General features: G+C 36.1%; 2 protein-coding genes and 2 pseudogenes across 4 annotated transcripts; 2 read left to right on the plus strand and 2 right to left on the minus strand.

Moving 5' to 3' along the window:
- Nucleotides 1-6,471: 6,471 nt before the first annotated feature.
- BRIP1 (BRCA1 interacting DNA helicase 1) lies at nucleotides 6,472-193,090 on the minus strand (the record flags this gene model as incomplete). The annotated part of the gene is given in 21 exon segments (XM_079726063.1): nucleotides 6,472-6,549; nucleotides 6,551-7,287; nucleotides 8,734-8,807; nucleotides 8,809-9,061; nucleotides 11,317-11,399; nucleotides 31,311-31,423; nucleotides 56,179-56,300; nucleotides 57,314-57,473; nucleotides 93,676-93,837; nucleotides 100,268-100,408; nucleotides 100,526-100,691; nucleotides 103,057-103,211; nucleotides 111,698-111,830; nucleotides 118,294-118,493; nucleotides 120,854-121,075; nucleotides 126,160-126,450; nucleotides 179,812-179,931; nucleotides 181,490-181,617; nucleotides 189,163-189,336; nucleotides 191,213-191,324; nucleotides 192,995-193,090. Coding segments are annotated over 21 exon segments (3,720 nt in total).
- Nucleotides 96,366-96,885, plus strand: LOC307067783 (protein tyrosine phosphatase type IVA 1-like; annotated as a pseudogene). Its single transcript has one exon. The product of its transcript is annotated as a protein tyrosine phosphatase type IVA 1-like (transcript).
- Nucleotides 145,042-147,293, plus strand: LOC307067459 (LYR motif-containing protein 4-like; annotated as a pseudogene). Its single transcript has 2 exons — nucleotides 145,042-145,138; nucleotides 147,025-147,293. The product of its transcript is annotated as an LYR motif-containing protein 4-like (transcript).
- A 5,070-nt stretch (nucleotides 193,091-198,160) lies between the features above and the next one.
- INTS2 (integrator complex subunit 2) lies at nucleotides 198,161-248,559 on the minus strand. The gene is made up of 24 exons (XM_079726203.1): nucleotides 248,258-248,559; nucleotides 247,042-247,180; nucleotides 244,480-244,582; nucleotides 243,526-243,639; nucleotides 242,287-242,417; nucleotides 241,866-242,039; nucleotides 238,833-239,059; nucleotides 237,018-237,143; nucleotides 232,851-232,922; nucleotides 232,651-232,765; nucleotides 230,578-230,646; nucleotides 227,491-227,625; nucleotides 226,165-226,341; nucleotides 224,899-225,007; nucleotides 213,707-213,811; nucleotides 211,362-211,526; nucleotides 209,902-210,103; nucleotides 206,341-206,466; nucleotides 202,690-202,888; nucleotides 200,355-200,606; nucleotides 199,893-200,000; nucleotides 199,654-199,759; nucleotides 198,491-198,667; nucleotides 198,161-198,387 (listed from the first exon to the last, which is right to left on the minus strand). The coding sequence occupies exons 1-24, from the start codon at nucleotides 248,548-248,550 to the stop codon at nucleotides 198,218-198,220; spliced, it is 3,594 nt and encodes a 1,197-aa protein (XP_079582329.1). The 5' UTR covers nucleotides 248,551-248,559; the 3' UTR covers nucleotides 198,161-198,217.
- Nucleotides 248,560-254,261: the final 5,702 nt, after the last annotated feature.

Consider the following 254,261-nt stretch of genomic DNA (forward strand, 5'->3'; position numbering starts at 1 on the left):
GTACTAGTTCTGACTCGAATGTCACTAGTTAGCTATGTTACCCAAGGTAATGTTAAGCTTTTTGAGTTGTTTTAAGGAGATTCCTTTTTTTCGTCGAAAAATATTTACTAAGCACCTACTATGTGTCAAGCAGTATACTATGCTCCAGGATGGTTTCTACCCTCAAAAAGCTAATACTCCTTAATGGATGTTAATGTACCTTCATTTAATATTATTAAAATGTAAAATTATTCTGGAAAATGCCCCTTAGGATAAAAAGTAGGATCGTGAGGTTTGCTTTCAGAATTCCAAGACTATACCTTTCATAGAGAGATTCTGGAAAACAAAGGTGGACTAATAAAATCAATACAAAGCACAAAAATACGTCAACCATGACCTTGATTGTGGTCTCATTACAATGTTTTATTTTCCTCATTTATAAGAATGAGGATAATACCACCTGTGTTGCTGACTTTGGCAGGCTATTTTGAGAACCAAATGAACTAACGGTTGTCAAAGCTCTATGATACACTATACTACCTGCTATACTCTAAGGCACTACAGATGTACTTGTTATGTTCTTGTTTTGTTCCGTTTGGGTAAGTTAACACTCAATAATCCAGAATAGAGAGGTTAAGAGATCTGAAGATGGACACTTCAGGAAACGTAGCATATCCTGAAATTCCTCAAGAATATATTTTAAAATTGTGAGCATTTTTCCACTAAAATTAAAAAAAAATCTGTTAAGAATTTTCCTGTGTTAAACAGATTATGCTGTTAACTTACAGATCCTCTATAATCTTAATTGTGCATAACAGTATGCATATACTCAACAAACACTGCCTTGCCTGTATTACAGCTCCTATCACACTGTACTATAAATGTTTACTTACATGTGAATTAGGCTGTGAATTCCTAGTAGATACATCCTCGTCATACTCATCTTTGCTATCCCTAGAGTATAGCAGTGCTCTTAATACAAAGTAGGCTCTGAAAATACATCAGATGAAAAAGTAGATGAATGATTAAGTGCCAGGTAATATGAAAAGTGTCTGGATTCTTAGGGGTCACAGTGGGCCAGAGAGACAGACTTCTCAACAATTAATTGCAATACCAAACAACAAATACTACACTGGGACAAAGGCAGGAAAAATTAACTTTGTCCCAGGGTCATAATGGGCTTAAAAGGTTTACAAAATAGCTGTCATTTTTGGCTAATCAATTAGTTAACATGAAATTCAATTCCTATTTTAGAATCCAATGTGTCAGAATAGTACTGTTTATGAACATCTCAAAGAGAATGTACAAAAATCCAACATTCTTTGTAAGTTAAAATTGGTAAAGCCACACCCTTTGGAAAAAAAGAAAGAGAAAAGACAATCTCTGGCCCACAGCTGAAGGATTAGAGAAAATGTAAGGGATTTAATGCTGTTAGGGTAAGAATAACAAATTTGGAAAGAGAAGTGTCACTAGTCTTGAAATTAGTCAAATGAAATAGGCATTTATGAGAGCCAAGTATCCATATATAAAGTCCTGATAGAAATACATTATTAATAGAATGTATCAATTAATTTAGTCAGTAAATATAATGTTGAGAGTACAGCAGTAAACAACACAGACTGCCCTCACCCCCAACAAAAATCCCTGCCCTATGAATCGTACATAGAATGTTCTCAGTGCAAATTACAGATTTCAGTGTTCTGCTGATGACATTTTTGTTTGTAATGTGCACACATTTTAAAATATAAAAATGAAATGTAAAAAATGGAAAATACATTTTCACAATATTTAACTACACAGAATTTTTAATAAAGCTCCAAGTGCCTTTCAGCGCTTGGCCCAATTCTAACAGGTTTATCAGTCCTTTTGAAGGATACTGAGATAACAATTGTACGAGATTATTGTTGCAGTTTCCTAACAACTACCATTTGGACAGTGGTTCAACATTTATAAAGTACTTTCACATACTGCATATCATCTCATTTAATCATCACAATACTTTTCTTAGGTAGATACTGCTCACTTTTTTCACCCCCAGAAAATAAAGCTGAGGCTCAATGAGTTAAAATAATATGACCAAGGCCACTCAGTAAATAGCAGGGCCAAAACTCAAACTCATACTTTTGACCCCCAATTCTGTTATCTTTCTCCTTGTCTGATGTTAAAAAAAAAAAAAGCTTTTATGCACTCTATTGCATCTGATACTCATAATGTTTATTTCTTATGAAATTATTATTTATTATTTTAAGGTTAAAAAACAGAAGTTCAGAGAAGTAACTTGCCCAAAGTAAGTCAGCAGGTGGTATCAGAACATGTCTCCATGTCTAACGGTAACAAAGCCCATGTATATTGCCAATCAACTTTAAAGACTGAAATATGGAAGTATTAATACATCAATCTACCTTACTGTAATTTATGTTGGTCCATACTAAGGATGGCACAGAGTAATTTTTTATATTTCCTACTGCCTTCTGCTTTAGGTAACCACAAGCAATAAAATCCTGACTGGCAAGGTGGAATACTTGGGTCCTTTTACAACAGATACAATAAAAGAGATCAATGTCTGAAAGGATGGTTAACATTTAAATATGAATACCATAACACTGGTTTGAAAAAAAGGGAAAAAATACCAAGACAATACTTGATCCAAACTAACAACAATCAGTATTTAATATCTCTAAATCTTTTCACTATATATGAATCATACATAAAAGACAATGGCATCTAACTTAGTTTACATACATGACATGCCACCTGTACAATTAGTACTTTGTAACAGAAAGGAGACAAAGGAAATCTTTTAAATTAAGCTTTGTAAATACAGATGTAAAATAATGTGAAATGGTGAAATTTTGGGTAAAAGCACAAGAGAATCAAAATCACAAAAGACCAAAAATACAAACTATAAAGCATACTAAAATATGTACCTCACTGTGCCTTGTTAACAAATATTCCTTTTAATCAGAATTTACCATTAGATTTTCAAAGGTTAATTTCTGGGAATACAATTTTTTTCTTGTAATACATTGAAACTTGTTTATTATAGAGTAGAATTTGGTATAAGATGGGTTGTTTTGGATCTTGTCCAGGAGTTCAGTTACTGAAAGCACTTCATTATAAGATGGTTTCACCAATAAGGTGATCCACTGGCTCAGATCACATGGATATTATAACAAGGCCCCATTGTAGAGTACAGGAAGCCAGGCAGCTAATGGTCTATCAAATGAAACCTTAAGAAACAAAATGCTTTTTTTTTGGTAGACATGAAAATTGTTTCAGGCTAGAGAATCATAAGCCTAGGTCATCTATTTAAATTTCCATTTCCCGAAGTGATGTCTTTATGTTTAATCCCTGCACAGATACTTTATATTAAAGTTTTAGCTTCCTTAGACATTCACTGATTAATGTGGTATTAAATTTATTTTTTATTATGAAAAAGTTCAGAAAAAAAAGTTGTTTTAATACTGCCTTTCTATTTACAAAAAATTGACTGCATTTGTCTATAAAAATAGACAAGACTCTACCACAAATTCGTTACAGTTAAAGTAAAATCTTGTACAGCTTACTGATAAATCTGAGGCTAAAAAGATCATGAGCAAGAATAATTGTGTAGTAAGCAAATACCAAAATAATGCCATCAGAGATTAAATAACTACAAGAACCAGTCTTTCAAGTGATTTTACAATAGGCGTTTTGATTTCATGAAGTTTTATAAGCAATTTCAAAGAATTAAATATTTTGAATGTGTTTTACTATAGGAACATAGCATAAGAAGGTCATATTGCAGAAAAATAATATGGAGAAGCATGTGAACTTAGAAACAATACAAAATTAAAAACCATGTAATAATTAAATGTATAGTAGTAGCACAAAGAGTTGTCATTAATTTCCAACACAATTATTAAAGGTTTTAAATGATTCATGTAAACTTTAAAAGTCAAGTCATGAAGCATCTACTCTTCACAATGTACCTTTCTTCCATGAACCAAGCCCTTTCTCCAGCTGGTAGTTTTCCTGATTCGTGGCCTGTATGTTCTATGTATTTTCAGCCCTTAAATAAATTCAGTGTTAGATGATTATTTCATATGCATGGAATGGGTAAGGCAAATTACTTGATAAACAATTTCTATCTTATATATCTCAGCCTTAAAAAATAAACGAGACAAATACCCTTCCTACTATACGATCCTTTATTGTCAGCTTATCTCCTATCTGTCTGTCTACCTGTCTATCTATCTATCTATCATCATTAGGGAAGTCTTCGTATAAAGCAAGAGTGTACTCCAGATACATGATTGATTTACCAAGTAATAACTAAGGGCTTGCCATGTGCCAGATACTCTTTTAAATGCTTTTACATGTTTTAACTTAAACTTTCTAAAACACCTCTTTAAAAAGTATTTTATCACTAATGAAAATGTTTTACCTCACACTCTTTATAAAGGCTAGACTTTACTTCTTGCAATACCATCCTGGTCAAGGCTGTGATCTGAGGAGACTATATACCTGATTCAACCATGATATCATTGTACAAAATTTTTGAAACACCTCTTGGAATTACTAAAAGCTTGTGCCACATCTCTATGTACATTCTCAGTAATGGAAATTTTTAGCCTTGGAGAGAATTAGATTTTGGAAAGAATAAATTATATCTAGGGAAAGGGATGGTATTTGAGATCAAGCTGGATAATAACACTAAGATATGACTCAAAAATAATGTGTTTGATTTTTCTCAGGCAGTTTACCAAATCTTCTAAGGGCAATTTTAAGGATTCAAAAATATTTTAATTGCAGCACTGGTAAAATAAATACTTGCTTCCCAAGTTATTATGTAAATATTCATATAATTATTCATGTTACCTTTTATACAAATGGTTTGCTTTAAGCATTTTGCAACCAAAGCAAATGAAAATTGATTCAGAATAAAATATCAACATATATTCCTTTAAATTATGGATTTTTAAAGCTGAAAGGGATTTGCATAATTTTATAGTACTAAACTACACACTTCACAGATGAAACTAATTCCCCAAAAGGCATAGTGATTGCCAACATGACTTAGCGAATTAGTGGCAGAGCCAAGAATAGAGCCCAAGTCTCTTGTCTTCCACCTGGTATTTTTTCTACTACCACACCACCCTTTATGTGTGGATTAAGAACTATTCCAAAGAGGACAAATGATTTCACCCTTTCAAAACAATTTAAAAATTACCTTCTAATCCAGTGCTTTTTACTGATCACCTAAGAAAAAGATCTAATACTAGGTGGGACTGAATATATCCCAATCTGCAGATAAATTCTTTAACTGGTAAATTATCAATTTAAATTTCTTTGAACTATGCTTAGAGTTGTAACATCCAATGCTATAGAAACAATTAAGCTGTATTCAATATAAATGTCATCAAAATGAAAGTAAACATATGCATATATAATAAATCATTGTTCCAAATGAATATAAAAGATACCTGACTGCTGAGAATTTTGACTTGAAAATAATAAACCCCATCAACAACTTGAACAGCTCATAAAATTTCAATTCAAATCACTCCAAGAAGGCTAAATGTCTATTGAGTAACAGATGTTTCTTGGAAAAGATTGGTGAATGTATTTTTGGAATGATGTCAGAGAAGAGCTACTTTTATAACCATTTTTGATCAGAATTGTAGCTTCATTCACAAAAACAAAGAGTCAAAATTTACAGAAAAGCTTACTGAGCTATAAGGGAACATTTTTCACCTACAGTTACATGTTTAGCTTTACTTATTAAATTTATATTTGAAGTTTTCTACCTTAGTTGCATAACTGAAGCCCTTATGCTAGAACATGTCACTTTTTTCCACAATGGTGATGAAGCTAAACAATTAGAATTGAAAATTTGGAGTCCTTCATTTGTCATTTTATAATTTTACATAAATTTGTTTAAAACATGCTTGGTTTTGGCTTAACAAACGAAAAATGTAAAACAATTTCAATTAAAAATGCATGTAGTTTTCTTCCTTAATTCTTACTTTTAAGTAGGCAGTTTAATACAGGAATATACTTTTCAAGAAAACTGATTTCTAAAAAAAAAAACCTCAGACTGATCTGAGGTAAAATCTACAGTGAAACAAGACTGAGGGGTGACTGGATTAGATTGCTATTAATTTTTACGCATCAGTATGAAAACAAATGGATGAAGAGGACTACAAAATACAAATATGTGAAATTTAAAGTGCCTTAGGAAACTACATATCTTCCAGATTGATTAATTTAATATTGCATTTAGTTAAGGAAGACTTGGAGGAAAATATTTTTTATGAATCAATTTATCAAAACTTGAGAATAATAAAACTTATATTTCTGAACATAATATAGACTTTGGATTAAAGTGAATTATATATCTCAAATTAAAAAAAAAAGCTATGTCACTTATCCAATGTACAAATTATCATTTACAATAGAGTTTAATAAAAGCATGACGGCATGGTTTTATACCTTGACAGTTAAGTATTATTACCTAACACCAGGGAACACATCTTTATTTTTGGAAGGAGACTGTTTAAAGTTCTTTATATCCGCTTCATGAGTTTTTTCCCAGTTCCAATTCATTTATATGAGTCGCTTTTACATTACTACCAATGTCATCAACTTTACTTTCTTTAATATGCATGAGTCTATTCAACTCTGTGCCTGTGCAATCCTCAGCTTTCATTTCTCTGACTGAATCCATTCCTTTCATAGTTTTAATTTCAAAAAGATCTTCAGCTAAAATGCAATTTGAATTATTAGCCAATCTGTTGTCTCTATCAGTTCCAACTAGTTCATTCTTTTCTTCATTTGTATCTATGGGATCATAAAGTTCGGGTGTAAAATAGATAGATTCATCCTCTGCTTCTGTTTCAAAAGCTGTATTTGAAGTAGAAAGTTCAGCTTCTTCACTTACTAGAGACAACTGAATGTCTGGATCTTCTGGATTCAGGAGAGTAGCATTAATCTTTATTGATGGAACAATGGTTTCTGACTGAGGGCATGGTCCAACTGACGTGTTTACTGTCAGAGAGGAGGACTCATATTTATCAGTGAGTGGCAAAACTGCTTCACGTCCCTTTTCTGTTTTGAAAGTGGAAGAATTAGAGGCACAGTCCTCTGATGACCTAAACTTAGGTGTTCCAGTCAGAATTTTACCAGTAAGATACTGTTCTAGAAAATTACTGCCAGACCAGCTAACTCTGTTTGTTTGTTTGTTGAAGGTTGGGCTTGTGGATCTGGAAATCACAATTTTTTCTGCTCCTACTGCCTGGGCAGACTCTTCCAATAATAATGGATCATCTACAAATACAAAGATATGAGTGTTAACTTTCTGCTCCTAATGTAATATTTGTTATATTAAAACAATTTTTGTTAGAAATACTGAAATAACTGTATAGGATACATAATTGAGAGCCTATAACAAGTAGTAGCAGGACTTCCATCTTAGAATGGAAGCATTCTAAGCAATCCATCTTAAAGCACAACATGTTAACTTTGAAAGGAATCTTAGGTCTCCAGTGGTTCCCAGCCCAAGTTATAATGCTGTCTGGTAAACTATCAAATTCCACACCAGGGACCTCAGAAGTGAACAAGAAAAGAAAGGGTAAAAAGGAAGAGGAAGAGGGATGAGTAAAGGAGGGAACAGGCTGTAAAAATTCCTTAAAAATCCACTAACCAGTGATTGAGAACAACTGACCTAGACTAATTTCCTTAAGGAAACTGACAACCACAAAGACTAAGTTATTTGCTTAAAGTTATAGAATTGGTTGGTAATCAGACCTGGACTAGAACCTAGCTTTCCTGATTATCAGTATAATGGCCTAGAATTCACTATGACATTTAGTTAGGATAGAAGCATATACTATAAAATAAATATTTAAAAAGTGATATATTAAACTACTATTATATATTAATTAAAACAATTAAAATGATATCCAATGATACAAAACAGTTTGGCAAACTTTTTCTACAATAGGCCAGACAGTAAATATTTTAGGCTTTGTGGATCACATTGTACCTGTTGCAACTACTCAATTATGCTGTTCTGGTGCAATACATACAACTACTCAACTCTACTGTTGTGTACAATATATAAATGATTGGGTGTGACTGTATTCCATTAAACTTTACTTACAAAAACAGCAGGCCGAATTTGGTCCACAGGCCATAGTTTTCTAATCCCTGATGTATTATATTCTAATATATTTTAAACTATATTTTAATTTTCTAAATTATAATCCAATATATTCTGATATTTTAAAATATTATTTTTTTATCATTTAGAATAAATGACTCTCATTTCTCTAAAATAAGAAATTCATGTAAGACAATTATCTATAAATTAGGTCAATTTTTAATATCACCTTTAGAAAAACATTACCATTTGCATAGTGCTTTACAATGTTGCGATATTTATCATCTTATTAGATCTTTACAACCCAACCTGGAGGGATAGGTAGGCAGATATCCTTTCTATTAAGACTCAAAAAGTTAAGTGACTTGCTCGGGAGTGGGGGTCACAAAGTTAGTTAGTGGCAAAGCTTCTAAATGGAAAACCAGAAAATATGTGTAGATCTCCTCAAAAATTTGTTCCCATTCTGATACATCATATTATTTTATGATAACACCTTATATTACAATAACCAACATATTTAAGGACATTAATCTGTAGCATAACAAATATCACTTCACTAAACACAATGAAAGACTTCTCTACCAAATGTAAATGGCAAGAACTTTTCATACTTTTCTCCTTTCTGGAGATGATGCCTCTTGGTAAAGATGGACTTTTATCTATCATTTTAGGACACTGTAGCTCTTAGACACATTTTTACTTTACCTTCCCTAGGATATTCTGGTGAGAGATGGCTTGCTGCTTCTAATAAATAAGTTGAGGTATTATCCTTCAAACAAGCCACTGCAAGCATAGACTCATTGTCCTGTATAGATTTTCTGTCTTCTTTGTATACATCAATGACCTTTAGGTGCTTTTTGGAAAATTCAGCCAAGGACTCCAGTGCACTCTCAAAGGTTGAATGGTGCTGAATCAGCTGCCGAACCCACTTAGAAAGTCCTAAGGCAAAAAGTAAACCCAGCAAAGAAACTTTGGTTATTCAGTGAAGATATTATGTATTAAGAAAAAAAATTAGATAACTTTTCTGGTGAGGTAATCTACTTTGAATTTAGAGGATACAGGGTTGTTCTCAACATTTTTCCTGCCTTTTTACCTTCATATGTACAATATGCTCTTGTATCAGCAGCATTTCTCTTTACATGCAGTGATTGCCAACTGAATGGAGGGAAGAGGCAGTGGGAGTAGAATGGAGGTGGGAAAATGTATTATTTGTCAATTTAGAATAACTGGGGAATAAGGCAAATTTAATTTTATCATAATTCCCCACAAAAAATTACCTACCTTTTAATTGCAGAGAAAATACAAGTTCTAAACAACACAATCTTTTATTCCAACTTTTAAATTTGACTCCGTTAGCAAAAATAAATTCAAGATTACAGTCTCATAGGTTTTTTTGTTTGTTTCCCTTCTCCTTCCAATTCCAAATATATCAAACTATTCTGGGAGTAAAAGGAATAACACTGTTTTATGGGCAAATCATGTCCTATCTGAATATTTATTATACAATTATTTTTTAATATATAAATAATCAAGTTGTAAGGGACAAGATTTGACCCTGTGACATGTGAAAACTGCATAAAAATAAACCATATTAACAGTATAAGGTGTTTCGGAGTATGACTCATTTCAGAATGAAATTCAGATATTTGGACTTTAGAAAATAAATATTCTCTGCTGATGTTACTAAAACCATCATCTTTTGGAGTAATTTAAAAAGTCACTATGGTATTTTAAGTTGAGAGGAAGGTAAGACAGGGCTTCAAGCAACTTGAACTATTATACTTTCATTTCAAATACATTCCTTTAGTTTTTTTGTTTAATGGAGTTTTCTATCAATTATTCTTATGGGAGTTGAATTTAAACAAAAATTAGTCATCAAATGGATTTTGTATGTTGCTGTGCTGTATTGCCTAGATAAGATTTCAAAGTTTATGAGTCTCAGAAAAAATAAAAACCTTACAGAAAATAATGAAAAATACTTAATTCAAAAAAATCTCTCAACAAATCTGAACTACAGGGTAAAAATTTCAGTTCTAGATTTTAAAATAAGAAAAAAAAAAACTTAAACAGCATTTCTTTAAAGTTCTTTATTTTTCTTTGCTTGGGGAAAATAATTATACCAAATAAGAATATGAAAATTTCCCAAATTGAAAAATTTTAGCGTTATATAGTTGCTTTCATTTTGAACTTTTTGTGATCAAAGAAAGCCTTTTCAGTGTAAAATGTCAGTTTGCTTTTGAAAACTTGAAAGAATCTGAGCTCCACCTGCTGACTAAACTTAAGCACTTAACATTTGTTTTTGGTTATATCTTGGCCTTGGCTTGCTTTACAGAGAAAGAGAAGAAAAGACTAATAAAGCAGCATTTCCTGCTTCAATCCAGGTGGATATGTTTTAATATTGAACCAAATATAATAATTAGGCTCTGAAATATAAAAAGTAGAGTCCATACCCATAGACAGCTAATCTGAAACAAATTTAAAAAGTAGCATCTTTTCATTATAGTATGGTATGAACTTTTTAGCTCTAAAGATAACAATAAAAATGCAAGTACTTCCAACAGTTCTTTAATAACAGGTGGATTCCTGGTATTAATTCGGATGAAAACTATAGGCACACAGTATTTGTTCATCTGAGTGGGGAAAAATGACCATGTACTTGATCTTGCAGCACGCAGTGGTGCTTTTTTTTCTTTTTAGAAAATACTAGCTCTGACTAATATAAACTCTATAACAACTGAAGCATTTCTAAACAAACAAACAAACACACACACATACAACAATAAAACTCAAATAATTCAGAATGAAAGAATAAAAAGAATCCTAAGTACCAAAGGACTGCTTGTGTGCTTAAATGTAAAAACTTAATATTTCTTGGAAAACTCATTTCTGTGGAACAGTTTTTTCCCTGACAATGGTAAATAAATTATCGCTACGTTACTGAATCAAACCCCACATTCTGGTGAAATTGAAGGATCTTGATTGATTAATACTACATCAGTAACCAGATTCTCCTCTATAAATATTTTTTGTAAACACAGAAGCATTAAAAGGCTAGATTTCCAGTCAATGTGAATTTTTCCATGTTTGATCTAGTAATTCAAATTCTCTATCCAATTCTTTGCTTTAAAAATAGAAGTCATTAAATACCAAAGATTGTTACTAATTCTTACTCTAAGCCCAGCTGAGAATCTTACCAGATATGTATCGACTTGGGTTACTCCTGAAGCGATCATCCACTAGAATAAGAGCTCCCCAATCATTTTTGTGTCGAATACACCTATAAAAAATAGGGAGAAAATGAAATAAATATAACAGTGAAAATAAAGCCACATTTCTAGTGGGACAGACAGAAGGTTGAGAAAAATCAATGATGTGTCAGGTATCAAAATCAATGACATGTCCTTTAATCAAAGTCATTATTATGAGTAAAGTTTTTAGAAACTACTCAGTACAATGTACCAAAGCAGGTGTATTAAAAATTTTTTTGCACCAATTGATATAATCATATAGTTGTTCTTTTTAGACTATTAATATGGTGGATTATACTGGCAAAATTTCAAATACTGAGCTTGCCTTTCTTTCATCCTTAGAATAACCACCATGGTCATGTGCATTATTCTTTTTATAGATTGTTGGGTTCAATTTGCTAATTTAAAAAATTTTAAACATTATTAAAATTTTTTAAATTTAGTGGTTTTTCAGTTTGCAGGGCAGAAAATTGAGACACAGATGTAGAGAATAAACGTATGGACACCAAGAGGGGAAAGTGGCAGGGGGTGGTGGTGGTGGTGTGATGAATTGGGCGATTGGGATTGACATGTATACACTGATGTGTATAAAACTGATGACTAATAAGGACCTACTGTATAAAAAAATGTTTTTTTAAATTCAGTGGTTACATTTACAAGGTTCTGCAACCTATACCACTGTCTATTACAGAACATTTTTACCTCACCAAAAAGAAACCCCGTGCCCATTAGTTGCTCCCAATTACCCAGATTATTCCCCCTAACCCCTTGCAACCACAATCTATTTTCTGTCTGTATAGATACACCTATTTTGGACACTTCATATAACTAGAATCATATATGTCATTTTGTGTCTGGCTTCTTTCACTTAGCATGATGTTTTCAAGGTTACTTGTATCGTGCATCAGTACTTTGTTCCTTCTTCTGGCTGAATAATATTCCATTCTATGAATATATCATAATTTGTTTATCCATTCATAAGTTAATGGGCATTTGGGTTGTTTCCACCTTTTGACTATTATGAATAATGCTACTATAAACAAGTTTTTATATGGATACATTAAAAAAATTCTCTTGGGTATATACTTAGGAATAGAATTGCTAGGTTGTACGGTAACTCTATGTTTAACTTTTAGAGGAACTGCTACAGTTTTTTTTTCCAAAGCAGTCATGTAACTTTACATTTCCATTAGCCATGTATGAGATTTCCAATTTCTCCATAGCTTCACCAACACTTGTTATTGTCCATCTTTTTCAATAGATGTACCAGGAGGTATGAAGTGGTATTTCACTCTGGTTTTGAGTTGCATTTCCCTAATGACTAATGATGTTCTGCATTTTTTCATGTGCACAATGGCCACATGTGTATCCTTTTTTGGAGAAATGTCTATTTAAATTATTGGCCCAAATTAAAATTGCATTATTTATATTTTTATTGTTGAACTGTAAGAGTTCTTTATATATTCTGGATATAAGACCCTTATCAGATACATGATTTGCAAATACTTTAGAAACCATTGCCTAATCCAAGGTCAAGAAAATTTGTACCTTGCTAGGTTTTGATCCATTTTGAGTTAACTTTTGTATATGGTGTGAGGTAGGGGTCTAACTTCATTCCTTTCCAGGTGGATATCCAATTATCCAAGAATTATCTGTGAAAAAGACTATTCTTTCCTCATTAAATTGTCTTGACACTTTTGTCAAAAATCCATTCACTGTAAATGCATGGGTTTGCTTCTGGACCCTCAATTTTACACCTTGTTCTACATGTCTGTATTACATCAATACAATACAGTCTTGATTACTGTAGTTTCACAGTAAGTTTAAAATTGAGAATTGTCAGTTCTCCAGTTTTGTTCTTCTTTTTCAATTTTTTTGTGGCTATTCTGGGTCTCTTTCAATTTCCATATGAATTTTAGGATCAGCTTCTCAATTTCTGCACCCAATCCAGTTGGAATTCTGGTTGGGATTATATTAAATCTGTAGATCAATTTGGGGGAGAATGTTATCTTAATAATAATGTTTTCCAATCCATCATCATGGAATTCTCCTATTTATTTAGAAATTTCTTTCAACAATATTTTGAAGCTTTCAGGGTACTTTCATTAAAGTTATTTCTAAGTATCTTGCTCTTTTTGATGCTACTGTAAATGGAATTAACTTGATTTCATTTTTGGATTGTTCATTGCTAGTGTATAAAAATGCAACTGATATTTGTATAGTGAATATGCATCCTATAACTTTGCTGAACTTGTTTTAGCTCTAAATAGTTATTTTTTATGGATTCCTTAGGATTTCTATGTAGAATATCATGTCATTTGCAAATTTAAAGATAATTTTACTTCTTTTCCAATCTGGATATCTTTTATTTCTTTTTCTTGCCTAACTGCCCTGACTAGAACCTCCAATACAATAATGAATAGAAGTGGTGAGAGCAGCCATCCTTATTTTATTCTCAAACTTAAGAGAAAAATGATGACTTTCACCATTCAGTATGATGTTAACTATTGGATGCATAGATGCCCTTTAAGGTTTAGGAAGTACCTGCTATTCCTACTTTGTTGAGTGTTATACTGTCAATTGCTTTTTCTCATCTTGAGATGATCTTGTGGTTTTTGTACTTTAATATGGTGTTACACTGATTTTAGTTGAACCAATAAACTGGCAGGGTGTTGAACCATCTTGCAGTCCTGAGATAAATTCCACTTGGTCACTGTGTACAATCATTTTAGTAAGTTGCTGGATTCAGTTTTCTACTTTTCTGTTGAGGATTTTTGCATCTATAACCCTAAGAGATACTGCTCTGTAGCTTTCTTGTGATGTCTTTGATTACTTTTGGTATCAGGCAACACTGGCCTCATAGAATAAATTGGTACATGTTTCCTGTTCTATTTTTCATAAGCGTTTGTAAAGGATTCTCTTTAAATGTTTGCTAGAATTCATCAGTGAAGTCATTCTTTCCTGGGCTTTTCTTTGTGTGAAATTTTCGTATTACTAATTCTTGCATCTCTTCACTTGTTATAGATCTATTCAGACATTCTACTGCTTGAGTGCCAGTTTCCATAGCTGTGTCTTTCTATGAATTTGTCCCTTTTTTTAAAAAAAAATTATTTATTATCTTTTTATTTTTGGCTGCATTGGGTCTTCGTTGCTACACATGGGCTTTCTCTAGTTGTGGCAAGCAGGGGCTGGTGGCTTCTCTTGTTGCTGAGCATGGGCTCTCGGCACACAGGCTTCATTAGTTGTGGCATGTAGGCTCAGTAGTTGTGAACTGCGGGCTCTAGAGCACAGGCTCAGTAGTTGTGGCACACAGGCTTAGTTGCTCCACAGCATGTGGGATCTTCCCAGGCCAGGGCTCTAATGTGTGTCCCCTGCATTGGCAGGAGGAGTCTTAACAACTGTGCCACCAGGGAAGTCCTGAATTTGTCCAACTTATCTAAATTATCTATTTTGTTGTCATACAATTGTTCAAGTATTCTCTTATAATGCTTCATATTTCTGTAAGTTTGACAGTAACAATCCCTCTTTCATTCCTAATTTTAGTAATTTGAGTCCTTTCTGGATTTTTTCTTGGTCAGTCTAGTTAAATGTTGTCAATTTTCTTGATCTTTTCAAAGAACCAACTTTTGTTACCCTGACTTTTTCTACTTTATTTTCTATTTCCTTTATTTCCATTCTAATCTCTACTATTCCTTTGATCTGCTTGCCTTGGGTTTGATTTGCCCTTCTTTCCCTAATTCCTTAAGGTAGAAGGTTAGAGTACTGATTTCAGATCTTTTTTTTTTTTAATATAGGCATTTATAAAAATAAATTTCTCTTTGAGCACTGCTTTTACTCTACCCTCAAAATTTTGGTACATTGTGTTATCATATTCATTTATCACAAGGTATTTTCTAATTTCCCTTTTGATTTCTTCTTTGATCCACTGGTTAGGAGTATGTTGTTTAATTTCCACGTATTTATAAGTTTTTAAATTTTCTGTCTGTTACTGATTTATACTATCATTCCACTGTGATCAGAAAAGATACTTTCTATGACTTTAACCATTTAAAATGTATTGAGACTTATTTTGTAGCCTAACATATGGTCTATCCTGAAGTATGTGTCATATACACTGGAGAAGAATGTGCATTCTGTTATTGTAGGGTAGAGTGTGATAAATATGTTAGGTTTGTAATTGTTGGTTTAGTGTTGTTCAAGACTTTCCTTTTCTGTTGATTTTCTTTCTAACTGTTCTATCCATTATTGAAAGTGGGGTATTAAAGTCTCCAAATATAATTGTTGAATTAATGGAGTGAAAATTTTATTAGAAAATTTCTAGTAACAATTTTTGTCTTAAAGTTTATTTTGTCTGGTATTAGTATAACCAAATCAGTTGTCTTTTGTTTACTGCTTGCATGGTATGTCTTTTTCTAACTATTTACACTTGATCTAGTTGTGTTTTTTAACCAAAGCATTTATCCTTCAGGCAGCATAAAGTTGGGTAATGTTCTTTTTAAAAAAATTCATTTTGCCAATCTTTTTCTTTTGATTGAAGAGCTTAGTCCATTTACACTTAATGTAATTACTGATAAGGTAGAATTTACTTAGCTATTTTGCAAATATCCACTTTACTATTTGTTTTCTATGTCTTTTTTGTTATTGTTCTTCCACTATTCCTTCATTACTGCCTTCTTCTGTGTACAATAGATATTTGAGTTATTTTATTAATGGTTGCTTTGAGGATTATAATAAACACCTTAATTTATAAAAATCTATTTTGGATTGATAGCAACTTAATTTCAGTAGTATACAAAAACACTGCTCCTGTATAACTCTGTTTCTTCCCCCCAACCCTTGTGCTATTACTTTAATATATCTTTAAACATTGTACACCTGTGCAGAAAAGAGTTAACACAGCAGGCCAAGTTGCTTATCCCTACAAAGGCCTGCATATAAGGTAGTCCTTGGTTGGTGTTTAGATTTCAGGGAGGGTTCCAATCACTAACTAAGAAGAAACTCTCACTGTGTCTACAATGTCTGTGGAAAAATATGATTAATGCTGAACACCTGCTTTGCTTCTGAGAGTCTAGACTTTGGGGAAATGTTAGGCAGAGGCTGCCTATACGACCAGCCCAAATAAAAAAACCGGGTGCTGAGTCTCTAACAAGCTCTCCCGATTGGCTATTTCACACGTTACCACAATTCATTGCTGGGAAACTAAGTGTGCCCTGTGTGACTCCACTGAGAGAGGACCTTTGGAAGACTGTACCTGGCTTCCCCTGGAGTTTGCCCATGTGCCTATTCCCTTTGCTGTTTTTGCTTTGTATCCTTTCACTGTAATAAATCCTAGGTGTGCATACAGCTATGTGCTGAGTCTATCACTGCTCCTGGTGAATAACTGAACCTAAACGTCATCTTTGGGACCGCCAAGACAATGTCTATTACCACAGACTTAAGTTTATTGCTTTATGCAGTTTTCAAAAATCAAACAGGAGAAAAAGTTATTAAAATATAGTTATATTGTTTTTTATATTACCTATGAAATTACCCTTACAGATGCTCTTTATTTCTTCATGTGGATATGTTACTGGTTAGTGTCCTTTCATTTCAGCCAGAAAAAGACTCCCTTTAGTATTTCTTGTACAATAAGTTTTCTAGAGATTAATTCTCTCAGTCTTTTGTTTATTTGGAAATGTTCTTTCTCCTTAATTTTTGAAGGATAGTTTTGTTAGATATAGATTCAACTGACAGTCTTTTTCTTTCAGCATTTTAAACATGTCATTTCACTGCCTTCTTCTCTCCATGGTTTCCAGTGAGAAATCTGCTTAAATTATTGAGGATACCTTGTATAATGAGTTATTTTTCTCTTGCTGCTTTCTAGATTCTCTGTCTTTTGACAGCTTGATCATGACATTTCTATGTATGGATCTCTTTGAGTTCAAACTACTTGGAGTTTCCTGATTTTCTTAGATGTGTAGATTAATGTTTTTCATCAAATTAGGGAAGTTTCCAGCCATTACTTTTTCAAAAAAATCTTTCTGTTTTGGGCTTCCCTGGTGGCGCAGTGGTTGAGAGTCCGCCTGCCGATGCAGGGGACACGGGTTCATGCCCCGGTCCGGGAAGATCCCACATGCTGCGGAGCGGCTGGGCCCGTGAGCCATGGCCACTGAGCCCGTGCGTCCAGAGCCTGTGCTCTGCAGCGGGAGAGACCACAGCAGTGAGAGGCCTGCATACAGCAAAAAAAAAAAAAAAAAAAAAAAAAAAAAAATCTTTCTTTCTCTCTCTTCTCTCCCTCTAAGACTCTCTTTATGTGTATGCTGGTATGCTTGACGGGGTTGTACAGGTTCCTGAGGCTATCTTAATTATTCTTCATTCTTTCTCTTTCTGTTCCTCAGACTGGAAACCAATTCTTTCTTCTTCCTGCTCAAAACTGCTGTTGAGCCCCTCTAATAAATTTTTCATTTCACTTATTGTACGTTTCAACTACAGAATTTCCAATAGGTTTTTTAAAAAATTCTATCTAACTTGATATTCTCCATCTGCTGAAACATCATTCTCATAGTTTCCTATAGCTCTTTAGGCATAATTTCCTTAGTTCCTTGATCATATTTAAAATAGTTTTATACTGGGCTTCCCTGGTGGCGCAGTGGTTGAGAGTCCGCCTGCCGATGCAGGGGACGCGGGTTCGTGCCCCGGTCTGGGAGGATCCCGCATGCCACGGAGCGGCTGGGCCCGTGAGCCATGGCCGCTGAGCCTGCGTGTCCAGAGCCTGTGCTCTGCAGCGGGAGAGGCCACAACAGTGAGAGGCCGGCGTACCGCAAAAAAAAAAAAAAAAAAAAGTTTTATACACTAACTACAACATCTGGACTCCCTTAGGGATAATTCTTATTGACTGCTTTCTCCCCTGTGTATGGGGAATATATTCTTCTTTGCACACGCCATAATTCTTGTTGAAAAGAGTACATTTTAAATAATGTAATGTGGCAACTGTAGAAATCAGATTCTTCCTCCCTCCCCAAGGATTTTTGTTGTTGATGCTGCTGTTGTTGTTGTGACTTTTCTGAAATCATTTTGTAAAGTCTGTATTCTGTCATGTGTGACCATTGCTAGGTCAGCTTAGTCGTCAGCTAATGATTAGATAGAGATTTCCTTAAACATCTGTAATCCACAGTCTCCCATTCTTTGCCAAGAGGCTTTGCATGTGTTTTTGGATACATTTTTGAGCCTTGATCAGGCAGGCAAAAACTCTACCTTAGTCTTCACTTCCTGCTTCAGCAGAGCCTCAGGTCACACAGAGGTGAGAGCTTAGGATCTTCTCAGGTATTATGAGCATGTACACATCCCTGGTCATGTGCACAGTCCTAAACATTCCTACTAGAGTCTCAGGAATATGTTGGAACTTTTAAAGCCCCCATGGACACTTCATTTCCCAGCTTTTCTCTTTAAGCTTTTCAGTTAGTTTGTTATTTGTCCCAATTTTCATTCATTGTCTCAGGAAGCTGTGAAGTTAAACAACTGCTTAAGTGAGCTCTGAGACAGGTAAAAATTTTCCCATATTATCCTTTGAATGTCTGCAGGATATGTAGTAATATCACCTCTTTTATTCCAGATATTGGCAATTTGTGACTTCTTTTTTTTTGTCAGTTTACCTATAAGTCAGTAGATTTTACTGATTGCTTTAAAAATGGATTTTATTGATTTTTTAGTTTCATTGATTTATATTCTTTTCTTTTTTGTTTGCTTTACATTTATTTTGCTCTTCTTTTCTAGCTTCGTAAGGTAGAAGTTTAGATAACTGATTAGAGATCTTTCTTGTTTTTGAAAATAAACATTTAATGATATAAATTTCCCACTGAGCTCTGCTATAGCTGTGGTCCACAAATTCTGATATGATGATTTTCATTTCTGGTGAGTTCACAGTATTTTCTAATTATCCTAAGACATCCTGTTTTTCCTATGGATTTTTAAAGATGTTCTTAATTTCCAAGTACTTGGACATTTTTATGTTATCTTTCTGTTATTGATTTCTCGTTTGTTTATTTGCAGCATGGTCAAAGAACACACTACGATTTCAAATCCTTAAAAAAATTTTTAAGTTTATCGCCCAGGACATTGTCTAAATTGGTACATATTCCTTGTGTTTATTCTGTTGTTGTTGGGTGGAGTGCTCTATAATGTCAATTCAATCTAGCTGGTTAATAATATTGTTTAAGTCTTCCATCTCTTTATTGATTTTCTGTTTACTACTTCTATCTATTACTGAGAGAGGAATTTTAAAGTCTCCAACCATGCTTGTGGATTTGTCTATTTCTCTATTCAGATGTCAGCTTTTGTGTCATGTATTTTGAAGCTCTATTTTTAGGTGCATACACATTTAGGATTGCTATGTCTTTTTGATAAATTGACCCTTTTATCATTATGTAATTTTTCTTCTAACACCCCAATAATTTTCTTTCCTCTTAATTCTACTTTGTCCTGATATTAATATAGTTATTCCAACCAGTTCATTGGTATTTTGAATTCTGGCCTTCTTCCGCAATCTGTCTACTATTATTCACTTTTCACGGTACTCAAATAGCTGCTCCATGCATTCTGTCTAGCTTTTAAAGACAGCACAGAATGTACTTACTCCATCTTATCTAGAATTGAAACCTCCAGACTCTTTATTTTTTTAATGTTTACTTATTTATTTTCCTATTAGTCATCCATTTTATACACATCAGTGTATACATGTCAATCCCAATCTCCCAATCCATCACACCACAACCCCCACCACCTGCTGCTTTGCCCCCTTGGTGTCATATGTTTGCTCTCTACTTCTGTGTCTCAGTTTCTGCTCTGCAAACCAGTTCATCTGTACCATTTTCTGGGTTCCACATATATGTGTTAATATACGATATTTGTTTTTCTCTTTCTGACTTACTTCACTCTGTATGACAATCTCTAGATGCATCCACGTCTCTACAAATGACCCAATTTCCTTCCTTCTTATGGCTGAGTAATATTCCATTGTATATATGTACCACATCTTCTTTATACACTCATCTGACAATGGGCATTTAGGTTGATTCCATGACCTGGCTACTGTAAATAGTGCTGCAATGAACATTGGGGTGCATGTGTCTTTCTGAATTATGTTTTTCTCTGGGTATATGCCCAGTAGTGGGATTGCTGGGTCATATGGTAGTTCTATTTTTAGTGTTTTAAGGAACCTCCATACTGTTCTCCATAGTGGCTGTATCAATTTAAATTCTCACCAACAGTGCAAGAGGGTTCCCATTTCTCCACACCCTTGCCAGCATTTGTTGTTTGTAGATTTTCTGATGATGCCCATTCTAACTGGTGTGAGGTGATAGCTCATTGTAGTTTTGATCTGCATTTCTCTAATAATTAGTGATGTTGAGCAGCTTTTCATGTGCTTCTTGGCCACCTGTATGTCTTCTATGGAGAAATGTCTATTTAGGTCTTCTGCCCGTTTTTGGATGGGTTGTTTGTTCTTTTAATATTGAGCTGCATGAGCTGTTTATATATTTTGGAGATTAATCCTTTGTCCGATGATTCATTTGCAAATATTTCTCCCATTCTGAGGGTTGTCTTTTAGTCCTGTTTATGGTCTCCTTTGCTGTGCAAAAGATCTTAAGTTTCATTAGGTCCCATTTGTTTATTTTTATTTCCATTACTCTGGAGGTGGATCAAAAAATATCTTGCTGTGATTTATGTCAAAGAGTGTTTTTCTGATGTTTTCCTCTAAGAGTTTTATAGTGCCCAGTCTTACATTTAGGTCTCTAATCCATTTTCAGTTTATTTTTGTGTATGGTGTTAGGGAGTGTTCTAATTTCATTCTTTTACATGTAGCTGTCGAGTTTTTCCAGCACCACTTATTGAAGAGACTGTTTTTTCTGCATTGTATATCCTTGTCTCCTTTGTCATAGATTAGTTGACCAGAGATGAGTGGGTTTATCTCTGGGTGTTCTATCCTGTTCCATTGATCTATATTTTGGTTTTTGTGCCAGTACCATATTGTCTTGATTACTGTAGCTTTGTAGTATAGTCTGAAGTCAGGGAGTCTGATTCCTCCAGCTCCGTTTTTTTCCCTCAAGAGTGCTTTGGCTATTCGGGGTCTTTTGTGTCTCCATACAAATTTTGAGATTTTTTATTCTAGTTCTGTAAAAAATGCCATTAGTAATTCGATAGGGATTTCATTGAATCTGTAGATTGCTTTGGGTAGTATAGTCATTTTCAAAATATTGATTCTTCCAACCCAAGAACAAGGTATATCTCTTCATCTGCTGGTATCATCTTTAATTTCTTTCATTAGTGTCTTACAGTTTTCTGCATACAGGTCTTTTGTCTCTCTAGGTAGGTTTATTCCTAGGTATTTTATTCTTTTTGTTGCAATGGTAAATGGGAATGTTTCTTTAATTTCTCTTTCAGATATTTCATCATTAGTGTATAGGAATGCAAGAGATTTCTGTGCATAAATTTTGTATCCTGCAACTTTACCAAATTCATTGATTAGCTCTAGTAGTTTTCTGGTGCCATCTTTAGGATTCTCTATGTATAGTATCATGTCATCTGCTAACAGTGACAGTTTTACTTCTTCTTTTCCAATTTCTATTCCTTTTATTTCTTTTTCTTCTCTGATTGCCATGGCTAGGACTTCCAAAACTATGTTGAATAATAGTGGTGAGGGTGGACATCCTTGTCTTGTTCCTGATCTTAGTGGAAATGCTTTCAGTTTTTCACCATTGAGAATGATGTTTTCTGTGGGTTTGTCATATATGGCCTTTATTATGTTGAGGTAGGTTCCCTCTATGCCCACTTTCTGGAGAGGTTTTATCATAAATCGGTGTTGAATTTTGTAAAAAGCTTTTTCTGCATCTATTGAGATGATCATATGTTTTTATTCTTCAATTTGTTAATATGGTGTATCACATTGATTGATTTGCGTATACTGAAGAATCCTTGCATCTCTGGGATAAAATCCCACTTGATCATGGTGTATGATCCTTTTAATGTGTTGTTACTGTTTGCCAGTATTTTGTTGAGGATTTTTGCATGTATATTTATCAGTGATACTGGTCTGTAATTTTCTTTTTTTGTAGTATCTTTGGTTTTGGTATCAGGGTGATGGTGGCCTCACAGAATGAGTTTGGGAGTTTTCCTTCCTCTGCAATTTTTTGGAATGGAAGATTTTGAGAAGAATAGGTGTTAGCTCTTCTCTAAATGTTTGATAGAGTTCACCTGTAAAGCCATCTGGTCCTGGACTTTTGTTTGTTGGAAGATTTAAAATCACAGTTTCAATTTCATTACTTGTGATTGGTCTGTTCATATTTTCTGTTCCTTCCTGGTTCAGTCTTGGCAGGTTATACCTTTCTAAGAATTTGTCCATTTCTTCCAGGTTGTCCATTTTATTGGCATAGAGTTGCCTGTAATAGTCTCTTAGGATGCTTTGTATTTCTGTGGTGTCTGTTGTAACTTCTCCTTTTTCATTTCTAATTTTATTGATTTCAGTCCTCTCCCTCTTCTTCTTGATGAGTCTGGCTGATGGTTTATCAATTTTGTTTATTTTCTCGAAGAACCAGCTTTTAGTTTTATTGATCTTTGGTACTGTTTTGTTTCTAATTCATTTATTTCTGCTCTGATATTTATGATATTTTTCTTTCTGCTAACTTTGGGTTGAGTCTGTTCTTCTTTCTCTAGTTCCTTTAGGTGTAATGTTAGATTGTTTATTTGAGATTTTTCTTGTTTCTTGAGGTAGGCTTGTATAGCTATAAACTTTCCTCTTAGAACTGCTTTTGCTGCATCCCATAGGTTTTGGACTGTCGTGTTTTCATTGTCATTTGTCTTAGGTATTTTTTGATTTCCTCTTTGATTTCTTTAGTAATCTCTTGGTTATTTAGTAACATACTGTTTAGTTTCCATGTGTTTGTGGCTTTTACATTTTTTTCCCCTGTAATTGATTTCTAATCTCATAGTGTTGTGGTCAGAAATGATGCTTGATATGATTTCAATTTTCTTAAATTTACTGAGGCTTGATTTGTGACCCAAGATGTGAGCTATCCTGGAGAATGTTCCCTGCGCACTTGAGAAGAAAGTGTAATCTGCTGTTTTTGGGTGGAATGTCCTATAAATATCAACTAAATCTATCTGGTCTACTGTGCCATTTAAAGCTTGTGCTTCCTTATTAATTTTCTGTTTGGATGATCTGTCCATTGGTGTAAGTGAGGTGTTAAAGTCCCCCACTATTATTGTGTTACTGTCGATTTCCTCTTTTAGAGCTGTTAGCAGTTGCCTTATGTATTGAGGTGCTCCTATGTTGGGTGTATATATATTTGTAATTGTTATATCTTCTTCTTGGATTGATCCCTTGATCATTACGTAGTGTCCTTCCTTGTCTCTTGTAACATGCTTTATTTTAAAGTCTATTTTATCTGATATGAGTATTGCTACTCCAGCTTTCTTTTGATTTGCATGGAATATCTTTTTCCATCCCCTCACTTTCAGTCTGTATGTGTCCCTAGGTCTGAAGTGGGTCTCTTGTAGACAGCATATATATGGGTCTTGTTTTTGTATCCATTCAGCGAGCCTGTGTCTTTTGGTTGGAGCATTTAATCCATTCACATTTAAGGTAACTATCGATATGTATGTTCCTATTACCATTTTCTTAATTGTTTTGCATTTGTTTTTGTAGGTCCTTTTCTTCTCTTGTGTTTCCCACTTAGAGAAGTTCCTCTAGAATTTGTTGTACAGGTGGTTTGGTGGTGCTGAATTCTGTTAGCTTTTGCTTGTCTGTAAAGCTTTTGATTTCTCCATCGAATCTGAATGAGATCCTTGCCGGGTAATCTTGGCTGTAGGTTCTTCCCTTTCATCACGTTAAGTATATCATGCCACTCCCTTCTGGCTTGTAGAGTTTCTGCTGAGAAATCAGCTGTTAACCTTATGGGAGTTCCCTTGTATGTTATTTGTCCTTTTTCCTTTGCTGCTTTCAATAATTTTCCTTTGTCTTTAATTTTTGCCAATTTGATTACTATGTGTCTTGGCGTGTTTCTCCTTGGGTGTATCCTGTATGGGACTCTCTGTGCTTCCTGGACTTGGGTGGCTATTTCCTTTCCCATGTTAGGGAAGTTTTCGACTATAATCTCTTCAAATATTTTCTCGGGTCCTTTCTCTCTCTCTTCTCCTTCTGGGACTCCTATAATGTGAATGTTGTTGTGTTTAATGTTGTCCCAGAGGTCTCTTAGGCTGTCTTCCATTTCTTTTCATTCTTGTTTCTTTATTCTGTTCTGCAGCAGTGAATTCCAACATTCTGTCTTCCAGGTCACTTATGCATTCTTCTGCCTCAGTTATTCTGCTATTGGTTCCTTCTAGTGTATTTTTCATTTCAGTTATTGTATTGCTCATCTCTGTTTGTTTGTTCTTTAATTCTTCTAGATCTTTGTTAAACATTTCTTGCATCTTCTCGATCTTTGCCTCCATTCTTTTTCCGAGGTCCTGGATCATTTTCACTATCATTATTCTGAATTCTTTTTCTGGAAGGTTGCCTATCTCCACTTCATTTAGTTGTTTTTCTGGGGTTTTATCTTGTTCCTTCATCTGGACATAGCTTTCTGCCTTTTCATCTTGTCTGTCTTTCCGTTAATGTGGTTTTTGTTCCACAGGCTGCAGGATTGCAGTTCTTGTTTCTGCTGTCTGCCCTCTGGTGGATGAGGCTATCTAAGAGGCTTGTGGAAGTTTCCTGATGGGAGGGACTGGTGGTGGGTAGAGCTGGCTGTTGCTCTGGTGGGCAGAGCTCAGTAAAACTTTAATCCCCTTGTCTGCTGATGGATGGGGCTGAGTTCCCTCCCTGTTGGTTGTTTGGCCTGAGGTGACCCAACACTGGAGCCTACCCAGGCTCTTTGGTGGGGCCAATGGCGGATTCTGGGAGGGCTCACGCCAAGGAGTCCTTCCCAGAACTTCTGCTGCAAGTGTCCTTGTCCCTTGGTGAGCCACAGCTGTCCCCCGCCTCTGCAGGAGACCCTCCAAGACTAGCAGGTAGGTCTGGCTCAGTCTCCTATTGGGTCACTGCTCCTTCCCCTGGGTCCTGATGCGCACACTTCTTTGTGTGTGCCCTCCAAGAGTGGAGTCTCTGTTTCCCCCAGTCCTGCCAAAGTCCTGCAATCTAATCCCGCTAGCCTTCAAAGTCTGATTCTCTAGGAATTCCTCCTCCCGTTGCCAGGCCCCCAGGTTGGGAAGTCTGACGTGTGGCTCAGAACGTTCACTCCAGTGGGTGGACTTCTGTGGTATAAGTGTTCTCCAGTTTATGAGTCACCCACCCAGCAGTTATGGGACTTGATTTTATTGTGATAGCGCCCCTCGTACTTCTCACTGCAGCCTCTTCTTTGTCTTTGCATGTGGTTTATCTTTTTTGGTGAGTTCCAGTGTCTTCCTGTCGATGACTGTTCAGCAGTTAGTTGTGATTCCGGTGTTCTCGAAAGAATGAGAGCATGTCCTTCTACTCCGCCATCTTGAACCAATCTCCAGACTCTTTAAAAAGTTAATTTTAGCTTGTAAATTTTAATTTTTAATCAAATACACAAGCATAGTTTAAAAGTCAAATAGTATTATAATAGTCTTAATAAAAACAGAATTTTCTTTTGCCTATTCACACCACATCTCCAATTCCCAATCTCAGAAACCAGTAATTGAAAATATTTTACATAGTTCTTGTGGTCACTTGCCTCCACATTTCTAAATAACATACTATTACTACTTCCTGGGTTTTAACCATTAGAAATCATTTACTGACTCTTCCTACAGAAGATGTTTATCTCATATCACCGATAACTTCACTACCTCTCCATTCTTCTAGCAGCATTATATCACAATTCTTTTGTAAATCAATATTCAGTGGATTACCATTTAAAGGTGAATTACATGATCCACTATGATTACATGTCCTTTCCCATAGAAGACGTTTTTGTCTGCCTTGGAGTTAATAACTCTCCCTCTCTCCTTTTTTGCTTAATTTTCTATGTTTCTATCATTAATTAATTCCCACTTTGTCACAGCTGCAAGAATTTTTCTCAATATGGGCAAAACATTCCATCCTCAAAAACCAACCTAGACTAACTACTACGGGACTGCCACACAGATTCATCCCAGAGCTTTCTTCCTTGGTTGTTTTGGGAATTTCACTTTTCTGGGTTGGAACTCCGGTTTCCTGCATCCTTGGTATTCCTCTTTCTGAACTTTCTCTTCTTTGTTGGAGAATATCTTTCAGTTGGATCCTGAGAAAGTGTGCATTTGAAGCAAATGTTTTAGGTCCTTTAATACTGAATACTGAAGGCTTTAGTCTGTCTTACAGTTTATTGATCATTTGGGCTGCTAAGATCTTAGACTGCAAGTCAGAAATTTCCCTCAAATAACTGAAGATAATTTTCAACTGTCTTTCAGCTTCTAGTGTTGCTTTTAAGAAGTCTGTTTCAATACTGATTCTATATCTTTTGTATGAGAGTTGTCTTTTTCTCTCTGGAAGGTTTCAGGACATTTTCTTTACCTTGGGTACTTTGAAACTGCATAGTGAGGAGCTTTGTAGCTTTTCCCCCTTTACTGGTGCTTGAGTGGATGCTTTCATCAGGAAAGTATGTCCTTCAATTCTGAGCATTTTTCTTGAATTATTTCTTTGACATGTTTCTTTCTCTATTTTATCTAATCTCTTCATATGGAGCTCCTATTTATCAGAAGTTGTTTCCTGCATACTGATCCTCTAATTTTCTAGTTATTCTTTCCCATTTTCTTTCTCTTTGATTTTTGGGTGTGGGGGATTTCAATTTTCTCTCCTAAGCCCAATTCTGCATTTAAAATTTGTTGCTACCATGTTAATGTCTAGGAGCTTTTTCTTATTTTCTCTTCTTATTTTATGGAGGCAATATCTTACCTCCCCCTATGGGTATTACTGATAAAATTTTTTAAAGTTTTCTTCTATCCAACAGTTGGCAAACTATAGTCCACAGGGAAAATCTGGTCCATATCATGTTTTTGTATAGCCTGCAATCTAGGAATGGTATTTACATTTTAAAGGTTAAAGAGAAAACAAAGAAGAATGTGGATGCAGACTGTATGTGGCCTGAAAAACATAAAATATGTACTTATCTGGCCCTTTACAGAAAAAGTTTGCCAACTTCTTTTCTACTGCACTGTTTCTGTTTTCTACAAGTTCTTCCACCTTGCTTTTGTTTTGTTGGTATTGTTTTGGTCTCTGTTTTTCATATTACAGACATTCTTTGAACATCTGGTGAAGACTCCATGCACTTATTTAAGAGTAAGGCACTAAAGTGCTGACTGGTAGCTTTGTGTACATGGGTGGGACTTATAGGCTGGGAGGCTTGCAGTAAGGTAGGAACAGGGCCACTTCGTTACTATCTGTAGGCCCTTATTCATGGGGTGGTCAGTTTTCTTAGACAGGAACACTGTACTTTCCTGCCGTGAAGATATAAGATTGATTGTCAGCCTACTCAGAGCTGAGAAGAAAAAGAGAATGGAGCTCTCACATTCAGTAGGTAGACTTTTCTTACCCCACATCTTTAACACATCCTTAGCTGTAACTGTAGTTAAAGAATATATAGGCTCTCTAGTTCATTCTATCCAGAGAGTAAACTTGGGTAGGGGAGGGGGCTGTCTACAGCCCCCTATATGTCTACTACATATACTAACTTGTAACCAATCCTCTTTAGTTTAACAGTATTTTACCGACACTTTAGAGTACCCCCAAGTCCTAAGCTTTTCCATGCTTGAATCTGGAAGATCTTGTTAGCTTTCATGATTACAGATTTAAATTTCAGCTTTCTCTTGCCTGCTAAGTCATTCAGTTATTCATCTGTTTTCCAGTGTTCAAAATTTATTGACAGCTCATCTGTCATTGTCTCTTCTCCCACTCTTTTCAACTTTATAGGCTTGACATTTTTATTCCTTAACTATCATGGGATTTTGAGAGGGGGTGAAAATTAACATAAAGGTTTGATTATTTCATAGGGACATTAAAAATCTAAATTTTATATGACATTCTTGTGTGATATTTTAAAGTAATCCATAGGTTCCAAGGCATCAGACCAACCATAAAATTGGGCAGGATAGGAAGATGTATATTGCCAATATTATATAACAGTGTTGAAAATCAATGCAAAGTCAGGGTGCTATTCTATTTTGGTTTATGTTTAAAGTGTCCTATGGCAGAAAGGCATTTAAGTTAACAAAACAGTTCAGAGAAAAAGGTTTCACCTTCTCTTTTTTCCATTGTTTTCATACTGCCTTGCTCAAATGAATTATGCCCACTTGAGACAAAGATTATACTTTAGTAAAGCAGACCCTTTAGGAAACTTACAGTGCAGTTGTAACCTGGTCACAAAACCACCTGGTACATTCCTGAAAGCTGTTATTACATTTTATGGATTTACATTACTTCAAATACTCTTAACAGTCCCATGTGGGCTTAAAAAAAAGATAACATTTTTTTAAACTCAATTTGTTTCTGCTTACTTTAGTCCTTCTAGACATATCCCTTATAAGAACAGTGCATTAGTATAAGCACCTTTTATGTCAATCAATACACATTATGAGTTTTATCAAATGATGTAAAACATTCACTTGATTTTTTTTAGTGGATGTTTCTTTGGAATAAGTTGCTACTTGTTGATACTGTTTCACTGAAAATCAGTACGATGACAGTTGGTCTATCCACTTTTTAATTAATAAAATACTGAAACTATAGTATTCTACATCAATATTATAAACACATGCTTTTTCTGAAATTCTTGAAAAGTATGTTTTGAAGCTCTAGAAGCTCTCTGGCCAATATGGTATAGATGGAAAAGCACTGAACCTGGCATTTTTCACTAATTCAACAAGTACTTATTGTGCATCTATGTCCTAATATGAGGCACAGGTGGTTGCTGAGAATGGAAAAATGTCTAATACATGTTTAGGGAAGGAGACAGATAAACAGGCTACTCCAAAACAATGAGATATATGCTATAATAGAGATAAGTATAAAGTGCTATGTGTTTCCTAAGGAGTAAATAACTCTAGTTGGAGAAATAAAAAAAAGTCTTCATAAAGGACATGACCTCTTCAACTAGGTTTTGATTGGTAAACTTGCCAAATGAACTGTATGGTAACTTGTATGCCAAGGCAAAGAATAATGAAAGGATATGGTACATTTAACAGTTTAATAGTGAGATGTTTATATTTAATAGTGAGAATTTTAGTGGATACAGGTAGGCATAAGGATGAAAAACCAAGTCTTAAGGTTTTAAATGTAGGTGGTGTCAAGACATGAAGGTGCATTTAGTAGCTATGTGACATTAGACAAGTAATTTCATCTTTCACAACCTGTTTAATATATGTAGAAAAGGTTTATAAATGACAAAATAGGATACAAATGTACTTTTGCTTCAAATGGTTTCTTAAAATTCAAGGCATTGCTTATATTAAGAGAAAAAATAATCAACTGAGGTAAAAATATTTATTTTCCTGAAATTAAGCCTAATGACTAAAAGGTAAGAATTTTAAAACAAATATTCAGGTTCCCCTAGAAACTATTTGCTGAATATTAAAATAAAACAAACAGGTCAATCAACAGGGAGAGACAAAGTAAGTAGATGAAATGCTTCAAGAACAATTTCCAGTGAAACCTGATGCCAAGTACCAGTGGGATTTCTAGGCAGAGAAGGGCAGTAGGTTAAACATAGAACTGAATCATTCAGTTTGAAGAGAAACAACTGCAGAATATCATTATGAAATGATGGGGAGGGGAGTGGGTGATGTGTGCTGGGACTTAAATCCAGCTGTTGCATTCATGTCATCAGCATATGTAAATCTGAACTCAAATGCAAGCTGGTCTGCTTATGTTTTTTTTTGTTTTTTGTTTTTTTTTTGCCGTACACAGGCCTCTCACTGTTGTGGCCTCTCCCGTTGCAGAGCACAGGCTCCGGACGCGCAGGCTCAGCGGCCATGGCTCACGGGCCCAGCCGCTCCGTGGCATGTGGGATCTTCCCGGACCGGGGCACGAACCAGTGTCCCCTGCATCGGCAGGCGGACTCTCAACCACTGCGCCACCAGGGAAGCCCCTGCTTATGTTTAAATGAGCTAATGTGAGTAAACAAGACACTTGAGAAAAGTCCAATTTCTAGATTGGTTAGGGCAGATAATGGTTAGCTGTGGGTCTTCTGGCTGATCTGAAAACATGTCAAATGGCCATATTTTCATGATTTTACTCTTAACCTGTGTTGTTCTATTTGAATTATCTGAATTTTATTCATACAGCTTCACAGGAAAAAACTATTATATGGTTAAACTAATTAAATTTCATAAACAGAGAACATAAAGTGTTAAATTAGATTATAAATAATCTAATAATTATAGTGTTTATAAATTTAAAGTGTTGATGTCCTGTGAAATTATGGTATAAAATAGTGATTTAAAAACTAGTTTCACAAAGCACAAATCTTAATGGACCAGAATCTTTAGAAAAAAAGAGTATTATAATTAAATTTTACTGTTAGTTGGTGTGAATTCTTTAGTACCATGAACACAGTTTGTTTTAACTCTTCTTAAATGGTTTGCTTTTTACCCATAAAATCATCACTTAGGTTCTGATGTTCACAAGATAAAATTTTATTGTTTGGTCGTGAGCTTCTAAACATTTACTGAACACTCTGTTGTATACTCACTGACCAATCATAAATCTTTAAACTTTAGCAAATATTGAGTTTTATTTTGGGTTTCATTTATTCCATTGACTCTTTCAACTTTCACTTCTGACATCTATCGCTGAAAATATACCAGAGTTCCCAGGGTTCTAGTGAAATAAAATTCCATGAAATTTATTATAAGGAATAAAGTAGCAAGACTAGCTCTACAAATAGTCCTGGTCAGAGATAATATTACCGTAATATTACATTAAATTTCACTCCACTTACCTACCTAGGGCCTGGTTTAAGGCCCTGTATGCTTGAATTTCGTACCATTGACGACCTGGTAAAAGACCTCTTAATTTTGAATGCTGGTCATTATATTGTCGCTTTAGTTCAACCTAATAATTAAAAAAAAATATATAGAAAAATACGTAATTAAAGCTCATTTAAAAACTCATTAACTTCTAACATTTTGAGTATCATTTAATTAGGGTACAAAGATTTGTTTTTCAGTACTAAACCTTTTTCAGTTCATTTAAAACATTTCTATTCATATTTACATTTCCTAAATGCCTACATGAACTTAATTAGCTGTGTGATGTCAATCAGTTTTATTGAGAAATAATTTATATATGACAAAATTCACAAACTTTCAATGTACATGTAGATAAATTTTAATAAATGTATAGTCATGTAACCACCACCACAATAATAATTTAGAATATTTTCACTACCTAAAAACTCCTTCCTATCCCTCTTCAGGCAATTTCCTTTATTGCTGACCCTGTCAACCAATGGTCTACTTTCTGTTTTGCCTTTTTTAGAATTCTATGTAAATGTTATTATACAGTATGTAATCATTTGTGTCTGTCTTTTTTCATTTAGCATAAAGATTGTGGAATTCATTCATGTTGAAACATATATCAACAGTTCATTATTTTATGTTTATCCAGCCTGATAATCTCTGCTTTTTAGTTGGGATGTTTAGACCATTTACATTTAATGTTAATTATTGTTATGATTTGGTTTAAATCTACAGCATAGAATACACATTCTTCTCTTCTCAAGTGCACATGGAACATTCTCCAAGATAGATTATATGTTGGGCCACAAAATATGTCTTAAGAAATTTAAGACTGAAATTTTATCAAGTATCTTTTCCAACCACAATGGTAAGAAATTAGAAATTAATAACATGAGGAAAACTGAAATATTCACAAATACGTGGAAATTGAAGAACATGCACCCAAACAACCAATGGGTCAAAGAAGAAATCAAGAGAGAAATCAAATAGCATCTTGAGGGACATCCCTGGTGGTCCAGTGGTTGAGAATCCACCTTCCAATGCAGGTGACACGGGTTCAATCCCAGGTTAGGGAACTAAGATCCCACATGCCACAGGGCAACTAAGCCCGTGTGCTGCAACTACTGAGTATGTGCACCACAACTAGAGAGCCCATGCTGCAACTACAGAGCCCATGTGCTCTGGAGCCCACGCACTGCAACTAGAGAGAGAAGGGTGAGTGCTGCAATGAAGAGACCGCATGCTGCAATGAAAGATCCCACAGGCCGCAAGGAAGATCCCATGTGCCACAACTAAGACCCGATGCAGCCAAAAATAAATAAATAAATAAATATTTTTAAAAAAGTATCTCAATACAAATGAAAACGGAAATACAACAAACCAAAACTATGGGATGTAACAAAAGCAGTTCTAAGAGAGAAGTTTATAGCAAAAAATGCCAACATGAAGAAAAAACAAAGATTTCAGATAAACAACATAACTTTACATCTTAAGAAACTAGAAAAAAGAACAAACTAATCTCAGCAGAAGGAAGGAAACTACTAAGATGAGAGCAAAAATATATGAAACAGACCAGAAAAAACGACAAAAAGAAAAAATCAATGAAACTAAGAGTTGTTTTTTAAAGACAAATAAAACTGATAAACTTTTGCTAATTAATTAAGCAAAAAAAAGGACTCAAATAAAATTACAAATGAAAGCATAGATTACAGCTGATACTAGAGAAATACAATGAATCCTAAGAGACTACTATGAACAATTATATGTGAAAAAAATGGATAACTTAAAAGAAATGGATAAATTCCTAGAAACAATCGACCTACCAAGAATAATCATAAAGATATAAAAAATCTGAACAGACCTATAACAAGTAAGGACATTAAAGCAGTAATCAAAAACCTCCCGGGCTTCCCTGGTGGCGCAGTGGTTGAGAGTCCGCCTGCCGATGCAGGGGACGTGGGTTCGTGCCCCGGTCTGGGAGGATCCCACGTGCCGCGGAGCGGTTGGGCCCGTGAGCCATGGCCGTTGAGCCTGCGCGTCCGGAGCCTGTGCTCCGCAATGGGAGAGGCCACAACAGTGAGAGGCCCACGTACAGCAAAAAAAAAAAAAAAACCTCCCAAACGAAGAAAAGCTCAGGACCAGATAACTTCATTGGTGAGACTGAAACTCTACTAAGCATTTAAGGAAGAATTAACACCAGTTCTTCTCAAATGCTTCTGAAATACTGAAGAGGAGGGAACACTTACAAACTCGTTTTAAGAGGTCAGCATTATTCTCATAACAAAGCCATGTAGGGACTTTAAAAAGAGAAAATTACAGGCCAATATCCTGATAAACATAGTGGCAAAAATCCTCATAACAACAACAACAAAACTGAATTCAACAGCACAGTAAAAGGATCATACACCACGATCAAGTGTGATTTATCCCTGAAATACACATTGGTTCAACATACATAACTCAATAAATGTGATACACCACTATAACAAAATGAAGGATAAAAATCACATTATCTCAATAGATGCAGAAAAAGCACTTGACAAAATTCAACATCCTTTCGTGATAAAAATTCTCAAAAATTAGGCATAGAGGAAACATACCTCCATATACTAAAGGCCATATAGACAAGCCCACAGAAACATCACACTTAATAGTGAAGAGCTAAAAGCTTTTCCTCTAAGGTCAGGAATGAGACAGAGGTGCCCACTTTTACCACTTCTATTCAACAAAGTATTAAAAGTGTTAGCTGGAGCAATTAGGGGAGAAAAAGTAATAAAAGTCATCCAAAACAGAGAAGAAGAACTAAAATTGTCTGTTTGCAGATACATGATCTTATATGTAGAAAAGCCTAAAGATCCACCAAAAAACTCTTAGAACTAATAAATGAATTCAGTAAGGTTGCAGGATACAAAAATCAGTAGTGTTCCTACACACTAACAACAAACTATCCAAGAAATTAGGAGAACAATCCCATTTACGATAGCATCAAAAAGAATAAAATACTTTAGAATAAATTTAACTAAGGAGGTGAAAATCTTTACACTAAAAACTACAGAACACTGATGAAAGAAATTGAAGAAACACAAATAAAATAGGAAAGATCCTGTTTATGGATTGGAATAATTAGTATTGTTAAAATGTCCTTATTACCCAAAGTGATCTACAGATCCAGTAAAATCTCTATCAAAATCCAAGTGACTTTTTTTTTTTTTTTTTGTGGTACACAGGTCTCTCACTGTTGTGGCCTCTCCCGTTGTGGAGCACAGGCTCCAGACATGCAGGCTCAGCGGCCATGGCTCACGGGCCCAGCTGCTCCGCGGCATGTGGGATCTTCCCGGACCGGGGCACGAACCCGTGTCCCCTGCATCGGCAGGAGGACTCTCAGCCACTGCACCACCAGGGAAGCCCGGCAAAAGTTTTATAATATAGTTTGAAATCAGGAAATGTGTTGCCTCCAGGTTTGTTCTTCCTTAAAAATAAAGAGGTCCATACAGTGTTGTGGCAAACTTTCTGCTGGCCTTGATCCTGGTTTTGGAAAGATGGACCTCTTATTTCCCTAGTAAAAACCTTTCATGGCCTCAAAATACCATAAATAACATTGAAAGCCAAATGAAAACCTGGAGAAAAAGTTCTGTTAACTAATATACAATGAACTCATACATAATCAATGACAAAATCTAACTACTAAAAGTAAATAATCTGTGAGAAAGCAAGTCATCAAAGATGAATGATAAATGGCTGGTAACCCACATGAAAAGATGCTCAACTTTACTAGTAAACCAAGAAATGCAAATTTAACATTTCCATTGTTTTTGTCTATAGAATACTGACAAATATTTACCAAATGTATTTATATTTTCCAGTAAGTACAGATAGATAATATGTACGAAAATACTCATTGCATCTTTGTATTGAAGAAAATTAAGAAACAACCTAAATGTACATCAAGTGGGTCAATGAAATATACTACAATTATTCTGAGATAAATATTGGGCTATCATATAGAAAGAAACAGATTTATATGTTTTGACATAGAAATTTAGCCAAGATATATATTTTAAATAAAAAATCAAGTAAAACACAAACACACACATACAAATGGCCAGGTGTCATGTTAGGAATAAGGACCACAATATAGAGCAATACCAATTTTAAACTAGCCCCCCAAAAGACTTAAACCAAACTCTAACAAGGACCACAGGGGAAACAGAATTTAGAGACTGTACTTTGAGCTTTTCCCAGATCTCCCCTAATATATTGTCAAATCGTGTCCATATAAGTTCAAGATGATCATCTACTAATTGAACTGCCTACAAAAACAAAAATATATTTTTGTTTCTATACAATAGAAATTGTATAATTTCTATACAATAGAAATTACTAGAAAGATGATCCATAATCAAGGAAAAACAGGCAGTCAATAGAAACCAATCTAGAAAGGGCTCAGCTATTGGAATTAGCAGACAAAGACTTTAAAGTAGCTGTTATAAATATATTTAAATAACTTAAAAACATATGGTTTAACGACTGAACTTTGGAGAATCTCAGCAGAGAAATGGAAGTATAAAAAAGACCCAAATAGAAATTCTACAACTGAAAAATACAAGAACTTAAAAAAAATTCATTGGATGGGTTTAACAGCATATTGGAGAAGGCAGAAGAATTAGTCAGTAAATCTTAAGACAGATCAATAGAAATAATGAAACACATCAATTGGAGCAAAATAACTTCATACACACCAAAGACACTGGTTGGTGTAAAAGAATCAAAGCATAAAAAAGCAGAGGGACTTCCCTGGTGGCACAGTGGTTAAGAATCTGCTTGCCAATGCAGGGGACACATGTTCAAGCCCTGGTCCGGGAAGATCCCACATGCCTCAGAGCGACTAAACCCATGCGCCACAACTACTGAGCCTGCGCCCTAGAGCCCATGAGCCACAACTACTGAAGCCCGCGTGCTTAGACCCCGTGCTCTGCAACGAGAAGCCACTGCAATGAGAAGCCCACGCACCGCAACAAAGAGTAGCCCCCGCTCTCCACAACTAGAGAAAGCCCATGCACAGCAATGAAGACTCAACTCAGCCAAAAATAAATAAATAAATAAATAAATAAAAAGCAGTCAGTGATGATCTAAACAAATTTAAAAATTAGAGTTGAAACAGTACTAATGCATTTGATACAATATTTATTGACTCAAATGCTCCACTGTTAAAGGACATCAAGAATTTCTCACTTTTCCGAGTGACCAAATGTACGTTCATTTTCTATCTAGGTAATAACACACAGAGACTGTGTTAAATTAAACTTCTGCTTCTTTTCTGGAAGAGAAATCATAATAAATTCTGCTATTTAGTCCTTGAATTTGATATTATAATCATATCCCTTTCAAAAAAACTCAACTAATTACAGGGCATAGAACTACATTCCTATTAAAAGAAATGTCACACCAAAGGGTACCACATACCCAGCCTTCATCTGGTCTTCATAAAAATCTTTAAAATTACATCATCTCAAAAGTGAACTACTTTTTTTTTTTTTTTTTTTTTTTTTGCAGTATGCGGGCCTCTCACTGTTTGTGGCCTCTCCCATTGCGGAGCACAGGCTCTGGACGCGCAGGCTCAGCGGCCATGGCTCACGGGCCCAGCCACTCCACGGCATGTGGGATCTTCCTGGACCGGGGCGCGAACCAGCATCCCCTGCATCGGCAGGCGGACTCCCAACCACCGCGCCACCAGGGAAGCCCTGAGCTACTTTTATACAAGGTCAGAATGTATGGTATACACAAATCAGATTGACCTATTCAAATATATAAGTTAATGAGCTTTTTCCTGTAAAAAGGTCTCTTGTAAAAAATTAGTTCTTTTTTTTTTTTTTTTACTGACATATAGTTAATTTACAATGTTGTGTTAGAAAATCCAAGTTTTGAGTGAAAGAAAATTATGTATTATGATTTCACATTTTTCATACACTGAGTGAAAAAAGGGAGTTATGTTTTAAGCTGCTCTCAAGAATGCTATAGAGTCAATTATGCCTCAATAAAGCTTAAAAAAAGAAACTAAATAAAAAAGAATGCTGTAGAAACATTAAAAATATGCATTTAAAGTATAAAAATTGATATAATGAAAAGAAATTTTTGGTAACTTAAAAAAAATACTAATTCCATTCAATATTTATAGTTTTGGCTGTGTGTAAGGTATCTGTGATACGCACCAGGAATACAAAGACAAGTTAAAAATATTTTCTGCCCAGCAAGAGATTACAAGAACAGAAACGAATGAGTACAAATGGCCATCAAGTAAATATAAGTGCTAAAATATTAACTTTGATTACAGTGTATAAAAGAGGAGTTGAGAAATGAAGACATGCTATGAATTTGATATAGGAGTAATGAGGGCCTTACCTGGAAAGCCAAAGGGAATGGAAAAGAGACCCAGTTCATAACAACACTGTGGAGTTACAGAACTTAAGTGACAAAGTAGATGTGGGTTTATTAAAGGGGGAAAAGTCAAAAATGACTCCAAAGTTTCCAGCCACTGAGAGAAGGAATCCAGTAACCCACCAAGAGAAGGCAAAAAGAAAAGTATGTTTAAGGAAGAAGATAAACTTGGCTCAAGCCACGTTAAAGAAATAATTTCTAGGGCTTCCCTGGTGGCGCAGTAGTTGAGAATCTGCCTGCCAATGCAGGGGGACACGGGTTCGAGCCCTGGTCTGGGAATATCCCACATGCCGTGGAGCAACTGGGCCCGTGAGCCACAATTACTGAGCCTGCGCGTCTGGAGCCTGTGCTCCGCAACAACAGAGGCCGCGATAGTGAGAGGCCCGCGCACCGCGATGAGGAGTGGCTCCCGCTTGCCACAACTAGAGAAAGCCCACGCACAGAAATGAAGACCCAACACAGCCACAAATAAATAAATAAATAAAAATTTAAAAAAGAAAAAAAGAAATAATTTCTAAACCAAGAATAGAAATTGATAATGAGTTAGCTAATCAGAAAGTCAAAATTGGAAAAGTGGGGAACCAAAGATCTTAATAATAAATGATAACAATATCTGTCAAGCTGCTATAACATTCCATGCACAGTACGGTGCTTAATAGGTATTATTATCTCAGTTAATCCCCATAACAATCTTAAAAAGTAGGTACTGTTACCTCATTTTACAGATTAGAAAAATAAGTTTTAAAGAATTAAGTAACATGTGGAAGGTGACCCAGTGTGTAAGTAGTAAAGCTGGGATTTGAATCTAGTCTGTCTGTCTCCAGAGCTTGCTCTCTTGAGAGTAAAAACCCCAGAGTCAGGACACCCTACAGCTCCTCTGAGTGAGATCTTAGGTAAGTCAATTCTATTGTGGCTTTCTCCTATTTAAAAATGGAATGAGTATTAAAATCTAATTAAAATAAAAAATGGTTCTCAAATGTAATGACAATTTATTCACATAACAAACTGCTAGCATTGTAAGTTCACAAACTGACTATAATTCCTAGCAACTAGTTAATCCAATGTGAAACAGTAGGAATTGTTCTTTTCAGTCAGTCAGCTTTTAAAGATCCCCTATGTGGTATTTCTGGGCAAGTATTTATCAAATAGCATATTTTTGAAGTATAAGCCTAATCAAAGGTATAAAGTTATTTTCTTGAAAAAATTTCAGACTTTCAAGATAAATTAACGATTTACAGTTTTAAGAAGTTGTAAAACTACTTAAGAGAAAACAAAATCTCTTCAGAACACTCTATAATACTATTAACCTTCTGATATATATATATAAGTACACTTCTGACAAGTAGCTTTCAAATTGGTATATAAGACATTTTATTTTATATCCCCTCAAAAGAACCTGTAAAATTTCTAAATTAAAGCTTTATAACTTGAATATAAAGTAAACTTTCCTTTAAGCGTCATAGAATATGCTTTTTAAAGTAGTATAGTGAATAATATGGCACCATAGGAAATATTAGGTAATATTAAAAAAATAATTTCTGACAATTCAGCAATAAAGTATATTATAATATTTAGAGATTAGAAGAATACTTAAAAATTCTATCCAACTATACATTTCCTACCTATCTCTCAAAATGTAACTAAGCATTTATCTATATTAACATTATTTCCCCTCCCCCAAATTTGCATTTATCCTTTGCCAGACATAATAGCTTAAGGATTTTCAAAATTTACTATACCATGTTGAAACAAATACTTTATAATGATCACTCTGCCTATGACAACAGTTGCTTTAGGAAATATTAGTTATAAATGAAATATTTAGAGGTAATATAGCAAATATTAGATTAAATAAACAAAATTCTCTCCTTGGTCTTTTATTTTTCATTAAAATGAATTAACTTTTATGTATGACTACATTATTTCAACTTCTTGCAAATTTTCAAATAATTTTTACAATCCAAATGGCCTTTAAATTACTGCCAATATTTTACCTAGGGAAATTATTTTAGGTAAAAAGTAAAGAAAAAAAAAACTTTTGAAAGTAAATATATATAAAGGCTAACTTTGAAATATTTTTTATTATATAAAGAAGCAGATTTTAAAAAATAAATTTAAAAATTGTCTTTGGGTGAGCACATTTAATTAGGGAAAGCAAAACTAAGGGTTTGGAAAAGGTAGAAAGACAGTACACCTCTTTTTAATGACATCAGAATCTATTTCATTGTACACTTAGGAACTATCAGGTACGAAAATCAATGCCCAATTTAAAATGACATAAAGCATATGTGAAAAAGCCAGTTTCTCCTGCCAGCAAATAGCCTAAATGTTAAGTAAACCAAAGGCTAGAAGGGATTAGTTGAAATGTCAAAAGACAACATTTTACTTTTACCTGCTCATCCTTATAAACAGACTCTCATCCCTCAGGCATGCTTTCCAAACAAATAGTTCCAATGTGCAGCAGCAAAAGGCCCATGGCAAGCTCTGCCATCTTGTAACTGTCAAAGAGATTAGTCTTTGATCTATTTGGGAGGTCATGTCCACATTCACATTAGCTATACAGTCTAATAGCATTATACCTGTTGACCAATGCTTCTTTAATGCCTAATGAGACAGACATTTTATGTTATGGAAGTTAACTGTGAATGTTTTTTCTAAGTTTTGACAGAAAGTAAACACCATAAAGTGAGCTCAAGTGTGGTTTGGAGAGATGATCTTTTAAACCAGTTAATATTACTCTTCAAATACATTTTACAAGGCTTTCCCCAAATAGAAAGCTATATTTAATTGTACACTCTGGAAGGAGTTTAAACCACTTGCTCCCCATCCCCAATAAATTAGTGTATGTGTAATTTTGGAAGAGTAGGTGAACAGCAGAGAGAAGGCAAACTATTTTATCAGAGGTTGCAAACTGAAGGCCCATGCCAACTCTCAACTAGCTCACTCATTTAAATAATCTATTTAACTCCTGTAGCAGCTTGTGTTTGTAACCCATTGGTTCAGATGCTACACTGATTCACAAAATTTTTTTTCATAACTGGAGTTCAACATTCATACAAAATGAAAAACACCCTTAATATGGTAGTTTCTAGACAGCTGAAAATATCTCTGCATCACAGGCTAACCTGATATAAGTAGAGGTGAGATCCTGAATAGCAAAGATAGATAATCAAGACTGAAGTGGGACTTAGGGAATTATGTTAAAATACCCATATAGCATTCAAGCAGAAGTTATACGGGTTTGGATCCTGATTTTAACATTACAAAATGCTTGAGATCAAATAGTAAGTTCCTTAAGTCCTCCAATGACTCAGTTTTATTGGAGACAGTATAAGTAGTATACTACTGATAGCAGTAGTATATATAAAATAACCAAAAGGATCATACTGTATATGTCAACAAAAAATTTAAATCACAATTTTGAATATTATTTTTTTCCACTTAGTCAAACCCAACAGTGCTGGCTTTAAATAGTTCTATACAAGAGTAGCCTTTTACAAGTTTTATAAGTAGCTTCTGAAGAAATAAATGGTGTGATAAATATGAGCTGGAACTATAAATGCATCTCTTTACTACTGCCTCATATGAAAGACGGTGGAATTTGTCCCAATTCGTATACATATGTATTATGATTTCAGTAATAAATGCTTTCCTAAAAGGAATCAATATAGGCAGAATATACTTTTATTTTCTTGTATGTAAGCTTTATGACAAAAGTTCAAGCCTGGTAATAAGACTAAGAATAAATGATCAGCTAAACTTATTAATTAAAAATATTAAGAAAACTTTGCCTCAGAAAAATAAACACATTTGTCTAGCAAACACTCAAGAAGAACAGTTTTATATTTAGCCAAGGTACAGAATCTAAAATGTAAACATTTATAGCAAACCAAATCTGGAAGACAGAGACTGTGCATTAGACATTTATTGCTCCATATCATCACAGTGTAAACACTTTTATGAGGGTATCACAATATAAATTCCAATGGTTAGAGTTCTAAACTCAGCATAAGAGCTTGTATATGAAGTAAGTTAGCTAGATAAAAGGAATATAGCTGGTTTTATTTCATCTGGCATATTTTCAAAATTTCTGAAACACCAAGTTAACCAAATACAGTATATATATTGTTTTAAATGGGGAAAAATGGGTTTCTGCCAAGAGGTAAGAAGCCAGGCTCCCTTTTAGACTTAAATACACACACACAAACACACACACACACACTCGAAATGGTTTTCAATTGTTACTTACTCTCCTTGTTACACTACACTAGGAGGTGACCACAGTAATCTACCAAGAAATAAGAATCAAGACATAGTAACAGACATAGTAACAATAATATCTTATCTCACATATGCTTGAAGGTTGCTTTGAATAAGACACTTCTTGCAGAGAAACCTGTTATACTTTGTGTCATAAATTGTCAGTGTTGAAATAAACAGCCTAAAAATTTCAAATATAAAAAAAAGAACAAAATATATTCCCCTCAAATCAAGCATCTCTTGCTCTCAACATATTCAACCTCAAGTGGTTATAATAATTTAGCTACTAGCCCAGAATAGTTTATTGGTAACACAGTAACATTCAAGCAATTCTGAATAAAGGCTTTAGATAATAATAATGCAAAAACATCTGTCAGTATGGAGCATTAGATCTTAGTGTTTTTCTTAAATTATGAAAATAATTTGTCAAGATAAGAGCCCAGGAAAAAAGCAGAAATTAATATTTTTCTATTAAAAGAAAAAAAAAGACAGCTAATACTTTAAGACATGTAAGAAACAACAATATATGCTTATTCTGTAAAGGACTAAGTTTAAAATTTTTTTAAAGAAAAATAGGCTTTGTTGCAATTTAGTTAGGCTATCCATAATAAAATATTATCCAGATAAACCTGAAAATGCTTAAATTATCATCTCTAGAAAATACTATATATATGTGTATATATATATATATATATATATTTTTTTTTTTTTTTTGAGGAAAGGAGATATAATGGAAAAAGCACACGGCTTAGAGTCAAAGCTTTGACATTTATTAGTTGTTTGACCTTGGGTAAGTCACAGTACCCCATTTAGCTTCCTTGCTCAGTTTCCTCCTCTGTAAATGGAAGAAAATAATTCCTGCCCACACTACCTCATAGAGCTGGTTCAAGAAAGAAATGACAATGGACACAAAACTGTAAAGCATCATATATTAGAGGTAAGCAGGCTGGAGAGTCATTACTTATCCTGTATTTCTAAAAACCAATATAGGTTTGGGTGGCATGCTGTTGTAATATATTGTTGCATGTAAATGAAAAAAGTCATAGGACTGACAGACAATGTAGGCCATCTACCTTAGAGTTCTGACACTTAGATCAACTCTCTCTGAAGGCGCTTAACCTACACTACTCAACATAAGGACACATTATTTTAGGTGACTTAAAAGCTTCTTCAGCTTATGGAGGTGGCTACTTTTTCATCATATATCAATGAAAATATGTACATTGGCAAGACTCATAGAGAACACTATTTAGTTTTGAAACATACCTTTTTCTAAATGACTTCTGCAATTGATCTTAAATTTTCTGAGAAATTATAACTAACATTAGCACTCTTTAATATCCTTCAAAATATTTTTTGACCACTTTGCAACCTATGAGCTGTATTTGAAGAGAACTGTATAAAATATGTTAGTGGCGTAATCTACAGAGTGAGTACCTGATTGTCCTCTATTAGTCTAAATATTAGTCCTTACATATATCTTACAATCTAGAGCTTCCCTTGTTAAAGTCTCATACAAGAGCCAAATACTATGAATAAAACCCTTCTAGCAATAATAACTAACAAAATGAAATATTGTCTTACATAAGAAAGCAATGTAAGACTGTATATGGAACCCTAGGCTCGTGAAGGAATGCGCCAATATTTAGAGGTTTTGTTAAGGGGAATGAGTACTGCTGCATTCAGCAAGTGATAGAGATCTGCACCTGCTCCTATACAACCCTGGAAGATAAGGAGGTCTCTCATGGAAGAGGCTTGTGGATACGAGAAGATGTAAGACTAAGCACTGAGGCCCTGGGAGGACTCCACAAAAGTTTAGTGGCAATAGCAGGCATAGAAAGTAGAAGCTAATCCCAGAGAGAGGAGGCTCAGACTCAGAGTTCAGATGATTAAATACCTTTAAAAATGAACATGAGCAAGAGAAAATGTGCACATAAAGATTACGTGAGTACTGGAAAACACTGAAAACATACTTAAACATACTTAAAACTCTGTTTATTACCTCCACAGCCCAAAAAATGACTTTTGATACTTTTGCCATCTAGATTTTTATATTATTATATCCAAACATCTTTCAAATATAAGTGTTTGATTTTTAAAAAACATTTGTTACTTTCTACCTTTGTAATATTATTGTTAGGAATGTTTGATTCAGAGCTTCTGAAAAGTGAATGTGTGAGTGTGGGAATAAAGCATGTGGGATCATAGCACGTCAAAGTCTCATACTTTATCTTAAAAAGTAGTGAAGACTTCTGGTTTCAGGAAGGCAAAAAAATTTTTCTTCTTTCCTTGCCTCTTAAAAACCGACCCCAAATTAAAAGATAAATAAGAAAGAGAAAGTCTCTATCTTCAATTAAACTAAGACATCTGTAACCTTAAACCCAAATATATGACTGTGAAAAGCAGACTAAATGACTAAGCAGAGAGGCGAAAGTTCAAACCGAAGTACCCACAGAGCTACTGATGGGAAATAAGCCAGTTAGGCCAGCAGGAGTCCAGAAAGGCTGAGGAAACCGATGCATAGGGAAACTGCTGGAGGATATGTACCACAAAGATGAAATAAGAAACAAGAAACAGGAACAAGGTCTGAGATCCAGGAAACTTGGGACCCAACACAGAAGACAAGCAAATCAAATTCCTAGGATGACAGCAAAGGGAAATCTCAGGATATTGGCAGTTAAGTGAGCTTAAAGAGCAACTTAAGTCTTCATTGAAGCAGGAGATCAGAAGGCTCCAAAAGGGATGTCTTCAGGGGGAGAAAAAGAACTGGCCTATTATCTGACAGGTCTCATAGGAAAACTGTATTGAGAGGTTGCAGATTTATTAAAGATTTCTTTAAAGGTATATATATATATATTTAAAATATTTATTTATTTATTTGGTTGTGCTGGGTCTTAGTTGGGGCAGGTGGGCTCCTTAGTTGTGGCTCACTGGCTCCTTAGTTGTGGCAATGTGAACTCTTAGTTGTGGCATGCTTGCGGGATCTAGTTCCCTGACCAGGGATTGAACCCGGGCCCCCTGCATTGGGAGCGCAGAGTCTTAACCACTGTGGCACCGGAGAAGTCCCTAAAGATATTTTTAAAAGAAAAAATAAAAAAGTTAAAGGAAGGAAGGAAATCATTTGACTACAGTGAACAATGTTTTCATAGTCATGATAATGTGAATACTGACTATGGATTTAATAAAAAATTGTGATTTAACGATATTGGGAGGATGTAAGAAGGGAAAGGCGGAGTAAGTGAGCTAAAATCCTATCTCACGTAGGAAGTAAATAGGTAATGTCTAAAATTGATTATATGGATGTAAATACCAGATGAAATAGATAAAAGAAGTGAAAGTCACTGCTTCTCAGAAGCAGGGGCTGGGAAAGGGGTAGAAGCCAAGAGATGGTTAATGTAAGAAACCATCTAATGTTTTTAGTATAAATCAGGCTCTTAGTAAAAATTTTATTGGATTTTTTTCAACTTGATAAAAAATAACTAAAAAATAAATGTAGATTGTTCATTTTAATTCATGACATATACTTGTATGTTTCACTATATAAAACAATGGTGTTCAACTGAGAGTGATTTTGCCTACCAGAAGATATTGGCACTATCTGAAGACACTTTTGGTTGTCACAACTGGTGAGGGAGAAACACTTGCTACTGGCATCTACAGGTAAGTCCAGAGATGCAGGTAAACATCCTACAATGCACAGGACATCACTCACAACAAAAAATTATCCTGCCCAAAATGTAACTACTGCCAAGCTAGAGAAACCCTGCTATTAAGTAATTTTAAAGAACAAATCTGGTCATTTTGATGTGATAGGAAATTACACTATGACTTATTATGTAGCTTACTATATTCCTTGGCACACCGGGATTATCTGTCCCAAAGGTAGAAAGCATAAATTGAACTCATTCCCAAGGTATCAAACCTTAATCTCAGTGAAAAACAGTAAAGACTGATGCTGTAAACACTGATGTCTACTACAGTTTATATTATCTATGACCTTAAGGCTTTATAATTGGAAAAAAACAAGTGACACACTCACCTGAAGCCCATCTATATATCTGCACCCTGTAGGCTTTAAGAGGATCTAAGTAAATTGATTAAAATCTACTACAACTAAAATTCTGTTCTGAAGAAAAAAAATTAAAATTATGTTCAGAGAGGTTAAGAAACAATTCCACTGTTTCCCTTGAGGCAGTGCTACTGATTATGCTCTGTGCCAACAGAATAAGTTAAGTGTCAATCAACCTTACAAGTCCCCAGGGTGATAAACTCACTTTTAAAACCTTCAACCTACTATGAGAGCAAAAGTAAAATATAAAGGTTAAAAATTTCTTGTTCTCACCAAAAAAAAAGAGATAAACACAGGAAAATAACTTCAGAATTTTTCAAAAAACAAACAAAATTTTATTTGCTTTATTAATGATCCAAAGGTTTAACTTGTAGCTATATTCAGATGTGGCTTTTTTCCTAAGGAAATACAATGATATGAGTATTGGAAAGAAAAGGCTATCAATCAGAATTGATGAAAATTTTGTGATTTTAAATGTTTCCTCCCCCAAGCCCAAAAGATTCCTTTAAGAAATATGGGAAATCTTTTTTTTTTTTTTTTTTTTTTTTTGCAGTATTTGGGCCTCTCACTGTTGTGGCCTCTCCCGCCGCGGAGCACAGGCTCCGGACGCGCAGGCTCAGTGGCCATGGCTCACGGGCCCAGCCGCTCCGCGCATGTGGGATCCTCCCGGACCGGGGCATGAACCCGTGTCCCCTGCATCGGCAGGCGGACTCTCAACCACTGCGCCACCAGGGAAGCCCGGGAAAAAATTTTTTTAATTTAAAAATACCTCAGTAATTCATCCATTCATTTTGTAACTTTATATTTGTTTGTTTGTTTTGCAGGAGGGATGGGAACAGAGAGTTTGGTTATCTTATTTTTCTCTGTCCAAGGAAAATTATAAATTGTCAGTGTAGATGGAATACTTAGATTTAAACTAGATTTTAATTTTTGAATTTCAAGATCTACTTAGAACCTGCTTTAATAATACTTCTGGCCAAACAATCTTAAAAAAAAAAACAACTGGAAAAAAACGTTTTTCTGAGGAGGAAAAAAAGGTTTAAATAATGAGGATAAACTTATTCCAGACATTCAGAGGTGACGAGGTTTTTCTTCCATATCTGTGATTTGGCCTAAATGTTTCTAACAATTCCAACAGCAAGTTGCTGGACTCCTAAATGTTACAGTTTAGTATTACAGCCCTTTAAGCTTATATACACAGCCATTTCCCTTGGGTAACCACATATTATTATTATTATTATCAGGGCTAGATCCAGGTGGGTGTCTATACCAGATGCTACACTATAACCGGAACCCCACTACATTCTGATCTCAGGCTCTATTACTGGATCTGGTTTCCCATAGCTTAGAATAAAGTCTCAAATCCTTAAAATGGCACACAGGGCCCTAAATGATTTGGCTCCTTAATAAGTCTCCCAGCCTCTATTCACATGCCATTCTCCCCAGCTCACTCTCTTCCTCAGCTTCTTTCAATTCCTGGGAATAGCTATCGTCTTTCACACCTTAGGGCCTTAGCATATGCTGTTCTATCTGCTGAGAATACTCTTATCCATTCTGCTCACCTACAGAACTCCTAGCCTTCTTTCCTGTGTCAGCTGAAATATCACTTCCTCAGGAAGTCTTTGTTTATCCCTAAAGACTAGGTCAGGATCCTGTTATACATTCTCATAGTTCCTGTGACTTTTTTCTTACAGTCTTCATCACAGCTGCAATTAATTGCTTCTTTATTACTTTAATTTCAACATTCCTCACAAGAGTGTAAGCTCCATGAGACAAGGGGCTATAATCTGTGAATGTATCACCATGTCACCAGTCTATAAAGTACTTGGTACTCTAGCCAGATATTCAAAAAGTGGTTGTTTCACTATTCTGAATAGTTTTAATAACTTGAATAGTTTTATAATCTGGCCTTTGATGAGGCCATTCCACTTGATCAAATGTTTGTATGTTTTCCCGTTGCAGAGCGCAGGCTCCGGACGCACAGGCTCAGCGGCCATGGATCACGGGCCCAGCGGCTCCACGGCTTGTGGGATCTTCCCGGACCGGGGCACGAACCCGTGTCCCCTGCATTGGCAGGCAGACTCTCAACCACTGCGCCACCAGGGAAGCCCAAATGTTTGTATGTTTGAATCTCAACGTAGACAAGATTCAAATCTCATTTCTCTGAGATTTGAATTTCCACCTTATTAGGCAAATCACTGAAAGTAAATGGATATCTGGATGGGAGGTGAAAGGTGTTGCTCAACTTCACTTTCCCTAAGCATTGGAACACCCAGACCCTATCCAACCAAAACATCCTGTTACACGTTCAAGTACTTTACTAAATTATAGACATCATTAGAAGTAGCATCTTGTTTATTTCTGCACTTAACTGTATTTAGTACAAATCAGGCTCTTAGTGAAAGTTTGTTACTGAATGAATAATGAATGCTAAAACACTCAAGATCATTAACACAATGATAAAAGTGATTCAAAAGGAAAATATGGATCTACTCAAAATTATTAGGAAAGGTTTTTGTTTCAGAAATCAAGTTTGTCTTGATATACTATAATCCCTTGCATTCCCGCCTTCATTCATCTACTCAGGAATATTCATATTGCTGCCAAAGCAACAAGAATAATGAAGGAACAACATCAGTCTACTTAAAAAGAAATGTCAGATTCAAGAATTCTAATACTGCCATCATCTAATAATATTTTGACACTTGAAAGCACTGGTTTAATGTGCACTCAATTTTATTAATGCTGTTATCCTCTGGGGCAAGCAAGGGATAACAGCCCTTTTCTGAGGTTTATAAAACGCCAAGAATGCATGGTAGCTTATAAATTTATGTGTGTTTGTTATAAAGTCAATAACTAACTTAACGAAATTAAAATAGATGCCAGTATCTTTCAATCATTAATGTAATTTTTCAAAATTGATTAAATAATAATATACTTAAATAGTCCAGTATCTGCAGAGCTAAAAGAAGTTTCCCAAATGAAAAAAAGAAATCATAATGATTATCATATGCCAATACTGAGATAACTAGTCAGATCACTATCAGAATTTTAAATAGTTTCCAAATGAAATCTATTTTGGTGACTCAACATACTATATTACTAAAGCAAAATAATACACAAACATAAAATTTATATCTTAGTTATTTTAATAATTGTAAGAGCTCTTCTGATATAGAATATTACCATCAAATTTTACTAAACCTGTTATAGAAATCTAAGATACCAACTGGAACATTTTTAAAGCATAAAAATTTTTAGGCACATGCCATGGTTTTATGCATTTTTCTTCAGAGGAAAAGGCATAATACTCATGAAGGGAGAATATTTTTATATACTACTAAATTGTGCTAAGGAATACAAATAAAATGGAATCTTAAACTCTAAATATCGTAGCTTACAACGTCTCACAGAGTATGCCCATGCCACCAACTTGAGATGTGGATGCCTGAATTATAAAGTTGAAGGCTGTTATAAGTTTTTATATCATACTAATTGGCCAAAGGATTTGTTTTAGATATCCACTAAAAGGGCAGTGTTGTTATACTGTGACTTAATTGCATTAAAAGAATTTCTTCTAGTTATATTTTTCCACCAACATCTAATCATATAAAGGCCTTGGTTCACTCTCCTGCCCCTCAAATACTTTGCTTTAGTGCACAGAAAGTTTTCTTTTTAGCTATTACACGATTAAGTATGTCCTTATAGAATGAACAGAAGCATCTGGGAAAGGTGGAAGTGAAAAAAATCCTCACCAGGAAAGTTAGCTTAATGCCTGTCCTTCAGAGTGGCCCATTATCAACATTTCACAGTGGGTTTCTTTATTTTCAGGTCCCTGAGGTATGTGCAATAAATTATGACTTGAACTAAACAAGTCACACTTGGCTCCAAAACGAAATTTTCCTACCTCTACTTTCTAGTCCCCAAGGTGGGAAGAGGAAATCCTGGTCACAGCCAAAGAAGTCATATTTTTGGCTCTAACATACATTTTCCTGCTTCTCTAAAAGCCTAACTCTGCAGTTGAGACTACAAGAGTCTTAAGTTAGTATTTTAAACTGTATTTTAATTTTTACCTCCATAATCTGTCTCAAATTTAAGAAAAAATTTTAGTATCATAAAATTAAGGTCATTGCCCTCTTTGTCCCACTCAAATCACTTTTCTAACTCGGACACTGACCTTAACTCTTTAAAATATGAATTCAAATAAAACAACAGATAAAACAAGACAGAAATAGATTGTTCTGTTTTCATAAGATAGAATATTTCAGGTTCTCGTTTATAAATAATTTCCACTTATTCTGCATGATAGACTGAGTACTAATGTAAAAGAAAACTGTAAAGTCCTAATTTATGGTCCAGTAATTTGAAGTATTCTTTTAGGTTTGGAAGAACCATTTATGGAAATCATTTAGTTCATCAGTTCATTTTATAGAAAACCAGAATATGGCAGACACACCCTGAGGTGACTCCCAGAGAGTCATGTCTTGTATAAATAATCCTCTCACCTTGACTGTGAGCAGAGCCTGTCACTTGTTTCTAGCCAACAGAATATGGCAAGGGTGATGGGGTAGTCACTCCCTTGATTAGATCATGTTATAAGGCAAAGGTGTGAGGAAGTTACTCCTGTTATTATGTTGTTGTATGGCTCCATCTTAGGAGACTGGAGCTATACAGTATCTTGTTGGCCTTGAATAAACAACCTGCCATGCTGTGAGAGGGCCTGTGAGAAGGCCACATAACAAGGAACTCTGAGTAGCCTGCAGGAGATATAACAGGTTTAGTAGATCAGTCCTACAACTATAAGGAACTGAACTCTGCCAACATCCTAAATGAACTCGGAAGAAGACCCCAAGAGCCAGATGAGAAAGCAGCTCAGCCAACAACACTGACTGCAGTTTTGCGGAAACGTGAGCAAAGGACCCAGCTAAGCCACATCCAGGCTCCTGACCCATGGAAACTGTGACATAAGAAATGTGTGCTGTTTTAAGCCCCTATGTTTGTGGTAATTTGTAACACAACAATAGAACACTAATATAAAGAGTGACAGCCAGTATAATTAATATACTCTCTCCATTATTATATTCTACTATGTATTAGGGTATAAAATGCTATTGGAATTGAGTATTCCCTTCATAACTCCTTGAATGATTTATGATTATAACAACATACTGTACTGCCTTATTATCAGTCATATTAATGTTTACTACTGTCCTAGTCATTATCATCAAATAATGATTGCTATCATTATGATGCCTTAATTAAAGAGTCCAGGAATGGAGGGTTGTTGTTTTTTAATAACAATGTCAAGTAAAACAAACAACAAAACCAAATACTATTTTGATAACTTATATTAAATATATTGAACTTTTAGTTTTATTTTAATTAATTTTACTTTAATATTTAGTACATATTTAATACTTATATTTAAATATATAAGTATACATATTTAAGACTTTAAATATAAATATATTAAATAATAAACATATTTAATCATTAATTAAATCAACTTATTGAACACTCACTATATTCCAAGGCAATATTTAATTGTAGAGACAAAGATATTTAAGAAATTGTCCTAATCCTTGAGGTAATCTAACAGATTATAAAACATATTTATAAACACTAAAATATAATATAATGAAGGCAGTGTAAGTATGTGCTTTAGGAAGTAATAAAAAACACTGGTAAAAATAACTATGTAGGTAAATATAAAAGCCAATATTATCATACTTTTGGTTTGTAACTGTTTTTTTCATGTGATTTAAAAGGCAAATGCATAAAACGATAATTGTAAATTATGTTAATGGCACACAATGTATAAAGATGTAATCTATGACAATTAACAATATAAAAAGGGAGAGACAGAGATTAACCCCAAGGTAACACTAAGAAAATAACTGAAAAATATACACAAAAGGAAAGAAGGGAATCAACATAGTACATAGCAGAAAACAGCTAAACACAAAAAAGGCAATAATGAATGAACTGAGGAACAAAAAGCACATAAGACATGCAGAAAACAAATAGTTAAATGGTAAAACAAGCCCTTCCTTATCAGTAATTACTTTAAATGTAAATGGATTAAACTCTCCAACAGAAAGGCAGATATTGGCAGAATGAATTAAAAAACATGATCCAGGACTTCCCTGGTGGTGCGGTAGTTACGAATCCGCCTGCCAATGCAGGGGACATGGGTTCGAGCTCTGGTCTGGGAAGATCCCACATGCCGTGGAGCAACTAAGCCCTTGTGCCACACCTACTGAGCCAGTGCTCTAGAGCCCACGAGTCACAACTACTGAGCCTGTGCGCCACAACTACTGAAGCCCACACACCTAGAGCCCATGCTCCACAGCAAGAGAAGCCATCACAATGAGATGCCCGCGCACCGCAATGAAGAGTAGCCCCTGCTCGATTCAACTAGAGAAAGCCCACGAGCAGCATCAAAGACCCAACACAACCAAAAATAAATTAATTAATTAAAAAAAAAAACATGATCCAACTATACGATGTCTACAAGAGACTCATTTTAGATATAAGGAAGTTAGACTCATTCTACAACATATACAAAACTTTACTCAAAATGGATCAAATATTTAAATTTAAGAGCAAAAACTATGAAACTCTGACAAAAAACATTAGGGGCAAATCTGCATGACCATGGATTTGGCAATGTTTTCCTAAATATAACACCCAAAACACAGGCAACAACAACAAAAAATGAAGTGGGCTTTATTAAAATTTCAAACTTTGTATTTCTTTTATATCTTATAGAAGTGTACTATTATTTTCAATAACTTGTTTGATCATTTATAAATTTTAAGAAATCCATAATGGTGCTCTGGGTTATTTCAGATACTCAGATATTTCAGGTACTATTATATTCTGGTCATTTCCAGAAGATAAAAGTCCTTAATTATTATAAAAATTGCATATCTACACTCTTAAAGCTTATAAACATCAGTCTTTTGAATGAATGTTTTATAAATATCCTTTAGTTATTAAAAAAAAAAAGGCCAGGACTCCTTTTTGGAGTCCTTATTCTAAGCCCTTTGCCATGTGTGGTGGAAAATACCCCCTCCCCCCAGCCCCGCCACTGCTGTTGACTTTGGGCTTGGGCATATGACATACTTTGGGCAATATATTAGTAGATGTGACATAAGCAGGTATGTGAAAAGTGCTTACACAGTCAAGCCTGCTCTCTTGTACCTCTGCCATTGCAATAACATGTTTTGGCTGGTCTGTTGGTCCACAAAGGATGAGATCCATCAGCAGAGCTGACCCAGTTGAGTGCAACCTATGTTGGTCAAACCATAGCAGGGTGACTGAGCCCAGCTGAAATCATCTGTTGCCCACCCCACCCTCATAGATGCTGACCCATAGTAAATGACTGGTATTTTAAGCCATTGAGTTTTAGAATTGTTTGTTAGACAGGAAGAAGTGATCCAGACATATGCAACAAGAAATACACTTCCAAGTCTTTCCAATGATGACTTTTCCTCTTTATCTGTCTGTCCCTTGATCCTGCAGCTCAGACTACTCTTGGGTCCACCCTACTTGTCCCTTTGAGGAACCACTAGGGAAACTCCTTTAGAATCACCCTCCTTTCCTCCCTATGCAGACCTCATTGACGCTTCTGTTATTTTGCTATTTTATACAACTAGAGCCATTGGAATTCAAATAAGCACAACTATGACAAGTAGGACCATTACTGAGGAATGTCAGAGCAGGTCACTGGTATCTTTTTTTTTAAACGACAGACTGAGATGTTGCCTGGGAAGAACTTATCCTGAGGAAAGAAAGCATTAAGAAATCCAAGATTGGTGCAATAACAACACCCGGAATCACAGTTGTTGGGAATGACAGTAGAGAAAACAGAAGGTAAATGTAATTTTTTTTTCTTCACAAGTAACACTTTATTTAATTTTAAGGATTTTTCAAAGAATAACATAATAAATACCTGTGTTCTCCTCATTTTTTCTTTAAGCCTGTTTTTTAGTAAAACAGCTATTATAGGAAAAGCTAAAGTCCCTTTTGATAACTACCCCCAGTATCATTCCTTTCTCTTCTCATATATAATCACTATTATGAGTTTGATGTGAATTCTTTCAGGGCTTGTTACTTTGTGAGTGTAATATTTAGTACAACCTAGTTATTAGCCATAAAGCTCCTTTTCCAGCTCTCAAGGACTCATACATAGGTCCAAGAATGAAAGAAAATACAAGCAAAAGTTGAAAGAGCTAGTTTTAGGGGGAAAAATTTATATTTACGACGTGGGAAGAATGCGTGGTAGAAAGTGTGGGAAAGAGATTCTCTCCACTTAAAAGCAGCGTTAGTACAGTAATATAGGGCCAAGGTAAAATGATAAGACATCAAAAAAAGACAGTACCACTGCCGACAGCAGTGCAATCAGCAGAACTCAGCTTCAGTGGAATGAGCACTAATACTATTGATGGTGAACACAACAGTTTTCTTGAGTGGATGTCTACTGTTTCATCAGTAGTAGTAGAGGCAGCATTATCCACTTTAGAATAGGAGCCCTGGGAATGGTCATCAGCACTCTCAGTGGTAGCACTGGTGGCTGGAGAAAGGCAGTAGAGGCCACCAAAGTACTGTAGGCTGAAAGGATTAAATACCTCCTGAGGAGTTTCAGAATTTTTGACAAGATCCAGAGGTTAGGGAAGAGTAGAAGCTAACTAGAGAAATATTATTACTGTTACTACTATATAATTCACAGTGTCTAGTAAAATATTATCAATAAAGAAGATAACTGCCTAGGGAAAGAATTCTTGTTTTAGTATGAGATCCTAACAGGTTGTATCCTCGGAGGGATATGGATTATACGCAACAGAGTCAGCTCAGTGGCCAGAAAACCTCAAGTCTTGGTCTCAGGTTGCTAGCAACTTACAAATTCCTGTAGGAAGTAAAAGAAAATCCTCCCTGATAAAGATAACATCACCTTAGGCTTCAAATTATTACTACAAATAATTTTTCAAGTATGTTTAACTAATAATTAGTGATAATGAAGCAAAACTCCTGTTTCTGACCAAGGCAGAATACCTGGTTTAGGAATATCCCTCCCACTGTAAGTAACTGTAAAACTGGACAAAACAGATAAAGCAACTGCTTTTAGGGAGTAGACACCAGGCAGCCTAAAAGTATAATCTCAGAGATAAGATAATCTCATAAGATCCATTAGGTGAACTCTATGACTCTCAGCTCTCCTCCTAGGTATAATTTTCCAACAGTAGCACAGAGCACTGAAGTACAAGCAGAGTATGGTGTTTCTGCCGAGCTGAAGCGGAAAACATCAGAACTTGAAACAGCGAAAATCACTAAAATCTGCAGGGCAAGGCATGGCATTGGAGAGAAGGGAGATAAATAGAGCAGGGGCCCTAGAATTCCCCGGGGGCTCCCTGTCAGTCTGTGGCTAAGAGGTTGATAAAACACAAATTGCTGGTCTCTACCTCCAAAGCTTCTGATTCAGTAGGTCTGGATGGAGCCTGGAAATATATATTTTTATTAAGTTCCCAGATAATAGTGATGCTCCCGACCCAGGACCACACTTTGAAAATCACTCTTATTAAGCAGAAGACAGGGTAAGTTAAAAATAAAATAAACCCGTATCTCCTAAACCTTTCTCACTCATTCTGAGTCACTAGAGCATTAAAATAAAATGTCTGGGGCTTCCCTGGTGGCGCAGTGGTTGAGAATCCGCCTGCCAGTGCAGGGGACATGGGTTTGAGCCCTGGTCCGGGAAGATCCCACATGCCGCAGAGCAACTAAGCCTGTGTGTCACAACTATTAAGCCTGTGCTCTAGAGCCTGTGCGCTTAGAGCCTGTGCTCTGCAACAAGAGAAGCCACTGCAATGAGAAGCCCGTGCAGCGCAATGAAGAGTAGCCCCCGCTCGCCACAACTAGAGAAAAGCCTGTGTGCAGCAACCAAGACCCAATGCAGCAAAAAATAAATTAATTAATTAAAAAATAAAATAAAATGCCCGAGGATACAAGAAAAATGTCTAACTAACCTTACACAAAATCAACAACTTCTGTGATAAATAAAACTTCTTAAGGCTTTGCTGGCCTACCTGTAGATCTTTCACATTTGGAAAAGGAATTCCTATTGTTATGACAGCACGGGCGTTGTCATCTGAGAAATCCAGACCCTCACTCACTTTACCACGACAAACTGCCACCAGGAGGGCGCCATCTTAAGCAACAGAAAATCAACATTTTAATAAGCATGCTCAAAATTCCCAGAAATTCTTATTCTTGTCATTTTGAAAAGATCTGATTATTAAGTAATTATAATACCAAATTTTAAAGAATCAAAACTAAAAACTATTATAAAGTTTTTAAAGTTCAATGTCTTCAAATAAATAAAAGAAACAAAATTACATTTAGGTGCAACATGGTAGAACCAATTTATAAACTGTGTATCTCCCAGTTAAACTATACAGAAAAACCATGTTAGAGTAGTAACTTGCGTGTGAACTAAGCAACTGTGAACCCACTGTTTTAACTTTAAAATACTGGAATTGAAATCACTACCTTTACCACCAGAATGTAAAGTTATCAGAATGATTTAAATAACTCTAATATATACTATATATCATATTGAATCAATATTATATTGAAAAGTATTTAAAACACACATACACAGAATACTCTGTGTATAATCTTACCATACAAGGATATTGACAATTATGTTATAATATCTTTAAGATGTTGCACTGCTCATAAATTACTATTAGCCCTTCTTGTCAAACTTTTTACGGGCATTCTCTAACTTTGAAATTTAGCCTTCAGTTATGTTTTGAAAACTCAAGTTTACCTTATGTAATAAAATATAAGCACAAAGTATATTTTTTACATAAAAACGTAGGGCTCATTTGGCTAGTAAGGAAGATATTAATGTATACTCTACCTACCTTCTTTAACAAAACATTTTAGTTAGCGTAAGGAAGTCTATGGGATAATACCTGAACGCATGCCATTTCATAAAACTGAACTGGCATCTTCAAGTGAAAATATTCATAGGAGAACAACTCCAAATAAAAGAATTTCTTTAACCTATTTTCTTTTCACTCAGATTATAAAATATAATTTTTCTCAAGTGCAATTCATTTAAAAAAGATAACACAAATAAAATTCTAACAGCACCAACTTTTCACTTTATGGGAAAAAATTTTTTTCACTGACCATCAGATAATTTCCAATTACCTTTTTCTGCTTTGTACTTGATCGCATCATAGTACATCTGCAGTAATTCATCAAAATCAGTTTTTTCTCCTCTCTGTGGTTCTACAATGACTGTCTTCACCAACTCCAGATTATGCCATACACCAGTAGAGAGCCAACGTTCTTTTAACTTTTCTAGTAACTGGAAAGGGGAAAGAAAAAAAATGTTTTTTTTGTGTGTGTCCAACTGAACTTACATTTATTTGTTGAAAGACAATGTGACTACAATGGCAAGAGTATTAACCTTTCTGTGTTTGACTCCATAAAATGAGGAAAACAATTATATGTCATAGAGTTGTTACTGGGTAAATTCATTAACCGATATAGAAAGCTTTGAATGATGTCTGGCAAACAGTAAGAGCTCCATAGATGTTAGCTGTTGTGGCTGCTGTTACCATTACTATTACTACTAACATTACTGCTGCTACTGCTACTACTTCTATCATTGCTCTCTTAGGGATTTCAAAAGCAGGAAAAAATTACTTCTGTCAAAATTCATAAATTTTAAGTTATATCTAAATCTAAGGTGAAGCTCTTAATATCTTTAACTAAAGATACTTTAAATGAAGATTCTTTAAGATCACTTTACCTAGTCCACAGGCAGCTATGCTGTTTGAAAATTTGATCATTATTAATAAACTGAATTGAGTAAATATATAAACAGAGACCCAGGTAGCCAACTAGTAGAAAAGATAAAGGCACAAATGGAACATTTACAAAAATAAACGTACTAGATTACAAAAGGACTTTCAACAAATTTCTAAGAATCCTTATCAGATTAACCACATATTCTAACAACAATGCAATTTTAGATTAAAAGTCAATAATGTAAAGTTAGTGGGAAAAAACAAACATACAAGCCCGACACTAAAGATTGTATTCTGAAAGAGCATATGAGTTATATGTCAATTACATCTCAATAAAGCTGGAAGAAAAAGAAAATAAATAACAACAAAAAAGAACATATGGTTTACAATTTATTTTATTTTTTTGGCTGCACCACACAGCATGCAGGATCTTAGTTCCTCAACAAGGGATCGAACCCGTGCCCCCTGCAGTGGAAGCACAAAGTCCTAACCACTGGACCGCCGGGAATTCCCAAGAACATATGGTTTAGTGAGGAAAACACAATAGAATTCATGACATCTTTAGATATGAATGATAAAAAAAGCACCCATAATTCAAAACATGTGGGATGCAGTAAAGGCAATACTTAGAAATATGCTTATAACTTGAAATGTATTTATTTTTTTTTTTTTTTTTTTTTTTTTTTTGCATTACGTGGGCTTCTCACTGCTGTGGCCTCTCCCGTTGCGGAGCACAGGCTCTGGACATGCAGGCCCAGCAGCCATGGCTCACGGGCCTAGCCGCTCTGCGGCATGTGGGATCTTCCCAGACCGGGGCACGAACCCGTGTCCCCTGCATCGGCAGGCGGACTCTCAACCACTGCGCCACCAGGGAAGCCCTGAAATGTATTTATTAAAAAAATTTTAAACTAATGAATTAAGCATTCTTTTTAAGAAGCTAGAAAATTAAACAGAAAATGCAAAGAAAGCAGAAGTTAATAAACATAAGAGCTGAAATAAATTAAAAAAGACAAAAGCCAGTAGTAGAGGTTATTATGATTTAAACTGAACTGCTTTACCTACTTGTTTTATACAGAGTTCTATGCAATATGTACCAATTATTACAATACAGGCAAGCACCAAGAAATTACTCCAAATTCTCTAGAGAACAAAAACTAATTTTTATAAGATGGTTTATTTCCTCAGAATTTTACCTTATCTATTTTCAGAAATAATTTTTTTTTTTTTTGCGGTACGCGGGCCTCTCACTGTTGTGGCCTCTCCCGTTGCGGAGCACAGGCTCCGGACACACAGGCTCAGCGGCCATGGCTCACGGGCCCAGCCGCTCCGCTGCATGTGGGATCTTCCCGGACCGGGGCACAAACCCGCGTCCCCTGCATCGGCAGGCTTACTCTCAACCACTGTGCCACCAGGGAAGCCCCAAAATCATTTTTTGAAATCTTAATCCCCAAAGATGAAGGTATTAGGAAGTGGGGTCTTTAAAGGTGATTAGGTCATAAGGGCAGAACTTTCACAAATGGGATTAGTACTCTTATAAAAAAGATCCCACAGAGCTCCCTTCCCCCTTCCACCACAGGAGGACACAGCAAGAAGCCACTGGCTTCTGACAGGAAGAGGGCTCTCACCCAACCATGCTGGCACCCTAATCTCGGACTTCCAGCCTCCAGAGCTGTGAGAGATAAGTTTCCGTTGTTTACATGCTACCAAGTCTGTGGTATTTTGTTATAGCAGCCAGAACACACTAATCACTAAGAAAATCACTAATTGGTAAAATAGTTCACTGCATAATACATTGATCATGGTGTCCTGATCAATAAAAATAAAAATTCCCCATAACACCATGTTAACAGGTAAAAAAACATAGGGATATTATTAATTTAAAAATCGTCGAGTGCCTCAACATTGGCTATTAGAATTTGCTTTTTGAATATGCACTTTCTGAATCAAAGTTTCTCACCATGCAAATTCTTAGTCTGTTCCGGCTGCTGTAATTCAGTTAGAAGAGTGTAAAAATATCCCAAGGATGTAAAACCAGATGAAGTGTGTCATGAATTTGCATAATTGCTCATTCTTAGTAGAATGAAATTCAATGGTGGTATACCTTTTTCTGAAAACATAGATAATATTTCAACTCTTTTTCCTTGAGTCTGAGATAATAGCAATTTCAATGTTTTGAACATTCAAGATCTGGAGAAATACCTAACATTTTACTTAAGGAAGACCATTAAGTTGATGATTCCAAAATATATTCCATTTTAATAGACAACATCTATTTAAGAAGGGAAATCTGAGAAATAAGAAAGAAACTGGTTCAATGCACAAAATTCCCCCCAAAGAAATCCAGTAGGGATTTTTTCCCCCATTATACAGAACAGAATTCAGAATATCAAAGAGTTATACATGATTTAGAAAACATCTAACTTTGTGTTTACAAAAGCTTAGAAAAATTTAAAGCAGATATGATATATGCAATATTTCAAAATTTGTTACAAAAAAAGACATTTTATCCACTGATTTTGGATTCTAAGAACTTCAGAAATTTATGGACAATGAAAATGGTCACAGGTTTGTAAATAAATCGTGCGTATCACAATTAAAAAGTATGATATGCACTATCAATCACTTCAGAAAACTTCTATAGCAAATACAGATTAAACTGTCACGTTACTGGGTCTTTAAAAAAATTTACCTGCAAAATAAAGCTGTTAAGCTTGTTGACATATCTGAAGGAACTTTTAGCTTTAAAGTTCTTTGATTCTATTACATTTTAAAAACTGAATTGTCAGGGTATAATACTGACATATAAGATTACAATTTGGAGAATAGAAGACAACGAAAAGGAGAAAGGTGGACCACTCAAAAACAAACTACTTTTTTCTAGGTTTGCATTAGATCTGAAAAACTTTATTGTTAATGCAAATTTTATAACTTGGGCAAAATTTTTTCCCTATATAAATCATTCAAATTTGCTTTAATTAAAAAAGGAAAGACTATTTAAACTATCTAAAGATAGCTAAGAAGTTATTAAAGTAATTTGTTTCAAGAAAAAATTAATGCAATCTGACACCTATTACCCTTTCCAAAGGTATATTTAGAGCCAGGTCCAGAGGTATATTTTAGGCAACTCTAGCAAAGCTGAGGCAGCAAGAGACAAAATATCGATCATGACTAGGAGAACTCTTATTCAGAAATCTGCTCTTCAGTTGTATCTATTTTTAATGTGTTGGTGAGAATATGGAGAAATTAGAACTCTCATACACTGTTGTAGGAATATAAGATGGTTGAGGGTGCTTGGGAAAGAAGTCTGGCAGTTCTTCAAAAGGTTAAACATAGAGCTACCATATGACCCAGCAATTACACTCATAATCAAATATCCAAGAGAAATGAAAACATATGTCCACACAAAAACTTATATATGAGTGCTCACTGCAGCCTTATTCATAACATTCAAAAAGTAGAAAAATCCAAATATTTTTCCATTGATTAACAGATAAGTAAAACATGGTATATTCATACAATGTAATATTATTTGGCCATAAAAATGAATGAAGTACTGATGCATGCAATAACATGGATGAATCCTGAAAACAACATACTAAGTAAAAGACGCCAGACACAAAAGACCACATATTGTGTAATTCCATTTATATGAAAGTTCCAGGATAGGCAAATGCATAGGGACAAAAGTAAATGAGAGGTTGCCCAAGGCTGGGGAAAGGAGAAAATTTGGTGGAAGACAGGGGGTTAAATGAGTATGGGGCTTCTTTTAAGAGTGATGAAAATGTTCTAAAATTAGTGAACTTTGTAAATCTAATAAAAACCATTGAATTATACTTTATATGAGTGAATTGTATGGTACGCAAATTATATCACAGTAAAGATATTTTACTAAAACAATGATAAATAGGATACAGAACTTCCAAACCACCGAAAAGGGAGGGGGGCAAAAAACCCAAGTCAATAGAATAAGATAAACAAGAGGGGAAAAGAGGTAAAAGAACGCACAGAATAAGATGGTAGAAAATAAGTCCAAATATGCCAAAGAATCAAAGCAAACATAAAGTTAACCCATTCATTAAAAATAAGACAATCAGACTGTTTGGAAGAAGGGAGGGAAGGAGGAAAGGAGAGTGGGAGAGAAAAAAAGAAAACCAGCCAAATGTTGTTTATCAATAGAGACACTTAAAATTAAACAACAAAGAAACCTTGAAAATAAAGATATGGAAAAAGATATGCGAGGCGTATATTTATCAAAAGAAATCAGGTGTATCAGTCATAAAAAATAGACTTCAAAGTAAAAAGCTTTAAAAGAAACATAGATGTATATTCCATACACATAAAAAGTGCATCCACCAACAAGATATAGCACTCATGAATCTCTATGTACTTAAGACATAGTTTGAAAATATGGAAAGAAAAAACTGGCAAGAAATACAATGATAAACTGACCAACTCCCTAAGTACTAGAGGACTTCAACATACCTACAAATGAATTAGATGAAATTAATATGAATATAGAAGATTTAAATTTATAAGAATCATCAACCTTACTCTAATATATATAGGAAACTTGGCGCTGAATGGAAAATAATAATTCTTTTACATGTGGAACAATATACATAAATTCACAAAGGACATATCAATAAATTAAAAAAATCTGGAATCATATACAGATTCACTGGAAATAGATATTAACAGAAGGGTCATTCATACCAAAACAAAATAAATTTATCTACATAGAAATCTGAAAAAACTCCCATAAAATTCTAGGTTGAAGAGGAAAACAAAATGGAAAAAAAAAGTAACTTAGAAACACTGTAACTATTCTAGGTCCTTTGCTTTTCCATATGAAATTTAGAATCAGCTTGTTATTTTCTACAAAATGTCAATAGCAGCATTATTTAAACAGCAGAACATAAAAACAAATAAGAAGACTAGAAAGGTCTTAAAAATATTTATTAAAGGCAATGTGTAAATTGTGCTATAGGAATACAATGGATTATAATAAGTAATGAAAATAAATGAACTTCTGTCATGGATTAAAAAAAGCAAAATGGTAAAAATTATATACAATATCATGCCATTTTTTAAAAACCCCCAAAAAAGCAAAACTAAGTAACATATTGTTTAGAAATACATATGTATTGTGGAACACATGTGTATGTGGTAAAGCCACTTTAAAAGAATAATGAAAATTATAAACTTTAGGAAAGCATTCCCCAACCTTTTTGGCACCAGGGATCAGTTTTGTGGAAGACAATTTTTCCACGGACCTTGGTGGGGGGGGGTTGGGGGTGGCGGGGGGATGGTTTCAGGATGACTCAAGCACATTACATTTATTGTGCACTTTATTTCTATCACTATTAAATTGTAATATATAATGAAATAATTATACAACTAACTATAATGCAGAATCAGTGGGAGCCCTGAGCTTGTTTTCCTGCAACTAGGTGGTCCCATCTGGGGGCGATGGGGGGCAGGGACACCTAAAGTGTGTTGCTTACGTCCATTCTACTCTGTGATCTCATTTTGGTAGATACACCTGGCATATTCTAAAGGCCTGCAGAGAACAAAAGAGAGCTGGGTGGCTTGCAGCAGTTCCAGAGAATCTGTAGTACCACAGAAAAAAACCAGAGGGAACAAAAAATTACAAGCTCTTGGGAAAAAAAAAAACTGGAATATCCTTCTAATCAGGAATCTACACACTCAAGTCAAGAGAAGGCACATCCACAGAAAAGGTTTGAGAGGCCTCCAGAATCTGCAGCTGAGTTAACTGGTGAAGATCTTTCCCTGTACAAAGCCAGTTCATAAAAAACTGGGAGAGGTAGCTGTTTTTCCAAACGTGTAGATACAAACCCAAAGTTATATGGAACATGAAGAAACAGGGGAAAATGGCCCAATCAAAGGAACAAAATAAATTCCAGGAATCAACCATAAAGAAATGGAGGTATATGAATTATGTGAAAAAGAATTTAAAATAACCATCATAAAGATGCTCAACAAGCTCAGGGAAATGATACATGAACAAAATGAGAATTTCAAAAAAAGAGACAGGACACAGAGCCAAACAAAAATTTTGGAGCTGAAGAATACAGTAACTGAAATAAAAAACTCACTAGAGGGGTTCAACAGAAGCATGGTCAATCAAAATAAAGAATCAGTGAATTCAAACACAGGTCATTTAAATGATCCAGTCAGACAAGTATAAAGAAAAGAGAATGAAAGAGAATGAAGAAAGCCTGGAGGATTTATAGGACACCCTCAAGCAAACAAATATACACAAATGGCAGTCTCAGAAGGTGAAAAAAGTGAGAGAAAGGTACAAAGTTTATTTAATGAAATAGTAGCCAAAAACTTCCTAAAAAGGGTGGAGGGAAGGAATGGATATCCAGGTTCAAGAAGCCAACAGACAGTGAAAAAGGTGAATCCAAAGAAGGTTACACTGAGACACATTATAAACAAACTGTCAAAAATCAAAGATGGAGAGAATTTTGAAAGCATCATGAGCAAAGCAAAAAAGGAGTGGGTTGATATATTCAAAGTGCTGAAAGAGAGAAAAAAAAGTCTACCTACCAAGAACACTATGCCCAGTAAAACTGCCCTTCAAAAATGAAGGAAAGGGCTTCCCTGGTGGCGCAGTGGTTGAGAGTCCGCCTGCCGATGCAGGGGACATGAGTTCGTGCCCCAGTCTGGGAAGATCCCACATGCCGCAGAGTGGCTGGGCCCGTGAGCCATGGCCGCTGAGCCTATGCATCCGGAGCCTGTGCTCCACAACGGGAGAGGCCACAACAGTGAGAGGCCCGCGTACGGCAAAAAAAAAAAAAAAAAAAAAAAAAAAAAAAAGAAGGAAAGATGGGAGGGGGAGGAGTACAGAGGGGAAGGGAAAGGGACAGGTGGAGGAGGAGGAGGAGGAGGAGAAACACTTCCACAGAATAACAAAAGCTGCGGGAGTTCATCACCACTAGAGCTGCCTTACAAGAAATGCTAAGGGGAGTCCCTCAGTTGAAATCAAAAGATGCTAGACAGTAACACAAAGCCATAAAAAGTGGACTTTAAGTCAAAAACTGTTAGAGACAAAGAATAATATTATATATTGAAAAAGTGTCAATTCATGAAGATATAATAATTATAAACACAGAAATGCATAAGAACAGAGCCCCAAAATATATAAAACAAAAATTGACAGAATAGAGAGAAATATAGTTCTATAACAATAGTAGGGAACTTTAATATCCCAATGTCAATAATGGAAAAAACAACCAGACAGAAATTCAAGGAGGAAAACAGGACTTGAAAAATACCATAAACTAATTAGACCTAACAGACATATATAGAACACTCCACCTAACAAAGCAGAATACACATTCTTCTCAAGTGTGTGTAGAACATCCTCTAGGATAGACCATAGGTTAGGCCACAATACAAGTCAAATTTTAAAAGGATTGAGTGGTTTTTCTGACTATAATGAAATGAAATAGAAATCAATAACAAAGAAAACTGGAAAATTCACACATAAATGAAAATTAAACAACACACTCTTTTTTTAAATTGAAGTATAGTTGATTTACAATATTATATTGCTTTCAGGTGTACAGCATAGTGATTCAGTATTTCTGCAGATTATATTCCATTATATTACAAGATAATGGCTATAATTCCCTGTGCTATACAATATAAACAACATACTCTTAAACAATCCCTGGATCAAACCAAATATCACAAGGAAAATTAGAAAATACCTTGATACATATGAAAACAAAAATACAAACGTACCATAACTTAGAGATACAGTGAAACAGTGCTATGAAAGATATTTTAGCTGCAAATGCAAACATTAAAAAAAAGAAAGATCTCAAATACCTAACTGTACATTTTACAGTATAGCAAATTACGCAGAAAACTAGCAGAAAGAAAAAATAAAGAGCAGAGTAAATAAAATAGAGAATAGAAAAAATAGACAAAAGTTACAAAACTGACAAATATTTAGCTAGACTGACTAAGGAAAAAAAGGAGAAGAGTCAAATTACTTAAACCACGAGAGAAAGTGGAGATATTACTAGCAACTTTACAGAAATAGAAAGGATTATAAGACAATACTATGAACACCAAATTGGATATGTTTTGGTATGCCACCAAATTGGATAATAATCTGGATGTAATGGATAAATTTCTATAAACACGTAAGTCTAAGAAAAAACTGAATCATGAAGAAAATAGAAAATCTGAATAGACTTATAACAAGTAAGGAGACTGAATCAGTAATCGAAAACCTTCCAACAAAGAAAAGCCCTAGACCAGATGGCTTCACTGATGAATTCCATCAAATATTAAAGAAGAGTTAATATCAATCCTTCTCACACTTTTTCAAAAAAATGAAAAGGAGGGAACATTTCCTAACTCATTCTAGAGGCCAGACTTACCCTGATACAAAAGGCAGACAAAGACATTCAGGCAAAGAAAACTACAGACCAGTATCCTTTACGAATATCACTGCAAAAATCTTCAACATATGGGACTTCCCTGGTGGCGTAGTGGTTAAGAATCCGCCTGCCCATGCAGGGGACACGGGTATGATCCCTGGTCCAGGAAGATCCCACATGCCGCAGAGCAACTAAGCCCATGTGCCACAACTACTGAGCCCGCACCCTAGAGCCCTCATGCCATAGCTACTGAGCCCGCGTGCACCACAACTACTGAAGGCCACGTGCCTAGAGCCTGTGCTCTGCAAGAAGAGAAGCCACTGCAATAAGAAGCCTGCACACTGCAACGAAGAGTAGCCTCCGCTTGCTGCAACTAGAGAAAGCTTGCGGGCAGCAATGAAGACCCAATGCAGCCAAAAAATAAATAAATTTAAAAATTGATTTTAAAAAATCTTCAACATATACTAGCAAACAAAATTCAGCAACATACCAAAAGTATTATACATCAGGACCAATTGGGATTTACTCCTGGAATTCAGGGGTTGTTCAACATATGAAAATCAATCAATGTAATACACTACATTAATAGAATGAAGAAAAAAACCCCACATGATCGTCTCAATTGATGCAAAAAAATAATTTGACAAAATTCAGCACTCTCTCATGATTAAAAACACACACACACTCAAACTCCATTCCTAGACTCAAACAACAATGGAAGGGAATTTCCTAAACATATTAAAGGTCGTATATGAAAAGCCCACTTCAAGCATCATACTCAGTGGTGAACAACTGAAAGCTTTTCCCCTAAAATGAAAGGTATTCAAATTGGAAAGGAAGAAGTAAAACTACCTCTGTTCACAGATGACACGGGCTTATATCTAGAAAACACTAAAGAATCCACACATACACACACACACACAAACTAAAACAAACAAAAAAATCAGTTTTTAGAGCTAATAAATGAAATCAGTAAAGTTGCATGATACAAAATCAACATGCAAAAATTGGTTTCATTCCTATATACTAACAATGAACAACCATAAAAGGAAATTTCTAAAAAAAAAAATTCCATTCACAATATCATCAAAAAGAATAAAATACTTAGGAATAAATTTAACCAAGGGGTAAAAGACTTGTATACTGAAAACTATAAAACTGTTGAAAGAAATTAAAGAAACATAAATAAATTGAAAGACATCCAATGTTCATGGACTGGAACATTTAATATTGTTAATGTGACAATATTACCCAAAGCAATTTGCAGATTCAGTGCAATCCTTACCAAAATAACAACTTTTTTTTTTCGCAGAATGAGAAAAACATATCTTAAAATTCATATGGAATCAAAAGGGATCCCAAATAGCCAAAACAATCTTGAAAGAAAAAGGGCAAAGTTGAAGGACAAACATTTCCAAATTTCAAAACTTACTACAAAGATATAGCAATCAAACAGTGTGCTACTGGCATAAGGACAAACATATAGACCAAAGGAATAGAATAGGGAGCCCGGAAATAAACCTTCAAATATACAGTCAACTGATTTTCAACCAGGGTGCCAAGACCATTCAATGGGGAAGAAAAAGAGCCTTTTCAACAAATGATGCTGGGAAAACTGGATAGCCACATAACAAAACAAAACAAAAAAATCAAGTTAACCCTTGCCTATACCATATATAAATTAACTGAAAATTACCAAAGTATAAGACCTAAAAACTATAAAACTATTTGAAAAAAAATAGGGCAAAATATTCAGGACACTGGATTTGGCAACGATTTCTTGGATACAACACCAAAAAGCACAGGTAACAAAAGAAAAAATTGGACTTGATCAAAATTAAAAAATTTTTGTGCATCAAAACATACTATCAATAAAGTGAAAAGGTAATCCACAGAATGGGAAAAATATCTGCAAGTCATTTATCTGGTAAGAGATTAATATCCAGAATACAGAAAGAATTCCTACAACTCAAAAACAAATAATCCAATTCAAAAATGGGCAAAGGACTTGAATAGACATTTCTCCAAAGAAGGTATACAGATGGCCAATAAGCACATGAAAAGATGCACAACTTCATTAATCATTAGGGAAATGCAAATCAAAACTACAATGAGATACCACCTCAAACTCATTTGGATGGCTGCTATCAAAAAAACAGAAAATCAGTGTTGGAAAGGATGTGGAAAAATTGGAATATTCATACATTGCTGGTGTGAAAATGTAAAATGGTATAGCTACTATGGAAAATAGTTTGGCAGTTCCTCAAAAAGTTTATAAACATAAAATTACAATATGATCCAGCAGCAATTTCCACTGCTAGGTATATCACCAAAAGAACTGAAGGCAGGGACTCAAACAGATAGTTGCACATCAATATTAATAGCAGCATTATTCACAATAGCAAAAAGGTGGAAACAACGAAAGCATCCGTCAACAATGAATGGATAAACAAAGTAGTAAATACATATAATGAAATAATATTCAGCCATAAAAAGGAATGAAATCCTGATACATGGTACAATGTGGATGAACCCTGAAAACATTATGGTAAATGAAATAAGCCAGACACAAAAGGACAAATGTATGATTTCATTTTTATGAGGTACCTAGAATAGACAAATTCATAGAGAAAGTAAGTAGAATAGGAGTTGCTAGGGACAGTGGGGGGGGGGGCGGGGAACGACGAGGGGAGAATGAGGAGTTACTGTTTAGTGAATACGGAATTTCTGATTGGGATGATGAAAACGTTTTGGAAATGGGTAGTAGTGATAGTTGTACAACACTGTAAATCTACTTAATGACACTGAATGGCTAAACAGCAAGTTTTAGGTTATGTATATTTTACCACCATTTTGTAAATTGAAAAAATATAAACACACCCACACATGCCCAAAGACAAATACTACACAGTAGTATAAATGAACAAGTTAGTTAACAGTAGCATAAATGAATAAATTAGTTAACACATGTATCTACAAGGATGAACACGACCTATAGATATTGAGTTAAAAAAGCAAGTTACAGGGCTTCCCTGGTGGTGCAGTGGTTGAGAGTCCGCCTGCCGATGCAGGGGACACAGGTTCGTGCCCCGGTCCGGGAATATCCCACATGCCGCGGAGCGGCTAGGCCCGTGAGCCATGGCCGCTGAGCCTGCGCGTTCGGAGCCTGTGCTCCGCAACGGGAGAGGCCACAACAGTGACATTTGGTCATTCAGGTAACCAAAATATACTGCTCATATATATTTGGTCTTCATCCACCATTCCTAGCTCACAGTTCCCCAAATTCTTGGAATTTCCTAAGTGTTGAGAGTGATAAAGATGTCTTTTGTTATACTAATGAGGTGACTTTAGCAAAGCAGCTTAGGATGGGGACTAGTTGTCAATGGAGCCAAGCACCTGATTAGCGGGATGAAACTATCAGTCCCACCCTCTCTGTTGTTCAGAACATCGCAATGCGTATCTCTCCATCTGGCTATTGATTGATATTTTTTTATAATAAATTGGTAACCTAGTGAGTAAATGAGTTTTCCTGAGTTCTGTGAGCTGTTCCAGCAAATTAACTGAACCTAAGGAGTGGGTCGTGGGAACCTCTGGTTTACAGCCAGTCTGTCAGAAGTATAGGTAACAACCTGGGCTTGCAACTAGTGTCTGAAGTAGAGGGTGGTCTTGTGGGAATGAGCCCTTTACCTGTGGAATCTGATTCTATCTCTGGGTAGATAGTGTCAGAATTGAGTTGAATCTTGGACATCCTGCTGGCATCCAAGAATTGCTTGTTGGTGTAGGGAAGCTTACACACACACACACACACACAGACGTTGCACAGGTTGGAACAGAGTTGGGAACCCTTTTCAGGAACCAACCATATGAAATTTTCAACCCCACCCCCAACCTCCAGGGAGGAAAAGGGGCTAGAGGTTGAGTCAACTGCCAATGGCCAATGATTTAACCAATTGTGCCTATGTAATGAAGCCTGCATAAAACCCAAAAAGAATGGAGCTCAGAGAGCTTCTGGGTTGGTGAATGCAACCACATGCCAGAGGGTAGTATACCCCAGTTCCACAGGGACAGAAGCTCCTGTGCTCGGGACCCTTCCGGACCTCACCCTATATACTTCATCTGGCTGTTCATCTATATCTTTTATAATATCCTTTATATTAAACTGGTAAATGTAAGTCAATGTTTCTCTGAGTTCTGTGAACCACTCTAGTAAATTAATTGAACTTGAGAAGGGAGTTGTGGGAACTTCTAACTTATAGCCAGTCAGTCAGACACAAAGGTAACAACCTGGACATGAGATTGGTGTCCGAAGTGGGGGCAGCCTTGTGGGATGAAGCTCTTAACCTCTGGTATCTGATGCTGTGCTCTAGGTTGATATTGTCATGACTGAGTTAAAATGTAGGACACCCAGCTGGTGTCACAGAACTGCTTAATGTATGGAAATCCACACATCAGGTATCAGAAGCGAAGCTGTGTTGTAGGAGATGACTGAGCGTAGAGGAGACACAAAAAAGGTGTTTTTTCTCTTGACTATGGTACTTAAAGAGGAAAAGTCAGAAGTGAATTATAAATTGGGAAACCAAGACAAAGAGACATAACTAAAAGAATGAACATAGATGAGACTGACCAGCAGTAGAGTACAGATAAAGAAAAAAGCCCAGCAAGAAAATCTTAACTTCCTCTCTTTCGATCACACTGCACATCCAATCCATCAGCAATTCCTGCCAGCACTACTTTCAAATGATACCTAGACTCCAAACACCACTACCACAGTGGTCCAGGCCACCACCGTCTCTCACATGAGTTATTACAGTCAACTCCTACACAGTCACGTGCTGCTTCTTGTACTCTCTACAGTCCATTTCCATATAGCAGCCAGCACAATCCTTTTAAAATTAAGTCTAAAGCCTCCAATGGCTTCCTATTGCATTAGCATAAAATCCAAATCCCTACTGTGGCATGATTTTACCATAGCTACTTCTCTGACCTCATGTTCTGCTACACCTCTCACCCCACCCCTACTCTGCTTCAGCCCAGGTAGCCTTCCTGTTGGTCAAACAAACCAGACACTCTCCTACCATAAGGTTCCCTCTGTCTGAATATTCTTCCCCCATAGGCCTTTACTCAATATCACCTTCTCTGACGGGCCTTCCAGAGCCATCCAATTAAAATTTGAAACTACCTCTATCCACTCCCCCAGGAGTCTCATTTCCCTCTTCTTTGCATTATTTTTCTATACAGCATTTACCATTATCCGTACTAGTCCATTCAGACTACCATTAGAAAAAACAAAAACTAGTAAAAAGCAAAAACAAACAAACAAAACCCCACATAATCGTTTCACAATATATGCACGTATCAACTCATCACATTGTACACCTTAAACTTACATATATATCAATAATATCTCAATAAAGTTGGAAAAAATACAGCACAGATGGGGTGGTTTAAACAGAAATTTATTTTTCACAGTTCTGGACACCGGGAGGTCGAAGATCAAGGTGCTGGCTGATTCATTTCCTGGTGAGATTCTCATTCAGGCTTGCTGATGGTCACCTCACTGAATCCTCACACACTTTTCCCTCTGTGCTCATGTTGTGGGAAGACAGCAAGATTTCTAGTATGTCTTCTTACAGGAACACTAAAGTTATCAGATCAGGGCCCCACCCTTATGACCTCATTTAACTTTAATTATTTCCTTAGAGACCCCATTTCCAAACACAGCCACACTGGGGGTTAGGGTTTCAATGTATGAATTTGGGGGGAGGGGGACATAAACATTGAGTCCATGACACCATCTAATATATAAGTACCTTTCTATGTGTCTGGTTTATTTTCTGTCTCTCACCCCTGGAATATAACCTCCATAAGGACAATGATTTTTGTTTGTTTTGCTCACTGCTGACTGTCCAGTACCTAGAAGAGTACCTTGACACATAGAAAGTAGGCAACAAATATTTGAACTAATTTAATAAATGAATAAAAAAGGAAGATTCAAAAGAATGGAAGGTCAGAGAGTCAAAAGAATGGAAGGTCAGAGAGGGGAGTAAGGAGGAAAAAAAAAAAAACACCCTGTAAAATCAGGTGCCAAAGTCCTTAATAAGAGTATTCATGTGATTTGTAAGATGTCAGTAAAGATGAAGGGGAAAGAATGACATGATTAAAAGACATGAGCTCAGAGCCCAGAGCTTTTTTTTTTTTGTGAGTTTCTCTCTCTCTTTTTCCTTCTTTCTTTCCTTCCTTCCTTCAGAAAAAGGTGGAGAGGTTAAGGTTTAGAAAGAGCAATGGAGAGTAAATAGGATACCAAACCTGAGGTACTAGAGAGAAAAAAGTGGTCACAACATGAAAGGGTTGACAAGAAAATGACATGTCCTCTGGGTACATCCAGGTTTTAGTTCAGGTATGGAGGTACAAGGAACACTGTGAAAAAGGGGTAGGGGAATTTGGTAACTATGAGACAACATTCCCACAGAACACAATGTGTTTAACTGTTTCAGTGAAGATTCTTAAAAAGTAACTTAAAAGCCTTCTGTTCAGGATTATACAAGGGCTACATGCAAATCTAGAGTATAGCTCTACAGCAAAAACATACTGATTATTTTGGTGAAAATGGTCTGTGGCAAATTCTCAGTTTTAAGTAAAAAAAAAAAATTTAGGTCTATAGCTTTTCCATTCTCATTACAGGTGACACTCAAATTGCACATCTATACATCTTAATTACTTCCCCCTTGCCAGAAAATTCATACAAAAAAACCACACACACACATATCTCAACTTCTAAAATTTTCTTAAGTATCCCAACTACGCACCTAAAAATCAAATAACTTGAAGAAAGTACACTGACACAGAACCACCTCTCAGGTTTTAAGATTTACATATATGAAAAGTGTGAGGTATCTGTTATAAAATAGTTTATTTAGCTCATAAAGAGCAAATACTGTTCATATACAGAGAGACTAGCCTACATATAGTGATCAGATGATTTAATCTACTAACTGATGTTCACATCACTTAGATTTGATAACTTCAGAATTTTTTTTTTGAGTCAGATCTCAAAAATTAAAAGACACCTTGGAATGTTTATGCCTTATCTGGATATTGTCATTTAAAAACTTCTTAAAACCAGTTTCTCACTAGGGAGGCAGTAAGTTAGAATGCAACCTAGTGGGGAAATCCTGCATTTGCTCAATGTCTATAGGTTTTACACAGTTCCAGATGTTCAGTACATTAATAATGCACTAACTCAAAGCCTCTTTTTGAAACTTTAGAAAGTGAAAACTGCATTAAGACCTCTTTGCCCTCATTAATGGTATTGTTACAATCCTGGTCCTCTGGAAAATGTTTTTTAGCATGTGTTTAACTTTATAATATTGCCATTTACTCACTTTAATAGCCAGTACTCAAGTCTTAATGCTTTTAATAGGCTGCCTAAACAGACTACCATCTTTTGTAATCTTTTTCACATAACTTATTTCATAGGTAAAACCTGTCATACTTTTCCATCTGAAGATGATTCTTCACATTCATTTCATGAGGTACTAATATTTAAGAAATACCTACTTTCTTTTATTCAGTTGATATGTATCCATATGTATAAATTTTGGCACCTGATATACAGTTCCTTTTAAATAGTAATAAAAATGGAAAATAAGTGGTAGTGTATTTTATAACATTTTAAAGGAAAAATGGGTACATCCTTAATTCTTGCTGTATTCATATCTAAAATATGAGAAAACCAAAAATATTAATTTCTATTGAAACAATTTCCTATACTCTAACTATTTGGTGATATCTCAAGAGGCTGGGTTATAGCTCAGGATCAAACATTCAGTGAACATACATGCAGTCAGTAATATACTAGGAAGAATAATATGGAGGAATACTGTCCTGAAGTGAAAGTAAGATCACTTGTAGTTGTTGGCTATCTATATGGAAATGAAAGGTCATACAGTCTCTGACAAGGAATATTCCCTCTCACAAATCTGTTAAAAGAATGAGGACTATGAAAATGTTAGAGCTGCACTACTGATACTGATATGCTTATTTGGAGTCATTTATTGATATATTTTAATAAAAATATACAATACTTACATTGTAAAAATTTTCAAAGCAAACTGAATTTCAGAAATAACTCATACATTTCCTCACCTACTTTGTTGAAATCTCTTGAAAAGAAGATATTAAGAACCCAATAGCTATTTATGCACGGAACAAATTCTTAACTCTTTAAAACATGAATTCTGAATTTCTGTTGATTGATCAACATAGTTGGTTCATCAATGTCTGAAGTAACCATCTGGTTAAAAAGTATGTATTTAACCAGTTTTGCTACTTTAGAGTCAAGAACTGTTGGCTTAATAAATGTTGGCTGAAATCTGAATCAATAAATTTATTCACACAAATTCATTTATATGTTTCATTTCTTACCTGAGTAGATTGATTGTAGTTTAAAAGTGTGTGTGGGGGTGGGGAAGCAACTCATTTTCTATCCCTTCATTAAAAGGCTAATAATTAAAGTAAACCAAACAAGGTCAGTGTTCCTGCACTATTAGAATCTAAGGTAGAATCCAGGCTGAGAAAAGAAAATGAGTAATAAGCAACCAGTACAATGTTTCCTAAAACCTACTACTTTCAGGTATTGCCAACCTGAATCTGTTGTAAACCTGTCGTTATAAAACTGGAAGGTGAAATGCTTTGGAAAAAACACCACTTCACAACTTAGTGAAGAAGACCTAAAAGAAAAACGCTTAAAATACGACGTGGTGAGCGCTATTATAGATGTATACGGTCAGGCAGAGGAAAGAGGGACTAACTTTTCCTGAGGGTTAAGGATGGTTTAACAGAGTAAACCTTTGAGCTGGGTAGAGTATAAAATTTCTGGATAATAAAAAAGTCAGAGAGTGGATTTCAAGCAGACACAACACTATGAACACTATTGCTGCATGACAAATTATCCACAAATCTAGTGACTTAAAACAAGACCCACTTTTTGAAATTATTTTTAAAATTTTGGTGAAATATACATAACATAAAATTTGCCATCTTAACCATGTTTAAGTGTATAGTTCAGTAGTGTTATGTATATTCACATTATTGTACAACCAATTTCCAAAACTCTATTCATCTTGCAAAACTGAAACCATATCCATTAAACAACTCCCTTCTTCCCCCAGCCCCTGGCAACTTCCCTTCTACATCCGGTCTCTGTGAATTTGACTACTCTAGATCTCTCACACAAATGGAATCATACAGTGTTTGTCTTTTTGTGATTGGCTAATTTCACTTAGCATAATGTCCTCCAGGTTCATCCATGCTGCAGCATAAAAACAACACCCATTTTATTATCTCAGTTTCTGTAGGTCAGAAGTCCAGGCATAGCAAAACAGACTGGATTCTCTGCTCAGGGTCTCACTGGGCTAAAATTAAGTTGTTGGCCAGGGCTACAGTTGTTATCTGGGACTTGGGGTTCTTTTCCAAGGTCACTGGTTATTGGCAGAATTTATTTCCTACTGGCTGTAGGACAATTGCTCCCATTTTTCTGCTAGTCGTTGGCTGGGACTGCTCTCAGCTCATAGAGACCACCTGCAATTCCTTGCTATGTGCCCCACCCTCCCACCAGTCAGTTCAACATGGATGCTGCTTTCTTCCAGACCAGCTAGATGTCATACCTCTGACACTCTCTTCTGCAACCAGCTTCAGAAAACTCTCTGCTTTTAAAGGCTTCATATGATTATATAAGAGACAGCTAAATAATCTCCCTATTTTAAAGTCAACTAATTTCATTTGCAAAATCCCTTCACAGTACCTAGATTAGTATTTGACTGAATAAATGAGGGAAGGAGTGTGTACACCAGGGGCCAAGAATCGTGGGGGGCCATCTTAGAACTCTGCCTACCACTTTTACATAGGTATGAAAATACATGGCAGCTGAAAGCACTCATAATAATACAATATGCCTTAAAAAGGGGTATATATAGGATGGGGGAGCGCTAGGCATAAGGCTGAAAAATAACCAAGGCTTCCAGGAAATGTAAAGGATTTTCTTTTAGAAAACTGGGTGGGGGGGCGCCTTCCCTGGTGGCGCAGTGGTTAAGAATCTGCCTGTCAATGCAAGGGACATGAGTTCGAGCCCTGGCCTGGTAAGATCCCACATGCCACAGAGCAACTAAGCCCATGTGCCACAACTACTGAGCCTGAGCTCTAGAGCCTGCAAGCCACAACTACTGAGCCCACGTGCCACAACTACTGAAGCCTGTGCGCCTAGAGCCCGTGCTCCACAACAAGAGAAGCCACGACGATGAGAAGCCCATGCACTGAAACAAAGAGTAGCCCCCGCTCACCACAACTAGAGAAAGCCCGTGCACAGCAACGAAGACCCAACACAGTCATAAATAAATAAGTAAGTAAGTAAGTAAGTTTATTAAAGAAAAGAAAACTGGGAATTATTAAAGGTTTTTAACCCTTGGTCATTTGGGTCCAATGGATCCATTTTTCATTTCTGAACATTTCTAACTATTTGTAAAGATATTTCATCACTCTTTTCTCTTAGCACACTTCCAAAAAAAACCAAGACAAAATGTACTTTAATAAAATAGGATAAAACCTACTGTATCTTGCAATTACCATATGGGTTAACTGAACTCTTCTATAATTCTAAGAAATATTATGGGATCTTACTGACATTACTTTTCCTACATCTTGAAACATTCAGCTGTTTCAATATCCTACAAATAATTTCATCATTACCCATTATTAATGATCAAATTATTCCTAATAATTCTAAAAAAACTAAAATAATAAGAGAAGAATGATGGAGTCACCTAGGATGATGCAATAATTATCTGCCATTCTTTCTTCTTACAGTATTGTTCAAAGTATTGCATCATCTTTCCAGAAAGTAGAAAAGAAAACTGAGGACACCATATTTGTAAGCTGTTTTTAGCTTTCACTGAAGTGTTGAGAACTGAAAATTTTTCATTTATGTCCACAATAGCAAAGAAAAGGAAATCAACAAAGGAAGATTTATCATAATTATTAGATGAATAAGAAGACAAAAGAGTCAGAGCAACACTCCAATTCTAGTGACAATGGTGAAATTGGATGGTGTAAGTGAAATCTCAGACTATGAATCTTCAGATAACAATATACTGCACAAAACTTCTCAAATTCAAGAATTGATATGTGATCAATACATATCTAAGGACAAGAAGAAACAATGGTATTCTCATCCAGTTAATTATTCAGCAGGAAGGACTTCATGACAATATTTTGTGACAGCAACATTGACTGTCTCTTCCCATCTCATTGTTTCTAAAGACACCTGACATTACTCTTTGATTTTTTTATATTAATACACCAAAATTTACTTGCTACAAAGAGATTTTATGTCTAACCTCTTTAGTTTCTAATAATGTTGGCTTTTGTTTTTACTATTCTTTTTTTCTTACTTCTATAAATTATTCCTATAATTACTTAAAATATAAAAAAGAAAAATGAGAAATGGTGATGACTTTTTACTGGTTTACTGAGGGTTAAAAAGGAGAGTAATATGATGATCAATATGGGGGAAAAACTGGTGAGGGAAAGATTGAAGGGAGAAAGATCAGTTAAGAATAATTTAATTTAGAGATGAGGACCAAACCAAAGCTAACAGTAGAAATAGTATTTAATAAGTGAATGAGAAAACAAGCCACAGATTGGGAGAAAATACACATCTGGGCAAAAGACACATCTGATAAAGAACTATTATCCAAAATATATAAAGAACTCCTAAGATTCAACAATAAGAAAACAATCCAATTGAAAAATGGGTCAAAGATTTGAACAGTCACCTCACCAAAGAAGTATACAGATGGCCAATAAGTATATGAAAAGATGTTCCACATTTTAGGTCAGCAGGGAATTGCAAATCAAAAAAAACAAGGTAGGGCTTCCCTGGTGGTGCAGCGGTTGAGAGTCTGCCTGCCAATGCAGGGGACACGGGTTCGTGCCCCGGTCCGGGAAGATCCCACATGCTGCGGAGCAGCTGGGCCCATGAGCCATGGCCGCTGAGCCTGCGCGTCCAGAGCCTGTGCTCCGCAATGGGAGAGGCCACAACAGTGAGAGGCCCGCATACCGCAAACAAACAAACAAACAAAAACTAACAAGGTAGCACTACACACTTATTAAAATCACCAAAATCTAAAACACTGACAACACCAAATGCTGACAAGGATGTGGTGGGAATACAAAATAGTACAGACACTGAAAGACAATTTCACAGTTTCCTATAAAACCAAACATACACTTACCATATGATCCAGCAGTTATGCTCCTTGATATTTACCCAAATGAACTGAAAACTTACATCCACATAAAAACCTACACACAGATGTTTACAGCAGCTTTATTCATAACTGCCAAAGCCTTCAGTAGGTAAATGGATAAACTGGTACATCCAGACAATGGAATAGTATTCCACACTAAAAAGAAATGAGCTATTCAGGCCATGAAAAGACAGGGAGGAAACTTAAATGCATACAGCTAAGTGAAAGAAGCTAATCTGAGAAGACTACTTATTATATGATTCCAACTATATCACATTCTGGAAAAGGCAAAACTATGAAGTCAGTAAAAAGACCAGTGATTGCTAAGGGTTAGGGGGAGGGAGGAATGAACAGGAAGAGCACAGAACATTTTTAGGGCAGTGAAACTACTCTGTATGATACTATAATGGTGGAAACATGTCACTACACACTTATAAAAACTCATTCTATAAGTATTATAGAATATATAATACCAAGAGCAACCCGAATTTAAACTATGGACTTCAGGTGATAATGATGTGTCAATATAAGGTCATCGGTATAATAAATGTACCATTTTGGTGAGGAGTATCGATAATGTCCTAGGCTATGTATGTGTGAGACTAGAACAAAAATTCTCTGTACTGATCACTCAATTTTGCTGTGAACCTAAAACTGCTCTTAAAAAAATAAACTCTATTTTTAAAAAATTACATAATCAATAGACTTTTCTACATTAAGCTGCTATCTGTAGATTTTTTTCCTTGATGATATTTTTCCCTTTATGATCTGTTATGTTACCATGATTTCCTAGTTATACCATCTTCAAGCTAACATTATCTAAAAACCAGGTAACTGAGGCAAATGTTATTTCTAAAAACTCTTCAAAAATAGTACTTTGTACCAAGGCAAATACCAATGCATTGGTATGGGCTCTAACTATTCATTTACTATGTCCTATAGAAAATGCCATATTTTTTTCTGAAAGAGTTTTAAAACGTGGTAACCCTTGAGAATCTGGCACCTTAAAATTGAAGGCAAGAAACTTAGAGAATTCACATCTGTAATTTGCATTTGTTGTAGTATTTGAGAATATTCAATTCTATTATAAAAGACAAGAAACCAAATGGATATGTGAAACTCGTAAGATGTTTAAACCACAGATAGAAGTTGGAAACGTATAAGACATGTTAAACAGATAAAATAAGTACAGCACATATGTATGAACATAGATGGAAAGGGGTGGTTAGATCAAGTAGACACTAAGTGTTCAAGATATGCTATATATACATGAAGCAATAAATAGTCAAGATATACCAAATATATCTGAGGCATATGAAATACTCAATTATTCATGAAATCTTAAGTCAGCCACCCATTGTTGATACCCATCCTGGCCCCATGTATCCCCTTCCCCAGGAAAGGCAAATAAAAGCCATAGTTGCTCGGTAGGCTAACTGGTAGGCTGGAGCTGTGGCCAAGTACACCTGCCCCTGCTTTTCTTTAGTAAAGTACGACTGTGTCATTAGCCTTGAGCACTTTCCATCTACTGAGCCAAGTTGCTCAAACTCATTTCTAGTCTTTGTAGCTACAGTATCAGCAAAAAATGCTGATGTGGCAGAGAATGAAAGACAAGACATATGAACACTGCATAACCCAGGATTTAGGTAATGTGGTCCTTCCACCCACTTGTATCCTCTCCTAAATGTTAACTTACCCTCAACTCTTTCCTTTTACTTCTAAGTACGTGTTTGAAATTTATTTAAATAAACTTTGTGATTCAAGAATCTTAATTTGTCTGTTAGCTTCTCTGTCTCATCACCTTTGGGATAGCCTGTCTGATGAGCATATTTAGGGGTATCCATTGCATCAAGGTAATTTCCCAACTGATGATACCCAAATCACCTAAATTCAAAAGCTGCCAATCTGAGAGTATCAGCCACAAGGAAAAATCCATTGGTCTCTTTTACAAAGATTAACTATAGATGGATATTAAAAGACTGTAACCAAGATGAATGCCTGGAGCCTCCAACTTTGTCTAGCTCACATCAAGTTCAAATAAATTGCTTTAATATGGAAATGTGTAGTAAATTAATCATAAGTTAAATTTAACCAATTTGCCTGTTATTCCCCCAAAGGTGCTTTCTCTAACTATGCTTTTATCCAAGGAAAATACAGTTTAGAACCAATGCTGGGGAGTGAGGGATGCACAAGCAGTTAGAATGAATACAGATGTATTACTTGATCCTTTGCCAAACTGTGACATGGCCATCCTTGATTCTAGTTTAATCTTAACTCCTCTTATTCTCCCTAGATTGTTCACTTAAAAATTGTAACCAATAAATATATATTTAAAATTTTTTATTGAAGTATAGTTGTTTACAATGTTGTGTTAGTTTCGGGTGTACAGCAAAGTGAATCAGTTATACATATAACCAATACATTTTTATAAGGCTTTTTTGGAGCCAGATGTATGCATGTTATTTATAGACGAAGGGTATACATGACTCTATACATGCATATAAAACAAAACAAAGCAAAAAAATGGTTATTTAAATAGCTACTTTCCAATTACTCTATTTTTCAGAATATTTGATCACTTACTCATTAAAGCAGCTTTTCAACCTATTCCTTCAGAGTACCTCTTGTATCTCTCTTCCTAACAATAACAGTTTAGCTCACAAGCAAAGCCAAATGTGCAAAGCAAATATAAATAATGAAATATACCAGTATGCAGGTATTTGTACACATGTGCATATTGTTCTAAACAAAAAGTAATGGATCAAATTAATTTTATCAGATAACTATATTTCAAATATCAAACTCTAGAAATACTATTACGAAGACAGCATTGGACTAGAAAATCAAGAGTTCTAAGGCATGTACATTCACTAATTAAACATCTGACCTTGGCCAAGTCATTTGAATTCTCTACCCAGAATGTAGTATGTGCCCAATAAATGTTTGTCAAATGAATACATTAATGAAGGAATAAACAAATGAGTGAATAAAAAAGAGCAGAAGTTCTTAAGTACTCCTCACTTCTCAGAGATGTACAACCTCCTTATCACCATCCCAAAGGCTTCAACACCATCAAGATTCCTTTTATTTAACACAGTGGAAAAAATTCCTTAAAAAGGCTCAGTTGATCACTTAAAATAAGGCAAATCCATAATCTATCGAAACTTCAAGTGTCTAAACAAGAAAAAAGAAAAATGTTTTACGTGGAACAATTTGGTTTCTCCTTTAAATTAAATGCAGTACAGCTTAAAAATGAGAAACGTCAAACTAGTAGCACTGCAAATTTCTCAACTTACAAGCTTAATATTAAACAATATTTATAAAAATTGTAAATAGAGACTGAAACATTTTGCTTTTATTCCTTATCTGACAATGAGTGGTGAATGCAAAATGTCCCCTCAGGGAAAATAGTTTTTACTCAAAGATGTAAAAGAAAATCACAGTCTGCAATGTACAAATAAAAAGATCCAAGTTGCTACTTTGGCACCAGAGAGTCTCTTTTCAAAATGATTTAATGGAAACTTCTCTATCCATAAAAAGAGTTTAAAAACTCTTGTACCCATAAAAATGATCTCTCAGAGTTCTAAAGCAGTGGTGCCACTAGTTAAATGACAATAGAGTCAAAATCAAATTTATCTTAGTGGAGGAATGGTATTCTTCATGAAACTATTACAATATTTAGTAACTTTAGAAGGCTCTGAAAGGTGTGTGTGTGTGTGTGTGTGTGTGTGTGAGGGGAATCTAGAACGACAACTTTCTCATTTTTATCCTTATACAAATGCTGCAGTTTATAATGAAAGGAAATTCATTTCATTTCTCTCAGTAAAAGAGTAAAGTTTTGAGTAAATCATGGATTGTAATTATCTAGACATACAGGAAAAAATGATTTACCACTGCAATGTGTGATTTGAAAACTTAAATTTGTATGTCCCAAATTTCCCCCGAAATAAATTCTAATGTAAGCTCTCATGTCTTCTGCATGTCCAACGTCTAACACCTTCAAGATGCAAAAGAGATGACATTCAATGACTCTAGCCACTGTAATGTGTAAGAGTTGACAGTGGTACAGACAAAGACTATTACAATGTGTTGGTTCTATCTTTTAAGTAAATTATATCTACATTCTGAAACTCAGTTGAAAATACATTTTTAAAGATAAAATTAGGACTTCCACTTTCAGCTCCAATACGTAAAGAACTCAGAAGTCATCATACCCATCTTACACCAAGAAAAAAGCTAAACAAACTGAAAATCAATGACTTGGACACATCAGAGAACTGAGGTCATAAGGCAAACTGCTATCCTAAAATCTGGAGAGATAGTGAATACAGAGAATCACAGTCCAGAACTGCTACTGGGAGCAGAAGACACTAAAACCATAAATTGGTAGGAATGCTTAAATGATAATTTGGATTAATTGCTGGAGGCACAGTGTATACTAGTGTAATAGTGAGAAATTCCTATGGGCCACATCCCTAGGGGGCCCCCATATTTTGTAGATACTGCCTCCAGGAACATCCCCCCCAAAGTTATCACAGTAAAGAGCTAAGAAAAACCCTCCTTTTTCTGGCAGGAAGAGGGGGAAACACAACCATTTTGAAATATACTCTAGGCATTCCCCATAACAAAGGCCAATCTCCCAGTAAGGGAGAAGACTTTGCCACAGCCTTATCCAAAATTGGGGAAAAGGAAAATTATCCAAACTTCAGCTCCCTCTAGACTTCCTGACTCATCTAAGGAGATGAATAAAGAGCTGAGAAACACATGTGAAGGTTATAGCCCAAGGACACAGGCCCACTAAAGGACTGAGACTTAATCAAAGAATTAGAGGATGCTTTGCCTTTCCCAATACCTTACCATCAGATCAAAAGGGCTCCATGATAATGACAATGGATTACAACTGAGAGAGGTGCAAGGCAAACTCTATTTAAGAATGAGTGTTTAGAGACACTAGACAGTAACTGAAATCTACAGGAAGAATTAGAGTACTGGTAAAAGTAACAACATATGTAAATAAAAAAAGGCAGTATATATATATTTTTTATTTGTAACTTTTTGTCTCCTGTCTCATTTAAAAGACAAATGCATAAAGCAATAATTAGAAATCTGTTTTGATAGGCATACAATGTATAAATATGTAATTTTTATGACAACGATAGCACAAAGAAAGTGGTACATAATATATAATATAGCTATAGAAGATCTAAGTTTTAACATACTATTGACATTAAGTTAGTATCAATTCAAACTACACTGTATAAATTGTTTATTGTAATTCCCAGGACAACCATTAAGAAAATAACTCAAAAATATATAGTAAAAGAAATGCTAATGAAATTTAAAAAGCACACTAGAAAAATTTAAATGGCACACTAGAAAATATATATCTAACAGAAAAGAAGGAAGTAATGGAGGGAAAGATAACATACAGAAAACAAATAGCAAAGTGGCAGATGTAAAAATTACCTTATCAATAATTACGTTAAATTTAAATGGAGTAAACACTCTAAAAAGGCAGAGACTAGCAGAACAGACTTTTTTTTTTTTTTTTTGCGGTAAGCAGGCCTCTCACTGTTGTGGCCTCTCCCGTTGCGGAGCACAGGCTCCGGACGCGTAGGCTCAGCGGCCATGGCTCACGGGCCCAGCTGCTCCGCGGCATGTGGGATCTTCCCGGACTGGGGCACGAACCCGTGTCCCCTGCGTCAGCAGGCGGACTCTCAACCACTGTGCCACCAGGGAAGCCCCAGAACAGACTTTTTCAAATGATCCAACTACACGCTATCTACAAAAGACACACTTTAAATTCAAAGATACAAACAGATTGAAAGTAAAAGGAATATCATTCATCCATAAAAAGGAATAAAGTATTGATTCACCTTACAACTCAGATAAACCATGAAAACATTATGCTAAGTGAAGAAGCCACACACAAAAGGCCACATATTGTATGATTCCATTTACATGAAACATCTGGAAAAGGAAAATCAATAGAAACAGAGAGTAGGACATTTAAGTATGCAATGTTTATTATAATAGAGCCAACACTTTTAAAATTTTACTTAAAATTTTCACTTATTTAGAAAATGTACTTTTACTAGGAAGCTATGTTACAATTGTCATTTTTAAGACTTTTTTTACTGTTATAAGACAAGGTGAACATACACTAAAAAAAAATGTATCTATGGTAAAATCAATAGCAGTGTTAGCAAAAGTAACTTTTGAAAATGCGTATCAGAATTGATACTCAAAGGGGATCAGAGTATCAGAAAGTAAAAAGATGCTTTTAAACAAGATTAAGATAAAAACCATTAGTGTACAAGTCATCAATCTGTCTACATTAAGATGTAAAAAGGCCTGGGACCTGTTATTTTATCAAAGACAAAGTATCCAACAAAGAGAAAAGGGCTAATGCCTATAAACTTCAGTTGATTTATCATCACAGTTACTGATGTTTTTATGGAAGCTGTTTACTATGCCATTGTAATTAGATATGTTTTAAAATTGTGAGTTATACATCTGTAAAACAATAATAATACTTTATCGGGACTTCCCTAGTGGCACAGTGGTTAAGAATCCACCTGCCAATGCAGGGGACACGGGTTTGATCCCTGGTCTGGAAGGATCCCACATGCCACAGAGCAATTAAACCCATGTGCCACAACTATTGAGACTGCGCTCTGGAGCCTTGAGCCACAACTACTGAGCCTGCATGCCACAACTACTAAAGCCCACATGCCTAGAGCCTGTGCTCTGCAACAAGAGAAGCCACTGTGATGAGAAGCACGCGCACCGCAATGAAGAGTAGCCCCTGCTCACCACAACTAGAGAAAGCCCATGTGCAACGAAGACCCAATGCAAATAAAAATAAATAATAAATAAAATAAATAAATTTAAAAAAAGAACATTAAAAAAATACTTCACCAATTATTCCCATTATGTCATAATTATGGATTGGTATCTAATATTAGGTGTTAATAGCATTCTAGTCTTAATGTTGTATATATAGACATATTATTCATTAATTAGAAATAGAATTTCATTATTTTGTTTACCATTTTAAAATCTTATAACATCTTTCCCTCCCTTTTTTTTGGGGGGGGGTGATAATTTGCTTTAGTTGAACTCTTGCCTGCCTATTGCACCTACATTATTAAACATTCTAGACTTCATGAAGGTGAAGTAGAAGCTTGTTGGGAATATAAACTATAACATAAGATTGATTAAAAACTCATGGCATGTCAATTTGTATAAATAATTCAACATTCATTTTACAAGTGAATTTGAACTACATTCAAACACACAGATTTTCATATCAAAAAGTTAATTTTTCAGCTATTTATTTATAGTAGAATACCAGTTAATCTAATGAAAAGCAGAATGTATCTATTTATGTACTTCTGTTAAAGGCAAAGTGGTAAGGGCATTGTTTCATTGTTGGTTTAACTACCTAACTTTACTGAAGGATACAAAAACAATTCGTAGTATAGTCACACACCATATTCCTGTGTGGGAAAATCCTATATTATCCTTTCCAGATAAACATATTTTAATTTTTTTTTTTTTAATTTTTGGGTGCATGGTGTAGCACACGGGATCTTAGCTCCCCAACGAGGGACTGAACCTTTGCCCCCTACAGTGGAAGTGTGGAGTCTGAATCACTGGACCATCAGGGAAGTCCCTATCTTAATTAAATTTTAATCAGATTTGCAAAGATGTGGTACATATATACAATGGAATACTACTCAGTCATAAAAAAGAATGAAATAATGTCATTTGCAGCAACATGGATAGACCTAGAGATTATCATACTAAGTGAAGTAAATCAGAAAGAGAAAGACAAATACCATAAGATATCACTTATATGTGGAATCTAAAGTATGACACAAATGAACTTATCTATGAAACAGAAACAGACTCACAGACATAGAGAACAGACTTGTGGTTGCCAAGTGTGGCGGGGGGAGGGATGGATCAGGAGTTTGGGGTGAGCAGATGCAAACTATTATATACAGAATGGATAAACAACAAGGTCCTACTGCATAGCACAGGGAACTATATTCAATATACTGTGATAAACCATAATGAAAAAGAATATGAAAAAATATACATACACACACACACAACTGAATCACTTTGCTATACAGCAGAAATTAACACAACGCTGTAAATCAACTATACTTCAATAACATAAATTTTTTAAAAATCAGACTGTTATAACTTTAGGATGTTATAGGCAATCCCCATGTTAGCCACAAAAAAAAAAAAACCTATGAAATATACACGAAAGAATATGAGAAAAGAATCAAAATGTGTAACTACAAAAAAATTTGGGGGGAAACATCAGACCATAGCAGTATGTAGACAGAAGAGCCAAAAGTATCAATATTCCCATTCAAATATATTACTTATGCTAATGTCCTTACACATATAATAACTTCCTATGAAAAGAGAAAAGGGAATGCCACTTCTCTACATTGAAATTTAGCTTAGATTTTCATAAAGTATGATATTACTCTCAGGAATTATATGTGCTTTTAATGCTTTGAGTATCAGGAGAACTAAAATACAAGATATAACTCAATTTAACAGAAGAAAATATTATTAAAACTCAGAGCAACTCTAAAAACAAGAAAAAAAATTTTTTTCTACTCAAATACATGAAGTAAAAAGACGGCCAACAGGAGGCGGAGTCAAGATGGCAGAGTAGGAGGATGCAGAGTTCACATCTCCTCATAACTAGGGCACCTACCAGGCATTGGTGGGGGACCTCAGACACCTAAGGGGATGGGAGGAACCCCCATGCGACCAGGTATGATGTGGGGGGGAGGGAGGGGGGTGAAGTGCAGGCGAGACCAGACCGGTGCCCCTGGGGAGTGGCTGGGGCAGCGGAAGGGATCCCACGCTAGGAGGGGCCCACTCACTGTGAGGAGATCAGCGGGGATGGTGAGAGATCTTTGAGAGATCAGAGGACTGGAAGGGAACGGGGCCAGCATTTCCCCCTACCCACTCGGACCCCAGGGAGCCTGCTGGGGTCCTGGGCCTGAACCTCCACCCTCTGAGGCCCCCTCCAGCTGTGCTGAGTCCAAGCCCCGCCACCAACCCCCAGGACCTTTTCTAGACACACTGGTCCTGAGCCTAGGCCCCACCTCCTGCCTAAACTCCGCTTCCCAACAGCCAAAGCATTTTCTGGCCACCCCTTTTATTATTCCTGTTGTGGTTCTGTTTTGCCTAGTTATTGTTGTTTCATTTATATCAATATTTTCTAGTATACTTTAAACTTTTCCAATTTTATTTTATTTTTTATTCTTTCTTATTGTTCAGCTCCTTTTTTTTTTTTCTGTGCTGTGCAACTTGCAGAATCTTGGTTCCAGGCTGGGAGTCAGGCCTGAGCTCCTGTGATGGGAGTGTTGAGTCCAAACAGCTGGACTAACAGGGAACCTCAGACCCCAGGGAATATTAATCAGAGTGAGGTCTCCCAGAGGTCCTCATCTCGGCTACAAGACCCAGCTCTACCAAACTAACTGCAAACTCCAGTGCTGGATGACTCAGACCAACCAGTAAGACAGGAACACAGCCCCACCCATAAAGAAAAATGAGATGGCAAAAAAAAATGTTAACAGATGAAGAAGCAACATAAAAACCTACAAGACCAAATAAATTAAGAGGAAACAGGCAACCTACCTGAAAAAGAATTCAGGGTAATGACACTAAAAATGATCCAATATCTTGGAAATAGAATGGAGGCATGGATCGAGAAAATACAAGAAATGTTTAACAAGGTCCGAGAAGAACTAAAAAACAAACAATGATGAACAACACAATAACTGAAATGAAAAATACCCTAGAAGGAAGCAATAGCAGAATAACTGAGGCTGAAGAACGAATAAGTGAGCTGGAAGACGGAACGGTGGAAATAACTGCCAAGGAGCAGAAAAAAGAAAAAAGAATGAAAAGAAATGAGGATTGTCTCAGAGACCTCTAGGACAACATTAAATGCACCAACATTCGAATCCTAGGAGTCCCAGAAGAAGAGGAGAAAAACAAAGGGTCTGAGAAAATATGTGAAGAGATTATGGTCGAAAACTTCCCTAACATGGGAAAGAAAATAGCCACCCAAGTCCAGGAAGCGCAGAGAGTCCCATACAGGATAAATCCAAGTAGAAACACACCAAGACACATATTAATCAAACTAACAAAAATTAAATTCAAAGAAAAAATATTAAAAGCAGCAAGGAAAAAGCAACAAATAACATACAAGGAAATCCCCATAAGGTTATCAGCTGATTCTTCAGCAGAAACTCTGCAGGCCAGAAGGGAGTGGTAGGACATATTTAAAGTGATGAAAGGGAAAAACCTACAACCAAGATTACCTACCCAGCAAGGATCTCATTCAGATTCAATGGAGAAATCAAAATCTTCACAAACAAACAAAAGCTGAGAGAATTCAGCACCCCCAAACCAGCTTTACAGCAAATGCTAAAGGAACTTCTCTAGGCGGGAAACACAAGAGAAGGAAAAGACCCACAAAAAGAAACCCAAAACAATTAAGAAAATGGTAACAGGAACATACATATTGATAAATACCTTTGTGTCCAACCAAAAGACACAAACTGGCTGAATGGATACAGAAACAAGACATATATATATGCTGTCTTACAAGAGACCCACTTCAGACCTAGGGATACATACAGACTGAACGTGAGGGGATGGAAAAAGATATTCCATGCAACTGTAAATTAAAAGAAAGCTGCAGTAGCAATACTCATATTAGATAAAATAGACTTTAAAATAAAGACTTACAGAAGATAAGGAAGGGCACTACATAATGATTAAGGGATCAAACCAAGAAGAAGGTATAACAATTACAAATATTTATGCATCCAACATAGGAGCACCTCAATACATAAGGCAAATGCTAACAGCCATAAAAGGGGAAATTGACAGTAACACAATAGTAGGGGACTTTAACAACCCACTTACACCAATGGACAGATCATCCAGACAGAAAATAAATAAGGAAACACAAGTTTTAAATGACACAACAGACCAGATAGATTTAACTGATATTGATAGGACATTCCACCTGAAAGTGGCAGAATACACTTTCTTCTCAAGTGCACACGGAACATTCTCTAGGATAGATCACATCTTGGGTCACAGATCAAGTCTTGGAAAATTTAAGAAAACTTAAATTGTATCAAGCATCTTTTCTGACCATGACGCTATGAGATTAGAAATCAACCACAGGAAAAAAAAACCCATAAATACATGGAGACTAAACAGTGTGCTGCTAAATAACCAAGAGATCACTGAAGAAATCAAAGAGGAATTACAAAAAATACCTGGAAACAAATGACAACGAAAACACAACCACCCAAAACCTATGGGATGCAGCAAAAGCAGTTCTAAGTGGGAAGTTTATAGCAATTCAATCTCACCTCAAGAAACAAGAAAAATCTCAAATAAACAATCTAAACTTACACCTAAAGCAACTCGAGAAAGAAGAACAAAAAACCCCCAAAGTTAGTAGAAGGAAAGAAATCATAAAGATCAGAGCAGAAATAAATGAAATAGAAACAAAGAAAACAGTAGCAAAGGTCCATAAAACTAAAAGTCAGCTCTTTGAGAAAAGAAACAAAATTGATAAACCTTTAGCGAGACTCATCAAGAGAAAAAGGGAGAGGACTCAAATCAATACAATTAGAAATGAAAAAGGAGAAATTACAACTGACATTGCAGAAATACCAAGTATTGTAAGAGGCTACTACAAGCAACTATATGACAATAAAATGGACAACCTGGAAGAAATGGACAAATTCTTGGAAAGGTACAACTTTCCAAGACTGTACCAGGAAGAATTAGAAAATATAAACAGACAAATCACAAGTAATGAAATTGAAACTGTAATTAAAAATCTTCCAACAAACAAAAGTCCAGGACCAGATGGCTTCACAGGCGAATTCTATCAAACATTTAGAGAAGACCTAACATCTATCCTTCTCAAACTCTTTCAAAAAACTGCAGAGGGAGGAACACTCTCAAACTCGTTCTTTGAGGCCACCATCACCCTGATAACAAAACCAGACAAAAATATCACAAAAAAAGAAAATTACAGACCAATATCACTGATGAACATAGACACAAAAATCCTCAACAAAACACTAGCAAACCGAATCCAACAACACATTAAAAGGATCATACACCATGATCAAGTGGGATTTATCCCAGGGATGTAAGGATTTTCAATATATGCATATCAATCGATGTGATACACCATATTAACAAGTTAAAGAATAAAAACCATATGATCATCTCAATAGATGCAGAAAAAGCTTTTGAGAAAATTCAACACCCATTTATGATAAAAACTCTCCAGAAAGTGGGCACAGAGGGAACCTACCTCAACATAATAAAGGCCATATACAACAAACTCAGTAAACATCATTCTCAATGGTGAAAAACTGAAAGCATTTCCTCTAAGATCGGGAACAAGACAAAGATGTCCACTCTCACCACTATTATTCAACATAGTTTTTGAAGTCCTAGCCATGGAAATCAGAGAAGAAAAGGAAATAAAAGGAATCCAGATTGGAAAAGAAGTAAAACTGTCACTGTTTGCAGATGATGTGATACTATACATAGAAAACCCTAAAGATGCCACCAGAAAACTACTAAAGCTAATCAATGAATTTAGTAAAGTTGAGGGATACCAAGTTAATGCACAGAAATCTTTTGCATTCCTACAGACTAACAATGAAAGATCAGAAAGAGGAATTAAGGAAACAATCCTATTTACGATTGCAACAAAAAGAATAAAATACCTAGGAATGAACCTACCTAAGGAGGCAAAAGACCTATACTCAGAAAACTATAAAACACTGATGAAAGAAATCAAAGATGACACCAACAGATGGAGAGGTATACCATGTTCTTGGATTGGAAGAATCAATACTGTGCAAATGACTATACTACCCAAAGCATTTTTCACAGAATTAGAACAAAAATTTTTACAATTTGTATGGAAACACAAAAGATCCCGAATAGCCAAAGCAATGTTGAGAAAGAAAAATGGAGATGGAGGAATCAGGCTCCCTGTCTTCAGACTATACTACAAAGCTATAGTAATCAATACAGTATGGTATTGGCACAGAAACAGAAATATAGATCAATGGTACATGATAGAAAGCCCAGAGATAAAAGTACGCACCTATGGTAACCTAATCTATGACAAAGGAGGCAAGGACATACAATGCTGAAAAGACAGCCTCTTCAATAAGTGGTGCTGGGAAAACAGGACAGCTACAGGTAAAAGCATGAAATTAGAACACTGCCTAACACCATACACAAAAATAAACTCAAAATGGATTAAAGACCTAAATGTAAGACCGGTCACTACAAAACTCTTAGGGGAAACATAGGAAGAACACTCTATGACATAAATCAGAGCAGGATCTTTTTAAATCCACCTCCTAGAGTAATGAAAATAAAAACAAAAGTAAGCAAATGGGACCTAATTAAACTTAAAAGCTTTTCACAGCAAAGGAAACCATAAACAAGACGAAAAGACAACCCTCAGAATGGGAGAAAATATTTGCAAATGAAGCAACAGACAAAGGATTAATCTCCAAAATATACAAATAGCTCATGCAGCTCAATATCAAAAAACAAACAACCCAATCAAAAAATGGAAGGACAACCTAAATAGACATTTCTCCAAAGAAGACATACAGATGGCCAAGAGGCACATGAAAAGATGCTCAACATCACTAATTGGTAGAGAAATGCAAATCAAAACTACAGTGAGGTATCACCTCGCACAGGTCAGAATGGCCATCATCAAAAAATCTACAAAAAAAAAAAAAAAATCTACAAACAGTAAATGCTGGAGATGGTGTGGAGAAAAGGGAACCCTCTTGCACTGTTGGTGGGAATGTAACTGATACAGCTACTATGGAGAACAGTATGGAGGTTCCTTTAAAAGCTAAAAATAGAACTACCATACGACCCAGCAATCCCACAACTGGGCATATACTCTGAGAAAACCATAATTCAAAAAGTCACTTGTACCCCAATGTTCACTGCAGCACTATTTACAATAGCGAAGACAAGGAAACAACTTAAATTTCCATTGACAAATGAATGGATAAAGAAGATGTGGTACATATATATAATGGAATATTACTCAGCCATAAAAAGGAACGAAACTGGGTCATTTGTAGAGATGTGTATGGACCTAGAGTTTGTCATACAGAGTGAAGTAAGTCAGAAAGAGAAAAACAAATATCATATATTAATGCATGTATGTGGAATCTAGGAAAATGGTACAGATGAACCTAGTTCGAGGGCAGGAATAGAGACGTAAACGTAGAGAATGGACATGTGGACACAGGGAGGGAAAACGAGGGCGGGATGAATTGGGAGACTAGGTTTGACATAAATACACTACCAGGTGTAAAATACTGGGTTGGGCCAACCTAATAGATAGCTAGTGAGAACCTCCGGTATAGCACAGGGAGCTCAACTCCATGCTCTGTGATGACCTAGATGGGTGGGATGGGGGGAAGTGGGTGGGAGGGAGGTCCAAGAGGGAGGGGATATATGTATACATGTAGCTGATTCTCTTCATTGTACAGCAGAAACTAACACAACATTGTAAAGCAATTATACTCCAAAAAAAAAAAACAAAAAAAAACGATGGGCAACAAAGAAAGTCTTATTCAGATTCCTGAAACATTCAAAAAGTGTAATTTATCAAAGTGAAAATAATGCTTTTTCCTTTAACCATGAAAATATCAACCTGCCCCTAAGAATAAAGATCACATATACAAAAATAGCTCTCTTATATAACTAACACTGTTTGAAGACCTTTAGTCTTTTAGACTTTCAAGTAAAACAGTGGTAGAACAATCAGGCAGCATCTTAGTAAACAAGTAAAATAATATATGAAGTTTAGGAAACTGTAATTCCCCTGTTGCTTGTGGTAGTTATGCCACATGATCTTTTAAAGGCAAAAGAAAAAATAAATATTCCTTTACCTTGTAAGATGGCAGGAAACACAAAATTCCTTGGCTCACAGTCTGGCACACAGATAACACAACTGCTCCCACTTCATCCTGGAACTCAAATGTTTCCGTGTGCTGGAAGGTAGCACAGAGATTGCGACCCTTGGGGCCTGACCCAATGGTGCCAACCCAAACCTAGAATATAAATATGTCAGTATTAGAGTTATGCTTAAATGAGGCAGGCAAATTAGCATTTAATTTGGGAGCCTTAATTACGTGTATGTCAAAAAAAGATCAAGCAATGAATTTAGAGAAAATTTACTTTTAAATTGCTGGGGTTTTTTCCTATTACCTTTAATTAATTATATATAGATTTAATTTATGAAAGTTTTACTTTAGGCAGACCACTGAATTCTCTTAGGCTGAAAGAAAAACAGGTTATATTTATGTATTTCCTCAATAGCTTTACAAAATTAAGCAGGTAACAACATTTTGTTAGATGATAGGAACAAATGAAATGAATAAATCAGAAATGAATCCAAAATAAGAGATGAGGGCTGGTACTATCTGCTATAGTTAAGTCTCTAAGATTCAATTATGACAGGAACTACTGTTTCACAAATTCCCTGATGCTCAAAGATCTATAACCAGAAAATCAGACCCACCAAATTTTACAGTTATGTGCAATTCCTCTACATTCACATAGGTCTAGCCTTAGTATAGTTAATTTGACTAAGAGAAAGTACAAATTTTATTAGTATTCTAAACACAATATAAACACTTCAGATTGTTGAAAAATGTAATAGTCTTATATTTGGAAATGATATACAAGACTGAGGTACATTTTGCAAGATGACATCTGATGGATACCAGTTTAATCAACTTTAAACCAAATGATCAACTAGTAATAAGACAAACTGATAGTATGTGTTTCTTGATATGATACAATGGGAAGCAACGATATCACTTATACAGTATTCTTACCAAACACTTTAACTTGAATCTTATCATGAGAAAACAATCAGAAAAATCCAGATTATAAAATATTCCTAAGGACAACTAGTGACTTGAATTCTTTAAAAATGTCATGGGGCTTCCCTGGTGGCACAGTGGTTGAGAGTCCGCCTGCCGATGAAGGGGACATGGGTTCGTGCCCCGGTCTGGGAAGATCCCACATGCTGCGGAGCGGCTGGGCCCGTGAGCCATGGCCGCTAAGCCTGTGTGTCCGGAGCCTGTGCTCCGCAACGAGAGAGGCCACAACAGTGAGAGACCCGCCTACCACACACACACACACAAAAATGTCATGAAAGACAGAAAAAAAGGGCAAGGAAACTATTTTAAGGACTAAAGAGACATGAACTGGTGTAGCCACTATGGAAAACTGTATGGAGGTTCCTCAAAAAACTAAAAATAGAACTACCATATGATCCAGCAATTCCAATTCTGGGAGTATATCTGAAGAAAACAAAAACACTAATTTGCAAAGATACATGTACCCCAATATTCATAGTAGTGTTATTTCCAATAGCTAAAGATATGGAAGCAACCTAAATGTCCATCACAGATGAATGGATAAAGAAGATGTGGTATACACACACACACACACACACACACACACACACACACACACACAATGGAAGAGTACTCAGCCATAAAAAAGAATGAAATCTTGCCATTTGCAACAACATGGATGGACCTGGAGGGTGTTAGGCTAAGTGAAATAAGTCAGACAGAGAAAGACAAATACTGTATGTTATCACTTACATGTGGAATCTAAAAAATACAACACAAATGAATATAACAAAACAGAAAAGATTCCCAAATAGAACAAACTAGTGGTTACTAGTGGGGGGAAGGGCAAGATAGGGGTAAGGAATTAAGAGGTACAAACTACTATGTATAAAATAAATAAGCTACAAGGATATATTGTACCACATAGGGATAATAGCCAATATTTTATAACTTTAAATGGAGTATAAACTTTAAATGGAGTTTTTATAATCTATAAAAACTTTGAATCACTATGTTGTACACCTGAAACTAATATTGTAAATCAACTATACTTCAGTCTAAAATAAGAAAGAAAAAAAAAAACTAAAGAGACTTGAAAACCAAATGCAATATATAATACTTGACTGGATCCTGAATCAAGAATAAGAAAAATAAACAGGTATAAAAGACACACTGGGAGCATTCGGTGCCCTGAGAGTGAAGCTACAAGAGTGGACCTTTCTTGGGATAACCAAACCTACGCCAAGAGAACAGGCTAGAGAGAGGCAGTTCTGTGGTGTTCTTGGTCACACATTTACGGAGTTTCTGAACGGCAGTGGAGACTACTGCCAGGCATAGCACGACCTCTATGCAGACAAGTGAACTGTAGAAATTCATTACTACTCCACCAAGAAGCCCCCATAAGAGTGGCTAACCTGGACACAGAAGTGTTGAATTGAAATCCACGGAGCATTTTTTACAAAAGTTCTGACATGGATGGGGTAAACCTCAGTGCACTCCCTTTCTATTGCCTCAGTATTACTGGATTGAAGAATTGTTGCTTCTTGTTAGGAGGTCCATTTCATTTCCCATTACTCCCAACTTCATACTCGAAAGCACTGAGAATTTCAAGTGTAGTATATTGAAGTAGACTCAGTTTATTTGCATCATTTCTGTATTCAATTTTTAAAATTCTTTCATAACCCTATTGAGTGTTTTTTAACAAAATTAACATGGCTCGAATGAACCGCCCAGCTCACGTGGAAGTCACTTACAAGAACGTGAGATTTCTCATTACACACAATCCAACTAATGCAACCTTAAACAAATTTATAAAGGAACTTAAGAAGTATGGTTACCACAATAGTAAGAGTATGTGAAGCAACTTATGACACTACTCTTCTGGAGAAAGAAGGCATCCATGTTCTTGAATGGCCTTTTGATGATGGTGTACCACCATCTAACCAGATGGTTGATGACTGGTTAAGTCTTGTGAAAATTAAGTTTCATTAAGACCCTGGTTGTTGTATTGCCTTTCATTGTGTTGCAGGCCTTGGGAGAGGTCCATTGCTTGTTGTCCTAGCATTAATTGAAGGTGGAATGAAATATGAAGATGCAGTACAGTTCATAAGACAAAAGCGGCATGGAGCTTTTAACAGCAAGCAACTTTTGTATTTGGAGAAGTATCGTCCTAAAATGTGGCTGTGCTTCAAAGACTCCAGTGGTCATAGAAATAACTGTTGCATTCAATAAAACTGGGGTGCCTGATGCCACTGCTTGGAAGTGGAACCTAGACAGACGGAATCTGTTGTACATGTTAGCCAGCACGTTGGCTTGGTAAAGTCTGATGAAACTTCCATAGGAGTGTTGAAAAGCAGTTTTACCAGCCACAAGCCTGGCAGAATTGCAACCTCTATGCTTGGGTTATGATCAACCTACTTAGCCACTTAGCAAAGGATTCTTTCTGTTCAGCATTTAAAATGTGCTTATCGTTTGTACCAAATGACCTCTCCTGAAATCATGCAGTACTGAGTCATGTCTTTAAATCTGTTTCCATGCCAGAATCTTATCAATATATAAGAAATTTAGAAAGACTAGGTGTCAAAATATCCAGCACAATTCTTGTATATTTTTAGTATGATATAGAACTAAAATCCCAGGAACTATGAAAACTCTGGACCTTATGTGGTTTATTCCTTCCAGCATTTCCAACGTAGAAAGTAGGGCCTATGAGGTTATTTGCTCACGATATGTTTACATCTTCCACATTCATACCAGTATACATGAGATTTGTTCTTTTTTTTTTAATTAACCAAGTCTTACAGTGATTATTTAATGTCCATCTATAAAACTCATTTTGTGCTGTTATAGAAAATCTACATTGTACGGAAGCACATGTCTTTAATGTCCCCAGACAAAAAAGCCTTACAGTTAATTTTAATGTTTGCACTTTGGGGTGTAACTTACAGGGAGGGTATTTTTAGTATTTTTTAGTAAAATGTTGCCTTTGCCTTGTGAAGAACATGTAGAATATGTACTTTAATTTAGTAAATATGTTTTTAAAAGGTAGAAATACTTTGTTATTGTAGCTAAAGCAATTCTTAATCATAAAATTTCTGAAATTCTTGTAATTTTTTTTAAACTTATCTGAAGTCGTTTACCAACTTATTTTTGTTTGAAGTGTGATTCCCAACCTCTCTTGCCAAAAAAAAAAAGTGGGTTTCTGCTAATGAATTGAGCAGACATTTAATGTTTTATGTCTTTTGAGCTGTGTAACTTAATATGTGGATACTTGACAATTTGTTTTATTATGTTATAGATAAAATGGTGATGAGTATTAACGTTAGCTCAACCATATATTTATACTGTCCCGGAACATGTGGTTATAGTTCTGTGGGAGAAATAATTTGTCAGTGTTCACCAGCTTGTAAAGATCTAGTGTGAGAGCTTAAACATTAAATAAATGATGAAATGCATTTATCATCAAAAAAAAGACACATTGGGAATATCTGGAAAAATACAGATTCTATTGAATCAATATTAAATTGCTTGGATATGATCATGATACTGTGGTTATGCAAGATTATGTACTTGTTCTTAGGAGAAACATGCTAAACTAATTAAGGGCAAGGTGTCACTATGTCTACAAATTACTTTCTAATACCATAACCAAAATTAATGTAATCATCAACAGTTTGCAATACTACTATTCTCTTCCTTTGTCTCATATATATACAGATGCAAAATGTTAAAAACGGATGAATCTAGGTTAAGAGTATAAAGATATTCACTATATTAATACTATTTTTTCCATTTTTTAAATAAAAATTTGGGATGATCAAGGAATGAATGAACAAACAAAACGTGATACACACACACACAACTGGATTATTACTCAGCCTTAAAAAGGAAGGAAATTCTGATTCATGTTACAAGGATGAACCTTGAAGACACCAGGCTAAGCAAAATAAACTAATCACAAAAACCTTGTGATTCCACTTACATGAGGTATTTAGAATAGTCAAATTCATAAAAACAAAAAGTGGAATGGTGGTTACCAGGTGCTGAGAGTAGGGGGGAATGAAGAATTATTGTTTAAGAATAGAATTTCAGTGTTGCTAGATGAAAAAGCTCTAGAGATTGGTTATATACAACAGTGTGAATATACTTAACAAAACTGAACTATACACTTAAAAATGGTTAAGATGGTAAATTTTATGATATGTGTTTTTTACCACAATTAAAATAAAAAAATAAACTCTTTAAAAGTTGGGGGAAATATAACAGACTCCAGCTGAACTAGCACTATTATTATTATTGTTAATTATTATTTAGCGACATTACAGGTTAAATGGGCTTTTGTGCACTAGATTGAGAACACAGAACCTATAATAACATTCTTTTGAAAAAATATATGCTGAATTTACTAATAACTTTCCATATTTATTTGAACCTCTAAGGAAAATATCTTGAAAATGTGCAACATATATTTTTCCTTTGCTACTGCTTATAGCAATGTTTCTATACAGGAGCATTCTGGATTTTGGAAAGCACAATCCTTGGTTATATAGGAGTTTAGCATTCAAGTCTCTCACCTACTAAATGCCAGTAATTTCCAAAAATACTTCTTGGTTGAAAACTATAGCTCTTTATAAAGAACTGGAATTGTATTAGGCCCACAGGTGGTATTAAGCATGTAGCTAACCACTTTAAATTACTTCCTAAAAAGAAAAAGAAGGCAGACTGACAAATGACAATTCAACATTCTTAGGAAAATTAAAGTAACATTTACACGGTATTGTTATAAAAAATTAAAATCTGGGCTTCCCTGGTGGCGCAGTGGTTAAGAATCTGCCTGCCAATGCAAGGGACACAGGTTCGAGCCCTGGTCCGGGAAGATCCCACATGCGCAGAGCAACTAAGCCCGTGCGCCACAACTACTGAGCCTGTGCTCTAGAGCCCACAAGCCACAACTACTGAAGCCTGCGCGCCTAGAGCCCGTGCTCCACAACAAGAGAAGCCATGACAATGAGAAGCCTGTGCACCGCAACAGAGAAGCCAAAAGACAGCAACGACGACCCAACACAGCAAAAAATAAAAACAAACGAATAAATAAATAAATAAATTAAAATCTTAAGTCACAGGACTCATAAGAATACTTTTAATTCATTTCAGATATTCAAACGTGCTGAACACTTGCTAACTAATACCAGGTATTAATCTAGGTGCAGTGGAAAGATGAGGATGTAAAAATTAGAATAAGGATATACCATAGTCTAATGGAAAATAAAAACACAAATAATTAAACAATTAGGAACTACAGTAAAAAAAAAAAAAAAGTTGAATTTTTGTTTTCTTTTTCATTTTCATTAAAAAACTTAAAACTTATTTAAATAAGGAAATTGCAATATGGTCCTTGCCTTGAAAGTGTATATTTTTACTCACTGGGTTGAAGGAATGCTATTTATTTGTATTTCCTTTTGTTGACACTACCAAGTAGCTGACAAATTTTCCTTTATTCTAAAACTGAAATGTTGGCCAGTACTTCAGTTACCTTTTAATTTGTTTATAAATTATACTGAGGTAAAAAGACTAAGAGCCTTCAAAAAAACAACAACAACCAAAAAAACCTAACCTGTGAGTTATTAATGACATGATTAGCCTCCAGTTGGATAGTAAATGTAACACCAAGTTCTGATGAAAAGGATTTCATTGGTGATAATGTCCCAGATGTCAAAACAATCGTCCAAACCTTGCCATTAATATCGGAAAAGGCCTAAAAGGAAACAACATTAGATACATAAAATCATCTTTAAAACAGTCAAGCACATTTATTTAATTGTTGGTATTGAGCAAGAAGACAGAATTCTCATTTACAGCATGATAAGCTTACCACAGCTGGATTTAAGCACCAAAAATTCAGCACATGAACTGCTGTTTTCTGTCGTAAACGTTTCTTATTTTTTGGTAGAACCAAGAACCCATTTTTATCTGAAGCATCAGTCTGATTTATCCAAGAGTAAGTCTGTTGAATAGCGACTTTATAATCATCTGCAAATCTAAATAAAAATAAAATGGTAATCAAATGGGAAAATTTTAGATAACATTGTCCCCCACCAACAACCCACACCACTAAAATTCAGTAATCCTGATAGAAATAAGGCATTAAACCTTAGAGTCAGTCCCCCCTTACAGAGGTTAGATATCACTTAAATATCACCCTTTATCACTTCCCATCCCTATGTTCAAACATTACATAAATCATGGCAGAGCCAGAATTAAAATGCAAGCCTCCTAACTCCTAGTTCAGAGCTCTTTGCATTCTATGTTACATCATTAGTTATAAAATAGTTAACAGTACTATTGTTAAAGAAACTAAAAAGTGGGTTAAACTTTTTTATTGCATGAGAAAATAGAAAGACAATTTTTACTGAAATTTTAGGAAACTAATTTTAAGTTCCTTTGAAATGCGGATCTCAGTCTTCATCTATTTTTTTTTTTTTGCTGTACGCGGGCCTCTCACTGCTGTGGCCTCTCCCGCTGCGGAGCACAGGCTCCGGACACACAGGCTCCGCGGCCATGGCTCGCGGGCCCAGCCGCTCCGCGGCATGTGGGATCCTCCGGGACCGGGGCACGAACCCGCGTCCCCTGCATCGGCAGGCGGACTCTCAACCACTGCGCCACCAGGGAAGCCCTTCATCTATTTTTAATGAAAGTACTAAACCAGATGATCTCCGTGATCCCATCCAGCTTATAATTTCTCTCAATAAGAGGCTATAAACACCTAAGCTTAAACAGAATAAAATTTGGTATTCTCTACCGTGTCCTCACGGTAATACTGCCTGTTAATTTTACCCTTAGAGAGATCAGAATTCAAAGTTCAAGTCGGGAACCCTGCACTATGTGGAGGGAATTTTATAAAAATACTGGGAGCTAAAAACTATAAAACTCTTAGAAGAAAACATTGGGGAAAATCTTCATGACATCATATTTGGCTATGTTCAATGGATCCCAAAAGCACAAGCAATAAAAGAAAAAAAAATCGATAAACTGGACTGCATTAAAATTTCAAAACTTGTGCATCAAAGAATACTATCAAGAGAGTGAAAAGAGAACCCACAGAATGGGAGAAAATATTTGTAAAGCAAATATCTGATAAAGGATTAATATGCAGAATAACTCCTACAACTCAACAACAAAAACCCCATTTAAAAATGGACAAAGGACTTGAGTAGACACTTCTCCAATGAAGATATAGAAATGGACAATAAGCACATGAAAAGATGCTCAACATCTCTAGTCATTAGGGAAGTGTAAATCAAAACCATAAGGAGATACCACTTTATACCCATTAGGATGGCTATGATCCAAAAAACAAAAAATAACAAGTACTGGCAAGGATGTAGAGAAATTGGGAACTCTTGTGCATAACTATGTGAATCTAGAATGTGCAGCTGCTATGACAAATAGCACACTGGCTCCTCAAAAAGTTAAATACAGAATTACCATATAATCCTGCAATTCTACTGCTAGGTATGTACCCAGAAGAACTGAAAGCAGGAACTCAAACAGATACTAGTACATCAATGTTCACTGCAGCATGATTCACAATACGCAAAAGCTAGAAACAATACAAATGTCTATCAATGTAAGAATGGGTAAACAAAATGTGGTATATATACACATGGAATATTATTCAGCCATAAAAAGGAATGACATATGTTACAACATGGATTAACCTTGAAAACATTAGATTGTATGATTCCACTTATATGAGACACCTAGAAAGGGCAAATCCATAGAGATGAAAGTAGGATAGAAGTTACCAAAGGCTGTGGTGAGAGGGAAATGGAAGATACTGTTTCATGGGTATAGAGTTCCTGTTTGGGATGATGAAAAAGTTCTAGAAATTGACAGTGGTGGTAGTTGTACAACAATATGAACATACTTAATGCTATTAAAATGTACACTTAAAAATGGTAAATTTTATATTGTGTATATTTTACCATAGAAAAATACTGGAACCAGGTAGTACTATAACTTAAGGAGTAGTGTGTGGGGAGTTGACTGCTTTTCATTTCCCACATTTCATTAAATAGAGGATTTACACAATAAGAGAGATTTTCTGACACGGGAAGAAACATCTAGATTATACTTAAAAGAAAACTTAAATTTAGTCTTAGAGGACTTTAATGCTGAATTAATTAATTGTATATATTTACTGGCTTCCATACTCATTTTCATTAATAAAAACTAACATCAATTGACTGAGTCTGTGCCAGTAAGTAAGAGCAATATTTATACCACTTGTTTGTCACTATCCCATGTACTCATATAAAATTAGTAGGTATTAAACACATGCTAGCACCCAATAAGGCTAATATTTTTAAGAGGAAGAATACAGACCAGATTATCTTCACTTACCTGCTATTTTGCCTAAAAAGATAGTCAAGCACCATAAAAAGTCCTTTGAGCATTATCTGAGTTGAAGCACTAATAACAGGTACTTCTCTTGCCTCCTCTTTACCATGAACTGATGAGACTTTTTCTTCTTTTTGAAGGATAGCAGAAAAATGTCCCTATAAGGAATTACCATATTAAGTGTACGGGGAGGGGGCAGGGAAAGAGGGGGAAAACAAAACTCTTAAAACTGTAATAAAACCCAAATGAAATATACATTGAAATTTTAGTCAAACATTAATACACAAATGCCAACAATATATTTTGAGTTCCCATATATTCTCAAATTCTCTTCAAAGACTTACTTAAATAAGAAGTTACTCATTTAGGAGGTTCATTACTTCTTCAGGCAATTAGGGTTTTATTCAGTGCCTTTCAAAAGAAATGAACTAAATAAAAATGTACCAAATAGTTTTTAAAAAGCTTAAAATATTTGATATGCCACTTAAATGCCTGAATTATTTCCAGGGAGTACTCTGATGCTGAGAATAATAAGACTATGTGACAAGCAAAAGTAAAAGAACAACTCAAAGAAAGAATACATGCTAGATACAAAATGTATGCTAACTGGCTCATTAGTTTTTACATGGCTCGTAAGCTTAAATACAGATAGAAGTGTGGACATTAAGACAAAATAATAAAACATAAAAGTATGTTTTCCCAGATTGTGAAAGACAAAAACCCTGAATATTGAAGCAATAAAAGATACTGGTGACAACTCTGATGTTTGACAATAAAATGTACGTTCAATGAAAATAAAATGGGAAAATAGTTAAGATAAGTAAGACAGATAAATCTCAATATTCAGATATATTGTGAAATAATACACATTTAAAAAAGTTGGGGGCTTCCCTGGTGGCGCAGTGGTTGAGAGTCCGCCTGCCGACGCAGGGGACACGGGTTCGTGCCCTGGTCTGGGAAGATCCCATATGCCGCGGAGCAGCTAGGCCCGTGAGCCATGGCCACTGAGCCTGCATGTCCGGAGCCTGTGCTCCGCAACGGGAGAGGCCGCAACAGTGAGAGGCCCGCGTACCGCGAAAAAAAAAAAAAAAAAAGTAAAATTAGTCTCTACTGAACAAAACTTTAAAGGATACAAATATATTTTTCAAAAAGAAACAAAGAACAAAAAAGACAACATGAACTTGGAAAAACATTCGGCACTACAAATTATTAATGATATTAATGAAAAACAAGTATTAAATTGTTCTTTTTAAAAAATCAAGTTCTCTGAGAAACACCTTACAAGAAGGCTACTATTCCTCTCCAACACTGGCAGACAACTGGCAATTTACTCTGTAAAACTACGGAACTTCTGAACTCCTGAAGGTAAGGTACTGTAGTAAAAACAAAAGGACTGAATGACATTCTACATATTGAACCATGAGACAACTCCAAGGCTACTTCTGGCTAGGTTACCTAAATAATGACAGCTGGGTTTATAGACAAATAGAAAACTAAGCAAATGGGGAAACACACACATAGACACAGACAGGTAATTATTACTTCACAGAAACCTAGAGTTGTATTAAAACTTTAATCAAGTAAGTTACATGAGATGACTATCATAAACTATGATAATATATATACATAATGATATGCACACTGAATAGTAATATAATTATGCTGAGAAAATGGAGAGTGAAGAAAGGGAAAGGAGGAGGGAGGAAAAGGAGAAAGGGAGGGACAGAGAGGAAAAGAGAGGGTGAGTATGAGAGCGTGTGTGTGTGTGTGCGTGTGTGTGTGAGAGAGAAAGTGTGTGTGTGTAAAGGAGCTAAATCATCATCACACTTAATAGGAAGTCAATAGAGAATATCAAAAATTGAAAACTCAAAAGTAGCAGAATCCACGTTATTTAGAAAATTGGGGTTAAACATTAGAGGAAGCCACTAAAAGAGTTAAAAGAGCCACCGAGAATGAAAATTGGGACAGAGGAGTGGCGCAAATGAATGCTTTTCTTGATAGTAGTAATTGACCTTTAAATTATGTTCATACGTTACTGTGGTAAAATTAACTTGTAAAAAATTTAATAATCACACTGATGAATTTCTTAAGATCAAAGGAAACTTCCTTAACCTAATTTTAAAAATAACTAAAAATCCTACAGCATCTATGGAATGAGAAAAAGTATTTTCTTTTCTTTTTTTTTTTGCGTTATGTGGGCCTCTCACTGTTGTGGCCTCTCCCGTTGCGGAGCACAGGCTCCGGACGCGCAGGCCCAGCGGCCATGGCCCACGGGCCCAGCCACTCCACGGCACGTGGGATCCTCCCGGACCGGGGCACGAACCCGTGTCCCCTGCATCGGCAGGCGGACTCTCAACCACTGCGCCACCAGGGAAGCCCCGAGAAAAAGTATTTTCAAATCATATATTCAATACATTGTTCATATCCAGAATACATAAAGAACTTACAGTCAATAAAAGACAACACAATTTCAAAATGGGCAAAGGATTTGAATATAGATTTCTCCAGAGAAGATATATAAATGGACAATAAGCAGTTGAAAAAAATGCTTAGCATTAGGAGTCATTAGGGAAATGAAAATCAAATCACATGAAGATACCACTTCATTCCCCCTGGGAAGATTATAATAAAAAAGAGATAATAACAAGTGTTGGTGAGGATGTGGAAGAAATTAGAATCCTCATACATTATTGATGGAATTGTAAAATGGTACAGCCCCTTTGGAAAAGTTTGGCAGTTCCTCAAAATGTTAAACATAGAGTTACCATATGGACCAGCAATTCTATTCTTAAGTATATACCCAAGAGAATTGAAAATACACGTCCACACAAAAATCTGTCTATGAATGGTCATAGCTGCATTGTTTATAACAGCCAAAGAGTAGAAACAACTGATAATGGATAAATAAAATACAGTATATTCATAAAATGTAGTATTATTTGGTAATAAAAAGGAATGAAGTATTGATAGATGAACCTACAACACAGATGAACCTTGAGAACGTTACGCAAAGTGAAAACAGGCAGGCACAAAACACCACATGTTGTGCTTCCATGAACATAAAATGTCCAGAATGGGTAGATCCACAGAAAGGGAAAGTGGATTCGTGGTTTCCAGGATCTGGGGCAGGAGGCAATGGGAGTGACCAATTGCTAATGGGTACAGGTTTCTTTCTGAGGTGATAAAAATGTTCTGAAATTACACAGCAGTGGTCGTTGCACAACTCTATGACTACATGAAAAACCACTGAATTGTATGCTCTAAAAGGGTAAATTTCATGGCATGTGAACTGTATCTCTAACTGTTAAAAAAAATTTTTTTTAAATACAGCAGACGTATTGCTAAATGGTGTAATACTAGTAATACAGTCCTTTTAAAGTAAGCAACAAGATTAGGATGTCTTTTTACTGTGATGAACCATGTACTGAAAGTTTAAGCTAGCAAAGTAAGAAATGAATAAAATGTGAAGGAAATGGAAAGAAAGAAAATAGTCATATTCATAGCCAGGATGACTGTCTACATAGAAAATTTAATCATCTACAGATGAACCTAGAGGATAGTCCAACAAAGTGGTTGATTATAAGAATCAACTACCATCCTTATACACCAATAACAATTAGAAAATGCAATTTTTGAATTATACCATTTGAAAAAGAAACAACTTTAACTTACTCAGGAATAAATCTAACCAAAAGTACCTAAGACTTCCAAAATTATAAAATTTTATTGAAAGATATATAGAAAGAGATAATAAATGATTAGAATTCTATCTTGTTCATGAATGGAAAAACTTCATATTGTACATAAGTCATTTCTTTCTAAATTAATCCATAAATTCAATGCAATTCCAGTCAAAATTCCAATAGAATTGTTCATAGAAATTTATAAGCTAAGTCTAAAATTCAGATGGCAGAGTAAGGCGAAGAACAGCCAGGATCATTCCAAAGGAAAATCAAGTGAGGAGATATGCCCTACCATGCATCAGCATTTTTCTAATGCTACAGTGATTAATAAATAGGATAACTTAAATAAACAGAATCAAAGAACACAATAGAGTCCAGAAATAAGCATATACATAAACGAAAATCAGATATGTGGCAGATGTGGCATTACAAATCAGAGTGAAATGGATGGATAATTTAGTAAATGAAGCTGAGAAAATCCATACAGGAAATAAAATGGATTACATATCTCACAACATAAACAAAAATGAATCCCAGGCTGATTGAAAACATTTATTAAAAAAAACTTTAACATTTTTAGAAGAAAATGTTGCAGAACGTAAGAAAAGCTTGCTTAAACTCAAATACCACAATTCATAAAAGAAAAAAACAATGATACATTTGAATGCACTAAAATTAAAAAACTTATAAAAAAACCATAAACAAACCATAGATAGAAGAATATACATGTAATACAATAAGCAACGAAGAATTAATATTTACCATATATAAAGGAAACAATCAGAGATACATACAAATATATATTTTCAAGGATGTTCATATCAGAACCTTTTCTTATTCTGGGAAAACTGGCAACAACCTGTATTTCAAATGCCAGATTAGTCAAATAATTTAGAATATGTGCACTCACAAAAACGCTACACTGCAACTAAAAATCATGCGAAAGAATTTTTATTAAAATAGGGAAGTACTCATATTACTAAATGAAGAGGTAAAAATAAATATGTATCATCTCAAAAATTTATGTTAAGCGAATATATGCATAGAAGACATAGGTAGATACAAATCTAAAAGTTAATAATAATCATTTTTAAGTTAACAAGTTTTATTTTTCCTCTGTACCTTTCTCTGTATTTTCCAAGTTTTTTCCTTTGACATATATTTTATTTGTACATTTTTTATAGAGTGCACTAATCTTAAGTGTATAGGTCACTAAACACAAGTACATACACACACACACACACACCTGTGTGATTTTAAATCAGGATCAAAATTTTAAATCAAAACATCCCTCGAATCCCAGAAAGTTCCCTTGTGTCCCTTCTCAGCCCAAACTACTCCTTACCCCTGCACTGGTAACCAGTATTCTGACTTCTATTAGCATAATTATGTTTGTCTGTTCTTAAATTTCATAAAAATGAAGCCATACAGTTTGTACTCTTTTGTGCTGGTTTCTCTTATGCAACTTTATGTCTGTAAGATTCATTCATATGGTTGTGGTGGCAGTGGTTCATTTTGTAAATTGCTGTATAGTAGTCTACTGTATGAATATCCCACAATTTATTTAACCCATTTTACTGTTGATAGGAAAAGTCTTTAGAATGCAAAAAGTTTATGCAAAAAAATGAAAAAGTGTCATATGAAAAACTACTTATGATACATTGCACTTTAAAAATTCAGGGCAAAAATTATAAGTACAGTCTAAAATATATTTTTAATACTCATATGCCCATAATGCTAGTTCATGTTAGCAACAGTTCTTACCTTTTTTGGTTCAAAAACCTCTTTAAAACTATATGAGGAAAACTATAAAACTCTGATAAAAGAAATCAAAAATCTAAATAAATGGAGAGATACTCCATGTTCATGGATAGGAACACTCAATATTGTTCAGATGTCAGTTCTTCCCAGATTGATTTACAGATTTAATGCAGTCCCAATCAAAATCCCACCAAGTTACTTGGTGGATACTGACAAACTGATTCTGACGCAGAAAGCTCGGTCTCTGTGCACCGTGCCAAACTGAATCTTGAAGACAAGAGTTTTAGGTGAAGTAGAAGAGGACAGCTTTATTGCTTTGCCACTCAAAGGGAGATACAGCAGGCTCATGCCCCTGAAAAACTGTGTCCCCCACCCCAGAGGATTTGGTGAGGGGTTTTATAGCAATAGTTCAAGGATGGGGTTGCTGACAAGATTAGGGTGTGTGCAGGGCCTGTACTCCTTTGATCTCGTCTCAGGTGGTCTCCTAATCTTGATTAGCTTCTCTGGTTCCTTTAATCTTGCCTCCGGTAGTTTCTTGGCTTCTCCTCCCTTGTCTCTGCATCCCCTCCCTTCCCTAGCAACTGTTCCAATCTGCCCTTTGGAACCCAGGGAAGGTCATGGTGGCTGGAGTCGGTTCCCTATATACAAGAAATGGGGGACAGAAAGGCCTCCATGCCCAGGAGCTCCACAGGGCCTCAGCTTCAATTCTAAGTTTATATGGAAAGATAAAAGACTGAGAATAGCAAACACAATGCTGAAGAACAAAGTCAGAGGACTGACACTACCTGACTTCAAGACTTACTATAAAGCTACAGTAAGCAAGACAGTGTGGAACTGATGAAGTAACAGACAAGTATATCAATGGAAAAGAATAGAGAGCCCAGAAATGGGCCAACACAAATATAGTCAACTGATCTTTTGTCAAAGGAGCAAAGATAATCCAATGGAGAAAGGATGGTCTTTTCAACCAATGGTGACAGTAACATCTACATCCAAAGAAATGAATCTAGACACAGAACTTACACCCTTCACAAAAATTAACTCAAAATGGACCACAGACCTAAATGTAAAATACAAAACTATACAACTTGTAGAAGAAAAGATAGGAGAAAACCTAGGTGACTTTGGGTTTGGTGATGAATTTTTAGTTACAACACCAAAAGCAGGATCCATCAAAGAAAAAAATTTGAACTTTATTAAAACAAAAAACTTACGCTCTATGAAAGACTCCATTAATAGGATGAAAAAACAAGCCACAGGCTGGAAGAATATATTTGCAAACACCTATCAGATGAAGGTCTTGTATACAAAATACCCAAAGAACTCTTAAAACTCAACAATAAGAAAACAAACAACTCAATTAAAAAGTAGGCAAGGGCTTCCCTGGTGGCGCAGTGGTTGAGAGTCCGCCTGCCGATGCAGGGGACACGGGTTCGTGCCCTGGTCCAGGAAGATCCCACATTCCGCGGAGTGGCTGGGCCCGTGAACCATGGCCGCTGAGCCTGTGCGTCCAGAGCCTGTGCTCTGCAACGGGAGAGGCCACAACAGTGAGAGACCCGCGTACCAAAAAAAAAAAAAAAAAAAAAAAAGTAGGCAAAATATCTGAAGAGATACCTCACCAAATAAAATATGTAGATGGAAAATAAGCATGTGAAAAGATGCTCCACATCACATGTCATTAGAGAAATGTAAATTAAGACAACAATGAGATACTACTACATATCTATTAGAATGGCTAACATTGAAAACACTGACAACACCAAATGTTGGCAAGGATGTGGAACAACAGGAACTCTTATTCACTGCCTGTGGGAATGTAAAATGGTACAATCACTTTGGAAGATAGTTTAGCAGTTTATTGCAAGCTAAACATAGTCTTACCATACAATCCAGCGATTGTGTTCCTAAGTATTTATCCAAATGAGCAGGAAGTATGTCCATACAAACACATGCACACAAATGTTTATAGCAGCTTTAGTCATAATTGCCAAAACTTGGAAACCACCAATATGTCTTTCAGTAGGTAAATGGATAAACAAACTGTGGTACATACATACAATAAACATAGTTCAGAAATAAAAAGGAATGAGTTATCAAACCACAAAAAGACATGGAGGAACCTTAAATGTATACTGTTAAGTGGAAGAAGCCAGTCTAAAAAGACCACATACTGTATGATTACAACTATATAATGTTCTGGAAAAGGCAACACTTTGGAGTCAGAAAAACAAAAAAATCAGTAGTTGCCAGAGGTTCAGCAGAGGAAATAAAGCATGTTGAAGGGATGAATAAGTGCAACACAGAAGATTTTTAAGGCAATGAAAGTATTCTGTATGATTCTGTAACGGTAGATACGTGACTTTATGTTTTCATAACAACTCAAAGAACTGTACGTACAACACAAAAAGTGTACCCTAACATAAACTACGGACTTTAGTTAAAAATAATGTAACCAATATTGGTTCAATTGTAATAAACGTACTACTATTGCAAGATGTTAATAATAAGAGAATCTATAGTATCTGTGAATATGTGTGTGGTTGGGGGTGGTGGTATATGAGAATTCTGCTCATTTTTGCTCACTTTTTCTATAAACCTATAACAACCACTTTAAAAGTAAAGTCAATTAATATAAATAAATAAGAACAAAAAGAGAAAGTAAAAACATTCTCACCTGCAAAAAACACAAAAAAAACAACCCCAAACAAACACTCTTGAGAATAATGTAAGTCATGAAGGTTCTATCCAGAAAAACGTACAAAAGTAAATACTCATAAAATTTTGAATGTAATTTCATAAGGCTCACAGTATCCCACAGCCCACCCATAATCTCTATATACCCAGGTTTATAACCTCTAAGTTAAGTAGAATAAAACATGAATTTCTTATCTTTTTATTTTCCAAAATTTTAACTTTTATAATTGACAAAATATTTATAACCTAAAAATACTGACTTCTTTTAGCTTTAAATAAAGCAATTAATTCTGTATTAATTAAGCCGTATATCCTTCAAACTAATAATGCTACTTTTTCATCCATAATTTATGCCATCACTTAAAGATTATCAAACTTACATAATAAAATAAAATTTTGAAACAATTAACTTGCTACTTTTTTTTTTTTTACTCTGGATTAACCATTCACTATTAAGTCATTTCTAATTTACTAAATAAATTTCACAGGTAGAAAAAAAAACGTACCTGCAAAATGGGAAAAGTAGCAGTGGTTATGCCCATTTTGTGTAAATTTAAGACCATTTCACTTCCACTCCATACTTTACAGGATGATTCATAATCCCTTTCCACAAGATGTTCAGAGTTTGCTTCTAACCAACTGTAATAAAATAAAACAATTCCATCAACCAGTATCATCCTTATGTGCACTACTTCAACAGAGCAAAGAGAAATGTAATACATTGATCTGTATTCCTTGAAGCTCTGAGCACATATATGTGGATTAATTAAGACACATTTTATTTTATTTTTTATTTATTTTTTTGCGGTATGCGGGCCTCTCACTGTTGTGGCCTCTCCCGTTGTGGAGCACAGGCTCCGGACACGCAGGCTCAGCGGCCATGGCTCACGGGCCCAGCCGCTCCGCGGCATGTGGGATCTTCCCGGACCAGGGCACAAACCTGCGTCCCCTGCATTGGCAGGCGGACTCTCAACCACTGCGCCACCAGGGAAGGCCAAGACACATTTTAAATAGCATGCATGTTTCACATTGCAAAATAAATATACAGCTAAAAAAGTAAGCTTTTACTCAAAAAAGAGAAAGATGCATGTGGTTCCCCATTTGTGTTTTGTGGATTCACACTGCTTTACTTGTTTGTCTCTCCAACTGACAGTCAGGTCTTAGGAGCTTATCCCAAATGCACATAAAAGGAAATACAAGTAAGCCTAATAGGGATTTCCCTGGTGGCACAGTGGTTAAGAATCCGCCTGCCAATGCAGGAGACATGGGTTCGAGCCCTGGTCCGGGAAGGTCCCACATGCTGCGGGGCAACTAAGCCTGCATGCCACAACTACTGAGCCTGTGCTCTAGAGCCCATGAGCCACAACTACTGAGCCGGCATGCCACAATTACTGAAGCCCGCGTGCCTAGAGCCCATGCTCCGCAACAAGACAAGCCACCTCAGTGAAAAGCCCACACACTGCAACCAAGAGTAGTCCATGCTCGCCTCAACTAGAGAAAGCCCACGCACAGCAACGTAGACCCAACACAGCCAAAAATTAAATAAATAAATAATTTAAAGGCTAATAAAAAGATTATAGTGTTAAATAGTAACACAAAAAAGAGAATTGCTAGAAAATATAGAAATATATTCATTTACACACACACACACACAGACATTTGTACATTCAGTGAGTGCTTAAATGCCTATATTATGCCAGACACTATACTGGATAGTGGAAACACAGCAGTAAATAAAATAGGCAAGGTCCTTATTCTCATGGAAATTAGACTCTACTAAGAGAGACAGAAATAAACTCAGAAACAATTCCATGAACAAGACAATATCAGGTAGTGACAGTGATATAATGAAAATAAACTGGATTAATGTAATCTAACTGCTACTTTAATTTGAATGTCAAGAAAGCTCTTCTTGAGGTGACATATATTCTAACTGAATACAAAAAGTATTCAGTCATGGGAGGATCAGGGAAAAAAAGAGTACTCCAAGTAGAAGAATACCTGGTGAAAAGATCCTCAGGTGATTTAACAAATTTTGCTTATTTAAAGACCCAAAAGAAAGCCAATGTAGTTGGACCACAATGGGCAGAAAGGAATAATGGTATGAGCAATGTTAGAGTGATAAGCAGGAATCAGATCATGTTGGGCCAGGATAAAAAGTCTGGATTCTCTTCAGAGTGCAATGGGAAGATTTTAAACAGAAAATTTTAAATGAGAGATAATCTATTTTAAGTGTTTAAAAGATGATTCCAGTTTATAAGCCAGAATGGATTATAGGAGAAAGACAAAAATGAAAGGAGAGACCTATTAGGAGGCTGTTACAGCTGTTCTAGTTGAGGGATGATTCTGGGATGACAGGTATGAGACTGAAGGATTTGGGATGTATTTGTAGGTGGCATTTATAAAACTTACTGATGAATTGGATGAGGTGAGGCAGTAATCAAGGATAATACTTAGATTTTTGATGTGAGGAACTGGTTGGTACTATTTGCTTAGACAAGGAAGACACGGGCAGTGGGGAGAGTACACAGGGGAAGGAAAGGAGTGTTTTGGAAAGTTGACATTTTATATCCAAACAGAGATAGAAAGTATAGTTGGGTATATGAAAATGGCATTCCAGGGAGAGGTTGGAACAGACTCAGATTCAGGCCTCATTTGCACTGCTTTAGGGTTATGTAAATTAAGGAGAGTGCAGAACTAGAAAAGAAATGAGGTCCCAAGACCAAGCCCTGAGGTACTTCAACATTTAGACATCAAACAAAGTAAGAACTATCAAAAGCAACTGAGAAAGAACAAACGGTGAGGAGGAGGAAAACCAGAAGATGTCATGGAAGCCGTCTAGGAAAACACATTCCTGGGTGTCTGCTCTCCTCTCACTGCTTCACTTCTAACACCTCTGGTCTCTGCACGTATGTGGGGTTTCTTCCCACAGAGGCAATTCTCTGAGACATCAGATGGGTGTCCTATAATTCAATTCAATTTTGACACTAATTGGAGTTAGCACAGACCCTACTGGTTAAGCACTCAGTCTCATAAGACTGTCCCTCCCACCCCCAACCTCAGATGCCAGTTGTAAAAGTCCAGGTTGTCATCTGTGCTTCGGACCAAGCAGCTATAAATCAGAGGCTCCCATGACCCCCTCCTCAAGTTTGAGCATTTATTAGAACAGCTCACAGAAATCAGGAAAACATTTACCAGTTTATTATATAATAAAGGATTAACAACAGTCAGATGAAGAGATATATAGGGTGAGGTCTGGAAGGGTCCCAAGCACAGAAGCTTCTGTCCTTGTGGAGGCGAAGTGCACCCCACTCCAAGTACATAGGTGTGTCCACCAATGCAGAAGCTCTCTGAATCCTGTACTTTTGGTATTTTTATGAAGACTTCATTACAAAGACATGATGGAACATTAACTCAATATCCAGCCCTTCTCCTCTTCCCAGAGGGGAGGTGGGCTGAAAGTTCCAAGCTTTTAAACATGTCTTGGTCTTTCTAGTGACCAGACCCATCCAGGAGCCCACAAATCCATCACCTCATTAGAACAAAAGACAGACCTGTCATCCAGGAAATCGCAGGGGATTTAGGAGCTCTGTCAGGAACTGGAGCCAAAAATGAAATAGTAGAACAGAAAATGCTCTTAGTGCTCTTATCACTTAGGAAATTATAAAGGTTTTAGGACTTCCGTGCCAGGAACTGGGGACAGAGACCAATATATTGAATACATATTTTCTATTACTCCACAGAAGATAAGACAAAAACACTTTTCATAGAGGTGGTAGTCAACAGTATCCAACAATGCTGAGAGGCTAAGTAAAATAACAGAAAAATAACCTTTGCACTTAGCAATCTCTGGATCATTGGAGATCTCGATAAGAACAGTTTCAGTAGAATGATGCAGACAGCAACACTACTGGGATGGATAAGGAAAGAATGGGAAGTGAGAAAATAGAATCAGCAACCATAGACAACTCTTTCAACAATTATGCTGTGAAATAGAAACGACAAACTTCTACATGGCAAAAATACCACAAGGAGGGCTTCCCTGGTGGCGCAGTGGTTGGGAGTCCGCCTGCCAATGCGGGGGGCACGGGTTCATGCCCCGGTCTGGGAGGGTACCGCATGCCACGGAGTGGCTGGGCCTGTGAGCCATGGCCGCTGGGCCTGCGCATCCGGAGCCTGTGCCCCACAACGGGAGAGGCCACGGCAGTGAGAGGCCCGCGTGCCGCAAGGGGAAAGAAAAAAAAAATACCACAAGGAAAGACACAAGCATATAGCAAAATGGAGGGGAAAATGTTTGCAACTCTTATCACAAGCAAAGGGCCAATTTACAAAGAACATCTACAAATCAATAAGAAAAATCATAAAAACAAGAACAAAAAAAGGACAGAAATGTCAACAGAGAGTTGACAGAAAAGGACATATATATGGCCTTAAAAATGCTTAATCTCACATTAAGAGAAATGTAAATGAGGGACTTCCCTGGTGGTCCAGCAGTTAAGGCTCCGCGCTCCCAATGCAGGGGCCCAGGTTCGATCCCTGGTCAGGGAACTAGATCCCGCATGCTGCAACTAAAGATCTCGCACGCCGCAGCAAAGATCCCGTGTGCCACAGCAAAAATCCCATGTGCCACAACTAAGACCTGGCGCAGCCAAATAAATAAATACATTTTTTTTTAAAAAAGAGAAATGTAAATGAAAAGTACACTGGGATACTTTTCACCCATCAGGTTAGAAAAAAAACAACTTTCATATTCTCATACATGGCTGGTCAGAGTATAAATTAGTCTTCCACTCACCCATCTACTGTGTAAATTTTAAAAATACCTATCAAAATTACATGTAGATCTATGCTTTGACCCAAGAATCCCACTTCTAAAAATTTTGCTATAGATATACTCCCAGACATATGAAAGGGCATATGTTCAAAGTTATTCGTTACAGCAATGTAATAGCAAAAGATTGTAAAACAACCTCAATATCTACTATAAGAGGCTGGTTAAATAAATTACTGTACATCCATGCAATGGAATTCTAGACAACTATTTTTTTAAAACTGAGAAGCTTTCTAGGTCTTGATATGGAAAGATCTCCAAAATATATTGTTAAGTGAAAAAAGGCAAGATACAGAAAAATGTACATATAAAGTACAATGCCTACAGTTAACATATATAATACATTGTATTGTATACTTAAAAATTTGCTAAGAGGGTATGTCTTATATTAAGTGTTCTTATCACAAATAATAAATAAAGAGGGCAGAAGGAAACTTCTAGAGGCAATGAGTATGTTTATGTTAAAAACCATGGTGATGGTTTCATAGATGTATACTTATCTCAAACTCATCAAGTTTTTACATTAAATATTAATAGTTTTATATATGTCAATCATACCTCAATAAACTGGCTTTTAAAAAATAAAACATATATATATTTTTTGGGGGGGTGCTGCATTGGGTCTTCGTTGCTGCGCACGGGCTTTCTCTAGTTGCGGTGAGCGGGGGCTAGTCTTTGTTGTGGCATGCGGGCTTCTCATTGCGGTGGCTTCTCTAGTTGTGGAGCATGGGCTCGAGGCGCGTGGGCTCAGTAGTTGTGGCACGCGGGCTTAGTTGCTCTGCAGCATGTGGGATTCTCCCGGACCAGGGATTGACCCGTGTCCCCTGCATTGGCAGGCAGATTCTTAACCACTGCGCCACCAGGGAAGACCCAAAAATAAAATATATTTTATGTTTAAAATGGAGAAGAAAAAAGTGTATGTATAGCATGCCATCATTTGGGTAAAAAGGAGGGATAAGAGAAAGTATCTATATTGACTCATTTTTGCATAAATATGAACTAAATGATAAACTTGTTCAGGAAGACAGAAATTAAGCAGATGGAAGATGGGGTGGGAAAAAGGTCTTTTTTTTTTTTTTTTTTTTTGCTGTACGCGGGCCCCTCACTGCTGTGGCCTCTCCCGTTGCGGAGCACAGGCTCCAGACGCGCAGGCTCAGCGGCCATGGCTCACGGGCCCAGCCGCTCCGCAGCATGTGGGATCTTCCCGGACCGGGGCACGAACCCACGTCCCCTGCATCGGCAGGCGGACTCTCAACCATTGCGCCACCAGGGAAGCCCGGGAAAAAGGTTTTTACAATATAAATTTGTAAACCTCTTATGTTCGAACATGTGGGTGTATAAACATGCAAATTAAAAAAATATACTGTGAAGGGAACAGAAAAGTGCTGCAATAAATGGAACGGGATGTAGTGTCAGGTAAGGTTTTTTTCTAAGGTAAAGAGATTCTAGATCAACAACATAACGTCTAATGAAAGGGAAACTATCTAATGTAAGTTTCAATAAAATACTAAATCAGGACTTCCCTGGTGGTCCAGTGGTTAAGAATCCTCCTTCCGAAGCAGAGGACGCAGGTTGGATCCCTGGTCAGGGAACTAAGATCCCACATGCCGCGGGGCAACTAAGCCCACGCGCCACAACTACTGAGCTTGCGCGCTCTAGAGCCCGTGCACCACAACTAGAGAGCCCACACTCTGCAACCAGAGAAGAGCCCAGGTGCTGCAATGAAAAGATCCCATATTCCACAACGAAGATCCTGTGTGCCACAACAAAGACCTGACACAGCCAAATAAATAAATAATTTTAAAAATAAATAAATAAAATACTAAATCTATTACTTTACAGTATTGAAATCTTGGTTAAATGAAACTCATCAAACCAGAATCCTACTCAAACTGTAGGAGAAAGCGATAAAATAAAGCCATGGTCCAGAATTTTAAAATACGTTAATTAAAACCATGTTTAGTTAATGTTCAGCCCAATATCCTACACACGTCCTACGGGACTACTAAATTATCCTGCTATCCTACTATTATCCTGCTAAATTAGGAATAAGATTCACAGTTATCAATTTTAAAAATCAGTTACGTTCACTATATTCTTTTGAACAAGACAAAAGTTTGGACTAGCCTATCTCTACCTTTAATGGGCAAACAACAATCCATTTCCCAAGTAGCCTGGTCAAAGTTTACTAATTGTAAAATACTTGGCACAATAAAACATGTTTTTAATACAAAGGCAGCACAAATGACACTGAAAGACAAATGTTCTTACTTAATGAGGCTATAGCACACAGCTCGTAGGGGTTCGTGGTCTTTCTTCCTTATATTATTGTTAACCATACTATCTAGTTCATCCCGAGCAAACCGAAGCTGAACTTCCGTTATACTGTAACTTGCTGATTCCCGAGCACAGTCCTCAATGTTATGAGCTTCATCTAAAATGACAACCTGTTCTTTCAGATTGATATCCATCTATAAGATAAAAGAGTTTTCCTGTAAAACATTCAGCAAAATGGATTTAACAGCAATAGGCAAGATATTTCATGAAAAAATTCACACTATAGGGCAATATCACAAGTCCAACTATATAAGCAACTGATTCTCAGTCTTAAAATTTTAAAGCACTTAGGCCAACCAAATATCAGCTCAGCATTACAGTTTTCCATTTTTCACTCTCAAAATACTTGTAAACCTATCAACCAAAATCATATGTTAAGTGAGCCAGGATCAATGTATGGCTGGTTACACAAAGGGGTATAAGGGATCTCCAACATAATATAAAAAGCAGAATAAAAAAAAAAACCCTTAAAACTAAAGTAACAACACAAGATTCAAAAGACTCTCAAAATCCTAATACAATATAGTATGTATCTATGTCATTTCAGTCTCTTCTGCAACCCTTTTGAGAAGTGCTCTTCCCTAACTCCCATGTGATGTTTGTAGGACTGTTAAGCTGTTAATCAAGGGACATCACCACTCTCATAATGTGGGTAGACTTAGAACCCAGGCTTGTCAATTAAATAAAGTATTCCATCTGTCTATGGTCACAGTGACTGGTTCAAGAATGGGTATGAGATCTAAGCTAGGCCAATCAGAGTAATTATGGGTGACTAATGTGAAATCATATTCTTTTTTCCAGGTTACCTAGCTGGAAAAAAGCTAGCTGATTATGGTTATCTTTGTTCCTACTGGGAAGAACTTGCCTGATTACAAAGTCATCACGATAAAGAGTCAAGTATTTTTTTTTAAGCTCTATTGAAGCTGGGTTTGTGTCAAATGCAACTGAAAGAGTCCTGACTAATACAAAATGTCACATAGCAATTGCCACTGAGTTATTCTGAGGAAATAATAATATACAGACGGCTGTAGATGGCTGAGAAAGAACCATAAAAGAGTAGGAAATATACTGGAGTTTAAAAGATGAGCAGGATTTGGATTTGGATTTGGATACACAGAGTAGGGCAATTCAATATAGGTGTAATCAAAAGCAGAGATACAGGAAAAAACAAGGTATCCTCACGGGACCTTGAGGTAAATTTTTGAAGAGTTCAAGTTGGGAGTCTGTAGCAGAGAAGGCTGAAAAGGCAGATTTAGGTCAGACTATTGATCATCTTGGGAGTAAGCTTAAGAAATATGACTGGGCTTCCCTGGTGGCACAGTGGTTGCGAGTCCGCCTGCCAATGCAGGGGACACGGGTTCGTGCCCCAGTCCGGGAAGATCCCACATGCCGCGGAGTGGCTAGGCCCATGAGCCATGGCCGCTGAGCCTGCGCGTCTGGAGCCTGTGCTCCACAACGGGAGAGGCCACAACAGTGAGAGGCCCGCGTACCGCAAAAAAAAAAAAAAAAAAGAAAAAGAAAAAAAAAGAAATATGACTTTATCCCATGAGCAAAGAGGGATATAAGAGATTTTTAAGTAGAGGAAAGATGTTATAAAAAAGACTGACTTGGCATTGATAAACACAGTTGCTCAACGAAAAGAGACCTAGCTGAAATGCAGCCAAATAAGAGGAAGGATAGCAGGGGTAGTAAACATAATGCCTATTCATTTTAAACTTACAGAAATATAAGTATACAGTATATAAGTATAGAAAAAAGCTAATGAAAATTGTACAGTCAGATCTAAAGAGAGGAATAACAACTGAATATATGAAGTTATTCACTTTTTGTCTTATGCTGTAACAACTGGATGTCTCTAAGAACCAGGCAGATAAACACAAATGCTGTATCCAAATTCACTTATTCACAGTTCACAGAGCATAATTTGCATAGTATGTATATTCTCCCAACATAAGTTCTTCAAAACACAGATTCTTTAAATAAATGTTTTAAAATAATTCTTTCTATTCATAAAGAGATCGCTATATAAGGGTCTCAAATGGGGGCAATTTTTTGTACCCCAGGGGGTATTTGGCAATGTCTGGAGACATTTTTGATTGTGACAACTGTGAGGGTACCACTGGCACCTAGTGGATAAAACCAGAGATGCTAATAAACATCCTACAATGCACAGACAGCCCACCACAACAAGGAATTATCCAGCCCAAAATGTCATTACTGTCAAGGTTGAAAAACCCTGTTATGATTCCACTTCAGTACTAGGTCCTTAAAAGTACTTATTACTTTGGAAATTAAAATGACAATGTCTAAAATTCAGTTTTTAACACCCCCTAGAATATGTTTTCAATACTCTAATCTGTTTACACATTTCCATAAATTAAATTTAAAGCAAAAAATAAAGTAAAAGACATTAAAACATCTAAAAGCTTTACATTCATCACTTATATCCCAATAGTAGGAAAACAGTTCTTTTAATTTTTACATATCTACTCACACTTTCCCTTATTTGTGCATCTAGAAGATAGTTGTAGGGACAAAATATTATGTCAGCATCCTGCATTAGTTCTCGTGCTGTGTAATATGGACATGCCTTTAGTTTTTTCCCCAAGCTGACGAATTCTTCTATATCCCAGGCCTTGCACATCCCTTGGAGAGTCTGTAATATGTGTTGATCACGAATTTTATGAACACCATGATAAAAATAGCAGGATTTTCCCTAAAAAAAAAAAAGCACAGCTGAAATATGAACCAATACTAGAACAGAAGAAATAAAACAAGTTAACCTCAGAATTTTAGAAACATCATTAAAGCCACAAAGTAAAGATTTAACAGAGGAGACAGAGTACATATACCACATCTATTATACAACCATTTTAAAGAACTATATTAGTTAACTCAGATAGAGCTCCAGATCAGTATAGCTGGAAATATCCCAAATTAACTTGAGAAACATACTTTTAAAAGTATGTTTGTTGTGACTTTGTTCTGATTAAAGTGGTATTAAACAAAAATATTTCTGGAAGGATCTGGAAGGATACACAAGAGCAATTGTATCAGTAGTTGCTTTCAAAGATGAGAGCCAAGTGACTTGGGGACAGGACTGAAAGACATTTTTCTCTATAGACACTTTTGTACCTTTTCAATTTGAGCCATGAGACAGTATTACTTAATCAAATATAAATAAGTAAAAACAAAGGAAGAATGGAAAGTGGGAAGGAGGGCAGGAGAAATGTCCTAGGGGAAAAAAGAGTATTCACTACAAAAAGCTGGAAAATACAAGAGTACCAAAAAGCCCTAAATTACCTAAAATCCCATTATACAAAGAATGTACTATCAAGGTTTTGATGTATTTCATTTCACATTTCTTCTATACATAGGTACTTGTGGATATATCTCTATAATGCGACCCAATTTTAAAATAATGAGAACAAAGCAAATTTTCCCCAGGCACTGAGGATTATTAACAATCTAGCCACTAAGTATTTTTTTTATAAAACTGGGATCTCCTTTTTTCTCTTAGCCTATTTTATTAAAAATCCTATCAGAAATATTTTTTCATATCACCAAGTTTTTTTTCATTGTTGCCTATATATGTACACTGGATTAATGTGCCATAGTTGATGAACCAGTTTATTACTGGACATTTAGACTGTTCTCAATTTTTGCTTTATAAATAATGCTGCAATAAGAATTTTTATGCTCATTTCTAAATATTTTCTTAGTATACAGTTTTAGAAATGGCATTATAGGATCAGAGAGTAAAAAAATTTTTACGTTTCTTGAAAACCATATCACCAAATTATTCCCCAGGAAATGTACAGCATTTTACATTATCCTTTTTCCACACCCTTATCAACATTAATATTATCTTTTCTTATCTTTGCCTATTTTAAAGGTAAAAATAGAAGACTGTTGTTTTGATTTGTATTTTTCACACTTTCTAACAAGGTTTAACATTACATTGTATGAACATTCTAAAAAGTTTCAACAGTAATTTGCATACCTTCTTTCATGTACTATTTACTAATGTCCTTTGCCATTCTATTATTAGAAGTAAAAAAGTTTTATTAACATACACCAATCAAAAAATAAGATGTTTGATAAAATCCAGTCCTAGCAAAGGTGTGGCATATCCTATTAAAAGATGTATAAAATTAGAAGTATAAACTTCTACTTCTATTAGAAGTGCAGTGGAAATTTGTCAGTAACTACCAAATAAAATTTCACCATTTAATTATATATATACTGCACTGTTTAATAGCCCCCCAAATTGGAAATAAACCAAATGTCTACCCACAGGGGATACGTTAAATAAATTGTGGCAAAAATTCATACAAAAGATATAGCCCTTAAAAAATAAGTTAGATTTGTCTATGTGCTGATGGGTTTAAGCTTTAAAAATAATCTATACAGATACATTATAGAAAATACATATTTTAAATGTTTTAGAAGAATACACATAAAACCTTATAGTAGTTCCCTTAAGGGGATGGAAAGAACTGGAAAGAGAGATCTTTTCATTTAATGCCTTTCTGTAATTTTGACTCTCTAACCGTGTATATGTTACTTTTCTTTTTCAATTGTCATTTGGGACTGACTGGTGAAATAATGAGCCATTTTAATTCATTAATTTTATATATCGAAAAAAATTAAATGTGATTTTGAAATCCAATATTTATCTTTCCCAGTTTGCTGCCCTTAACCAGTGGGGGGATATGTACATATATGTGTGTGTGTGTGTGTGTGTATTTTTATCTATGAACTATACAAAAGGCAAATCTATATTTTTAAAACATTCATATTCATACATCATTACATACACAAAAATATCTAGACATGGTTAGAAATGGAGTAAATCATAAAAAGGTCATAACCTATAAAAGAATGTCAGCAAATCCAAGGACAAGGCATGATAAGCTGAGGACTGCTAATTCTCCTAAAGCCATGCTGCTTATTGGTCCTCCAAGGTATTAAAAATAAAAATTAGGAAGAAAGGGCTCACCTAACCTTCTTTATTTGCTTCATTTTTATATTATTTTCACTTACTTTGTCTAATCTCTACTACTGTTTTTTACCCTTCATGCCATGTCAACTTCCCCACACGATGATGCCATCTTTTGTTTTTGTTTCTAGTGTAGTAAAAACAGCAATGGTTAGCAGTTAGAAGACTTGCTTCCTTTCTTGATAATTAGTTGTCTGACACTGGGCAAACTTCAGGGCCCATTTTTCTCATGTGACTAGGCATCAAAAGAGTAGGTGAATTAGAAGCCTTTTAAGATTCCTCTGACCCACTGACTATGCCATTTCTAAGGTTCCTTCTAGCTCTAAAATTCTATGATTCTGAGGTCAAGAGACAGTTGAAGATGTGCCAAGTATCTTTCATACTGAGCTTGATACAGATTGAGCTTAATAATATGACATTCACCATTTCTTCATTCCAAGTATCTTCCATACTATTCTGAAAGTTTTTATTTGTACAAAATGATCACTAAGGTGCCTTCAGAGTCTACGGTTATGGACTGTTAAATCCCATCTTAACAAAAAATAGATATTCTTCTATACCTAAAATAACTTTTTAGAGTTATTTCTAGGGCTAGTTAAGATTATTTTTTCTTAGTTGAAACAAAATTTAACTTTTAGCAGATAAGTGCATTGCTCTTCCAGTATAGGAGCATAAAAGAAACAGTGAACAAAAACACATGTGCCTTTGGATCAAGTCAAAAACTCAGAAAGTTTACACTTTAAGGGCACTTAGAATGACACTGCTGTGGAGGCTGATAGCAAAACCAGAAAAGCTCATCCATTTTAACAGTGTAATATAACCCTGAGGGGAGTCTGTCAATTGAAGCGTTATCACACTTTAAACTCTTTTTCACTCAAACTGTCAGGTATCTATTTATCATTTCTCTTTGGTAATTCAGCCATCGTAAACATAGACACCTTTAGTGACTTTGTAATTGGCCCTCATTACAATACCAAATTACCCTGAGGGCTTGGGAACAAGAAAAAGAATGTTCATGTACGCCTATGAGGTAGGCATTCTGAGGCAGAATTAGGTCAAAACAACTACAAGCAGGTATCTTCAATTATTTATAATACTAATATTCAAAAATAAAAGAATTGTTTACTTGAAAACAGAACCCAAAGGCCAATGAAAAAGTCTATTGGATTTTTATTTTTACATGATTCAAACTTTGGAGGATAAAGACCAATCAAAAAACATAACCACCACTGCAGGATTCTAGAGGATTACATAAAATAAGATATTTGCTTTCAATACACAATCTTAAACTTTATAATTGTTTTTACTAATGGGATAACAAATACATAATTACATAATAATTTTCTCAATAACAAGTAGTAAAAGATAATGACAACGCCAGCAAGTCTTCTTACATAGACTATTACAGCCAGAAAACAAATTTCAAGCATTTGAGGAATTTAGTAGATCAGTTAGCCACTTACGGAAAGAAGTCTACTTAAATATAAAATTTATGGGGTTTTATTATGAAGAGCCTTTTCTCTATCTTATTATTTTTTGAGCATTTGGCTTTTTAGTATTTTTATCTCTCTTTGAAGAGAACTTTTTAAATATACAGAGTGAAGAGATTTCACAGTTCCTCAGTTAATTAAAAAGAACTTATATGAAAACAAGTATGATCACAGAATTTCAACAATGGTTTTGATTCAATTATTCTGTATTCTCTTCCTGGTTCTGAACAAGTCACTTAAGTCTTTCCACTGAAGCCCCTTCATAATTATACTTCATATTATCAGGTTTGAATATCTGTTGAAGTTTCTTTTGAATAACCCCACATAAGGCTTGAATAAATTTCCATCTAATAAAAGAAAGCATTGACAAAGAAAAGCATAAAACAAAATAATCTATTTGCATTATATGGTAGGAGGTGATATATCAATTAAATGACACTCTAGAGGCTATAGCTCTTAGCCTTTTGTGTAGAACCACTTATGTTTGACAAAATACAGAAAGATAGAACTTTCAAAATATATTAAAATATCATTGGTCATTTCATATACTATCAACTTATGCTTCACCAATAATTTCTGGGTATAATTCCAGACCCGTAACTTCAATTTTAGAGTAAACTAGTTATCAAACTGGTACAAAGACTGCCAAACTAATACTACCAAAATATTATTAAAATATCATGTCTTTAGTAAGAAAGATTTATCTACCTAGCCAAAATTCGTATTATTCTAGATATCCCTGGAAATTTTCAAAACCATCAACAAATCTTCAGTTAATAATTTAACATAATTTTTTGAAAGAAGCTTGTACTAATCAGAATTATGAGACAGTATAGTCATTACATTTCTCAATTTAAAAACATTTTAAAATTTGCTCAGAGGGCCTTTGTAAACTACCTTATTTTGAAGTTTTTAAATATGTTAAATACATTAATTAGATCTAGTTAGACTAAATCACTTAAATGTTTTTAATCTCCTCATATGACATCTATGTTTGACTATTTTGGGTAGAGAGATTTAAAAGAAGAAAGTATGAAGACAGGTGACTAAAATGAAAATTAATTTTCAAGGAAATAAATAAATATCCCCAATCTTTAGGACAAAAACCCATAATTTAAAACTTGAATAAAGATTTTCTTACAGTAAAATTATTTTTTTAAAAATATCAACACTAGCAATCAATTTGATTTTCATAAGTTATTTGATTACTGCTGTAAATGTACATATAAAATATAAAATGAACACATTAAAAAGTAATCTTAATCTTTTCAGCCTAATTTTTCCTCTAAAATACATTAACTTACTCACATTTTTTCCATCTAGCAATTCCATGCACTTTTCATTTCTGTTGAAGTTACCTACTACTTCAGGATGGACACAAGTGTGATCCCTGCTGGAAAGAATAGTCATTGGGACCCCAGAGTATGCTGTCCTCCGGAGCTCTCTAGTAATCTGAGCAATCTGCTTGTGTGTGCGTGTCCCAAAATATATTTTGGGTATCTTGGATTTCCCCCCATGATCCTTCTTAGTGGTATTTGAAGAATCTTGACTGTTTCCTTGTTTAGTAGAACAACAGCACCTAGAACAGTTACCAGGGGGCTGTAACAAAGGAAAGAAAAGATAACTAATGTCTGGACTACCATAAAATTGTTATCAAACCTCTCATGGAATCAAAACTATAAGCAGTGAATCACAACTGTCAAATAAAGAGAAATTCATGATGTTACATCATCTAAAACTTGCCATTAAAGAAAAAACTACAAATTCAATTTCAAATTGATTCTCCTTCATAAATAAATGATAAATGATAAACCATTTTTATCATTATAAATGATGTTTCCATATTTGCATTGTTTTCTACCATACTACTCCAACTCTCAAATTCCAAATGTTTTAAGTATGTTTTAATTATCCTCTTTCATAAATTATAAAAATAAGATAAAACAAAGAACAATTTTCATCTTTGCTTAGGCTTCAAGTGAACTTGTGATATTACAATTTAGAGTTGATAGTGCTTTTTCTTCACAGCACAGTCCATTCAAATATCCTATACTATACCAACATCTTAAAAAGCATTTTAAATATAGCTTACAGAAGAATAGAAATATCAAGTTGAATCTAAGGCAACAGTCAAAAACAAGAAGAGAAAACTATTCTCTAGCAAAAGTATGAAAATAAATGCAAATTATTAATATTTAATAATAAAGGCAGGTTGCTTGTGTGGAACAAGTACATCTGAAATTCAATTACCTGTCATGGAATGTAAATCCATCAGTAAAATTACCAGTCAGGATAGCTTTTCCTGGACAATTTTACTCAATCCAGTTTCATAATTAAAATAGTTATATAAAGGCACCATATGGAACATCAGGAGTATAGTCTAGTATTTAGCTGGTTTTTCTCTCCTGGTTTCAAACTCTCAAAAATAAAAAAATTGAAAAAGCTTAATGCTATATATTAGAACCCAGGGATTCTTAATAACTACTCCCTTCTCAACCTCAGTTACTATAAAATGAGACAGAATGCAGCCTCATTTAAGAGAAAGACTATGAAATGGTTAGTTTATAGGAATGGTCACTGATAGGGAAAAAAACTAAATAGCACAGTAGCTTAAAAGAATTTGTACTAGAAAGTTTTAGTTTAGTAGAACAAACACACCATTTAACTGCAGATTTTTTTAAAATTATAATCAGTAAGATTAGCCTTCATAAACAAATGCTAAGTCATAGCATGTTACACCACAATACTGGGGATCAAGCTGTCTTTTAGCCTCAACTCAGTGGAAAAGCAAGTTCAAATTACTCCCAGTCTCGCTCAACCTTGTCCGCCATTAAATATTACAATACATGATAGAATGGATGTAAATGTGACCCTTCTGGAGCTGTCACTCACTGGGATAAAAGGTTCACTGATGTGCCAAATAAACAGTCAGTCAAAGCAGATAAAGTTACAGCCATGCTGGAATTGTTACATTCCCCTCTCAGGTTGCCAGTAACAGCAGATTTCATTACAGAGTGCTGCCACATTAAATAGGCAGTTCCAAATATCCTGCCTTCTATATTGAATAATTACTTATTCACTGAAAGGATAAAAAGAAGAGTTATGAATGGGGCTCTTGTCAACAGTGAGGCAGGAAACAGCTGACGTGGTTTATGTTACATATGTTGCAATATCTAACAATTTATGGTCACACAGAAAATGGCATGCAAACTATATCATGATATTTCTGACTGAATTCCTCTCTAGCCTTTGCAATGATCACACTAATTAATTAACTCAGTAAAAGAATTAAGGTAACTCTTGGTAGCAGAACTAGTTGACTTTTCCATACCTTCAATCTTTCACTCAGTTATATTATATCTCTTCCCTATGATACAGTTAAATTCACCCTGAATATTAGAGTGCTAGGGCTGAATGCATTGTTATATTCCACATGGATATATTATATACAAGCATAAAAGTAACTCAATAATGTGGCCTTTTTTCAAGGCTCGGAAAACCTACTTTTCGATATAACACTTTTCAACATGAATTCCATTTAAAGCTTTATCACCCACTCCTTTTATTTTAATTCCACTATTTTTCTAAATAAAAAATTCAAATGCTACAGAAAAATACAAAGTAAGTCAACCACCACCACAAATAACTTGCAGACCCTTCTATATATAATTATATCTTCCATATTTTTTCAAATAGAAAGGGATGCTATTATATAGACTTATAACTTGCTGCTTTGTGTTCAAATGTTTTAATTCTTAAAAGGGGTATTTGCACTAATAATTTTAATAATTTTAAAAAGGGATCTGCTTATCTTAAAATATTATGCTAGTAGCTGTACTAACAAAAGTAAAAGATCAAGAACTAGTTTCAGAAAACTCTTCCCACTAGAGCAGCTTCATTTAGGTAACTTAAATTTGTTTTTCACTCCATAAGTGAGAAAATTTTAAACCACGGCTAATTTTATACTAAAAATGTTTTTTGTTTGTTAAGTCTTAAAATGCTCTGAAGTAATTATACCATCTATGAACTCAAGGGTGACTCCTCAAAGAAGATGGTTTTTCAGTGAGTGGTTGCACAAGTAGAGTAGAAGATAGAAATTAAGAAAGGTGATTCTTATTTATTTGCAATATTAAAAGGGGAATTATTTCTTCAGAAGTGATCTTCTATTGGAGTTTCTATTTAAAGGATTTGGTATAATCATATTTGAAGATGGAAAAGAATGAATGTAGCAATAGAACAGAGGCTTAAAAAAGACAATTATTTAGTAACAAAAGAGAATTATTTGTACCAAACTCAGCAAGTTTCAATTCTGTAAGAAAACTAGAGAAAGAATCCTAAAACAGCAATGACAGGAAGTCATAATATCCTCCACTCCAATAATAGGCTAATATTTTCTGCCCTCTCTCTGAAACCCTTTGACCTAGGGGTTTTGAAACAATAGATGAACAGAATTAAATATTTTTCACTTAGCATATCTCCTGCTAACAAATGATCAAGTTTATCTTTCATAGGGATGTCTTTCTTTCGTTTTTGCTCTTTAAATTTACAGAGACTGTATTAGGAAACTGGAGAGTAAATTAAAAAATATTCTCTCTCATCTAATATATCTGAACGTCAAGAAGACAAAATACAAATGGGCTCCCAAAACCTGTAATCTCTAAGAACTGTAAATAGCTACACTGTAGGGTAGAACCAAACTCTTTAAGAGATGGAATCTTTTCCCATAGCTGGAAAATGTCTAGAGTTCTTTTACTTCAACAAAAGGCAAGAAAACTTAACCCAAATAACAGCAAAAAAATCTATTATCATTTAAAGAGAAACACAAGAGATACATGTGGGTGTGACAGCTCTATTATTAGTTCCACATGCAGGAGTCAATTGTTTAAAAATACATTTCAAATTTACAGTAGCCAAAACTGTTCTTAGGAGGTCAGCAACCAAGGATTTTAGAAAATTTTGTGTCTAACAATTTCTATTTATTCCCTCTCTTGTCATACTACATAGAGACATATATTGAAATTTTTTGAAAGTATAAAGAAAGAATATAACATTTGATCTTGAAAGGCCAACTGCTGATTCCTTGCCACTATTCCTTTCACAAGGCTACAATCAGAAGTTTAAGTAGATTAAGATAACTACATCAACCTCTAAAGTTTCATAGCTCTCTCCAGCCTTTCCCCACAACAACAACAAAAATTACTATGCCTAAATACTTGGAAAAATAAAAATTAGCATGGTGACCATGCCTTAAAAAGGAAAATAATAAAGGAGTAGTTAGAAACTATTGTATTGTCAGAGATGTTATTTTATAAATTCATAAATCATGGGAGTATCTAAAAGCAGTTTATGAACTGAATTCTAAAAGCAAGCATAAAAGGATATATTTAATATGGAAGATAAGTAACAAAGAAGTGGAGAGGAAAAGAGGCCAAAAAGAAGCTTACTGGTATGAAATAAAGGGAAAACTAGGTCCATGAAATAGTAACATATGTGCATGCATTGTCTTTCAACCACACTCCAAATTCTTTGAGGACAGAAACTGTCTTACATTACTTCATCTACTCATTCATTGAGCATGGTGTTTTGCATATAACTATAACTTAATTTTTTTTAATTGATGGATTGTGACTAATATCCTTAAACCAAATACTGTACCCATGCACCACATTTTATCTGTAGATGCTTAACTGATGCCCTAGTTTGAAGTCCTTCACGTATCAAAAAATTACCTCAAAATAAAAAGGTTAGCTTTTAAAAGAAAAAATACAGGACAATTTGTTATTTTTCAAGAACAAAAAGAAAAATCATCTTGTTATGCTAATATCTGGGCCACTGTAGTTGTGGGTGACAAACACATATCCTGATATATTCATTATTAATATCTGTCATTTATTAAGGGTGTCCCTGTGCTAAGCACGCTACATGTACTCTCTCATTCATTCATTCATTCAAGAAACATTAGAATTCCTGATATAACAAGCCAAGTAGAAGACAATGACAAGGGTCACTTCACCCCACTGACAAAGAGGGCTTTACTTTTTAATTGTTCTACAAGGTGTGTTTATCAATACCAGTTTCGCTCACGAGGTAAAAAACTGTTTAAAGTTGGTACTCTAAGTGCATTATTTCCTGAATGCAACTACAAAATATTCTTAAGAATAAGCTATATAATTTAAAATTATTAGTTGACATTTAAGTCAAATATTTTCTAACAGGATAGTAGATATTATATTCCAAAGGGGAAAAAAACAAAAATTCTCAAATAAGAGACTCTTTAGAGCTTTTTCTGTAAAGGGCCACAAAATAAATATTCTAGGTTTTGTGGGCCATAAACTCTGTCCCTATACATGAAAATATCTTCATGATCTCAACATAGGAAAGGATTTCTTAAACAATACACCAAAAGCACAAATGACTGAAAACACAATCTCGAGAAGACATGTGCACTGTATATAACCAACTGAGGATCATTATTCACAATATATAAAGAATTCCAGCAAATCAATTTTTAAAAAACAAACCCAATAGAAGAAAAAGAGCCCAAAAACAAGAAAATCACAGGAGAGAAAAGCGGAAAAGCCAATAAACATCTGAAAAGATGTGCAACCTAATGCTCAACCTCATTACTAATTAGGAAAATGCAAATTAAAACCATAATTAGATTCCATTTCACATCCACCAGACTGGGTAGAGAGGATATACAGCAACTCTCTCATACACTGCTGATCCAAGTATAAAGTGGCACATCCACTTTGGAGAACAAATTGGTGATCTAGTGAAATCAAGGATACATAGACCCTTTGATCCAGCATGACCCTGCTAGGCATACATGCCAGAGAAACTCTTGCAAATTAAGACAGATACAATAGGGATATTCTTTGCAGTACTGTTTTAATAGTGAGGAAAATAAACCAAGTGTGTCAACAAAACAATGGATAAACTGTGGAGTTCTGTCAATCTATGGAATATTGTATATAATAAAAAAATATGAACCTGAGAGTCCCATGTATTGACATAAATATCAAAAAAATTGTTGAGCAGGCTGAGTATGACTTAAATAACATTTTATTCTCCCCATAAACTTCCAAACAAATTGATGACAGGAATAAAACTATGAAAACTTTATGAAAAAAATTAGGAATCCCCACTATGGTAGATAACCCTTGGAGCTAAGGACTGTAGTAGACAATATACCTGAAAAATGCTAAAAAGTGCTTCAAAAGGAACCTAAAACAGCAAATACACTTGTTCCTCCTCAGCAGCTTAATACCTAGCAGAATAACTTTCATCTTAATCCGTCTTGACCAAAATTTTCAACTAATTTATTAGGAAACAGGTTCTTAATTTACATCCATGGACTGTTACAGAGGAGAGAGTTTGAGATCACCCAGAAACTACAAACACAATTTTGTATGCATTTTTAGAAAGTCAGTCCATAACTTTCATCATGTGCTCAAAGAAGATTGTGATTTATTTGGATGAGGGCTTTATTCCAGAATTTATGTCTGATTTTACAATGGAAATAAAATAGAAATAGCATTTTCTTAACAACCAACTTGGTTAGTCACATTAATTCTGTAAAGGAATAAACAAGTTGACAGTCCAAAGAAGATAATTTTATAAAGGTTCCTCTACTGCTTGTAAATTAATTTCTCTTTTAATGTTTCTTAATTATATAATGTTAACATAATTCTAAAACACTTAGTTCACTAATGCTTATCTCTAACTCCATTTTACAGATGATAAAGTAAAATCTAAAGTTCTTCAAGTTGCTACAAAATTCATGATAATTTGTGAGAAGTTGGAAGTCATAACCTTAAATCTTAAAGCTTTAACAGGATCATTTTTACCTACCATTTAACTTGGCAAAAATGCAAAATACTGCCCTTTTTTTATTTCAAAACATCATCCACCTAAAGAGCTAGTGGTAAAAAAGTCAATGAATACTGAATTATACTTTGAGGTATAAGAAGGAGGGTTTACTGTTAATCTTTATCAACCATTTGCTGTTGTCCAAGCCACCTAAACAGGTACTGAATGCCTGTTGTGCAAAATCTCACATAAGCACACACTCTAGTAAGATAGCAAAAGTGACATAACTATACCTTTTCCACTATTCTTTTTTAAAAATTCAAACAGTAGTACTCTACTGCCAGTTTCATGATTAAACTGCACAAGGCAGCTGTTTATCTACTCACAGCAACCAGCAGGTGAACCTGATTCAATATTTATCACAGGCTTTCACAGATCACTGCTAACCAAGCAAACGTTTTAATTAAGCTGGAACTTGCTTCAAAGAGCTCATTCAAGATGTCAATCGGCAGGTAAGGGATCAGATACAGTGTCAGGTGAGAGTGTGTAATACAAATCCACAACTTTCTTCATCCCATTGCTGTAAATTAGCCTGCTCTAAAGTTCAGACTCTGATTGTAACAGACTGCCAGTCTCCTGGAATGTGTAACTGAAGTCACTCAAATTCTATTGTGAAGGTTGTAAGCAATATGTTAAACTGCAATGGGCTAGCACATTAAGACAGATCCTTTTCACGGTTGTTTTTTGATACCGTAAGTGTTTGTTATCCTACTCTCCACTTACTGTTTACTTTCTTGCCTAGTGTAAATGGGAATTCCTTAACACAGTTGCCTCAGATTCTGAAAAGTTTATAATCAAGAAAACCCAAAGTGGTATTTTTAATTTTTAATCTAAATTTATACTAGAACAATTATATTCTGTAAGACTTCTCAGTTTAAGAACAAACACATCATAAAGATGACCAACCTGTAAAAAGCAAAAATTCTCCTGGTACAGTAGAACTTATACAGATGTGACTATAACAATGAGTCTCAAAGTATAGTGATTAGTCACACTGACCAACTTCATGAGAAATACCTGGGGTATTTACTAAAACAACAACAACAACAACAAAAAGGAAAAAAGAAGAATCAAAGAAAGGAAATGGGAGAAAAAGGGAAAGTTCTTCCTTCAAGAAGAATGCTAGCTAAAAATTATAAATAGAACGACAAAATTTTAAAAATCACCATTTTGCAACTCCCATGTAATAAGTGATTCCTGCAAGGTACATAAATGGATGCTAAAATCACTGGGTGAAAAGCTGTTGGGAAACAAGATATTCACATAGTTTCCAAATATCACCCCACAGATTACTTATTAATTACAAAAGAAAAATGTGCCTTTATAATGGAGACCTGGTAGTCACCACTTTAACCAAGTGGTCAATTTTAACATTAGCAGTAGTGAGACAAACTGGCATCAAGTGCCTCTTGATGTGATATAATAAGAAATATATTTATGTACTCTTCTTGAACAAAACTACGATTATGAAATCCAAACAATCAAGCCATGAATCAAAAAGAACCCAGGAATAGAGAACCTGTGGTAAAAATACATATATGTATATTATTTAGTTGGTGAAAATTAATCCAGCTGTACTCTTGTGATATTTGCACTTGTATATTATACTTCAAAAATCCTATCCCTTGGGATTGCCTGACATTTTTATTTTCTCCTTTATTATATAGTATTTTGGTATTTTTCAAACTTTCTTCAATGATCCTTTTAAAATGAGAAAACAAAGCCATCCTGTGACATCATCTTCTACATACTGACCAAAATGCTATAAATAAAACTTATACAAAATAGACATTTTTGCATCTTTCACCACCATTAAAAATTAGTAGACAAGGGCTTCCCTGGTGGCACAGTGGTTGAGAGTCCGCCTGCCGATGCAGGGGACACGGGTTCATGCCCCAGTCCAGGAAGATCCCACATACCGCGGAGTGGCTGGGCCTGTAAGCCATGGCCACTGACCCTGCGCGTCCAGAGCCTGTGCTCCGCAACGGGAGAGGCCACAACAGTGAGAGGCCTGCGCACGGCAAAAAAAAAAAAAAAAAAAATTAGTAGACAAGTTGGGACTTCCCTGGTGGACCAGTGGGTAAGACTCCACACTCCCAATGAAGCAGGCCCGGGTTTGATCCCTGATCAGGGAACTAGATCCTCTATGCACACCACAACTAAGAGCCCACATGCCACAACTAAAGATCCCGCATACCACAATGAAGATCCCATGTGCTTCAACGAAGATCCTGACTGCCACAACTAAGATCTGGCCCAGCCTAAATAAATAAATTAATTAATTAAAAATTTTTTTAAAAAATTAGTAGACAAGTTATTATCAATATACAAACCTCTAAAGCAGCACTACCCAATAGAACTTTCTGCAATGGTGGAATGTTCTTTACCTGCACTATTGAATGTACTTGCCACTAGCCACATGTGGCTACTGAGAACTTGAAATGTGATTAGTGCAACCGAGGAACTGAATTTTAGTTAAATTAAATAGTCATATGTGGCTAGCAGCTACCATAGCAGAAGTGTAGATTTTAAATATTACCACAGGACTAAAGAGAAAATTTTGACTTAGACAAGTGTTCAGTCTGGTGTCAAACTTCCAATGGAATTCAAATCGCCATAGTAAGAATTTTATTCATAGATGCTACCCTGGGCTTCCCTGGTGGCGCAGTGGTTAAGAATCCACCTACCAATGCAGGGGACACGGGTTCGAGCCCTAGTCCAGGAAGATCCCACGTGCCACGGAGCAACTAAGCCCATGCGCCACAACTACTGAGCTTGAACTCTAGAGCCTGGGAGCCACAACTCCTGAAGCCCTCGCGCCTAGAGCTCGTGCTTGGCAACAAGAGAAGCCACCGCAGTGAGAAGCCCGTGCACCACAATGAAGAGTAGCCCCCGCTCACCGCAACTAGAGAAAGCCCGCATGCAGCAACGAAGACCCAACGCAGCCAATAATAATGAATTAAAAAAAAATAAATTCATAGATGCTATCCTAATAGAGTAACCCTTCAGTTTGCTCTATTCAACTCTCTTAAAACCTCCTGTTTCAAATACCTATATTACTTGATGAAGACAATGTTAAACTTAACAATTAATTAATTATTACTGTGGGTTCTAAACTTAATCTGGAAAATAAACTAGTGAGAATAACCAAAAATTTTTAGGAAAAAGATGGTTAAAAATAGTATATGTTCTCATATATGTAAGAATTTAGTATATATGATAAAGACGTTATACTAGGCACCTCTTTAGACATGTGTTCAACTCTTTATTCTGAAAACAGTTCATCAATTATAGCCCCTGCTGAAAAGGTAGACCCAGTATCTACATTAATAACACATGACCAAGCCCAAACACACTCCCAAATATAGCAAGACCAGTAAGATTCACTTTCCTAGGAATCTGTATTTGGGTTGTTTAGACTGAGTTGATTAAACTACAGGGAACAGACCAGAACATTTCATAGACTTTAAGCCTTTCATTTTGAGATGTGATGGTAAGGTCATATGACAGAGAATAAGTATCCAGAAAAAAACAATCTACAAAAAATGAGAGAACTCTGCACACAGAGGCAGAAAAGACACACTTGAGGCCCCAAAGAGAAGACAGAAGCTGCCTAAAAACCTTTGAGTTCCAATAAGGGCAGCTGTATATCTTGCTTGATCTTTCTGGAGTAGGTTTCTAATTCTTCAAAAGCAAATCACTCCTGATTAAGTCAGGGGTTGAAATATCAAAGAAATAACAAGAGAGAATTTCCCTAAATTGAAAACGTCTCTGAATCTTCAGTATAATAATTAAACCCACTAAGTAACTAGCATCGTAAATGAAAAAGGCTCTCACTTAAACATTCAGTCATAGAGATTAGAAATTATAGAATAGCCATTCAAAAGAATGCAGTGTAGTCATTAAAAATGATGTAGAAAAATATCAAATGACATCAAAACACAGTACTGATCTATTATTACAAGGACAGATAATTGGACATTATTTGCCTCCTGAGTAATGTTAACAGCAAGCATACAGGACTTGTGTTATTCTGAAAAACAAAAAAGCAAAAAACAAGGACAAAATCAAACCTGAATCTAATTCAACCTGTAGACCTAACTACCATTACTAGAAATATGGGGATAGAGGACTATCCTAAACGACACCAGGTGGACAAATTCAAACAAATCCTGAATATGAGGAATCCCACAGAACAAATAACACGGTTTTTCCAACAAATAAATGGCACCTCTCTTAAAAGAAATGTCATGCACATACCTTGTTTGGATTCTGTTATTTAAAAAGCCAACTCTAAAATGACATTTTTTAAGCAATCAAAGAAAATTGTAACCAGGATGGATATCAGACTAAGAATTACTGTTTTTTTCCAGCTATAATAATATTACTTTTTAAATGTCATTGCCATGTTTTTTGTTTGTTTGTTTGTTTGTTTGCGGTATGCGGGCCTCTCACTGCTGCGGCCTCTCCCATTGCAGAGCACAGGCTCCGGACGCGCAGGCTCAGCGGCCATGGCTCACGGGCCCAGCCGCTCCGCGGCATGCGGAATCTTCCCGGACCGGGGCATGAACCCGTGTCCCCTGCATCGGCAGGCGGACTCTCAACCACTGCACCACCAGGGAAGCCCCACTGCTATGTTTTTAAAAGTGTTTATCTGTTTTAAATATATAAATTGTTTTATGGGTAAATAGATGTATGATGTCTGATAGTTGCTTTAAAATATTCTAGTCCCTCACCTTTTCCTCCACTGATTCCCCCAAAAAAGAAAAGAAAAAAATGGCAGGGGGTAAATAAAACAAACAGGGGAGGTAAAATATATTGATAATTGTTAAAGCTGAGTGATGGGCACAAGAAGGTTCATTATTCTGCCCTCTCTCTGCTTCGTATGTGAAATTTCCTAAAAAAAGATTCTAAAAATAAGGAGCATTTAAAAATACGTTTTTATAAAACAAATACAACATTGATCCTAAACCAGATCTAGATAAACTTTCTCTCAGTTTATCTAGATTTGGTATAATATCACTAATGAATATTACCTGGCAGGCCAAGATGGCAGAGTAGAAAGACCCCGAGCTCGCCTCCTCTCATAAGCACATCAAAACCACAACTAACTGCAGAACAACCATTGATGAAAATGACTGAAACTCATGAATTATTAAAACAACGAATTCTAAATGTAATAGCAAATAGGACTCTTCTACACATACACAAAACACACACACACACACACACACAAAACCAAAAAGCCAAGAACAAAAGAATAATTCAGTATTAAGACATTTATCAATACACTTTAACATATTAAAAAATGTGAAAATAAATCTTATTCATCTTTACAGTTTAATATTAATCCTTGATGAAAATGCTGAACAAAATAGGAATAAAATGATTATCAAGAAAAAACATGTGCTTAATATATAATTAAATCACTATAATTTATGTCATTTAACACATAATGTATATATAAAAATTATATAACCTATATGTTTTATTATTATAACTTATATACATATGTAAAAGGTTTCAAAAGCCAGTATCATGCTTACTTACAGAAACTAGAAACACTCTCATTAAGGTCTCAAATGAGACAAGGATGACCATACTTCTGGGATGCCTGGGACTATCTGAGTTTATATCTGTTCTTTCAGCATATATGATCATTCAATCTGTTACTATTATTATACTTAACACTTTTTTCAGGAGATATTATAAAAATTGCAAAGAAGGTAAATGATCATTATTTACAGAAGATATGATTGTATACTTGGAAAACCTGAGAAAATGTATTGAAACTATTACAAATAGAAGAATTCATTAATGTGGCTCAGGAAAAAAAAAACAACAACAACAGTAAATGTGGTTTGGGGGAAACAAAGAGAAATTAATATTCTTTATGTATAAAACTACAACTAATTAGAAAATGTAATAGAAGAAAAAATCTCAATTACACAGAAATAAAAGGTAAATTACTAAGAATCAACTTAAAAATCAACTTAAAAATCCATTTAAGAAGTTAGTAAGAGGATGCTTAATTAATTAGATACGGGATATCCTTTCACGATCTACATGCATATCAAATCATCATGATGTATACTTTAAATATCTTACAATTTTGTCAATCATACCTCAATAAAGCTGAAAAAAATTAATAAAAAAACTTTAAACATGACTGAAGGAAATAAAGAAAAAATCAGAAACAAAGCACGGTCTTAAGTAGATGACTTACTATCATAAAGAAGTCAGTTCTCTTCCAAATAATCTATAAAATATATCAAGGATATTTTGTTAACTATATAGGTTAACTCTAAAGTACATACGTAAAAATAAACAAGCAAGAATAGCCAAAAGACATCTTAAATAAAAGGGTAATAAAGAGGAACTAGACACATAAAATATTAATGAACTACAATAATCAAAACAGTATAGATCAATGAAAAAAGAAAATAGAAAAGTCCAGAAATAGAACTAGATACATTAAGGAATTTGGAATGTAAACATTATAAACAAAGTCAAAAGACCAAGAACAAATCAGTTTTTTAAAAAAAAAAACACTGTTCTGGAATTCATAACACAAATAAGGGCCTAATTTAATATTGAAGAACCCTGTAAAACAGTAAAAAAGAAAAGAAAAAAAGACGAACAACCTAATTGACAAAGGAGATAACCAGGTATTTGAAAAGATACTCAACCTCTCTCATAACGAGAAAGAGAAGTATACATTAAAAGTATGAGGGCTTCCCTGGTGGCGCAGTGGTTGAGAGTCCGCCTGCTGATGCAGCGGACACAGGTTCGTGCCCCGGTCCGGGAGGATCCCACATGCCGTGGAGTGGCTGGGCCCGTGAACCATGGCAGCTGAGCCTGCGCGTCCGGAGCCTGTGCTCCGCAGCGGGAGAGGCCACAACAGTGAGAGGCCCGCGTACCGCAAAGAAAAAAAAAAAGTATGAGATGCATTTTTTAACCAATCAGGAAGAAAAATGATCAAAGACTTTGATAACACACTTATTTGCAAGAGAGTAGAGACACATATATGTGTTTGATATGAGTATGTACATGTACCATGTATAATTTGACTGTATATTATATGTATATCCTTGCTTTTACAATTCTGATAGGATTCACAAGAAACCAATAACAACAGCTGCATCTGGGGCAGGAAACAGAATGGCTCAGAAACTGAGTGTGGGAGACTTTTTAATATAAACCCTTTTGTTCTTGTTTTTTGTGTGTGTGTGTGTGGTACGCGGGCCTCTCACTGCTGTGGCCTCTCCCGTCGCAGAGCACAGGCTCCGGACGCGCAGGCCCAGCGGCCATGGCTCACGGGCCCAGCCGCTCCGTGGCATGTGGGATCCTCCTGGACTGGGGCATGAACCCATGCCCCCTGCATCGGCAGGCGGACCCCCAACCACTGTGCCACCAGGGAAGTCCCTTCTTGTTTTTTATACCATAGACATTATCACTTTTCAAAGATAGATAAGTAAAATGTAAGTTTTAAAAATTAAAATACCAAATTGCCTTCCTCTGGTATTATAGACATACTAGCTCCCTATAATGTTGATAACAATGTATACAGAAGTAGGATATACTGACATCACAATTTTATTCTCAAAAGAGAATGAAGACTCAGTGAACATTACTAGTAGTAGCAACAACAGCAACAATCTCACACTAGTTATAACGGCACAAGATAAAATTTTCTCATTGACTGAAAATTGACAGAAGAACCAATTATGTGACAAAACTGTGACTAGCAAAACTTCACCTAGAAATACTAAATATGTTAGAACAGTGTGGTACTACCACAAATGCAGACAAAAATAATTGAATCAAATAGAAAAGTCAGAAAGAAACTCTCACACATATAGACAAATAACTCAACCAGGGTGCTAAGACCATTCAGTGGGAAAAGGATAATTTTTTCAACAAATAATGCTGGCAAAAATGGATATTCACATACAAAACAATGAAGTTAGACGCTAACCTTATACTATATACAAAAACTAACTAAAAACAGATCAAAAACTTTAAAATAAGAGCTGAAACTATAAAACTTTACCAAAAGTATAGGCAACAAAAGCAAAAATAGATAAACTGGACTTCATGAAAATTAAAAACCTTTGTGCATCAAAGACACCACCAAACAAAATGAAAGGCAATCCACAGAATGGGAGAAAATATCTGTAAAATCTAAAAAGGGGTTAATGTCCAGAATATACAAAGAACTCCAACTCAACAACAACAAAAAACAAATCACCCTATTCAAAAAAATAGGCAAAGGGATTGAATAGACATTTCTCCAAAGATATACAAATGGACAATAAGCACATGAAAAGATGTTCAACATCCCTAATCATTAGGAAATGCAAATCAAAACCACAAAGACATACCATTTCACATCCATTAGGATGGTTATTATTTAAAAAGAAAAGAAAACAAAATAGAAAATTACAAGTGTTTGGCAAGGATGTGAAGAAACTGGAACCTTCCTGCGAATTCCCTGGTGGTCCAGTGGTTAGGGCTCCGTGCTTCCACTGTAGGGAGCATAGGTTCAATCCCTAGTTGGGAAACTAAGATCTCACACACTGCAAGGCACGGCTAAAAAAAAAGAAAAAGAAACTGGAAACGTCCTACATTGCTGGTGGGAATATAAAATAGTATAGTCACTGTTGAAAACTGGATGGAAATTCCTCAAAAAATTAAACAGAATTACCATGTGATCCAGCAATCACACTTCTGGGTATATATCCATAAGAAGTGAAAGCAGCAACTTGAACACATAGATATTTGTACACTAACGTTCATACAGCAGCATTATTCACAGTAGCCAAAAGAGGAAAACAACCCAAATGCCCACTGAAGTATGACTGGCTAAACAAAATGTAGTAAACAGGCATTTGATGGAATATTATTTAATCATAAAAAGGAAGGGAATTCTGACACATGCTACAACATGGATGAACCCTGAAGACATGCTAAGTGAAATAACTCAGACACAAAAGGACAAACATTGTATGATTCCACTTATATGAGGTTCCTAGAGTAGCCAAATTCACAGAGACAGAAAGGAGAATGGTAGTTACCAGTGGCTGAGGCAAGGGGGAATAGGAGTTACTGTTTAATAGTTACAGAGTTTCATAGATCAATGGAACAAGATAGAAAGCCCAGAGATAAACCCTCGCACCTATGGTCAACTAATCTATGACAAACGAGGCAAGGATATACAATGGAGAAAAGACAGTCTCTTCAGTAAGTGGTGCTGGGAAAACTGGACAGCTACATGTAAAAGAATGAAATTAGAACACGCCCTAACACCATACACAAAATAAACTCAAAATGGATTAGAGACCTAAATGTAAGACCGGTCACTATAAAACTCTTAGAGGAAAACATAGGAAGAACACTCTTTGACATAAATCACAGCAAGATCTTTTTGATCCCCCTCCTAGAGTAATGGAAATAAAAACCAAAAGTAAACAAATGGGACCTAATGAAACTTCAAAGCTTTTGCATAGCAAAGGAAAACATAAACAAGACGAAAAGACAACCCTCAGAATGGGAGAAAATATTTGCAAACAAATCAATGGACAAAGGATTAATCTCCAAAATATATAAACAGCTCATGCAGCTCAATATTAAAAAAACAAACAACCCAATCCAAAAATGGGGAGAAGACCTAAATAGACATTTCTCCAAAGAAGACATACAGATGGCCAAGAAGCACATGAAAAGCTGCTCAACATCACTAATTATTGAGAAATGCAAATCAAAACTACAATGAGGTATCACCTCACACCAGTTAGAATGGGCATCATCAGAAAATCTACAAACAACAAATGCTGGAGAGGGTGTGGAGAAAAGGGAACCCTCTTGCACTGTTGGTGGGAACATAAAACTGATACAGCCACTATGGAGAACAGTATGGAGGTTCCTTAAAAATCTAAAAATAGAATTACCATATGATCCAGCAATCCCACTACTGGGCATACACCCAGAGAAAACCATAATTCAAAAAGACACATGCAGGGGCTTCCCTGGTGGCGCAGTGGTTGAGAGTCTGCCTGCCGATGCAGGGGATGCAGGTTTGTGCCCTGGTCCGGGAAGATCCCACATGCCGTGGAGTGGCTGGGCCCGTGAGCCGTGGCCGCTGAGCCTGTGCATCTGGAGCCTGTGCTCCGCAACGGGAGAGGCCACAACAGTGAGAGGCCCGCATACCACACACACAAAAAAAAGATACATGCACCCCAATGTTCACTGCAGCACTATTTACAATAGCCAGGTCATGGAAGCAACCTAAATGCCCGTCGACAGACAAATGGATAAAAAAGATGTGGTACATATACAATGCAATACTATTCAGCCATAAAAAGGAACGAAATTGGGTCATTTGTTGAGACATGGATGGCTCTAGACTGTCATACAGAGTGAAGTAAGTCAGAAAGAGAAAAACAAATATTGTATATTAACACATATATGTGGAACCTAGAAAAATGGTACAGATGAACCGGTTTGCAGGGCAGAAATTGAGAAACAGATGTAGAGAACAAATGTATGGACACCAAGAGGGGAAAGCAGCAGGGGGGTGGGGGTGTGATGAATTGGGCGATTGGGATTGACATGTATACACTGATGTGTAAAAAATTGATGACTAATAAGAACCTGCTATATAAAACAAAATACAATTCAAAAATTCAAAAAAAAATAGTTACAGAGTTTCAGTTTGGGAAGATGAAAACATTCTGGTTGCACAGCAATGTGAATAGACTTAATGCTACTGAACCGAACACAAAAAATGGTTAAAACAGTAAATTTTCTTACATACACTGTATCATTTTTTTTTTTTAATGAAGGGAAAGAAAAGCTGAGTAAAACCTGTTAGGAGCAGGCCTGCACTACAAATGTTAAACAAAGCTTTTCAAGCTAAAAGAAAAATTATACAAAATAGAAACGAAACTATGTAAAGGAATGAAGGGTACCAGAAGTAAGAAATAGGAAGATGAGGGAAGAAATAATTTTCCTGATTTGTAAATTTATTTAAAATAACGGAGGTAGACTTCTGGTTTCCATTTCTGAATATAAATAGCTTGGAAGTCACCACTCCATCCTAACAAGTAAGAAGCTGAAAAGACTGAAAAATCAACAACTTTTCCTGGGTTTGTAAGAGAGGGGAGGACAAACCATTGCCTTTAAGATTGGAGAGACAGACAGGTGAATACAGGGAGTAACAGCACACAGGTTTCCACCAGTGGAAACCAGTGCAGGAACAAGTGCTGCGCTAACAAAACCTGAACTGTAAGTGATGAACTGCTAGAGGCTCAGTATGCATAACTCTCTGAGTTAAAAATTCCAGGGGTGCCCAGTCATGGAGGGCTCCCAAATATTGTGACATTTTCATCCAGGAGCCAGACCAGGTTCCTACAATACACATCAGAGAAATATACCCTCGTGCTCCTAGTAAGGGGAATTGAAAAGGAACCATTTTGAAATACCAGGGCACTCTGTTGTTCTTAACAAAGCCTGCCCTCAGGGGAAACTAGTTAAACAGAGCCTGACCAGCTGGGGTATTATCGGAGTCTAATCTAATACCCAACTTAGCAGTCTAGCAGTCCCAAGGGAAAAAAACAACTCCAGTCCACTCAAGCCATCCTGTCCCACCTAAGGGGGTGAAAAAACTGAGAAACTTCTGTGAAGTTCCCAGTCCAGAGGCACGGGATCACTAAAAGACTAAGACCCAATCATGGGAATATAGAACACTTGCCCTCCCTGCCATATCTCACCACCAAATTACTAAAGGCCTGTTTATAGCAACTTATTTTACTCAGTATGTCATGTCCAGCTAACAAGAAAAAAATTACAAGGCATACCAAAAGGTAAAAAACACAACCTGAAGAGACTGAGCAAGCATCAAAGCCAGTTATGTCAGGGATGTTGGAATTATCATACCAGGAATTTAAAACAACTATGATTAATATGCTAAAGGCTCTACTGGATAAAGCATATAGCACGTAAGAGCAGACAAGCAATGTAAGCTGAGAGACGGACATCCTAAGGAAGAATTTTTTTAATGCTAGGAATAAAACACTGTAGCAGAAATGAAAAATACTTTTGATGGGCTTCTTAGTAGACTGGACATGGCTGACAAAGGACTCTGAGCTAGATATCTCAATAGAATGCTTGAAAACAAAAAACCTAAGAGAACAAAATCTGAAAAAAACAAAACAGAATATCCAAGGACTGTGGGACAACTACAAAAGTTAAGATATGCATAAAGGGAATACTAGAAGGAAAAAAAAGAAAGGAACAGAAGACATATTTGAAGTAATAATGACCAAGATTTTCCCCAAACTGATGTCAAGCACCAAACCACAGATTCAGGAAGCTCAGAGAACACCAAACAAGATAAATGCCCAAAAAATTACATGTAAACATATCATCTTCAAACTACAGAAAATCAAAGATTAAAAAACAAAAAATCCTGAAAGAAACCAGTTACCCACAGAGGAACAAAGATAAGAATTACATCCAACTTCTCCTCGAAGCAAGCAAGCAAGCAAGAAGAGAGTGGAGTGAAATATTTAAAGCATTGACAGAAAAAAAACACCAACCTAAAATTCTGTACCCTGAGAAATTATCTTTCAAAAGTGAAGGAGAAATAATGACTTTCTCAAACAAAAATTGAGGGAATTTGTTGCCAGTAGACCTGATTTTCAAGAAATATTAAAAGAAGTTCTTCAGAGAGAGGAAAAATTATTTATATACATAAAGTAAGGAAGAGTGTGGAAAAAGGAATAGTAAATATGAATTTAAAACTTTCATTTTTCTTATTTGACCTAACATATAACAGTTTGTTCAAAATAATAATACCAATAATATCAATAAATAATAGTATACAGTTGACCCTTAAAACAGGTTTGAACCACACAGTTCCACTTACATAAACTTTTTTCAGTAAATATATTGGAAATTTTTTTGAAGATTTGCAAAAATTTGAAAAAACTCACAGATGAACCATGGAGCCTAGAAATACAAATAAATAAATAAATAGGAAAAAGTATGTCATAAATGCATGAAATATATGTAGATGCTATTCTATCCTTACATAGGCATAAGGTCAGTGATATTTAATATAAAATTAATGTTAGTTTTCTTATTATTTTATAACTTTCAAAGAATTACATTACCATATAATATTCCTCTCTGCTTCATAACTGGATAAACTGCACATCAGCATATCATCACAGGTAAGTGTTTTTTAAAAAAATGTAACAATGTTTCCAATACCATATTATACCTTACAATTTATACCTTACAATTTTGAATGATTCATTCATTAATGTATAGGTCAGGCTACTGTGAAGAAACTGTATCAGTTACACTAAGTTACCATAAAGCAAACATACTGCTGCTTTTTCATTATCAATGTATGAATTTTTATACCTCTAAATAAATATACATTTCTTTTTCACATCATCTTTTCATTTTTGATGTCCAGTGTTAGAAATGCATACAACACCTACAGTGCTTTGTATCATATAAGATAATATTGATGTAGGTATTGACAGATGCTTCATCATCTTATAGATGATGTAAACTTACAGTATTGATACAGTACTGTAGAAATATTTTCTCTTCCTTATGATTTTCTTAATAACATTTTCCTCTCTCTAGCTTACTTTATTGTAAGAATATATATAACATGCAAAATATGTGTTAATTGACTTTATGTTATCTATTGGTAAGGCTTCTGGTCAACAGTAGGCTACTAGTACTTAAGTTTTGGGGGAGTCAAAAATTATACACAGATTTTTGACTGCTGGGGGGTTGGTGCCCCTAACCCCTGCATTGTTCAAGAGTCAACTGTATATGCTTATATATGCATGAAATAAATGACAGCAATGATACAAGGGATGGAGTGAGGAATTAAGATTACACTGTTATTATAAGGTACTCACACTACCCATGAAGTCGTATAGTGTTATGGGAAAGTACATTTGGATTTGCCATAAATACATATTGCAAAACCTAGGGCAACCAGTTAAAAAGGGGAAGGGAGGGAGGGAGGGAAGGAATATGATGGTTATGCTAGAAAGGAGAGAAAATGGAATCAAATAAAACACTTATTTAGTGTCTGTGCCACTGCACAGGGCCAGAGTCCACCTGGGCTAGACACTGGGCCACTACCTGGGCCAAGCCCCACGCGTGCGTCCCACTGGTGCTCCCTGCAGTGGAAGAAGTTCTGCAGGTTGCATTGAACTTGGGACCTCTGCAAAGAAGACCATCTGGGTTTTTTTCGTTCCGAGATTACAGCCTCCAGCCACGCACGAGTGCTGGATATGTACCAGGCAATGCTGAGGGAGGGCAAGCACTTGAGTGCCAACAACTACAGAACTTACACCATCAGGAGGATAAGAGATGTCTTCAGAGAAAATAAGAATCTAAAGGATCCTGTAAAAATTCAAGCCCTAATGAATAAAGCCAAAAGAGACCCTGGGATAATCCACTGACAGGTCCACATTGGCCAACTATATTTGACTGACAAGCTTGTCAGTTAGAATCAAGAGAAGCCCAGGACCTAGGGAGCTGGGACCAGCCACCACCGGCAGCCATGGACCACCTTCAGCATCCATTCTGCTTTGCATGGGGGCTCCCAGAAGACCACGAGTGGCCTTTGCATCAGCTTTAAATAGGTTCTTGCTGTATCTGCCCTAAGAACTGATAAACTGAGTGAGGTTTCCATTCTTCTGCAGCCTTAGTGACAAAGGATGGCTGTCTCTCCTTGGTTCAAGTGCTAGAATGAAGAGCTGGAGCTCCTCAAAAGACTGTTGTGTATTATTGTGTCTCCTCCACCCCACCCCTCTTTTGTAGCTCCTCAGCACTTGTATAGAGCATTTCCAGATTTTGTTTGTTGGTCCTTGACAATAAACTACAAAATGCATAAAAAGAGTGGGAAACAAAAAGAGGAACACAGAACAAAAGCAAAAAATAGAAAACAGTCATAAATATGGTAAATATTAATCCAACCTAATAAATAATCACTTTGAACATCAATGGTCTAAATACACCAATTAAAAGACAAAAATTGTCAGAGAAGATCATAAAACAAGACCCAAATATTTGATGTCTAAAAGAAATCCACTTTAGAGATGAAAAAACTTATAGATTAAAAGTAAATGAATGGAGAAAACTATGACATGCTAACACTAATCAGAAGAAAGCAGAGTACCTATATTAATTTCAGACACAGAAGACCTCAAAGAAAGGAAAGTTATCAGAGATGAAAAAAAAGGGCATTACATAATGATAAAGGGGCCAATTCTCCAAGAAAAAAATACCAATCTTTAACATGTGACAACAGTGTGTCAAACTATATGGAGTAAAAATTAATAGAACTGCAAGAGAAATAGATAAATCCACTATCATAGGTGGAGTTGCTATCAGAAATGGACAAACCTAGCAAGCAGAAAATCACTAAGGACATAGCTGAACTCAACAATATCACCAATCAACTGGATATAACTGACATCTATAGACTACTTCATCCAACAGTGGTAGAATACACATTCTTCCCAACTTCACATGGACCATTTACCAAGATAGACCACATTCTAGAGATAAAACATACTTTAACAAGTTAAAAAAAAATCATAACAATGACTGTACTCAGACCACAATTGAATTAAATTAGAAATCAGTAACAGAAAGATAACTAGAATATCCCAAAACATGTGAGGATTAAACAACACATGGCTAAATAACACATGGATCAATGAAAAAATCCCAAGAGAAATTTAAAAATAGTTTGAGCTTAATGAAAATAAAAACACACCTTATCAAAATACATGGTAGGCAGTGAAAGTAGTGTTGTGAGAAGAATTTATAGCACTGAAAGCATATATTAGAAAAGAAGAAAGATCTAAAGTCAATAATCTAAGCTGCTACCTTAGAAAACTAGAAAAAGAGCAAACTAAATCCAAATTAAGCAGAAGAAAAGAAATAATAATAATTAGAGCTTAAATCAATGAAATTGAAACCAGAAACTCAATGGAGAAAAATCAAACCAAAACCTGCTTCTTTAAAAAAAAATCAATAGGACTTCCCTGGTGGCGCAGTGGTTGAGAGTCTGCCTGCCGATGCAGGGGACACGGGTTCGTGCCCCGGTCCGGGAGGATCCCACGTGCCGCAGAGCGGCTGGGCCCATGAGCCATGGCCGCTGAGCCTGCGCGTCCGGAGCCTGTGCTCCACAACGGGAGAGGCCACAACAGTGAGAGGTCCGTGTACCGCAAAAAAAAAAAAAAAAAAAAAAAAAATCAATAAAATCATTAAGTCTCTAGACAGGCTCACTAAGAAAAAAAGAGAGAAGACAAAAATTACTAATATCAGAAATGAAAGAGCACCATCACTACGGAGCCTACGGACACTAAGGATAATTTTAAAAAAATACTATGAACAACTCTACACCCACAAATTTGATAACCTAATGAAATAGACCAATTCCTTGAAAGATACAATTTGCCAAATCTGACACAAGAAGAAATGGACAATATGAATAGGCCTAGATGTATTAAACAATTAAATCAATAATTAGTAACCTTCCAAAAAGAAAGCACCAGACCCAGACAGGTTCACTTGTGAATTCTACCAAATATTTAAGGAAGAAACTATACCAATTCTCTACAATCTTTTTCAGAAGACAGATGCAGAGGGAATGCTGCCAACTCATTCTATTAGGCCAGCATTACCCTAATACCAAAACCAGGCAAAGACATTAAAAGAAAGCTACACACCAATATCTCCCATGGACACAAATGCAAAAATCCTCAACCAAATAATAGCAAGATAATATTAACAAATTGAAACCAACAATGTGTAAAAAGAATTATAAACTATGACGAAGTGTGATTTATCCCAGCTATGCAGGTTGGTTCAACATTTGAAAATCAACTAATATAATCCATCACACACTGGTGGGTTAAGAAAGAAAAATCACATGATCATATCAATAGCTGCAAAAAAGGATTTGACAAAATCCACACATACATGATAAACACTCTCAGTATACTAGGAATAGAGGAGCACTTCCTCAAGTTGATAAAGAATATATACAAAAAAACCCTAGAGCTAACATCATACTTAATGGTGAGAAACTTAAAAGATTTCTGAGATCAGGTACAAGGCAATGATATTCCCTCTCACCATTTCTTTTCAACTGTATGTCTTTCCTTATGTTATAAGACAAGAAAAGGAAATATAGGTATACAAATTGAGAGGGCTTCCCTGGTGGCTCAGTAGATAAGAATCCTCCTGCCAATGCGTGGGACATGGGTTCGAGCCCTGGTCCAGGAAGACCCCACATGCTGCGGAGCAACTAAGCCAATGCTCCACAACTACTGAGCCTGCGCTCTATAGCCCGCGAGCCACAACTACTGAGCCCATGTGCCACAACTACTGAAGCCCACGTGCCTAGAGCCTGTGCAACAAGAGAAGCCACAAGGAGAGGCTCGCACACTGCAACAAAGAGCAGCCCCCGCTCACCGTGACTAGAGAAAGCCCGCACGCAGCAACAAAGACCCAACGCAGCCAAAAATAAATAAATAAATAAATTTATTTTTTTAAAAATTGAGAAGATATAAAACTGTCTCTGTTAGCCAATCGTCTATGTAGAAAATTTGGAAGTATCAACAAAAAACCTCCTGAAACTAATAAGTGATTATATCAAGGTTCCAGGATACAAGGTTCATTTATAAAGGTCAATTACTTTCCCATATATTAACAATGAACAAGTGGATTTTGGAATTAAAAACACAATACCAATTACATTAGCACCCCCGAAAATGAAATACTTAGGTCTAAATCTGACAAAATATGTACAAGATCTATAGGAGGAAAACTACAAAATTCTGATGAACAAAATCAAAGAACAACAAAAGAAATGCAGAGACATTCCATGTTCATGGACAGGAAGACGCAGTATCATTAAGATGTCAGTTCTTCCCAACTTCATCTATAGATTAAATTCAATCTCAGTCAAGATCCCAGTTAGTAATTTTGTGAATACTGACAAACTAATTCTAAACTGTATATGAAAAGGTAAAAGATCCAAAATAGCCAACACAATACTGAAGGAGAAGAACAAAATTGGAGGACAATGCCACCCAACTTCAACACGAACTATAATCAAGACAGTATGACAGGCAAAAGAACTGACAAATACATTGATGGAACAGAATAGACAGTCCAGAAATAAACCAACATAAATATAGTTAATTGAACTTTGATAAAAGAGCAAAGGCAAAACATTGGAGCAAAGACAGCCTCTTCAACAAATGGCACTGGGACCACTGGACATCCACATGCAAAAAGAATGAACCTAGATCCACATCTCACAACCTACACAAAAATAAACTCAAAGTGAACCCAGACCTAAATGTAAAACACTAAAATATGAAACTCCTAGAAAAGAACAAAGGCAAAAACCTAGATGACCTTGGGTATGGTGCTGACTTTTTAGATATAACACCACAGGCACAATCTGTGAAAGAAATAATTAATAATCTAGATTTCATTAAAATTAAAAACTTCTGCTCTGTGAAAGACAAGGTCAAGAGAATGAGAAGGCAAACCTCAGCCTGGGAAAAGAATGTTTGCAAAAGACATATCTGATAAAGGAATTAACCAAAATATACAAAAAAGCACTCTTAAAACTCAACAAGAAGAAAACAAACAACCCAATTTAAAAATGGGCCAAAGACCTCAGACACCTCACCAAAGAAGACAAAAATGTAGCAAATAGGGGCTTCCCTGGTGGCGCAGTGGTTAAGAATCTGCCTGCTAATGCAGGGGACACGGGTTTGAGCCCTGGTTTGGGAAGATCCCACATGCCACGGAGCAACTAAGCCTGTGTGCCACAACTACTGAGCTTGTGCTCTAGAACCCACGAACCACAACTACTAAGCCCGCATGCCTAGAGCCCGTGCTCCACAAGAGAAGCCACTGTAATGAGAAGCCCTCTCACTGCAACTAGAGAAAGCCTGTGCACAGCAACAAAGACCCAATGCAGTCCAAAAAATTAAATAATTATTTTAAAATGTAGCAAATAGGCTTCCCTGGTGGCGCAGTGGTTGAGAGTCCGCCTGCCGATGCAGGGGACGTGGGTTCGTGCCCCGGTCCGGGAGGATCCCACATGCCACGGAGCGGCTGGGCCCGTGGGCCATGGCTGCTGAGCCTGCGCATCCGGAGCCTGTGCTCCACAGTGGGAGAGGCCACAACAGCGAGAGGTCCACGTATCGCAAAAAAAAAAAAAAAAAAATGTAGCAAATAAGCATATGAAAAGATGCTCAACATCATATGTCATTAGACTAATGCATGTTAAACAACGAGATACTACCACACACTTATTAGAATGGCTAAAATCAGGAAAAATGACAACAGCAAATGCTGACAAGAATGTGGAGATCTGGAACAAAAGGAATTCATTCATTGCTGGTGGAATGCAAAGTAGTACAGCCACTTCAAAAGAAAGTTTGGCAGTCTCTTACAAAACTAAACCTACTCTTACCATATGATCAAGCAGTCATGCTCCTTAGTATTTACCCACAGGAGGTGAAAACATATGCCCACACAAAACCTGCACACAAATGATGAGAGCAGCTCTATTCATAACTGTCAAAACTTAGAAGCAATCACTATGTCCTTCAATAGGGGAATGGATAAATAAACTGTGGTACATCCAGACAATGGAATATTACTTAGCACTAAAAGGAAATGAGCTATTAAGCCATAAAAAGACAAGGAGGAAACTTAAATATTACTACATACTGAAGGGCTGTAGTCCGAAGGGCTACATACTGTATGATTCCAACTATATATGCCATTCTGGAAAAGGCAAAACTATGGAGACAGTACTAAGATCAGCGATCCACAGTGGTTTGCAGGGAGAGAGGGAAGGGATGAATAGGCAGAACACAAAGGATTTTTCGGGCAGTGAAAATACTCTGTATGATATAATGGTAGATAGATGTTATTATACATGTGCCCAAACCCATTAAATGTACAGCACCCAGAGTGAATGGTAATGTAAACTATGGACATTGGGTGATTATGACCTCTCAATGTAGGTTCATCAGTCGTAAGAAATGTATCATTCTGGTGGGGGATGTTGATAATGAGGTGGCTGGGGAAGGGCATATATGGAAAATCTGTGTACCCTCCCTTCAATTTTACAGTGATCCTTAAACTGCTTTATAAAGTCTCAATTAAAAATTCGTAATTGGGCTTCCCTGGTGGCGTAGTGGTTGACAGTCTGCCTGCCGATGCAGGGGACACGGGTTCATGCCCCGGTCTGGGAAGATCCCACATGCCGCGGAGCGGCTGGGCCCGTGAGCCATGGCTGCTGAGCCTGCGCGTCCGGAGCCTGTGCTCCGCAACGGGAGAGGCCACAACAGTGAGAAGCCCGTGTACCACACACACACACACAAAAAGTAATTAAAAAAATAACTGATGATTTAAGGGAAAAAATAATAATAAAATACTCTATGGTTCACAATACATACAAAAGTATGTAACAAAAATTACCAGAGTGGAGTCAATATGGCAGAGTAGGAGGACACAGAGTTTGCGTCTCCTCACAACTAGGGCACCTCCCAGGCACTGGTGGGGGACCACGGACACCTAAGGGAATGGGAAGAACCCCCGAGCAACAGAGTAGGACAAGGGGAGAGGAGAACTGGAGGTTGGATGGGACCGGCACCCCTGAGGGGTGGCTGCAGGAGGGGATGGGTTCCCACGCTCAGGAGGGGCCCACTCACAATGAAGGGATCAGTGGGGACAGGGAGAGACCCTCGGGGGATTAGAGGACTGGAAGAGAATAGGCCAGCATTTCCCCTGCCCACTTGAGCCACCAGGAGCCTACTAAGGTCCCAGGCTTGATCCTCTGCCCTCTTGAGGCCCCGTCCAGCCACGCTGGGCCTAAGTCCTGTCCCCGCACCCCCACCCAGGGCCTTATCTTTGCACTACACCACGGCCACCTCTGGCCATGAGGGTCCTGAGGCTAGACCCTGCCCCACCTAATCCCCACCCCCACCTAGACTCCATCCCCCACAGCCAAGGGATTTGCAGGCACTTTTTTCTTTTTCCATTTTTTTTTCTTTTTCTTTTTGTGGTTGTGGTTCTGTTTTACCTTGTTGTTGTTGTTTCACTTATATTTTCATTTTTTCTAATAAATTTTTTTATTTTTATAATTTGATTTTATCTTTTATTCTTTGTTATTGTTCTGCTCCTTTTGGTTTGTTCCCCCCTCTGTTCCTTTTGCTGTTGTGGTTCTGTTTAACCCTGTTGTTTTTGTTTCACTTATATTTTTATTTTTTCTAATATATTTTCTATTTCTCTAATATTATTTTATTTTTTATTCTTTGTTATTGCACTGCTTTTTTTTTTTTCTTTTGTCACGCTGTGGCTGGCGGGATCTTGGTTCCCAGGCAAGAGGTTAGGCCTCAGTTCCTGTGGTGGGAGTGCCAAGTCCAAACTGCTGGACTAAAAGAGAACCTCAGACCTCAGGGAATATTCATCAGAGTGAGGTCTCCCGGAGATCCTCATCTCAGGACCAAGACCCGGCTCTACCCAACAGCCTAAAATTTCCAGTGCTGGATGCCTCAGGTCAAAGAATCAGTAAGACAGGAACACAGGCCCAGATATCAAAAAAAAAAAAAAAATTAGAGAACCAAAGAATATGTTACAGATGAAGGGGCCAGGTAAAAACCTACAGACCAAATAAATGAAAGGAAATAGGCAACCTACCTGAAAAAGAATTCAGAGTAATATTAGTAAAAATGATCCAAAATCTCAGAAACAGAATGGAGGCAAGGACGGAGAAAATACAAGAAATGTTTAACAAAGACCTATAAGAACTAAAGAACAAAGAGTGATGAACAACACAATAACTGAAATGAATAATACACTAGAAGGAATCAATAGCAGAATAACTGAGGCTGAAGAACGAATAAGTGAGCTGGAAGATAGAATGATGGAAATAACTGCCAAGGAGCAGAATAAAGAAAAAAGAATGAAAAGAATAGAGGACAGTTTCAGAGATCTCTGGGACAACATTAAACACACCAACATTCAAATCACAGGGGTCCCAGAAGAAGAAGAGAAAGACAAAGGGTCTGAGAAAATATATGAAGAGATTATGGTGGAAAACTTCCCTAACATGGGAAAGGAAATAGCCAACCAAGTCCGGGAAGTGCAGAGTCCCTACAGGATAAACCCAATGAGAAACACACCAAGACACATAATTATCAAACGAACAAAATTTAAAGAGAAAGAAAAAAATATTAAAAGCAGCAAGGGAAAAGCAACAAATAACATACAAGGGAATCCCCATAAGGTTATCAGCTGATTTTTCAGCAGAAACTCTGCAGGCCAGAAGGGACTGGCAGGACATATTTAAAGTGATGAAAGGGAAACACCTACAACCAAGATTACTCTACCCAGCAAGGATCTCATTCAGATTCAACAGAGAAATCAAAACCTTCACAAACAAGCAAAAGCTAAGAGAATTCAGCACTCCCAAACCAGCTTTACAACAAATGCTAAAGGAACTCTAGGAGGGAAACACAAGAGAGGAAAAAGACCCACAAAAACAAACCCAAAACAATTAAGAAAATGGTAATAGGAACATACATATCGATAATTACCTTGAATGTAAGTGGATTAAATGTCCAACCAAAAGACACAGACTGGCTGAATGGATACAAAAACAAGACTCATATATATGCTGTCTTACAAGAGACCCACTTCAGACCTAGGGATACATACAGACAAAAAGTGAGGGGCTGTAAAAAGATATTCCATGTAAATGGAAATCACAAGAAAGCTGGAGTAGCAATATTCATATCAGATAAAATAGACTTTAAAATAAAGACTGTTAAAAGAGATAAGGAAAGGCACTACATAATGATCAATCCAAGAAGAAAATATAACAATTATAAATATTTTTGCACCCAACTTAGCAGCATCTCAATACATATGGCAAATGCTAACAGGGAAATCTACATTTTCCCACAAAAGCGGATATTGACAATAACACAATAACAATAAGGGACTTTAACACTCCACTTACACCAATGGACAAGTCATCCAGACAGAAAATAAATAAGAAAACACAAGCTTTAAATGACACAACAGAACAGATAGATTTAATTGATATTGATAGGACATTCCACCCAAAAGCAGCAGAATACACTTTCTTCTCAAGTGCACACAGAACATTCTCCAGGATAGATCACATCTTGGGTCACAGATCAAGCCTCGGAAAATTTAAGAAAACTGAAATCAAATCAAGCATCTTTTCTGACCACAACACTATGAGATTAGAAATCAATCACAGGAAAAAAAACTGGAAAAAACACAAACACATGGAGGCTGAACAGTGTGCTGCTAAATAACCAAGAGATCACTGAAGAAATTGAAAAGGAAATAAATAATACCTAGAAACAAATGACAACAAAAACATGAAGACCCAAAACCTATGGGATGCAGCAAAAGCAGTTCTAAGAGGAAAGTTTATAGCAATTCAATCTCACTTCAAGAAACAAGAAAAATCTCAAATAAACAATCTAACCTTACACCTAAAGCAATTACAGAAAGAAGAACAAAAAAACCCCCAAAGTTAGTAGAAGGAAAGAAACCATAAAGATCAGAGCAGAAACAAATGAAATAGAAATGAAGAAAACAATAGCAAAGGTCCATAAAATTAAAAGTTGACTCTTTGAGAAGATAAACAAAATTGATAAACTTTTAGCCAGACGCATCAAGAAAAAAAGGGAGAGGACTCAATCAATAAAATTGGAAATGAAAAAGGAGAAATTACAACTGACACTGCAGGAATACAAAGGATCATAAGAGACTACTACAAGCAACTATATGACAATAAAATGGACAACCTGGAAGAAATGGACATTCTTGGAAAGGTACAACCTTCCAAGACTGCACCAGGAAGAATTAGAAAATATAAACAGACAAATCACAAATAATGAAATTGAAACTGTAATTAAAAATCTTCCAACAAACAAAAGTCCAGGACCAGATGGCTTCACAGGTGAATTCTATCAAACATTTAGAGAAGACCTAACACCTATCCTTCTCAAACTCTTCCAAAAAATAGCAGAGGGCGGAACACTCTCAAACTCGTTCAACAAGGCCACCATCACCCTGATACCAAAACCAAAGATATCACAAAAAAAGAAAACTACACACCAATATCACTGATGAACATAGACATAAAAATCCTCAAGAAAATACTAGCAAACTGAATCCAACAACGTATTAAAAGGATCATAACCTAACACCATGATCAACTGGGGTTTATCCCAGGAATGCAAGGATTCTTCAATAAATGCAAATCAATCAATGTGATACACCATATTAACAAATTGAAGAATAAAAACTATATATCTCAATAGATGCAGAAAAAGCTTTTGAGAAAATCAACACCCATTTATGATAAAAACTCTCCAGAAAGTGGGCATAGAGGGAACCTACCTCAACATAATAAAGGCCATATTTGACAAACCCACAGCAAACATCATTCTCAATGGTGAAAAACTGAAAGCATTTCCTCTAAGATCAGGAACAAGACAAGGACTCCACTCTCGCCACTATTATTCAACATAGTTTTGGAAGTCCTAGCCGTGGTAATCAGAGAAGAAAAAGAAATAAAAGGAATCCAAATTGGAAAAGAAGAAGTAAAACTGTCACTGTTTGCAGATGATATGAGACTATACATAGAAAATCCTAAAGATGCCACCAGAAAACTACTGGAGCTAATCAACGAACTTAGTAAAGTTGAGGGATACCAAGTTAATGCACAGAAATCTCTTGCATTCCGATACACTAACAACAAAAGATCAAAAAGAGAAATTAAGGAAACAATCCTATTTACCATCGCAACAAAAAGAATAAAATACCTAGGAATGAACCTACCTAAGGAGGCAAAAATACCTGTACTCAGAAAATTATAAGACACTGATGAAAGAAATCAAAGATGACAACAGATGGAAAGATACACATGTTCTTGGATTAGAAGAATCAATATTGTGAAATTGACTATACTACTCAAAGCAATCGACAGATTCAATGCAATCTCTATCAAATTACCAATGGCATTTTTCACAGAATTAGAACAAAAAATTTTATAATTTGTATGGAAACACAAAAGACCCCAAATAGTCAAAGCGAATGCTGTGAAAGAAAATGGGAGTTGGAGGAATCAGGCTCCCCAACTTCAGATTATACTACAAAGCTACAGTAATCAAGACAGTATGGTACTGGCACAAAAAGAGAAATATAGATCAATGGTACAAGATAGAAAGCCCAGAGATAAACCCACGCACCTATGGTAACCTAATCTATGACAAAGGAGGCAAGAATATACAATGGAGAAAAGACACCCTCTTCAATAAGGGGTGCTGGGAAAACTGGACAGCTACATGTCAAAGAATGAAATTAGAACACTACCTAACACCATACACAAAAATAAACTCAAAATGGATTAAAGACCTAAATGTAAGATTGGACACTATAAAACTCTTAGCGGGAAACAGAGGAAGAACACCCTATGACATAAATCACAGCAAGATCTTTTTTGACACATTTCCTAGAGTAATGAAAATAAAATAAAAAATAAGCAAATGAAACCTATGAAACTTAAAAGCTTTTGCACAGCGAAGGAAACCATAAACAAGACGAAAAGACAACCCTCAGAATGGGAGAAAATATTTGCAAATGAAGGAATGGACAAATCTCGGAAATATACAAACAGCTCATGCAGCTCAATATCAAAAAAAGAAACAACCCAATCAAAAAATAGGCAGAAGATCTAAATAGACATTTCTACAAAGAAGACATACTGATGGCCAAAAGGCACATGAAAAAGATGCTCAACACCACTAATTATTAGAGAAATGCAAACCAAAACTACAATGAGGTATCACCTCACACTGGTCAGAATGGCCATCATCAAAAAATCTACAAACAATAAATGCTGGAGAGGGTGTGGAGAAAAGGGAACCCTCTATCACTGCTGGTGGGAATGTAAATTGATACAGCCACTGTGGAGAACAGTATGCACGTTCATTGAATAACTAAAAATAGAACTACCATATGACCCAGCAATCCCACTACTGGGCATATACCCTGAGAAAACCATAATTCAAAAAGTCATATGTACCCCAATGTTCATTGCAGCACTATTTACAATAGCCAGGACATGGAAACAATCTAAACGTCCATTGACAAATGAATGGATAAAGAAGACGTGGTACATATATATAATATATATTACTCAGCCATAAAAAGAAATGAAATTGGGTCATTTGTAGAGATGTGGATGGACCTAGAGTCTGTCATACAGAGTGAAGTAAGTCAGAAAGAGAAAGACAAATACCATCTATTAACACATATATATGGTATCTAGAAAAATGGTACAGATGAACCTACCTGCAGGGCAGGAGTAGAGACACTGGCATAGAGTACGAACGCGTGGACACAGGGTGGGAAGGGGAGGGTGGGATGAATTGGGAGATGAGGTTTGACATAAATACAGTATTTTACTAAATGTGTAAAATAAATAGCTGGTGGGAACCTGCTATATAGCACAGGGAACTCAGTTCGGTGCTCTGTGATGACCTAGATGGGGGGGGTCCAAGCAGGAGGGGATATATGTAAACATAGGGCTGATTCACGTAAATGTACAGCAGAAACTAACACAACATTGTAAAGCAATTACAGCCCAATAAAAAAATTACATATGAGAAAGTGGAAATGAAAGTATAGTGGGAGAAAGTTTTTATACACTGTATGTCAGCAGTTCCCAACCTGTTTGGCACCAGGGACCAGTTTTGTAGAAGACAATTTTTCCACAGATTGAGGGGGATGGTTCAGGCGGTAATGCGAGCAATGGTTCAGGCGGTAATGCGAGCAATGATGGGGATGATTCAGGTGGCAATGCGAGTGATGCGGAGTGGCAGATGAAGCTTCTCTCACTTGCTCACCACTCACCTCCTGCTGTGCAGCCCGGTTCCTAACAGGCCGTGGGGGTTGGGGACCCCTGCTGTATGTGAAGTAAAATATTTGAAAGTACATGATAAATTTAAGACGGAAATTGTAAACCTCAGAGAAACCCCAAAACAAATAAGCTAAGAGTTATACTAAGAAGAAAATGGTGGAGAAAAGATGGAATCCTAAAACATGTTCAACTGATCCAAAAGAAGGTCAAAAAAAATTTTAAGGCAAATAAGGAACAACTGAGACATACTGATTATTATATTAAATGTATAGGGTATGAATACTCCCATTAAAAGGCAGGGTTTGTCAGAGTGGATAAAAAAGGAAGATTGAACGATGTACAAGAAACCCATTTTAAGTGTAAAGACACAGATAAGTTAAAAGTAAAAGGATGAAAAAAGATATACTACTCAAACACTAATCATAAGAAAGCCAGAGTGATTTGATTAATTAGGCAAAATAGATTTCAGAACAAAGACATTTGCTAACGACAGATGGGTTAATTCATCAAGAAGACATAATCTTAAATGTTTATACAACTAATATCAGAGCTTAAATTCCAGGAAGCGAAAATTCATAGAATTGAAAGAAACAAATCCACAATTATAGGGCCTTTAGCACTCTTCTCTACTTTACAAGTAGACGAAAAAAATCAGTAAGGTTATAGAAGACATGAACAACATAATCAGCCAACTTGAGCCAACTGACATTTATAGACTACTACACCAAATAACAGAGTAGTAGTCTATAAATGAATATACATTTTTCCTAAGAATTTAGAGCTTTCACTGATTATTAAATTGAAGGGAGTTGGAATCATATAAAATATGTTCTCTAACCACACAAATCACAAATAAATAAGAGAAACATATCCGGGGAAAAAACTAAACTATTTAGTATTTATTTATTGTAAATAAATCTTGGGTCAGAAAAGAAATCAAAAGGAAAATGAGATAAAATGTAACATAATATCAAAATCTGTGTGATGCGCGTAAAGCAGAAGGAAATGTACAGCTTTCAATGGTTGTTTTAGGGGGGGAAAAGGACCAAAATCAATTATCTAAGATTCAACCTCAAGAAATTAGAAAAAGAGTATAAATCTAAAAAAAGTAAAATGAAGGACATAAAGACAGAAGTAGAAATCAATGAAATAGAAAATGGAAAAATCATTAAAGAAAAATCAACAGAAACAAACCGTTTTTTTAAGATAATAAAATGTATACATCTCTACCTAGATTGATCAAAAAACAGAGAAAAAAATGCGAATTCTGAGTATCAGAAATGAAGAGGGCATATCACTATAGATCCTACAGTTTTTTTTAAAAAGGAGAATATTTTGAATATTATGCCAATAAATTTAAAAACTTGACTGAAATGGACAAATTTCTTGAAAGATATAATTACCAAAACCAACTCAAGGAGCAACAGAAAATCTGAATAGTCCTATATTTATTAAAGAAATTAAATGTGTAAGTGAAACCCTTTCCAAAAATAAGATGCAAGGCCCAGATGGCTTCACTGGTGAATTCTATCAAAAATTTAAGAATACCAATACTTCCAATTCATAAGGTCAGCATTACCCTCATATCAAAACCAGACAAAAATAACACACATACACAAAACACTAAAGACCAATATCTTTATTAGCAGAGATGCAAGAAATCCTTAAGAAAACTTGGCAAGTCAAATCTAGCAATATATAAAAAGGTACTGAACCATGACCAAGTGGGTTTTATTCCAGCTTTCATTTGAATGTGAGGTTGGGTCAGCATCCAAAAACCAAACAATGTAATTCAACATATCCACAGGATATAGGAGTAAAACCATATGATCCTACTAATGGATGCAATAAAATTAAAAATACAAAATTCAACACTCATTCATTACAAAACTTTCAGAAAACTAGGAATAGAAGAGGGCACTTCCCTGGCGGTCCAGTGGTTAAGACTCCACACTTCCAATGCAGGGGGGCACAGGTTCAACCCCTGGTCAGGGAACTAAGATCCCACAAGCTGCACAGTGCAGCCAAAAAAAAAAAAAAGAAAGAAAAAAGAAAAAAACTAGGAACAGAAGGAAACTTCCTCAACCTGATAAAGACCATATACAAAACACCTACATCAAACATCATTCTTAATGGTTTTGTTTCCCCCTAAGATTTGTACAAGGCAAAGATGTCTACTCTCACCACTCCAATTCAACCTTGGCATATCCTAGCCACTGAGATAAAACAAGAAAACATATTAAAAGCCAAACACTAAAAGAAGTAAAATGTTTATTAGAGATTGAAAACATACAGCTCTGTATTCTTAGGAAGTCCTATAAAATCTCCAAAAATATCAGCTAGAACCAAAAAGTGACTTAGCAAATTTGCAGGTTACATGGTCAATATAAAAAAATGAATTCTATTTCTATAATAGCAACACAAAGGAAATTATAAGTGGAATCATACAGTATTTGTCATTTTCTAACTGGCTTATTTCTCTTAGCATAATATCTTCAATCTTTGTTGTAGCATGTGTCAGAATTTCCTTCCATTTTAGGGCTAAGTATTCCATGTATATACCACATTGGTTTATCCATCCATCTCTCGACAGACACATAGGTTCTTTTCATCCTTTGGGTCTTGTGAATAACACTGCTATGAACATTGGTGTACAGGTATGTGTTTCAATACCTGCTTTCAATCCTTTGGGATATATACCTAGAAATGGAATTTCTGGATTATATGGTAATTCTATTTTTAACTTTTTGAAAAAGTGGGAATAGATTTTTCACCAAAAATTATAAAAAAGAAGAAACTTAGAAAGAACTCTCTGGTGTTGAACAGGAATTGGATGTGTTGTTATAAATACATAATTTTGAACATATAAATAGAGAAAAATATAAATATATATCTGTAAGTATATATTTGTCTGTGTGTGTGTTCACGTGTGTATATACACACATATTACAAAGACACGTATTGCCTAATTCCGTCTGCTGAAAGGGCCTGGAACAGCAACCCCAATAGCAGTGGGCAAAGCCAATGCTGAAAACTTGGCTTCTTTAAGTATTTAAAAGAAACCAGGGTTCTCTGAAAAAATGGATGAATCCAGGACTGGGGTGGGGAAACGACAAGATGGAGATGACCCTAGAACATCTTATTATGCCAGAAAGCAAGTAAGTGCTCTAAGATAATGGATACATGTCAGAAAGACACAAGCAACTTAACTGAACTCGCACTTGAGCATTTAAACAAATCATATAATAACAGATTATCACTCACTTAATAAAATGTAAAATCACGAGTCCATAAAGATAAATATAAAATTAATAAACTGAATGTTTGATGAGGACATGCTATTTATATAGTTTCAGAGTTCCTCCCTACAAAGTCCTCTTTAATCATGAAGGGAGAAAGATAACTTTATAGTGATGCCTAGCAGATACCATATTAATCAAGTTATCAAAGTAATCATCAGTAATGAAACAAAATGAAACTATCTGCCACCTCATAGGATGCAGTAGGTAGAATGCAGCATCACTTCTGTGACATTCTTGCCAAAGATATATAACTTTAATCTAATGACAATAAAACCCAAAGTTGAGAGACATTCTAGAAAGGCTATAATCTTAAGTGTCAAGGTCATGAAAGACAAGGGAAGACTGAGGAACTGTTCCAGACTGAATAAAATAGCAAAGCGACAACCAAATGCAATGTATGATTCTGAACTGGATCTTTCTGCTATAAAAACTTCATAGAGACAACTTGCAAAATTTGATCTGGTTCTGAGTATTAGATAACAATGAATCAATTATAATTTCCTGATTTTTATGGTTATATTGAAGAATGTCTTTGCTTTAGGAAATAAGACACTAAAGTATTCCAGGGTGATGGAGCATCACATCAAGAACTTACTCTCAAGTGGTTCAGGGGAAAAAAATATATATTTGTATTGTATTTCCAATTTTTGTATAATTTTGTGACTATGTAAAAATCTTTAAAAACTGTAATAAATAAATCTAAATATCTATCTGTCTGTCTACTGGTCAGACAATTGGTCAATTAACAAAGTAGTTTTCTAAGGTAAAGTTATCTTTCCATACCCACTATCAATGAGTGAAAAGCTTCTAAATGGCAATTATAGATTCTACTATCACTAAATATGTACACACGTCAGCTGGATTGCTATACGTATTAAATATTTCTACAGATCAAGAAAAATAACTGTCAAATCTTTCTGGAACATTCACCAAGTTCATTCAACATGATGAAGATTTGAAATTTTTGAGAATTATCCTTTCTATTTCCACTGTAGAGGTCACTACTATGTCTTCTACAAGCTCTTAAAAAATCATAATTATTGGAGCTGAAGGAAACTCACTCAAGCAATTATTCATCCATTCTATCATCCTGCCCTTAGGCAAATTTGCAGATAAAGCAAGAGGTTCACACTAATGCCACCAACTTCTGGCCTCACTTACCAAGATTAAAATAGCATAGGACAAGTGTTGGTAAACTTTCTTTAAAGGGCCAAAGAGTAAAAATTTTAAGCTTTGTTAGCCATATCGTATCTGTCACAACTACTCAATTCTACCATTAGAGCACAAAAGTAGCCACAAACAGTAAGTAAATGAATGTAAACTGTGTTCCCCAAAATTTATAAAAACAGGCAGTGGGCCATATTCAGCCCATGGATTGTAGTTTGCCAACTCCTAACACAGAAAAAAAAGGTTGTATCAAAAAAGTATGCATCAAAATAAGATTTAGATTTCTAAAAGCCTTTTCTATGACCATGATATATTAGGTGAAAAATAAATGCTATATACGCTATATACACTATAATCCAAATTTTGTTGGGAACTTCCTGGCAGTCCAGTGCTTAGGACTCCACACTTTCACTCCCAGGGCCCAGGTTTGATTCATGGTTGGGGAACTAAGAACCTGAAGTGCAGCTAAATAAAAAAAATTTTTTTTAAATAATAAATCCTATCCAAATTTCGTTTTTAAAAAAGTATATGCATAACACATATTATATACATATATACATATATATTTTTTAATGGCCAAAAATTCTTCTCATTTCTATATGTAATTCCCCTTTGCAAGGTCACTTTGAAGCTCTTCTCACCAAGAGGTGAACTCCTGGGCTTCCCTGGTGGCGCAGTGGTTGAGAATCCGCCTGCCAATGCAGGGGACACGGGTTCGAGCCCCGGTCTGGGAAGATCCCACATGCCACGGAGCAACTAGGCCCATGAGCCGCAACTACTGAGCCTGCGCGTCTGGAGCCTGTGCTCCACAGCAAGAGAGGTCGTGATAGTGAGAGGCCCACGCACCGCGATGACGAGTGGCCCCCGCTTGCCGCAACTAGAGAAAGCCCTCGCACAGAAACGAAGACCCAATGCAGCCAAAAATAAAAATATAAATTAATTAATTAATAATAATAATAAAAAAAAGAGGTGAACTCCTTCCCTCGAATCTCGGTTTGGCCATGTGACTTGCTTTGGTAACTGGGATATTAGAAAATGTGGCATAAACAGAGGCTCAAAAGGTATTTTGCACATTGGGGTTTGCTCTCTTGCTGTTCCTGGAACCTTGGGGCCACCATATATATAAGCTGGGATTAGTCTGCTGGATGATGAGAGGTACCCACGCCATGGTCCCATGGTCCTAGTCAACTGCCAACCAACCCTAAGAAGCAGAGCCACCTTGCTGACTTGCAGCTGACCTGCAACTGACCACGGATGCATGAGTGGACCAGCTGAGATCAGCAGAAGAAATGCCCAGCTGAGCCCAGCCTAAATTGCTGACCCTCAGAATAGTACGCTAAATAAATGGTTGGTTTGTTACACAGCAATTGGTAACAAATTGTGTGTGTGTGTGTATGTGTGTGTGTGTGTGTGTGTGTGTGTAAAAGGACAGCAAGCAAAATAATAAGGGGATAGTTGAATTAAAGATAAATGTTAATAACATGAGTATACATTTTGGTGGTTTCCAAATTTTCACTAAGGAATAGATAATGCTTTTGTATTCAAAAAAGGTCAATGTCATTAAAATACATATAATAAAATTCAACATCAAAAAAGTATTTTTCATTATTTTCACTAAATATTGAAAGTCTAAAAAATATGGACATTCTTGACCTGATGCATTTGAATGAGTTAACAGATTTTAAGCTCTATCAGAATTTGGGGATAAATAGTTACAGATATACAGAAAACTAAGTAAATGACAAGACAAATATTAAGCACTAGAAAAAATAAAACCTGGTTTGGGGAGAGAACTGTAATCATAATCTAACACTTGGCTCAGTTTTTAATGATATTTATATAATTACAATAATGTAAACATCAAATATTGTGAGGCTTGAGGGGGAAAAGTAATGAGAAAATTAGAAAGGACAGGGGACTTCCCTGGTGGTACAGTGGTAGAGGATCTGCCTTCCAACACAGGGGATGTGGGTTCGATCGCTGGTCGGGGAACTAAGATCCCACATGCCGTGGGGCAACTAACCCTGCCCGCCACAACTACTGAGCTCATGTGCCTCAACGAGAGAGCCCGCATGCTGCAAACAACAGAGCCCATGAGCTCTGGAGCTCACGTGCCCTGGAGTGCACACCACAACTAGAGAGAAGCCTGCACATTACAAGTACAGAAGCCCATGCGCCGCAATGAAAGATCTTGCACACCTCAACGAAGATCCTGTGTGCTGCAACTAAGACCTGACGCAGCCCCCCCCACAAAAAAGAAAGGACAGTAGGAAGACAATGGAAGGAAAATGGAAGGTATCCAAAACTGAAAATTCAAGAAAAAGGCAGTACATGCTTGTTACTTTTTTTAAAAAAATAGATAAATTTCAAAATAAACAGGTAAAATGATTAAAAGTTATTGACTTCAGATAGGGGGAACTAGTAGACTAGAACTAGGGCAGAGGTCTACTGCTTTTTGTTTGAAGCCACGTAGAACTCTTTTGACTCTGACTATACACATATATGTTTTGAAAAATATTAAAATTTTAAAAAAAAAGGCCAGGAACCAACCCAAGCATATATAACAATTTAGTATATGATAACAGCAAAGGAAAAATTAAATCAGGAAAAATTTTTCTTTAGTTGACTCTAGGACAATTGATCATCTATTTGGAAAAGCATACAGTTAGAACCTGGCCTCATACATATATTAAAATAAACTCTATAAATAAGAGGGTTAAATGTAAAAAAAAAAAATTTAACTATAACAGAACTATGAAAAATATCTGTTGTAAATTTATACAAAAAGATCCAGAAAGATTCTCATGAAAGTGTTCCTCTTGTTTACTTCTGGGAAGCAGAAAGGGGGATGGAAGTAATAGTTTAAGGGAGAATATTTAACTTTTTACTCTGTACTGGTTTATACTGTTAAAGGTTTTTCAAACAATGTATATTCCTCATAATTTTTTTTTTAATTTGAGTTTAAAACTTCCTTTGACTCTTTAGGAGGTAAAATACACAAAATGTTTAAGATAATTTAATCTTCCCCAACTGCAGACTGAGTATTTAAAAGAAGATATTTTAAGGCCAGACATATTGAATAATAAAATCTCTTTTCTCTTGCCAAGTAACTTTGTTTTTTCCTCATCAGCCAACAGGAAAACAAAAAATTTTCCCAGCCATTCCTTTTCTCTCATGAATCTATATTCAGCTCAATTTTAGAACTAGACTCAAATCACAGTTCTACCATATATCCGTAATTATGACCATTGTCAAATAATCTAGTATCTTTGGGCTCCAATTTTCTTATCTATAAAATGAGACTAACAGCTGCTCTATTTTCTTCACAGAGTTCATGTAAGGATATATGAGAGAACGTACAAACTGCCTGGCACACGTATACGTTCCAAAAAGCTATCATTATATCATTATTATTAACTGTCAAAGAAATGCAAGCTATTGTTTTTAAGTGTTTGGCATGTAACAGTTTTCAAAAATTTTGCTGTCTTGAATAAACTATGCTTCAACTAGATGGTCATATTATTTAACAGTGTGGTCATAGAGTAGCTACAGAAAACAAAAGTTGTTTCTAATCTTTTGTTTATATTAAGCACCAATTTACCTCTTGGTCCCTGAAATCATTATTTGATCTTTTATTTTTGTGTGCTAGTACATAAAAAACTACAACCAAAATGTACTGCAGAAGAAGCAAAAAAACATTTAAAAACCTGCTTTCAGTCTCTTCTATTTAACAGTACTGTCACACCTCTCTAAGTATATGGATCTGAGTAAAAGCTGTAAGCCACAAGAAATGGTGGTAAAGAGTACATTTTCTTAACTTTAGCCATTTTTCCATTCATTTATTCAACAAATATGTGAGTACTTACTAAGCACAGGTCCTGTGCCAGATGCTGGTTATAAAAAAGTGAACAAGAGAGACAATACACTTGTCCTTATGGACAGCCTGGCAAGGAGGCAAGTAAAACCATGAAACCTATAAATAAATATGTAATCATAAACTTTGGTAAGCATCATAAAAGAACAGGGTGTTGAGAGAGAGAGACTAAAAGAGGAACTAATATTAAACAAATTATCTACATAATATTACCTGTGAAAGTACAAAAATGAACTATCTTTCATCTAAAGGTCATCGGGAAGAGTTGATTCAAAGGCAAAATAGTGAGGTGGTTGAGAGGATTAATTCTAGAGCCAGGATGCCTGAGTTTTAAACCAGCCTCTACTCATCAGCTTCGTGACATGAACTTAAACAATCTGTGACTCAATTTCCTCTTCTGTCATTGAAGAAAATATTAACACCTTCCTCATAAGGTTATTATAGGGATTCAATTAAATTCTTTTGTTTTATTTTGAAAATGGTCAAATCCACAGAAAACTTAAAAGGACCTGCAATAAGCATTAACTCACATGAACCTGTATTTATCAGGTAAATGAGTATTTCTAGACTATTTAAGAGTTCCTGAAACACAGTAAGCATTATTTCTCTATACAGCAGTTATTTTAAATAAAAAGTAGAGTAAAACTATGGGAAAATGACTTGTAAAATAACAGCTTTTCAAAATAAATTGGTCATTTTCTCCTGAGAATATCTCAGCATTGAAGGGAGATAGGGAGGAAAGAGAGGGAGAGAAAAAGAGAGACAGAGAGAAAAGAAAGTAAAGGTAGGGTTTACGAGGAAGAAAAACAGCCCAAGGCTTTGCCCAACACCAACACTTTACCTGAAGATCAACAGCGCACTCTGCTGGACCCACCTCTTTTCTACACACTAGGCAAAAATAAACACTACTTTTTCTAAAAGTATATACACAATGTTAGTACTTGTTTAATAAACAAACAGCAGGTATAAGCATAAGAATGTGTCTGTGAGAATACCTCACTCATTGTGAGGATTTGCTAAAAGAATTAAGAGAATACATATAAATAAATTCTAGAGAAAATGGCTATGAGTGGTAGAACAAGGTAATATCAGAATGTTAACATTCTATTCTAAAATATAATGCTTTTTCTTAACTATATTTTGACCACACGGAGACTGATGCCTCACTAGATCCTTAACAATATGAATTATCTGTATAAAAACATGAATCTAAAATGTAAAGAGGGACTTCCCTGGCGGTCCAGTGGTTAACAGTCTGTGCTTCCACTGCAGGGGGCATGGGTTCAATCCCTGGTAGGGGGAACTAAGATCCCACATGTCACACGGTGAGAGTAAAAAGAAATACATACATACATACATACATACATACATAAATACATAAATAAAATGTAGGCAGGCAAAAATATACAATGGAGAAAAGACAGCCTCTTCAGTAAGTGGTGATCGGAAAACTGGACAGCTACATGTAATAAAATGAAATTAGAACACTTCCTAACACCACACAAAAATAAACTCAAGATGGATTAAAGACCTAAATATAAGCCAGATGCTATAAAACTCTTAGAGGAAAACATAGGCAGAACACTCTATGACATAAATCACAGCAAGATCCTTTTTGACCCACCTCATAGAGTAATGGAAATAAAAACAAAAATAAACAAATGGGACCTAATGAAACTTAAAAGCTTTTGCACAGCAAAGGAAACCATAAGCAAGATGAAAAGACAACCCTCAGAATGGGAGAAAATATTTGCAAATGAAGCAACTGACAAAGGATTAATCCCCAAAACATACAAGCAACTCATGCAGCTCAATATCAAAAAAAACAAACAATCCAATCCAAAAATGGGCAGAAGACCTAAATAGACATTTCTCCAGAGAAGATATACAGATGGCCAACAAACACATGAAAAGATGCTCAGTATCACTAATCATTAGAGAAATGCAAATCAAAACCACAATGAGGTATCACCTCACACTAGTCAGAATGGCTATCATCAAAAAATCTACAAACAGGGCCTCCCTGGTGGCGCAGTGGTTGAGAGTCCGCCTGCCGATGCAGGGGATGCGGGTTCGTGCCCCGGTCTGGGGGGATCCCATGTGCCGCGGAGCGGCTGGGCCCGTGAGCCGTGGCCGCTGGGCCTGCACGTCCAGAGCCTGTGCTCCGCGGCGGGAGAGGCCACAGCAGTGAGAGGCCCGCATACTGCAAAAAAAATAAAAATAAAAAAATAAAAAAATCTACAAACAATAAATGCTGGAGGGTGTGGAGAAAAGGGAACCCTCCTGCACTGTTGGTGGAAATGTAAATTGGTGCAGCCATTATGGAGAAGAGTATGGAGATTCCTTAAAAAACTAAAAATAGAACTATCATATGACCCACCAATCCCACTAATGGGCATATACCCTGAGAGAACCATAATTCAAAAAGAGTCATGTACCCCAATATTCATTTACAGCACTATTTACAATAGCCAGGACATGGAAACAACCTAAATGTCCACTGACAGACGAGTAGATAAAGAAGATGTGGCACATATATACAATGGAATATTACTCAGCCATAAAAAGAAACAAAATTGAGTTATTTGTAGTGAGGTGGATGGACCTAGAGTCTGTCATACAAAGTGAAGTCAAAAAGAGAAAAACAAATACTGTATGCTAACGTATATATATATATGGAATCTAGAAAAATGGTACTGACGAACCTAGTGGTGGGGCAGGAATAAAGATGCAGACGTTGAGAACGGACTTGAGGACATGCAGGTGGGGGGATGGGGAGGCTGGGACGTAGTGAGAGAGTAGCACTGACATATATACAAGTACCAAATGTAAAACAGATAGCTAGTGGGAAGCTGCTGCATACCACAGGGAGATCAGCTCGGTGCTTTGTGGCAACCTAGAGGGGTGGGATAGGGAGGGTGGGAGGGAGGCTCAAGAGGGAAGGAATATGGGGATATATGTATGCATATACTTGACTCACAGTGTTGTACAGCAGAAGCTAACACAACATCATAAAGCAATTATACTCCAATAAAGATGTATTAAAAAATAATAAATAACTAAGTAAAATGCAAGGAAAGGGAAAAAGCAGGGGACATTGGAAGGTAATTCATTTAAGAGAGGAGGTACTGACACCATTTTCTGACTTAAAGAGAGTGAGGAAACTGGAGATGATAGGAAGGTAAAAAGACAACCACCCAATTCAATTCACAGGTTGGAAGCTAAATTATTTTCATAAAAACTAAGAAGACTTAAAAGAAAAACATAAAATGTTTAATGTCAAATTTACTGGAAAACAGAAATCATTAAACTAATTTATCATTTAATGTATGGAGGAGAGTTTTCCAGAAAATAATACAACTGCAGTTTTTAAAAGTATGAAAACTGTAACATTTATATCTTTGTAGGGATAAGAGAACTAAACCATTAATTTACCAATCCAAATAACTATTCTTCTAAAAAATAAATGCTCCCTAATATCATCTTATAAGGATCAAAATAGGAAAAGCATCATTAGAATTTAGAGGTATCACAGCTAAATGGGATATAAGGTATATTAAATCTAGTCCCATCCTCTTTTTCCTCCCATTTGAAGGAACAGGTCCTAAAAAGAAATGTTTCTTTCCCATGTTCCTCAATTTACTTTATTCAAATCTGTAGATGATCTAGATTAAAATATGATACCTAAATATGAGGCATATGATCTGTCAACATAAGAAAAGTTCTAAAATATGGACTGCATTTCTAAAATTACTTTATCTAAAAGTTTTGGTGATAAACTCATTTCACAAACTGATATAAAATAAATATTAAACATTATGAAACTACATTTTTCTTCTACTTTTTATGAAATCACCTATCCCAGAATTTACAGAAAATATTTTTTGTGATTTATAGCAAGCCACTTTGCAATGATTTTAAAATGTTATACAATGGGGAAAGGACAGTCTCTTTAATAAATGTTGCTGGGAAAACTGAACAGCCACATGCAAAAGAATGAAACGGGACAACTATCTTACATTACCTACAAAAATTAACGCAAAATGGATTAAACACTTGAACCTCAGACCTGAAATCATAAAACTCCTAGAAGAAAACATAGGTGGGTAAACTCCTTGACAGAGGGCTTGGCAATAGTTTTTAAAATCTGACTCTAAAAGCAAAAGCAACAAAAGCAAAAATAAACAAGGGGGACTACATCAAACTAAAAAGCTTCGGCACAGCAAAGGAAACCATCAACAAAATGAAAAGGCAACCTACTGAAAAGGAGGAAATATTTGCAAATCACGTATCTGATAAGGGACGAATATCTAATATACAAAGAATTCATACAACTCAATAGCAATCTGAACAAAAAAATGGGCAGAAGATATGAAGAGACATTTTTCCAAAGAAGACATACAGATGGCCAACAAGTATATGAAAATATGCTCAACATCACTAATCATCAGGGAAATGCAAATCGAAATCACAATGAAACATCACCTCACACCTGTTAAAATGACTATTATCAAAAAGACAAAAAACAGCAAATATTGGCAAGGTTGTGGAGAAAAGGGAATCCTTGTGAACTGTTGGCAGAATGTAAACTGATGCAGTCACTACAGAAAACAGTATGAAAGTTACTCAAAAAAATTAAAAATAGAATAACCATATGATCCAGGAATTCCACATCTGAGAATTTACCTGAAGAAAATGAAAAAAGTAACTCAAAAAGATACATGCACTCCCATGTTCACTGCAGCATTACTTATAATGGCCAAGATATGGAAACAACATGTGTCCATAGATGGATGAATGCATAAAGAAAATGTGGTGTGTGTGTGTGTATATATATACACAATGGAATATTATTCAGCCATAAAAAAGAATAAAATCTTGCCATTTGGGACAACATGGATGAACATGGAGGATATTACGCATAGTGGAATAAGTCAGACTGAGAAAGGCAAATTTGTATGTAAAATCTAAAAACAAAAACAATGCAAAAACAAAAAAAAATAAGCTCACAGATGCAGAGAACAGATTGGTGGCTGCTAGAGATGGCGGTGAAGAGCAGAAGAAATGGGTGAAGGAGGTCAAAAGGTACAAACTTCCAGTTATAAAATGAGTAAGTCATGTGGATGTCATGTACAGGATGGTGACTACAGTTAATAATACTGTGTTAAATATTTGACAGTAGCTAAGAGAGTAAATCTTAAAAGCTCTCATCATAAGAAAAAAAAATCTTGTAGCTATGTAAGGTGACAGATATTAACTAGACTTATGGTGATCATTTCGCAATGTATACAAATATTGAACCATTATGTTGTACACATGAAACTAACATATTAAATGTTAATTATACCTTCATTAAAAAAGAGAAAGAAGGGCTTCCCTGGTGGCGCAGTGGTTGAGAGTCCGCCTGCCGATGCAGGCCACGGGATCGTGCCCCGGTCTGGGAAGATCCCACATGCCGTGGAGCGGCTGGGCCCGTGAGCCATGGCCGCTGGGCCTGTGCGTCCGGAGCCTGTGCTCCGCAACGGGAGAGGCCACAACAGTGAGAGGCCCACATACCGCAAAAAAAAAAAAAGAGAAAGAGAAAAAAAGTACCAGAAACCAAAGTAAATTTCTAGCAGGGAAAAACGTATTACTATACTCAAAGACTTGTTTCTTTTTTTTCTTTTTTTTTTTTTTGCGGTACGCGGGCCTCTAACTGTTGTGGCCTCTCCCGTTGCGGAGCACAGGCTCCGGACGCGCAGGCTCAGCGGCCATGGCTCACGGGCCTAGCCGCTCCGCGGCATGTGGGATCTTCCCAGACCAGGGCACGAACCCATGTCCCCTACATTGGCAGGCAGATTCTCAACCACTGCACCACGAGGGAAGCCCAAAGACTCGTTTCTTTAAATAAATTACCCCTATGCATATCCCCATTATTTTTTATTATATTATATCCATGGAAATGTTTAGCCCTGGTTCTCTGAAAAACGAGAGTATTATTTACTGCTAAATATCCATGTAAGATTTATTAAAAATACTACCATAAGCTTTTAAAATTAAGATGATAGCCAAAATACAAAAAACTACAGGTTTTCTTAACAATTTACTAAAATTCACTAACAATTTACTAAAGTACAAAAGGAAGAAACATTCACATTAGCTAAAACTTTACATTTTGTACTAATTATGTTTCTATTGTAACTGCTTACTCTATTTGTGTTAGGAACAAAAAAAAATAACATTGAAAATACAGATCATTTTACCTAAGTATTCGTGGGGGTTTTCATAAAGTTACTTTATATATTCATGCTTTTCACTATAGACTACCAAATAAAGAACAAATATTAGAGCTCAGTCATATGGTCTTTTCTGTCATTGCAAAAGTACTCTGGTGTCTGACAAATCTACTTTATGCATGCTTAATTAGTATGGCATATATCACTTACGTCTTCTTAGAAACAAAAGTTCTGTTGACTAGTGAAATGTTACCATTTGAGTTACTAGACTTAGTTGAGATTTAGCTTCTTCAAAAAATCTTCAAACTTATAAGAAATTGTCAGAAACCCATACCTTTAACATTATGAGTAATAAATCACCCATCTATGAAAAATTATTGCATTTCTAAAGCAATGTAGACCTATACCAGCTAAAGCCAAGGAAGAAAACTTGTAACTTCTGGTTTAAAAATAAAACTGATATAAAGATATAGATACACATGTATAGATACAATTATACTTTGCCAATAAGAAGATCATAATAAATGATCAACATAGTACATAACCAAAACAAGAAATCATCAAAGAACTTAGTTTAAAATTAAGATACTCAGCCAGGAGCACAGTAGCTCTGCTTATGGTCAAGTGGTCTAGATCCTAAACAGGTTGAGCTATAAACATCTTTGACACATATTAAAAGAATTTGCTAATTATAAACCTAACTTCTGAAAATTAATATTATTAACCAATATTATATAATACCTTTTATCAGCAGCATAAAAATATGTAAGTACTACAACTGCTGCTGATGATACTTTTACTACCACTTACCACTTAATAAGCTCCAAGATACGTCAGGTATAATCTAAGCACTTTATAAGTATTAACTTGTTTAATCCTCTAGCAGCCCTGTAAGATAGATACTATTACCATCCCCATTTAACAAATGGGAAAATGAAGTAGCAATAGTTTAAAAACTTAATCAAGGTTACCAAGGTTGTAAAGAGCAGAACTGTGATTTAAACCCAGGCAATCTGATTTGCACTCACTCTCTTAACCAGTAAAAACAAAACGAAACAAAAAAAATCCTTAAAAAACAAAAAACAAAAAACTTTATCTTATTTTAGCTATTATCAATCATATTATTCTATACTTGATTTCTTTAGCCTTGAGAGGCTTCTACATATTTTTTCCCTTATCTTGTTGTTAGAATACTGTTAATGGCTCCAGAATTTCTGGGGCATTTTAGAGAATGTATAATAAAGTAATTAGAGCATTTGCCAGAGCATCAGACTCCTTAGGTAGGATCTAACTCAACTATTTGCCAGCTTTGTAACCTTAGGCAAATTACTTACTTCTCAGAGTTTCCTTATCTGTAAAATGAGAATAACAATAGTACCTGCCTCAAAGTCATTATAAGAATTCAATAAGATTCTACCAACAAATATTTATTGGGCAACTAATATATGCCATACGCTGTTCTAGGTAGCCGAGATACCCGTGAAAAAGACTGACATTACATTCTAACAGGGCAAATAGATAATAAACAAGTAGACTAATAAATTCAAATAGTAAGGGCTATGAAGACAATAAGGTACAGTGAAAGAAAATGAGCAAGAAAGCATTAGCAAACATAAAGCTTCTCTGAAGAAACATAAGGCTTCTCTGAAGATAACTGACAATTCTTTTCCCCCACTCAGTATTTTCAAGAATTTAAAAGAAGGCTCTTTGAGGGCAGGGATTATGGTATTCATTTATTCAGTCTACAACTAGGTTCCTGGCACTACGTTAGGTGCTTGAAACAAAAAAATGAATAAAACAGTCACAGTCTTCAAGGAGGTCTCAGAGAAACTGGTGTTGTCCATAATGGAACTAAGAGCCTGTGGAGAGGATACTAAGAGTAAGGTAAGTGTTAAAAACTAAGAAGTAGGGACTTCCCTTGTGGTCCAGTGGTTAAGAATCCGCCTTCCAATGCAGGGGATGTGGGTTCGATCCCTAGTCAGGGAACTAGGATCCCACATGCCGCAAGGCAACTAAGCCCACGCACCACAACTACTGAGCCTGCGTGTCACAACTGGTGACCCTGCGTGCCACAACTACAGAGCCCACGCACTCTAGACCCCACACGACACAACTAGAGAGCCCACACACCACAACTACTGAGCCCTGTGCACTCTGGAGCCCGTACACCACAACTAGAGAGAAGCCCGTGCACTGAAACGAAGAGCCCGTGCGCCACACGAAAGATCCTGTGTGCTGCAGCTAAGACCTGATGCAAAGAGGAAATAGGCAGTCTACCTGAAAAAGAATTCAGAGTAATGATAGTAAAGATGATGCAAAATCTTGGAAATAAAATGGAGAAAATACAAGAAACGTTTAACAAGGACCTAGAAGAACTAAAGGGCAAACAAACAATGATGAACAACACAATAAATGAAATTAAAAATTCTCCAGAAGGGATCAATAGCAGAATAAATGAGGCAGAAGAATGTATAAGTGACCTGGAAGATAAAATAGTGGAAATAACAACTGCAGAGCAGAATAAAGAAAAAAGAATGAAAAGAATTGAGGACAGTCTCAGAGACCTCTGGGACAACATTAAACGCACCAACATTTGAATTATAGGAGTCCCAGAGGAAGAGAAAAAGAAAGGGACTGAGAAAACATTTGAAGAGATTATAGTTGAAAACTTCCCTAATACAGGAAAGGAAATAGTCAATCAAGTCCAAGAAGCACAGAAAAGTCCCATACAGGATAAATCCAAGGAGAAACATGCCAAAACACATATTAATCAAACTACCAAAAATTAAATACAAAGAAAAAATATTAAAAGCAGCAAGGGAAAAACAACAAATAACATACAAGGGAATCCCCATAAGGTTAATAGCTGATCTTTCAGCAAAAACTCTTCAAGACAGAAGGGAGTGGCAGGACATATTTAAAGTGATGAAAGGGAAAAAGCTACAACCAAGATTACTCTACCCAGCAAGGATCTCATTCAGATTTGACAGAGAAATTAAAACCTTTACAGACAAGCAAAAGCTAAGAGAATTCAGCACTACCAAACCAGCTTTACAACAAATCCTAAGGAACTTCTCCTGGCAGGAAACACAAGAGAAGGAAAAGACCTACAATAACAAACCCAAAACAATTAAGAAAATGGTAATAGGAACATACATATCCATACAATTATACTCCAATAAAGATGATAAAAAAATATCTGATGCAGCCAAAAATAAAATAATAAATTAATTAGTTAATTAACTTAATTACATAAAATAAAAATAAAATGTTAATTTAAAAAAAAAGAAAAGGTTCTTGAGATATACAAGGAACATTCCAGATGGGAATCTAACTCAAAATTGGGGACACCAAGGAAGGCTTCCTGAAGGATTAGCAGAAGTCAGACAAAAAAAAGTGGGAAAGAGGAGAGGGCAAAAGAATGCAAAAAGTTTATAAAGGCCTAAAGACTGTCCAGGTAAACAGGAGCTTTATAAGCCATCTGAAGACTTCTGGAATTTGTCAATGAGTTGTTTCATCCCCTACCTGAAAAACTAAAAATACAGACAGACTATATGAAACAATAGTTTTTTTTTGTTTTTTTTTTTGCGATACACGGGCCTCTCACTGTTGTGGCCTCTCCCGTTGCGGAGCACAGGCTCTGGATGAGCAGGCTCCGGACGCGCAGGCTCAGCCACTCCGCGGCATGTGGGACCTTCCCGGACCGGGGCACGAACCCATGTCCCCTGCATCGTCAGGTGGACTCTCAACCACTGCTCCACCAGGGAACCCCTGAAACAATAGTTTTTAAGATACAGGACATCAGGTAAGGAAGAGTGATCCCTGAGAGATGGGAAACAAATGAGATTAAGCCTTATGATTCTTTCCGCTTGTTGTCCTGAGAGTTTCCATGCTGTGGCATGGGGAAGGGGAACCCAGATATAGCCCAGCAAAACCAAGCTGAAGAGACACTGCTGAGAGTCCAGGGAGACCAAGAAGACTAAAGTTCACAGAGAAGAAAGCAGAATGGAGAGTGCTGCACAAAGAATGCACTCCAGAGATCTGCAGAAGGACCTCTCAAGTATCTAGTAGAGTACTGATCAGCACATGCCAATGAGGAAACAATCCAAGATAGTGGCAAGAACCACCTGAAATGATGAGACACTCACAGACAGCATGGAACAGTGCCTGTTCCCACCAGCCACTGGCTCGAAAACTTCATAATTCATGGAGCATTAGGTAGAGGACTCAGAAAGAGGTAGCCTCTACTGAGGTAGCCCAAAACTAAACCCGGCTCAGGTCCCACCTAACAAATCCTAAAAGCAAGAACCAAAAGGATCAAGCTGATTCCAAGTAATTTAACTGCATCCCAGAGCAAAACTCAAGAGTACTTATAGAAATACATTAATATCCAGTACCCAACAAGGTAAGATTCACAATATTTGGAATTCAATGAAAAATTCCAGGCATGATTCCATTTATATAAAACTATATAAATGAAACATTTCATTATACAAAAAAGTCACATATACAATATCACCACCAATAAATATCATCAGAGCCTTTAAGTATCAGAAAATTGCTAAGCTCACAGTAGTATATACAATTTTTCAAAATTCTGATTTTTCACTGAAATCTCAAATTTTATCAGGCTCACTTTGTTTATTTTCAAGAATTACCGAAGTTAGTCTGTCAGTTATTCTTTCAAGTAAAAACAATGTTCTGTGAAAAAAGTGGCTAGTTCAGCTCACAATCCAAACAATCCTATAAGTGCTTTCCCTCAAGAAAACCATCCTACTCCTGAATGCAAAAGTGATTTACGAAAACTACTCTATTCTTCACACAGAATGTTAAAAATCTCAAGGGTGAAGATTTAATAAAATTAGTAGTTTTTACTGCTTCATCAAGGACTTAAGTGAAACTGGCTTTTCTTAACTGTGCATTAACGACGGTGAAGAAAATTACTATTAATACAGGTTGATGCCACTATCCTTATTGTGCTAAAGCACCAACAGTTTTACCAACCTATGCTTTTGTACCATCAGTGCAAATGTCAAAGATGGTAAAAAAAAAAAAAAAAAAAAAAAGGTAAGTAACATCTTAACATCACTATGAAAATACTTTTGACCTCACAGACTATCTGGAAAAAAATCTCAGGAATCTCCAGAGCTCCCTGGACTACTCCTTGAGAACTGATGCCCTAAGGACACTGAAAGAACTTTAGGAAGTAGAGTTCACAAACATTAGAATGTAAAAGAGGAAAAAAACTTTCAGATCTCATTCTAGTCCAATTCTCTTATTTTATAAATGAGGAAACTGGGGCACAAAGAGCATAGGTTTACCATCTCACACAACAGAAGACATGTGACAGCACTTAGGACTTCTGAGTTGTTTTCTACTCTTCTTTGATTACACTATTCTTCATCTTTTTCAAAAATGGATTTAGCAAATTCCACATTTTCCTTCTTTAAACTGAACAATGGCATAAATACATACATTTTGTGGAGAAAAGGAGTTTATCTTTCCTAATGGGGAGTTGAGTTTTGTGGTCTTTCCTGAAGCAACTTTTGCATCCAAATGGTGCACCTCCTTTTCAAAACAATGACGTTTTCTAATCTGTAAATACAGAACCAAAATAAAATTTATTGTAACTAGGAAGTTTGATGAGGCTAGCTGCTCTCAAAGATCAGAATAGCTATAACGTATGTTTTCAGCATTAAACAAATGACTATTTCTCACTGGCAACAATCAAAAAGTTTCTAAAAACAAATAGGCACCTTATTATAAGACTTAAATAAAACAGAATACAGTAATACCTCTTAAATTCTGACCAAAATAGCTTTAATTAGTGATGTGGCAAAACTATAGCATTGTAAAATGATCTTCCCATAAAACAGTCCCACCATATGGATACCAAGAATAGTATTATGGCAAAGTCCGATTACATATCTAATTGGAAAATAAAAGTAAATAAAAATGGAAAGCTTATTCTAAATTGAAAAAAAACACAGAATAAAAACTTTAAATGTAAATATTCATCATTACCTACCTGATGGAATAAATTACTTGATTACTATTATTATATTACTTACTAGATATTTGATAATCCAAATTATATTTGACTAAATTTCTTTTATAAACACCACTGTTTTCTTTCCAAACTATCTATGCTTTTTCTTACTTGCCAAAACCTATTTACTTAAATTATAAAGAGGAAAAGAAGCATTTCTGTCGATAATTCCATTCCTACAAAAAAGAAATGAGAGCCAATGAAGTCAGGGAATAAATGCTGTATGTTGAGCTCTACCTCACAACATCCAACTCTAAGTACACATTTTGGGGGAAAGAAATCTCTAGAGATACTTCATTTGTAATTGGTGATTTTCCAAATATAAAACTAGAAAACAATTTCATTCTATTTCTAAAAACAGGGTTTAATCATGGAAGTTAATAAAGGTTGTAAATGGAACAGATAAACTACATAAAAATGCAAACACCTTTTGAGTATATTCAATTAAAAATATACAATTATCTACAAAGGGCATGTTAATTAACTAATAATCTTTTTTATTTGTAACTAAGTCTATTAAAGTCCATCCTTACCTCAATGCCATGAACTCTATGAGAAAACATTGTTTTCACCTACGAAAACATTTCATTTAAAATTTCTAATAATTTAGGTTCTTCAATAATTTTTAGAAATAAACATATTTTATAATGTATTGATATTAAAAACTCAATAAATAACAGTAAACCTTGTCATTACATTAAAACTATCAATACCAAAAGTATCTATGACCTAAATATTCATATCAGAGGTATATTGGCCAAAAGAAAATGCCATTATTAGATAAAAACAACAGGATTTAAAAAGTACAAAGTAGCTCTGTTACTGATACATGCCTTAAGTAAATATTTTATTGTCAAATTCCGTATATATAAGAAAGCACCCTTCAGTTTCACTTTAATGACATGCTACTATGAATAATTTACTATAATAAACTCCTTTGTAATGAGTAACTCTATACAATGAAATTATAATAATTTACCATTTAATTCATATCTGACACTACCCAAAATAATCTCTACAGATGCCACTGAAAAATGATTGATACTTGACTACCTTGTTCAGCTATAACTAACAGGATTATTCCACTGCCAATAAACTGTTTACCTGCTGTGTAGTTTCTAAGGGTCGAATTCTTTTCTTCTCTACTTGAAAATCATCATTTTCATCTCTGTACATGGATGCCTGTTTCTTAGCAGATAGCTTTGCAGCCAGTGTAGTTTTTTCAGGAGAGTCTTATATAAGAAGTCATTAAAAATTAGTATAAATAACTTACATTTAGGTAATATTTTTAGAAAAAAATTGAAATCAAGATGTAAGACTTTAATCTGTAAAAATACTGAATCACTATGCTGTACACCCAAAACTAAGATAATATTGTAAATAAACTATGCTTCAACTTTAAAACAGATGTTAAGACTTATTTCTAAAAACTTCATAACATAGTTTAAAATAGGAAATGCTAAACATCTTTAAAAGCACTTATTTACTGCTCAGTATACTTTAACAAAGATACAGCAAACATTTTTAGAAATATGCTTTCAAGAGGGAAGTCCATAAATGGTGCTGGGAAAACTGGACAGCTACATGTAAAAAAATGGAATTAGAACATTCTTTAACACCATACACAAAAATAAATTCAAAATGGATTAAAGACCTAAATGTAAGACGGGACACTATAAAACTCTTAGAGGAAAACACAGGCAGAACACTCTTTGACATAAATCGCAGAAATATATTTTTCAATCCATCTCCCTGAGTAATGGAAATAAAAACAAAAATAAACACATGGATGTACACTACCAAATGTAAAACAGATAGCTAGTGGGAAGCAGACTCATAGATCAGCTCAGTGCTTTGTGACCACCTAGAGGAGTGGGACAGGGAGGGTGGGAGGGAGATGCAAGAGGGAGGGGATATGGGGATATATGCATACATATAGCTGATTCACTCTGTTATACAGCAGAAACTAACACAACAATGTAAAGCAAGTATACCCCAATAAAGATGCTAAAAAAAAATAAAAGGGACCTAATTAAACTCAAAAGCTTTTGCACAGCAAAGGAGACGATAAACAAAACAAAAAGACAACCTGCAGAATGGGAGAAAATATTTGCAAATGATGCAAACAAAAAGGGATTAATCTCCAAAATTTACAAACAGCTCATGCGGCTCAGTATCAAAAAAAGAAACAACCCAGTCAAAAAATGGGCTGAAGACCTAAACAGACATCTCTCCAAAGAAGATATACAGATGGCCAAGAGGCACATGAAAAGATGCTCAACATCGCTAATTATTAGAGAAATGCAAATCAAAACTACAATGACAGTCCACTGGTTAGGACTCTGCACTCTCACTGCCGAAGGCCCAGGTTCAATCCCTGGTCGGGGGATTAAAATCCCACGAGCCATGCAGGGTGGCAAAAAAAAAAACAAAACCTACAATGAGATATCACCTCGCACCAGTCAAAATGGCCATCATCAAAAAGTCTACACAAAAAGAAAATTATAGACCAATATCACTGATGAACATAGATGCAAAAATCCTGAACAAAATACTACCAAACAGAATCCAATAGCACACTGAAAGTATCATACACCAGGATCAAGTGGAATTTATCCCAGGGATGCAAGTATTCTTCAGTATATGCAAATCAATCAATGTGATACACCACATTAACAAATTAAAAACCATATGATCATCTCAACAGATGCAGAAAAAGCTTCTGACAAAATTCAACATCCATTTATGATAAAAACTCTCCACAAAATGGGCACAGAGGGAACCTACCTCAACATAATAAAGACAATATATGACAAACACACAGGAAGCATCATACTCAATGGTGAAAAACTGAAAGCATTTCCACTAGGATCAGGAAGAAGACAAAGATGTCACTCTCGTCACTCTTATTCAACATAGTTTGAAAGTCCTAGCCACAGCAATCAGGGAAGAAAAAGAAATAGAAGGAATACAAATGGCAAAAGAAGCAGCAAAACTGTCACTATTTGCCTATGACATGACACTGTACATAGAAAATCCTAAAGATGCCACCAGAAAACTACTAGAACTAATCAGCAAATTTGGTAAGGTTGCAGGATATAAGATTAATGCACAGAAATCTCTGGCATTCCAATACACCAATGACGAAAAATCAGGAAGAGGAATTAAGGAAACACTCCCATTAACCATTGCAACAAAAAGAAAAATACCTAGGAATAAACCTGCCTAAGGAGGTGAAAGACTTGAACTCAGAAAACTATGAAACACTGATGAAAGAAATCAAAGATGACATAAACAGATGGAGAAATATACCATGTTCTTGGGTTGAAAGAATCAACATTGTGAAAATGACTATATTACCCAAATCAATCTACAGATTCAATGCAATCCCTATGAAACTACCAATGGCATTCTTCACAGAATTAGAACAAAAAATCTTACAATTCGTATGGAAACACAAAAGACCCCCAATAGCCAAAGCAATCTTGAGAAAGAAAACAGAGTTTGAGGAATCAGGCTCCCCGACTTCAAACTATACCACAAAGCTACAGTAATCAAGACAGTATGGTACTGGCACAAAAAGAGAAATATAGATCAATGGTACAGGATAGAATGCCCAGAGATAAACCCATGCACATATGGGCACCTAACTTACGACAAAGGAGACAAGAACATACAACGGTGAAAAGACAGCCTCTTCAATAAGTGGTGCTGGGAAAACTGGACAGCTACATGTCAAAGAATGAAATTAGAACACTTCCTAACACCATACACAAAAATAAACTCCAAATGAATTAAAGACTTAAATGTAAGACCAGACACTATAAAACTTTTAGAGGAAAACATAGGAAAAACACTCTTTAACATAAACCACAGTGAGGTCTTTTTTGACCCACCTCCTAGAGTAACAGAAATAAAAACAAAAATAAACAAATGGGACTTAATTAAACTTAAAAGCTTTTGCACAGCAAAGGAAACCATAAACAAGATAAAAAGACAACCCTCAGAATGGGAGAAAACATTTGCAAACGAAACAACAGACAAATGATTAATCTCAAAAATATACAAGCAGCTCTTGGAGCTCAATATCAAAAATCAAACAATCCAGTTAAAAAATGGGCAGAAGACCTAAATAGACATTTCACCAAGGAAGACATACAGATGGCCAAGAGGCACATGAAAAGATGCTCAACATCACTAATTATTGGAGAAATGCAAATCAAAACTACAGTGAGGTATCACCTCACGCTGGTCAGAATAGCCATTATCAAAAAACCTAGAAACAGTAAATGCTGGAAAGGGTGTGGTGAAAAGGGAACCCTCCTACACTATTGGTGGGAATGTAAATTGATATGTAAAAATGTAAATGTAAATTGATACAACTACTACAGAAAACAGTATTTACTTTTAGTAAAAAAATAAAAGTAGAACTACCATATGACCCACCAATCCCACTACTTACAATAGCCAGGACATGGAACCAACCTAAATGTCCATCAACAGATGAATGGATAAAGAAGATGTGGCACATATATACAATGGAATATTACTCAGCCATAAAAAGAAATGAAATGGAGTTATTTGTAATGAGGTAGATGGACCTAGAGTCTGTCATACAGAGTGAAGTAAGTCAGAAAGAGAAAAACAAATACTGTATGCTAACACATGTATATGGAATCTAAAAAAAAAAAAATGGTACTGATGAACCTAGTTGCAGGGCAGGAATAAAGAAGTAGACATACAGAATGGACTTGATGACATGGGGTGGGAGGGCAAAGCTGGGGCAAAGTGAGAGTAGCATCGACATACATACACTACCGAATGTAAAATAGTTGGCTGGTGGGAAGCAGCAGCATAGCACAGAGAGATTGGCTTGGTGCTTTGCAATGACCTAGAGGGGTGGGATAGGGAGGATGGGAGAGAGGCTCAAGGGGGAGGGGATATGGGGACATGTGTATGCATATGGGCAATTCGCTTTGTTGTGCAACAGAAACTAACACGGTATTGTGAAGCAATTATACTCCAATAAAGATTAAAAAAAAAAAAAAGATGATCAACCTCATTAGTTACCAGAGAGATAACAATTAAAATTCACGAGAACAACACACAGGTACCACAACGACTAAAACTTAAAAAGACTTGAATATCAAGTGCTAATAAGAATGCTGGGGGCTTCCCTGGTGGCGCAGTGGTTAAGAATCTGCCTGCCAATGCAGGGGACACAGGTTCGAGCCCTGGTCCAGGAAGATCCCACATGCCATGGAGCAACTAAGCCCGTGTGCCACAACTACTGAGCTTGCGCTCTAGAGCCCACGTGCCACAACTACTGAAGCCTGCGCACCTACAGCCTGTGCTCCACAACAAGAGAAGCCACCACAATGAGAAGCCCGCACACTGCAACAAAGAGTAGCCCCCACTCGCCACAACTAGAGAAAGCCTGCGAGCAGCAACAAAGACCCAATGCAGGCAAAAATAAAAAATAAATTAAATAAACAAATTAAAAAAAAAAGAATGATGAACAATGTAACTTCCATATACTACTAGATGTGGAGTTGCGGGGGGGGATGAATAAATTGGTTCAACCATTTTGGAAAACGTTGGCAGTATCTACTATAGTTCAACATATGCATACACTATGACCAGCAATTCCATTCCTAGATCTATATCTAATAGAAAGTGCTTACCTATCTGTACCAGAATGAACAAGAATGTTCATAATAGCTTTAATAACCAAAATTAGAAACCACCCAAATGTCTAACAATTGTAGAATGAAATAATAAATTATGGTATATAATTTATTATATACCATAAAATACAGCAATAATAACTAGTGCTATATACAACACAAATGAATCTGAGAAATATGTTAAGCAAAAGCTGACAGACACAAGAGTACAGATATAATTCCATTTCTATAAAGAAGCAAAACTCATCAATGGTGACAGAGGGAGGATAGCTACTACCTGTGGAGAGAGAGAATAGTGACAGGAAAAGAACATGAGAAGTGCCACTGGGGTGTTGGCTATGTCCTATTTTTCATCTAGTGGTAGTTACACGAGTGTGTTTACTTTGTGAAAATTCATCAAGCTATACACATAGAATTTGTGCATTTTTCTGTATTTAGGTTATATTTTTAAAGAATTTACTTAAAAATGTAAAGAGAGCATCAGAATACAACCCAGATTTACCCCATCTGATCCTTGAAGAGACTACTCTAAACAACTCTAACTCACAATTATATTAAAATTCAAGTTTATTGAAAACTGATTTTTTACAAAGGCACAAAGGCAATGCAGCAGACAAAGGGTAGCCTTTTCAATAAATGTTGCCGAACAATTAGATATTCATACGCAAAATAAACGAACTTGGATCCACATCTCACTCCGTATACAAAAATTACTCTTAGACTTAAAAGTAAAACCTAAAACTATACTTGATTAAAAAAAGAAACTTTACTCAAAAATATATAAAGAAAACCCAAACTTAACAATAAGAAAAAAACAATAAACAGACAAAAGATTTCAACAGACATTTCATCAAAGAAGATATACAAATGGCTAATAAGCACATGAAAAGATGCTCAACATCACAAGTCATTAGGGAAAAGCAAAATAAAACCACAATAAGATACCACTATAAGCTTATTAGAATGGCTAAAAAGATTTACCATACCAAGTGCTGGCAAGGATGCAGAGAAATGGGAACTCTCATACACTGCTGGTGGAAATGTAAAATGGCATAACTACTTTGGAAAACAGTTTTGAAGTTTCTTAAAGTTACACGTAAGTGATCCAGTCATTACACTCCTAGGTATTTATCCAGAAAAGTGAAAGCACGTGTCCATAACAACGACTTATACACAAATGTTCACAGCAGCTTTATTTGTAACAACCGGAAACTAGAAACAACTCAAATACACATCAACAGGTGACTGCATAAACAATTTGCAGTATATCCATACCATAGAATATTACTCAACAATAAAAAAGAACCAACTGTTGATACATGCAACAACATGGATGAATTTTAAAAGAATTATGTAAAGTGAAAGAAGCTAGGCAAAATAAGTATACAAACTGTATTATTTCATTCATATAAACTCTAGAAAATGCAAACTAATCTACAGTGACAGAAAACGCTCAGTGGTTGTTTGGGGAGGATAAATTATAATATGGTGGAAAGGAGGGATAATAAAGGGGCGTGAGAAAACTTTTGAAGCTGATGGATATATTCACTATCTTGATGTTAGTGAAAGTTTCAGGGAAATACGCTTATGTCGAACCTTATCAAAATGTACCATTTAAATATATAGAGTCTGTTATATCAAGAATATTTCAGTAAAGCTGTCTTTAAAAAAAAATACAGGTTGTACATAAACATTATAAGCCAAGAGTTCTTATATTAATAATTAGCTTAAAATCAATTCCATTCATTCATACAACAAATATTTATCTAGCTCCTACTATATGCCAGGCACTGCTAGGTATGCAATGGTGAACAAACTGACACAGTTCCTGACCTCATGGAGTATACAGTCTGCTAGGGGAAGCAGAGATTAATAAAAGATGCACACAGACATGTGGATAATACAAATTGTAACAAGCACTATGAAGGAGAGGTACACAATGAGATGACAGAATATAATAGGGAAACCAAACGTAGTGTGACGGAAAGATCAGTATGGCTGCCTTAAAGAAGTGACATCTAAGCTGAGAGCTAAAGGAAGAGCAGGACAACAAGTTGAAGATGGAATTTTCCTCAGAAGAGACACTAACACAAGCAAAGGCTCTGAAGGCAGCAGAAAGCATGACCCTTTGAAAGAAAGGAAAGAAAGCCAAAAATGTTTAAGGTTCAAAACCGAGTAGACAACACTATTGGTCACCTCTCCAGCATCTATTCCACTTCCTCTTCCTCATTCCTAAAAGACTCACACTTCGGTTCAAGCAGCTACCATCCTCCACACAGTCATGTGCTTTAGAGGGAGATAACTCGATCCTTGATTTTAGGAAGTGGACACTGTTTAGACTTAAGCCAGTCATGGCAACCTCTTTTCTCCCTGCCAGTGATTAGTTAAGGAATGGCATGAGTGAAAGCAGGAAAGGAGTTATTACATGGTCTAAAGAGCAAATGGCAGTTTGTACTAGGGAAGTTACCAATGGAGGTGGGGATTTGCATGGAGGAATAAGGAATAGCAAAGTGTACAGGATGTCTCCTAGGTTTCTGGCTTAGGCAAGTAATGGTCAACTTTTCCATACAGTCAAAGCAAAAGAAATATTCTTTAAATTAATAATCTTATGTTATTGATAATATATATCTCTTAAATAAATCTAGTAAGAACATCTAAGGATCATATTTGAAACATACCTGATTCTCATATAGGATACTGGTCTCAGAAGTCCAGGCAAACTTATCAAGAATGAATGAGGCTAATTAGATTTTGCCTTACAATACAAATCAAAATGTTTTATAAAATTCTGACATATAATTAATACTGCCTACAAATAACATCAATTTCTGAATATCAGTTATTTTGCCTTGCTTCCTCAAAAATGATTTAAACTAGCAAGATGTCTGAATCAGTTAAAAGTGAGGCCAAGAATAAAATATTCCAAGGCTTTCTGACCACTCTATGCATTATTCAAAATAATTCCAGAGAAATTAGGTGGAAATACATAGCCAATTATGCTAACCAATTTTATCTACATTAGGTCTCATAACAGCAATAATTAAGACCCCTATTACAGACACCAAAAGAGCCAGACAAAATATAAACTACCTTGACAAGTTGACAAAGTGCCATTTCTTTCAGAAGTTGGTGTACTTGGACTGTTGAAATGATATGAAGTTCCCTGGTTCACGTCATTGTTTGTAGAATTCTTCGAATGGCATGTACAACAACACGACAATGGTACTTCAGCTTTTTTACTTAAGCCTTCGTTCACTGGCTTCCCTAAAAATGAAATAACCTCTATTTATAATATTTCTAATTAAAAAAACATTAATCTTCCTCTTCAGCTAGGGTGCACAACCACCTTATTTTTTGCCCAGGACTGGGAGGTTTCCCAGGATTCAGAATTTCAGTTCTAAACCCAGGAAAGTACCTGGCAAATCTGGACAAGTTGGTCACCCATCCTGCAGCATCAAATTAGGACAGGTGAGAAACACTTATGCCAGAAACATTTATAGAGAAGTTATCAACAATTTACATGATTTACAAAAATCTAATAACAGTCAAAGATTAATAATGTAACAGAGGCACAACCACTCGAGTATTCATTTATATTGAGATATATTAAAATACCAAGTATACCTAAAGTATATTCTTAATTACTTATACTCTTAATTACTGCTATTTCCCTAAATGAAAAATTTGAAAGTTTAATATAAAATAATAATGTAAACACATAACATTAAATTATTCCCACATTATACTTCTATTTCAAAAAACATGTTTCATGATCATTTCTGATACATGTATCAAAATACATTTTAAAGTCAATATTCAAATTAAATAAAACAGGTAATTTTCAATACTTAAATATAATACAAAATTGTAATAGTTCTATGTGTGCCTACATTGTATAAATACACAATTCATAGATATATAAAAGCTGAATAATTTATTTTCTATAAACAGTACTGACATTATTTTCCCATCTGCACTACATAAATACTACTAATTTTATTTTCCAGTCTCCCATTAAAAATTTATTAACAGGGCCTCCCTGGTGGCGCAGTGGTTGAGAGTCCGCCTGCTGATGCAGGGGATACGGGTTCGTGCCCCGGTCTGGGAGGATCCCACATGCCGCGGAGCGGCTGGGCCCGTGAGCCATGGCCGCTGAGCCTGCGCATCCAGAGCCTGTGCTCCGCAACGGGAGAGGCCACAACAGTGAGAGGCCCGCGTACCGCAAAAAAAAAAAAAAAAAAAAAAAAAAAAAAAAAAAAAAAAAAATTTATTAACAGATAATCTCATTTTCCCCAAAGATAAACATCAGTAAGAAACAAAATGGACAACCAAAAGCTTATAAAATATTTACTCTTTATTTTTAATAGTCTTACTAGTAACACAACTATTTCTTTTCAAAAAACATATATATGTATGTGTACATATATATACACACATACATACATACACATAAACACCCATGGTTAACTTTAAAATCTCCTAATACTTTAGGACACAGCCATCTAATTATGTAACTAAAATGTGACCAATATTGTATTTCAGATTCATTATGTATATTAGATAGTCTTTCACAAAAGCAACTAGACATTTGCTAGCAAATAAAGCTATGGGAAATAATATGAATTCATAAAAACAATATTACAATAAACTTCTGCTTATCTGGCATCCAAACAAGTAGAAAGATCAACTAGAATTTTTCTTTTTTATGTATTCCATTTTCTAATGTTGTGAGATAAGCAACTATATTAAAGGATTTACTCAAAAAAAGCAATTATTTGTATTGATATGCCATATAATCATGACAGACCCATCTCCTACAACTTTTATTACAAATTATCATCTAATTATTTTCATAATCATTATTATGAAAAATAATAAAAATAAAATCCGAGATTCTTATATACATGGTGAATCATCAAATAAAGGACTATCTTATGTTCAAAATTATTTTAGGATTCACTGAACATATTTTGCTATATTGAAACTCTTTTGGAAGATACATAACTGATTATAAAGAAATATCTTAAAAGAGAATCTTTAAATTAGCTAGAACATGGTTGAATCATTCTGGGTAAAAATACTTTATTAGATTCTTTTCAGGTCCCAATAAGCAACCTGAAGACATCAACCAACTACTTACCACTAAGAGATTGCTGCCATGCTAAAGCAGAGCAAAGTAAGGCTAAGCTTTTCCCACTCCCTGTGGGGCTCTCCAACAAACAATGCTGCTTACTATTTAATCCTCTGACAATCTATGGACACAAAAACAATTTAAAAAGATCAATAAACAACTTATTTCATTAAAGTCTCTCTCCATACAACAAGACGTAAAGTTGCATGCACTTCAGGGAACAGAGCAATAGCAGAAAGGAGAACTAGAATTTAGTTAAATCTAGACTTTATTCCTTTATATCTCTCCCTAAAATTCTGTTAGATTTAAACCATATCAAGCACAAAAGAAATGAAAAGCAATTTATGCCTCACTTATGCAAGCACCATAATTTCTGTAAAACTAGAATACACTAATACCTTTGATGAAAACTTAATAGGGGATACTGTTGGTGGGAGTGTTACAACCACTCTGTACAGAAATTAACAATTTCTAGTAAAGTTAACGATACCGAACTCCAGCGATCCAGTCCTATGTAAACACCCAAAACCTTTCCCACAGGAACACAAGGAAACATGTATAAGAAAGTTCATAGCAGCACTGTTTATAATTGCAAAATAATGTAAACAACCCAAATGTCTATCAAGAGGAAAATGGGCAAATATAAAATTCTGGTATATTCATACAATGGAATACCATACAGCAATGAAAATGAGTTATCAATCAATAGGGCTACATCTTAAAAATAATGTTAGACAAGGGAACAAGGTCGTGAGGAAAGGAGGGCTTGGTGTGCTGCCGCCATTTCTTCCGCCTTCAGTCTCTGCACCTTTCATAGGCTTCCAACAGCGCTACATTCGGACAGAGCATCTGGAGGTTCACAACCTCTGTGGTCCACAGGAGCCACTATGAGGAGGGTCCAGGGAAGAATTTACCATTTTCAGTGGATAACAAGGGGCGATTACTAGTTACAATGACTCTGTACTTCTGATCTGGATTTGTTTCTCCTTTCTTTATAGTAAGACACCAACCGCTCAAAATATAATCCATGAAACAGATATGAAGAGGAGTATTTTAAGAGGTGCAATCTCTCCGAAAAAAGGATCCAACTCTTGAACTCAACATACTAGGTACGTCTATAAATAAACTTATGGCATAAATCCTTAAAAAGTAATAATAAGAAGAATATTAATATTAAGTAAAAAAAAAAAATCAAGTTCTCCAGAAAGATAAGTATAATATCATATCATTGTGCAAAGTTATAAAAATGTAAAGTATACACTATATTGTTTATGGATACATACATATGCAATAAAAGTATAAAAACATGGCTAGGAAAGAAAAATAACAAATTCAGATTAATTATCTTGTTACTCATAAACAAGGTATAAAGTAAATATGGCAAAATATTAAGATTTAACAAAGCTGGTAAGTTGGTTTACTCAAGTTTGTATATTAATTTTCTATATGATTGAAATAGCTCAAAAAAATTATGGTGCAAAGTATAGTAGTCTGCGTAAAAGATAGTAAATACTTTCTATTTCAAAGTAATTCAGTAAAGTAAATAGAAGTTCTAAATGAGCTGAGAACATTTTTCAGGATGTTCTCCTTTACCTCCTAATCATAGACATATACAGTTTAGCAGCAATCAGTATTATTTTTCCAAAGGTTAGATGTTCTTCAATGAACCCAGCAAATATTTTCAATCCATTTACTATCTGAGAAAATGCAGTCACAGACTCAATGTATGTTATGAATTATCAGCATCTGTATCTTAATAAAGACTTAAAATAACTGCTGAACAATACTTACAGAATTCATCATAGCAAGCTGTGATGGATAAGCTTTACAAGGAAAGTTAATCTTCACCCCACCAATTGTATACTCAGAACATACTGAAGACATCATGCTTTACTGTTTACTTCAGATTCCTAACTGCAACAGAAATGAAAGACAATACTGAAACAAAGCCATTCAAAGAAAAACAGATACCTCAGACTAGGACAGAAGTCTAGAAACAAAAATTGGAATTAATAAATGAATAAACAAAACAAATGGAAGTAAAAGGATTTCCTACTCTTATAAATCACAGCGGTTGAGAGCGTGTCTTGGAATCTAACAAATCTGGATCTGCATCCTTATTCTGCCAAAGCTGTGGACCAGGAGTTAGGAAGTAGGTTCTACGTCAGGTTCTGACAACAACTCGGATATGTTACCCTGATCATGTCTCTTCACTTCTCTAGACTGAGATCCTTATCTGTAAAAACCCGTAATTTAAAAATTGTCGTAAGGAAGAAAGCGCCTTGGCACATGGTAGGTGCTCAATAATTCTTACTTAAAGGTCAGTGGGGCATAATGGAAAGAAGATGGACTTTGAAGTAAGGCAAGCCTAAATGTGAATTCCACTGTGAACCTCACAGAGACTGCTTCTTCATCTGTGAAATAGAGATATCCACCTGATAGGGTTTTTATGAAAATTAGCCAGGCACTGACTTAAGAATTAAATAAGGTAATGGACAGAATGTGCCTCAACTCCAGCACCTGATACAGAGGAAGTGATCCACTTTAATCCCCACCTCTTGTAAACCACCTTTTCTTAACCTAGGATCCACAGATGTAATTGAAAGACTGTGATCTCTTGATACCGCATGCAGAAGTTTCTGTGTATGACTGCATTTTTCTGGAGAGAAAGTCCAAAGATTTCTCATACCCAGAAATATACCCTAAGGAAATAACTGAAAACTGAGGGGAAATGACATACACCGTTATCAACTGAAAAATTATTTGCAATGGTGAAAAAAAGGTAAATTCGATCTGGGGATGGAGAGATGGTTAAAATACCAACTCAACAGATTATGAAGCCAATAACAACCATCACCAAAGCTTACGTGTTCCCAAAGAAGTTAAGAACCACTATTCTAAGGTCTTTTCCAGTTCTAACATTTTGTGTTTCTGTGAAGCTCTGAGAATGAAATTTGGTGGAATCTCACCCCTAAATCTAAACCAACAGCTCAAGGATGGCCTAGTACCTCAGATATAACCTAGAAACCAATCGACCCCCCGCCCCAATTACGGCTACAGACATCTCAAAATGGGGAAGCGTCCCCACGCACTGAATAAAGGATAAACCAAGATCAGGCTCCCGCCGTCGCCCACTCCTGCCCCGAGGTAACGCGGGGCCCGGGGCTAATAACAGGCCTCAGTTCCAAGGAGGTAAGCTGCAGTCTCCCCGCTCCCCAGGTTTCCTTCCTCACATTCCCTCCTCCCTCGGCGAGCTGGAATCCCCGAGGCCCTGGTGATCCAGTCAACCGACGGGCCTGCAAAGCGGGTGGACGAAAGCAGACGGCACTCTCCTGGCCGACTTCGCGCCCTTCCCGCGAGACAGACTTGCCCGCCCTGAGGAAAACCCAAACAACGCCTACTGCAGTCCCACTCACGGGAGAAAAGGAAGCTGAAAACTGCAAGCAACCACAGCGGAGCCCTAGCAGAGAAGAAAGGTCCTAGCCCCGCTTCCTCACCTGGCTGCGACTCCCGGGCCCGGTGGCGGGCTTGCGGCCGCTTTACCTTTTCGGCCCTTCAGCTCTCATCAGTCGCTTCCACAACACTCGCGCAGACGAATTCCCGCCTCCCACCCCCCTCGACTCCCAGCACCAATCGCCGGGCGAGCTCAGACAACCAATCACCCGCCAAGACGAGAAACCAAGCAACCAATCCTGGCTCGAGGTCAGGGGGCGCTCTGGCACCCAACGGAAGCCCCCGCAGTAAGAAAGGGCCTAAGCTACTTGGCGGCACCGGAAGGCGGTTGCCTCGAGAGTGATGGACTTCCGCAGAGCCCAGGGATCTAAAGGAAAAGAGCCTTCTCCGTTGGACTTTTTGAAACAGGTGATTTAATCCGTGCCATAGTTTTCTTGGAAACTCTTAAGTCTCACATTTAAGGTCTGTAGACCAACGAAGAGGAAACACCGTTAAGCCGCGCCGAGTTCTCTTAGCATTCCTCAGGGGCACCCGATTCAAACTTCCGAACTTTCCGGAAGCCAGAGTATCAAAAAGACCCAGGAGGGAATTGCCAGACTGCTGAGCCAAATTAGGCGAAAAGGTTCGATGACAGCTGGCTACAGAACCTCCTGATAGTCCAGGCTTTCTCAGATACCACGTTCAACCAGAGAAACGCTCTCGAGGTCTCCAGTACCTCCTTTAAGGCTTGTCAGCCTCCTGTCCCTCCTAAGACCAATTTATTCTTTGCCAAGTACACTTCAGTTTCCTCAAAGGTAGGGAGTTAACCATATGTCGCCAAACTGTTGGGTTTTTTAAAAACTCTAGCCTAAACTTGGCTCAAATACTAGTGGCCCCCAAAAGCAAAACCTGAGACAGTTTCTCACATCCCGAGAAACCGGTTTGGGATAGAGATTTGCTGCAGGTCGGAGCAGCAAAAGGCGAGTTGATTTGTTTGACTCACTGTGTTTTACTATATCTTCCCAAAATGACAAAACGTACAATCATAAAAATAAATTCTACCCTTTAATTTAGTAATCTCAGGCTCATAAATTTATCCTAAAGAAGTAATCTAAAAGTAAGAAAAAGTAGTAGTACCTCAGTTGATAATAGTGCCCATTCTGTTCGGAAAAAAATCATTAACTTCCCAGTCTAGTAGTAATAGGGAGATGCTTATATCAATTCAGTCATTCTGGAGCCAATAAAATAATTATGAAATCCAAACAACTTGCAAAAAATTTCCATATAAAGTTAAATGAAAAAAAGCAGATGCCAAACTGGGTATTATGGAATTCCATTATGTGAAAATACATATGCATAAGCAAAGATGAAGGGAAGGTACAAAAAACTGAAATACTGGTAAGACAGTGCTATGGAGGATAATTTATAAAAATAAATCCTTAAAAATACCTTCAAATTATTATTCTGCTTTTTACAATTTTCTTTAAATATCAAAATCTTTTAAGTAACGGCTCCAGGGTAACTACTCTGATTTTCCTCTCCTGAATTCCTAAGGCTATCAACTGACTCTCACCTTGTATTGCCTTTTGATGTATGTAGCGTAACAAAAAGGGATACACATAGTTTCTGGAGCCAGACAGTCCTGGATTCCAGTGCCTTGAACTGTTCCTTTCAGGTTAACGGTGGTGAAATGAAACACAAAAAACTACAAGTTCATTTGATAAAGAATATGAATGTTTATAAACCAATATTCAAAATAGCTGCACACATCTGTTTTTCACTTGAATAAAAAAAAATCACATTGTGACAAATGTTATAACCTTAACTTAAAATACATGAATATTAACATTTACTAATATATTTACACATTTAATTTACATCATCAACAAACGTGATGAAAAACAGCATATGTTATTATTTTAACACAGCAGGTTTTGACCAGTCTTTGAAAAATTGATCCAGGAATGTGCACTGCATTTAGTTAGAAAACCTTTTCTGAATTCCTAGAGGTTACCTACTCACACAAGATATTCCAAAGCCTCAGTTTAAACAAAACAAAAGAAAACGAAACAGGAGCAGTTGTACTTAATTTTAAAAGACTACAAAACTGCCTTGTTTAAAAATATGAAAATTCTTATAGTTTGTTTTTAAGTGTACGCTTTTATTTTTTGCATCAAAATTACTTAATTGAACTTTAAGCATCTAATAAAAGTTATAAATACTCTCATCGATGATACTGTGCACTTCGTGATTTGAAACAGATACAAATTAGTTCTTATATAATACCCTTATGAGGTAGGGCCAGCAGTAATCCCATTTTACACAGAGGAAAATAAGATGTGACTATTTGCTAGTGAAAAGGCTGAAATTAAATTTTTTTTCTTAAAAACCACACTTTCTTATTAGCCTGCCTTATTTCTTTTATAAGTGAAGAGGTCTGTTTCAAGTGGGGTGGGAAGGGGGCATTCATTCAGGTATATCTCAGAAAGCAAAGAGAAGTACCTTCTACACTGGATACTTCATTAAGAAAAAAAATGAGGATTATGGGTTATCTGAATGCATCTACCTAATCAATGGACATTCCTAAAAGAGGACTGCAAAATCCTTCCACAACACAGTATTTTCCCCTTTTTAATTTTTCTTGTGGTCCAAACACTGTATATATTTTTGTACTTCAAAATCTAGAATTATGATGTGAATTATAATCCTGATGACAAACCAAGAACTCTTTAATCCAGTGGGTTTTATTGCTCTTAACTTTAATTAGATACCAATGTATTTCCCCCCTGACCATTATAAAAATAAACTTTAAAAAAACTAAATGAGACATCCTTTCAGGTTCTTCTCTGCACAAAGATGTTTCTGTAAACACTTTTAAACCAGTATCTTAAAATTCCAAATTATTCAAGTATCTCTTTAAACATATGGCTTCATATATTAGTAAAAATTGAAGCAAATATGTAAAATCTTAAAATCTTCATCTGTAATTCCATGAAAATCATTCACAAAAAGCTATTTGCCTTTTTTAAAGCCTTCTCAATACTATTTCTTGAGAAAAGGAATTCCATCTTGCATTACTCTTACTTGCATTGCAAGTTTTAGAGGTTTATATTTGGGTATCTAAACTAATTTTTCCTGAATTCTCCCTTCCCTTTTTCTCCCTCTCATCATTGCATCAATATACCCTGTTACTAGCTGACAGGTAAATACTAGGGCTACCCACAGACTTATTTTTATAAGAAATAAAATCAAAGGCATGGCAGTTTTTCTTCACTTCAAAAGCTTAATACAAGGCCATATTCACTTTCCAGTAATGAGTTTCTTAAATGTGCTCCCAACAGAAAAAGCTCAGCTGCTACAAAAAACATACCAGCAAAGTAGATCCAAAGAACTGCCAATCAAATACAAGCAAGCATAATTCTCAAGAGAGTTCTAAATTGTATTCATGTTGAATTGAATCGTTTTGGTGATTCCAAGACGTTACTGTTCCCATTCAGTTTAGTTGTTATAAGATGCAAATTCATGTTGGGTATATGCAGCAAAACAGCTTCATTTTTTTGTTTTAAGTTTTTTTTTTTTTTTTTAAATTCCACTAACACTCATGTTTATTATTTCAATTATTGTGCTTTCAATACAATGACAGAGCTGTACATCAGGATCCATGCTTCCCGTGTCCCTAGGTCCATTTTTGTAAGATGGATCTTTACAGATTCCAGACCATCCACTTGGTTTCTCCTTTATTTGTTGAAGGCCTAAAAACATAAGGAAAAATAAATAAGGCAAGAAATCTGGAAAGGATTTGGGCCTTTCTGTTTGAGATATTAAAACAACTCTTGAAAATAAGTTACTACTTACGCGTAATAATCGGATCGATGTCTCTTGTCTGAGTGGCAACATCAGAGGCACAGACTTGCCCTATTTGGATCAACAAAGACATAATATCCTCATACAGTGGAGGAAATGCTCGACAAAAAGAGACCAAACTTGGCAGAGTTGGCATGAAAAAAGCATATCGCTTAGCCTGTGTTAAAACTGTTAGAAAGAAATAAAACAGAATTTTTCATTTTACAGACACAAATTCAACATACATGACCTATACAATATACTAAGCACCATGCCCTGTGCTGAGGATACTAAGTTTTCTAAGACACGGCCAGCCCCTGCCTTCAGGGAGCTCATAATCTAGTAGTCAGCCATCATCCAACACATAAATGCTTATGTCCAAACACTGTGATAGGTGCACTGCATGCATTGTTTCATTTAATTCTCACAATCTTATGAATGAAAAAAGTATTTCTATAATACCTATTTAATATATGAGGAAACTCTTAAATAAACCTTAGAGAGATTAAGAAGCTTCTTCAACTCCAGTTAGCAGTAGAGTTGGGATAGAACTCAGGCAGTGTAAGATCTTAACCACTGCAAATAATTACAACATGAAGTGAATACGATGGAAAGATAAATGAATAGATTATTATTATGGGAGCACTGGGAAAGAATATGAAATTGACTAAGCCATAACTTTTAAAGGTTGAATTATAGTTCATATCTTTTAGTTTATTTTCATACCATTTTACTTAACAACCTAGAAGGTGGTTAAAATGTTAGGGTATGTTTTAGAACTTAAGGAAACAACTTATATATTTATCTCTTATTTATACAGATGATTATATTTTTCTGGAATTCTAAGCATTTGTAATAGATTGTAACTTGTTTTCGATTGACATAATTATATTCAGAAGGTAGACTTGATTTCCATTTGTAAAATGTGGAATGCTTAGTATATTTACTATAAATCTGTATACAGTCATTCACAAAAATGAAAGATACAACTTGCCTACCTACTCATCTCCTCTACACTATACATCACATTTGTTGTAGGAAAATTTTCAAAAAGAATAATTCAAAAGATGGCATAACTATTAGTGACACAGAAAACATGGTGTCACTAAATTCAGAAAAAATATGTACTACTTTATGTTAGAAATTTTTGTTATTGATGTCGGTTGGCTACACACCTGTTAGCAGAGTTCCCATGACATTGACAGCTAAGCGAGCCACACTGAGTGACTTTGGTAATGCATACTGGATACACAAGTGAGAAAGCAACTGGATAGCAAATATCTGTAACACAAAATCCAAATATTACATGTTTCTGAAGAAGGTCTTTAAGTATTAAAAATTGTAAAATGTTTTATATAACTAGCAAGATTAGAGGGAGATCAAAATTCTCCTAAAGTTTCAAAATGCTTATTACCTGTTTTTCAAGTTCTGGCTGTGCAATAAGCTCAGGTATGAAATCCAGACAGATGTGCATAGATGGAATACCTGCGACTGTCAGAGGCAAAAGTTCACAGGGATAACCCTATCTCAACAAGAAAGGGGGGAAAAGTTAGAAATAAAATAGCTGCAAGTCAAATACAGATAAAAATATAAAGGAAGGTTTCACTTCCTTTATGTAACAGTTGCTCAGAAGCCTACAATGCCCTACATGTTTCCTGGCATTTCACCTCTCTGATGCACTAAAATACAAATAAATTATATGAACACTTTATTAGGCTGAAATCAAATTTTAAAAATCTGGATTTTTCTCCATATTGCAAAGGACCATGATCATTTGCATGACCTCCAGTTTCTAAATGATTCCTATTAATTTAGTACTTCAAAACTACCCCGCAAATAAAGTTCAACCATAAAGAATCATTCTTTGAAACCAGACCTGAAAGTGAACAAGCTTAGCAATGTTGGGATCCGCAATGTACATTTGGTGCAACAGACAACAGATAAGGCACTGAACTTCTCGAAGGTTACAGAGCAAATTGTCTTCTCCTTCCTCCATTCCTGTAGTTGGAGTGCTGGCAGTAATAACGCTTTGAACATTCCTTAGCAAGCTGTCTGGATTGACACGCTTTGCCTTCTCATCTTCAGTAGGCAAGCAAATCTCCAAGAGAATCTGGACAGCTGCACTATCCTACAAGCAAATAAAACAGTGAATTTAAGAAGTTTCTGAGAAGTTTGTTTGAAAACCAAATCTGATTTTGTTTTCACATGAACACATGTGATAAAAATAACTGTTTCTTTAAAAAACAGAAAGCAAAGAGGTACTTCTAAGAGAAAAAGTGAACAATCTATAGGCCAGTGGTTCTCATCTTTTTTAGGACCATGAACCCTTTTCAGAATCTGAAGAAAACTGTATACCCTCTCAGCATAAAAATTAACATATGTAAACAAAGCAACATATGGCATAATTTCAGAGTGGTCACACATCTCTAAGGCAGATACATGAGCTCGAGTTTAAGAACATCTACTACAAGAGTATTCTAATTCAGTGTCATCCAAAACAGGCCCTAGGGCAAAAAATGACTTCTACTGGAATCTCCTTTCCTTCCTCTTAAATTCCTACTTCTCCCAGGATCCTATCTTGTATTCCCCTCTTTTTCTCACCTCTGAAGATGGTGGTTAATAATTAATGCCTAAAAGTCACTCCCCAAAGCTCTTTTTCCTTTTAATTTGAAGATAGGCTCTGGAAAGATTCTGCCTTACCATCCATTCCAACTGTACAACTCATTATTGCTCAGTCTACAAGCTTGAGTGCCATTTCATAGAAAAGTAGTTTCTTGAGGGGTGATCTACTTAATGCCCCTGCCTATAAAGGAGAGCTATAATCACTCGCATCTAGCAGGAAGAAGGAAAAAGAAAATGAATACATAACATGCATCTCTGAAAGACTGCCACTGCCTGGGATAGAAGAAAACAATTACTCCATCTACCTGTTTAATAACTTAATTATAAACTAAGGTTACCTTACATTAATCATTTATAAAGTAAACTTTAGTTTATAATCATTCTTGATGGGGTTTGGGTTGTTACTGTTTTATGTTGTTTTTTTTTTTATAGACTCTGGAGCCAGCCTCCCCAAGCTTGAATCCCAGCTTCCCCACTTACTAAATGTATAACCTTGAGCAAGTCACTTAACCTCTCTGGATCTCATTTTCCTAACCTGTAAAAATGGAGATAATACTCCATACCTCATAGGTTGGTTGTAAAGAGTAAATGAGTTAATATACATAAAATACTCAGAATAGCACCCACCATATAATAAGCATTATATAAATGGTAGCTATTACCATCATGAATCCCTTATCTGAAACACTGAGGGTCAGATTTATTTTAGAACTCAGATTTTTTTTTCTGTAATATTATATAACACCTCCAGCAGAGACTAAGGCAGTACATTGTAATCAAATGTATTAATATTTCTGCAACAAAACATACCAACATTCACATTAAGTGGGATAAAGGCCATAAGTAGTTTCACATCAATTCAGGTCAAGTTTTAACACAAACGAGGTCACATCAGGTCAGGTTTTTCTGCCAAGTGAATTACCAAAAAAAAATGCCACAGTTTTCACAGCTTTTTGGATTTCTGTATTACAGATAAGGGATTGTGGACCTATATTATCACTCTAATTCCCCTTATTGCCAATGAAAAGATTTCAGAAAATATATTTCAAACTAAGAAAACATTTCTACTTTGAAGACCTCAAACTGCTTAACATTCAATCATCTCACATGTCCTGCATTAGTCAAAAATTACTACCTAAGTCTGCAGTAAATTCTATATTGTTATAAAACTTTTCTAAATATAAACTTTAACTACTTGTGTTGTTATAGTATTTATCACTGCCTGATATTTTATTTTATATATATATATATATATATATATATATATATATATATACACACACACACACACACACACACACACTTCTTGTCTGTCTCCACCATTTGATTTTTTTCCACCATTTGATTTTAAGAAACAAAAGTCTTATATTTTGTTAAAATATAAATCTCACTAAAATGGCTATTAAATAAAGCCATGAAGATTATTCCTGATTTTAATAATTCAGAAGCAAAGGTAACACCATTATAATATACCTTCTGTAATAAAAGGAATGTATAATATGTCACCATTGTATATAGAAGCCATCTATTTAACTGATTATATTAACAGGAAAGCCCTTGGCCTTTTTGACTAAATTTTACTTTATTACCTGAGCAGCCAGTAATGCATTTTTCAATTCCTCTCTGGTAACTTCTGGGCCATCAGTCTGTCCAACTAAACCTATTGTATTATTCTGAGAAAGCCTATCTTGCTCGGCTGTTTCCTTCAGATGAGCACTAAGGTAGGCTTTGGATGCCAGAAGATATCCATTCAACATATGTAGAGTAATATCCATCAGTGGGGGGCATCTAAACACAGAAAGAAAAGAAAAATATGTGAGAAAAAATATAAATTTATAAGTTAGTCAGAACATGGTCAATCAATTTGAATAATTAGAAAAACCTGAACAGTACCTGAAAACATTAGAAGAGTAGAAAAGTTAACACTTTACCCACCAAAATATTCATTCTCAAAAATGAAAGCTTAATATATATATAATTCTCTGTATTTCAAGACTGTATGAATAGTATTATCTATTTCATCTTATCAACTAAAATCAAATATAATATATACCCTAGAAAAAAGGCATTCCTTTTTACAAAAAAATGGCACTACCATTAAATCTCTTAGATATGAGCCTGCAAGGCAGCTGTCCTCAAAGACAAATAGTCTAGGGACTTCCCTGGTGGTCCAGTGGTTAAGACTCCACTCTCCCAATGCAGGGGGCATGGGTTTTGAGCCCTGGTCAGGGAACTAAGATCCCGCATGCCCCACAGCACAGTCAAAACAAAACAAAAAATGAATACAGTTATTCATTCCTCAAAAATTGTTATAAATTAAATTTAAATGAGATAATAGATATAAGAATTAAATGTAAAAAAAGGAAACCAAAAAAGATAAATCAGTAACCACTAAAATATTAAAAGCCAAGCCCTTAGAAAAACCTGACAATGCCACTTCCCAGCCTATCACAGACTGAGTACGTGCGCATAAACAGGCAGCACAGCTTTGGTTTTAACTGTGAAACACTGGAAATGTCAATACTTTTTCTGAAATGTTCAAATTTTCTACAGTAAACATGCATGTATTAATAGTGGAAAAAAAAAACATGTCAATGGTTAAATAAACCATGGCAATATTCCCAAAACTGAAGATAAGAATCACCTGGAGTATTTATTTAAAAAAAAAATCCTAAACTCCACCAGACATTCTGAATCAGAGTTTGTAGAGGCCTGTATATATGGAATACTACATAGCAGTTAAAACAATGAGATGGAACTATGCATACTAATATGGAAAACATGTTCAAAATGGTAAGTTTTTTTAAAAAAAGAACAAAATAGAGCCTACCAAAAACCACTTACGTTTTTTAATACCACCCAAAACAAAAAAGTAAATATTTGTTTATAAATTTGTAAATACATAGAAAGTGAAGCTACATACACACCATTATGACAATAAAGTTTCCTCTGGAGATGGAACTGAGACTGGTCAATAGTTCAAAGAGGAACTTTGCTTTAAAAATGGCAGCAGTGTAGATATGAGAGAACAAGACTTTTCACTGTACACCTTTTCCTTGTTAATCTTGTTTGTGCACTTATTAATGTATATAATGAAAACTTTCATGCACACATAAAAAAGGGAATATTATAATGAACCTCTAAGAACTCATCACCCAGCAGCAAAAGTTATCGACACATCGCTAGTCTTATTTCACCCACACCCCACCATCCACTTTCCCACCATCACCACTGGTTAGTTCAAAGCAAATCCAAAATGTCATATCTTTTCATATTGTTTGACATTTTTAAAAACCACCTAAATGATCACTTAGAAAAAATCAAATTTTAAAAAACGAAATTAAAGGCAAAACAATAGAACAATAAAAGAAAAAACTGCACTCTATATACAAAAAGCTGATATCCTTTATACATAAAGAGCTCTTTAAATCAAAAAAGGTAAGCATTCTAATAGAAAACTAGGCTAAATGTAAAGAAGAAATACCAATAACCAATAAGTATATTAAAATATTCAATCTAAGAAAAATATAAATTAAAATGGGAATCGATTTTTCACTTAACCAAATTGGAAAAATTATATAAAACTGTGTAGGAAAGTGTACAATATCAAACATCACTATAGGAATGTAAATAGGTTCAGCCATTCTGAGTGGCAGAATGAAAACATGAATCAAAGGACTTAAAAATGAGCATGTTCCTTTTGCCTCAATAATTCCATTTTTAAGAATCATTTCTAAGGAAATACTCAGTACACAATAGTTACCACAGCACTATCAATAATAACAAAAAATGGAAATAAACAAAATATCCAACAATAGGGAACTGAATTAAGCATAGCATATCTATGTGGAATACTACGTAGCCAATTAACATAAGAAGATCTATTAACATGAGAAAAGGTTCACAAGTTGTTAAGTGAAAGATCTAGGCTACAAAAACATTTCATACATTATGATAGCATAATTTAACAGCCTCCTGAACAACTGCGGGTGATTTAGGTGAAAGGTTACCTACTTAAGTGGATTTTTAACACTGATAAATTGTTTTAGAAATGGCTCTTCTCTAGAAGTGTTATTTACTGTTTTCTTTTTATTAAATAGATACTTAATGTCATTTATACTGTTTATTCTTCTGATTCCTCTTCCCTCTGAGACCTTGATCTCACCAAACCATATTTGGCTGATTCTGCAGATTTTGCCACTTCAAGAATTTCATCCCCAGGGTTAAAGACAGATGAGTATATTACTGTCTCCTAGTTAGTCTTCTTTACTCCAGTTTCTTTCCCCTGTGAACTATCTAGTGTGACCTTCTCTTTGTAAGTTACCACCTAAATGACCTCCTCAGCCTAACATTCAAAGCCCTCCATAGCCTGACCTTAACCTAACATTCCAACTCTAAAGTGTGTTCTCAAAAACTAAGCCTTCCACTCAAGCCTTTTTCACTCTTGCTTTTACACTTTTGCTCACACTATTCTTTTTCTCACAATACCTTCTTTGACCTCTTACGCCCCATCATTACAGTATCTGTTCATCTAAACCCTATTTCTACACTTCAAAATACTACTCAAGTCTCACTTCCTCCTGAAACTTTTAACACCATTCATTTACTGTACCATTCATCTGCATATGACCATATTATTTAACTTTTCAGGTATTTATCTTATTTCCCGATACAAGTGATAATCACTTTAAAGGCAGACCCCTCAACTTGTATATCTTTGTTACTATTTAGCTTAGCAACTAGAAATTCAAATATTAATGATGTGAATTAATTAATCCCACCTCTTGAGGTGAAGCTACTTCAAAGCAACTGATTAAGTTAAGCAATTGGCAAGGAAGTATAGACAAATGTGGAATCAATAAAGCTAACATCACAATTAAGGATTCCAAAAGGATCACAATTTTAATGCACATAATGATTCATAATAAACCAGTTTTTTAAAAGCTTTTTTCAACAATGATATGAGAAATGGTATCATTTTTCACTATCTTGACTCTGAGAGAAAGAACAGCCTCTATTGAGGGCTGCCAAATCCAAAGATGACATCTTGTTAAGACTAGGTTTATTAATCACATATTAAACTGAAGTTCATGAATATAGACAACCAAAAACCTCACAGGTCATACGGCCAAGTTACCTGCAAGAACACGAAGATATAAGTTTAAACTGAATTTCTTCAATTTCCTTTGACTCTCCAAAAGCATAACTCTATAGTAAAAATGAACTCAAATGACACATACCTGTACACCCTCTGATCACATCTTAGCACAATGAGAGGATCTATCATCAGATCATTCTGAGTATACTTTTGCTGTCGTACAAACTTTATTGACGGTTGAAGTGCATTAACTGTCATTACCCACAGCCTGATGAGAAAATAATCATATGTTCAAAAACAGCTATATCATAATTGAAACCTGTAGCCACCATCCAGTTCCTTTTATCTTAGAAAGATATAGTCAGGAAAAAAATTAGAGAACAGGTGTAAATGAACTTGGAAAAATTAAAAACTATAGAAATCTAACCTATTATTATGTTTCTAAAACAAATGAAGATAAAACAATAAACAAAAGTAGTTTCAAAAATCTTCACAGTTGTAAGGGAATAATCATGGCATATAAAATCAGAATTTGAATTAAAACCTCAGTTATACCATACTTGCTATATGACTCTGTATAAGTCATGGAGCCTCTCTGAACTGTTTCCTCCTCTGTAAAATATGAATATAATACCTATAAATGAAATGATATCCACCAAAGCACTTTGAAACTGTAACTGGCCCCATAAATTATTGTTCTACATTTATCATCACAGAATCTAAATATGAGATGCCACTTTGAGATTAAACATCAATAGACTATAAAAGTGGTTACTAACCTGACTACACATCAGAATTACTGAAGAATATGCCAATATGTAGGGTATCTGACCTCTTACAGTGAAGCCCAGGAGTCCACCAACCCCACCTCACACACAGAGCTTGCACACTCTTAAATGAGTGGATAGCCAACAATCATCAGACATTTAAAGAAAGTTTCTACTTTGAAAAAGATTAAAATATACAAACAGAAAGGAATGCCAAAGAAACAGAGAATATAGAGATGAGAAGAAAAAAAATCTTAAACCTATAATTAATTTCCTTAAAGGATAGAATATTTCGTATATGAAACAAGAATAGGAGGCATTTATAGATTCTCAGATAAGAAAGAGCTCTTAGAGATTAAGACTGTAACAGAAATATTTTAAATTCAAAGGAAAGATCAGAGAAGACAACAGAGGAAATATCCAGAAAATGTACATAAAAATTTAAAAATAGAGGAGAAAGAAGGAGAAAATCAGAGTAAGTTCAAGAGGTTTAAAATCCAAATTGCAAAAAATTCCAGAAAACAGAGGGAAAGAAATTACTGAAGAAAAAAAAAATACAAGAAACTGTCCTAGAAGTGAAGACAGCAGCATTAGTCCCCGGACAAAAAAAAAGGCCAACCAAGTGCCCAGCACCATGAATTAAAAAAGACCCAAACCAAAATGTATCATCATGAAATTTCAGAAACAATGAAAAAGAACCTAAAACCTTTAAGAGAAAAAACAATGGTCACATACAAAGGATTGGGAATTGGTATAAGATTAGATTACTCAAAAGCAATCAGGAAAGCTCTAATTACTTCAATAGAATAAAGCTTTCAAATTGCTAAAAGGAAAAATAAGCTAGAATTCTACACCTAGCCTAATATCAATCACATGTGAGGGGAAGAATAAAAACCTTTTCACATATGAAAGCTTCAAAAAAAATAAATTTCCCAAACACCTTTCCCAGGAAGCAACTTGAGCGTTAGTTACACTCACTTAAATAAGGAACTAAATCAAGAAAGACAAAAACATGGACTCAAACCAAGAGACAAAGCAATTCCAGATGGCTACTGTGAATGTCCCAGATTGAAACATAAGGGTGGAAAGATCTGAAAGGAAGGTTTCCAGTGAAAAATGTTACTAATATGTTACCTGATGTGTTAACAACTAATGTAAATTTCCACTCAATAATAAAGTTTGAGAGTGAATTGGTTATTGATACAAAAAAAACAAGGGGGCTTCCCTGGTGGCACAGTGGTTGAGAGTCCGCCTGCGGATGCAGGGGACACGGGTTCGTGCCCCGGTCTGGGAAGATCCCACATACCGCGGAGCAGCTCGGCCCGTGAGCCATGGCTGCTGAGCCTGCACGTCCAGAGCCTGTGCTCTGCAATGGGAGAGGCCACAACAGTGAGAGGCCCGCATACCAGAAAAAAAAAACAAAAAAACAAGGGCTTCCCTGGTGGCACAGTGGTTGAGAGTCCGCCTGCCGATGCAAGGGACACAGGTTCGTGCCCCAGTCCGGGAAGATCCCATATGCCGCGGAGCGGCTGGGCCCGTGAGCCATGGCCGCTGGGTCTGTGCGTCCTGAGCCTGTGCTCCGCAACAGGAGAGGCCACAACAGTGAGAGGCCCACGTACCACAAAAAAAAAAAAAAAAAAAAAAAAAAACCTGAACAAATGGAAAAGAGGCAAACAACTCAGGGTTTGTATATGGAGTATGAAGGAGGGCAGTTGTTTAAGAGAGAAATTGTAATCAAAGGATGTCATATACATCAGCTATAAATAACACTTATGTAGTCATAATAATATGCACACTGAATATTTCTTTAACCAAAAATTCTGATATAACTGTGTTGGGAGAAATGGAGGAAGGGAGAATATATGAAAGAAGAGGGACTCACAGGGGAAGCAAGTAAGAGTGCTAAATCTTCATCTTGTATGAAGGATTTTGTAGGAAGTCAAAAGATAATTTCTAAATTGGAAAGTCAGGAAATCATAGTAATTACAAGCATATGATTGAGATACATGGTGGGACATAAATGCCAGAATTAAAAGATAAAGGAGCTGAGAATAATTGTCTCTGAGGATCAATAGTCTAAAATGGGAAGGTGGGGGCAGACCTTATACACTATTTAACTTACGTGCATTCATTAATTTGATATAAGTAAAAATCAAACTTAAAAAGTATAAATATTCCGGGGCTTCCCTGGTGGCGCAGTGGTTGAGAGTCCGCCTGCCGATGCAGGGGACATGGGTTCGTGCCCCGGTCCAGGAGGATCCCACATGCCGCGGAGCGGCTGGGCCCGTGAGCCATGGCCGCTGAGCCTGCGCGTCCGGAGCCTGTGCTCCGCAACGGGAGAGGCCACAACAGTTAGAGGCCCGCGTACCGCAAAAAAAAAAAAAAAAAAAAAGTATAAACATTCCCAGACCTACTGAATCAGAATCTCAGGTAAGTCCAGACCAGTATTTGTTTCTAGATCAGACCAAGTGTTTTTTATGCCATCTATGGAACAGCAGAGACCCATCTGACTAAAGACAAAATACTGAATCCAGCGTTCCACTCTGATTTAATTGGCATGGGTTACAACTTGGGGATCAGGAATTTTAAAAACTCTCGAGGTGATTTTAATGTACAGCAAAATTTGGAGCCACTGCAATGATGCAAGACACAATGGTAATCTAAATCACAATTAGCCACAGATGACTCTACATGAGAACCCCCTTTTAAAGAAATTTCTCAAGTTGGAAATTCTTGAAGGTTTCTCTCTGTTTCTTAAGATAGAGTTTATTCTTTTCCTTAAAGTTATAACAACTCTTTAATTAGTGGTCTTCAGAAAGGATTTATATTGTCAAAACGTTTTTTTTAACAATTTTTTTCAACATTTAAGTTTAGGTTATTGTATACAATCACTGCTATACACTTATCTATTACATGTAACAATACACTGAAATTACCTTCTAGGCATCACAGTATTAAGAACCATCCACAGTTTATTGACCGTTTGAAGAATTCGCCTCGGAACCCCTGAATTCAACAGCTGATTCATATTGGATGTTAATACTTCTGCATATGGTATAAGTTCACTGGCAGAGAGTAGAGTCAAGTGTTCTAGAATCTGCATCACTTGTGTGTGACTTACTGGGACAGCTGAAAATGCTAAAAGGAAAACGTCACAGTCATAATCTAAATAGTATACAGCTTACCAAAGAGGAAGTAATATTGCTCTATCCAACTATAGGCGAAGCAAATCAAGAAAATACTGCTTTAAAAAAAGTAAAACTTTCCATTCTAGTCATAGTTGTGGGTATACTTAAAATGAGGCCCTTAAGAAAAATTCATGTTAAGGTGCAGTTATTTCATAAAGAACAAAAAATATCTCATTTTAAAAATCACATTAATGGGCTTCCCTGGTGGCACAGTGGTTGAGAGTCCGCCTGCCGATGCAGGGGACACGGGTTCCTGCCCCAGTCTGGGAAGATCCCACATGCCGCGGAGCGGCTGGGCCCGTGAGCCATGGCCACTGAACCTGTGCGTCCGGAGCCTGTGCTCCGCAACGGGAGAGGCCACAGCAGTGAGAAGCCGCAAAAAAAAAAAAAAAAAAAAAAAAAAATCACATTAGTGAGAGTGACCCAAAGACAATGATTCACACTGATTTAAAAAATTGACTGAAACATGAAAATATACTGAACTACTGCTCTTGGTATTAACATTCATTTGAAAAATTCAAACTTCTTGACACCTTCCTTCAGGTAGCCCTTTATGGGCTATAAGCAGCTGTTAGTAAAAAATAGCTAGGACCATGCTCGTTCAATAGAATAGTCACTAACCACTTCTGGCTACTGAGCCCTTGAAATGCAAATAGTCCAAAAATGAGATGTGCTGTAAGTATAAAATACATAGACTTAGTATGAAAAAACAGTAAAATATTTAACAGTCTTTTTATATTGATTACGTGATGAAATCATAATATATTAGATATACTGGGTTATACAAAATAATTATTTTAATTAATTTGCCTTTTTTTAAACTTTTTTAATGTGGCAATATATAGCAAGTTTAAAATTGTATGTGTGGCTTACATCATATTTCTATTTCAAAGTGCTGACCTAGCTTATTATCCATTAACAGCAGATACATTGTTCTATTCCACAGCACTTATTTCTGACCAGTTTTAGGACTTTCCTAAAACCACATGACCTGTTTAGTGATATAACGTAGAACCTATGAGGAAACAGATGCAAGCATGTCAGAAAAAAGTGGTAAAAAATCCTTAAACTCAAAGAGAATTACTTTAAATATATTCACCAAAACCCTGTTATATCTCCAGGAAAATTCTGGGTGATTTTAAGATTTCCACAGGCCTAACACCTCTGTGTACTACTAAAGGGGTAAAAGGCATACCAATTTATTATACCTTCTTGAAGTTGTTTAGGAGAGTGGTTTTTGGCATTACTAGTCAGGAGCATTCTTCTTAACAGGGCATCAGTCCCTGTGATTTCTTCTTCACAGATCCAATCATCCACAATGCATAAATGTGGGTAGTTAGTTGCAAGGAGACGAAGTAAAGCAGAATGCAACCCTTGAAAATTTAAAAGAAGTCAATTGGATTCTCTATTCTTAAACATCAAAATCTTCTCTCTCTTCTTTCCCCTCTCTCTTCTCCCTTTCATTTACAGCAAGCCAAAGGCATCTCTGCCCTTCTTATGCATGCATACTACAGCTTAAGAACTTCTGTTCAGTAGTTCAGCCAGGGAATCTGCTTAAAGATTGCCAAGTGACCTGATACACAGGAAGCTGGAAGCCACTACTTTTGTCAAAAGTTCTCAAGCTTTCTTCCACCCTATCCCAGCATAAAAGTCTCCCATCAGGAAAATTAGTTTGACATAGCAGTAGTTCAAGAGTTGAGTGGGGAGGAGAAAAAGAGAAGGGAAAAGAATGTTCATTTCGGGGAGATCATATATGGTTTGAAAAAGGCCTCACTCAGAAATTCTGATAGGCTTGGTAATTCCCTGGCGGTCCAGTAGTTAGGATGCCACACTTCCACTGCAGGGGGCACAGGTTTGATCCCCGGTTGGGGAACTAGGCTCCCGCATGCCGAGCGGCGCGGCCAAAACATAAATAAATAAAAATTTTTAAAGATTTTAAAAGAAGAAATTCTGATAGGCTTCTATGGGAGAACATGTCCTCTCCTCCAACCCAGTTGAGAATCATTGCTATAGATGAGTAAAATTAAAGTTGCCCAACTTGAGTACCTAAATGTACACTTTATGTGCATTTCCTCATTTCACCCTAACATTCCTACAAGGTAAGCAATATTGTCTCCATTCTACTATGAGGAAACAGGCTGAAAGATATTTATTAACGTTCCCAAAGTCACACAGCTATGTCACCCAACCCAAGCAGTACTGACGATACCCACAAGAGGGTGCATTTGTCTTCTTTTAAGAAGGGTTAAGGAAGCTCAAAAGGATCGGGAAACCCTCCTTTGACTAAATCTAAGTCTTGTTTCTAATCTTTTGCTTACAGCATAGTTAGACTACTCATTATTATTATTGTGTAATATTAATAATGAGAAAATAAATGATGATACTGAAATAAATGCCTATTTCAATATATGAAGCGCCACTATGTTATTTACCTAATAAATGCTGCTGCTACTAAACAATTATTATCATCATCTCCAAAGTTGCAAGAGTTAGCAGTAAGAGTATCAGTAGTAATAAAAGTACGTTAGATCCAATCACCCCCTTATTATGCAACTTAGATCAAATCAAACCACTGCTTAGTCCCAAGAGGGTTAAGTATCTGTTTCCTTTCTCATAGAAACTGCTTAAAATAAATGCTTCTGTTTGAAAAGGCACTGTAACAATCAAAAGTGGTATTAAATTTAATGCACAAGTACATGTGTAGTCAAGACTTTCCCAAAACAGTCACAAAAATGACTGCTTACAATAGTGCAAATTAATCTACACTTCATAATCTCTTCAGTAAAACATGTTAGTTGCCAAAAGCTGCCAAATATAACATCATTTCTCTAGAAAGAGATAATGCAAAGATGTAATAAATAAATGCAGACATCTGGCTAAAGATGACGAAAGCAAGCTCATGTTCATCCTGGAAACCAACCGTAACAAAGACAGAAAAAGAAAATCCCCAACTTCAAAAAAACAAACCAAAAAGAAAAAAACAAACATTCAAACATTATAAAAAGGTGTTCATTTAAGAAAAAATTTGAATTTCAAAAAATAGTACTATATTTCTACTTGACAGTTTTACAGTAAAAATATTATAGTAATTCCACGCTAAGGAATGTTATGGAGCAATTAAAAACAATAAGGTAGGTCTAGATGAAGTGACATGATAAGACTTCCAAGACTCAAAGAGAAAAAAGCAAATCTCAGAAGAGATAGGGTACAATACCATTTAAAGTTTAAAAAAATAATTTTTTACTTGTGTGTGTATCTATTAGCTTCAACCATATGAAACTGCATTTTTGGAGGTCAAAAATAGTTGAATACCTGTAATTTCATATGATTCAGCCTATAGAAAGGAATATCTGAAATTACACACCAAAATGAAACTAGGGCCTTGGGGGTGAGGAGCGGTTTGCAGGGAGTAAGACAGCAAGGGAGGTAAAGAGGAATTTCACTTTTGAATTGGGCTTTAAACACTGAGCACCTATTACACTGTATAACATCATAAATGGTAGGAACTTTTTAACAATAAAAGTTAGCAGTAAAACACAAATAAAACAAATACCTCCCAACTCCTGCTGCAGTCCTTGAGCCTGTCGAATAAGAAATTTGATGGGAATCTGATCCATTAAAGAAGACGAATATGATTTGGGCTTTCTTTGCATGGCAGCTGTCAGTCAAAGATTAAAAAATGTAAGATACAATGTCAGAAACAATAGAAATTTTAACCTTCAACACAAATGGGAACAAACACAATGTCAAATTACTTTCAATTCACTTAATCTGTGAATATAGTTCATAAAAGATGAAGAATCACTACCAAAATAATGAATACACAGGACAAGCAAGAACATACTTAAGGGCAATATCTCGGAAAATGCCCCGAAACTGAAACTAGGGGGAAGAAAAATCATGAGTGAGAGAAGCCACCTGCAGAAGTGCCCTGTACTAGAAAACAACAACAACAAAAAAAACACCCAAACCTGAGAAGTCAGTCAAGACTCTCCCAAATCTAATTAGGAAGACCAAATGCAGTCATGCCAGCATGGCTTAAAGCTTCATGATGCCAACAGCCTTAGCCTTAATTTAATCATATTACGTATTAGTGGTGACTCTTTTTGATGAAAGTTGGGAAATATGAATGACTTCCTTCTCTCACAACTTCTACCTTCAACTAACAAGTACAAGCTTTTTTTTTTTAAAAACAAATCCATCTTAATTTCTGTTCTTTTTCTGCTATCCTAAATCAGTGCCTACTCATCATTTACTTAAATAACTATTACGGCTCAATTTCCCAGACTCCAATTTCTCTGGTCTTTGATCCATCCTTCACACTGCTGCCATAGTCCTCTTATTTAAATTGAGATTTGGCCAGATCACATGTCTCTGGCTCCATGCTCAGAAACCTTCCATGGATTCCCAGATCCCACAGAGTAAAGGTCCTTGCAAATCAACGCTATATTTCTTTGTCTCATCTCCACCATATGCTATATGCCTGACACCCTCATCTCATTCCAAGGTACTCTGCTTGTACACAACAAAACCACATGAGCATCTCAACCAGGGTGTCCATAGTTTGAAAAAGCATTTCCAATATACTTTTTCTTTTCCAAATACAAACCACACAGTGTAAAGCTCAACAAATTTTTATTGAAGATAAAAAGCATATGAGTGCAAGTGTTAGAATAAAGGTTGAGAATCATTGCCTAAACAGGCCATATACCTCTTGGTTAGATATAATCCCCCTTGTAAATTAATAAATTAGCATCCCAGTTTTCCACACAAATCTTTTATGAACTGAGTAAGAATGTATCTCAAAACACAGTTTAAAAAAAACATAGCTTCCAGTGACAGTCAAATTCTAGTCCCAACACCATCCAGATTGAAAAGGAAGAAGTAAAACTGTCACCATTTGCAGATATGGTATTATACAGAAAACCTTAAAGACTCTATCAAAAAACTGTTAGAACTAAAAAAAAAAAAAGGTGGTAAAAACGACAAGTATTTCAGCCCACATAAGTGACTCTCATGCAAACGCTGAGGTGAATACGTGGGACCTCTACAGTAAGATGAGGGAGCTAGCATTTAAGGAGCACCTTAGGGTACATGGCTTTATGCCAGAACCAAATAATTTCCTAAAGAGTGAAGTACAGTTGGTTGGTAAATAAGTGGCTGAGGAGGCTTTTCTGGATGCCAAAGTTCCATAAAGGTAACAAGAATAAAAAAAAAAAAGAAAAAACCTGCTAAAATTAATAAACAAATTCAGTAAAGTTGCAAGATATAAAATCAATACACAAAAATCTGTTGTGTTTCTAAGACACCAATAACAAACAATCAGAAAGAGAAATTAAGAAATCAACCCCATTTGGGGATATATGTATATGTATAGCTGATTCACTTTGTTATAGAGCAGAAACTAACACACCACTGTAAAGCAATTATACTCCAATACAGATGTTAAAAAAAAAAAAAAGAAATCAACCCCATTTACAACTGCATCGAAAAGAATAAAACACCTACGAATTAATGTAATCAAGGAGGTGAAAGACCTATATATTGAAAACTACAAGACATTAATGAAAGAAATTGAAGATAAAAATACATGAAAAAAGATGAAACTAGACCACTATCTTACACCACACACAAAAATGAACTCAAAATGGATTAAAGACTGGAACCTAAGACCGGAAACCATATAACTCTCAGAAGAAAACACAGGTGCTAAGCTCCCGGACACAGGTCTTGGCTGATTTTTCTGAATCTGACACCAAAAGCAAAACCAACAAAAGCAAAATAAACAAGTGGGACTACTTCAAACTACAAAGCTTCAGAAAAGCAAAGGAAACCACCAATAAAATGAAAAGGCAACCTACTAAATGGGAGAAAATATTTGCAAATCATATATCTGATACAGGGCTAATATGCAAAATATATTTAAAAACTCATATAACTCAAGAGCAAAAAACCAAACAATCCAATTTAAAAATGGGCAGAAGGGGACTTCCCTGGTGGTACAGTGGTTAAGAATCCGCCTGCCAATGCAGGGGACACGGTTTGATCCCTGGTCCGGGAAGATCCCACATGCTGCGGAGCAACAAAACCCATGCGCACAACTACTGAGCCTGCGCTCTAGTGCCCGCAAGCCACAACTACTGAGCCCGCCTGCCACAACTACTGAAGCCCACACGCCTAGAGCCCATGCTCTGCAACAAGAGAAGCCACCACAATGAGAAGCACATGGACTGCAAAGAAGAGTAACCCCTGCTCGCTGCAACTAGAGAGCCCACACACAGCAACGAGGACCCAATGCAGCCAAAAATAAATAATAAATTAAAAATAAATAAAATTTTAAAAAATAGGCAGAAGATCTGAGTAGACATTTTTCCAAAGAAGACATACAGAGGTACAACAGGTACATGAAAAGATGCTCAACATCACTAATCATCGGGGAAATGGAAATCAAAACCACAATGAGCTATCACCTCATACCTGTTGGAAGGACTATTATCAAAAAGACAATAAACAAGTGTTGATGAAGATAAGGACAAAAGGAAACACTTGTGCACTGTTGGTAGGAATGTAAATTGGTGCAGCCACTATAAAAAACAGTATGGAGGGACTTCCCTGGTGGTGCAGTGGTTAAAAATCCGCCTGCCAATGCAGGGGACATGGGTTCGATTCCTGGTCTGGGAAGATCCCACATGCTGTGGCGCAACTAAGCCTGTGAGCCACAACTACTGACGCCCACGCACCTTAGAGCCCACACACCACAACTACTGAGCCCACATGCCGCAACTACTGAAGACCATGCGCTCTAGGGCCCGCGTGTCACAACTACTGAGCCTGCATGCTGCAACTACTAAAGCCCATACGCCTACAGCCCATGCTCCACAACAAGAGAAGCCACCACAATGAGAAGCCCGCGCACCGCAACGAAGAGTAGCCCCTGCTTGCAGCAACTAGAGAAAGCCCGCACACAGCAATGAAGATCCAATGCAGCCAAAAAGAAATAAATAAATAAATAATAATTTAAAAAAAGAAAACAGTATAAGGTTACTCGAAAAATTAAAAATGGAACTACCATATGATCCAGCAATTTCCCATCTAGGTATTTATCCGAAGAAAATGAAAACACTAACTTGAATAGGTTATATATACCCACATGTTCACTGCCACATTATTTACAATAGCCAAGATATAGAAACAATCTAAGTGTCCATCAATGGATGAATGGATAAAGAAAATATGAGATACATACACACATACACACACACACACACATATATACATACAATGGAACGTTATTCAGCCATAAAAAAGAATGAAACTTTGCCATTTGTGACAACATGGGTGGAACTGGAGGGCATAATGCTAACTAAAATAAGTCAGATAAAGACAAGTACCATATGATCTCTTTTATATGTGGAATCATAAAAAAACAAAAACAAAAAAACCTTCAAAGATACAGAGAAATAATTGGTGGCTGCCAGAGGAGCAGGGGATGAGGGGTAAAAGAAATAGGGGAAGAGCGTCAAAAGGTAAAAAGAGAAAAAAGAAAAGAAAAAAGAAATTCTACACTAAAAACCAATTTGAAACCACAACTCTGTGGCCCATCTTGATGGATATAAAATAACACTACTGTTTGTACAAAATAACATTAAAGAGGAAAAATGGAACATAAAATGGTATTAAGATAAATAGATTGGGCTTCCCTGGTGGCGCAGTGGTTGAGAGTCCGCCTGCCGATGCAGGGGACACGGGTTCGTGCCCCGGTCTGGGAAGATCCCACATGCCGCAGAGCGGCTAGGCCCGTGAGCCATGGCCACTGAGCCTGTGCTCCGGAGCCTGTGCTCCGCAAGGGGAGAGGCCACAACAGTGAGAGGCCCGCCTACCGAAAAAAAAAAAAAAAAAGATAAATAGATTGATTATGACTAGGCAAAATGCTAATATATACTAGTAAAGATAGATTATTTTGAATAATAAAAACGGATTAATATTAAATATATATAAGTTCCAGTGATGGTCAAATCCTGGTTCCAACACTTAAAACTAAGGGAAGTCACTTAACTTCCCTGTGCCTCAGTGTTCTCACCTGTAATATAAAGACAACAACAGTACCCATCTCACAGAATTGTTGTGAGGGTTTACATGAGTTAACAGGTGTAAAGAGCTTCAAGTAGTGTTTGGCACATAACAAGCACTCAAATGTTAGCCAGTATTATTAAGATCTAGAGTCCCCAAGATCAACTTAGGGTAAAGTATCAACATTTGAGTTTCTGGACTTATGAAACTGAAGACAAAATTCTGTTCACATCTTAATAATTCCATCAAAGAACTAGCAGCCCATGAAGCCCTGCCTAAAGCAATTATTTCTCTTTAACATCTCCATGAAATACAACATCAAGGATACTTAATCTTCCAGTAAAAGACTAAACTATAATTATGAAAGGCCTATGGGAACATCACTGGTTTTATATATTCAACATGAGCAATCACACTTCCAATTTTCTTCCAACGTGTCGCTTTCAAAGATTCAAATCTGGGGCTTCCCTGGTGGTGCAGTGGTTGAGAGTCCGCCTGCCGATGCAGGGGACACGGGTTCGTGCCCCGGTCTGGGAAGATCCCACATGCCACAGAGTGGCTAAGCCTGTGAGCCATGCCGCTGAGCCTGTGCGTCTGGAGCCTGTGCTCCGCAACGGGAGAGGCCATGACAGTGAGAGGCCCACATACCGCAAAAAAAAAAAAAAAAAAAAAAAAAAAGATTCAAATCTAACTTTTAACCTCATCCTCAACGAAACTGTGGGAATGTTTTGAATACTATTTACATGGCCCCTAGTTTTTATGACATTTTAATCCTTAAAACAATCCTATGGAAAACTAATTCACTTATGAAATTAGTGTAAACTTAATACCAAAGCCAGAAAAAAAAAAGAAGAAATGAAAAGAAAAAGGGAAAGAAGGCCAATTTCACTTGTTTACATACAGATGGAAATAAATCATATTTAAAAAAAAAAAAAGACAAGCAAATCAAATCTAGCACCATGCTAAAAGAATAACATACCCAGAGCAAGTAGAGCCCACTCCAGAAATATACAGATATTAATTATACAACAAATTATATAAATAGACCAAATTATCCCAATAACTGCTGAAAAAGTATTCTCTTGATAAATTTAACAAAAAATTTTAAATGGTACTCTAAGAAATTCAGAGACTAATCCAAACTAAATGTCAATACCTTTCCTGTAACCAGAAAAAACTTGTTAAGAAAAAATTATACAGAACCTACAAAAAATAAAATTTAATTGACATAAAAAAATAACTTGAATAAGTTCACTCATTCAAAAACATTTACTAAGTGGTTACTATGTTTCAAGTAATATTCTAAATGCTAGATACCGTAGCAAAAACAGATAAAAATCAACCTTCATGAATCTTACATTTTAATAATTTAAAAGAAAAAATTATTTCAGGGAATTCCCTGGAAGTCCGATGGTTAGGACTTGGTGGTTTCACTGCCACGGCCTGGGTTTGATCCCTGATTGGGGAATTAAGATCCCACAAGCCACATGGCACAGCCAAAAAAAATAAAAATAAAAAAGACTTTAAAAAGAATTATTTCATATTTCTAGCTGGAAAGACTATTGTAAAGATGTAAATTCTCTCCAAATTAATCTCTATGTTTAACATAATTCTAATCAAAATCCCAATACAATTTTCTTCTGTAGAATTTGACAAAATCATTATAAAGTTCATGTGAAAGGTTATATATGTGAGAATGGACAGAAATATTGAACAAGAACAATAATGGCTAAAGGAACTGGAAATGTCTAACATAAAAAAGAAAACCCAAAACCAGACACAGGTTTGTAACAAAACTTCGATACACATCAGAGCAACTTTCCAAAGTAATAGGAAAATGACATGTTATTCATTATGTGATGTTGACAAATAACCAATTATTAAAAAGAAAAAACTGAATCTGCACCCCATACTTGACACCAAAATTAATTAAAGGCATACATAAATTTTAAAAGTGACATAATAATGTCCTAAAAGAATAGATAGGTGATGAGTCATATAATGTTAGTACCTCGCTTTCAAAGAGTTTCCTCTTTATAAAATTCTATAATTAAAACACACCAAAAACAAGTAACAGTCAATACTGCAAAAAAATTGACACTCACATCTTATACAAACGTCTTATACAAAATGTCTATAATGTTATAACCTATCTGGAAAGCAATATAGCAATTTGTTTTTTTTAATCTTATAATTCCAAAATCTTTGATTTAGTAGTTCGGTCCTAAGGACAGAAATAAGTATACCTGTATACAGAGTGAGCTCTAAGGATATTCATTCCACCACTCTCTATAATGGCAAAATGTGGAAATAATTTAAATGTCCAACAATAAGGAATTTGTCAAGTACTGGTTCATATTTATGAAGAAATATTATATAGCTATTAAAATCATGTTTCAGAAAAAAAATTACTAAATAGGCAAATGTGTAAAGTGTATTATTAAAAAGGGTAGATTAAAAACATGATTCCCCCCCTCCAAAAAAAAAATATGATTCCAACTTTGTGAAAGTTATCATATGTGCAAAGACTAAAGGGTTTTCCAGCAAAATTCTATGGTGATTACCTCTGGGCAGCAGAATTATGGGTGGTTTTACTTTGGTCTTTGTACATTTTTCACTTCCTCAATTTCCTCCAGTAAACACACTTTTAATAAATGTTTTTATTTTAAAAGCCAGTTCTTTTGCATTAAGATATGAAAGCAATTAGGTAAATAATGAAATAAGTTTAAAAATTTTATACGGTTACTCTACACTACAGTCATTTAACTCTTAGAACCTTTTTTGGTCAAACTTGATTTTACAGCACTGAAACTTCAAGCTGCCAAGAAAAAACATCTGCCAGTATTTACTTAAAGGTTTCTGCATTTTGATAGAGGCAGTTGGAGTTAACTTTCTTCTGGTAAGAAGAGAATTAACTATCGAGTGCAAAGAAAAACTTCAAGTTCAGGAATTCAGAGGCAGTAAACATTACAGTTTCCCAAATACCGCGGTATGTGTCTAGTTCTGCTGCTGACAAAGAAGGAAACTTCACACGAAACGGGACAGAAGCAGAAAAGGCAGCCAGACCCTGTTTTTAAATGAAGTTAAGCTTGAGGGAGAGAGTTAAGCAAGTAATACTTTTAGCCACTAAAGAGTGAGACTGTGTTTAGGATCCCACTGGCTGCTTTAAGAGCAGATAAAGTTTCTCATATGTTCAATATTCATTAGTATTGTTTTTACTTCAAAAGCATGTAAAAACAAACTTTTACCTAGTAATAAAGTCTTCAGGTGTAATAAATAGGAAACACTTTTTAAAGTATAAAAACTGGAAATATAATGGTAATGCTCATATTTTAATTGGGTATTAGTACACAGGGATTTATTATATTATTATTTCTTACACATATTCTTTTGGATCAATACACTATTTAACTAAAATTAATATATACACATGTATTATAAATATTTTAAAACAAACCAAAAATATGCATATGTGAAAAAATATGTATATATACAAACCCATTTTTTAATGACTATGATATTCTAATACTTGGCTCTATCTCAAGTGTCAGAATTCCATATCTGAGCTTCTACAGCTACCTGGTGGCTGCTAATAATGTTTAATATAAAGGCCAAAACCACAGACCAGTTAACAAGCTACTGAAACTACAACACAGCTTCACAGGTAGGAATAAATTTGAGGAAGAATACTTATCTTTTTTGGCTGTGGAAAAGCAAAATTCTCTCATGTTGTGACATATTCTCCAATTATTTATTCCCTGTGGAGATAAGAAACTAGACTAGAAAAAAATCTCCTGAACTATGGGAAAAAATTCTTCAAGGAAAGGTTGATCCCTCCATTTGTCTTCTACATCCCATCTCCTCTCACCTATCAAGGACATCCCTCCAGGGATTCTCTCATCAGCCTTCCCTCTCTACTAGATTACTCCCAACAGAATACAAACATTCTCTTAGCTCTTTCACCTTAAAAAGAAAAGAAGAAAAAAAAGTCCTCTCCTGACCTCATTTTCCTCTCCAATTATCACATTCATTTCTCTCCTTCTCTTTACAATTCCTCAAAAGAACTGTGTGTACTCACTGTCTCCAGTATATCTCCTCTAATTTTCTTTTGAATCCACTACAATCAGGCTTTCATCCTAAAAACAAGTGTTTACTTTACTAATAAAACTGTAAAGGTCAAAGGACCTCCAGCAAGCTATATGCGGTCATCAGCGGAGTCCTAACCTTACTTGATCCATCAACATCATCTGACACAGGTGAACTCTCTCTCCTCTTTGAAACATTCCTTCCTTGGCATCCAGGACAACAGATCCTCCTGAGTCTCCTCCCACACCTTCCCGTTTGGTAATCTTATTTAATGTCATGATTTAAATACCATATATATGCTGAAGAATCTCAAAGCTTCAGTGCTGGTATCTCCCCTAAATTCTAGGCCAGTATTTACAACTGTTTCCATAACATCCCCACTTGAAAGTCTATCAGACATCTCAAACTCCATACGTCCAAAACGAGCTCCTGATCCCCCACAGACCTGCTCATTTATTTCAGTCCATAGCCATTTTATAGGTTAGGCCAAAAGCCTCCACATCAACCTTGGCTCCTGTCTCTCAAACCTCATGAATCCATCAGCAAAACCTCTCAGCTCTACCTTCAGAATACATATACTGGGACTTCCCTGGTGGTGCAATGGTTAAGAATCTGCCTGCCAATGCAGGGGACACAGTTGGATCCCTGGTCCAGGAAGATCGCACATGCCACAGAGCAACTAAGCCCCTGCACCACTACTGAGCCTGCTCTCTAGAGCCCGCGAACCACAACTACTGAGCCCAAATGCCACAATTACTGAAGCCTGCGTGCCTAGAGCCCATGCTCCGCAACAAGAGAAGCCACCGCAATGAGAAGCCAGTGCACCACAATGAAGAGTAGCCCCCTCTCGCCACAACTAGAGAAAAGCCTGCGCGCAGTAATGAAGACCCAGCGCAGCCACAAAAAAAAAAAGAAAAAAATACATATACACTGCTACCAGTCCAAACCACCACCATCTTTTGCCTAGAATCTTAGAAAAACCTAACAACTTTCCTCTAATCTCCCAGTTCCTTTTCCAAGACTCAATCCAGGCTGGGTTGTACTCCTAACCTAAAATCCTTAACTTTCCAATTAAGATCCATCAGACTCCTGCATAAAGAACAGCAGCTTCACACGAACCAGGGTTGAACTGAGCATGTCATTGGGGACTGGGATACGTAATCTTTAAAGGTTCCTCCAGTCCAAAAAATTCTGAGTGACCTGTTAATTCTGCATGGTATATACACAAAAGTTGGCTACACTAGTCTCTGTACTTTTCTGTATTAAGATTTTTTTTGGCTAGACATTAATTTAAACAAAAACTAAGGGTGTATCTTAGTCCCCTGCTACAGTATTAATGGTCTGAGTTCTCCCCAGAATACCTCCTTGTAACTCATTCCCCCACTATCCATTAAATCACAAGTGTCATATTCCTTAACAGAATTCATTACATGTGGATAAAAGTGGGAGACTATTCCCTAATGCTTATTATTAGCCCATCTTGTCCCTGATATGACAGAGACTACAATTACAGTTGTGGTATATCATCTGTACAACCCTAACACCTGCAGTCAGAAAAGAAAGCAGCCGAGAAATGCACAGAATACTTAGAACACAATACTTCGGAAAAATAAAAGAAACTGATCTGCCACACACTGAAGAGTAACTTTAATTTATAGCTTTCAAAAAGTAAAACCACTCAGCTATGACAAATTAACCTCCCTTAAAAGAGTTCTCCCTGCATTATATACTCAATGCCTACGACTTTTTTTTTTTTTTTGGTTGTACGCGGGCCTCTCACTGTTGTGTGGCCTCCCCCGTTGCGGGGCACAGGCTCCGGACGCGCGGGCTCAGCAGCCATGGCTCACAGGCCCAGCTGCTCCGCGGCATGTGGGATCTTCCCGGACCGGGGCACGAACCCATGTCCCCTGCATCGGCAGGCGGACTCTCAACCACTGCACCACCAGGGAAGCCCAGCCTACGACTTTTTAATGACACTCTTTTTGTTTCAAATATGGAACTAAATACATTTAACAAGCCTAAAATACAGGTGAATATTCTTTTTCAAATAGAGGAAAACATACTACTTTATACTGATATCATTTATGCTAAATCTAACCTTCTGATATTATATGAAATAGCTAAGTCTGAAAGCCTAGTTCAGTGATCATCTCAATGGCAAAGGAAAACCTACTGTTGGTTTTTTTCTATTGCTTTGATTAGACTGTTACCCTTCACACTAATGGAGGGAAGAAGAGGGTACAGATTGAAATCAAGTAAAAATATTTCAGTTGCAGTTCCTTTAGGTTTATCTCTTAATTTACATTTAGTTAGTAAGGTCACTAAAATTGTTAAAATACAGACAATTCAGTTATCCATTAATTCAGCCTGCTAAAAGCAGCACTGAGCCTTAAGAGGTGGTTATATGCCCAGACATACATGTATTTATGCTTCAGAGTACACAATGCCTCCATTGCAAAGACTGTAGAATGAAGCTGGAGCTTGTTAGAATATTTGACCTTATTTTCTCATACAGCAGCCTAGAAAGTAACAAAATATAAGCAAATAAGATGAACTATCACTAGAAACATTCGCCTATGCACAACTTACCTAAAGTCTTTGTGTTTGCTAGGAGAGCTTCTTCGTAAGACAGTGTATAATAAAGCACCAAAAGCTGTGCTGTGATACTGAAACGCTGATTAAGGCGGATGTTGTCACCCTGGAGGTAATATTATAAATACTTTAAAATACTGTTACATTTCATGAGTGCTTTTTGATAGCAAAAGCATTCAAAATAGATTATTAAGTGTTGCTGCTCCCAAGATCGAACAAGTTGGGAGAAGTGTTGCTGTGTTCTCATTAAACTCAAAGAGACAACTTGAAGTCTAAGTTAAATTTGAGATGGCTTGGGAGATGAAAAGCAACATGCTTAACAGTTTTTAAGATAGGAAGGGGCTTCCCTGGTGGCGCGGTAGTTAAGAATCTGCCTGCTAATGCAGGGGACATGGGTTCGAGCCCTGGTCCAGGACGATCCCACATGCCGCAGTGCAACTAAGCCCGTGTGCCACAACTACTGAGCCCGCACGCCCTAGAGCCTGTGCTCAGCAACAAGAGAAGCCACCACAATGAAAAGCCCGTGCACCACAACGAAGAGTAGCCCCCGCTCACCGCAACTAGAGAAAGCCCACGCGCAGCAACAAAGACCCAACGCAGCCAAAAAAAAATAAATTTTTTAAAAAGTTACTGTTTTTTAAAAAAAAAAAAGAAGATAGGAAAAAAAAGGCAACAGCAGCCCCATCAGCCTGCTTCTCAAAAAGCATTACTGGCGTCTCAAGTATTATCTGAAATTACCGTGAAGAAAATAATTCCTAAAAATCATATTGGACAGTTAAGTATATTTGGAGAAAAAAGATTTTCTTCAAGTTTTCCATTAATAATCTAGGTAGATCTTAGATCCCCAGGAAACTAAACAAAGCTGGTTGAATGTGTTGAAATGTCATGCAGTCTGCTGGTAAACACACAACTTCCACAGCACTCCTTAAGCTTTAAAATGGAGCTCTTGGGACTTCCCTGGAGGTCCAGTTGTTAAGACTCCATACTCCTAATGCAAGGGGCACAGCGCGGCCAAAAAAAAAAAAAAAAAAAAGGAAAATGGAGCTCTTGAAAGAATTCCTCAAAAAGTATCTATTCAACAAACTACTTGGAACTAATACCATTCTTTTAATATTTATAAGTGATCTAAAAAAACTGAATACCATCTTAAATTCAGAACCACCTAGAAGTTGTTCTCCTCTAATAATCAGGGAAAAAACATGGAGTCAGCCTGAAGAATAAAAGAAAAATAAGCTAATAAATGTAGAAAAGCCACTATTTTACCCCAATGACTCCTTGGAAAATATTGAGTATCTCCTGTTCTGTGACTGGCTGATTTGTGGCTTCTGGATTAGATTTAGATGCAGGAGTAAGTATAGAATTTATGTACACGTCAATCAGAGGAAGTAGTTGAGGATGGAGTGGAGTGGAGGTTTCACAGAGCTGTCTATAAATCCAGTCCTAAAAAAGAAGGTTGCAGGCACCAAGTCAATTATGGCAATAAGAAAAAGCAAGCAAAAGTTTAAAAGCACATATAATTTTACATGATTTAGGAATCAGTGAAACTCACTATTAACCTTTAGCAGTTATTAAATATATTATCCAGTTTCACAGTTGTCTTTGATTTAAAAATAGGAAATACTTTTATACCCTAAAATTGAGAATACCGTGACGTGGAAGATAAATCTAAAATGATGAGTTTGAGTTTTGAGTTTGGACTTTGGGTTTTTAATCTATTAGTTTTCAAGTAGTGGGAAAAACACTGTTAAGTCCCTTCTATATCAGTATTTAGAGCACCATATGTGTTGCTGTAGAAGACCCCACAACAGAAAGAAATTTAGGGAGAGGGACAGCTCTTCACAACAAACCCTCAGACAGATTAAGAAAGTGACTTTGACAACCACTTATGGGAGATTAACTATCTACACAAATAGAGGCCAAGAAAAAATGCTGGGTGTGCATTTGGACTCTTAATTCTTATCTATTATATTGCTAAAAATATAAAGAAGCAGAAGATACAATCAAGATGGAAAATAACTTCACTAGATCATGATAACAAGGATAATTAAATGTGATATATCAATGTATATATTGTTCATGGTTCTTTATAAAAAAATTGCCTCTTAGAAATGGTCCAAACAGATTCCTTTTACCTCCTGGGGTTCAGCCTTTTCTTTAGAGGACCTTTTAACTGTTTGGTATAGCCAACTACATAACAAATTGAAAATATATCAAAAATATTTTCAAGTTAGATGTTAGATGTCCTTGTGACAAATGTACAAATACTGGTCATGGCTAACCAGCAACTTTCTCAGTTTGGTGAACAAAACCAAGTACAAAAAAGGGCAATTTTTACTAAGGTTTAATGAAATAGCTAAACGATATTACTGAGAATTTAAAAGGTACTAGTGTACATTTTGTAAATAACTGAACAGTTATACTGTTTTAAAAATCTGAAATTGAGAGCCTAATTACTATAACTATATAAACGACTAGTAACTAGACACACTTCACACACGAAACCCACAGTAAAGGTCTACAAACTGAAAGGGAATTGGGAAGAAAGCATTAACTTAGGTTGTAGCTTGAAATATAAATGTAAGGTCATACTTTTATTGATACTTTGTGCTTTGTAAAGGAACGACTCCTCAGAAGCTGGTAAATACAATGAATAGGCAAAAATCCAGTAATGTTGGCACTCAGGTTGCTGGTGACAGGGACACGAACTGCATGAGCTGTGACAACCTAAAAGGGAAAAATAGTATTAATACATATGACAGAACCAAGTATAAAATTATTCTGAAAGAGGGAGGATTAGCCAGGTAGACTGTCAAAACTTAATACAAATGTGGTCCTCAGGAAGGAATGATAAAACCCAATTATTACGTGATTTAATTATTTTTGAGTGATGAGGTAGCATCATACATTTAGGTATTTGTAAAATTCTCTACATTTTAAAATTTGCTTTTGAACACAGATATGTTGATGGGGGTTATAGTAAGATTAAAAAATACCTAAAATTTGGAATCATAAAATCTGGGCTCAATGACTTTAGCTAAGTCATTTTATCTTTTGAGTCTATTTTCACATCTACAAAACGAGACAATATTGTCTTACTTGCTTCAAAAGGTTTTTGCGAGAGGGAAATAAATTTCTTTGGAAAAATATATGTGACTTATAAAGTATCACATAAATATAAATAGGAATTTTTATTGTTATTCCCATTGTGTCATGCACAGACCACTAATTGTCTTTCAGAGACCCTCCCCAAAGGTGTCTTCCAGTTAGTTCAAACTAAACACATGAAAAATAACTTATGAGTCTCCTAAATCCTATGTGTGACTGTTACGTGGGAGTGTATGTGCATTGAGGGGAGAAGGCAGAGTTTGGTACAGGAATGAGAATTTTTTTTTTGGCTGCACTGCACAGCTTGCATGATCTTAGTTCCCTGACCAGGGATTGAACCCAAGCCCTTGGCAGTGAAAAGGCGGAGACCTAACCACTGGACTGCCAGGGAATTCCCAAAAATATTAATTAACCTAAAAGAAGCAAGAATTACAGATCTATGAGTATTTTCAAATATTTCATTTTTTAAGATATACATATTTTTGTATTATGAGATTTAAATTGATAAATGAACCTGGGAACTCATTTTATTTTATTTTTTTAAATTAATTAAATTATTTATTTATTTTTGGCTGCGTTGGGTCTTCGTTGCGGTGCACGGGCTTCTCACTGCAGTGGCTTCTCTTATTGCAGAGCAGGGGCTCTAGGCATGCGGGCTTCAGTAGTTGTGGCTTGCAGGCTCCAGAGCACAGGCTCAAAAGCTGTGGTGCATGGGCTTAGTTGCTCTGCAGCACGTGGGATCTTCCTTCAACAGGGATCGAACCCGTGTCCCCTGCATTGGCAGGCGGATTCTTAACCACCACGCCACCAAGGAAGTCCCAGGAATTAATTTTAAATTTTAGCACAGTCTCCGTCAAAGAAAAAAACTCTAATTCAAAAAGATACACGCACCCCAATGTTCATGGCAACACTATTTACAATAGCCAAGACGTGGAAGTGACCTAAGTGTCCATTAACAGATGAATGGTGTGTGTGTGTGTGTGTGTGTGTGTGTGTGTGTGTGTGTGTGTGTGTGATGGAATATTACTCAGCCATAAAAAGAATGAAATAATGCCATTTTTATCAACATGGAATGACCTAGAGATTATCATACTAAGTGAAGTAAGTTAGAGAAAGAAAAATATTGTATGATATCACTTATATGTGGAATCTGAAAAACAGTACAAATGAACTTATTTACAAAATGGAAACAGACTCATAGACATAGAAAACAAACATGATTACCAAAGGGGAAGGATGGGGAGGGATAAATTGAGAGTCTAGGATTAACAGATGCACAGTATCACATATAAAACAGATAAACAATAAGGATTTACTGTATAGCACAGAAAACTATATTCAATATATTGTAATGAACTATAATGGAAAAGAATTAAAAAAAGAATATAGATATATACACATATATATGTATAACCATATCACTTTGCTGCATATCTAAAACTAACACAATATTGTAAATCACCTATAATTCAATTTTAAAAAAAGAAAAAAAAAAAAGAATAGCCTCCATCACTGGAAAAATAAAATATCATTAGGATTACCCATGGACAAAAGTGCTGAAACTAAATATGAACAGGTAAATACTAGAATAAGGAATTTAGACTCTAGCTTATCATCTAGTTAGACATGCACCTCACAGCTGAAAAGGTTTAAATAGGTTGCTATGTTATTTTTCTCCTGACAATACCAGTTGATTACCCTATGTGAGACCCCTACCATCAATATCTAAGACTATATTCTTAAGTATCTATTCAAAGTCTCCAAAATATGTAAATTTATTACATGCTTTTGTATGTAGTAAATAGCTTGAAAAGTAAACTTTTTTTTTTTTTTTAGGAATTTTGCTTTTTTTAAAAAAATTTTATTTATTTATTTATTTATTCATTTATTTATGGCTGTGTTGGCTCTTCGTTTCTGTGTGAGGGCTTTCTCTAGTTGCGGCAAGTGGGGGCCACTCCTCATCGCGGTGTGCGGGCCTCTCGCTATCGCGGCCTCTCTTTGCAGAGCACAGGCTCCAGACGCGCAGGCTCAGTATTTGTGGCTCACGGGGCTAGTTGCTCCGCGGCATGTGGGATCTTCCCAGACCAGGGCTCGAACCCGTGTCCCCTGCATTGGCAGGCAGATTCTCAACCACTGCGCCACCAGGGAAGCCCGAAAAGTAAACTTTAAATAGGATTATTCTTTACAGAAGTTTCTAAGATTAAATAAATCATCACTGGAAACTAAAAAGGAATTTAAAAACTATATAATGCTCCTAAACTGAAACATACAAGTTTTTCCCCAAAGAATGTTGTAAAAGAAAGTTTAAAAAGTACCTAAGAGGGGCCTCCCTGGTGGCGCAGTGGTTGAGAGTCCGCCTGCCGATGCCAGGGGATACGGGTTCGTGCCCCGGTCCGGGAGGATCCCATATGCCGCGGAGCGGCTGGGCCCGTGAGCCATGGCCGCTGAGCCTGCGCGTCCGGAGCCTGTGCTCCGCAATGGGAGAGGCCACAACAGTGAGAGGCCCGCGTACCGCAAAAAAAAAAAAAAAAAAAAAAAAAAAGTACCTAAGAATAAAGTTAAAAGAAGTACCTGCTCAGTAAAAATTTCCTGTGTGAAGATAGTCTTCATCCTGCTCAAGGAGCTTGGCTTAATTACAATCTAAAACAACCAAAAGAATTTCAACAGCATGTGAAAATAAAATATATAAAGCACAATTTTCTCTGGTAAATTTATTATCTAAAATGACTGTGATATATAAAATTAATGTTCAAATACTCTATTTCAGAGGTAGCTTCTCAAACCCAACATTAAAGTGTGATTTTCCTCAGAAACTGAACCAACATATAAAAGTACTTAGTAAATATACCATTATTGGCATTTCAAGTCAGTGGGAAGAAGTGGGTTATTCAATAAATGGAGGTAGGATAGCTATCTTTCTGGATAATACCTATAAAGATTTGCACATGACACCATACCCAAAATCAACTCCAAATGTATTAAAAATTTAAATTTAAAACATAAGGCCACAAAAACACTAGAAGAAAATATAGGTGACTGTTTCTGTAAACCTAAGGAAAGAAAAACATTTCTAAGCAGAAAAACAAAGTAAGAACCACAAAAGAAATACTTAATATACTGCACACATAGAAAATAATAATTTTCACATGGCAAAAAAAACTGGGAAAAATCAACTGTGACATATTATATTGTACTTCTCCACTTTTAAAGACAATAAGGATTATAAGATGCACCACAGATTTAATAGTAGCTTTTCAAGAAAAAAAGAGGTGAAACACTACCCCATTAACATTACACATCAACTGTAAAATGAATCCCAGTTTCAATACTGGGTAAAATATGTCTTGAAATCAATGAAATATTGGGTTGGCCAAAAAGTTCCTTCGGATTTTTCCATAAGATGTTATAGAAAAACCCAAAGGAACTTTTTGGCCAACCCAATATGCTATATAAGTCATAACAGCATATCATTTACATATAAAGAGCCCCTCTGAATCAGTAAAAGGAAAAATAAATCAATAAAAATCCCTATAGAAAAACTGGGACGTCAATAAGCCTTTCACAAAAGAAATAAACCAGCTAAAACACATAGATTTTTTAAAACTACCTAAAAAACCTCTATATAAACTGTAACTATAAAAAATAATAATAACCATAGTTTCACTAGTAATCAAAGAAATGCAAAATAAGTAAGATGATTTTTCACCATATTTGCAAAGAGTAAAAAGAATGGTAATGCCCAGTGATGGTGAGAGTTTAGGAAAATAGGCACTCTCATTCACTAATGAGAACAGTTAAACTGGTATAATCTCTCTGGAAGATAATATGGCAATACACATGAAACAGCTTAACATCACCATACTTTTACTTAGTACTGCTTTCTAGAACTTCATCCTAATAATCCAAAAAGTGTTTGAAGATATGCATGTATGAGTGCCTTTGCGTATATTTACATACATAAGGATATTCATCTGAGCATTATTCAGAAACTGGAAAATCTACATGGCAAATAAGAAAAGATCCATTAAGAATATCATGATCGGTCCATATGATGAACTACAATGCAGCCATTAAAAATGAGGGCTTCCCTGGTGGCGCAGGGGTTGAAAGTCTGCCTGCCGATGCAGGGGACACGGGTTCATGCCCCAGTCCAGGAAGAGGCTGGGCCCGTGAGCCATGGCCGCTGAGCCTGCGCATCCGGAGCCTGTGCTCCGCAACGGGAGAGGCCACAACAGTGAGAGGCCCGCATACCGTAAAAAAAAAAAAAAAAATTATATTGTATTAGAATATTTATGGATATGAGGAAGTGCTTATCATGTATTGGTAAGTTCATTAAAATTACAAAATATGTATATCAATTTAAAGAAAGAACAGATACCAGACTATTAACAGTACCTGATATCTCTGAACATGGAATTATATCTTTCCCTTCTTTATTGTGTTTTCTAAGCTTTCTACATAAAACATCTATTATTCTTGTGAATAGTGTTTTCATAATGTATTTTTTTCTAAGAGCTCTTGATAGTTTCAAACTATTAAACAACTAAAATTATTTCAAAATGAAAACAATCTATTTACTTAACATTACAAGAAAATGTCCAGCTTAGAAACACCGTCTTTAGAAAGAAGATAAAAGGAAATTACCTTCATCCCCAAAGTAGAACAGACCAAGTCAATGATAGCACTAAGTTGGTTGCTATGAAAGTACATAGCAACCAATAATAACATCTCCCCAAAAGAAGCAGAGACGCCTGAAGTACTGTTGAAACAGAAAAGAAAATATGAATTTCCAAAGAAAGGGATAAGAAAAACTTACTCAGCTAACTGAAACAAAGTCATCTTACCTCTCAAAATAAGCTTCTTCTTTTATCATCCAACTTAGCCACACTACCATTAGCTGCTCCTGTTCAGGCGTACTATATAAAACATATCAGAAGTCACTGGTTTAAGTCAGATATACTAGCATAAGAATAAAAAATCATTCTGGAATTATTTTTGGTAGAAATTATTTTTTCCTCACAATAATGGCTTGTTGAATTGGCCATTAATTGTCATTGAGATATGAAGCCGTTCTACAGAAGAAGAATGAGAACCTTTACTTTTCTCTATGAATATGAATAGTCAAACCCTCTCAAAGTCTCAGTTACTGCATTTGAAGGTTGGAGAGAGTAAACGTCCTCACATTCCTTGGAAAAACAAAGGACCTTTGGGATTAAAATGTTAGGATAACTGTACATACTAACAGCTGATACTTATTTCATATAGAAAAAAATCTAGTGTTAAAACTTAATCATCAAAAAGTCACAAACTGAGTACAAGGACAGTAATAACTCAGACCATCTTTTACCTGGAAAATGAAATTTAGTTTATAGAAGCATTTTGAGCAGAACTCAAAATGACAGAGAAAGAAATGATCACTATTCAAAAAGTAAAAAGAAACAGCCAGGGGCTCATCAGATATGAAAAATGGTTATAAAAACACACCAACAAGAATGACTTGTTTAAAGGGAATAATTTTGATTTGTAAAAGTAATTTTCATTGATCTCCTTCTACTTCATTGCAGTGTAAACAGGTAAAACAAAAAGCAACTACAAAGCCTGCTACCCAAAGCTAAGAAAATTAAAAAGGTCATTCTCAACCACACCTAAATCATTCCACTAATAAAAGACAGTGTTATGTAGTAGAAAGATTACAGCCTTTAGAGTCTGCCAGATCTGAGTGGGAATCCCATCTCTGCTAATTACTGTTAGTGTGACCCTGAACAAGAAATTTGAATAATCTTTTTGAACTTTAGCTCTCCTACGTATAATATAAAGATAAAAATACCCACCTTACAGAAGTAATGAGGATTAGAGACAATGCTTAGAAATTACTTCAGGTTTTATATATATATATATATATATATATATATATATATATAAAACTGAATCACTTTACTATACACCAGAAACTAACACAACATTGTAAATCAACTATACTTTAATAAAATAAATTTTTTAAAAAAGAAAGAAATTACTTCAAGTAAAGAGAAAAGAAAGTACTTCATTTCACGTACTTAATTTCATACCTTCCTGAAACACACAATTCAAACTACATTAAAGGGATTTTCTTAAAAGGCATAAATGCATAGGATGATGATGAGGGACAACAACACAAAATATTGGAAGCCAGAGCCAATAACTGAGTGATACCTGGCTTAGCAGACTTAGCAGACCCGAGAAAGCAGAATACTAAACTGACAGGTGGGAAAACCAATCTACCACTTATACCACAGAATCCCCAAAGGCCTCAGAAACTGACAACTCCAGGCAGTTCTGGGAGTGAGAATGAAGACAGAGACTAAATATAGACAGTCTATATGAGCAATAGGCCTCCAAATCACCTCCATTCTACACACCTAGATGAATACCCATCCCCCAGTAGAGAGGAGACTAGAGATCTATTCTCTGGATATGGTAAAAGAGGGTGTCTCTGAACTGATGGACAATCAGGGATATCTAAAGCACCTTTCTGAAAGTAGAATTATGTGAATGATTATACTGCAGTCTGAGACCTCCCAGCCCTTAACCCTCACTTTATTTATAGGCCTCCACTCCCCAAGCAAGACAACAGTCTTCTCTAAGACTCTGAAAAGCCCAAGAGTTTCCCATCTACGCATTCAGAAGTCCTAACCTGCTTTTTAGTTTCCCACTCTTAAATATGAACAGACAATCAAGAATCACCAAACCTCTGAAAAAAAGCTTCTCACTTGAAAAATATAGAACAAAAAAAGGCAAAAAAAAAAGAAACTTAGAGAAAAGCAACAGACAAATAAAACCCCTTCAATCATTATGATTAATATCAGAGAAACCATGCCACGATGAAGCAGTAGACAGTATAAAAAAGAAACGATCAGAATAAAAAAGAGCTCTTAGAAATTAAAAACTAAATAGGATTAGAGGACAAGGTTGAGAACAAATCCTAAAAGGCAGTATAGGCAGTATCTTTTTGAGGTGACTGAAATGTTCTAAAATTAGATTGTGGTAATGGTTGCATGATTTTGTAAATATACTAAAAACTATTAAATTGTACACTTTTTTTTTTTTCAGGAGGCAATGTAAGTTGTACACTTTAAAATGGGTGAATTTTATGGTATGTAAATTGTGTTTCAAAAAAGCTGTTTTTTAAAATGCAGAACAAGACAAAGATAAGGAAAATAAGAAAGAATAAGAAAATAAGATGATAATTTCAGGAAGTCCAATATCCAAATAAGAGGAGGTTTCAAACAGAGAAAACCCATGTGGTGGACATTACCAACGAATTAGTTCAAGAAAATTTCCTAGAACTGAACACTGTGAGTTCCCAGGTTAAAAGGGCTAACTAAATGCCTAGAATGAGGGCATTCCCTGGAGGTCCAGTGGTTAGGACTCAGAGCTCTCACTGCCAGGGCCCTGGTTTCGACCCCTGGTTGGGGAACTAAGATCCCACAAGCCATGTGGCGTGGCCAAAAAAAAAAAACACCTAAGATGAAAGACAAAACAGACCCATACAAAAGCATATCATCCAGAAATTTCAAAACCCTAGGGACAAAAGGCTAATCCTACATGACTCCCTATTTAAAAAGAACAAGCCACAAAAAGGACCAGGAATCAGAATGTCATCAGATTTCTCAACAGTAACACTGGAAGTTAGAAGACAATAGAGCAAGACTTTCAAAATTCTCAAAGGGAATTATTTCCAACTTAGAATTCTATACCCCATCAAACTATCAATCAAGTGTCAAAGCAGAATAAAGAAACACCCAGTCTTAAAATAATTTACCTCTCACATACCCATTCTAAAGAAGCAAAATGAGGGAGCAAATGAAAAAAGATGGAGGGACTTCCCTGGTAATCCGGTGGTTAAGACTCCATGCTCCCAATGCAGGGGGCCCAGTTCGATCCCTGGTCAGCGAACTAGATCCCACATGCTGCAACTAAAAGATTTCACATGCCACAACTAAAGATCCCACGTGCTGCAACTAAAGATACCGCATGCCACAAGGAAGATCCCAAGCGCCTCAACTAAGACCCGGCACAGCCAAATAAATAACTAAATAAATAAATCAAAGAAAAAAGTAAAAAGATGGAGACATAAGATGCAGGAAACAGAAGACCCCACAAAGGACAGCTCAAGCAAGTCCCCAAAATAATAGTGAAGAGCAATTCCCGGATGAGAGCTGTGTACCAGGTGCAGAGGTAACCAGTTCAGATGGGAGGTCAAAATGTTCCAGGAGAGATTTCCTCAAGAAATTGAAACTGGCAGAATATCTAATGAGTCTGAACATCTTGAGAGGAGGTTTAGATTGGCAGAGAGTTTGAGATTGCATTAACGTAAGCACATAAAATACAGAGCAAATGAAAAACAAAGAACAAAAACACAGGATAATTATTAATGGAGAAACAAGTTTTGCAAAAGAAAAGTAATCATCTACTGCTTGGTTGAGCTCCCAATAGTGTAACATAAACAACTATGTATTGGTCAAAGCAAAATAATAACTGTAATGGGAGAATGGGAAGATAGAAAGGATGTGTAGATATGTTGAGGACAGAAAGAAAAGAGAGAACGAATTCCTTATTCTCACAGTGGGAAGTCAACAAATACTCCTAAAACGAAAAATCAGGATGTAGCAAATACAAACATGTTAATAAAGATGTGGTAGTAAAAACCAAAAGAATCAGCTGAAGGAACTGAAAGAAGCTGCCTCTAGGGAAGGGGAAACAGGGAGAGGGGGAATGAGGACTACAATTTGCCTCAAATCTTGAAGAACTATTTTGACTCCTTTAAACAATAGGTACATGAAACTTTGATAAAGACAACTAAAATAACCGGCATACAGGAGATACTACTGATATCCTTTTATTAAATGACAATACCAATGTCCCTATCTTAGAACATTTTGTAGTAAGCTCCTAATTAATTTTATACATGTGTTTTAATAAATAAACAAAAGCAGACCTTGAGAAAATAGTACAATTATATAGTTGGGTACCTGACAAGTGTAGAAAAGGCCAGGAGCATACAAAAGGAAAGTGAAACAAAGCGAACCCCAGCTGGTGTGGCAGGAGGACGGCTTGTCATCAACTGCAGTAATTGCTCAGCTTCTTCCTCAGTTGGTCTAAAAAAGGAATACATTATTAGGTTTTACTTTTTTCAGTTGAGAGAAGGAAGAAGAAGGGACTTCTCAACAGCTTAACCTTTCCGATACGAATCTTGAGCTTTACAATGTACCTCCCTATTTATAAAATCTTTACTAGCTTAAGATGTCAAAAGCAAAACTGCTGAATTCACAACCAGTGTTTTTCCTCAGACACAAATACAGGTAGACCTCACTTTGCACAGTAGTGTGGGACCATAAAAATAACGATGCAAGCTGAAACTGCATCAAGATCTTAATAATCAATGGGGAAAATTACAACTGTTCCACGACTTTTAAAATTTTTGTCAGGACATTAAAAACTCTGTTGGTTACAATGCACAGGGAAATTTTTTTAAATAGTAAAACTAATATTTATACAGCATTCTATAATTGGATATATTAGAAACATTGGGAATTAAAGTGTTTTCTTTGTAAAAGATTTATCAAGAGTAGTTTGAACAGCCCTTGCCACCTTCTCATTGAATAACTTATAATATGGAGTGAGCATCTTCTCTAAGCCTGATGAATTATCACACCCCCTTCTAAGTTTGGATCAGCTTCCAACATTTTATCCTTTGTACTTCCAGTCATGAAATATCTGAGAGTCCCTTTAATGTGAAGATTTTTGCCAGCATCAGTCCTCTGGTCTTCATCCTTTTTGTCACAATGACTTTCCTCAAGTTCGCCTTCACTAAGTTCACCTGGCTACGTATCTAGGGTCTCTCAAATGGCAGCACTGTCAACATCCTCACAGTCAGCTATTTCTTCTATTTATGTTTGGCTCAAATGTCACTTCCAGTGTTAACTACTTTGCTTCTTTGCTACACTTTCATTTTTATTGGTCAATTCCCTCTTTCAGTTATCCATTCCTGTAAAATATCACATGGGTTTATGCACTGAGAGACAAGGAGATGATACTGCTACTCACTTTGCTGTCTGTTCATGAACTGAGTAATAGTTGTACATTGACTAGTTACTGAAAGATTTTAAAAGAAATGATGTGATTGGTCACTGCTCATGATGTGCCTCTTTTATTTACACAGTGATTTGTGGCTTAAAAAGCTCTCAGCAAAGTTTGTACTTTATACAATAATTTGGTTAATGTATCATGGTAACTGATACATTAGTTGTTGAGGGAGCAGTGTTATTTAACTAAAGTGTGGTAACTGAAACTCATGTTAACAGAGACATGCAAAGTGAGGACTATATGTATAACAGTTGAGGACAGTATTCAAAAGGATGTAGTCCAGTGACTAAGAAATCTCGTGCTTAATAATCACATCATATTCATTTTAAACAATCTATGATCTCAGTTGTAAAGGAAACACAGAACACATTTACTTCAACTAGCTGCATGGGCTAGGTAAAGGATAACTCACAGATCACTCATGATAGTCATGTCAAGCTGTGGTAGAGTCATAGGTTTCTTAAACTGCTCTCGCTCCTCCCATATTTACATAATTCTATTTACAATCAGACCAAAATAGATGGATACATCCCAGCTAGGAATGTTTGCCTTAGGCCTTCATTCTTGATATAGGCGAGCTCACTACCTAAGCCCAGTAGAAAACCCAAATCCTCTGAATAAAAGGCCTGTGGCCCACTTTCTTGGGATTAGAAACAAGAAAGTAAAAGGACAAAAAGGTAAAATATCAAATTATTGAATACTTGAGTCCAGCGATCCCCATCAAAGCACAGTACAGACGTAAGAGTGCACTGGCTTTCACAACATGCTCTTCTTTCAGCCCCGAATACACAGACACATTGGGCTCCATCTCCACATCAGCTTCTTCCACAATGCGGGTACTTCTTACTGTGGGAAGAATGCCCATCAACTCCAGGAGAAGCTGCCTTCTCATTTGCCAAAGGACAGAACTACTGGTCTCTCTTTTTCTCTGTAAGAGAAAAATATGGGCCACAAAAGGAAGAAAGCATGGAGCACTTACTAAGTCAGAAGGAAGTTCAAACAAAGCTCTCCACTTAAACACTTGAAACTGATCCATTTGAGGAGGCTGAGGCTATCATATCTGCAGAATCTCATTTTAATCCATCGAGCAAATTCAGTGGACTTGACAAATACTGTACTCACCCTAATGTGGACTGGTTGTACAGAAAATACTAAATTAATAACAATTTGAGATGTAAAATATCATGTAAATGATGCTTTCAAATACATAGTGACTAGTGGAGTCATATGTACAAAGTACTCAGACTATGAAGACAGAAGGGCTTGGGTGGAAACAAAAGCTCTACTATTAATTGATTATGTACTTTTAGGCATATAAGTTAAACTCTCTGAACCCCTTGTCTTAAATGACAAGGAGATGAATATCTTATTAATAATATTTAACTCCCAGGAGTGCTCTAATTAGGAGTTTACAAGTCTACCACCTCCCAGTTCTTCAGGCAGGGATAACGTCCAGTCATCTCTTACTCATCAGGGCCTGACATATTGTGCTTGACATACAGCAAGCATTCAATATTTGTTAAATAGATGAATGAACAAAGATAATAAATATGAAAGCAGTTCTAAACTGTAAAGGACTAGGCAAAAGTTAGTTATTATTTTTAGAGTGTTTCAAAGTAAAATATGGTAAGCCTGTTTTATTAATGATATAAGGTTCAAATAAGAAAAGTATATTGCACACAAAGAACAATTACAAACAAGAGGATCATACCAAGGGCTTAGCACAGTGCCTGACACACAGAAGGAATACTAGAAATAGTCACTTCCTTTTCAAAAGCAAAGTTTAAAATTAGTTTTCAAATGGGCCAGAAGTAAAGTAAAACTTGGATACAGAAAAGTATGGTGAATTTATGGCATAAAAAAATAGACTGAAGTACACATGTCTAAGCAGTACACATGTTACTGTCAAGCTCACTAACCTCAACAAGTTAAAAACCATTCTGCATTAGTTTCTTTGTAGGGACAGGACTCTGTTCACAGAGTTACCATGAGATGTTTTTTGAAAAAGTACAATATTTTGCAAGTTAAAAACTGTTGCAAAATATAATATATATTCATCAATAGATGGATGGATAAATGTAGTAGATACATACAGTAAAATATTAGCCTTAGAAAGGAAGGAAATTCTGACACATGCTACAACATGCATGGACCTTAAAAACATAATGCTAGGGACTTCCCTGGAGGCACAGTGGTTAAGAATCCGCCTGCCAAAGCAGGGGACACGGGTTCGAGCCCTGGTCCGGGAAGATCCCACATGCCGTGGAGCAACTAAGCCCACGCGCTGCAACTACTGAAGTCCGCACGCCTACAGCCCACGCTCTGCAACAGGAGAAGCCACCGCAATGAGAAGCCCGCACACCACAATGAAGAGTAGCCCCCTCTCGCTGCAACTAAAGGAAGCCCATGCACAGCAACAAAGACCCTACGCAGCCAAAAATAAAATAAAATAAACATTATGCTAAGGAAAATAAGCCAAACTCAAAAAGAGAAATACCACTTATACGAGGTACCTAGAATGAGCAAATTCATAGAAACAGAAAGTAGAAAAGAGATTACCAGGTGCTGGGAGGAAGGAGGAATGGGAAATTATTGTTTAATGGGTACAGAGTTTCTGTTTGGGATGATGAAAAAGTTCTCAAAATGAATAGTGATGATGGTTGCACAACACTGTAAATGTACTTAATGTCACTGAACTGTACACTTAAAAATGATTCAAATGGTAAATTTTACATTATGTATATTTTACCACAATAATATAATAATAATAATAATATACACACACATATTAAAATTACAGACTACAATAACAACTTGTATTGATGACCTAATGTAGCAACCTAACGTAGCAGTTCTCACGTGGCTGACCCAGAAACCTGGAGATTACCAATACTCTTTAGGGGGTCCAGAAGGTCAAAAATATTTCCTTAACATTATAGACCTTTTTTACTCATTTTCCCACAAGTATACAGTGCAGTTTTTCCAAAGGCCAGACATTAAAGAGACTTCCAAAAATGCACAATGATACCACTCTTTTCAGTAAATTTTTGTTTTGGAAAATATGGTTATTTTTCATTAAAAAATATGTTATAGTCCCATTTAATGAGATTATTATTGTTATTTTTAAATGAATTATAAATAAATATTTCAAAAACTGAAGTTTTCATTTCTAGTATGGTAAATATCAATAGATAAAATCCTATACAGGGACTTCCCTGGTGGTGCAGTGGTTAAGAATCCACCTGCCAATGCAGGGGACATGGGTTCGAGCCCTGGCCTGGGAAGATTCCCCCATGCTTTGGAACAACTAAGCCTGTGCGCCACAACTACTGAGCCTACAATCTAGAGCCTGCAAGCCACAACTACTGAGCCCACGTGCCACAACTACTGAAGCCCATGCACCTAGAGCCCGTGCTCTGCAGAAAGAGAAGCCAAAGCAATGAGAAGCCCACACACCACAGTGAAGAGTAGCCCCTGCTCGCCGCAACTAGAGAAAGCCTGCGCGCAGCAACAAAGACCCAACACAGCCAAAAATAAATAAATTAAAAAAAAAAAAAAGCCTATACAAAAGCTCTTTGGAGTTCTCAGTGATTTATTTTAAATGTTAGGAGGTCCTGAGACTAAGAAGTTTGAGAAGCACCGGCTTAATGACATCATTCTAAAAGTGTTTCTTCCTCTCTTACTAACTACCAAAATAGCCTGATCCTTGGTCTATACACGTATTTCTCCCTCACCTGCTGTCCATTTCGGATAAAAGTTCCAAACCAAGTCCGGACTTTCGCATTTGTTCCAAGAAGTAAACCACTAACAAAACAAACCAAGTCACTCACTCCGTCTTCACTAGCTTCATTTTTAGTATGATCCAAGGTCAAAGCCACTCCAAGACCTGGCAAGTGACATTCTTCCACCTAACAGAGTAAAGAAAACAAACTGAGTTCAATATCATAAGGAAAAGGGCCAGGATGAGCCAGAATCTAAAGCATCTAAAGTTTAGTGAGGGACATAACACAAAACATAAAAACCCAGAGAAGAAGGTAATACATCCAGTCTATAACTATAATTCCAAATCTCTATAATATTCTAAAACCATCTTGAGAAGAGTTCCTGGTCCTAATATAAAGGCTTTTGTCTCAGAAAAATAATAAGATCTCTTACCACCATGCCTCGGACCTTCAGGGCCTGAGAAGGATTCATTTTACATAAGAAGCGTAAGGCATCCGTCCTCCGCCTTCCTCCAAGACTCTCTTCATCTTGTCGTTCCCCATTTTTGATCAGGCCTCTACAAACTGAAGATTTAATAGGCTCTATTACTTTAAGCTTTGTAAGTAGGATATCAGAAACAATTTTTTCAGTCTTGAGAATCACTCATTTATGCAGATTAGACACTACAGAAGAAAAGGATCAGGAAACTTGAAAACATAGCAATAGAAACTGATCAAAATAAAGCCAAGAGTGAAAAGAGACTCAAAAAAATGAACTGTGACCTGTGGAACATCAAATAGTCAAACATACTTGTAATGTCTCAGAAAAAGAGAATGAAAGACAAATATATATATTTGAAGAAATTTTTCCAAACTTGATGAAAACTATAAACCCAGAAGTTCAATAAACCCCAAGCAGGATAAACACTAAGAAAATCATACCAAGACACATCATAATCAAATCTCTGAAAACCAATGATAAAGAGAAAATCTTAAAAGTAGCCAGAAGGGATAAAAAAAATAAACAAATAAAAGTAGCCAGAGGAAAAAAAGGAACATGTACAGAGGAATAAAGATACAAATTACCATAGACAACAGAATGACATCTTTAAAGAGCTGAAAGGTTAACCTAAACCTATTGTGTAATATTCAGTAAATCTCTTAGAAACAAAAGGGAAATATTATCAATACCTCCATTTTTCAAATGAGAAGTTAAGCATCTTGATGGAGATCACACAAAGAGTGAGTGACAAGGTTAGAAATTATGCCCCCCAGGGCTTCCCTGGTGGCACAGTGGTTAAGAATCTGCCTGCCAATGCAGGGGACATGGGTTTGAGCCCTGGTCCCAGAAGATCCCACATGCCATGGAGCAACTAAGCCCGTGTGCCACAACTACTGAGCCTGCACTCTAGAGCCCGCGAGCCACAACTACTGAGCCTGCGTGCCCCAGCTACTGAAGCCCGCGTGCCTAGAGCCCGTGCTCCACAACAAGAGAAGCCACCGCAATGAGAAGACCATGCACCGCAACGAAGAGCAGCCCCCACGTGCAGCAACTAGAGAAAGCCTGTGCACAGCAAAGAAGACCCAACGCAGCCATAAATAAATAAATTAATTAATTAATTAAAAAAAAAAAATAAGGCCTGTACGTGCCCAAGCAAATCTCTTCAATATCCCATTTTAAAATTACATTTACCTTCATTAAAACTATCAGGAACATTGGCCACCAACAGACACAAGAACCAGGCACCATTTCTAACATGGAGCAAGGCTTCAGCTACATCAACTATAGGAAGCAAGGATGGGAGCTCTATAAGAAAACAAAATCAGTGTTACTACTAAGGAGTGATATTTCATTGTATTATACATTAAACATCTTTTGACATTTCACCACTGTCATTTAAAAGTAATTAAATTAAAGTACTTTCTTTTCATAGTCTAGAGTGGAACAGTCCAGTAGGATAGCCAGTAGCCACATGTGACTATTTAAATTAAAATTAAATTAAATTAAAAATAGTTTCATTCCTCAATCACACTAGCCACATTTCAAGTACTCCATAACCACATGTGGCTAGTGGCTACTGTACTAGACAGCATGACACAGAACACTACCATCGCTGTGGTGGACAGTGTTGGTCAAAAGAGTTACTTTCATGACAATTTTCTCTGCATTTTTATGTCCTCTATCTTTTAATTCTGATCATGCATACCTATTATAAAGAGCCCAGAAAATACAAAAAGTGCAGAGAATAAAAATAAAATCAGCTCTAATCCCATCACTCAAAGTTAATAATTTGAAAGATTTTATTTTAATCCCCCTATGGGTATTACTGTTAACAAAACTGGGATTATATTCTACTTACCATTTTGCCACTTGCTTTTTTTCATTTAACATATTGTGAACATTTTCCAAAATGATTAAATTTCTTCAAATATACCACTTTAATGGCTGCACAGTATGCTATACTATGGAAATAATATAATTTACTCAATCATTGTCCTACTATTAGTCATTTTTGACCTAAACTTTTAAGGTACATTCTGAATTAGGTGAACCTTAAAATAGCACAACACTCCAGGTTAAGGAGTTACACAGTATCATTTAACAAGAAACTATATCTGAAGTTTATCTTAGCACTCATCATAGTACCTGCTTGTAAAATACAAAGCACATCTGCAGCTTCCTCCAAATAGACTGGACTCTCAAATAGCTCAGATGACTTGAAAAAAAATTCTCCACTGGACTCAGATACCTTTAAAAAAAAGAAAGAAGAAATGATGAACTCTCTTAATTTCAGGTAATGAATTAGACCCCTTACTATTTTTGTAATTATTTTTTGAGCTTACAGACCATGTCTCTTAATAAGTCATTAATACACTATAGTAGAATATGCAGTACTGGATGAATTTGTATCAATTTAACCACAATTAGTCAAGTCACATTATTATTCCAGACATGCAATATGAGTCTTGATAATTTATATCTATACAAATATTTGGAGGCATCTGGAATTAAAGATAAGACAAGCCAAAGAAATGAACTAAGAATGCTACCTACATAAGTTGTAGTTCAAAAAAAAGCTAAAAAACTATAAACTTAAAGCAGTATAACAGCTATAAATTCATCTTCTAAATGAAGTATGGGAAAAACAAAGAATAAAAATTTAGGTCAACAAAAGTACTAATTAACTTTTCTGAAAATTAGCTATAAATTCATGTTCTAAATGAAGTGTGGGAAAAACAAAGAATAAAAATTTAGGTCATCAAAAGTACCAACCAGCTTTTCTGAAAATTTCCTACATAAGTTTCATTGCTACATTTCCCATATGCTGAAGGGTGCTGAACTGAAAAACTGGAAACCTCTCAGAGAAGGCAGGTCACTTATTTCATTAGAGGCATCAAGTACAGTATTAAGAAAAAGATGTAGGAAAATATTAGTTAAAATTAAAGACTGTCAAGAATTCCCTGGCGGTTCAGTGGTAAGGACTCTGTGCTTTCACTGCTGACAGCCCAGGTTCGATCCCTGGTCAGGGAACTAAGAGCCTGCAAGCCACATGGTGTGGCCAAAAAAAATAAGAAAAATCAAAAATAAAAGAAAAAGAAAAAATTAAAGACTATCAGTATAGTAGAAAAGAGCTGAAGTAAATAACTTTGTAATAGAAAAAAAATTAAGATTTGTGACACATCTTATAAACTATCAAGAACTAACTAAATCCGCCCGCCCCCATCAGTATTTTCTTTGGAAACAGAATTTAGGTTTTTTTGGTCCACAATTGATAAAACTAAACTTTATTTATTATAAATTAACTAACCTTGAGATTCTCAAAGTAAAAAACATTTGCTTCTCAAACTCTGGGCCCAATCTTATATAAGACATCTTAATATGAAGATCCAATTTAGTTCTCTGTATGGTAACTGCTAACATTCACAAATTTAAAATTCAGAGTTTCAATTAACCATTAGCACCCAAAAGTCCATGACCTAAAGTAACCTATGTACACCCGAAACTAATATAACATTGCAAATCTTCAATAAAAATAAATAAATAGGGACTTCCCTGGTGGTGCAGTGGTTAAGAATCTGCCTGCCAATGGAGGGGACACGGGTTTGAGACCTGCTCTGGGAAGATCCCACATGCCGCAGAGCAACTAAGCCCGTGCGCCACAACTACTGAGCCTGCACTCTAGAGCCCATGAGCCACAACTACTGAAGCCTGCGTGCCACAACTACTGAGCCCATGTGCCTAGAGCCCATGCTCTGCAGCAAGAGAAGCCACCGCAATGAGAAGCCCACACACCGCAGGGAAGAGTAGCCCCCGCTCGCCGCAACTAGAGAGAGCCTGTGCAGCAACGAAGACCCAATGCAACCAAAAATAAATAAATAAAAATAAAATAAAATAAATTTTTTAAATAAAAGAAAGAAAGAAAGTAACCTATCATTTTGCTGAGATGAGAGGTTGAATAGCCTTCTTTAGTATACAGGCACAATTCAGTCATCTAGTGAGTGAAGCTAGCCAAATATCCCACATTCAATTCAGCTTTGATACTCCCCAGTCACCGTTACGTATGAGGTACATAATTCAATCAGTATCTAAAGGAATCTCACACATTTTTTAGGAATCACGTACATATTTCACAACATCTTATGGGAGAAATTATATCCTATAGAGATATTTTCAAATTTTGTCATTTATACAAGTCTTGAGCTATATATCTTTCTAAACATCAAGAAGCCGTTGAATGGACTCTATACAGAAAAAAACCTTATGATAGAGAATGCAGAATAGGCATAAATTAGAGAAAATAGTAATTAGAAACAGCCTTTAAAAGCAGGCATTTAGGGCTTCCCTGGTGGCGCAGTGTGAGAGTCCGCCTGCCGATGCAGGGGACACGGGTTCGTGCCCCGGTCTGGGAAGATCCCACATGCCGCGGAGCGGCTAGGCCCGTGAGCCATAGCCGCTGAGCCTGCGCGTCCGGAGCCTGTGCTCCGCAACGGGAGAGGCCACAACGGTGAGAGGCCTGCATACCGCAAAAAAAAAAAAAAAAAGCAGGCATTTAATATCCTTTCAAGCCTTTGAAAGGAAGACACTTACATAACAAATAGAAACATGTGTACGAGAGGATGCAACCTGCCTGCCTTCTTGCCTGTTTCTACCTTCTATGTGTAGACATCAAGTCATGCATATTTTGAGCTGTGATTAAAATAGACGCACCTTGTTCATAATTGCCAAAAGTTCACTAAGCACAAGACGCAATCGACGAGGTGAATCACTGTGTTCAAACTCTAAAGTCAGTCCATGCTGCAGCTGTGATACCAGGATGCTCTCTCCACTGCCTCCTCCAAGTTTATGCCTAATAAAGTACAAACGTGTAAAACAATTATGAGAACACTGGCATAGAAATAAAAGCATAAAAATGACCTTTTACAGACATAATCTACAAAAGAATGTATGAATTCTTTTCATATATTTCATGAATGTATTACTTCTGAAATATTTAGTTTGTCTATTTCAGAGATTCACAACCTGTGTAAAGACTCCATTACAACTGACAGTTAACACCCACTTCCATTAACAACAGTGGCTCACTACTGGATCCACAATGTGGGAGGAAGGACAAAACAAATGTCCAGAATTTGGGGGGCTCAGTACAAGCTTAACAAGCCTCCTACAGGACTTCCCTGGAGGTCCAATGGTTAAGACTCCACACTTCCACTGCAGGGCGTGAGGGTTCCATCCCTGGTTGGGGAACTAAGATCCCTGGTTGGGGAACTAAGATCCCTGGTTGGGGAACTAAGATCCCTGGTCGGGGAACTAAGATCCTGCATTCTGTGTGGCAGAGCCAAAAAATAAATAAACAAAAATAAAAGCCTCTCAGGAGATTCCAATAAATCCTTCTGCTCTAGGGGAATTTACCCTACCCCCTTCCCACTGAGAGTAATTGGCCTAATCAGTTTAGCCTGAGCACAACAGTGTATATAGCCAAAGTTCTCAGCACAACATTTTACAATATGGAATTCAAAAGACCCTAGAGGGTCTCCCTGGTGGCGCAGTGGTTGGGAGTCTGCCTGCCGATGCAGGGGACACGGGTTCGTACCCCGGTCTCGGGCAGATCCCACATGCTGCAGAGCGGCTGGGCCCGTGGCCATAGCCGCTGAGCCTGCGCGTCTGGAGCCTGTGCTCCACAATGGGAGAGGCCACAACAGTGAGAGACCCGCTTAAAAAAAAAAAAAAGACCCTAGAATTTTAATTATACATTAAAAATAACTTTAAAAAATGCTCTCCAAAGTTCAGATTCCCAATCTTCTCTTTTTTGGAAGAGTGCACTGCAATAAGAAGCCCTAAAATCTCCAAAAAAATTTGATTCCCTCCTTTTAAGCAAATCGAAGTAAATACCAATCAATCCACATATTATATAGTATTACATTACCTAAGCTGCTGTTCTTTGCTGGCATCCTGTTCTAAAGCATGAAAGTCCACAGACAACAAAGCAACAATGGAATTGACAGCTTCCACTCCAGAGAGAAGACGAAGGATGAGTTTTTTATCCTGAGCCCAGCTTTGGCTCTGGTCAGCAGGAGCACAAAGTGCCATCCGCACCAAGCAGGGCAGGAGAAGTCTTAATTCTGGATCGCTTAAAGATGCCAAACGAACAACATCCACCTTCTGCATTGCCTCAAAAGCAAAAGGACTGACAAACTGAAGGCTTGTACACTCGGTCATTATCACTGTTGATCCTAGTGGTTAAAAAAAAAAAGTAGGGGTATAACTCCACATGTATGAGTGCCCCTCTTTTTAAAACCTCTGAAAAATGTGGTTTATCTCTAATAGGCCCTGATGTTGGCAATATTCCTGGCACAATTAAAGGCTCCCTATGTTTCTACTGCCACCTGGAAAATGAGAAAGAAAACAGAGTATATTAATGTCTCTTTCAGACTTAGGGACCTTCTGTTCTAATACTCCCATTTTGCAGAGAAGGAATATGAAACCCAGAGAGATTAAGTAACAGGCCCAGAGGAGTATTACTAGTCAGTTGCAAAATCCAAGGCTGAACCCTCATCTACTAAATCCCAGTCCCATACTTTCTCCACTGTACCAGTCCTATTAGTGCCACAATGCAAGTAAGAGAACAGCATAGTTAAGGACGCTCCTCTTTTGTACCTCTTTATTTTCACACGCCTACCCAACATATGTGAAGAACCGTTAGGCTTCTCTTTCCCACCCTCCACGAGTCGGTGGAAGCACTGGTAAATCGCCTCACTAGCCAGAAGTTATGACAGATTCAACGCCCTGGAGACCTTAACACTACCTTATATCCCCTGTGTTACTAGTAACAAACAAACAAACAAACCAGCTGTGGAGGTGCAATTAGCTGTGGGAGAAAGCTGAGTCCCACTTGGGCACTTCTGTGTCTTCATGAGCAATCAGAAACAGAAAAAGCAGGTCGCCAAAGCCATCCCCTTTGAGACCCACAGACTAGCAGAAACGTGGGTAACAGAGGGCTGGGCAGAAACGTTTTGCTTTTAAGCAAAAGGAGCTGGCCTTTTAACAGAGGGGCGGGCTGACAGAGCCGAGGCGCCAAGGCATGTGTGCTCATAGGTCTGGCCCCGGGCGTAACGAGAACCAACCAATCCCTCTGGTTGAGAAAAGTCGGGCAGGTTGCGGACATGGACCCCGAAACGCTCTGATGCCTGAGAAGTGAAAGCTTCATACCTTAAGATCTACCCTCCAACCTCCCGGGACCCCACGGGGATTCGGCGCCCTAGAGGCGGGACTAGAGGCGGGACGCGGTAGAAATCTAGAGCGCGGTCCGAAGTTGGGCCTAGGCGATAATCCGGATTCCCCAGCCCTGGCTGTGCCCTGAGTCGACCTGGGCAGCAAAAACCCAGTCGCCGGGACCAATCCGGCCAGCGGTGCGATGGGGGCTGGATGAGGACACCGCACAAAGGCACAGCCCGGACTGAAGGGAGGGGAAAGCGGAGGAGACTGTTTCAACCTGCACACAGCACCTTCATTCATCCCCAGCGTCTGGCTCCCGTCGGCCACCGTACTGGACTGAAAAGAAGGGTGGCTGCGAAAGGAAACCCGGAGACGTTGGCGATGATGCAATGGCGCGCATGGGCGGCTCCACCCTTTCCGCCGCCTCTGTGTGCGCTACCCAACTTCCCCCTGGGAGTTGTAGGATAGTGCTGTTTGCGGTCTCTTTTCCAGAGCATACCAGCTGAATCCTTTGAGATAAATCATTAAGTCCCTCCGAACTGCAGTTTCCTCATCACAGGACTACCGTGGCATTCAAATGACAACATGTGTAAAAGAAGTGTTAAAGTTGGGGCTTCCCTGGTGGCGCAGTGGTTAAGAATCCGCCTGCCAATGCAGGGGACATGGGTTCGAGCCCTGGTACGGGAAGATCCCACATGCCGCGGAGCAACTAAGCCTGTGTGCCACAACTACTGAAGTCCGCGCGCCTAGAGCCCGTGCTCCGCAACAAGAGAAGCCACCGCAATGAGAAGCCGGCGCACCGCAACGAAGAATAGCCCCCACACACCGCAACTAGAGAAAGCCCGCAAGAAGCAACGAAGACCCAAGGCAGCCAAAAATAAATAATAATAAAAAAGAAAAGTTAAAGTTGCCCCCACTATTCTTTGACCAGAACACTAATAGAACCAGGCTGTACACATTTCTTTCCATCTCTGCCTATAGAACTGTGGTGCCCTTTCAGCACCAGTTTTATAATCCTAAGATTTGTTGGAGAATTTAAAAAGCAATCTAATCCCAAGCCGCCTTCTGCTCTCGACCTCAACACACAGTCATAAATTAAACATCTTCATTTCGGGTTCTCAGGAATCATAGATCCTTAGAGGACGATGGATGGAGTTTAAGGAATTCTCTAGAATCCGTGCAAAATTGTGTTTGACAGTTTTTCTGGAAAGAGGGTCCAAAACTTGCAACAACTTCTCAAAGGAGTTTTGATCACCCAGTAGACTGAGAACCTCTAGTCTCTATATATTTTCATATTATTTCTGGTTCCTGATTCAACCGATGTGTATTTAACACCTTCTATTCAGCAGATATTATGCGAGGAGCTGAAACAAAAATATTTTACAGAGATACAGTACTTCATACTTAATATAGTTTCTAAAGCTTTGACAAAGGGATAATCTCTCTAAAAATAAGGTCTGCTTTCAACACGAAAAATCAGCAAAGGAAGCAAAGAACTAATGTGTGTTGCAGTGTTTCTCAAACTTTTTTCCACCTGGCCCACAGTAATACATTTCACATTGTGACCCAGAGCACAGATATACATGTATATACACATTTACATGGAAACAAACGTTTAATGAAATAATACACATATTACATGTTATGTATTCTGTTTCACTTCTTTAAATTGCTGGTCACTGCACACTAAAATTGATTTCACAATCAATTTCACAATGGGTTACAAACTGTACAACATTGTCACTTTTTAGGCTGATAATCTATTAAGGACCTACTTACTGAACACTTGCTAGGCACTAGTTCTTTGTATCTGTTATCTGATTTAATTCTCTGAGGTAGGTAATATTATTTCCATTTTACAGTTGTGGGAATCGAGAGTGAGAGGTTAAGCAATTTCATTCTCCCTGGATGATCATTTCACAAGAGTGAAGGGAATTCAAACACTGGTTTGGGGGATGAATGAGAGGAGGAGGTGGATATGAACTAAGTGATTTTTTTTTTTTTTTTTTTTTTTTTTGCGGTACGCGGGCCTCTCACTGCTGTGGCCTCTCCCGTCGCGGAGCACAGGCTCCAGACGCGCAGGTCCAGCGGCCATGGCTCACGGGCCCAGCTGCTCCGCGACATGTGGGATCTTCCCGGACCAGGGCACGAACCCGTGTCCCCTGCATCGGCAGGCAGACTCTCAACCACTGCGCCACCAGGGAAGCCCTACATTAATTTTATAGGTAAATTGTTGAGTACAATTGGGTCCAGCCAAGGTTCTGTAGCATAACATCAGAGACATCCCTCCAAGGTGACATAGCTCCACCAATCAAGCCTTTTTGGGTATAATTGTTCAACCAATTATGAATCATCCCAACTACTAAAACACTTCCCTGCTTAGGGGTAAAGTTCACTTTCTTTAAGGTGCCACTCAAAAGACAGTTTTTTGTGGTCTGACTCCTCTCTAGCCTAGACTTCTGCCATGTCCCACCATGGTGCCTCCATTTTAGTCAGTCTGAACTGCTCGTTTCCCAAATCCTTCATGTTATTCATGGGTCTTCTCCCCTACTGTTCCTGCTGTGTGGAATGCCTTTTCTTCTCTTTAGGTAGTAACCCCCAAGTATCCTTTACGTCTCCCTTCTAGCGTTCCCCTGTAAGGAATCCTTTCCTGACAAATCACCTGTCTCTTCATTAGACTGAAGTACCCTTCTTCAGTGCTCCCGAGCCACCCTTTGCTTCTTTCCATTGTAGTACTCCATATATTACCCTGTAATTGTTAGAATTTTGTCTGTCCCTCTCACCAGAAAGTAAGTACTTTGAGGGCAGGATTCATATTTATTTCTTTGTCCTTGACACACAGTATGGCACTTACTATTGATTTTTTAAATGAATTCAAGCATGAATTATGAAACCTTAAATAACCTGCTGAATGTGGATTTCCGTGATCAGTTTTTCAATGCTGTGAAAATAAAATGAGCTTGATTTCAGCTACTCCCTCTTGTATATGCACTGCATTGTCATTCATACCACTTTAGAGGGCTTATCAAACTGTTTATACAAATATGTTTCTCCGTAGACTGAGGGCTTAAGGTCAAAGGTTTGTATCTCATTACTAGGGTAGATAATCAATTCGTTTATTGAACGAATAGTGCCTTATCCTGGCTTCTGATAATCTTGTTCCTAGAGTCAAGTAAATTTGCTGGTAGTTTCTAGGACATAAATTTTTTAAACTTTAAAAACTGGGCAAGTAGTAATTTCCACTCTTTCAGAACCCTTCATTTTTACAGTGTTTCTGAATTCCTATCTGCAAGTTTTTTCAGCACCCAGGATGTAATTCGTTTGGGTGTGGAGACTTGAGACTCCTTTAAATCAGTTAACTGTCTCAGATTTTAACTCCATTATGTTATTTTACATTTAGAGCCTGAAGACCCTTCAAGCTGATATCTTTTTAGTGGGGGTTAGTTTGGGACAGAAGGGAGATAAAGCTTGAGTACTAAATACTTTACTCTTTGTATCTTTTGCATCCTTGCTCTTGCTAGAAACGTATTTGTTGTTGCCATTAAGCATATTTTTTCTCCTGCAAGCCTTAGTTCATTCTGGATTTGACTCTTCTAGGGAACATAGGTATTATATTAATCATCCCTCACATTTGTATTTTAAAAATTTCAAAGTGTTTTTTGCAGTTTCCTTGGAGGTTCACGTAGCTGGTTAGGAAGATATGGTTACGGTTCAGTTCATGTACAAATGAGCAAATTGAGACTTCGAAGTGGTTCAATGATTTGTCTGAAGTCACAAGCAAGAAGGTGGCAAAACTAGGAGTACAAGAATCCTAATCCAGTGACGCCAAACTACTTCTACTAACGTGAAAAAAGTTCCAAGTAATTAAAATTTTATAACTTCATTTAAATTATTTTCAAAACTCACACTAAAGCTAAGTTCTGTAATTTCTGGTATGTTACAATAAGTCTATACGAAAAATATTACAGTGCCTTACTACATGCTAAGTGTTGCATTGGAACTGTATGCAAAATAGACCAAATTTCTGCCCTCATGGAGTCATTTGGTAGCAGAGGCAATCAATTATAAACTGTAAAAACCACTATGAAGTCCCCATATAGTGTGTTACAATAAGAATATATAACAATAAGAGTATATAACAAGGGGCCCGGATCTGAGGCAAGGGTATACGTGGTAAGTAGGGGGAGGCCTTAAGGGAAGAATAACCGTGGGACTTTCAAAGAACTCAAATGCCTAGGAGGCTAGAACACAGGAGAAAGGCCCATTCTGGGGCTTGTGGAGAAGTAGGCAGAGGACAGATCATCTGAGACTTTTGTTATCTATCTTTAGAGCAAGAAGCAGCCATAAAGGGTTTTAAGCTACCAAGTGAAGAACATACTGAAAGTAGAGAGACGAAGTTAGGATATTGCAGTGGTCCATCCAGATAAGGTTGTTTTACCTAATCACCTTTATAGCATTGCATAGTGCTAATTTAGACTAAGGTCAGGCCAATAGAGATAGAAATGGACATATATGATAGTAAATACAGAAGACCAACAGTTTTTGATGGCTGGTTACAAGGAAGAGTTTGTGGTTGACACAACTGAATGGATGGTAGTGCCATTCACAATGACAAGGAACACTATTAAGGACCGGGTGGTTTTTGTGGAGGAAGATTGTTGATTTTAGTTAAAAGTACATTTACTCAAGAAAAAAAAAAGCAGAATACAAACTCA

This window comes from Hyperoodon ampullatus, assembly GCF_949752795.1.
Source record: "Hyperoodon ampullatus genome assembly, chromosome: 19".
NCBI classification, from domain to species: domain Eukaryota; kingdom Metazoa; phylum Chordata; class Mammalia; order Artiodactyla; family Ziphiidae; genus Hyperoodon; species Hyperoodon ampullatus.

Coding starts and splice junctions, on each gene's coding strand:
- INTS2 (XM_079726203.1), bottom strand. CDS start 248,550: ATGACCGAGTGTACAAGCCTTCAGTTTGTCAGTCCTTTTGCTTTTGAG. Junction 242,040..242,286: donor TGAAGGTCCGAGGCATGGTG/GTAAGAGATCTT, acceptor TTACTCTGTTAG/GTGGAAGAATGTCACTTGCC. Junction 227,626..230,577: donor AGGAAATTTTTACTGAGCAG/GTACTTCTTTTA, acceptor TTTCCCTTTTAG/GTTGTCACAGCTCATGCAGT.